Source organism: Pelophylax lessonae, assembly GCF_965119305.1.
Source record: "Pelophylax lessonae genome assembly, chromosome: 4".
Lineage (NCBI taxonomy): Eukaryota > Metazoa > Chordata > Amphibia > Anura > Ranidae > Pelophylax > Pelophylax lessonae.
The window spans coordinates 628,782,738-629,034,708 of record NC_138771.1 but is presented as its reverse complement, the minus strand read 5'-3'; the positions used below and the strand labels follow the sequence as shown (position 1 = coordinate 629,034,708).

The following is a 251,971-nucleotide window of genomic DNA, read 5'->3' as shown; positions in this document are numbered from 1 at the left end:
GCCATGTGAGGGGAGGTCAGACTGGTACTCTGCAGTTGCCAGGTGAGGAGAGGTCAGACTGGTACTCTGCAGGTGCCAGGTGAGGAGAGGTCAGACTGGTACTCTGCGGGTGCCAGGTGAGGAGAGGTTAGACTGGTACTCTGCAGGTGCCAGGTGGGTAGAGGTCAGACTGGTACTCTGTGGGTGCCAGGTGAGGGCATGTCAGACTGGTACTCTGCAGGTGCCAGGTGAGGAGAGGTCAGACTGGTATTCTGCAGGTGCCATGTGAGGGGAGGTCAGACTGGTACTCTGCAGGTGCCAGGTGAGGAGAGGTCAGACTGGTACTCTGCAGGTGCCAGGTGAGGAGAGGTCAGACTGGTACTCTGCGGGTGCCAGGTGAGGAGAGGTTAGACTGGTACTCTGCAGGTGCCAGGTGGGTAGAGGTCAGACTGGTACTCTGCAGGTGCCAGGTGAGGAGAGGTCAGACTGGTACTCTGCAGGTGCCAGGTGAGGAGAGGTCAGACTGGTACTCTGCAGATGCCAGGTGAGGAAAAGTAAGACTGGTATTCTGCAGGTGCCATGTGAGGGGAGGTCAGACTGATATTCTGCGGGTGCCGGGTGAGGAAAGGTCAGACTGGTACTCTGCGGGTTCCAGGTGAGGGGAGGTCAGACTGGTACTCTGCAGGTACCAGGTGAGGAGGGGCAGACTGGTATTCTGCAGGTGCCATGTGAGGGGAGGTCCGACTGATATTCTGCGGGTGCCAAGTGGAGAGGTCAGACTGGTACTCTGCAGGTGCCAGGTGAGAAGAGGTCAGACTGGTACTTTGCGGGTGTCAGGTGAGGAGAGGTTAGACTGGTACTCTGCAGGTGCTAGGTGAGGAGAGGTTAGACTGGTATTCTGCAGGTGCCAGGTGAGAAGAGGTTAGACTGGTACTCTGCAGGTGCCAGGTGAGAAGTGGTCAGACTGGTACTCTGCAGGTGCCAGGTGGGTAGAGGTCAGACTGGTACTCTGCAGGTGCCAGGTGAGGGGAGGTCAGACTGGTACTCGGCAGGTGCCAGGTGGGTAGAGGTCAGACTGGTACTCTGCAGGTGCCAGGTGAAGAGAGGTCAGACTGGTACTCTGCAGGTGCCAGGTGAGGAGAGGTCACACTGGTACTCTGTGGGTGCCAGGTGAGGGGAGGTCAGACTGGTACTCTGCAGGTGCCAGGTGAGGAGAGGTTAGACTGGTATTCTGCAGGTGCCATGTGAGGGGAGGTCAGACATATATTCTGCGGGTGCCAGGTGAGGAGAGGTCAGACTGGTACTCTGCAGGTGCCAGGTGAGGAGAGGTCAGACTTGTACTCTGCATGTGCCAGGTGAGGAGAGGTCAGACTGGTACTCTGCAGGTGCCAGGTGAGGAGAGGTTAGACTGGTACTCTGCAGGTGCCAGGTGAGGAGAGGTCAGACTGGTACTCTGCGGATGCCAGGTGAGAAGAGGTTAGACTGGTACTCTGCAGGTGCCAGGTGAGAAGAGGTCAGACTGGTACTCTGCAGGTGCCAGGTGGGTAGAGGTCAGACTGGTACTCTGCAGGTGCCAGGTGAGGAGAGGTCAGACTGGTACTCTGCAGGTGCCAGGTGAGGAAAAGTCAGACTGTTATTCTGCAGGTGCCATGTGAGGGGAGGTCAGACTGATATTCTGTGGGTGCCAGGTGAGGAAAGGTCAGACTGGTACTCTGCGGGTGCCATGTGAGGGGAGGTCAGACTGATATTCTGCGGGTGCCAGGTGAGGAGAGGTCAGACTGGTACTCTGCGGGTGCCAGGTGAGGAGAGGTTAGACTGGTATTCTGCAGGTGCCAGGTGAGGGGAGGTCAGACTGGTGGGGGATGGAGAGAGACTGGGGAGGAGGGGAGGGGGATGGGAGAAGTAAGACAAAAAAAGTGAGGAGTCCAGAAGGATGTATAGAGAATGGCAGGATGGGGCGTGGGTTAGGGAGAGCTGCAAGCAGAGGTGTTCAGACTGGTACTCCCTTCTACCCTATTCTCACTTTCTCTTCTCTCTCCCGTGCCCTATTCTCACACTCTCTTCTCTCTCTCTCGTGCCCTATATTCACTCTCACTTTTCTCTCCCCCTGCCCTATTTGCATTCTCTCTTCTCTCTCCCCCTGCCCTATTCTCACTCTCTCTTCTCTCTCCCCCTGCCCTATTCTTACTCTCTCTTCTCTCTCCCCCTGCCCTATTCTCACTCTCTCTTCTCTCTCCCTCTGCCCTATTCGCATTCTCTCTTCTCACTCCCCCAGCCCTATTCTCACTCTCTCTTGTATCCCCCCCGCCCTATTCTCACTCTCTTCTCACTCTCTCTTCTCTATCCCCTCGCCCTATTCTCACTCTCTTCTCTCTCAGTCTGTCCTATTCTTACTTTCTCCCCCCCCCTCCCCTGCCCTTTTCTAACTCTCTCCATCTCTCTATCTCTTCCTGCTCTCTCTCTCTCTGTCCCTCCCTGCTCTCTCTCTTTGTCCCTTTTCTCTATCTCTCACTACTCTCTATCTCTATCCCTCCCTGCTCTCTCTTTCTCCCTTCCTGCTCGCTTTCTATATCCCTCCCTGCTCTCTCTCTCTCTCCCCCATTCTGCTTCCTCTCTTTTTGTCTCTATCACTCTCTCTGCGCTCTCTCTCTCTCTCTCTCTCTCTCTCCCTGCTCTCTCCCTCTCTACCTTCCTGCTGCTCTCTTTCTCTATCTCTCCCTGTGCTCTCGGTCTCTCTCTCTCTATCTCTCCCTGCTCTCTTTCTAGCCCTTCCTGCTCTCTTTCTCTCTGTCCCTTCCTGCTCTTTCTCTCTCTCTCTCTCTCTATCTTTCTCTCTCTCTCTCTCTATATATATATATATATATATATATATATACCTCCGTGCTCTCTCTCTCTCTCTCTATCCCTTGCTTCTCTCTCTCTCTGTCTCTACCTTACCGCTCCCCTTTGCTATCTCTCCCCACTTTCTCTCTCTATCCCTCCCCCCTCTCTCTCTCTCTCTCTATCCCTCCCCCTCTCTCTCTCTCTCTCTCTCTCTCTCTCTATCCCTTCCTGCTCTATCTATCTCTCTGTCCCTCCCTGCTCTATCTATCTCTCTGTCCCTCCCTGCTCTATCTATCTCTCTATCCCTCCCTGCTCTATCTATCTCTCTATCCCTCCCTGCTCTATCTATATCTCTATCCCTCCCTGCTCTATCTATCTCTCTGTCCCTCCCTGCTCTATCTATCTCTCTGTCCCTATTCGTTCTCTTTCTCTATCTCTCCCCACTCTCTCTCTCTCCCTCCCTGCGCTCTCTCTTTCTTTATCTCTCCCTGCTCTCTCTTTATCCCTCCCTGCTCTCTCTCTTTCTTTCTCCCTATCCCTCCCTGCTCTCTCTCTATCCCTCCCTGCTTTCTCTCTCCATCTCTCCCTTTTCTCTCTCTTTCCCTCCCTGCTCTTTCTCTATATCCCACCCTTCTCTCTCTCTATCCCTCCCTGCTCTCTCTCTCTCTCTCTCTCTCTATCCCAGGCCTTTTTTGGCTGTTGCTGCAATTTATCCTTCATGTAGAAATGGCAGAAAATGTACAATTTGCAAGTTACAACAGAAATTTCCTTCAATAATTCCTATTCCTCCCTGCTCTCTGTCTCTTTCTATCCCTCCCTGCTTGCTGTTTCTCTCTATCACTACCTGCTCTCTCTCTCCCTGTTCTCTCTATATCCCTTCCCCCCCCCCCCCAGCCCTATTTCTTTTATCTTAGCCTTTCCTGTTCCCATTCTTCTTTTCTCTCTCTTGCCCCTCCTGTTCCTCTCCAACTTTTATCTCTCTTCCTCGCATGCTCTCCCTTTTTCTTGTTTTTCCCTCTCCTTCCATCCATTCTTTCTCTCCTCCATTCCTGCTCTAACCACTGTTTCTAAGTCTTCTCTGCTGCTTTCCCTCCTACTCTCCTTTCCTTGATCTCCCTCTCTCCACCCTCTCATACTCTCTTTCTCCCCCTAACCCTTTTCTCACTCTCCCTGCCCTTTTCTTGCACTCTCTCTTCTCATTTCTTCTCTCTCCCATTCCATTTAAATGCTCTCTCTCTCCTCTCTCCCCTGCCCTATTTTCTCCTTCCCCTGTTCTCACTCTCTCCCCTCACCCCTTTCCCCCTGCCATTTTCTCACCCGCTCCTCTCTCTCCCCTGCCCTATTCTCACTCTCTCTTCTCTCTCCCCTCTCCCCTGCCCTATTCCTACTTTCTCTCCTCTCCCCTCTGCCCTTTTCTCACTCTCTCCCCTCTCCTCCTGTCCTTTTCTCACTCTCTCCCCTCTCCTCCTGTCCTTTTCTCACTCTCTCCCCTCTCCTCCTGTCCTTTCTCACTCTCTCTTCTTTCTCATCTGCCCTATTCCCACTCTCTCTTCTCTCCCCCTGCCCTATTCTCTCTCCCTCTTCTCTCTCCCCTGCCCTATTCTCACGCTCTCTTCTTTCTCCCTCTGCCCCATTATCACCTTCTCCTCTCTCCTGTGCTCTATTCTCACTCTATCTATCACTCTCTCTCCCCCTGCTCTATTCCTACTATCTCTTCTCTCCTCTCTGCCCTTTTCTCACTCTCTCCCCTCTCCCCCTGCCCTATTCCCAACCATGCTCTCTTCTTTCTCCCTCTGCCATATTTTCACTTTCTCTTCTCTCTCCCCCTGCCCTATTCTTATTTTCCCATCTCTCCCCTCTGCCTTTTAATCACTTTCTCTTTTCTCTCCCCCTGTCATTTTTTCTCTCTCTCCTTGTCCTATACTCACTCTATCTCTCCCTGCCCCTTTCTCACTCTCTCTCTCCTCTCTCCCGCTGTACTATTCTCACTCCCTCTCCTCTCTCCCCCCTGCCCTATTCTCACTCTCTCCTCTCTCTCCCTCTGCCCTATTCCCACACTCTCTCCTCTCTCCCCCTGCCATATTCTTACTTTCTCTTCTCTCCCCTCTACCCATTTATCACTCTCTCTTTTCTCGCCTCCTGTTTTTTTCTCACTCTCTCTTCTCTCTCTCCACTGCCCTATTCTCACTCTCTCCTGTCTCCCCCTGCCCTATTCTCCTCTCCCTCCTGCCCTATTCTCACTCTCTCTCTCTCCTCTCTCTCCCTGGCCTATTCTCTCGTCTCTCTCCCCCTGCCCTATTCTCAATCTCTTTCTCTCCCCCACCCTATTCTCACTCTCTCTCCCCCCCCCCTGCTCTATTCTCACTCTCTCTCCCCACTGCTCTATTCTCACTCTCTCTCTCCCCCTGCCCTATTCTCACTCGTTCTCCCCCTGCCCTGTTATCACTCTCACTCTCTCTCTCTCTCCCCCACCCTATTCTCACTCTCTCCCCCTGCCCTATTCTCACTCTATCTCCCCCTGCCCTATTCTCACTCTCTTTCTCTCCCACCCTATTCTCTCTCTTCTCTCCCCCTGCCCTATTCTCAGTCTCTTTCTCTCCCCCCACCCATTCTCACTCTCTCTCTCCCCCTGCTCTATTCTCACTCTCTCTCCCCCCCCCTGCCCTATTCTCACTCGTTCTCCCGCTGCCCTATTCTCACTCGTTCCCCCCCTGCCCTATTCTCACTCTCTTTCTCTCCCCCACCCTATTCTCACTCTCTCTCTCCCCCTGCCCTATTCTCACTCTCTCCTCTCTCTCCCTCTGCCCTATTCACTTCCTGTCCTCTTTCTCCCCCTTCCCTATTCTCACTCTATCCATCTGCTCTATTCCCCTACTCTCTGACCTCTCCCCCTGCACTATTCTCACTCTCTTTGCTCTCTCCCCCTGCTCAATTTTCACTTTCTCTCCTCTCTCCCCTGTGCTATTGTCACCTTCTCCCCGTGTCCTTTTCTCTCTCTCTCCTCTCTCTCCCCCTGAACTATTCTAACTCCCTCTCCTCTCTCCCCCTGCCCTATTCCCACACTCTCCCCTATTCTCACCCCCTCTCCTCTCCCCGTTCTTTTCTCTCTCACCCTGTCATATTCCCCCTCACTCTCCTCTTTCTCCCTGCCCTATTATTACTCTCTTCTCTCTCACCCTGTTCTTCTCTCTCTTTCTCTCTATCTTTTCTCACCCCATGCCCTATTCTCTCTCTCTCTCCCCCTACCCGATTCTCACTCCTACCCCTGATCCCTATCTCCTCCTGCCCTATCTCCCCCTGCCCTATCCTCACTCCCCCTCCTGATCCCTATCTCACCCTGCCCTATTCTCACTCCCCCTCCTGGTCCCTATCTCCCCCTACCTTATTCTCACTCCCCCTCCCAATCCTTATCTCCCCCTTCCCTATTCTCACTCCCCCTCCTGATCCCTATCTCGACCCGCCCTATTCTCACTCCCCCTCCTGATCCCTATCTCCCCCTGCCTTATTCTCACTCCCCCTCCCAATCCTTATCTCCCCCTTCCCTATTCTCACTCCCCCTCCTGATCCCTATCTCGCCCTTCCCTATTCTCACTCCCCCTTCTGATCCCAATCTCCCCCTTCCCTATTCTCAATCCCCCTCCAGATCCCTATCCCCCCCTTCCCTATTCTCACTCCCCCTCCTGATCCCTATCTCCCCTTGCCCTATTCTCACTCCCCCTCCTGATCCCTATCTCCCCTTGCCCTATTCTCACTCCCCTCCTGATCCCTATCTCCCCCCTGCCTTATTCTCACCCTCCCTCCTGATCCCTATCTCCCCTGCCCTATTCTCACTCCCCCTCCTGATCCCTATCTCCCTCTGCCCTATTCTCACTCCCACTCCTGATCCCAATCCCCCCTTCCATATTCTCACCCCCTCCTGATCCCTATCTCCCCCTGCCTTATTCTCACTCCCCCTCCCAATCCTTATCTCCCCCTGCCCTATTCTCACTCCCCCTCCTGATCCCTATCTCGCCCCGCCCTATTCTCACTCCCCCTCCTGATCCCTATCTCCCCTTGCCCTATTCTCACTCCCGTTCCTGATCCCTATCTCCCCTTGCCCTATTCTCACTCCCGTTCCTGATCCCTATCTCCCCCTTCCATATTCTCACCCCCCTCCTGATCCCTATCTCCCCCTTCCATATTCTCACCCCCCCTCCTGATCCCTATCTCCCCCTGCCCTATTCTCACTCCCACTCCTGATCCCAATCCCCCCTTCCATATTCTCACCCCCCTCCTGATCCCTATCTCCCCTTTCCCTATTCTCACCCCCCTCCTGATCCCTATCTCCCCCCTGCCTTATTCTCACCCCCCCCCCTCCTGATCCCTATCTCTGCATGCTAATTCTCTCTCATTCTCTTGCTCTCCCCGTTTCCCATCATTCTCTCTCTCTCTCTGCCCTTCTCCCTCTATCTTGCTTCCCTCTCTCTCTCTCCATCTGAATAGAACATAATGTAGAAATTCTCTCTAAAACTGAAATAATGTCCTGTACTGTACATCCTCTCCTCTCCCCTGCAGATGAGACCATTATGTCATAACATCTCAGGCCTTTTCCCGGAGAAGATTTTAATGTCTGATACATAAAAATGAGGCCGGTGCCAAATATCATATTAGCACCTGCAGCGTCCTCCAAATCATTCCCTAGAAAAAAATGGAGGAAAAGGAAAAAATAGCAGAGAGAGGCGAAATCTCACATCTTGGGTCACTGCCAGTCCCCAGCTAGAGAAGGGTTAAAAGAGGCCTGTAAGTTAGGAGGAAAGTTTGTATAGGGAGAGGCTGGGGATCCGGGGAGTGAGATGGATGGCCAGAGAGATTTAATGCAGCACACAGAAAACTGCAGAAGCCACACAGTGCTGCACTCAATTCTCTGACTCAGCACATAGTGACGCAGAGAGAGACCGAGCTGGAGGAAAACAGACAGAGACCGATGGACGGGGTGACACCGGGGATAAAATCACAGTGGATGGCCCAGAGAGAGAGCAAGTAATAGAAGTATAATTCAAAACAATTAAAAAAAAAATTAAAAAATAAAAAATAAAAGAATACAGATATGAAAGATAGAAATAAAGCAAAGAGAGAGGTAATGTGAAAAAAAAAAAAAAATGGGGGATAATAAATAAAGTGGATATATAATATCCACTTTATTTATTTATATATATCCACTTTATTTATTATCCTCCTTTTTTTTCACATTACCTCTCTCTTTGTTTTATTTCTCTTTCAAATCTGTATTCTTTTTTTAATTTTTTTAATTATTTTGTTTTTTATTTTATTATATATACATATATACATACATATACATACATATACATATATCTATATATATATATCTATATATATATATATATAGATATATATATAGATATATAAATACAGTAATAAAATAAAAAAGAAGAAAAGGAGAAGGCAGCTGGAAAGAGCAAAAAAATAAACAACAAAATAAAAAATGCATTTTTCACAGAAAAAAAGAAAAGCAAGCAAAAAGAGAAACCTCTAAAATAAAAATGTTTTTTTTTTTTAATAGATTTATTTAGAGCTGAAATCTGGGCATAAAAACCTTTATATAAATGTATATCTTTGTAAACACCGATATTACATTGTAAAAGTAGCAGTGACATCATCGCTGTGGTGTACATACACACCCGCTGCCATCCGCATCTGATCCTGTCTGTGAAATCCGGACGGATGCAAACCCTATTTTCCATCCGTCCTGGGGATTGGATCGGATGGGATCGGATGACAGCGGACAGGCGGTCCGCTCTCATCCGATTCCCCATAGAGAGCAGCGGGGGCTGTGACACCTCCCTCTCCGCATTGCAAGTGGAGACGGAGCTGTCATCCGCCGGCTCAGCGGGGATCGCAGATCAATCCCCGCTGAGCAGCACGGATCCGCCTACGGAGGCGGACCGTGTGAAAGAGCCCTTATTCCGTAGGGTTCAATATTGAGTTGGCCCACCCTTTGCAGATAAAACAGCTTCAACTCTTCTGGGAAGGTTGTCCACAAGGTTTAGGAATGTCTATGGGAATGTTTCACCATTCTTCCAGAAGTGAATTTGTGAGGTCAGACACTGATGTGGATGAGAAGGCCTGGTTTGCAGTCTCCACGCTAATTCATCTCAAAAGGTGTTCTATCGGGTTGAGGTCAGGACTCTGTGCAGGCCAGTGAAGTTCCTCCACCCCAAACTCGCTCATCCATGTCTTTATAGACCTTGCTTTGTGCACTGGTGTGCACCCCAAACCGTTCCCACAAAGTTGGGAGCATGAAATTGTCCAAAATGTCTTGGTATGCTGACACCTTAAGAGTTCCCTTCACTGGAACTAAGGGGCCAAGCCCAACCCCTGAAAAACAACCCCACACCATAACCTCCTCTCCACCAAATGATTTGGGCCAGTGCACAGAAGAGTTGAAGCTGTTTTACCAGCAAATTAATGAAATGTCAGCACACCCCATATGGAGAGTCTAGTTTAAAGCGGAGTTCCACCCTGGATTTGTTTTTTTTTTTTTTAATACCCCCGGGACAGTCAGGGCTAGTGCATTCCACAATGGCTAGCCTCTGATCTGTCCCGGGTTGCACTTACCTGCAAGACGAAATACTTACCTTGCAAACGTCTTGTCCAGCGCTGCCATCTCAGATGTGGGCAGCTTGAAGCCAGCGCGTCCTCTTCGGCGTCTTCTTCCGCCTTCTGTGGTCCCACGATGCTCTGCGCCGGCCCCGACGTCACTTCCGGGTCGCGCGCGTCACCCCTCCACAGCTTCTGGGCATGCCCAGAAGCTGTTTAGAAGGGGATGACGCGCGCGACCCGGAACTGACGTCGGGGCCGGTGCAGGCGCAATGATTCCTGGGAGCTATGACGTTCAGCTCCCAGGAATCATTGCAGAGCCAGGAAGTGACGACGGGCCGCGGCCGAGGAAGGAGGAAGAAGGAAGTAAGGTAAGTATATTTTCTTCGCTACGAGGTAAGTAAAAAAAAAAAAAAATATGCGATTATCCATTTCTTTTTCAGGTGACCCGGAGCGAGAAGATGGAGGTAAGTATAAAAATAGGGTGGAACTCCACTTTAAAGAAGGCCTTCACTAATTTTTTACTGTTGCCCTCCCCTACCTCCTCCTTTCTCCCTATAACACAATTGCAAAAAATTGTTTAATATTTAACTCCACTTTTGTTGAGAAAAAAACATTCCCCTCTGGGTGATCTCTGTACATTACAAGGATTTTACTAAACTTTGCTGCAGATTCCTTCCTTTTGTTATTCTGAAGAAATCATTGTTTGTTCTTCTGTGCTGAGTGGGTCTAATGGGAGTGGTTTCATAATTATTAATCAGCTGTGGCAGCTGCAGGGCTCTAATGAGGAAATCTGCTGGGCCTGCATCCCTTTAGACGTGTTCCTATTGGGAGTATCTCACCAAAAATGACATTTTTGTTGCAGGGGATGCCAGAAATCTGACTTATCTTAGTGCGGACTTCTGGGAAAATTGGTGAGCCAATCACACAAGCAGAAAATTATGTTTCTGGGGGTGTGATCAGTATACATTCTGTGTACAGAACAGCTCCAGGCGGCCATATTGCATTGCATTTTCAGAAAATCACAACAGCTGCAGATTGAAAAGGAAAGGCAATTTTTAATAACATTCGATTACAATATGACGACCCCCGAAACACTATTTTTGTAGGGATTGATAGATTCTCCCCACATTGGAGAGGGGAGCCTTTTGTGAGAGGACTTTCAAAATTAGAAATGTCCTGGATTTATAAGATTAAAACCTTTAGTCCCTTTGGCTTAAACATAGACACTGATGTTAATGCCTTTATTGACAATTCGTAAGTTTGGCAGCTAATTGTCAGTGTTTTGTTTGATGTAAACTCAGTGTGAGCCGTATTTCTGGTAGGCCTAATTCACTTACTTTATTTTAGAGTGATCCGCCCTTTTTGGCTGACCTGGGGTATCTACTTACTTTTAGGGAGTAACAATATATGCAAGGCTCAATAGCAACCCAGGAGGGATGTATTTATTATCATCTACTTGACCTTATGAGGTTCACAATGAAAATAATTTTTATGCATATATCTATACCTCCTTAGCACTTATACATTTTTATGCATTATCATTTTTTAATGCATTACTATTTGAGGCATTTCCGTATCCCATTTGGGTTTTACAATACGTGATTTTATATTTTAAATTTTAGACTTAGGACTTCTTATCAATGGTCCATTTTCGTTCTATTATATTTTTTACAATTTATTATTAATAAACGGTGCCCATGTTCATTCTATTTTTGTCTGTATATGTTACGTTTTAATTAATGTGATTTTAGAATCATTGCATTTATCCTCTAGACATACGGCACAGACTAGAGTAATTTACTTTTGTTATTCATATTTTGTGATTCAATACAAAATTGCTATGCTATTACATATTTATTGCCGGTCCTGGACTTTTGGATCGCTCTTGGTAGCTTTCCAGAGTCCAAGATGGCGCAGACGGCTTCCTGTATCCTTCAAGAATTGTTAGTCTTTTTTTATTTTTTGCATAAGGTATTGACATCCTAGCCTGTTGTGATATATGAGACCGTAAAGGTTTAACATTCACGATGTATGGCAAGATGATTTAGTCTATTTATATCTGTATATCTGTATGCGCTGCACTGTCTGTATTAGCCGGCCGCTGTGTATATTGTAAGCCCAAGATGGCGCTGATCATTTCCAGTGTCTCCTGTCCCGGGAAGTTGGAGGCCAAGCTTGGGTTATTACACATCGGGGTATTGCTGTATGTATTAGGTTACATGCTGGCAAATCCCTAAGTTAAGATGGCGGCGTCCTCTTCGGGTGACACCGGAAGGGGCGGCCGTCCAATTGAGTTGTTTGGTATTTAAGTGGTGCGTCAGCACGCCGCCCGCATCCCCAGGAAGACGCCATTTGTGAAGAAACGCGTAGGGAAGGCGTGCTGACGTCACCACGAGGAACCCGGAAGTCGGGCAGCAGCGTTTGTTACAACGATCCCTGTTTAAGCGCTTTGATTCTACTTACATGTGAGTGTTTTTAACCTCTTTTGGGAATAAACTGCCTATGCATACTACACTATTGTTGCTCCCCTTTCTTGCATATCTGCTGGAGGATTGGTGCGAGGACGTTTTGATGCTTTTACGTTGTTGGTGCATATGACTCCCCTTTTGGTCCTGGCATACAGTGTAGCTCCCTGCCACGCTCTAGAGATCTTGGGATAACTGAGATGAGGTGTCGGTCTCCCGGTTGGATCTACTGCTAAACATCCGTGTTATATGTCCATACCCAATTGAATTCTGGTAAGCATGGTGTGAGCCTCTTGCATGCAGCACCTGATGTGGATGAAGGCACACTGATTTGGTGGAGGATCGTTTTCTACACCGGACACCCTTTCCTTGCTTACTCTTGCTATATTGGGACAATATTGCCATATATGGACTTGCTCTGTGTGATATCAATGTTTCTATAATATATTATCTGGTTTACCCTATTGCTTGACTCATTATCAGCTATTTCATTTTAGCGCAGCTCTTTTTATATCTTTATTTTTTACACACAATATGACTTGTGTCGCAATTGTATACGCTATATTGTTTTCTCTTTATTTGCTGATTTTTTTCCCTAAGAAAGGGGAGTTACCCTTAAAATTTATTTTTCTAAAGTTCTCAAAGTTCAGGTCCATCATTCTCGCGTAGACTTTGCACATGGGAAGGAATACCACAGGTCACTCGGGGATCCATTGCTATGTTTCTGTGCTTTTACGTGGTTCTGCTAACTGCCTCCTGGGTTTTAAACATTTCTCATCTCAGGAGGCAGCTCGCAGGATTTCAGGCATGTGCAGAAACAGCACAGGAGTCTCAAGGGAGGAGTAGCAAGGGGGCCACTGCATGCACGAGCACTCGGCTGGCATCTGCCTGGTCCCATAGACCTAGTAAAGAGCCCATGTGGCATGTTTGCGCATTTCCTGGATATTAATTTTAAGATGGCGGCACAGGAGAGGAGCAGTGTAGGAAGAGCTTTACCTACAAGCAAGACTCCAAGGACTAGTAAGCATGTTTTTTCTTACTTTCATACAGGGACAATTTTTAGGATTTAAAAAAAAAAAATTTTTGATTGTAAGGGTGGAGTTCCTCGTTAAGGTCAGCAAGGGGACTGATCTCTTAAGCTTCAAGAACTGAAGAGTTATACTTTTTTTTTTGAACCAAACAAACATTTATTGAGTTAAGCACCGCATATAAATATACAATAACAGTATCGTCAGACATTTGCACAAGTACAGGATTACATAGTCAAGAACTGCAAACTTCACACTGGGCAAAAAGTAAAAGAGATAGGATTTAGACAATAAAATAATGAAGAGTTATACTTACCTAAGTTCCCCTATCCAAGTACCCCACCTATGCCGTTTCCGCCTGTGTTGACCGTTATTCCCACGCTGCACATTAGCCCTCACCACATGTTGGTCCTCTTGTGGATCCTAAAAGGGTTCCTCTCTGCTGGACAGCCAATCAGAATTCTCTGTCTTGCATGAAGTGATGTGGACACCTAGAAGGACCCATTTCTGGATGATCATATGAGGATGGTATAAGGTAAAAAAGATTTGATTGTAAGGGTGGAGTTCCTTGATAAGGTTAGCAAGGGGACTGACCTCTCAAGCTTCAAGAAACTGAAGAATTATACTCACCTAAGTCCCCCCTATCCAAGTCCCCCAACAATGCCATTTCTGCCTGTGTTGACCGTTATTCCCACACCGAACATTAGCCCTCACCACATGTTGGTCCTCTTGTTGATCCTAAAAGGGTTCCTCTCTGCTGGACAGCCAATCAGAATTATTTGTCTTGTAGGAAGTGATGTGGACACCTGGAAGGACCCATTGCTGGATGATCACATGACAATGGTATAAGGTAAAAAAAAAAGATTTGATTGTAAAGGTGGAGTTCCTTATTAAGGTCAGCAAGGGGACTGACCTCTCAAGCTTCAAGAACTGAAGAGTTATGGCACTTTTCCACTGCAAGTACCGGCTCGGCTCTACTCGGCCCTGCTTGGCCTGGTTTGCTTTTCCACTGCTGGTACCACATGGTACGGTGTTGGAACGGTTCGGTACGGTACGGTATGGTTTGCTTTTCCACTAAAGTAGTACTAAAGTTAAGTGGGTGGGATAACAATGATTCTATGACCAATCAGTGGCTAGTAGTGACTGCATGCAAAGAATTGTGGGATATGGTACCGGGTATGGTACCTCTTGGAACCACAATCGAGGTGGTACTGTTTTAGAGAGCCGTACCATTCGGTTCCATGTAGTGGAAAAGCGCGGCCGTACCGTACCGAACCGTTCCAACACCGTACCATGCGGTACCAGCAGTGGAAAAGCACAAAAGTGAGCCGAACCGTTCGGTTCCATGCAGTGGAAAAGCACCATTATACTCATCTAAGTCACCCCATCCAGGTCCCCACTGATGCCGTTTCCGCCTGTGTTGACCGTTATTCCCACGCCGCACATTAGCCCTCACCACATGTTGGTCCTCTTGTGGATCCTAAAAGGGTTCCTCTCTGCTGGACAGCCAATCAGAATTCTCTGTCTTGCAGGAAGTGATGTGGACACCTGGAAGGACCCATTGCGGACCCATTGCGGATGATCACATGACAGGTGGTATAAGGTAAGTGAAAAATGGTTGATTAAAAAGGTCAGTAAGCAAAGGGTGGGAGGGAGTTTACTTTGCTCCTGGAGATGGATACAAAATAACCTTACAGAGGACCTGAACTCAGGAAGGTGCGTCCAAAAAAAAGCAACCAGAGGACGAAGCATTAGAGACCAATATTTTTAGTGGTCATGCTTCAGCTGATATTTTCTTTAATATTGACTGAATATGTCTTGCTTTATATTGTTTCGCTTGGTGGAGGGGGTCAGCCAGGTAAAGGCAGGGCAATGCTTCCACATGTCAGCGTTTCCCTGATGACTGTTGGGGAAATATCCAAAAAGCAGTCAGGGAGGTGAGCACAGATCTATAGAATGAATGGAACAGAGGGTAGGGAGATCCTTGCACTGCAAGTCCTCATGTAAAGCTTCCTCTCCAGCCAGGAGAACACTGAGATCACAGTAGTGACATCACCAAATCTCACTCCAAATCTCTTGAGACTAGCAATCAGAGACAACAGATCCTTAAAAAAGGAACTAATTAAAAGTCAGCAGCTACAAATACTGTAGCTGCAGACTGTTAAGAAAAAAACTCACCAGCCCAGACACTGTCTTCACCAGGGCCAGTTCTCCACCAGCCTTCAGATATCTGCCACCTGTATCCTGGATGTGGGAGGCGGCTAGGACTGCTGGCTCCCACTGCACATGTGCAAGATCGCTCTGCACTGTCAGATTAGACCCGCTGCCTCCTGGGTCATGTGACATGTCCCAGACGGGTGCAGGTGGGTGGGGAGCAAGCCAAGCTTTTATAATTGTAGCCTAGGTGAGAATCGTGGAAGTGGAGGCAGAAAAAAATAAGCAAATATGTTAGAGGTGGGAGGAAGAGGTGGATAAGCGTTACTTTCACTTTTAAGTGGAGATCTGCTTTAAGCTGGCCATCCACTAGTAAAAAATAGTTCAAAATGTTTTTGTTTTAAGGACTTTCCTTTGATTTTCGAATCATTAGCGAGGTCAAATTGGCATTCGTTTTTTAACGCAGTGATGGGAAATTTCAAGAGAGCAGAATGGAAAGAATGTTCTTAAAAAAACACATTTTTAACAGTGTATATTGTTTTTATTCCTGAATGTCTAGTCATTCCAAAATCAAATGTTAAAAGCAAACAACATTTTGAAGTACTTTCAAAGAGCATTAGTCAAGTCATCAAATGTACTAAGAATTTTCATATGGATATAGGCATGTACGAACATTTGTTTGAAAATCTACTAGTGATTGGGCAGTAGTGTTGGGCGAACGGTTCGACCCGAGAATGGGATCAGGCCGAACATTGGCCGTTCACCTATTCGGCGAACACCCAAATTATCGGGGCTTTTGACCATTTGTTCAGCCCATCAAATGCCCCACAATGCACTGTGTGCCGCACAGTGCGTTGGAAGCTATAGTGCTTCGATTGTCAGTGTAGAGTGTTAGTGTAGTGTGAATATAGTGACCGTATATTGAAGTGTATCAGTTTAGTGTGTCAGGGCAGGTTTACAGCATTATTTTGAAGTATGTCAGTGCAGAGTGTCAGGCAATTTTACTGCAGTAGATTGAAGTGCGTTAATGCAATTTTACTGCAGTATATTGAATTGCGTCATGGCACTTTTACTGAAATATATTGAAGTGTGTTAGTACACTTTTACTGCAATAAATTGAATTGCGTTAATGCACTTTTACTGCAGAATATTGAAGTGTGTTAGTGCACTTTTACTGCAGTAAATTGAAGTGCATTAGTGCACTTTTACTGCAGTATATTGATCTGGGTCAAGGCACTTTTATTGCAATATATTGAAGTGCGTTAGTGCACTTTTACTGCAGTATATTGTAGTGTTTTTTGGTGGAGTGTGCCTGTGTAGATAGTCCTCAAGTTAAATTACATCAAACACCTCTTTCCATTGATTAAAGTGCATCCAAGTACACATCTCTATTATATTTCAGTAATAACCCCCCCCCCCTTCATGCCTGGGAGGCCAACAAAGAGAGGCAGACCTTCCCATGGCACTGTGAGCGGGCCAGCAGCATATGTGTCCACAGGCAAAGGTGGATGTGGTCTCTCCTCAGGCAGGGCACCATTTCCTCTGTTAAGTAATATTGGCCATGCTATCCAACCACAGCATGCTGAGGAGGTGCTGGACTGGCTTACTAAACCATTCTCATCCTCCTCATCATCTGTCACCCAAGCTGACACTAGTGCGTAGTCCACCGCAGCTGCCAGAGCAGCTGTTTCTGCCTTCTTGTCCACAGCTACTCCTGCCTTAGCCCCAGCATCAGGCATAGAGGAGTCAGCTGAATTGTTTGAACACAGCATCAGCCACTTTCTCCTTGATAATGCACAGCCATTACTTGATTCTGATGATGGTTCTGAGGTTGAGGAAGGGAGTAACATGAGCCTACAGTGAGGGGAGAACACAGTAAACAACAAATTGGCAGTCATGTTCCCCAATGAACTTGGGCCTAAGTGTACTATAATTTGGCTTCTTCACATAAGGTGCAAAACTTTGTTATTTCCATCCAAAGTCTTCTAAAGAGACACCAGAATTTTTAAAAAAATCTCTAATCTTGCTCCGAGTGCACTAAATAGTGGCCTCATCTTATAGACTGACTCCCCAAGCCATTGTTTACAAAATAAAGAAAGCTTGCAGGGAAAATTAAAATGTAAATGTCCTTTTTTCTTTTCTTTATATATGTGAGTTTTGCTGCAGCAGGTTCTATACACAGTACAGATGCGCCACTTTACAGGCAAACTAAGGGGACTCCCCCAGGCACTATAATTAAAGGAATTTTTCATTTTTATTATTTCACTGTAAGCATCAGTAAATCACTGCTCATTTAAAAATGATCTTTTTTACAAACTTTTTTTTCTATTATTGATACATGTCTCCCAGGGCAGTACCTGGACACCCATAACCATTGTATACCCAATTACTTGTATATACGCCTTGAAAATGGGCACTTTTGATTTTTCCAATTCGGGTCCCATAGACTTTAATGGGATTTGTTTGGTTTGCAATGTTCGAACGTTCTGGAGTGAACCGAACAGGGGGTCGTTTGGCCCATCTCTAATGGCCAGCTTTAGATCTCACACTGCAGATATATAGATATGAGGCTCAAGGTACAGAAGTGCCTAGGCACAGAAAGCGTATTGCTTTTTTTGACGTTTATGTTCCCTGTAATGTATAAAAATTTTATTTTTTTTATTTCAGGTTCGATTTAAGAAATGAAAAGAGTCAAAATCACACAAAAACAGGAAATATAAATGACTGAGAAGAAAGAGCAATAGAAAAATTTAAAAGCAGAACAAAAGCTAATGAAAACCAAAGGCGGCACGAAGGATAGAGAAGTAGAGAACGACGAAGGAGATAAGGAAATGCAAATTAGCAAATGTCAACTATAAAAAAACACACAGCTGTGACACAGAGGAACATTTCTTTTTTTCTTTATGCAGCAAATTTCCTGTGCTTGACAAAGCCAAATGACATCAAAGAAATGTCTCATGTATTTTGGAAAGGCCCTGTCAGCAATAAAAATATAAAAGAGCTTTTCTTATACCTAGAGAAAAAGCATGACACCCCTAGGTGTAATACAAACACACTTTGCTAACTTTGTCACTGCCATCGTCTGCTGGGAATCACAATGGAGCCACAGGGACTGGGTCAGTGGGATGAAGAATAACTGCTCGTGTGCATAGGTGGACTTCTGCATAGCTGATGTAGCACCCTCCTAAATTCAGAGTAGGCTGCTAGGAAAATTTAGTTTAGCTTCTCTGTAAACAGTGGAGCAGAGGTTGATTGCTCAGGGCTGCTCAGTGATTCACTGGCTGTCTTCTAGAGGCTTTTAGAAGCACAGTGGGAGAAAGGGCGGAACAGACAGACTGAATATATATGGGGCACCAACCAATCCATGGGGAGGTGTGCCCAGAAGGTGGGGGGGGGAACCCATAATTAGTCTGAGGCCTGCCAGAAGAGTGCAGAGATCCTGGGTATAGTCCTGCAGGAGGAGACCCCCTATGAAGGCTCTGCCCCTTGGGCAGGAAAGATAGAGGAGCCAGAGTGAAGACATTGAGGTCCCAGCTAGGCTTAGCTGGGGAACCTACTGAAGGACCTTTGTCCAGAAATTATTTTAAGCAGGGTCATGAGGAAGTTGGTGGGAAGGAGTCCAACTGTCCTGTGGTGGTGTGAGTCTATACATCTCCCTTACTAGTAAGAGCCTGTGGATATTGACAGGAGGCAACCATTGATCCTGTGACTGTCCCCTTTTTACTGAGCAGAAGTGGCAGTGGGGTGCTTTGAATATCCTGAGGGAGTACAGTATCAGTGTAAAGAATCCTATGGGACCTTTCTTTGGCAAGTGCAGTACAGCCAGGAGTTGGGCAATACAGTTAGGAGTTGTGCAGGGAAGCCAGAGGTTGTGCATTACAACCAGAAGTTTATGTATAGCAGCCAGAAGTCAAGCAGTCCTCAAGTTTGTTCAACTTATAGTTCACTAGGGATATCCCATGCTTCTTATTCCTATCAAAGTTCCTGTTCCAATAAACCTAAAAAGAAACCCCTAGATTGATCTTTTGAGCCAGAGGAAGAATGCTAAAAATACTGTGTGCCTGGATGTGTGTGCTCTGAGGGGGGGAATAGGACAAAATTCACCAGCAGCTCTTGCGTGGGTGCACTACACCAATGATAGACTGTAGCCTAGGGCAGCAAAGGTGCCCGGGGTGGCACAGAGTTTCCCATAAATCATGGTACCAAAAAGAGCCCATTCACACCAGCATTTAACTCACACAAATTATGTTGCGGGTTAGTGAAGGTTGAGCTAAGGCAACTCATTCATACTGCAGCAACTTTTGCTATGACAGGGCTTGCAGGCAGTGCTGTATTTTGGCCTAGGCCAACAAGGCCTTTGGCCAAGGGCGGCACTTTGCAAGGGGGCAGCAAAAAAGCTGCCCCCCCCTCCACCTGAGACTCTATTGGCCACTGGTTGCTATGGCCGCCTCTCTCCCCCCACCCCTCTCTCTCACTCACCCCCTCTCTCTCACCCCTCCTCTCTCTCATCCCCCTCTCTCTCTCTCTTTCATCCCCCCCTCTCTCTCTCTCACCCCCCTCTCTTTTTCTCATCCCCCCTCTCTCTCTCATCCCCCTCTCTCAACCCACTCTATCTCACCCCCCTCTCTCTCTCATCCCCCCTCTCTCTATTATCCTCCTCTCTCTCTCACTCTTTGATTCCCCCTCTCTCTCTCACCCCCCTCTCTTTCATCCCTGCCTCTCTCTCCCCCTCTCTCTCTCTCTCTCATCCCCCCCTCTCTCTCTCCTTCCCTCACCCACCCCCTTCTCTCTCTCCCTCACCCTTCTCTCTATCCCACCCCCCTCTCACCCCCCCTCTCACCCCCCCCCCCTCAGGGGTTCATGCTGGGACTTGTAGTCCTTCAATTTTGGAGGGAGTCACATCCGTTAAAAAAGGAGTCGGACATATTTACATTGGAGGGGGCGCCCAATTATAGTCTTGCCTAGGGCAGCACAAAACCAAAATACACCACTGCTTGCAGGGTTCTAGATGTACTAACAGAGAGCCTCTTTCAATGTCTCCCAGCCTGAAAATGTCTTGTTTTTTTTTTTAACTTTATTTTTATTTGCATATAAAATTTAAGTTTACAACAGTATTTTTCAGATTAGGGTTCACATTTTACATGTTAATGTTATGTAGAAAGAAAATACAGTGATTCATATACTAAGATCTCGTAAATATTTTCCCTTTTCCTCCCTCCCCCCCTTCCCAAAATTCCTCCCCCTCTTGCCAACTACTTCCGTTCTACAGTGCCTCCCCATGGTAGATATGCTTAACTATTTATTTCAATATATTTAGTTGATTTTTTAAATTCTTTCCATTTTCCCCATTTTCTTTTCATGTTTATTGGAATTTCCTCTTGTGTGTTACATATATATTCCATATTAAAGTTGTTATTTATCTTTTTACACCATTCCTTTATTTTCGGGCTCTCCTTTTCTCTCCACTTTTTTGGTATGGTTCCCTTTGCTATGTTCAACAAAGTTGGTACAAGAGTTATATTATATTTTTTAAAAGGTATTATTGTTTTGTGAAAAAGACAGACCCATGGATCGTTTGGTATTTTTATTCCAGTGATTTCTTCAATCAGTTGTCTAACTTCTAGCCAGAAATCTTTTATCTTGGGGCAATCCCAAAATGGATGGTACATTGTACCTATGTTGCCACAATCCCGCCAGCATTTGTCTATCTTGTTTGGTTGGTATTTATTTATTACTTCTGGAGTGATGTACCACCTAAGCAGACATTTATAATTTAATTCTGTTGTACTTACGTCTGTGGCTGTGGATCCGACCATCCTTAGTACAGTCCCAAGTTCCTGTCCTTGCAAGTGTGTCCCAATTTCTTTTTCCCATTTTACTATATATGGAGGTTTTTCCAGACTGTGCCATTCCGTCAGCATTTTGTAGATCTGAGAAACTCCATGCCTTTGCGTGGAAGAATAACTCAGTTTCTCGACGTTATTAAGATTTTTATCCGACCTAATCGGCTGTGGTAATGAGCTGACAAAATGTCTCAGCTGGAGATATCTCCAATCATCTATTTTTATATTTTTATTTTCTTGTTTTAATTTCTGAAGTGTTTTTATGTGACCTTTGTGTAGAATATCTTTTAATTGAGTGTTCCCTATCCAATTTCCACCCTTTTCTTCTTTCCCTGGTGGGAAGTATTTAGTGCCATTTAATGCTATCATTGGTGAGTTGTATTCCCATTTCAGTTGTTTATTTATTCCATCCCATATTTTATAAACTACCTTTGTCAATTCGTGTGCTCCCTGTATTTCCCTATATTTTGGTGGTATCCATATTGTTTTGTGTAAGTGATTATTATTTTGTGCACATTCTATCTCTACCCATCTTTTTTCCCCCTTTTCTGTTTTTGTCCAGTCCACCATTCGTGTGATAATTACCGCCTTATAATACCTTTCTATATCTGGAGTTGCTAATCCTCCTTGTGTTTTACTTCTTGTAAGGATCTTGTACTGTATTCTGGGTTTTTTCCACTGCCATATATACTTTGTCAATAAAGTTCTTATTACCCTGAAGAAAGTTGCGGGGATGTTTATTGGCAACAAGGAGAAGGTGTATAAGATTTTTGGCAAGATAAACATCTTTACAACGTTATTTCTTCCGATCCATGAGATTTGACCATTTGATTTCTTTCTTATATCTGTTTTTATTTCGTTCAATAACGGAATATAATTAGCTTGGTATAATTTTCCAGTTTGTGGTGTTAAATATATCCCTAAGTATTTTAATTTTTCTTTTGTCCACGTATATGGGAAGTATGTTTTTATTGTTTGTTCTTCCTGTATATTTAACCTTATATTCAAAATCTCTGATTTTATTGGATTTATTTTAAAGTTTGACAACTTTCCATACTCTTTTAACTCCTTTTGAATGTTTGGAAGAGTAATCCTTGGATTTGTAACGATAAATAATAAATCGTCCGCATAGGCTGCGATTTTGTGTTCGTCTTGGTTTACCGTTACTCCTTTTATGTCTTTATTTTGTCTAATTTTTGCCAATAATGGTTCCAGGGTTAGTACGAACAATAGGGGTGATAAGGGACACCCCTGTCTCGTCCCATTACTCATTCCAAATTTCTCTGATAGGCTTCCGTTTATTTTAATTTTGGCCGTAGGGTTATTATATAATGCCTCTATCCATTGCCTCATTCTTGACCCAATCCCTAAATTTTTTATGGTTTCTTTCATGAAGATGTCTTGTTTGACAATAATGTCCAATCTTAATAGTGGGCTATCAAGGCCAGCCAGTCAACTGGGGCAGGAAATGGTGGCACAAGACAGTTGGCAAGAAGACACATTTGAGAAAAAGTATGTAGGAAAAGGACACACCCCTGCCATGCCTCCATTTCCATAGATAACCATGAACTAGTACATCTATATATAGGTAAGCCTATAGTAAGGCTTACCTATAGGTACAGTAAATATCTCCTCATCGTGCACCGTTTAGGAGATATTTACTTTTGATGCAGCCGATGACATCACTGGCACATGCACTCTGAAGGAACGTCATACCGGGAGTGGGAGTGACATCATTTGGGCTCCGGCCACTCAAACAGCCGGAGTCCGCGAACTCTGAAAGAAGACCGGGTGAAGATGAAAACGCGTGACAGCGCGCCGCTGCAGGGCCTCATTCTAAGATAAGTTTCACATAATGTGCTAGTATGAAATGTACCTTATAAAATGCACCTTATGGCATTGCCTTGTAGGATTTAAAAAAAAAAAACGCGATTTAATACCACTTTAAGCAGCTCAAAGTTAGATGGAATGCAGCAACATCATAAACAGTACTTAAAGGGGTCTTTAAAGGACTTCTAATGTAGGCCCTGTTGTAAACGACTAATGATGGGCTCTGTGTTAGAGTCGAACGTAAGTGTTCGTATGTTCGCGGGAAGTTCGCCCACCAATGAGCGCCCGTATAAAAGAAACTGCGCTGTTGCAGTGCATTGATTGCTGTTGATTGGCCAAAGCATGCACCTGACCTGTATGCTTTGGCCAATCACAGCACAATGTCCTGTCAGAGCCATGATTGTCCAAAGGCAGGGTGCCACGCCCCGCACTCTATTAGGCTGCTGCTTACATGGCAGCCGTGTATAGTGTGTCACAATAGCGATTAGGCAGGTAGTTAGTTGATAGTGAGTTCATTCAGGTTAGTGCAGTCAGTGTAGTGTACAGGCATACTCAACTTTAAAAATATATAGATATGTTGTAGTCCTGGGTCCCTTCTCGGTTCTCTCCAAGTTTTGTGTTCCTGTCACTTATAGTTCATGATGAGCAGTGTCATGCCAAGCTGACAAAGATTTCCCATAGACGCCATTGTTAAAGACAGTGAGCAGTGCCATGCAATGGAAGCTGAAATATGGTCTGGGCAGGAGGGGGGTGAAAGTGCTCTGTATTTAAGTGGTTAAGGGGAAACCTATGACAGAATTAAAAAAAAAAACTGTGTGGGGCCCCCCAAAATCTATACCAGGCCCTTTGGGTCTAGTATAGATCCACGCCAAAATCTAAAAAAAAAAAAACAGCGTGGGGTCCCCCTCAAAATTCATACCAAACCCTCATCCGAGCATGCAGCCTGGCAGGCCAGGAAAGCGGAAGAACAGACGAAAGCCCCCCCCTCCCCCACCTGAACCATACCAGGCCGCTTGCCCTCAACATGGTCCCTATATTGATGGGGACCAGGACCTCTTCCCAACAACCTTGGGCTGTGGTTGTGGGGTCTGCGTGTGGGGGTTTATCGTATGCCTGATCTTCAGCTTTGACAGTTCTTTCATAGGCAAGAGGCGGGGCCACCCGGCTACATCACCTGGTGGCACCGCCCCCTTCTGACATCACGTGCTGTCATGGGATTTCAGAAGGGGGTGGGGCTACCGGGTGACATAACCAGGTGGCCCCACCCATATCAGAACTGTCAAAGCTGAAGATCAGGCATACGGCGGGTAGCCTCTTAAGAGGTGAACCGTTTTTTCATTCTTTTCTATTTTTCGGGTCCGGCGGGAATCATGATTGATGATGGATTTACATCAAGGGACACGTTTTTGTTTCTTTTTAATAAAGGACTTGTCAAAAACTGTGTTCTGTGGTTTTTACGATACCTATTCACATGGGGGGGGCCAGGATCCAGATTTCGATAAGTCTCCCCACTCGCAGACCCTGAGAACCACAGCCCAGGGTTGTCAGGAAGAGGCCATTGTCTCCATCAACATGGGGATAAGGTGCTTTGGGGTGGGGGGCCCCAAAGCACCCACCCAGGGCCGGTGCTAGACTATTTTATGCAAGATCTAGGCAAGACTAGCTACTTGCGCCCCCTCCCCCCCCCCCCCCAAAAAAAAAGAAAAAAAAAGGGAAATGGTTAAAAACTCCTCTATGTCATACCCAGTTACCCTGATCTGATGCTTCCTCCATGTTATGCTCTCATACCTAGTGACCCCCATATTCCTCCATGTCACACCCAGGGATCCTAAAGTCCCTCCATGTCACACCCAGGGACACTGATGTTTTTGCATGTCACACCCTGGTACCCCAATATTCCTCCATGTCATGCTGTCATATCCACTGACCCCAATGTTCCTCCATGTCACACCCAGGGACCCCGTGTTCCTCCATGTCATGCTGTCATACCCAGTGACCCCAATGTTCCTCTATATCAGACCCTGATGTTCCTCTATGTCACACCTGGGGACCCTGATGTTCCTCCATGTCACACCTGGGGACCCTAATGTTCCTCTGTGTCACATCTGGGGACCCCATTCCCCCATGGCACACCCAGGGACCCCAATTCCTCATGGCTCACCTGGTGACACCGAACCCCTGTTACACCCGGTGACCCCTATCCTCCCATGTCACACCTGGTGACTCCGATTCCCAATGGCACACCTGATGACCCCGATTCCCTTTCATACCAGGGATGCTCCATGTAACACCCAGGGACCCCGATCCCCTGTTCTGGGCACACTCACTGGGTGGTATGAAGAGAGTGGCCCACACTCTGCCCTCCTTCACTGTGATCCTGCTGATTCCTTCTCCCAGGACACTCCTCACCTGGACCACAGTGCTCACCACAGCTCCAACTGGCTCCTGGTGGAGGAAAAAGCAGCAGTCAGAGAGCCCCACACTTATTTCATCGCCAACCTCCTCAGACCCTTCCGGTGCCTCGTCGCTTCTGCTCCAGTAAAGGTTCCGCCCTCCAGTACCGAGCTCTGGCTCAGGTTCAGCTCTCCTCAGCTCCCTGCTTAATACCGACCCAGGGAAATGAACGGCTGCACATCAGCTCAGTGCAGAGAGTCACTTCCTGCAAGGGGTTAAGGCCGCTCAGCTCCAGCCGAAGAGGATCATCATTCAGGCAGCACGCTGGTGGACTCGCTTCCTGCCTCTTTGGACCCCCTAACAGTGGTGGAAAGCCAGGGCCTGGTAGTTCCGCACTGCCCAAGACACCTGGCATCTTCCACTGCCCCTTCTTCCTCCCCCACAGCCGCCCCTCCCCTCAGCTCACAAGGATCATTCATGATGGAGAGTGCAGACTCATGGCTGCGCCCCTAGATGGCAATGCGCCCTAGGCGGCTGCCTAGTTTGCCTAGTGGAAGCACCGGCCCTGCACCCACCCCCTATGTTGAGGGCATGTGACCTTGTATGGTTCAGGAGAGGGGTCACTCACTCGCCCCCCCCCCCTTTCCTGACCTGCTAGGCTGCATGCTTGGATAAGGATCTGGTATGGATTCTGGGGGGGACCCCATGCCATTTTTTTTTATCTGTATTGCCGGGAGCCGACAATACATTACAGCCGCGAGCAAGTTTAATTGACATTTTTCCTTTAGAAATGTCAGTATTGCTGCAGCAGGCTCTATACATCGTACAGATGTGCCGCTTTACAGGCACATTAATGGGACCCCCCCGAGGCATGATATTTAAAGGGATTTTTTATTTTTATTTTTTCACTTTAAGCATCATTGAAATCACTGTTCCTTTAAAAACGATTGTTTTAATAAAAAAAAATTTGCATTGATACATACCCCCAGTGTAGTACCGGGTTCCCATACACTTTTTATGGCAATAACTTGCATATAAGCCTTTAAAATGAGAACTTTTGATTTTTCATGTTCGTGTCGCATAGACTTTGATAGAGTTCGCATGTTCGCTAGAACTTTTCCCTGTTCAAGATGTTCTGGTGCAAACCGAACAGGGGGGTGTGCAGCCTATCCCTATAAAGACCAAGTTGTATACAGTCTGAAGAATGTTTTGAGGAATATGCATCTGTCAGCCTGGGAGTACTGACCAAAAACCGACCCAAAGCCAGTCTCTATAAATATTCCACAATTCCTGCTCTGATGAAGTTACCTTCATAAAAAGTGGTATAAGAAGATAACAATCAGTTAGAAATCAAACCCATCTCCTTGGGGAAATTTACTTAACTAGTTGCAGACTTTGGGCATGCTACACATGAGTCTGACCAAAAAAAAAAAAAAAAAAAAGGTAATTATTGTACAGGACATTATATAGGACGTGTCTAGCTTGTCCAGTCTCTCTGTCTATTTGCTAGGACTCCCCCTCTCCAGAAAACCACTATGTTGGCTTTGATTACTCAAAGCTGGCATGGTTGTTTACTTAGAGAAGGTCATCAGCTTCACGCAGAACTTCAACCTAAAGGGACAGTTACGCTTTATGCCCCCCTTTTTTTAAGGAGGGGGGTACGTTCCTGGTTATGACAGGTACCCGCTCCCACTTGAATTGGGATCCACTGCAATGGATGTTCTCCTCTCCCCTGTCTGCAACCTTCTGGGGCATGCCGCATGTCCCAGAAGGCTGGGGGACCACTTACAAAGCGTAGAGCGACTTGTGCATGCACAGTGGGCAGCTGGCTGTGAAGCCACAAGGAATTATAGCCAGCTGCCACAGTAAACATGCCGTCTTCGGGGACCCAAAGATCCATAAAGAGAGCCACTTCAGGTCGGGACAGTGCTGGTCCCCTGGACAGGTTAATAACCTTTTATTAAAAGTCAGCATCTATAGTATTTGTATCTGCAAACATTTTTTTTTTTAACCACTTGCCGACCACCCGCCGCAGATACAGTATACTGCTACAGGCTGGCTCGGCTGCGCGAACCCTCGTACCTGTAGACAGCGGGGATGCTGATCCACGGGGCCGGCGGCCGCGATCACTCCCTGCTGAGAGAGGACAGTCTGCTGTTGTAAACACAGCAGACCGTTGTTCTCTCTGAAATGATCACAGAGTGCCTGTGTTCCTCCTATTTAGGATCACAGGTCTCTGTGTTGTTTTCACAAAACCCTCCTCCATACAGTTAGAAAACACCACCTAGGCTCACACGTAACCCTTTAATCACCCCTGTGCTAACCCCTTCCCTGCCAATGTCATTATTACAGTAACAGTGCATAGTTTTAGCACTAATTACTGTAGTAATGTCACTGGTCCCCCCCCCCACTCCCCCAAAAGTGTCAAAAATGTCAGTTAGGGGTCCGATCTGTCCGCCGCAATGTCACAGTCCCGCTAAAAATCGCTGGTCGCCACCATTACTAGTAAAAAAAAAAAAAATAAGAAATGACATAAATCTTTCCCCTAGTTTGTAGACGCGATAACTTATGCGGAAACCAATCACTATATACTATATATACTATATCCCAAATACTTATTGGGATTTATTTTACCAAAAATATGTAGCAGAATACAAATTGGCCTAAACAAATGAAAACATTCGATTTTAATTTTTTTTTTTTTTTATTGGGAATGTTATATAGCAGAATGTAAAAAATATATTTTTTTTTTCCAGAATTGTCGCTCTTTTTTGGGGTACAGCGTTGCACGATCATGCAATTGGCAGTTAACCACTTCAATACAGGGCACTTTCACCCCCTTCCTGCCCAGGCCAATTTTCAGCTTTTAGCGCTGTTGCAGTTTGAATGACAATTGCGCGGTCATGCAACACTGTACCTACACCAAATTTATGTAATTTCCCCCCCACAAATAGAGCTTTCTTTTGGTGGTATTTGATCACTGCAAGATTTTTTTCTTTTTGCTAAACAAATAAAAAAAGACCAAAAAGTTTGAAAAAAAAAATGTTTTTTTGTTTATGCTATACAATTTTGTAAATAAATAAGTTTTTTACTGCACTGATGAGGATGCACTGACAGGCACTGATGAGGAGGCACTGATGGGGTGGCACTAATATGCGGCACTGATAGGCGGCACTGATGGGCACTGATTTGTAGCACTGATAGGTAGCACTGATATGCAGCATTGGTGGGCACTGGTAGGCGGCACTGCTGGGCACTGATAGGCAGCATTGATGGGCACTGATAGGTGGCACTGATAGGCGGTACTGATGGGCACTAATGGGCACTGATAGGCGGCACTGTTTGGCACTGACAGGCGGCACTGATGGGTACTGTCCGGGCGGCAATGAGGGGCACTAATGGGCACTGATAGGCGGCACTGGTGGGCAATGATGGGCACTAGTGGGCAGCACTGATGGGGAGGGCACTGGCAGGCAGCACTGATGGGGAGGGCACTGGCGGGCTCCCTGAGCCCTGATTGCCATCCCTGGTGGCCATAGTGGGCATCCCTGGGGTCATGGGTGGGCATCCCTGGAGTCATGGGTGGGGCATCCCTGGTGGTTCTAGTGGCACCCCCCCCAAGGGTCTGCACTGGTAATCAATGATCTGATTACCAGTGCAGACCCCCCCCCCCCTGTCAGGAGAGCCACAGATCGGCTCTCCTTTACTCGTGCCTGTCAGGCACGTACTGATGAAAGCGAATCAACGGCTCTTCCTGTGTACTATGTGACCAGCCGTGATTGGACACAGCTGGTCACATGGTAAAGAGCCTACATTAGTAGGCTCTTTACCGAGATCGGAGATGCGGTGTGTCAGTAAGACATGCCGCATCACGATCGCCGCTCTGCGCGCCCCCGGCGCGCCATCCAGACCATATGCTGCCGTCATATGGTCAGGATAATGCAACCACTTTCCCACCATCAATCGCCTATAGGGCAGGCGGGAAGTGGTTAAAGTACTGCAGTGCCGTATCGCAAAAAATGGCCTGGTCATTAAGGGGCAAATCGTTCTGGTCCAGAACTGGTTAAACAAGGTGAAGAATCATCTTTAGCTGTCAAACAAAATCTTTCTGACAGTGTTTATAAACAACACTTTTCATATGCTACAGAAAGATACAATGTAACATAGTGTTACTTTTGTATCATTCTGTTTGTTCATATGCAGATCAAAGGGATGAACTTCTATTTGCAGATCATGTCAGTTAGTCCAACCTGACAAGTAAAAAAAAAGCTTTTTTCATTTTTTTTTTTTTTTGTTTAAATAAAATGTTCCCCTGTTTAACCCCTTATTAACCCTTAATTACTCTAATCATAGTTACATATATATAGTTACATAGGTATTCAGGTTGAAAAAATACACAAGTCCATCTAATTCACCTAATAAAGAAAAAAAAAAAAACCCAACCATACAATCCCATATACACAATTCTATACCTGCAGTTGATCCAGAGGAAGGCAAAAACCCCAACAAAGCATGATCCAATTTGCTACAGCAGGGGAAAAGATTCCTTCCTAAACCCCCAAGAGGCAATCAGATATTCCCTGGATCGACTTTACCTATAAATGCTAGTATCCAGTTATATTATGTTTATTTAGGAAAGAATCCAGGACTTTTTTTTAAAGCAATCCACTAAACTGGACAGAACCACCTCTGTAGGGAATCTATTCCACATTCTCACAGCTCTTACTTTGAAGAAACCTTTCCGTATTCTGAGATAAAATGTATTTTCCTCTAGACGTAAAGAGTGCCCCATTGTCCTCTGTGAATAACTCAACAACAAGTTCACTATATGGACCCCTTGTGTATTTGTACATGTTGATCATATCTCCCTTTACCACATCAGTTTTACCCCCTTAATGACCAGGCCATTTTTTTGCGATACGGCACTGTGTTGCTTTAACTGACAATTGCGCGGTCGTTACGACGCTGTACCCAAATAAAATTGATGTCCCTTTTTCCCATAAATAGTGCTTTCTTTTGGTGGTATTTGATTACCTCTGCGATTTTTATTTTTTTGCGCTATAAACAAAAAAAGAAAACAATATTTTTTACTTTCTGCTATAAAACATACTCAATAAAAAAAAAATTAAAAAAACTAATTTTTTCATTAATTCAAGCCAATATGTATTCTGCTACATATTTTTGGGGAAAAAAATCACAATAAGTGTATATTGATTGGTTTGCTCAAAAGGCATCGCGTCTACAAACTAAGCACATGTGCACTGGCACGTCCCCTGGGGTGCGCAGCAAAGCGCACATTTCCTGGTCTGCAGTTGCACAGATCAGGAAAGGTGTCACTGCCTGTGATTAGCAGTGTGTAGTGTCGGCTTCCTGGCGGGATCGGGCAGGTGGGATCCCGAACACGCCTGAGCCCATCTCTAGTGTTGAGTGATGTACGCCCCCAGTAAATGTACAAGTGGGTAATACGTTTTTGTTTTTTTTTTGCAGTGAAACTGGCACTACATTTTATTTACCAAACTTGGAACTCACTTAAAAAAGGCACTGCTGAGATTCGAACTCAGGATCTCCTGTTTACTAGACAGGCGCTTTAACCAACTAAGCCACAGCGCCACTTGATCTTTAAATGGTCTTTGCTTGGTCTTTGCTTGGTCTTTGCTTGGTCTTTGCTTGGTCTTTTAGCTGGTCTTTGTATGGTCTTTGTATTATCATTGTTGTACCAATATTATTTCTCTTGTTGCTCATTCTAAACTTAAGCAATTCACTTGGCCCTCTTTGTTTGGTCTTTGTTTGGTCTTTGTTTGGCCTTTGCTTGGTCTTTGTTTGGTCTTTGTTTGGCCTTTGCTTGGTCTTTGCTTGGTCTTTGTTTGGTCTTTGCTTGGTCTTTGCTTGGTCTTTGCTTGGTCTTTGTATGATCATTGTTGTACCAATATTATTTGTATTGTCTCTCATTCTGAACTTAAAGCGGAGATCCGGCCTCGGGGGTCAAATTTAGATAAAAATACCCCCAGGACAGTCAGGGCTAGTGCATTCCACAATGGATAGCCTCTAAACTGTCCCGGGTCGCACTTACCTGTAAGAAGAAATACTTACCTTGAAAATTTCTTCTCCAGCGCTGCCATCTCGGATGTGGGCAGCTGAAGCCGCAGCGTCCGTCTTCGTGTCCTCTTCCGTGACGTTGGAGTCCCACAATGCACTGCACCGGCCCCGCTCGTCACTTCCAGTGCAGGCGTGGCATCCCTGCACAGCTTCTGGGCATGCCCCGAAGTTGTTTAGCAGGGAATGCTGCGCTTGCACGGGAACTGACGAGCGGGGCCGGTGCAGGCGCATTGATTGTGCATTGAGTCATTGCAAGCCGGAAAGAGACGGCGTGGTCTGAGGCGCAGAGGGAGGAAGTGGAAGAAAGGTGAGTATATAATCTTCAATTACAAGGTAAGTGAATGAAAAAAAAAATCGGCAGTATCCATTTCTTTTTCAGGTGGCACTCAGCAAGCAGATGGCCCAAAATCGTTTTTTTTTTTTTCGATTTTGAGGCCGGAACACCGCTTCAAGCAATTCACTTGGTCTTTGTTTGGTCTTTGTTTGGCCTTTGCTTGGTCTTTGCTTTGTCTTTGTTTGGTCTTTGCTTGGTCTTTGCTTGGTCTTTGCTTGGTCTTTGCTTGGTCTTTGCTTGGTCTTTGCTTTGTCTTTGCTTGGTCTTTGCTTTGTCTTTGCTTGGTCTTTGCTTGGTTTTTGGTCTTTGCTTGGTCTTTGTTTGGTCTTTGCTTGGTCTTTGCTTGGTCTTTGTATGATCATTGTTGTACCAATGTCATTTCTATTGTCTCTCATTCTAAACATAAGCAATTCCCGTAGTTGAAGGAAAGAAAATAGTTTATTTATGGCCTGCCTAAAGCCCCGTACGCACGCACCGATTGTTGGCCGTAAATTTTCGGCCAACGTCCGATTGTTAGTATGATGCTTCCGACAACCGACTGCGACTTTTCGGCCGAACAAAATCTGGTGTGCATGCTATAAAATTTTTGTTGGCCGTCACCAGAACGGCCGATTGTTCGTCAGTCAGTACAGATTTCGGCCAACAAAAGTCAGATGAGCAAGACTGGGCATGCTCAGAGAAGAAAAAACACACGAAAAGTAGACCAGAACATGACACTTCTGCAGTTAGTTGTTCTTGGTGGACAAAATTTGTGTGCAGTCTAGAGCACATTTCAACCAACACAGCAACACTGGACAAAAGACGGCCGATCGGTCGGCCAACAATCGGTGCGTGTGTACGAGGCATAAGGGTGTCCAAAGACAGTCTAATTGCTAGCTGGGGGAACAAACATTAAAGCCCTGTACAAATGGGCTGAATATCATCCAAAATCAATGGGTACAGAAAATACAGGCCGACAATTGACCCGTATGTATGGATACTTGTTTAACAGAAGCCGATCCCATGACCAGCTTCTGTCAAATGCTGGAATACCAGTAGCCGATCGGCATCTGATCAGCACTCTCAGTCAATGGCTGCGAGCGCTGAACAGTGTGTTTGGGTGGGGGGGGGGGGCAGGCCCGGCCAACTGTCAGAACACAATAGCTCAGCGTAGAGATTGCTGTGCTAACATTGCATCATTAGCATAGGACCTCCTTGCGAGCTGCCCAGTTTTGGGCTGAAAAAAAAAAATGCTTGCGTATGTACCATGTACTTGTATGAAAAAGTCTCCTTCTCTCTTGCTTCCTGTATGTGAAATCCCTGGTGTTACTGCCAGTCCCTCTGCTTTCCTATTAAAAACTGACCACACTAAGCAGGAGAGCTCACTACGGTCAGTTTTCTAGCTTTGCTCATTCTGCTCTTCCCCAATGATCAGATAAGTCCTGACATGCCCCCACTGCACAGCCTGTCACTGGGAAGCTTATTGTGCTGCTGCTTCTCCTCCCCAGCTCTTATGCAGCTGAGAACAGAGGGAGTGTGATTACTTATAAAAAATTAACAGGTTGTAGTAATATCCTAGGACCTGGAGTAACAATCAGTGCTGGGACAAGGTCATTTAGAGCCCAGGGTGAACAGGGCACAAACCCTCTAGCCCTCCCAGTACACATCTTCTCCTCCCAGCACAAATCCCCCACAAATCCCACCTCCTAGCACAAATCTTCATCCCTCCCTCCCAACACACATCACCACTCTTAGCACTCCTCTTCCACCCAATTTCCCCTTCTAGAACAATATCCGCCAATCCCCCTTTCCAACACAAATCCTCTCTCCTCTCCCTCAATCTCCTTGTTGTGCCCCCCACCTCACATGATACCACAGTGCCCAGGACAGCCCATCCCTTGTCCCAACCCTGGTAACAATACTATGACCCACAAGTCTTGAGAAGATTTGATAGGGATCTGCTGACCTGTTGGATGACACAGAAGGTAGTGCGATGGCTTTGTATGTTAATAGTATTTTTAAAATTACTCGTTGGGCGAGTGGAAGCCAGTGGAGGGACTGTCAGAAATGAGTGGCGGACACCTCTGTGAACATTTGGTAAATTAATAAGTGTGGCACCAGTATTCATGAAAGACCGAAGGGGGAATGGTCAGTGCAGAGATAGTAAAAAACGGAAGGAGCTGCAATGGTCAAGGCAAGAGATAGCAAGAAAGGGGACTAGAAGTGTGGTGGTGTCACTGGTTAAAAAGCAACGTATTTTGGAAATGCTATGAAAATGAAGGCAGCATCTTCATTCATGCTCTAGTTCATCGCAAAGGTGTTTTATCGGGTTGAGCGGGCAAGTGCCAAGTTCCTCCACCCTAACCTCGCTCATCCATGTCTTTATAGACCTTGCTTTGTGCACTGGTCCAAATCAATTAGTGGAGGGGGGATTATGGTGTGGGGTTGTTTTTCATGGGTTGGCCCTGGCCCCTTAGTTCCAGTGAAGGGAACTCTTAAGGCATCAGCATACCAAGACATGTTGGGTAATTTCATGCTCCCAACTTTGTGGGAACAGTTTGGGGATGGCCCCTTCCTGTTCCAACATGGAAAAATGGTCAAATATTCCCATAGACACACTCCTAAACCTTGTGGACAGCCTTCCCAGACGTGTTGAAGCTGTCATAGCTGCAAAGGGTGGGCCAACTCAATATTGAACCCTACGGACTAAGACTGGGATGCCATTAAAGTTCATGTGCGTGTAAAGGCAGGCGTCAAAATACTTGACAATATAGTGTTATAGTGTGTGTGTTTGTATATATGTATATGTATATATATATATATATATATATATATATATATATATAAATATATATATATATAGTATACTGTATAAATATTGCCTTCAAAGTAAAGAAAATGACTTTGTAAGTGCCCTGGTCTGATGAGGTCACCTTGTTTCACGTCTTACTTTGTTTCTCCTCATTCTGTTAATGCATTTTGTTCAAGGTGTCGAATGTGGTTTAAGCAAGAACACAATCCATTAGGTTTGTTAGCGGGTTAATTGACGTTCCATTAGGTTCACTGAAGATTTGGCCATTCCCAGTTCAGCTTCTCTTCCATCAATGTAACAATTTACTGCCTTTCCATTAGTCTCTCCTAAGGGCAAGGCTGACATTTTTAAAGTGCACCTAACCTCAGAAGCCCCTTATATATCTTTCATGACATTGTGAAACCTATAATATGTGCAAGCCCCTTCCACTTCCAGTAACCCAAAACAGCTCTTTGTCATCCTTGGAAATGTAATGCAACGGTAGCTGGCCATAAATTTGGAAGTTGTGGCTGGTCTTTCGCTGAAGCGGACTTTGCAGTAAAATGCAAGGTCCGTTAAAAATGGCCCAGGTCTCCTCCCCCTTTACAAATCCCCTGCTGTCAATAAATGTACCTATAAAGTCGAATGTTAGATACTTACCTAGTAAAATGTTAGATACACACCTTACCCTCGTCTTCAGCATCCATGTGCGAGATGTCACTAACTTTCCAGGATTATTCCTAGAGAATACATTACAGCCCATTTAAAGAGCATCTTCTTGTGAGATTTCCACTGCTCTGTATTCCCCAGGATCTCGTCTGAAGTGTGGTGCCATCCTTTCTAGGCACCACAGGCAAAAGACAGGGGTGAGGTAAATGTAAACTCTAACTTTTTTCTTTGCAGGTACTGTACATGTTACACCTACTAATTGTAGGTGATTTGCGAAGAGATGAGGTTGGTGCAGTGAAAGCTGACCCTCCATGGTCCCCTTTAAAGGAGCTTATTTATTTCTTCAAGCTCAGCACTGTCTGCTTCATGACTTCTCTCATACTGCAGTCTTTCTCTGGTACTCCCTTCCTCACACCATCAAGCATTCTTTATTCCTTCCTAATTTTTATACTGTATGTTCTTGCATTTGAGAAAAATACATTTAATGATTCAGAAACCATACACAGTTTTGTGAAAGGGAAGGGGGAAGATTAGGGTGTCCATTTTTTTTCGGGACAGTCCCTGTTTCAGGGCTGAAATGTGTCCTCAGATGTGTCCTCTATTTCTTCTATTTAAAAATGAGTCTCCAGCTCTTTTCTGAATATTTGTAGAAAATACAAATTTACTGCCAAAAGAGGGGAGGAGAGGGGTGAGAGCTGAGGTGGGGGAACAGAGTGCCAGGGACGGCAGTGGTCAGATCTTGCAGCCAACTATGACTCTCTGCTCTGATGTGGCCTGTTTTTGTCCCATTTATTTGACTCCTCAACCTACCTCCCCATACGTGAGCCTTCCATTTACTCCCTCATACCTGACTCATCCAACTACCTCCCTCCCTCCTACCTCACGCGTCCATCTACCTCTTCATACCTGACCTGACCCATCCAGCTACCTCCTCATGGGTGGCTCTGAGGAAGAGGCGTATGCCTCGAAACGTGTCAGCCGTCATCCTAATAGGACAATGGACATTCGTATGGACTACTCCTGATACTCAAGTTCTTGAGTCCGATATGATTGATTTTCATCTGTGTTTGTGAGTAGCCATCTTTATGTTTTACCAATAAAGCCAATATTGAGGATAATGCACTAGGTCGGTGCGCCCTGTTTTGTGTTTTTTGTTTGCAGTACTGTTGGACTGCCCCAGTGCTTTAGGACAGCAAGACCGTAGCCATCCGAGATGCCATTTGTAAAGTCCCGTGGGAAGAGCAGTCGGGGAGCCTTGTTGTCTGAGCGCAGGAGAAAGGTGGTTCATTCACCTATTTTTGTTTGGAGCTACCTCCTCATACCTGACCCATCCAACTACCTCCCTTCCTCCTACCTTTTTCGTCCATCTACCTCCCCATACCTTACCTCACCCATCCAGCTACCTCCTTATACCTGACCCATTCAGCTACCTCCTCCTACCTGACTCTTCCAACTACCTCCCTTCCTCCAACCTCACTCATCCATCTACCTCCTCATACCTGACCTGACCCATCCAGCTACCTCCTCTTACCTGACCCATCCATCTACCTCCTCACACCCGCCCTGTCCACCTATCTCCTCATACCTGCCCAATCCACCCACCTCCTCATGTCCGACTTGTCCATGGTGAGCCCTCAGGGACCACAGCATGTCATCATCTCCCCTGACTGGAGTAGGGGATGATCAGTTTCCCTCATTCTGAACTGACAGGCTGCAGGATCGGCTCCTGCTTTAGGTTCCCAGCTTGGCTGATGCTCTGTAATTACTTTGTCATTGATGTCATGGGGATCACATGACTTTATCTATAAAATCATGTGACCGTCATGTTGGTGATCAGATCATGGCTTGTTGGGAAATGTATTTACAATAAGGTCTGCTAGCTCAGGGGTGTCAAACTCAATTTCACCACGGGCCACATCAACAGCATAGTTGCCATCAAAGGGCCAGTTGTATCTGTAGCACTATGTATCTACTTTTTTATTATTCAGGAGTGTGTTACGTACACAGTGCAGAGTTCAGGAGTGCGTTATGTACAGAGTGCAGAGTTCAAGAGTATGCTACTTACAGAGTGCAGAGAGTATGCTACGTACAGAGTGCAGAGTTCCGGAGTGCGCTACATACAGATTGCAGAGTTCAGGAGTGCGCTATGTACAGAGTGCAGAGTTCAGAGGTGTGCTACGTACAGAGTGCAGATTTCAAGAGTATGCTACGTACAGAGTTCAAGAGTATGCTACATACAGAGTGCAGAGTTCAGGAGTGTGCTACGTACAGAGTGCAGAGTTCAGGGGTGTGCTACGTACAGAGTGCAGAGGTCAGGAGTATGCTACGTAAAAAGTGCAGAGTTCAGGTGTATGAAACATACAGGATGCAGTGTTCAGGGGTGCACTGTGTACAGAGTTCAGGGGTGCGCTACATATAGAGTGCAGAGTTCATGAGTGCACTATGTACAGAGTGCAGAGTTCAACAGTATGCTAAGTACAGAGTGCAGAGAGTATGCTACGTACAGAGTGCAGAGTTTAGGAGTGCGCTACATACAGAGTGCAGAGTTCAGAAGTGTGCTATGTACAGAGTGCAGAGGTCAGGAGTATGCTACATACAGGATGCAGTGTTCAGGGGTGCACTGTGTACAGAGTGCAGAGTTCCGGGGTGCGCTACATATAGAGTGCAGAGTTCAGGAGTGCGCTACGTACAGAGTGCAGAGTTCAACAGTATGCTACGTACAGAGTTCAGGAGTATGCTATGTAAAGAGTGCAGAGTTCAGGCGTATGCTACATACAGGATGCAGAGTTCAGGGGTGCACTGTGTACAGAGTGCAGAGTTCAGGGGTGCGCTACATACAGAGTGCAGAGTTCAGGAGTGCACTACGTAAAAAGTGCAGCATTCAGGGGTGTGCTGTGTACAGAGTGCAGGGTTTAGGGGTGAACTGTGCACAGAGTTTAGGGGTGAACTGTGCACAGAGTTTAGGGGTGCCCCAAATACAGAGTGCAGAGTTCAGGAGTGTGTTGTGTACTGAGTGCAGGGTGTAGGGGTATGCTATGTACAAAGTGCAGAATTTAGAAGTATACAAAGCACAGAGTGCAGAGTTCAGGAGTGCGCTACGTACAGAGTGCAGAGTTCAGGAGCATGCTACGTACAGAGTGCAGAGTTCAGGAGCATGCTACGTACAGTGTGCAGAATTCAGGGGCGTTCACTGTGTACAGAGTACAGGGTTTCAGGGTGCACTATGCACAGAGTTTAGGAGTGCGCTACCTACAGAGTGCGGAGTTCAGGGGTGTGCTATGCACAGTGTGCAACAATCCCCCCCCCCCCACACACAATGCTTCCTTGTATCTCTAATTTCCCCTACCTCTCTATTACCAATGTATGTGGCTCTGTTATACCACTCTGTGTAGATGACCACTAACTTGCAAGGAGATCATTCTTGTTCTCTGATTCTGGAGAGCTGTCTACATCCAGAGGCTGCTGAAAGCAAAGCTGTCCCTTATAAACATAGAAGACTTCTGAGTTTACAAGTAAAAATGGAGAGTGGGAGCAGAGGATGAAGTCGGAGGTGGCGGAATGGAATTCCGCCATGATCCACCTGCAAAACTGGGTGGGAGAGCCACATGACAACATCATGTTCAGCCTTGGGCCTCGTGTGTGACATATGTGTGCTAGTTTTTAGGGGGGCCTTCTACCAGTACTAGCAGAGATCCATCAGGATGTATTGCATTTGTTTGCTCCTAGTGCAGCTTATAAGTTCAAAGTGCCAGCCAATGGGCCAACTGCGCTTATATACTTGAAAAACACATCAGTAAGCACAGGCTGTTGCTATTTTTTGCATTTGTATAATTTTGTCATAAATGTACCATATTATATAGCATTAAGTCTATTTCCTAATAATACGAGGAGCTTAAAACCCAATTAACACTCATTTCAACATTACAGATAATTATTCAGCTTCAAAAAATCCATTTGTCTGCTTACATCCTAAATAACTGTTCCTATTTTAAATCTCTCTCTTTTTTTTTCTTTTTAATGAAAATAATTATCATCCTGAAATCATTTCATTTAATTCTTCTAATTAACTCTCAGAATAAGTTGATTTTTTTCATAACAGCTCTGCCTGCCTTATATCTTAGACTTTTTTTTGTATGCATGATTACTGAAATAATATAGGAATCCATAAAGAAGATAAATTAGGCCTATGCTAATTGCAGCAGCGTGTCCCGTCGTATGATGGAAACAGCAAGGTCGGCGAGAGAGGAAGGCGAGCCGTTGGTGATGCTTTAATTAAATGCGGTGGATTAATGTAATTAAATTGGATATGATGAAGCTTTTTTAGGCCTGTTGTGTTGTGGAGCTTGACTGCTGTACCTGATAATTGTCCAGTAGATGGCAGCAGAGTCTCAATGATTTATACTCTGAGCACATTATCACCTATGGCTTATGAGAGGTAAATACAACATTCTAAATAGCCACTAGATGGCGCTGTATTATCATTTTTGAAACCAATTATTCAACTTTGTGAATGATTTTTTTTTTAGCTTCAAGCACTCACACTGAGAGGAAACAATGAATAGATTTAATACTGCTGATAATGCAAAAGAGTCCCTGTTGTTTAATTGATCTTAAATCATTTTACGGCTTAATATACTTTAACAACACATGCAATACAAAGTGGTGGTATTCGTGATCTTGTATTATTTAAAAGCAACACAGTATTAGCTCCCCTTAGGGGGAGTCTGGTTTTATTTTGCTGTTCTTCAGCAGAACTTGGTTGCAGCACCTGAAATGGGTCACTAGATGGCAGCATACGCTCACTGATTTGTAGGCTGTGCACATATTCCAGTTACAGATGTAAAATAATAATTTATAGCCTTGGGGACACCATTATGCTGGCTCATACATTCCTTAAGGGAACTTAGAATGCCAACTCTAAACATTGACAGAACATTCGTCACTCATCCCCCATTGCACAGTACAATAAGGTGACCAGATTTTTAAAATGAAATCCAGAGACATATTTTATTTTTTTTTATTGGCAAATGGCACAGGACTGCATAATACGCAGAGCGCTGGGCACATGACTGCATAATACGCAGAGCGCTGGGCACATGACTGCATAATACACAGAGCGCTGGGCACAGGACTGCATAATACGCAGAGCGCTGGGCACATGACTGCATAATACACAGAGCGCTGGGCACAGGACTTCATAATACACAGAGCTCTGGGTACAGAATTGCATAATACACAGAGCGCTGGGCACAGGACTGCATAATACACAGAGCACTGGGTACAGAACTGCATAAAACACAGAGCGCTGGGCACAGGACTGCATAATACACAGAGCACTGGGTACAGAACTGCATAATACACAGATCACTGGGCACAGGACTGCATAATACACAGAGCGCTGGGCACGGGACTGCATATAACACAGAGCGCTGGGCACAGGACTGCATATAACACAGAGCGCTGGGCACAGGACTACATAATACACAGAGGGCTGGCACTGGACTGCATAATACACAGCGCGCTGGATACAGGACTGCATAATACACAGAGCACTGGGCACAGGACTGCATAATACACAGCGCGCTGGATACAGGACTGCATAGTACACAGAGCACTGGGCACAGGACTGCATAATACACAGAGCACTGGGCACAGGACTGCATAATACACAGAGCTCTGGGCACAGGACTGCATAATACACAGAGCGCTGGGCACAGAACTCAATAATACACAGAGCGCTGGGCACAGGACTGCATAATACACAGAGAACTGGGCACAGGACTGCATAATACCAAGAGTGCTGGGTACAGGACTACATAATATACAGAGCGCTGGGCACAGGACTGCATAATACACAGAGCACTGGGCACATAATACACAGAGCACTGGGCACAGGACTGCATAACACACAGAGCACTGGGCACAGGACTGCATAACACACAGAGCGCTGGGCACAGGACTGCATAATACACAGAGTGCTGGGTCTGCATTTGAGCCACCAGGCTGTTTCTCAGCCAGCATTGGATGCCCTGTCTACATTAATCCGGCCCAGAATCCGGGGACAAAACCGGGGACAGACTTGTACCGGGGACAGTGTCCTCAATCCGGGAACCCCCCCCCCCCCCCGGAAGCCGGGGACGTCTGGTCACCCTACAGTACAGGGGCCAACCAAATGCTGTAGTCCTGCATCATTCTGGACACCACTGAGCCCTAAATACAGTCTTTTCAGGGTCTTTCTGGGAAATGTGACCATAAACAGATAATCTGAGTCCTAAAAAAAAACTCCACTGCATCCAGGATCCAGCAGGATTTCCATAGTGATTCTTTGAGGCATTTACACTGCGAGAAGTCAGTTATAGCTCATCTGTATATCCACATGGTCCAGCAATTGTATACCCTGAACACAGGCATTGCACATCACAGCAGCTATACAGAAAAAGAAATACTGCTCCAGCTCCTAAGAAAATGGGCTACATGATGTGCATGAGGTGCAGCCCCAGGGGTGCGATCCAGGTGCCCTCACAGCACGATCCAGGATAAAGGTGAATCCTTGTGACCTTCCAGATTTGCTTGTTGCAAAAGTCATATCAGAACTCAGACTGGTCCTCTTTATGGAGACATCAGGGGTCTATTAGACCTCCAATGTCTCCCCTATCCTCCACTGTAGCTAATCAAGCATAGATCATGCTTGATTAGCTGCTTCCCCAGCTACAGCAGCTGCTCTGAACCGACTAAATCCTTGTCACTTTCGGGTTCATTTATCACAGAGGAGATCTGGGAATGAGAGTTACTGAATCTCCTCCCACTGGGCAACCTGAGGCCATCTATCGCGGTAATGGGATACACAGAGGGAAACAATGCAGGTGGCACCGGAAGGGAGGGGGCAGGCACTTTAAAGATGGGGTGGGTCACTTTTATAGGAAAGCCGACCACCTGCTAAAAAATTCAAAATCAAGCTCAGGGCAGCCATGAGCTTGCTTTAACTCCTTGACTACCAGGATGTTGATCAGGGCTGCCATTGGAAAAAACAATGGGGCCTCATACAGCGCCTAACTGACAGACCCCCGAATTACAAAAATTAAAACAACTTGCAATGATTTTTACCATTTTTAAAATAGTTTTTTTTTTGCAATTTTAAAAATTGTTTTTATTTATTTTTTACATTTCTGAAATATTTTTTTTATTTTTATTTTTTACAATGGGGGGGGGGGTGGTTTGGATGGTTCTAGACCCCTAACATCTCACCTTTTAGACAGAGAAAGGAATTGAGGACACAGATTCTTCAATTCCTCTCTTCTGTAGCCTCAGCTGCACTGAAGATGAATGAACAGGACACAGAGGCTCCTCCCCATTCATAAACCGAAGCATAGTAAACTATGCTCAGTTATGAATGGACACAGAAGCGATTGGTACCGATCACTCACTGTGTCCAACATACATATTTACTGGCACTGCAGAGCAGGGATAAGAAAGAAAGCGATCTTTAGTAAAAAAGCAGAACACATACACATTGTTAGGCACACAGTTAACCCTTTGATCACCCTAGATGTTAACCCCTTCCCCATAGCTCACAACTGTCCCTGAATTTGAGGGACTGTCCCTGATTTGGAACAAAGTCCCTCTTTCCTCCTCATTTGTCCCTAATTTTGGCCTGATCTATATGGTTGTATATAAAATGCACTATTTAGCTTTAAAAAGTGTTCCCCAGTGCTAAACCTTTCATCCAATTTCTAAATTGCTGCATTTGTAAATTTTAAGAGCCAATATAAAAGAATAGTAGTGGTAAAAAAAAAAAAAGAAAAAGCACTTGTGGGTTTAGCTAATCAATTATTTCTTGTCTAATTCTTCTTTAAAGGGGTGTGTCAGGGGGTGTGTCCTATGCGATCCCTTTTTTTGCTGATAGGTGTCCCATGTTCCCATTTCGAAAAGTTGAGAAGTATGCCTTTCCAGCCGGTGTCATTAGTACAGTGACAGTGTATAGTATTATCACTTATCACTGTATTAGTATCACTGGTGATGTCAGTGGCAGTTAGTCAGTTAGTTCCCCCCAGCATCAGTTAGTGTCAGATTGTCTGCCGCACTATTGCAGTCCCATTAAAACTCGCTGATCACCACCATTAGTAGTATAAAAAAAAAACTAGTATAAAATAAATATATAAAAATCCCAGTATGTATACTCCCAGTATAAAAATCCCAGTATGTATGTAAATCCCAGTATGTATATATATATATATATATATATATATATATATATATATATATATATATATATATATATATATATATGTATGTATATATAAAAATCCCAGTAGTTTGTAGACGTTATAACTTTCACGCAAACCAATCAATATACACTTATTGGGATTTTTTTTTTTTTTTTTTTATCAATGACGAGTAGCAAAATACATTTTGGTCAAAATTTATGAAGAAATTATTTTTTTTTATGTTTTTATTGGATATGTTTTATAGCAGAAAGTAAAAATTATTGTTTTTCTTTCCAAAATTTTCAGGTCTTTTTCATTCAATTATAACATTTAAACCCAGAGGTGATCAAATACCATCAAAATAAAGCCCCATTTTATGTGAAAAAAAAATTATATAATTTTTTTTTGCCTACAGTGTTGCATGACCGCGTAATTACCAGTTAAAGTAATGCAGTGCTAAATAGCAAAAAATGCCCTGGTCATGAAGAGGGTCAAACCTTCTGGAGTTGAGGTGGTTAAAGAATTACTGAAAAAAACATGAAGTCCAGACTCCAGCTACACAAAATATACTGAAAGCTCCTGTGCAATGTGTGTCTGCACCACCATGAAGGTCAATGGACAGATTCTCTTCTCTTTATAAAGACCTTTGGATTATAAAGGTCTAATCACGCCATCTATAAAACGGGATCAGCTAAAATGAAGACTCCTTTTTCCTCCTTCTCAGTACACTCCCAATTAGTCCGCACAAATACAGGATATACTGTAAAACACATAAAGAACCAACAAATAGTGCTCTCTGTATATTGCCTATAAAACCACCTATTTATTAAAAACTGCACTCACTATAATATAAAAGTTAGGGGCAATTACTGTCACAGAGCGGGATAGTTCCTGCGGCTCACCAATTCATTCGGATATAAAGACTGAACCATGCACTTCAGGCTGCTATTGGAGAATCAACTTTTGCTCTGCAAATTAGGTTACTTCCCAGCGCTCCGCCCTACGCGTTACGTCTCAAGTTCTCAGTAGTTAACCACAGCACAACTTGGTTATGCAATATAACTAATCCAAAAATTACACCCATAATAGACACCTTTAGAAATTCAAAAACATCTTGTCCAGAAACACTATAGGTCTTCCCCAGTATAGATATATTTTAAGACTATGTAACCCTGTACCAATCTGCAATCCTCAGCATACATGGAATTCCTTGTGTTTGTGCTCTACCTATGATGAGTGACCTCTCATCTCAGACCCAGTCTAGACCTTCTTGACCCTCTCATTTAACACCGCATGGAGGTAGGCTCTCCAAGACAACATTATGAGATGGATTTATAAAACATTAACAGAGATATTTATCCTATTAACTACATATTTGTTAATTCTATGTAAATGAGGGCAAAAACGTTATTGGGCTATTTACTACTTAGGAGAATGACACAGGATGCTCTGGGGTCACTGGATGACGCTGGATGCTCTTGGGGTACTCGGTAACACCTGATGCTCTGAGGTTATTGGGTGACACCAAATTCACAGGAGGCACAGGGGTTGCCAAGAGCACAGGGGTACAGGGATGATGCACAGGAGTGCAGGGGCCACTGGAGTATCCAGGTGTCAAAGTCGTTGGACATTAGAGATACAGGGGAGTTCACAGGGTACATCCACTAAAATCACAAGGAATACTGAAAACACAAGGGTCTAGGCCCTGGCACAAAGACATGAGTGTTACAAGGGCACCCAGGGCACCATGGAGTCACAAGAAGACACCATAGATACCAGGACCAGCTCAGGAACAAGGTCAGGGTAAAGGTAAGAGCAGGAAGCTGATCTGTGACAATTGGATTCTAGATCAACATATGGTCAACTATTCCCCTCTAAATTTATGTTTTAAAAATTGCTTTTTTATAAACTTTAATATAAACTATGCAAGAACCTATTGTGAAAGAGGGTTGGATCCCTCGTGTTCTTTCCTATTACCTGTATCTCATGCTCTTTTTCTCTGCTATCGTAAGGCCATGCGTGCGCAGAAAGCCCTCAAATCCACGGTCTACCTGTCGATGAGTGACCCCACGGTGGGGTGGTGACAACGGCTCCCCCAGTCCCGACCCAAGGACTTTTCCTTTCCATCTTCCACCCTTTCGTAAGGGGCTTCCAAAGAGGTCATTGCATGGAGATTTATAGGGGTACATGAAGGACAGGCACAGAGAAAGGAGGTGGACAAGGGACCGGTGTTGGCCAACCTGAGAGGTGAAAGTTACCAGTGTTGACGACTGATGATGGAGAGCAGACAGGTGGACAATGGTGCAAGAACGTAGACAGCGTAGAGAAAAAATGTTGATGGAGGGAAACGATGTACAATATATATGATGAAAAGAAGTAACGATAGCGATGAATAAATGGTTAAAGCCGTGAAACGAAGACGGGCTAATGAGTTGGGTCCAAAGAGAAGGAGATGACAGTAGGCTCTGAGCTCTGTGCCGAGCCAATGCTAGAGAGATTAAACATTACTCTCGCCTGAGATATCTCACAGGAACGCGGAGTGCCACATCCATGTCCCTTCTGTGTCTGAGAGCCTGGGGGGACCACAGCTGAGGCACCGAACTCCATGCCAACAAGAGACGGTGAGAAAGGGGAGGAGGAGAATACGAGAGAGAAATATAGAAAGCAGAAAGTCAAAGTTACGTAGTAGGTTAGGTTGAAAATACGTTTATCTGGTTCAACCAACAGAAAAAATAAATAAATAGAAAACCTCAATATACCGGACCCTATACCCACAGTCCACAGATGATCCAGAGGAAGGCAAAAACGAACCTGTAAGACAATGGATGGAGTTGATGGGAGACAGCATAAGAATCTGCTAAAGGGAATCTAAAGACCCTTTTTTGTTTTAGTTAGAGTAGTGAGAGGGTCAGAATCTCTGTTATGTTTTTATAGGTGTCAACTCATTTTTAACCACTTTACGTCTGCTCACTGAGCTGCTACTGCGGCACAGTGGCTCGTTATCGTCTGGCGACGTAGACCTACGTCACCAGACATTCCCCTCTCTCGGCGGGGTAGACCTACGTCACCAGACATTCCCCTCTCTCGGCGGGGTAGACCTACGTCACCAGACATTCCCCTCTCTCGGCGGGGTAGACCTACGTCACCAGACATTCCCCTCTCTCGGCGTAGACCTACGTCACCAGACATTCCCCTCTCTCAGCGGCGTAGACCTACGTCACCAGACATTCCCCTCTCTCGGCGGCGTAGACCTACGTCACCAGACATTCCCCTCTCTCGGCGGCGTAGACCTACGTCACCAGACATTCCCCTCTCTCGGCGGCGTAGACCTACGTCACCAGACATTCCCCTCTCTCGGCGGCGGGGTATTCAGTTACAGCGGGAGCCGGGCCAGGGAAGGAGAGGCGGTGATCGCCGCTGCTCTTCCCCGATCGTCGGGGATCGAGTGTGGAAATCCGCCCGCTTGTGTAAACAAAGCGGGCGGATCTCCTAAGTGACAGGCAGGGTCAGATTGCAGGATTCAGCATACTGAACCTGCGATCTGTCCCTGTGTCACTCAGTCACCTCCCCCCACACACGTTAGTAAGCACCAGGCATACATTAACCCCTCCCTCTCCAATAAAAATTAACCCCTTCCCTGCCAGTGTCATTTTTACAGTAACAGTGCATATGTATAGCACTGATTACTGTAGTAATGTCACTGGTACCCCCGAAAGTGTCAAAAATGTCAGTCAAGGGTCTGATCTGTCCGCCGCAATGTCGCAGTCCTGCAAAAAAAAATCGCAGATCGCCGCCATTACTCATTAAAAAAAAAACACCAAAAATTACAGAAATCTTTCCCTTAGTTAGTAAATGCAATAACTTTTGCGCAAACCAATCAAAATACGCTTATTGCGATTTTTTTTTTACCAAACATATGTAGCAGAAAACAAATTGGCCTAAAATGTTAAAAAATTTTGATTTTTAAATTTTTTTGGGGAGGGATTTCATATAAAAAAAATGTGAAAAATATTGTTATTTTTTCAAAATTGTCGCTCTTTTTTTGTTTATAGCGCAAAAAGTTAAAATCGCACAAGTGATCAAATACCACCAAAAGAAAGCACTATTTGTGGGGAAAAAAAGGCCGTCAATTTAGTTTGGGTACAGCATCGCACGACCGCGCAATTGTCTGTTAAATTAACGCAGTGCCGAATCGCAAAATATGGCCTGGTCAGGAATGGGGTAAAATCTTCTGGTCTTAAAAAAGGTTAAAAATACGCTCATTGAGAATTTTTTTGTCAAAGACATGTAGCTGAATACATTTTGGCCTAAATATATGACAAAAATTGAATATATTGGATATTTTTTAACTGTCAAAGTAGAAAAATATTGTTATTTTTTAAAAATTGTCGCATTTTTTTATTAATATCGCAAAAAATAAAAATTACAGAGATGATCAAATTCCACCAAAAGAAAGCTCTGTTTGTGGGAAAAAAAGGACGTAAATTTCGTTTGGGTACGGCGTTGCATGACCGCGCAATTGTCAGTTAAATTCGCACAGCGCCGAATCGCAAAAAGTGGCCTGGACGTAGGACAGCAAAATCCTCCGGTGGTAAAGTGGTTAAAGAAGAAACTCTCAGCTTTTGCTCATGAAGCTGCTTAAGCAAAAAATAAAAAATATGAAAACAACTACTTTTTTTTGTTTTCGGAGGGTTTTTTTTTTTTTCTTCTATAGGGTGAATTTAGGGTACTTTGGTTTATGGTAGTTTTTAAGGTGCTTTGTAGGCTGTATAAATCCTGAATAATAATAACAATAATTAGGGCTTTCTTTCAGCGGGAACGCGGGGGAATGCAGTTCCGGCACCTCCAGAGCTGAATGTGCGTAATGGCGAGGGGTGCTGAGGTGTGCTGGAGAGTCTATTGATGCTAGGGAATCTATTGTTGCTGGAGGGGATCTATTTTTGTGGAGGAAGGGGGTCTTTTGTTGCTTGTGGGGAATCTAGTGTGGCTGGGGGTGGGTCTTATATTGCTGGGGGGTCAATCATTGCTGGAAGGGATCTACTGTGGAGGGAGGGGTCTTTGTTGCTGACTGCTGGAGGGTCTACTGATTCTGGCTGCTTGGCAATCTATTGTTGCTGGAGGGGATCTATTTTTGCTGGGGGGGGGTCTATTCTTGCTGGTGGGGGATCTATTATTGCTGGGAGTGGGTCTTATGTTGCAGGGGGTCAATTGTTGCTGGGAGGGATCTACTTATTTTGCTAGGGGTCTAATGTTGCTGGGCGTTGGAGGGTCTATTGATGCTGGCTGTTGGGAATCCATTGTTGCTGGGGGGGCGATCTATTTTCGCTGGGATGGCCATTGTTGCTAGATCTATTTTACTGCCTTTCTTGTTATCATTAACACATTCCATACAGAAAACTTTGCGCTACAAAATGATACCTGGTTCTGTGTTCTCTAAAAGGATGGTACTGGGAGGTGGAACAAAGGAACGGTGCTCGGAGGTGGGTAGGGGGCGGAGTCAATGGGTGACTCAGAAGGGAGGAGTTCCTGCACCTATTCTCTGAAAAAAAAAGCCCTGACAATAATAATAAATTGTATGTACAGCCATAACTTTTGGATAGATTAGGAAAGAGTTGAAGACCTTGCCAAGCTTTTTATTACTGCCACCCGGGGCAGACAGGAAAACGAGGGGAAATTTCCAACAGCAAAACAGCCCGAAATATTTTTTTTTTTTTTTAGTGGAGTGGGGAAATTCTAGAGCCCCTATCAGATTATTACTTCTATCTGTGGCCCCATTGCAGATTATTTTCTCACTTCCTTGCTGGTAAAAACTGTAGTCATCAAGACAGGAAGTGAGGACAAATCTCTTAATAGTAATAAAAAAAAACAAAAGGGTTCTAACCCTTCTCCACTCTATCCAAAACTAGAAGAACAATTTTGGCTTGACATACACTATATTACCAAAAGTATTGGGACGCCTGCCTTTCCACACACATGAACTTTAATGGCATCCCAGTCTTAGTCCGTAGGGTTCAATATTGAGTTGGCCCACCCTTTGAGGCTATAACAGCTTCAACTCTTCTGGGAAGGCTGTCTATAAGGTTTAGGAGTGTGTCTATGGGAATGTTTGACCATTCTTCCAGAAGCGCATATGTGAGGTCAGGCACTGATGTTGGATGAGAAGGCCTGGCTTGCAGTCTCCGCTCTAATTCATCCCGAAGGTGTTCTATCGTGTTGAGGTCAGGCCAGTCAAGTTCCTCCAGCCCAAACTCGCTCATCCATAAAGACATTGAGGCCTTGAAATCAATGGCCTGCGACTTGTCATGCGTGCCCAAAGTCACATGACAAGTCACACTAGTGCGAACGGATCCTTACTAAGAAAGTTGTTTGGATGAGGGTAAAACAAAATCAGCATTACAGAACAAGTCTAGATGAATGTAGCTAAATACTACTAGAAGCTGAATATCAAATTTTACATATAGGCTTCTATATGTTGGCGAAGATGGAAAGTGATGACAGTTACAAGGCCATTTTAAGACGAGGGGTTTGGTATGTAGCTGGAAAAGCACGGACTGTAGGCAACATGATCTCTCCCAGCAAGTACACCTCCAATTCAGCTACTCATACATGGCTAAACACCTGGGGTCTGTTCAAATGCGGCGCCAATAGGTGCTCCACTTGTAACTATCTAGGACAGGGGTCTTCAAACTATGGCCCTCCAGTTGTTCAGGAACTACAATTCCCATCATGCCTAGTCATGTCTGTGAATGTCAGAGTTTTACAATGCCTCATGGGATGTGTAGTTCTGCAACAGCTGGAGGGCCGTCGTTTGGAGATCCCTGATCTAGGAGATCCCCACACTAAAACCTCTCGCTCTGATGGCCTCTCTTTAACCATCAAACAGCTAGTTAACGGTCACACCACATATGTAATATACATACATCTAGCCACTTTATTACGTACACCTATTCAATTGTTTGGTAACTGCTAATCAGCCAATTACATGGCAGCAACTCAATATGCATCTGGACGTGGTGAAGATGACTTGCTGAAGTTCAAACCGAGCATCAGAATTTCAGAAGAAAGGGGATTTAAGTGACTTTGAATGTGGCATGGTTGTTGGTGCCAGGAGGGCTGCTGTGAGTATTTCAAAAATTGCTGATCTACTGGGATTTTCACACACAACCATCTCTCGGGTTTACAGAGAATAGTCCAAAAAAGAGAAAATATCCAGTCAGTGGCAGTTGTGTGGAGGAAAATGCCTTCTTGATATCAGAGGTCAGAGGAGAATGGGCAGACTGGTTGGAGTTGATAGAAAGGCAACAGTAACTCATATAACCACTCGTTACAACCAAGGTATGCAGAATAATATCCTCAAATGCACAACAAATTGAAGCTTGAAGAAGATGGGCTACAGCAGCAGAAGACCACACCGAGTGCCACTCCTGTCAGCTAAGAACAAGAAACTGAGGCTACAATTCGCACAGGCTCACCAACATTTGACTATAGAAGATTGAAAAAACATTGCCTGGTCTGATGAGTCTCGATTTTAGCTGCAGCATTCAGGTGGTAGGGTCAGAATTTGGAGTAAACAACATAAAAGCATGGATCCATCCTGCCCTGTATCAACAGTTCAGGCTGGTGGTGTAATGATGTGGGGAATATTTCTTGCTACACTTTGGGCCCCTTAGTACAAATTTAGCATCATTTAAATACCATGGCCTACCTGAGTATTGTTGCTGATGATGTCCATCCCTTTATGATTACAGTGTACCCATCTACTTCCAGCAGTATAATGCGCCATATCACAAAGCTCAAATCATCTAACCACTGGTTTCTTCACCATAACAATGAGGTCACTGTACTCCAATGGCCTCCGCACTCACCACATCTCATCCAATAGAGGACATTTGGGATGTGGTGGAATGGGAGATTTGCATCATGGATGTGCAGCCAACAAATCTGCAACAACTGCTTGATCCCATCATGTCAATATGGACCAAAATCTCTGAAGAATGTTTCCAACACCTTGTTGAATCTATGCTACGAAGAATGAAGGCAGTTCTGAAGGTAAAAGGGGGTCCAACCCGATACTAGCAATGTGTACCTAGTAAATTGGCCATAGTCACTTGTACTACATGTAAAATTCAATGTAAAGAATCTGTTGTATATAGGGGGCTTTTAAGGATGCCCACATCCCTAGTAATTATACAAAGGAAAGAAAGAAACCCTCTCGGTGGGATTTTAAGGGGCAAGAACAATTTGAGATATAAGTAATAAAAATTTATATTTATTAATTGTATCAAAGTTAAAACCAATGTGAAAAAGGTAGAACATATCATACAAAAAATGCAGTCCTAATACAAACACATTGCATGAGAAAACCACCTAATTCTGTCACTCGGTAGATCTAAAATGATAGGAAACACCCAACGCATTTCAAAATCTTTTTTTCTGCAATCTTCTTCAGGGGTATATATGTGGTTAATAAAGTATATTTTTCTATAACAGAAAGAAAATGTCATTAAGTACATAGCATGTATAGGAGTAGTAAAAAATGTTACACAATGTGTAGAATCTCCTTTAGTGTGACTGTTCATGCTTTTATGTTGGAAAGTTCAAAGTTGAATTTTGGCGTAGGGCATACCGCCACCCGGCCAGCATGAAATCATGTAACCCAGAACTCCTACTGGGGAGACATGTCGCTCTCGTACATGGAGGTAATTTCCCAAAAATGTCCTTTCTAATTCTGGATCGTATCCATTCTGGACTGCACGGGGGAGATGGGAACAAAGCTCTCCTACAACAAGAGCAGAAATGGATATTCAGGCTTGACACCACCTCACCCCCTGGTTTAAATGAGTCCATTTCTTTCCAACCCTTTTTAGAGGGGTTTGTATCAGGGGGATGCGAGTCAGATTATGTTTACAAATCCCTTCTATTTTGTGGTTTATTCTTGTACTTGAAAATATCTATATATGTATATACATATGTGTTTGTATTATCGGTGTATGAATGTGGCCATATGTAATTATTGGAAGATATTACTGGATGAGATTCTGTATATCTTTTTGCTTATTATTGTAAATGCCCTCCTATAGTTGACCACTAGAGGGGTGACACGGTCGTGTGTTCCTTTTCCACCTGGTGCGGGGAGGGGGACACCACCGCGGGTTTCTGCAGTGGGTGTCACCCTGTCCCCTTTTTGGCTGACTGGACCATTTCCTTTTGCTCAGGTTTTTGCCTCTAGCGCCGGTGGCTCTCCGATGCCTGGCGCCACCCCACTTCCGCTGGGTGGATTCCTATGGAACGCAGTGATTTCTGGAAGTGATGCTTCCCATCTTAGCTCCGCCCTAGTGACGCCCCCCCTTTACAGCTCTGCCCAATATCCCCTGCCTGTAATGCATCCGCATTCTGGAAGCAGTGCCTCTCCACCTATGGTGGGGGGGCACCCCCCAATTGTCATCACAACGCAGATACTCGGGACTGGCCACTTCCTGGAATGTTGCCATCTCACCCAGCTGATTTTCTGGGATGACGTATCCATTCTGGACTGCACGGGGGTGATGGGAACAAAGCTCTCCTACAACGTGAGCAGAAATGGATATTCAGGCTTGACACCACCTCACCCCCTGGATGAAATGAGTCAGTTTCTTTCAAACCCTTTTTAGAGGGGACAACGCAGATACTCAGGACTGGCCCCTTCCTGGAATGTTGCCATCTCACCCAGCTGATTTTCTGGAATGAACTAGGGGGGCAGCATGGGACATTCAATGACCATCCATTGAGGGGTGTGAGATTGCTGATTGGCGTAAACTCCCCCCTTAAGCACTATATAAGGCAACCCCTTTTTCTAAGGTCACTCAGTTGCTGCTACCTATACCATTCACCACAGGGGGTATATGAGGTATGTCTTCCACTGCATTAGAATAGTGATCTCATTTTCCCCCGTACATGCCTTTCTATATGGTTAGATTCTTTTTGATATGCTTATTACGCTGCCCTTCTCTGCAGCTACTATATAGTACTTTTTGATAATGCATATATATATATATCTATTGAATCCCTAATCTATGAGCATGTGCAGTGGATACAGACAGGGCTGTATTTTGGCCTAGGCCAACAAGGCCCAGGCCTAGGGTGGCACTTTGCAGGGGGGCAGCAAAAAAGCCGCCCCCCTCCACCTGAGACTCTTTTGGCCACTGGTTGCTAGAGCCACCTCTCCCACATCTCTCCTCTCTCTCCTCTCCTCCTCTCTCTCTCTCTCTCTCTCTCAACCCTCCTTTCTCTCTCAACCCTCCTTTCTCTCTCAACCCTCCTTTCTCTCTCATACACCCCCCTCTCTCTCTTACAACCCCTCTCTCACCCCCCTCACCCCTCTTCACTCCCTCTCTTTCCCTCCCTCCTTTCCTTCACCCACCCCCCTCTCTCTCCCTCCCTCCTTCACCCACCCCCCCCCTCTCTCTCTCTCTCTCTCTCACCCCCCTCTCTCTCCCTCCCTCACCCACCCCCTCACCCCCTCTCTTTCTCTCTCTCTCTCTCTCTCTCCCTCCGTCATCCACCCCCCTCTCTCTCCCTCCCTCCTTCACCCACCCCCCTCTCTCTCTCTCCCCCCCCCTCACTCCCTCCCTCACCCACCCCCTCTTACCCCCCCCCCCCCGTGAGAACTCAGGGGTTCATGCTGGGACTTGGAGTCCTTCAATTTTGGAGGGAGTCGCATCCATTAAAAAGGAAGGAGTGGGGCAAATTTACATAGGAGTCGGAAGGGGGGGGCGCCCAATTTTAGTCTTGCCTAGGGCAGCGCAAAACCAAAATACACCACTGGATACAGAGGTCACTTTTTGATTGATTCCCCCCATTACCAATACAAGCTGATATACCCTATCATCCACTTTCTTTTTATGTTTTATAGAAGAGAGATATCTGATATTTCCGCTTTAATGCAACGGATCCTCTCTCCCTTTCCATTTGGAATTTCCTCCTCAGTGACTTCCTGCTGTTTGTGATGATATGTTGTTTCAAGTGAGTTTTTATGGCTTTCATGAATCTTACATACATAGACTCGTCAGTGAAACAACAGTTTTTATTTTTCTAGCAGTACTCCCAAGGGAGCTGCTGAAGATGGGTTTCTCTTGGTTACCATTAGCGACAGTAGACCATTCTGACATGTTTCCAAGTGATTTTACCTCAGACAAGGACCAGTCCAATTTCTTTGTGTTTTATGTTTTTATTTGTAACCTGGATAGGAGAAGGGATGAGTGGGATACTCCAATAACTGAACTATGCACAAAAAGGCAGGGACTGTATAAAAGATGCTGACTGACGCTGGTTAACGCTCATCAAGCTAGTCACGGCTAGGCCGCTTACTGTATTTCACCTTTGACTGTGAAAGAGTCCTATTAGCTTCCTAAGGCACTCCTTTCCTGAGGTAGCTGACTTTAATAATAGACTGCACTGCTGAGTAACTTCAGGGTCCTTCCTGGCACCCCCTTTAACCCCTAATCTTCAGGGCTTTACAACTTGGCACCCCCTTTACTGTAATACTCCGGGTTAGCTGGCTCCTTGATCCCCTTGACCTCTCTGGAGTGGTCCCCACTCTTAGGCAGACCCCTGGGCAGATGCTTGAGTACTCACGATACTGTTTTTTCCAGAAGTCTTCTGCCCAGCAGCTCCACTTGGTCAGCACACACTGGATCCTTCTGCAGCACAGCTCAACCCCCGGTCCCTAGGCCGACTGCCTGGACCACCTCCCTCAGCAACAGGAGGAGAGACAGCTGTCCTCCTCCTCCTGGGACCTGGCTTCCTGCCCAAAGACACCCTGTCACATGCTCCCCTCCTATTTATGTCCAAACCCAGGATGCATTGCAGGAATGCCCTCCCACTGGAACTGACATAAAACAGAGTGTGCCACTGGCTAGGTTTCCTCCACTGTCCAATGAGCTCCCTCATTGTCTGAAGTTGGGACACTCCCTCAGACCCAGTGAATCACACCTGGAAACGTGTGACAGGCTAAACCAACAGATCAGACCCTCCTGAAAAGCAGAACAGGGTCACAGATATGTTTTACCTAGCACCTACCTAGGAGGGTGCTACTTTTTTTTTGTGTATATTTAGATGAGAATGTCGGTGAAGTTTGTTCCTCCAGTGCCCTCAGTGGTTTAGGAATGGACATCCAAACATCGCTTCCCCCCACATTGGTGGACAACTATTGGCTGGCAACAATTACAGTGCTCTCTTGTTTTTAGAACATGCAGTCTATTATACTATTGCACACATTCTTTGCAGTTAGTATTTTTAAGTATCATTGTATAATGTTTGTTACTACTCCTCTCAGGGCTGGATTAAAGCGGAGTTTCAGCCTCCAAAACAACTTTTCACCATCCGCTTGCTTTTTTTTACCTGAAAAAGAATTGGATAATTACATTTTTTTTTTTTATTTACTTACCTTGTTTTTAATGAAAATATACTTACCTTCCTTCCTCTTCCTCCCTCTGCAGCTGCGGCCCGCACCGTCTCTTCCTGCTTGCATTGACTCCTGGGAGATGAGCGACATCGCTCCCAGGAATCAATGCGCCTGCACCGGCCCCGCTCGTCACTTCCGGTGCAGGTGCGTCATTCCCTGCTATACAGCTTCTGGGCATGCCATGATGAGCAGGGCCAGTGCAGGGCATTCTGGGACTTCCGACGTCCCCGAAGAGGACGCTCTGGCTTCAGCTGCCCACTCCTGAGATGGCAGCGCTGGACAAGACATTTTCAAGGTAAGTATTTCTTCTAAAAGGTAAGTGAAACCGGGGACAGCTCAGAGGCTATCATTGCTTAAATGCACCAGCCCTGACTGTCCCAGGGGTATTTTTATCTAAAAAAAAAATTTTCAGGGTGGAATTCCGCTTTAAGAACAGCATGGGCCTGGTGCTGAGGAGTTTGCTGGTTCAGGGCTCCAGGTATGTATGAACACAGTCAGTGATCGGTAAGGATCAGTACCCAGAGAGCAGGGGGAATCTGCTGGACAGTCTGGGGTGAATGGTTCCGGGGGGGGGGGGGGCAATTATAAGCACCGATCTCCCTCTATGGTTCACAAAGGAAGCAGCTATAAGCCTAAGGAGGGAGAGGAGGAGAAGCAGCTTTCAGCTGCTTCATGGAGAGTCATAGAGGGATATTGGTGCTTGTAATTGCCCCCACCACCGCACCGATAACCCACTGACTGTCATATTTCCCCTGCTGCAGGAGGTGCTGGGAGTCTCTCATGTGGCCCCCTACTGGGCTTGAGCCGAATAGTCAGTCTGCCCCTACTGGGCCTATATTAAGGTGGGGGCCTGGAGCTACAGCTCCAATAGCCCCTACCTTATTCTGGCCCTGACTCCTCTACATGCTATGTACATGACATTTTCTTTATGTTATAGAAATATATACTTTATTAATCACATATACACCCCTGAAGAAGATTGCACAACAAACGATTTAGAAAAACGTTGGGTGTTTCCTCTGTCATTTTTAGATCTACCAAGTGACAGAATTATGTGGTTTACGCATACAATGTGTTTGTATTAGGATTGAATTTTTTGTATGATATGTTCTACCTTTTTCACATTGGTTTGAACTTTGATATAATTAATAAATATTAAATTGTATTACTTATATTTCAATTTGTTCTTGCCCCTTTAAAATCCCACTGAGACGGTTTCTTTCTTTCTTTTACATGTAACAATCAGAGGCGTAGAAAAGGGGGGGGGGGTCAGGGGGTCCAAACCCCCCCCCCCCCCCCAGAGCATCAGTCAATTTCACAGCAGCCTATCAGCTGTGGGAGCCGCACTGCTACTGGGAAGACCACCTGTCTTATCCATGGGTCTGACAGGCAGGGCCCAGAAGCCATGTTTACTATTTACTTCACTAACAGATGTGCCTGCTGGGGGCGCTGTATATACTGTATATATACACACCACAATTTGTCACAGTGTGGCAGACGTGCTAATTATAGTTCTCAGGGTACTCAAGACTGAACCCCCCAGGAAAAAAAAATGATCTACGGCACTGGTAACAATCAATACATAGGAAGAACCAACCAGACGTCTCTGTGACAGGATAACAGACCATTTCTCAGACATGAAAACAAATAAGAACACGAATTTAGTGAGACACTTCAATAAACTCCATCAAAGGAATACACAAACTCTCAAAGTCCAGATAATTGAAAGAATTAACTGTCCGGCTTGTGGTGGAGATCGTTTCTCCCTTCTTAGTAAAAGGGAGATGTACTGGATTTTTGTGATGGATACTAGAATCCCTAACGGTCTAAATTATGAGTGGGATATTACCCAGTACTATGAATAAGTAACATATGCCAGCATATGAATAGACTTGCTTAAGCCTACTCTATTCAAAATGATATCTAGAATTATAATTATAATTGTAACCACGTTCCTAAAAAAACGCTGAGTGTTTTTTTAGAATTTTGGAGATCTTTGTAAAACTTCATAGTAAAGATAAAAACTTTTTCCGATTGATGCCTCAGGCACATATACAACAAAATATTCCTTTTTTCATGCACATATACACTCTGTTACCAAAAGTATTGGGACGCCTGCCTTTACACGCACATAATGGCATCCCAGTCTTAGTCCGTAGGGTTCAATATTGAGTTGGCCCACCCTTTGCAGCTATAACAGCTTCAACTCTTCTGGAAAGGCTGTCCACAAGGTTTAGGAGTGTCTATGGGAATGTTTGACCGTTCTTCCAGAAGCACATTTCTGAGGTCAGGCAGTCATCCCAAAAGTGTTCTACCAGGTTGAGGTGCAGGCCAGTCAAGTTCCTCCACCCCAAACTCACTCATCCATGTCTTTATGGACCTTGCTTTTAAGCCCACGTTCACATCGGTCATATTTGACATGCGATTTGACATGTGAATTCAGAGCCAGTTGAGGCACGACACCGATTATTAAAAGTAATTTCTGCAGTACCTTTGGCGACTTCGGGGGGCAATTTCAATAGAAATCTGTGCAGGAACCCTCACAGATGTCTGTGAAATCACCCCCGAAATCGAGGTGAAAATGCCAGTTTTAAATCGTGCGGGTTCAGCTGAATCCCACTTTAGTGTGAACCCGGGCTAAACGACAGGGAGGTGGTCAGCGGGATGGAGTTAACTAACACTTATCAAAGTAGAAAAAGTGTTTATTTTTCAGCTTTGTTACTTTTTTTTTTTTAAGCCCCGGTTCACATTTGTGCGAGTGCGGGGTTCGCATGTAATGTCGGAGCGCACTGCTCCGACATTACATGCGATCAGCTGTGCGGTGCGAGTTTAGCCATACAGTTTGTATGGCTAAATTCGCATCGCACCCGGAGCAAACACGCACAGGAGGCATTTTTTCAGCCGCATCAGGATCGGATCGCACAGCGGTTCACACTTGTGCGATCCCATCCTGTGCGAACTGCACGATCGCACTGCGATATGCGATCAAACTGGGGGTGTCGTTAAGATTACATTGACACCCCCAGCGTATTGCATATGGCAGTGTGAACTGCCGGGGGTGCGTGTGCGATGCGGGTACAGGCTGCGAATTCGCAGCCTTCCCGCATCGCATAAATGTGAACCGAGCCTTAGTATTGATTGCAAGATATCATAAAATGAAAAAAAAAAGATATATGTATTCCTTTGTTATCTTAGAAAATCACAAAATTATTTATGAATAAAAAGGTCTTTAGCAGAAATGTAAAAATTGTAAAAATTTAAAATTGAAGAAAATTATAGCAATGTAAAAAAATTGCTCTGATCCATACCTTGTTGGGATATGATTAAATTAATTGCATCACAACAAGGCATAAATGAACTTTTTGGAGATATATAACCAAATTCTTTTACAGAAAGGAGCACATTTATGTCCTTAGATTTTTTTTTTTTGTTTGTTTTTTTTTTTTTTTGTTTTTCTGTAAAGGAAAAAAAAAAGGAATGGGGTTAATAATAACAACCACTTCAGCTCCAAAAGATGTACCCCCCTTCATGACCAGGCCATTTTTTGCGATACGCCACTGCATTGCTTTAACTGACAATTGCGCGGTCGTGCAATACTGTACCCAAATACAATTGATGTCCTTTGTTTCCCCACAAATAAAGCTTTCTTCATTCAGTATTATCATAAAGAAGATTTTACAATCTGATTTTTTAACCACTTGACCTCCTTCAAGACCAGACCATTTTTTGCGATACGGCACTGCGTTACTTCAACTGACAATTGCGCGGTCGTGCAGCACTATAAATAAACTAAATTTATATAATTTTTTTTTTCTCACCAATAGAACTTTCTATTGGTGGTGTTTGATCACCTCTGCGATTTTTTTTTTTTTTTTTTTTTTTGCACTATAAAAAAAAAAAGACTGACATTTTGTAAAAAAAAAAAAAACAATATTTTTTACTTTCTGCTATAAAACATATCAAATAAATTTTAAAAAATCACATTTCATAAATTTAGGCCAATTTGTATTCTGCTACATATTTTTGGTAAAAAAATTCCAATAAGTGTTTATTGATTGGTTTGCGCAAAAGTTATCTCGTCTACAAACTAGGGGAAAGATATATGTCATTTTTATTTATTTATTTTTTACTAGTAATGGCGGTGATCTGCGATTTTTAGCGGGACTGCGACATTGCGGCGGACAGATCGGACCCCTGACTGACATGTTTTACACTTTTGGGGGGACCAGTGACATTACTACAGTGCTAAAAACATGCACTGTTACTTACTAAGGACACTGGCAGGGAGGGGTTAACACAAGGGGCAATCAAAGGGTTAAATGTGTCCCTAGGGGGGTGCTTTCTAACTGTGTGGGGGATGGGCTCACTGGATGAACACAGAGACCTGTGTTCGTAAATAAGAGGAACACAGGATCCCTGTGTTCATCACTGACAGAACAGCGGGCTGCCGTGTTTACAACGCCGTTCTGTCTCCACAAGGAGTGATCGCAGCTGCCGGACCCGCTGATTGGCTCCCCCTGTGGCGAATGGGCATGCGTGCACGGCCCCGCTAGCGGTCCCGCGAAGCGCCGTACAGTTATGTCGTTTCGCAGGACAGAGCCGACCTGCCACAGTAAAACTGCAGCGGGCATTTGTTAAGAAGTTAACCTGTGCTTGGTTACTGAGTGGGAGGTGCTTGTACCAGGGGAAGGCAGAGATCCATGTTCCGGTTTTGCAGAGACACAGGATCAATACCTTCCCTTCTCTCAGAACGGCAGTCTGCCTTCTTTACATAGGCACACTGCCGTTCTGCTTGTGTCCCCAATATTTGGCAGGTCCCAGCGAACATCAAGTCCGCCGGACCCTCATATTGGCTCCTGCTGTGTCCAGTGGTAGCAGGAGCAGGTCGCCGGCAGAGCGCGAGCGCACGTGCACGCCCCCGGACTCATGAGTGCAGGATCACAAACTAGGTATGTGATCCTGCGCAGGAGAGCCGCCTTGCTACCATATATATTCAGTATACAGGTCAGCAAGTGGTTAAAGGGATTTTTTGGCACAAAAACAGGTCAAGTATGGTAGAGAAGACCTTCCCCAACTCTGAGGAGCCATTGTACCCCTACCAACCAACAATTGTACCCCTACCAAACAACAACTGTACCCCTACCAACCAACAATTGTACCCCTACCAACCAACAATTGTACCCCTACCAAACAACAACTGTACCCCTACCAACCAACAACTGTACCCCTACCAACCAACAATTGTACCCCTACCAACCAACAATTGTACCCCTACCAACCAACAATTGTACCCCTACCAAACAACAACTGTACCCCTACCAACCAACAATTGTACCCCTACCAACCAACAATTGTACCCCTACCAAACAACAACTGTACCCCTACCAACCAACAATTGTACCCCTACCAACCAACAATTGTACCCCTACCAACCAACAATTGTACCCCTACCAAACAACAACTGTACCCCTACCAACCAACAACTGTACCCCTACCAACCAACAATTGTACCCTTACCAACCAACAACTGTACCCCTACAGACAACTGTACCCCTACCAACCAACAATTGTACCCCTACCAACCAACAATTGTACCCCTACCAACCAACAACTGTACCCCTACCAACCAACAACTGTATCCCTACCAACCAACAATTATACCCTTTCCAACCAACAATTGTACCCCTACAGACAACTGTACCCCTACCAACCAACAATTGTACCCCTACCAACCAACAACTGTACCCCTACCAACCAACAATTGTAGCCCTACCAACCAACAATTGTACCCCTACCAACCAACAACTGTACCCCTACCAACCAACATTTCTACCCCTACCAACCAACAATTGTACCCCTACCGACAATTGCACCTCTACCAACCAAAAATTGTACCCTTACCAACCAACAACTATACCCCTACTAACCAACAATTGTACCCCTACTAACCAACAATTGTACCCCTACCAACCAACAAGTGTACCCCTACCAACCAACAACTGTTCCCCTTACCAACCAACAATTGTACCCCTACCAACCAACAATTGTACCCCTACCAACCAACAACTGTACCCCTACCAACCAACAATTGTACCCCTACCAACCAACAACTGTTCCCCTACCAACCAACATTTGTACCCCTACCAACCAACAATTGTACCCCTACCAACCAACAACTGTACCCCTACCAACCAACAATTGTACCCCTACCGACCAACAACTGTTCCCCTACCAACCAACATTTGTACCCCTACCAACCAACAATTGTACCCTACTAACAACTGTACCCCTTCCAACCAACAATTGTACCCCTACCAACCAACATTTGTACCCCTACCAACCAACAAAAAAAGCCTTCCAAAGCATTAGGCCAAAATGGTGACATTTTGTTGACATTTTTGCTGAAATTTCGGGGGAAATTAAGATTCTTTGGATCATCTAGTTTGAACCAATAAATTCTTCAGGATAGCAGAAGTCCACCAGAGTGCTACAACTGCTCACCGTATTGCTACAAATGTGCTGCTTTCTACTCACTATAATAACAGTTATAAATAAACTTCTATAATTAGAAAGGTACGTAAGGGCGCTAACGTGTCTCTTTCCCTGTCTGGTCTCTGATAAAGCTGTCCTCTCTCTCGCACATCCAGGAGAGGATTCTGGGACGGGGATAACGTCGCTGGGAGCAAGCACAGTGTGCTGATGATAACTGGCCCTGACACCTCTAGGACAAATCGCACTCCCCCCTGTCCGGGGACGGGTCACATGACTGCATATATAATAATATCCCGCGGTGTGTTTACATTGTGTGCTTGGCTAGTCCCCCCTCCCTGTACAGAGAGCGCTGTATGTAGGGAGGGGGGATTGGCGCTGCCCCCACTCTATACATGTACACATGCTAAAACTAGCATGCCATCAGGGGTTGCTCTGACATTCTGGCATCACTGGCAGATCTTAGCTGTAACATATGGGCACGGAGGGGCTGGTAGTGCCCCCGCTCTAATTATCCCAGGGATTGGTGCTGCCCGCGGTGTCCATGTATGCATAGAAGCAAACCTTAATTCCCAGGGACATTCCGTGTCCCTAGAAATCTGGAACATTACACATTTTGAACCTACATGTTCACAAACCCCTTTAAAAAGTCTGGAGTTTACCAATGCTAAATTCTTTGAATAAAAAAAAAAAAAATTCACAAAAAAAATAAATAAATAAAAAGCTGCAACATACTGACTCCATATATTGATATCTTTCTCAATGTCAAATAAATAAATCTTGTACACCAAAAACATACGCAAGAAGTTGTATCTTTTTTGTCTTTTATTATACATGCAAGTTAAAACACCATGGTACATTTCCCCATAAAAAAAAAACAACAAGGTTCCCTTATAGCTTATCTTAAAATAAAGTACCGTTTATAGTAGGAATACACACTTTGTTTTTTTTTTCTTTATTTTTTTTTCTTTTACTATATTTATTTATACATTTTTTTTTTTTTTAATGTATTATTATTATCCCAACCACAACACTACCTGCCTGGAGTTGACATGTTCTCCCTGTACCTACATGGGTTTCCTCCCACACTCCAAAGACATGCTGATAGGTTAATTGGATCCTGTCAAAATTGGCCCCAGTATGTGTATGTACTGTATGTGAGTTAGGGACCTTAGATTGTAAGCTCTACAATTGGGGACTGCTGTGAATGTGTAATATATATATGAAGCGTTGTGTAAGTTGGCAGCGTTATATAAGTAACTGTAATAAACAATAAGTATTATTATCTGTTACATTTTGATTTTTTTTTTATATATATTTTATTATTATTATTATTATTATTATTATATTAATAATAATAAAATATTATTATTATTATTATTAGTGTTTTTTTATTTATTTTTTTATATTATTTTTGATCATAATAATAATATAACAATAATGATATAACAATAATAAAATAAATTAAAAAATAAAAAATAAATACTATTATTTAAAAAAAATATCTAAAAAAATATATTTATTTATAGAAAAAAATAAACAAACTTGTAAAATGACTGCATTTTTTTTATTATTAGATTTCTTCTTATTATTATTATTATTATTATTATTATTATTATTATTAATGTTAGTTTTTTATTTATTTTTTTATATTATTTTTGATCATAATAATAATATAACAATAATGATATAACAATAATAAAATAAATTCAAAAATAAAAAATAAATACTATTATTTAAAAAAAATATCTAAAAAAATATATTTATTTATAGAAAAAAAAAAACAAACTTGTAAAATGACTGCATTTATTTTATTATTAGATTTCTTATTATTATTATTATTATTATTATTATTATTATTATTATTAATGTTAGTTTTTTTATTTATTTTTTTATATTATTTTTGATCATGATAATAATATAACAATAATGATATAACAATAATAAAATAAATTCAAAAATAAAAAATAAATACTATTATTTAAAAAAAATATCTAAAAAAATATATTTATTTATAGAAAAAAATAAACAAACTTGTAAAATGACTGCATTTATTTTATTATTAGATTTCTTCTTCTTATTATTATTATTATTATTATTATTAATATTATTATTATTATTATTATTATTATTATTAATGTTATTTTTTCATTTTATTTATTTTTCATTTTCTAATAATTTTATTATTAATGATAAAAATAATAATAGCAATAATAATAATAATAATAATATTAATAATAAAAATATAAAAGTAAAATAAATAATATTGATAATAAAATTAATATGATTGTTTATTTAACTTTTTGATTTATTTATTTTGTAATTTTTGATTTATTATTATTTTCATTCATATTATTATTATTATTATTATTATTGTTATTATTATAATTATTATTATTAATAATAATAATAATACAAATTGTTATTTTTTTATGTATTTATTTTTATTTATCTTTATTTATTTAGTTAGTTATTTATTATTTATTTGTGTATTTTGCTTCTAGCTTCTTTTTTTTTTGTTCAATGTATGAGTTGATCAAAACGATTGAATCCGCAACTTCCCATAGCCTCCCTTCTGATCGATTTAGATCGGATTCAATCAAACGTAGTCGATCGGCCAGGAGGAATATTATAATTCGTTTTGCGTTGCTCGGCAGCACTGAGATATAATACGATTGTATTTTGATCGATCAGATGATGAGATTACATGGTGAAAACAGAGATGCGATTGATAACTTACAATCATAATTTATGATTGTATCTTAGCTATTGATTGAAATCCACTTCTCTGTGTGTGGCATGTCAATCAAATGAGTTGCAAACTATAAATCAATTATTTATTTCAGAAGAGATCAATCAGACAGAAATCATTTATTGAAGTATGTATGGCAATTTTTCTACCAACAACTACACAGTACACACACAGTACACACAGTACACACACAGTACACACAATAAACACAGTACACACACAGTACACACAATAAACACAGTACACACACAGTACACACAATACACACAGTACACACACAGTACACACACACAGTACACACACAGTACACACACACAGTATGCACAGTATACACACAGTACACACACAGTACACACACACAGTATGCACAGTATACACACAGTACACACACAGTATGCACAGTACACACACAGTACGCACAGTACACACAGTACACATTATTCTATAACAGAAAATACAGGGAAAACAGTACACACAGTACACACAATACACACACAGTACACACACAGTACACACAATACACACAGTACACACAGTACACACACAGTACACACACAATACACACAGTACACACCCAATACACACAGTACACACACAATATGCACAGTACACACACACAGTATGCACAGTACACACACAGTATGCACAGTATACACACAGTACACACACAGTACACACACAGTACACACACAGTATGCACAGTACACACACAGTACACACAGTACACACAGTACACATTATTCTATAACAGAAAATACAGGGAAAACAGTACACACAGTACACACACAGTACACACACAGTACACACAATACACACAGTACACACAGTACACACACAGTACACACAATACACACAGTACACACCGAATACACACAGTACACACACAATATGCACAGTACACACACAGTACACACACACAGTATGCACAGTACACACACAGTACACACACAGTACACACACAGTATGCACAGTACAGCATGTATGAGTTGATCAAAACGATTGAATCCGCAACTTCCCATAGCCTCCCTTCTGATCGATTTAGATCGGATTCAATCAAACGTAGTCGATCGGCCAGGAGGAATATTATAATTCGTTTTGCGTTGCTCGGCAGCACTGAGATATAATACGATTGTATTTTGATCGATCAGATGATGAGATTACATGGTGAAAACAGAGATGCGATTGATAACTTACAATCATAATTTATGATTGTATCTTAGCTATTGATTGAAATCCACTTCTCTGTGTGTGGCATGTCAATCAAATGAGTTGCAAACTATAAATCAATTATTTATTTCAGAAGAGATCAATCAGACAGAAATCATTTATTGAAGTATGTATGGCAATTTTTCTACCAACAACTACACAGTACACACACAGTACACACAGTACACACACAGTACACACAGTACACACACAGTACACACAATAAACACAGTACACACACAGTACACACACAGTACACACAATACACACAGTACACACACACAGTACACACAATACACACACAGTACACACACACAGTATGCACAGTATACACACAGTACACACACAGTACACACAATACACACAGTACACACACAGTACACACACACAGTATGCACAGTATACACACAGTACACACACAGTATGCACAGTACACACACAGTACGCACAGTACACACAGTACACATTATTCTATAACAGAAAATACAGGGAAAACAGTACACACAGTACACACACAGTACACACAATACACACACAGTACACACACAGTACACACAGTACACACACAGTATGCACAGTACACACACAGTACACACAGTACACACAGTACACATTATTCTATAACAGAAAATACAGGGAAAACAGTACACACAGTACACACAATACACACACAGTACACACACAGTACACACAATACACACAGTACACACAGTACACACACAGTACACACAATACACACAGTACACACCCAATACACACAGTACACACACAATATGCACAGTACACACACACAGTATGCACAGTACACACACAGTATGCACAGTATACACACAGTACACACACAGTACACACACAGTACACACAATACACACAGTACACACACAGTACACACACAGTATGCACAGTACACACACAGTACACACAGTACACACAGTACACATTATTCTATAACAGAAAATACAGGGAAAACAGTACACACAGTACACACACAGTACACACAATACACACACAGTACACACACAGTACACACAATACACACAGTACACACAGTACACACACAGTACACACAATACACACAGTACACACCGAATACACACAGTACACACACAATATGCACAGTACACACACAGTACACACACACAGTATGCACAGTACACACACAGTACACACACAGTACACACACAGTATGCACAGTACTCACACAGTACATACAGTACACACAATACACACAGTACACATACAGTACACACAGTACACACACAGTACATACAATACACACAGTACACATACAGTACACACAGTACGCACACAGTACACACAGTATACACAATACACACAGTACATACAATACACACAGTACACACAGTACACATACAGTACACACAGTATACACAATACACAGTACACACACAATACACACACAGTACACACACAGTACACACAGTACACATACAGTACACACAGTACACATACAGTACACACAGTACGCACACAGTACACACACAGTATACACAATACACACACAGTATACACAATACACACAGTACACACACAATACACACATAGTACACACACAGTACACACAGTACACACACAATACACACAGTAAACATACAGTACATACAATACACACAGTACACATACAGTACACACAGTACGCACACAGTACACACACAGTATACACAATACACACAGTACACACACAATACACACACAGTACACACACAGTACACACACAGTATACACAATACACACAGTACACACACAGTATACACAATACACACAGTACACACACAGTACACACACAGTACACATTATTCTATAACAGAAAATACAGGGAAAACTCATGCAACCTGCATAAATGCGTGTGACATTCGTCCAACAAATGTTTTATAACTGGACCCCATGGGCTTCCAGTGGAGGCTAGTGGCCATTTCTGTACACATTAGGCAGATGTGGTCCACTGTTGTCTCCATCAGGAAACCTGAAGTGAGAAATGCCGCCATCGCTGGAGAGTATGTGGACAGGAACGGGCTGCAAAGAGGCCTCAGGAGATCAGCAGCGCTCAGATGCATTATAAATGAAAGAAAGTATATTATAATACGCAGCTCTTTAGCAAACTATGGGGCATTTTATAAAGCAGCGAATGTGACTTTTACTAAACATTCACTGCATTTGATTCTTATATGTGCATGCGTAAAGCAGGCATAAAGATCTGGGAACTGAGCACAGGGATGGTGGGAATCCCTCATAATGGGCACAGCAGGGGTACTGACCTGGGAACTGAGCACAGGGATGGTGGGAACACCTCATAATGGGCACAGAAGGTATTACAGACCTGGGAACTCAGCACAGGGATGGTGGGAACGCCTCATAATGGGCATAACATGTGTACAAACCTGAAAACTCAGCACAAGGGAGTTGGGAACCCCTCATAATGGGCAAAGCAGGTGTACTGACACGCACAGGGATGGTGGGAACCCCTCATAATGGACACAGCAGGTGTACAGACCCGGGAACTCAGCACAGGGATGGTGGGAACCCCTCATAATGGGCACAGCAGGTATTACAGACCTGGGAACTCAGCACAGGGATGGAGGGAAGCGCTCATAATGGGGACAGCAGATGTTCTTACCCTATAACTCAGCATGGGGATGGTGGAAACCCCTCATAATGGGCACATCAGGTGTACAGACCCAGGAACTCAACACATGGATGGTGGGAACCCCTCATAATGGGCACATCAGGTGTACAGACCCAGGAACTCAACACATGGATGGTGGGAACCCCTCATAATGGGCACAGCAGGTGTGCAGACCCAGGGACTCTGTGCAGAGATGGTGGGAACCCCTCATAATGGGGACAGCAGATGTTCTGACCCTATAACTCAGCACAGGGATGGTGGAAACCCCTCATAATGGGCACAGCAGGTGTACAGACCCAGAAACTCAGCACAGGGATGGTGGGAACCCCTCATAATAGGCAAAGCAGGCGTACATGGTCTGATTTCCCCTGTGTCTTTTATATTTGCCTTGAGTTCACCTTGAAAGGCCTACTGCGAAATATTTTTTAAAAATGACTCCTGTACTATAAGACTTCAATGTTAATCCTAAGGGTAGAGGAATAAGTCGTAATACTTACCTTGTTCCTCGCAGGCTTCCTCCATGCTGTATGACCATTCTTCTTATCAGCGCTCCGTCTGGTGGTCTCACTCTGATGTCATCACATACAATGAAGGACCAGCAGTCCTGCATGTACGGGAGGATGCGAGGACCCACCAACGTTCCAGAGTGCCAGAGAGAAGAAGAGAAGAGGAAGCCTGCCAGAGCAAAAAATAAGGTAAGTATTACAGTCTATTGCTCTACCCCTTAGACTTAACATGTATCCTTGCAGAAACACACAATCATGCAGGCTAGTAAAATATTTTTGTATTTTTTGCAATAGATTAATTCCTATGATCATCAGCTCCATGTAGTTGCCAAAATGCAGTAAATTTTCTCATTGAAGTATTTCAGAGAAATATACTGCCTTTTGGCCACTAGATGGAGCTGACAATCATAGGAAATAATCTATTACAGTAAATACAGGGAAAAGTTGTCCAGCCTGAATGAATATGTATATGACATTCGTCCAACGAATATTTTATAAATGGATCACATAACATTAGGTTTAGTGCTTTTTCAAATGGGGATTCCAGCTGGAAGATAAGATGATGGTAGCCAAATTCACCCAATAACATTCAGATCAAAAAAACACCCAATGTCCCTGGATGTACTGCTACCTCTGTAGACAACCCTAAAAAATCTGACTTCTGGGGGAAATAAATAATCTGAAATATGTTTTTCCTTGACAACCACTATTCAAATCTGTCCAAAACCTTCACACATACGTTTTCAATAACAGGCAAATCATACACATAGTTCCTTTCACTCACCTGTATCTCATACCACTTGGTATTGTAGAACTTTCCTTGCCTTGTGTTTGGCAGTCACGCGCTGTGTGCAAGGGCGGACCACCAGCCGTTCCATTTTCTCCTCGCTTCTTCAACTCCACACGGGGCTTTAACTTTTTGGAAACGTTGAAGCCATACAGTTCATCAACGCTGAACCTGCTGGCCCTTGCAATGCTGCCCCGAGGAGGGTGAGAAAACATGGCCGAAACTAGTGGGGCCAAGGAAAGGGTTTGTCACAGAGGAGAAAGCTTCAACATGTAGACTTTGGAAGTGAAGAGGTAAGGGATAAAATGTTCGTGAAGGAGGACGGACGTATCAGTGAGGGCCTCCAAGGTAAAAATGATGGAGGACAGAAGAAAACTAAGGCTAAAAACCTGGGGAAGAAATAAGGAGAGGTTGGTGGTTGCTATTAGTGAGGGCCTCCAAGGTAAAAATGATGGAGGACAGAAGAAAACTAAGGCTAAAAACCTGGGGAAGAATTAAGGAGAGGTTGGTGGTTGCTATTAGTGAGGGCTTCCAAGGTAAAAATGATGGAGGACAGAAGAAAACTAAGGCTAAAAACCTGGGGAAGAAATAAGGAGAGGTTGGTGGTTGCTATTAGTGAGGGCCTCCAAGGTAAAAATGATGGAGGACAGAAGAAAACTAAGGCTAAAAACCTGGGGAAGAATTAAGGAGAGGTTGGTGGTTGCTATTAGTGAGGGCCTCCAAGGTAAAAATGATGAAGGACAGAAGAAAACTAAGGCTAAAAACCTGGGGAAGAATTAAGGAGAGGTTGGTGGTTGCTATTAGTGAGGGCCTCCAAGGTAAAAATGATGGAGGACAGAAGAAAACTAAGGCTAAAAACCTGGGGAAGAATTAAGGAGAGGTTGGTGGTTGCTATTAGTGAGGGCTTCCAAGGTAAAAATGATGGAGGACAGAAGAAAACTAAGGCTAAAAACCTGGGGAAGAAATAAGGAGAGGTTGGTGGTTGCTATTAGTGAGGGCCTCCAAGGTAAAAATGATGGAGGACAGAAGAAAACTAAGGCTAAAAACCTGGGGAAGAATTAAGGAGAGGTTGGTGGTTGCTATTAGTGAGGGCCTCCAAGGTAAAAATGATGAAGGACAGAAGAAAACTAAGGCTAAAAACCTGGGGAAGAATTAAGGAGAGGTTGGTGGTTGCTATTAGTGAGGGCTTCCAAGGTAAAAATGATGGAGGACAGAAGAAAACTAAGGCTAAAAACCTGGGGAAGAATTAAGGAGAGGTTGGTGGTTGCTATTAGTGAGGGCCTCCAAGGTAAAAATGATGGAGGACAGAAGAAAACTAAGGCTAAAAATCTGGGGAAGAATTAAGGAGAGGTTGGTGGTTGCTATCGAGAAGCTATATGGTGAGGTTGGTGATAAAGGTGAGAAGAGCGTACTTGGGCAGGTCAATGGTGGGCCAATGGTGGTCCAAGGTTTAAAGTGAGTATGTTAAAAACAGATAAAAGTTAAAAACACAGTGTTTGAATATAAAAGAAGAGATGAAGACATTCAAGGTTTAGGAAGCATCAAAGCAGATGACAAGAAATAATGAAGAATGGAAATTCCAAGGGAGTCAAATTTGGAGGATTAACGAGAGGTAAAAAGACAAATGAACACACATGAGCGGATGACCAAAGTTAAGTAGATGCTGGATGTGATAGAATTAGAAGGTCATGAAAAAAGTAAGAAGACACAGGAGGCCAGGTGAGGGAAGGGAACAGGTTGGTGGTTGCTATCGAGAAGCTATAAGGAGAGGTTGGTGATAGAGATGAGAAGAGCGTACTTGGGCAGGTCAATGGTGGGCCAATGGTGGTCAAAGGTTTAAAGTGAGTATGTTAAAAACAGGTAAAAGTTGAAAACACAGTGTTTGAATATAAAAGTAGAGATGAAGACATTCAAGGTTTAGGAAGCGTCAAAGCATATGACAAGAAGTAATGAAGAATAGAAATTCCAAGAGAGTCAAATTTGGAGGATTAACGAGATGTAAAAAAAACAAATGAACACACATGAGATGATGACCAAAGTTAGGTAGACGCTGTATGTGACAGAGTTAGAAGGTCATGAAAAAAGTAAGAAGACACAGGAGGCCAAGTGAGGGAAGGGAACAGGTAGTAAGATGGATACAAAGGAAAATGTGGAGGAAATATGGTTTGGAACAACTGGAATTGCTTGGGAGTTAAGGGGAGGTTGGTAGTTGAGGTGAGAAGAACATGTACGGTACTTAGGCAGGTCAATGGTAAGACACAGGTTGCACAGTTAATATAGTAAAAAAAAAAGTTAAAGTTAAAAAAAAGTTTATGGATAAAAGTGAAAAGATGGAGATATACAATGTTTTTCAAGAGTCAAAACAGGTGATGGAGAGGAGAAATCCTTGGGGGTTAAATATGGGAAGATGGATGAGCAAGACCGGTAAATATAAACACATGAGCAGGGGGATCAATGCTAGATAGGAACATGTCTAATGAGACAGAGTTAGAAGATCATGAAAAAAAGTAAGAAGACACAGGAGGCCAGGTGAGGGAAGGGAACAGGTATTAAGATGGATACAAAGGAAAATGTGGAGGATATATGGTTTGGAACAACTGGAATTGCTTGGGGAGTTTGGTAGGGGAGGTTGGTAGTTGAGGTGAGAAGAACATGTACTTGGGCAGGTCAATGGTAAGACACAGGTTGCACAGTTAATATAGTAAAAAATAAAAAAAATAAAAAGTTTATGGATAAAAGTGAAAAGATGGAGATATACAATGTTTTTCAAGAGTCAAAACAGGTGATGGAGACGAGAAATCTGGGGGGTTTAAATATGGGAAGATGGATGAGCAAGACCGGTATATATACACACATGAGCAGGGGGATCAATGCTAGATAGGAACTTGTCTGACGAGACAGAGTTAGGAGGTCATGAACAAAGTGAGAGGACACAGGAGGCCAGGTGAGGGAAGGGAACAGGTATTAAGATGGATACAAAGGAAAATGTGGAGGATATATGTTTTGGAACAACTGGAATTGCTTAGGTTAAGAGGTGGTTGGTAGACGAAGTGCGAAGAACATGAGCTTTGGTAGGTCGGTGGTGGGACACAGGTTGGATAGTTAATAAATAAAAAAAAAAAAAAGATTTAGATACAAGAGAAGAGATGAAGATACTGGTATACAGAATTGTTGAAGAGTCAAAGCAGATGACAAGAAGTGAAGTAGAGGAGAAATGCTGGGGGTTTAAATTTGGGAAGATGGATGAGCAAGACGGGTAATTAAACACACATGAGCAGGGGATCAGTGTTAAATAGGAACAAGACAGGGACAGTTAGAAGGTCATGAAAAAAGCAAGAGTACAAGTGAGGACATGGAAGGCCAAGCGTTATGACGGTTACAAAGGAAAATGTGAAGGATAAAGGTTTTAGAACCATTATTTGCAGGTCAATATGGTGAAATATAAAACACTAGTATTGTTTATAAGAGAAGCAGTAAAGTCAGAGATTGTGAAAGATGAAGAATCTTTAAAAAGGTAATATTGTTAAATATATGTTTTCATGGTTAATGGAAGACATAGGAGTTGAAGAGAGTTCTAAAAATCGGTAAAGGAAGTAGAAGGTGGAAGAAAGAAAAAGACGAGTTAATATAGTTATAGGAGAAAATATTTAAAGTATGGGTAACATCTGTGAAGAATACAGAAGAGGAAAATGATGGAGGTGGACAGGGAAGATCGTAGAAAAATACTGTAAGACAAGAAAGTATTTAGAAGGTACTTTTCCTGGAGGACCAGAAAGAAGGTTTGGGGTAAACTAACATGGAAGGAAAATGGTAAAGACATAGATTTTAGAAGATACAGAAAAAGTTATGACTAGAGGAAGGTAGGCAACAAATAAATAAAGAGGGGATGATACATTTAAAGAAGAAATTATTTAAGGTATGGGTAACTTTTGTGAAGGATGCAGAAGAGGAAAGAGATGGAGGAGGACCAGGAGGATCGAAAAACAATACAATAGACCCAAGACAAGAAAATATTCCTGGAGCACCAAAATCAGGTGTGGTGGAAACTATCACAGAAGTAAAAGTTTGATGGTATGAATTTTAGAAGGTACAGAAGAGATGATGGATAGAGGAAGGTAGGTAAAGAAAAAGGAAGAGGAGATAATAAAGTAGAAAACATTTAAGGTATGGGTAACGTTTGTGAAGAATACAGAAGAGGAAAGAGATGGAGGAGGACCAGGAGGATCGAAAAACAATACAATGGACCCAAGACAAGACAAGAAAAATCAGTTGTGGCGGAAACTATCCCAGAAGGAAAGGTTTGATGGTATGAATTTTAGAAGGTACAGAAGAGATGATGGATAGAGGAAGGTAGGTAAAGAAATAGGAAGGGGAGATAATAAAGTAGAAAACATTTAAGGTATGGGTAACGTTTGTGAAGGATGCAGAAGAGGATAGAGATGGAGGAGGACAAGGAGGATCGAAAAACAATACAATAGACCCAAGACAAGAAAATATTTCTGGAGCACCAAAATCAGTTGTGGTGAAAACTATCCCAGAAGGAAAGGATTGATGGTATGAATTTTAGAAGGTACAGAAGAGATGATGGATAGAGGAAGGTAGGTAAAGAAAAAGGAAGAGGAGATAATAAAGTAGAAAACATTTAAGGTATGGGTAACGTTTGTAAAGAATACAGAAGAGGAAAGAGATGGAAGTGGACTGAGGAGATGAAAGACCAATGCCATAAGACAAGAAAAGATTTAGAAGGTACTGTTTCGGGAAGAGTGGAATCAGTTGTAGGGTACACTACCATGGAAGGAATGGTTTAATGGCATGATTTTTTTAAGAAACGGAAGAGGTAATGGATAGAAACAAAGAGGCGAAGAGAGGATAACTCTAAAATACATGGAATACCGACAGAAGGTAAACAAGAACTCAACATTTGTAAACTAATCGTAATTCTGATTTTGGAAGTTGCGTAAAATGTTTTTTGGAAAATTAGGAACGGGTAAACAAGAAAGACAAAGAGTAACAAGCGTGGTCTGATAAGGAGGTACAAAGTTTAATGATACCGGTCTTGGAAGATACAAAAAGAGATAAGGATCAAGTGATGGAGGGAAAAACTTGAGGAGAGGTTAGGAAGGGAAAAAAAGGGTCAAACAATAAGGGTTAGGACAAATAGCTGCCTATCAATGATATATTGATGGTAAAAAATTGCAGTAGAGGAAAGAACTGGGAGTGGACATGAAAAATTGAGTAGAAGGAAGGTCTCAGTCCTTCTAGTTTGCCTTTCTTTGTCTGATCTCCTTTGTGGCTCCGGCAGCCCCTTTCCTTCTTGTCTCCCTGAGTAGAAAGAGCCTCTGATCCTCTGCACCTTTCCCCTTTATAAATGCCCTCATCCCCCCTACGTGTCCTAGAAGTATAGACCGATAGACACCTGTAGAGATCCTTGGTCTCCTGAGTCACTTGTCCATCTCAGTCAGCGTCACTGCTTCACCCCCCTTCCTCCCTCCGCTCCCTTGCCCTGGCCTCCAGATTAGCAAAACGATTAGCAGTTCATATCCAGCCAGACAGATGGTATGCAGGCCATCACTTCTTCTCTTCCCTGCCAGAGCCCTGCAGAGCATCTCCTTGCTCATCCTCTGCCAGGGACATATAGGGCATCGTGTCATTGTGTCCTAGCCCTTGGCAAAGACTCTTGAGTTTCCCTCCCTGGCAGAACAGAATGTGTGTGCCTCCCCGTGACACATCTCTTGGCAAAAGAGCAACCGGCGTCCGACTACCTAGAGAGCACAGATGCACCTGCCGCTATAAGTAGTAGAGGAATGTAAAAATAAAGGGACACTGCTAGCTTTTTAGCATTTTTGTTTTTAAGATTTTAGCCACTTGAAGACCAGGCCTATTCTAACACTTTTTTTTTGCTAGAAAGTTGCTCAGAACCCCCAAAACATTATATATATATATATATATATATATAGCTGGTTTTCCAGGCATTGGGTCTGTTGTGGGTCAGCCATTGTTACCGGTTACCTCTCCAGCCCATGTGAGCTGCGACCCTGGGTGTGAGAACTGAGACATTGACAACTCAGGCATCTTTGTTTTTGTGGTTTTATTGTAGATAAAGGGGATGGAAGAAGGGAATGAGTGGGATATTCCTTTAGGCTTAACTAAATACAATTCGGGACTTTATCCAGAAAATATCTGTTAACGCTGCCCTGACGCCAGCCGACGCTAGCCAGCGCTCACTGACTCTTAGAACACACTGTATCTTGACAGAAGTGCTGAATCCTCGACTCTAGGTCCAGAAGACTCAGGACTGTGGAGCATAGAACTACTGACACTGCTGCACTGCCAAGTCACTGACCACCCTCTCCAGCATGGCACTGGCTTGAGGTAGCTTGCTGTGAATTACTGTATAGCTGCAACTCTCAACTGGTACTCTGCACAATTCAGGGCCCAAACCGCAGGCGCCCCCTTTACACTTCTAGCTCTTCAGGGTCCACTGACAATGTACCCCCTTTGCTACTTCAGGGTCTTCAACCTAGGTACCCCCTTTACAGCTAGCTGGCACTGGATCCCAGAACCTCCTACGGAGTGGTCTCCTCTAACTCTCCAGGCAGACCCCCAGGGGCAATCCTCAGTACTCACGACCTGTGTAGGCTTTCCTGGGACTGGACCCCCCTCTCTCTCCGCTGGTTCTCGGCACACCGGATCCCCTCAGCTCAACTCAGCACCCTCTGGATTCTCAGGCAACACCCCGAGACATCCACCTTTCTCAGACAGGAGGAGAGACAGCCGCACTCTCCTTCCTGGGACTCTGCTCCCGCCAAAGACACCGTACCACGCACTTCCCCCCAAACTTATACCCACTCCCAGAATCCTTTGCAGCATAATCTGCCTTCTGGGGTAGTTACAAGTTGGGATGTGTCCCCTGATTGGGCTTCCCACACTGCCCTATGAGAAGCCTCTCACAGGAGCCAGTGGGGAGACTTCCCCTTCAGCAGGCACATCTGGAAACCATGACACCCTAACCAAAGGAAATCATGGCCCTGCTGTTAGGCAGACAAGGCCCACTATACATTTACCTAGCACCTACCTGTTGGGTGCTACATATATATTTTTAGCAGAGACTCTAGAGAATAAAATGGTGGTGGTTGCAATTTTCTATGACACACTATATTTGTGCAGCAACTGTTTGGAAAAAAATATATACTTTAATGAATTTTAATGCAAAAAAAAAAAACATAATATACTGTAAAACCCAATTTTTTGTTAACCACTTTACCACCGGAGGATTTTGCTGTCTTACGTCCAGGCCACTTTTTGCGATTCGGCGCTGTGCGACTTTAACTGACAATTGCGCGGTCTTGCAACGCCGTACCCAAACAAAATTTACGTCCTTTTTTTCCCACAAACAGAGCTTTCTTTTGGTGGTATTTGATCACCTGTGCAATTTTTACTTTTTGCGCTATAAACAAAAAAAGAGCATTTATTTTGAAAAAATAACAATATTTTTAACATTTTTTTATATGAAATTCCCCCCCCAAAAAAATGTAAAAATCAAAATTTTTTTTAATTTTTTGGCCAATTTGTTTTCTGCTACCTATGTTTGGTAAAAAAAATCACAATAAACCATTTTTGGTGTTTTTTTTTTTTTAACGAGTAATGGCGGCGTTCTGCGATTTTTTTTTTTGCAGGACTGCGACATTGCGGCGGACAGATCGGACCCTTGACTGACATTTTTGACACTTTTGGGGGTACCAGTGACATTACTACAGTAATCAGTGCTATAAATATGCACTGTTACTGTAAAAATGACATTGGCAGGGAAGGGGTTAATTTTATTGGAGAGGGAGGGGTTAATGTATGCCTGGTGCTTACTAACGTGTGTGGGGGGGAGGTGACTGAGTGACACAAGGACAGATCGCATGTTCAGCTATGCTGAACCCTGCTATCTGTCCCTGCCTGTCACTTAGGAGATCCGCCCGCTCTGTTTACACAAGCGGGCGGATCTCCACACTTAAATCCCCGACGATCGGGGAAGAGCAGCGGCGATCGCCGCCACTCCTACCCTGGCCCGACTCCCGCCGTGACTGAAAACAGCGGGAGCGCGCCTCCGGCGGCGCGCGAGCGCCGCCTACAGGGGTAGGAGTCCAGCGACGTAGGTCTACGTCGCTGGACGGAATCGAGCCACTTTGCCACAGTACAGTCAACGTGACTGGTCGGCAAGTGGTTAAAATATAAAAGATGATGTTACACCATGTAAATAGATATTTAACATGTCGCACTTTAAAATTACACGTGCTCCTGGAAAAACAACAAATTGTGATACTTAAAAAATCTCCATAGGCGACACTTTAAAAATTTTTTACAGGTTACCTGTTTCTTTAGTTTGCACGACGTGCGTATGCGTTTGCCTCTGCATGCGAGCACGGGGGGAAGGGCAGGGGCATTCATTTTTTAAATAGTATCACACTTCCGGACAGTGTAAAAATAAAAAAATGCTAATTAAATAATAATTTAAAAAATTAAAGGGACAGTGTAATTAGCATAGCGCTTCCAGGCTATGAGCTTCTGAAAATCTCCTTGTGCACCTGGAATCTAGAAGGAGCCCTGGAGTGTTATACCTAGCGGTGTCATTTTATTTCTTCCTGCTTTGGATATGTCCGGCTTCATTGGGGTTTCTTGCTGGTGAATCTCTTTTGTCTCAAAGGCAACAAGCGCGTTTAGACCCATCTGTTCATTCAGGGGTCGCCCCTTGAGGTGAGAGGCTTGTACTATTGGTGGAGGAACTCTGGCACCTGATCACCCAGGAACGTTACTTGTTTGGAGCACTTATGTCACTGCATGGGACTTTTTATTATTGTTAAATGTTGTTTCTATTTGTTGTGCGCTGCACTGAATTTATTATTGACTCTTTCTTGGATTTGATATTTTGACCCTGAGTGTCCAGCTGCTGTCAATTTGTTTTTATTGTTTTGCGCTGATTTGACCCTTTCGCGCCTAAGCCTTTTTCTGACATTTGTTGCTTACAAGTTAAAATCAGTATTTTTTGCTAGAAAATTACTTAGAACTCTTAGTGACTCGTTACTGTTACAAGGTCCTAGGTATGAAATGAGAGCAGGTGTGTTAAATTTGTTGTTATCGCTCTCACTTTCTCATACTGGTCACTGCAAGTTCAACATGGCACCTCATGGCAAGAACTCTCTAAGAACCTTAATGGCCTAGGCTATAAGAAGATTGCCAAGACCCCAAAACTGAGCTGCAGCACGGTGGCCAAGACCATACAGCGGTTTAACAGGACAGGTTCCCCCTAGAACAGGCCTCGCCATGGTCGACCAAAGAAGTTGAGTTCACGTGCTCAGCTTCATATCCAGAGGATGTCTTTAGGAAATAGACGTATGAGTGCCGCTGGTATTTTTGCAGAGGTTGAAGGAGTGGGGGGTCAGCCTGTTAGGGCTCTGACCATACGCCACACACTGCATCCAATTGGTCTGCATGGCTGTCGTCCCAGAAGGAAGCTTCTTCTAAAGAAGATGCACAAGAAAGTCTGCAAACAGTTTGCAGAAGACAAGCAGACTAAGGACATGGATTACTGGAACCATGTCCTGTGGTCTGATGAGTCCAAGATAAACTTATTTGGTTCAGATGGTGTCAAGCGTGTGTGGCGGCAACCAGGTGAGGAGTACAAAGACAAGTGTGTCTTGCCTACAGTCATGGTGGTGGGGGTGTGATGGTCTGGGGCTGCATGAGTGCTGCCGGCACTGGGGAGCTACAGTTCATTAAAGGAACCATGAATGCCAACATATACTGTGACATACTAAAGCAGAGCATGATCGTCTCCCTTCAGAGACTGGGCCACAGGGCAGCATTCCAACATGATAACGACCCCAAACACACCTCCAAGATGACCACGGCCTTGCTAAAGAAGCTGAGGGTAAAGGTGATGGACTGGCCAAGCATGTCTCCAGACCTAAACCCTATTGAGCATCTGTGGGGCATCCTAAAACAGAAGGTGGAGGAGCGCAAGGTCTCTAACATCCACCAGCTCCGTGATGTCGTCATGGAGGAGTGGAAGAGGACTCCAGTGACAACCTGTGAAGCTCTGGTGAACTCCATGCCCAAGAGGGTTAAGGCAGTGCTGGAAAAAAATGGTGGCCACACAAAATATTGACTCTTTGGGCCCAATTTGGATATTTTCACTTTTTTTGCCAGCGGTTTAGACATTAATGGCTGTGTGTTGAGTTATTTTGAGGGGACAGCAAATTTACACTGTCATACAAGCTGTACACTCACTATTTTAGTTCTATCTCAGTTTATTAAAGACAAATTTTCATTACATACATAGGAAAAAAGTAGAAGAGACAAGTAGGAGAACATAACAAGCAAGTGGTGTCTCCTCTGCCTGACATGCAATTCACGGACAAATGGAAATAATGAAAATTAAAAGTAAGCAATATGGCATAACATTGCGTAACAGTACGCTAGGTAGATCATGACTGGTGTCTCAGGAGGAGGTACACTATTGCATGAGAACCAATGGCAGAGTAAATAGTTATCCGTAGCAAAGAACAGCCGACAAGGTATCAGTGAGGAATTTCAAGAAGGAGGTTACGTCACATTAGTAACTATCCTTGTGCATAGGTCAGTAATCCATAGAAGACAGTCAGAAGGAAGAGCTAAAAAGAGCAAGAAAGGTAGAGTAGGGGGTGTTAGCGGAGGCGCGCCCCCCTCTACGGCCCACCAGCACTCGAGGCCACGGTTCCCCCAATCTAAGACTTAAAGTTTTCCGAGCAGTGGAACACATTCCAGGGAGACCAGATGGTGGAGAACCTCTCCTCTCTGCCCCTCTCCCGAGCCAACAGATTTTCCAGGTCTCTGATCCTATCCATCTCCAGGGCCCATTCAAGTTCAGAGGGTATGATTGAAGTCTTCCAATGTCTGGGGATCACCGTGCTGGCCACTGCCAAAAAGTGCCGAAGAACATCCTTCTTTATAGATTTGAAGGAGCCCGGGATTATGGACAGCAGGGTTAGTTCCGGCGTGGCAGTAACAGAAGTTGCCTAGAGCCTGCAATACAGAGCAATAATTGTTTCCCAGAGTTTGCAGATTGGTGGACATTAACCACTTAAGCCCCGGAAGATTTCACCCCCTTCCTGACCAGGGGTTTTTTTTTGCGATTTTTTACTGCGTGACTTTAACGGACAATAATTTGACGTCCTTTTTTTCCCCACAAACAGAGCTTTCTTTTGGTGGTATTTGATCACCTGTGCGATTTTTACTTTTTGCGCTATAAACAAAAAAAGAGCGTAAATTTTGCAAAAACAACAATATTTTTCACATTTTTTATATGAAATTCCCCCCAAAAAAATGTAAAAATCTAAATTTTTTTAAATTTTTGGCCAATTTGTTTTATGCTACCTATGTTTGGTAAAAAAAAATCGCAAAAAGCGTATTTTGATTGGCTTGCGCAAAAGTTATCACGTTTACTAACTAAGGGAAAGATTTTTGTCATTTTTGTTGGTTTTTTTTTAACGCGTAATGGCGGCGATCTGCGATTTTTTTTGCGGTACTGCGACATTGCGGCGGACAGATCGGACCCTTGACTGACATTTTTGGGGTTACCAGTGACATTACTGCAGTAATCAGTGCTATACATATGCACTGTTACTGCAAAATGACACTGGTAGTGAAGGGGTTAACTTTATTGGGGAAGGAGGGGTTAAGTGTGTCCCTAGGGGCGTGCTTTTTAATGTGATTGGCTGTGGCTACTAGTGTAGGAACAGTGATCAACGGTCCTACATAGTAGAACCGTATGATCACCATTCCTACACAGGGGAGAATGACAGGCGGCTGTGTTTACATCAGCCGCCTGCCTTTCTCCCTCTGCACCGACGATCGGCGGACATCGGGTCCGCCGGTCACACGCACGGATTTGCTAGGGAACGAGCCGAGGCGGGAGCGCGCCTCTGCAGGCGCGCGCTCGCCCGCTATTGGCTCCCAAGCAAGTGACAGGCTAGTGACGTATCACTTTTCCTGGCCGGGGCTGACTGCCGACGTATATAGTCGTGCGGCGGTCGGCAACCGGTTAAACTAACTACTTTACATTGTAGTAAAGTGTCATTTCTTCAGTGTTGTCACATGAAAAAATATACTAAATTATTTCCAAAAATGTTAGGGGTGTACTCACTTTTGTGAGATACTGTATATTTATATACCGTATACTCTATATAATATATGAATAGCAGAGCACATACATCCTCCCCAGACCAAAGCCTGGGGGGAAGAGAGCTCACAAGGTCAGCTCCTAAATATTTATGCCCCCCCCCCCCCAGCTGGTAATAAACTTCCTTGCTGTTGGCCAGAAGGTGCATACATATTCATATCAGAGTGTTCCTGGCCTCTCACTCTACTGCCAGTGGTACCAATGACACCTACTGACAGCAGGCAGAACCAAAACCAACACTGAGCTTAGAAAAAGGTCAAATGACTTCATTACTTATCAATTAGCTTGGGCTGTTTAATACCCAGCAAGACCACTACTGCTTGGGGCAGGGTGGCACCGTGTGACAAGCAGAGAAACGGACACAAAATTTGAAAAAAAAAAATGCAGTTTTTAGTTTATTTAATGCGTAATGTATTTTGTATAATCAATACTATTCTAATAACCTTGTTGGGTAATGCAAAACCCAAAGAATGCCGCATGAGTATTGGTCGGTTAAGCTCAGATGAACCGAGCTTGATGGTAATACTGCCAAGGTCACGGCTTTAATCTCCATACAGGCTAAGCATTTTCCCAGATGTGTTTGTAATTTTGGATCCTGCTATTCAGGTACAGTATATTAAAAAAAATGACTAGCAGTAAAATATCCACCGAGTGAGCTAAAGAGATAGGTCAGGGGGTGTCCAACTCAATTTCATTGCAGGCAGCATCAGCATTATGGTTGCCCTCAAAGGCCGGTTTGTATCTTTAAGACTAGATGTGCAGAGCACCCCACTCCCCTTACATTAGATGTTAGGAGCCCCCCCCCATCATCAGAAGTCTAGAGTCCCCCACGCTCCTGTACATCACAGTACACCCCCTTATCTTGTGCTGGAGGCGAGAAGAAGCTGGGGGCAGAGCTGAGAGACAGAAAGGGCAGGGTCTGGAGGAGGACCAGAGAAGGGCTGGAGTCTGCTGCCGGAGTCTACTGAGACCATGGAAGGGGGAGACGAGGGGTTGCTGCAGCTGCACAGAGAGCAGCAGGATCTGTATTAGGAGTTCTTTTCTTCTCTTTGCTGCTGACTGCTGAAACATGGGGGGTTGGGGGGGGGGGGGGGGGACAATCCTCTCTGCAGCCACACGGAGAAGCACAGGATCTAGCGGAGGGGTTCTGCCCTCCTCTCTGCTGCCAACTGCTGAGACAAAGTCGGGGTGAGGGGGGTGCCGCAGCTGCAGGAGAGGAGCGAAGGCCATATGAAATAGCCTGGTGGGTCAGACTTGGCCCGTGGGCCTTGTGTTTGATACCAGTGGAATAGATAAATGTGCACATAAAGATAAAAACGATGGTATTAATAAAAAATAAATGAAACGGATTATGCATCTATTCCTAACAGCACCCCGACCCTCCTTGTTAACACATCTACGTTGCAGTGCATGGTTTACCCACACTGATGTCGGGTAATTATCTAATTCATCCGGTCACAGTCTTGACCCTCCGAAGTTTGAGGGACTGTGAACTGGTGCCTTTGTTTAGAAAGTTTGGAGAGCCCTGGATTAGGCATGACAACACCATTGTCCCTTCAAAAAGGCTTGCTGACCCCGACGTGATTTGAACACGCAACCTTCTGATCTGGAGTCAGACGCGCTACCGTTGCGCCACGAGGTCTGTGATGGACCAGTGTGTTTCCCTCCATGTAGTTACATGTTAGGCTGTCTATATACTAATATTCTCAGGACATTTTTCATCAGTACATTCATTGAGTTGACGAAAGCTGTACTTCAAAACATTTAATTCTGGAGTGAATTCATTTTGCTGAATGAAAACCACATTTACTGTCAGAAATGTGTTTGTTTGAGAAAAATTTTACACGTTTATTTCGCAAGTTCACAAGGGCGGTGATCGTTCTTTATTCCTTATGTAGCACTGCCCCCTTGAGGACTGCTGGATAATACACACCTGGGTCCCCCTGGGTTACTGTTTGCAACCCTGGCATTTACAGATTAACCCTTTACTTCTTGGCTCAATCAATGATCAGTCCAGGGGTATGTAACTGTTTTTGGTGTTTTATTTTAAATAGGGATGAGAGAAGGGAAGAGTGGGATACTCCAGATTAAACTATTCACAATGGATGAGGACTGTCTGAAGATGCAGCCCGGCTGCAGATTCACCTTGCCGCTAGATGAATTTAGGTTAAAGCGGTTGTATACTGAAAAAAAAAAAAAAACCCTGCAAGACAAAGGCATAATGAGCTAGTATGCATCGCATACTAGCTCATTATGAAATACTTACCTTAAAACGAAGCCCTGACACGGACATGCTCCCTCGGTGTCTCTTCCGGGTTCACCGGCTCCGGTGCTGTGAGTGGCCAGAGCCGCAATGACGACACTCCCGGGCATGCGCGCGGGAGTCATTTTCCAGCAAGTGTCCAGTGTGGAACTCTGATGGTCCATCGCACCTTCAGAGCGCATGCACCGCTAGCGTCAGCGGCTGCATGCAGGGCAAATATCTCCTAAACCATGCAGGTCTAGGATATATTAATTGTACCTATAGGTAAGCCTTAGTATAGGCTTACCTGTAGGTAAAAGTCACAAAATGAGTATACTACCACTTTAAGTCTCTGTACAGATGACTTATTTGGGTAGATTATCTTCAGAATACCTGCCTAGTATCTGCTTTCACTCCACAGACTGACATCCGTTCTCATCCGATTCCCCCATAGAGGACAGCGGGGATCTGACAGCTCCCTCTCCGCACACAGAGTGGAGACTGAGCTGTAATCCGCCTGCTCAGCGGGGATTGGTGGATCGATCCCCCCCCTCCCCCCGCTGAGCAGCACGGAGTCCGCCGGCGGAGGCGGACCGTGTGAAAGGAGCCTTAAAATGTAAATCAATTTATACCTTTTTTGAATTGCATTTTTCTGGATATTTTTGTTGTTATTCTGCCTCTCACTGTTAAAATAAACCTACCATTAAAATTATAGACTGCTCATTTCTTTGTGGACAAATGTACAAAATCAGCAGGGGATCAAATACTTTTTCCCCCTCACTGTACTGTATATATCTCAAACAGGTTCACTTGCCAGAATGACTTTGCAGAAAGATTTTTTTTGGAACAACTATTGTTTTTTGGTCCTTTGGAAAGTCTTGTTTTAGAACATTAGAGAGAGCGTTCTGCTACAACACAGGTGTCAAACGCAAGGCCCGCGGGCCAAATGCCGCCCCCCAGGCCATTTCATGTGGCCCTCGCACCTCTTCTACAGCTGCGACACCCCCCTTGTCTCTGCCCTCACCTTCTGTAGTCGGCAGCAGAGAGGACAGAACTCCATTACCAGATCCTGTACTCCTCTGTGCAGCTGCAGAAAGGCTCCTCTTTGCCCACACCCCCCCCCCTCTTCTCAGCAGTTTGCAGCAGAGAGGAGGGCAGAACTCCTCCTGCAGATCCTGCACTTCTCTATGCAGCTGCACCACCACCTTGCCTTTGCCTCCCCTGGTCTCAGCATTCAGCAGACTCTGGAGGCTGACTCCAGCCCTCCTCTGGTTCTCCTCCAGAACCAGCACTTCTTCCCAGATCCACCCGCATCTTCTTCTTGGCAGCAGCACAAGGTAAGGGGGTGCATTGTGATGTAAGTAAGGGTGGGTGACTTTTGACTTCTGATGGTGGGGGGATTCTTGAAATCCCATGTAAGGGTGAAAGGGGGTGTGGGGTGCTATGGACATCTAATCCTACAGATATAACCGACCCTTTAAAGGGCAACCATAATGCTGATGCGGCCCGCGATTAAATTGAGTTTGACACCCCTGTTCTACAATATAGTATTTGGAAGTCTGGAAGTCAGTCAAGCTAATAAGGTGTTCCAAGATAACAGAAATTAATGTTTCTTGTAAATATTGATGTGCTGCTTCTGCAATTTTTTTAACTGAATGACTTAATATATAAAATGTTTATGTTTTGAAGGGTCCCCAATGGGCACTGTCCAGGATCTGAGCTTAAAAGCCTCAGGTTTTGTCCATGGGTCAGATCCCTGGAACAACTGCCATGCCTAAGGGATCTCAATGCATATTGAGCCCCCTTTCCTGCTTTCGAATCTTTACACTTAATTAGTATCTCTCTTCTAATTAAACTTCCAAATCCTCTGCCAGAATTGCCAAATCCCCTTTCAGGAGACAATAAGGGTTGGAAGCCTACTGTGCCTGCAACCTATACATACGGAATGTCCTGCATCTGCTGCTTACCTGATACATCTACCGGGATTTTGACAGCTCTGAACCAGGAAGCACTGAAGCAGCTGAGCACTACCTGGTACACTCTCAGCTAAGAGTACTGAACAGGAGTTCACTGATCTCTGCCACCACTCAGCCATCCGGATTCTTCTGTAGTGGTCCTGGGCTCACATAAAAGCCAGATGAGCCTGAGAACTGAGCAGGGAATGCACACTGTACTAAATAACACCACTGGCATGTAGATGTGATCAGGTACATGTGCAGCCAACAAGGCCATTTCTACATTAAAGTTAAACTCCAGGAATGGATTTTATTACATAGTTAAATTTATTCAGCTTGGACCAATGTAATTATGCATTTGCCATACCTGTGGGACCGCTTAGGAAGTGGAGAATCACTGTAGTAGTCACCGCTAATAAGTGATCACTGTGACATTCCAGGTCCTGTTCTGAGCAGCTGCCTTGCTGCATAGTAACCAGAGGGGGTCACTCATTTGGCATTGGTGCCATTTACATAGCATAAATTTATATATATAGTGTGGCACAACTTATCAACGATGAATCAAGTGCTCCAAAACAAACAATTATATGAGACTATATGTCACGTACCTGGTAGGAGATTGAATTTACAAGATTGGCCTCTCTTGTATCTCCAGCACAGGCCCAACTGAGAGCGGAAGAGATGGTTCAGAGGGACAGGAGGAACACAACTGCCTGCAGGTGTTGGTGGTTAAAGGGGTACTCTGCAGGAATTACCAGTTCTGGATGCATGGCTTTTCGGTGCTCCCAGCATGCTTGAGGCAGGAACACACCCCAACTGGAGATGGAATGAGGGACGGGTTGAACAGGCACTCAAGACTAACGTGGAGCCAAACCGGAGCCCGAAGTGTAACCAGAAGAGCAGCCAGGGTCAGCAAGGAGCAGGCGATGAGGTACAGAAGCATCAGACAGGGATGTGGTCAAGAGTAAGCTGAGGTCAGGAACAGATGAGTAGGAGCAAGTACAGGATCCAAGGTCAGGTCAATAACATGCCAGGTCAGCAACGAGTAAAATACAGGATAGAAATAGGGCACATTCCTGCACATATGCGCCCACCTGGATACCATTCCATGGGCAATACCATATGCACATCTGTGCACCCGTGTCATGATCGTTTCCTGACACTATAAAAAGTCCAAAATCCCAAAGTGATTCCAAGCACCAACGTGTCTGACGTGATGTCTCTTAAATCTTCTATCTATCCATGAGCATCCACAGCGACATGGGTCTCCCCCACCTTGTGAGATAATACTATGCTCACCTTCCTCTCTGACCTCTGAGATAAAATTAGGTCAGGAAGCATTTTCGTGTCACCCACCTTCTGGGCTGGTCTGGAATACAGTGGAACATCTCTTGACCTCCTCACTCCAACAAACAGCTCAGTACAAAAGCCATGTAGAAGAAGAAAAAGGACCAATAGAGCTCCCTGTATGAATGTATATACTACCCGCAACAGATTAAAATACTTATAAAATAAAAAGTACTACAGTGCTCATCAGGACTTCACTATATTAGATGGCTACACTTCAATTGCCTGCCGATCACACCACACAGTAATATTCCAATATGGCTGCCGGATGACGTTACCCACCAGGCTCCACCCCTATACACGTTACATCTGGAGACCAAACTTCCTCAGTAGGCCTTCCTGTGGAATCGCTCTTACAGTGTTTGACAGGCAACTCATTGGTTGATATATTTGTAGCACTACTCCCGTGGGAGTTGCGGGATGTGGATTCCCCTGGGTTACCCATAGCAACAACTTAGTATTTCAGAGTACTTGAAGTGTTTGGCTCAGTCAGGAAACAGTCCAGGGGATTTGGTTTTGTTGTTTTTATTTTACAACTTGGATAGGAGAAGGGATGAGTGGGATACTCCAACTAGATGAACTATGCACAATTTCAGGACTTCTAACTATGTTGAGTGCAGCAAGGTCGCTGCTTCACCTTGCCACTGAGATTAAGTATCTGATAAGAGAACTGTATAGCGAATTACTCTTCATTCTCCGCTTGGCACCCCCTTTACCCTTACGCTTCAGGGTTCTACTTGGCACCCCCTTTAATGTTGCATACTGTGTGAGTTGACTTTCTAACCGCTGACGTCACTGGTGTGGCCCCCTTCCTGGGCAGACCCTTTGGCAAGCCTCCTGGTATTCACAGACACTATTTTTCCCAGGTGACTCTGCCTGCAGCTCCACCGTCGGCTTTCCAGGATCCTTCAGGCTCAGTTCCACACCTGGTTCACCAGGCCAACTGCCTGTGACCACCTTCCTGACTGCAGGAGGAGAGACAGCCATCACCCTCCTCCTGGGACTCTGCTTCCCGCCAAAGACGCCCTGTCACATGTGCCCTTGGCTTTTATGAGCAATCCCAGGAAGCACTGCGGTTGTGCCTTCCCACTGGGCCTGTCACCAGGCCAACTGCCTGTGACCACCTTTCTCTGACTGCAGGAGGAGAGACAGCCGTCACCCTCCTCCTGGGACTCTGCTTCCCCCCAAAGACGCCCTGTCACATGTGCCCTTGGCTTTTATGAGCAATCCCAGGATGCAGTGCGGTTGTGCCTTCCCACTGGAACTGTCACAAAAGACTGTGTCACTGGCTGGGTTTCCTCTACTGTCCAACAGGCTCCCCTATTGGATACAGTGGGGACACTCCCTCAGACCAAGTGACTCACACCTGGACACATGTAACAGGCAAAACTAACATTTTAGGCTCCCCTGATAAGCAGAAGGAGCATAACAATGCTTTTTCCTAGCACCTATTTAGGAGGGTGCTACCGATTTTTGCTTGGCAGTAACACTTGTTGGATAGGACTGCGTAAATTACTTTTCACATATTCATTTAGATAACATCTTGAAGATTGCTCGTTGAATGTAAAGTGTTCTGTGATTAGAAGAGGTGGATCTCCACCTCACCCAATCAGAGAATGCTTTGGCATCTAGAAAAATGCAAGCCATTCCGTAAATGGCGCTAATCCTGAGCTGGTGACCCCCAGGGGGTACCATAAAGAAGTGCTGCCACTCGGCACGGGACCTGGAAAACAGCTGCAATTAATGTAGGTCCCTCAGATATGGCACATGCGTACTTACATCGATCCAAGCTAGCTCATGCAACTATGCGATAAAAATCCATTCCTGGAGTTCAGCTCCAAGCAGACAATCTGCAGCATTAAAAGAAATCCAAATTGTAGATACTGGGTCCCCCCAGGGCCATCTTTAACACAGGGCAAAGGGGGAAGCTGCCCTGGGCCCAGTCATTGTTGTGGGGCCCAAAGCAGCTGCCCCTTGAGCCTGCACTGCCTGCAAATAGTTGACAAGTGAATTTGGCAGGGCCCAAAAAAATGTTTGCCCAGGGTCCAATCAATAATAAAGATGGCCCTGGGTCCCCCCATAGCACTCTGTGCCCCCTCTCTCTGGAGATCCGATTGATTGACAGCATGTGCAAAAACTGGTCGGTCAGCAGAAGAAACCCACATTTCTGCTTTCCTGAGCACGTATCTCTGAACTTCCCTTATAAAATATGATCAGATAAAAGCTGTTCTTTAGAAACATGAGTTTGTCTACATAAAATTGAGTTGTTTTATTCTTGTTTCTATGTATCTGCTGGTTTGCTGGATTGGTTTCCATAATTTATTGATGATTCTGTGCACTCCTGCTAGTCCTTGCCTTCTCTCAATAAACCATATAAATCCTCTGCTGTCAGTCTGAGATCTGATAATTCTTTCAACGTGCCGTAAAAAAAACATATTTCTCTGCAGATTATTGCTCCCCTATGGCTTTGTTTGCTGTAAAATAAATGAAAGGCACAGAGCGCCATCTTGTGGCTACTGGTAAATTCTCTGTATACTTTTCTAAACCAAAAAGAATCTAGCCAAAAGGGCAGAATATTCTTTACCCTACATTTCACATTCTTGTATCACCCTGCAGGAGAAGGACAGACTCATAGCCCCCTTCTGTCTGTATCACCCTGCAGGAGGAGGACAGACTCATAGCTCCCTTCTGTCTGTATCACCCTGCAGGAGGAGGACAGACTCATAGCCCCCTTCTGTCTGTATCGGCCTGCAGGAGGAGGACAGACTCATAGCTCCCTTCTGTCTGTATCACCCTGCCGGAGGAGGACAGACTCATAGCCCCCTTCTGTCTGTATCACCCTGCAGGAGGAGGACAGACTCATAGCCCCCTTCTGTCTGTATCACCCTGCAGGAGGAGGACAGACTCATAGCTCCCTTCTGTCTGTATCACCCTGCAGGAGGAGGACAGACTCATAGCCCCCTTCTGTCTGTATCGGCCTGCAGGAGGAGGACAGACTCATAGCTCCCTTCTGTCTGTATCACCCTGCCGGAGGAGGACAGACTCATAGCCCCCTTCTGTCTGTATCGGCCTGCAGGAGGAGGACAGACTCATAGCCCCCTTCTGTCTGTATCACCCTGCCGGAGGAGGACAGACTCATAGCTCCCTTCTGTCTGTATCACCCTGCCGGAGGAGGACAGACTCATAGCTCCCTTCTGTCTGTATCACCCTGCAGGAGGAGGACAGACTCATAGCCCCCTTCTGTCTGTATCACCCTGCAGGAGGAGGACAGACTCATAGCCCCCTTCTGTCTGTATCACCCTGCAGGAGGAGGACAGACTCATAGCTCCCTCCTGTCTGTATCACCCTGCAGGAGGAGGACAGACTCATAGCTCCCTTCTGTCTGTATCACCCTGCAGGAGGAGGACAAACTCAATGCCACCTTCTGTCTGTATCACCCTGCAGGAGGAGGACAGACTCATAGCCCCCTTCTGTCTGTATCACCCTGCAGGAGGAGGACAGACTCATAGCTCCCTCCTGTCTGTATCACCCTGCAGGAGGAGGACAAACTCAATGCCACCTTCTGTCTGTATCACCCTGCAGGAGGAGGACAAACTCAATGCCACCTTCTGTCTGTATCACCCTGCAGGAGGAGGACAGACTCATAGCCCCCTTCTGTCTGTATCACCCTGCAGGAGGAGGACAGACTCATAGCCCCCTTCTGTCTGTATCACCCTGCAGGAGGAGGACAGACTCATAGCCCCCTTCTGTCTGCATCATCCTGCAGGAGGAGGACAGACTCATAGCCCCCCTTCTGTCTGTATCGCCCTGCAGGAGGAGGACAGACTCATAGCCCCCTTCTGTCTGTATCACCCTGCAGGAGGAGGGAGAAAGTCATGTCTATCACATATGTCCAAAGGAGTACATAAACATTTCATTTATATACATTTATTAAGATGTGCAAAATTAGACAAACACTTCCATATACTGTACATAGCTCTGCCACCTCCGTTCCATGTAATCATTTTGCTGACTCTATAAAATGACAACAGAGGGCATAGAAATATGTATATATTGTATGCAGTTCCACCCATATGGCCCCTTTATCTTCAGTCAAGAAGTAAACAGCAACATCTGATATCAATACAATCAGAATGTATTAAAAGGCTCTGCTGGGGAACATCATGCTGTAAACAGTTCACAGGGCCACTAAGTACACGGCCCTCAGCCACAAGAAATCACTGAACATCTGCAATGGAGTATGGCAGAGGTTTCAAGACCCCCGGGCAGTCATAGCTGAAGAAAAGCAAATAATCTTTCTTAAAGTGGATGAATTATCTGACCTACCTTAGAATATTAAAGCTGATCTCCAGCAATATATATATATATATATATATAAAACAAATATCCTTGCAGGAGGTTGCCCCTGCACTGCAATGGTTAAATCACTGATTATGCATAGGGTACCAGTAAAATGCACTTTTACTTACCTTATTTCTCTCCTCCCTGGTGGCACTCTCCTCTTCCCTCTGAAGCTCCCTGGTGGCACTCTCCTCTTCCCTCTGAAGCTCCCTGGTGGCACTCTCCTCTTCCCTCTGAAGCTCCCTGGTGGCACTCTCCTCTTCCCTCTGAAGCTCCCTGGTGGCACTCTCCTCTTCCCTCTGAAGCTCCCTGGTGGCACTCTCCTCTTCCCTCTGAAGCTCCATGGTGGCACTCTCCTCTTCCCTCTGAAGCTCCATGGTGGCACTCTCCTCTTCCCTCTGAAGCTCCAAGTCGGGGACGGCCCTTGACAACCTCACTTACAAAGCAGGTCTTCTGGTCCTGCATTATACGTGATGATGTCAGAGGGCAACTGACCAAGAACGGAAGAGGTGAGGCTTCGGGAACGCGGCATAGCAGGAGCAAGGGATAAGGGAAGTAAAGCTGCTATTTACTGGTACCCGAAGCAAAAAAATAATACATTTAAGCCTTGCAGTGCTGGGGAAGCCCGACTGCAAACATATTTTTTTCATATCCCACTTTAAAGTAGATGTATCACCATGAACAAGAGAAAAAAAATCATTAAGCACACGTCTAAAATGCGCTTACCTTCAGCACACTGCAAAACCACCAGGTTGCCATCTTTGATACTTCATGATAGTTTCAAAGGCTGACTTCCTGCCTGCTGTGCCTTCCTATTGGTCAGTAAGGCTGTTCATATTGACCAATGGGGAGGCAGGGCAGGCAGGTGGGTGCGCAGCAACCTTCTACACTACTGGGAAGTTTTGAAGCTGCCCAATTAGGGTGCTCAGGAATTTAGGGGGCCAATGGTACTTTTGCAGAGTGCTTAAGGTGTTTAGAGGAATCTCTAGGTGTAAATGTGCTCAGTTCCTTACATCCTGATCCTCCCTTGGATGTAATAGTTGGAAGGAGTCTTGTAAAATGTGAATTAGGAACAGACATACAGAAAGTATTCAGTATAATGGAGGAAACAGGCAGGAACCCTTCAAATCCATCGACAGATGAGGAATGACAGCTCCTGAAAAGCCCAATGTGGCACGCTGGGAGCTGTAGTTCTTAAAGAGCTGACATGCATGAGGTTTTCTGACAGACCCACGTGCTGCAGATCAGACCCTAAATGTCGGAGAAAGTGACTGGGTAGAAGGAAACTGACGGTCATCCCTAACCAGCACGAGCAGAGAAGTAGGGCAGACTGCGGATGAACATGTCTAGTTTGCTCTTGAAAAGTTCACTTTGGATGGGCTCGTTGAGAGAACACAGGGAATTTTTCACCACGTATTCCACGTAAATCTATGACAAAAACAAAGAGAAAGTGAAGACATTATTTCTGAATTTCTTTTTTTTAAAGATATTTTAATTAAGTTTGCAAACAAATACATACAGCAAACAACAAAAACAATACAAAAGAGCAAAAAAACAGTATCAAAGGTGACTAAACAACACAGTCATTAGTGCTGGAGCTCCCCAATCCTAGGTAAAGTACAACAAACATACACAGCATAGGAGATATCACTATCACTCTAGTGAAGATTAGCAGAGAAACCTGTTTCTCTAAACTCGGAGGAGGTAAAGTAAGAGGACTGGAAATCCAGCCATGCCATATTTTTTCAAATAAATGTGGGCGATCACTTAGTTCAAAAGTAAGTTTATAGAGAGGAAGACATCCATTGATCAGTTGAAGCCAAGTGGCAACAGTGGGCCCGGCGGACCCCTTCCAACTCAGAAGTATCGCCTTCTCAGCATAAAAATACAGGTTACGGAGCAGTCGTTTAACGTATCCGGAAACCGACAGGTCCCCAAACACGCCCAATAAGCAATTTTTCGGATGAAGGATGTTAGGGATACCAAGAGCTGTGGATATGAAAGAGTCAACATCAGACCAAAATTTAGAAACTAATGGACAGGACCAGAAACAGTGTATAAAATCGGCTGGCATCCCGCAACCCCGGAAACAGTTAGGGGTGGGACGCAAGCCCAACCCATGCAGTCGACTAGGGGTGAAATGACTGTGATGAAACACCTTGAGCTGAATCAGGCGATCAGTGGAGGCCATAACAGACTTAGGATAGGTAGCAGAAAACTCAGTCCAGTCATCCTCACCGAGGTCAATGCCCAAATCCATCCAGCGTGCCTGTGCCTTCGCAAATCTAGGATTGGAATCTGTCATCAGAAAGGAGTAGTATTGGGAAATCAGTTTAGTAGTGCCAGGGTCCCTAAGTAATTTTTCCAAGGCAGACATACCCAGAGGAGTCCGAAGAGAGGCAAATTGAGCCTGCATGGCATGTCTGACCTGCAGTTAGTAGAACCAGGATGAAGAGGGGAGCCCGAATTCTCCCCGGAGCTGCCAGAAAGATTTAAATCCCTGGGCAGTGTACAAGGGATTGAGGTATTTAACACCTTTGTCTATCCAAAACTGGGAGTATGGGAAAGAAAGAAATTCAGGGAGTTCAATTTAAAGAGGGATAAAGTAGTATGGAGCATGAGGGTGCCTGGGCCAGGCGGGACCTGTCTGCGGTAGATAATATTATCATGTGGCTCCATGCTCTCCGGCGTTAGATGTCCTTGGCCACATTCCCATGCTGTCAGACAGGTGTGACCGGACTCACTTTGGTTGGGGGCCCCATACAACACAGCTTACCTTAGAGAGGTTGGGAAATCCCTCTCTAGGCTCCCTAGGCCCCTCTTATGTCTAAGTCACCCTGTGCATATTAGGGGCACAGGATGACCAAGAAGTCCAGTCTGGTCTGCCCAAACCAGACTTCCACAGACTGATCGGCTATGAGAGCTCCATGCGCCTTGCCGGGACAAACTTACAAACTATGTGGAACTTTGTCGAGGAGGCTGCCAGGATGGATTGACTCTTTGGGGACTTGTTCCCCGACTAACTCAGGCACCGATTGGAGGTCTGGTACCTGGTTATTCTACCTTTGGTGGGGAAGATATGTGACGGTAGTCACCGTCACTGGGGATGAAAGACAGACACTATATGAGGGGCCCTTGGAGTAATGTTACTTTGGATTCAAGTCCATGTCTCCCCAAGACAGTCAGACTCATAGCAGATGCTAATCTCATCAGTTCAACCCCCTGTCTTCCACAAATTGTTAATTGTGCTAATTTACTCACCAATTGTCTACTGTGGGGATGTGTTTATACTTAGGATAATGTGTCTTGTTTAAGCCTTGTTCCAGTGCTGAGTTATTTACAATGTTAATGATAACATTGTCTGGGTTTGAATTCCCATTCACATATTGTTTCTGTCCAGATGGCTAAGTAGTTAGTTCAGGTTAATTATATTTCTGTACACAATTTCATCTGTTCATCTGCATAGGATAATGTAATAATCAGGCACCTGACCTGGGGGGGGGAGGGGGGGGGGGTAATCCAATCAGGAGGGGGATGTCCTCCTGTGAGGTATATATTTGGTGTTTCTTCAATAAAGGTTCCAGTTCTATACAAGCTAAGTTGTCGGCTAGCTTTGTATGTAAGGCGGCTGTAATATCTGATATCTATGTTCAAGACTGGAGGAAGCGGTATACTGACGGAAACCCACAAACACAGTGAGGGTCGCGGTTCCCTTACAACCAACTCCTGAGATTATATGTTCTCTGGTTTTGAGCTTGTGCATCTGCTAACACTGGTGGTATTGTGTCCATCTGCTTTTGATGACCCGGGTCCTCGTGAATGGCGGCTTTTAGCTTGATATGTGCTTTTATTCAAACTTCATATGAGTGGCTAATTTTCAATTATTTACTAAGAAATGAATAAATCTGCTGCACTTAGAAGCACCCTCCTGTTTCTCCTTAACCAATTCCCACCGTGTGTATGTATATATGGATATATATATCCATATATATATATGCGGCCCCTCAGCAGGTGGGCTATAACACAGACAGGCCCTATGTAAACACATACTGTGCTTGGTGCGCTCTCCCGGCACAATAACAGTCAGGTTCCGGAAAGCTCCTGATGCACACTTGTGATCGGGAGCTTACCGATCAAATGATTGCCGTGACTGCTCATCGCAGCAGTCACACAATCGGAATGCCGCCTCTGCTTCCCGGCAACTAAAACTTCATAAAGGGCTGGGAGGCGGTAATGGGAAGGGGTTAACAACTAAGGAATATCTTTTAATAAAAGTTAGTGGTTTACGATTATAATACGCTGTCCTGTGGGTGCAGCATGCAAGAGACCTCTACCAATGGTCTTACACAGAGCGCCATAATACAAATCTCTAGCCGTCCCCGCACAGTGCTTCAATGACCAACGCTGCACAGGGAGTGCAAGAAAAAAGTGTATACACTGCGAAGTTGAATCTGTACCAGCAATCCAATGTCGGTGCCTGGCCCCGGCTCGCCACCGTAACAATGCAGACAAAATGAGAAGAGCGGCCGCACACCACAAAAGGGCATGAATGAAACAAATTCTCATTTACTGACACATGTCCAGCAACAGGGTATAAAAAGGAAAATGTAGACGCATTTCACACGGACGCAGCGTGCTTGTTCACTACAAGATGCTGCGTCTGTGTGAAACGAGTCTACATTTTTCTTTTTGTACCTTGTGCCTGGACATGTGTCAAACGAGAATTTGCTTCATTCAAGCCCTTTTGTGGTGTGCGGCCGTTATTCTCTTTTTTGTCTGCTCAGGGAGTGCAGGCATTGTTAATTGGGGCACTGTGCAGGGGTGATGAACGGCTGGAGTGCCGACTGCTGCGATTTGTGTGAGAGCACCAACATATAAAAGTAATATTTAAAAAAAAATATTCTTTACTTTTTAGGTCTCATTCACACAGGCGCATGTATACATTGAAAGGGCCATGTTTCTCCGCACAGAATGAACAATTGTTCAGTGAATCCACATGCAGGCAGTCCCATTTCTGTCTATTGGCATGCAGTGGCTGCACAGACACAGCTGATAACCCAATTGGACAGCTGTGTAGGTGCGGGTGCGTGTCCCTGAGCGCAGACATTATGCATTCAAGGAAATGCACCCACACAGCTATCAACCTTGGACCAGCAGCTGTGCCCATGCAAACACGAAGGAGACTGCCTGCATGCGGATGCACAGAACACCTATGCCCAGATGTACACATGAGAACCCTCATGTGAATGAGGCCCAAAGCTTCAGGCATTTAGCCCCTGTGCCTGAGATATTAGGGTTTTCGTGCAAGCGAACGTAATGGTCTACAAAAATGCGGCTGGACGGTGCTGGGTACTGGACTGAGCAGTACTAATATGCACCCAGGGACAAATGCCCAGAACACAGATGTCCTGCCCTCAGGGCATTTTATACTGAGAAAATAAATGTTAAGACCACTCGGTACAGTGTCCAGCCGCAGCAGCTTTCAGCCTCTCATTGATTAGGTTGCTGGACATCGTAGCTTGGCCTCTGCGGCATAAAAAAACCACTGGGATTGGCCACATATAGGCTAAACGTTAAATGTGCATAAGACCTTGCACAGCCTGAATGCACAAGCATATAAGACAAAGAAAAAAAAAACAAGACTTTAACCGGTCTGTAAAATTTACAAGATGATTGAAATAACAGAAAGTACTGCGGTGGCTTTTGTTGTGTCCTGAAAAAAAGAAGCTCTTCTAAATAAGGCAGACTGTGACCATTACAGGATTTAAAATAGCTATTTACATTGGCAGGGTGTTCTTACATTGGTCAGCTTGTATTCTTGTGACTGAAACCTTTTTTTTACCTATTTTATGCCCTTAGGCTGTTGTTTTTTTTTACACATGGCATTTGATAAAAAGTACATTGGAATGTGCTTCAGGTATAAGATAAGTTTTAGAGAAGGAACAGGGTCACTTTAACATTCATTGATTACAATAATAACATTGGGCAGATGATATTCACACATATGCAAGATAAGAGACAATAAAACAATGCAGTTCTAATACAATTTAAAATTGAAGGCACTGCTGAGATTCGAACTCAGGATCTCCTGTTTACTAGACAGGCGCTTTAACCAACTAAGCCACAGCGCCACCTTACACCTATATGATGCAACAGAAGGCCTGTGCAGTGTACAAACACAGAGGGCCTAGTGCGCTGTAGGCACACATGGGTGGGCTCTGGTGCAGCCTAGGCACACAGGGGGTCTGATGCACCGTAGGCACACAGAGGGGGGGGCTTTGGTGCACCGTAGGCACACATGGGGGGGCTCTGGTGCACCGTAGGCACACATGGGGGGGCTCTGGTGCACCGTAGGCACACATGGGTGGGCTCTGGGGCACCGTAGGCACACATGGGTGGGCTCTGGGGCACCGTAGGCACACAGAGGGGGGGCTCTGGGGCACCGTAGGCACACAGAGGGGGGCTCTGGGGCACCGTAGGCACACATGGGGGGGCTCTGGGGCACTGTAGGCACACAGAGGGGGGGCTTTGGTGCACCGTAGGCACACATGGGTGGGCTCTGGTGCAGCCTAGGCACACAGGGGGTCTGATGCACCGTAGGCACACATGGGTGGGCTCTGGTGCACCGTAGGCACACATGGGGGGGCTCTGGTGCACCGTAGGCACACATGGGTGGGCTCTGGGGCACCGTAGGCACACAGAGGGGGGGCTCTGGGGCACCGTAGGCACACAGAGGGGGGGCTCTGGGGCACCGTAGGCACACACGGGGGGGGGCTCTGGTGCACCGTAGGCACACATGGGTGGGCTCTGGTGCACCGTAGGCACACATGGGTGGGCTCTGGTGCACCGTAGGCACACATGGGGGGCCCTGGTGCACCGTAGGCACACAGGGGGTCTGGTGCACCGTAGGCACACAGGGGGGGCTTTGGTGCACCGTAGGCACACAGGGGGGGCTCTGGTGCACCGTAGGCACACAGGGGCTCTGGTGCACCGTAGGCACACAGGGGCTCTGGTGCACCGTAGGCACACAGGGGGTCTGGTGCACCGTGGGCACACATGGGGGGCCCTGGTGCACCGTAGGCACACAGGGGGGTCTGGTGCAGCCTAGGCACACGGGGGGTCTGGAGCAGCGTAGGCACACAGGGGGGCACAGGTGCACTGTAGGCACACAGGGTGGCACAGGTGCAGTGTAGGCACACGGGGGGGCACAGGTGCATTGTAGGCACACGGGGGGCTCTGGTGCAGCCTAGGCACACGGGGGGTCTGGAGCAGCGTAGGCACACAGGGTGGCACAGGTGCACTGTAGGCACACAGGGTGGCACAGGTGCAGTGTAGGCACACAGGGTGGCACAGGTGCAGTGTAGGCACACGGGGGGGGCACAGGTGCAGCCTAGGCACACGGGGGGGCTCTGGTGCAGCCTAGGCACACGGGGGGTCTGGTGCATCGTAGGCACACGGGGGGTCTGGTGCATCGTAGGCACACGGGGGGTCTGGTGCATTGTAGGCACATACAGGTCTATGCCAATAAAATGTTGACATTTGGCAGTTTGAAGCCAGGGAGGCCTCATAGCTAAAAATCTAACTGGATCAGAGACAGGTGACTAAAAGACCAGGTGGGATATTTTATTTATAACAGAGAGGGTGGACATTGCTATCCGCTCTTTACTATATTATGCTGGGGTACATAAACCGCGCCCCACAATTTACCGCCCATTCAGAACAGTGAGTTCTGTTTAACAGAGAGCTAGCGCTCCGCGATTGGAGGAACAGTAGTAATGTGACTTTGACAGATCACAGAAGAAGCCCGCTCTAGCATAGGGAGAACATGCAAACTCCATACAAATAGTGTCATGGTTTGATCCAATGATCCCAGTGCTAGAAGGCAGAAATGCTGACCAGTAAAGTCACTGTTCTACCACAAAAATGTACATGGCAGCGGTGGGATTCGAACCCACGCCTCCAGAGAGACTGGAGCCTAAATCCAGCGCCTTAGACCGCTCGGCCACGCTACCTTGCTTGATATCTGTACACACAGTGTGCTCTGTTCACTGCAAGGGAAGGAATTTATATGGAGTTCAAAGTCCTATTTTCCTTCTCATCCTTAAGGCCTCACCCACGGGACGTTAGGAAAAGCCAGTAGCTTTGTAGTGAGCTTTTCAGCGTTTTTTTTTAGCTTTTTTGCATTGGCGTTTTTGAGAGTTAGCGTTTTTGGGTGTTTTTAGCTAAAAATCACCTCTCTGCTATTTTAGTAACTCCCACTTTCCCACAATGCAATGCTTGCCAGAATTGCACCCATGTGATAAGATTTAGGTGCGGAGAAGCACCATTTTGATGCAAATGTGGACCCTTTTTTTTCCCCACATCAAAATTGCATCGCATGTGTGTGAACACCTATGTGGTGCGATTCTGTCAGGCTCACTGCATTTTGCAACCTGTTTCGGGGTGTCGTTCATGGAACATTAAGCCCCCGTTCACATCGGGCGGATTTGACATGCGATTTGCCATGTCAAATTGCATGCCAAATCAGAGCCTATTGCCGGCAACGTCACTGTCCGAATTGGTGCAACCCTGACTTTGCGACGCCGCAACTATTCCCAAAAGTAGTTTCTGCACTACTTTTGGCGACTTCAATAGACATCTGTGCATGAACCCGTACAGATGTCTGTCAAATCACCCCCGAAGACGCACTGACATGCGAATTTAAAATTGTGTGCGTTCAGCTGAATGATTTTAAACCCCGCCCTCAGTGTGCCAGCAATAGGCTCAGATTTTTCATGCGATTCGACATGACAAACTGGCACCAAGTCAACAGAGCTTCATATTCCATGAACGATACCCCAAAACAGATTGCAAAATGCAGTGCCCTTGCCACATTGTTCACATTCACACCCATGCAATGCGATTAGGTGTGGAGGAAAAAAGGGTCCTACAACATTTCTGGTGCAAAATATATGGCTCATATCGCATCGCACAGACCTCACATGTGATATGTACAGGAATGCGCTGCGTTTTTGGTGCAAATCACATGAGGTGTTCAGCATGTACCAGTGTGACCCCAGGCTGTGTTCCATCAATGACACCTCCAGGCTTAAAAAAATCAATGGAATAAAAAACATCAAAAAACGCAGTGAGCAGCGATTTTTGGCGTTTATTGACGTTAGAGCGTTTTTACAGCTGAAAAACGCCTCCTAAAACCCACTCGTTTTTGTTTTTTTTTTTACAGCCAGAAAACACCCCTGACAAAAACTGCTGATAACAGCCTGTGTGTGCATGGAGACATAGGAGAACACGGAGACATAGGAGAACACGGAGACACGGGAGAACACGGAGACACGGGAGAACACGGAGACACGGGAGAACACGGAGACACAGGAGAACACGGAGACACAGGAGAACACGGAGACACAGGAGAACACGGAGACACAGGAGAACACGGAGACATAGGAGAACACGGAGACATAGGAGAACACGGAGACACGGGAGAACACGGAGACACGGGAGAACACGGAGACACGGGAGAACACGGAGACACAGGAGAACACGGAGACACAGGAGAACACGGAGACACAGGAGAACACGGAGACACAGGAGAACACGGAGACATAGGATAACATGGAGACATAGGAGAACACGGAGACACGGGAGAACACGGAGACACGGGAGAACACGGAGACACGGGAGAACACGGAGACACAGGAGAACACGGAGACACAGGAGAACACGGAGACATAGGAGAACACGGAGACAAAGGATAACATGGAGACATAGGAGAACACGGAGACACGGGAGAACACGGAGACACGGGAGAACACGGAGACACGGGAGAACACGGAGACACGGGAGAACACGGAGACACGGGAGAACATGGAGACACGGGAGAACACGGAGACATAGGAGAACAAGGAGACATAGGATAACACAGAGACATAGGAGAACACGGAGACATAGGAGAACATGGAGACATAGGAGAACATGGAGACATAGGATAAGATGCTGAGGGGTTTATTGGCTGCAGAAAAAAACATCTGACGCCAAACACAGCCGCTGTAAAAACGTCCTGTGTGCATGAGGCCTAAAAAAACCTGAAAACTAGCGGGTTTTGAGTGGCGTTTTTTAGCTGTAAAAACGCTCCAACTTCAATAAACGCTGATAAACGCCAAAAAAACTTAAAAAAACGCCAGTTAGCAGGGTTTTTTTGACGTTTTTTGATTCCATTGCTTTTTTTTTTAAGCCTGGGTTCTGTTTGGAGGTGTCGTTGATGGAACACAGCCTGGGGTCACACTGGGTGCATGCTGAACACCTCATGTGATTTGCACCAAAAACGCACCGCATTCCTGTACACATCACATGTGATGTCTGTGCGTTGCGATTTGAGCTATATATTTTGTATAGCTCAAATAGCATCACATTCGCACCAAAATGCTGTAGGACCCTTTTTTTTTCCCAACCCCTAATCGCATTGCATTGGTGTGATTACCCATGCGATGCAATTCTGGCAAGTGCACTACATTTTGCAATCTGTTTCGGGGTATCTGTTGACTTGGTGGCGATTTGGCATGCGATTTGTCATGTCGAATCTCATGTCAATTAGGTGCCTATCGGTGGCAACGGCCCCGCTTTACACTGAGGGTGGGTTTAAAATCATTCAGCTGAATGCGCACAATATCAAACTCAAATGTCAGTGCGACTTCGGGGGGGGGGGGGGGGGGGGGTACGGGTTCATGCACATGTCTGTTGAAATCGCTCTGAAGTCGCCATAAATAGTGCAGAAACTACTTTTGGGAATTGGAGCCGCGCCGCAAAATCAGGGTTGCACCAATTCGGACAGTGACGTTGCCGGCAATAGGCTCGGATTTGGCATGCGATTTGACATGTCAAATCACATGTCAAATCTGCCCAATGTGAACGGGGGCTTAAAGTTCCTTGAAAAAAGGGGGGGGGGGGGAGTATGAGCGCTAAGGGGATGACTCGCCTGTAGGGTGGGAGGGGGAAAAAAACAAGAGTAAAAATGAAAATAAAACAAAAATAATTATAAAAATAAAAATGTAAATTTAAAAATTAGTTCTGAATGGAGGTCAATGTTACAGTGTGATTATAGTTCAGGGACAGGTGATGCTGGTGCCAAATCGCAGGGGGTACACAGAGAAAGTCACAAGCCAGCTCAGAGTATGAAGCAGCTCTGTGTAAATAGACAAAGGGAGGACAAGGGGGAGATTGGCACCACTCTCCCCCCCCCCCTATGTTCCATTAATGACACCCCAAAACAAATTGCAAAATGCAGTGAGCTTTACAGAATCGCATCACATGGGGGGTTCACAGTTCACACCCATGCGATGCATTTTTGATGCGGGGAAAAAAGGTCCACATTTGTACCAAAACGTTATAGGACCCTTTTTTCCCCGCACCCAAATCTCATTGCATGGGTGCAATGCTGGCAAGCATTGCATTGTGGGAAAGTGGGAGTCACTAAAATAGCAGAGAGGTGATTTTTTAGCTAAAAACGCCAAAAAACGCTGAAAAACTACAAAGCTACTGCCATTTTTTATAACGTCCAGTGTGCATGAGGCCTTACCAGCATCAAACAGCTCATGTACTTTTTTGGGCGTCGGGCGTTTTGCTCAAGGCGTCAGAACACTCAGATGTGAACAGGGGCCATTGAAATGAATAGGATTTGTCTTGTTGGGGGTTTTTTGAGCTGATCCTTAGGCTACGTTCACATCTTGGCGTTGCTATTTACAGGCGTTTTTATGGGCGTTTTTACAGGCGTTTTTGTGCAGGCGTTTTTAGGTTGACTAGTAACCAATGGAAAAAAATAAAAACGCCTGTAATCTGCCCAAAAAGAAGCTCATGTACTTTTTTGAGCGTTGGGCGTTTTGCTTAAAACGTCAAAGCGCTCAGATGTGAACAGGGGCCATTGAAATTAATAGGATTTTTTTTTGTTGGGCGTTTTTTGAGCTGATCCTAGAGCAGAAAAACTCCCCAAAAACGCCCCAAAACGCCTATATGTGAACGAAGCCTTAGAGCTGAAAAACACCCCAAAATGCCTACATGTGAACGTAGCCTTAAGGGTGAACTACAGCAAATATTCGCCATCTGGCCCAAAAAAAAAAAAAAAAACGAATCCCGAAACTGCCTGCAGGTCAGGAGCCACCTGAATCTGACAATAGAAGAGGCCGAACCCCCTTCTTGGTCATCTTGGGTTGTCCTACAAGCTTGTTTGCTAGTGTCCATTCCTCCTGTAGGCGGCAGTATAACACATCCAGGCAATGTTTCTGTCTATTAACCCCTTCCAGATGTGTTTCTGTATTCTTTCTCCCCCTTAGTAGTTGAAGTGCTCTCACCGTGCTGTATATCTGGTGCAGGACATCCCGTGCGTTGGCTACACTCAGATCGGTGTTCATCACAATCTTCAGACCGCTCGGCGTCTCGTAGTAGTGCAGCTTGTACTTGCTGGTCTGGAAGGAGAGGAAGCCGTCTTTCCTGCAGACAGGCGGTTAAGGAAGATCATGCTTCAAGTCTATGGGGGAGATTTACTAAACCTGGAGACTGCAAAATCTGGTGCAGCTCTGCATAGAAACCAATCAGCATCCATGTTGTTATTGTCAAAGCTTAATTGAACAAGCTGATTGGCTCCCATGCACAGCTGCACCAGATTTTGCTCTCTCCGGTTTTAGTAAATCCCCCCCAATGTATTGTATCCTTTCTGGAATGACTCTGAAATGCTCATTACGTCTACAATTCAACCACTTGCCTACTGGCCACTTTTACCCCCCTCCAGCCCAGGCCATATCACGTGGTCTAAAATAAGGTATGTGATGAAAACTGAAAGGTTTTATTTAACCACATCAATACCAGGCACTTTGACCCCCTTCCTGCCCAGGCCACTTTTCAGCTTTCAGCGCGGTCGCACTTTGAATGACAATTGTGCCCAAATTACATTTTTTTTCACACAAATAGAGCTTTCTTTTGGTGGTATTTGATCACCACTGTTTTTTTTTTTCTTAAATAAATGAAAAAAGATTGAAAATTTTGAAAAAAAAAAAAAAAACTTTCTTCATTTCTGTTATAAAATTTTGTAAATAGGTAAGTTTTCTCCTTCGCTTATGGGCACTGATGAGGCTGGACTGACGGGCACTGATGAGGCTGCACTGACGGGCACTGATGAGGCTGCACCGACGGGCACTGATGAGGCTGCACTAACGGGCACTGATGAGGCTGCACTAACGGGCACTGATGAGGCTGCACCAACGGCCACTGATGAGGCTGCACCAACGGCCACTGATGAGGCTGCACCAACGGCCACTGATGAGGCTGCACCAACGGCCACTGATGAGGCTGCACCAACGGGCACTGATGAGGCTGCACTAACGGGCACTGATGAGGCTGCACTAACGGGCACTGATGAGGCTGCACTAACGGGCACTGATGAGGCTGCACTAACGGGCACTGATGAGGCTGCACTAACGGGCACTGATGAGGCTGCACTAACGGCCACTGATGAGGCTGCACTAACGGGCACTGATGAGGCTGCACTAACGGGCACTGATGAGGCCGCACTGATGGGTACTGATGAAGAGGCACTAATATGCAGCAATGATGGGCAGCACTGATGAGGAGGCACTGACAGGCATTACTGATGGGTACTGAATGGCATAACAGGTGGGCACCGCTGATGGGGGCTGCATGGATTATCAATGCATATCTCACCCATCAGGAGAGCCACTGTCAGCGTGGCCCTGTCAGCGCAAATATAGGAATGCTGATAACTGCCACTTCCTAGTAACGCAGTGATCAGCTGTGATTGGACACAGCTGATCATGTGGTAAAGAGCCTACGCCATAGGCTCTTTACCGAGAGCAGAGATGTGATGCTTTGGAGCAACACACTGCACTAGCGGCTTATCCTGCTGGATGGCATATGACGTCCAGTCAGGATAATGAAATCCCAGCCTAGCTGTCATTCTGCTATAGGCAGGGCGGGATGTGGTTAAACATTTTATCAGCAAGTTGATGAGGGAAGAAAGAAAAAGCTTTTGGATGTTTAATTTTGAAAGCCTAAAGGTTTAGCACTGAGCAGTGCTGGGTGTACCAATATGGCCTCCGCCATCTTCCTATTGCTGGCGTCCAGCTTCTTTCCAAATGTAACATCAAAACAGCATCACAGATGTCAAAATATTTATTTATATCCGCTCACTTTATTGCTAAAATTACTCTGAAATTCAAGACGTAGCTGGGTGTGGTAAGATGTCCACATGGGTGTTCTATCAGATTACCGCTACCCGTCATGGAACACATAGCGCATGCGCAGAAAGTGTTCTGATGGGTAGCGGCAATATGATAGAACACCGCGGCTGTAGGATAGACAAATAAGCATCTGGGACAGAGAGAGGCGAGTTTCTTTTGATCAGGAGGAGCTCAGCAAAAAGGATAACTGTTCTTTATAAGAAGAGTTATTCTTTATTAATGTTTTTCCACTGTTACCGCACACACAAGTAGACAACAGTGTGCAACAATCGCAGGATGTCCACGGAACACCATCTGGAGGCTTTCTAGAATGTCAGTCCAGAACTGTCTGACCGACTGAGTATTAAACAGATATATCTACAAGAAAGATCTTACTAGAGGATACATGTCCACCGGGCTCATTTTACTGACAAACGAGCGTATAGAAAACAGCATGCCGTACATCAGCTTGTACTCCTAGGAGGAAGAAAAGAAAAGATATTAGGAGAGATGTCAGTGCAGAGATGAGGGTTAAATAAATGAGCAGAATGAAAGACAGAGAGAAAATGTACAGAATAAGAAAGAATACAAAAAAAAAAAAAGGGAAAGTGAAAGACAAAGAGAGAGCAAAAGAAGAAGAAGAGACAGAAACAGAGAGAGAGACAGAGAGCGATAGGAGACAGAGAGCAATAGGAGAGGGAGTAGGGAGAGCGAGCATTAAAAAGAGGAGACGCAGAGTGGGAAAAAAGAGCTAAGAAGCCACAGAGCATGAGAGCAGAGATAGAGTGTGGGAGCAAAGAAAAAAAAGTCAAGAGAAAGAAGAGACAGCAAGAGAAAAAAAAAGTGGGTACACAGACAAAGACAAAGAGCTAGAAAAGTGGCAAGAAGGAGACAAGAGTGTTGGAGCAATGATAGAGTGTGGGAGCAGAGACAAAAGAGCAAGAGGAAAAGCCAGACTAAGAGCGGGAGCAGAGACAGAGAGCAAAAGCAGAGACAAAGAGAAGATGAAGATAGAGACAGAGTTATAGAGCAGAGACAGAGAATGAAAGCAGAGAGATTGATAGGAGAGAAAGAAGAGACAGCGAGAGGGAGGAGCGAGAGCAGAGACAGATTGATAAGAGAGGGAGAACCAACAGAAAGCAGGAGGAGGAGAGGAGAGACAGAGAACAGAAGGCGGGACAGAGAACAAGAGCAGAGACAGAGAGCAAGAACAGAGATAGAGAGCGAGGGGAGAGAGTGATAGCAGACAGATTGATAGGAGATTGAGAAGAGACTGAGAGAGGGAGGAGGGAGCGGAGAGGCAGAAAGAAATAGAAGAGAAAAGATACATAGAGTGAAAGCAAAGACAGTGCTTGATAGGAGAGGGAGAACAGAAAAAGAGAGGGAGGGGTAGGGGGAGGAGAGACAGAGACCAGAAAGAGGGACAGATAGCAGAGACAGAGAGCGAGAGCAGAGAGATTGATAGAAGAATGAGAAGAGGCAGCAAGAGGAAGGAGCGAGAGCAGAGACAGAGATTGATAAGAGAGGGAGAACAGACAGAGACCAGGAAGAGGGGAGGAGAGACAAAGACAGGAAGGAGGGACAGGAAAAGGGACAGAGAGTGAGATCAGAGACAGAAAGTGAAAGCAGAGAGATTGATAGGAGAGGGAGAGGAGACAGCGAGAAAGGAGAGACAGCGAGAGGGAGAAGGGAGAGGAGAGACAGAGTGCTAGAAAAGAGATAGAGAGTGAGAGCAGAGATTGATAAGAGAGGGAGAGGGGAGCAGAGACAGGGAATGAGAGCAGAGACAGGGAATGAGAGCAGAAAGTGAAAGCAAGGAGAGTGAGAAGAGACAGAGCGATAGAAGAGAAAAGATACAGAGAACTAGAGCAGAGGCAGAGAACGAGAGCAGAAAGTGAAAGCAGAGCGATTGATAGATTGAGCATAGACAGAGAGCTATAAAACAGAAAAGATATAGAGACTGAGCGCAGAGACAGAGCTTGATACAAGAGGAAAAACAGACAAAGGGGAGGGGGAGGAGAGACAGAGACCAGGAGGGAAAGAGACAGAGAGCGAGAGTAGAGACAGAGAGCGCGAGTAGAGACAGAGAGCGAGAGTAGAGACAGAGAGCGAGAGTAGAGACAGAGAGCGAGAGTAGAGACAGAGAGCGAGAGTAGAGACAGAGAGCGAGAGTAGAGACAGAGAGCGAGAGTAGAGACAGAGAGCGCGAGTAGAGACAGAGAGCGCGAGTAGAGACAGAGAGCGCGAGTAGAGACAGAGAGCGCGAGTAGAGACAGAGAGCGCGAGTAGAGACAGAGAGCGCGAGTAGAGACAGAGAGCGCGAGTAGAGACAGAGAGCGCCAGTAGAGACAGAGAGCGCGAGTAGAGACAGAGAGCGCGAGTAGAGACAGAGAGCGCGAGTAGAGACAGAGAGCGAGAGCAGAGAGATTGATAGAAGAAGAAGAGGCAGTGAGAGAAAGAAGCAAGAGCAGAGACAGAGATTGATAAGAGAGGGAGAACAGACAGAGAGCAGGAGGAGGGGAGGAGAAACACAGATCAGAAGGAGGGACAGAGAATGAGAGAAGAGACAGAGTAAGAGCAGAGAGTGAAAGCAGAGAGATTGATAGGAGAGGGAGAAGAGAGAGGAGAGACAGATTGATAGAAGAGAAAAGAGATAGAGAGCAAGAGCAGAGACAGAGATTGATAGGAGAGGGAGAGCAGACAATGAGCGGGAGGAGGGAAGGCGAGACAGAGACTAGAAGGAGTGACAGAGAACGAGAGCAGAGGAGAGACAGAAAGTGGAGGAGAAACAGAGAGCAAGAGGAAGGAAAAAGTGATAGGAGAGGGACAAGAAACAAAGGGTGGGAGAAAGACAGAGAGTGAGAGCAGAGTGAAAGGTGAGGCAGAGATTGATAGCAGAGGGAGAAGAGACAATGTGAGAAAGGAGGGACAGGAAAGACAAAGAATGATAGAAGAAAAAAGAGACAGAGTGCGAGAGCAGAGACAGAAATTGATAAGAGAGGGAGCAGAGACAGAAAGTAGAAGAAAGAAATGAGAGCCAGAAAAGGGGTAGAGATTGATGGGAGAGGGAGGAGAAACAAAGTGATAGGATAGGATGGACAGTAAGACACAGAGTGCAATAACAGAGAGTGAAAGGAGAGACAGAGATTGATAGGGAGGGAGAGAAGGCAGAGAGCGAAAGGAGAGACAGAGATTGATAGGGAGGGGGAGAAGGAAGAGAGTGATTGGAGAGACAGAGATTGATAGGGAGGGAGAGAAGGCAGAGAGCAAAAGGAGAGACAGAGATTGATAGGGAGGCAGAGAAGGCAGAGAGTGATTGGAGAGACAGAGATTGATAGGGAGGCAGAGAAGGCAGAGAGTGATTGGAGAGAAAAAAGGGACAGAGCAGAAGAAGAGCAGAGATGGAGATCCTAAGAAGAGATGGAGATTTATAGGAGAGGGAGGAGACACAGAGAGCGAGAGGAGGGACAAAGTGATAAAAGAGGGAAGAGAGACAGAGGGTGGAATCAGAGTAAGACAACAACAACAAAAAAAAAAAGAAAACTGCAAATCTCTATGGCTCTACCTCATCTTTGGATATTCCGGCCTGTTTGCGGCGGTTCCACTCGCCGTAGTGTAGACAGATGCCGTTCCGGTCGAATATGTACAGGTTGTGAATAGTCATCTGGCCGGGAAGAGGAATCAGAAGGAAAAGGTGAAGAAACCTCAGTTAACAAATAAAACAAAAACAATGTAGTAATGCTACGGCATCATGCTGTGTAACACTCACTGCTCCATCCCGCGAGGAGTAATAGAACCTCGGAGTTTCCTCCTATCAGACAGAACTGTGCAGGCAGCCATACTATGGGGTGAAATTAGTTTCAGAGGGGCACACAGGGAGGGATTTCTGGCTGGTACGGATAATTGACCATGGCCTGTATTGTTTGTGCTTTGATGGGACTTTTATTTTCAAATGTTGGCAAATACATTCACTTCAAAAGGTCTCACAATGCCATTCCCTGGAGAATGCAAGTATTTGACTGGTCAGATGAGCTGAAAACCTCTTCATCCTGTTACGTACAGTAGTTCCTCCCACCAGCTACTACCATGGTTTCCCCATGTCTCATCTCACTGGTCACCATGGTTTCCCCATGTCTCATCTCACTGGTCACCATGGTTTCCCCATGTCTCATCTCACCGGTCACCATGTTTCCCCATGTCTCATCTCACCGGTCACCATGGTTCCCCCATGTCTCATCTCACCGGTCACCATTGTTCCCCCATGTCTCATCTCACCGGTCACCATTGTTTCCCCATGTCTCATCTAACCGGTCACCATGGTTTCCCCATGTCTCATCTCACCGGTCACCATGGTTTGCAATGCCTCATCTCACTGGTCACCATGGTTTCCCATATCTCATCTCACTGGTCACCATGGTTTCCCATATCTCATCTCACTGGTCACCATGGTTCCCCGTATCTCATTTCACTGGTCACCATGGTTCCCTATATCTCATTTCACTGGTGACCAGGATTTCCTAGGTTTCATCTCATGAGTCAACATGGTTTGCCATGTCTCATCTCACCAGTCACCATGGTTTCCAATGCCTCATCTCACTGGTCACCATATCTCATTTCACTGGTTACCATGGTTTCCTATATCTCATTTCACTGGTGACCATGGTTCCCCATATCTCATTTTACTGGTGACCATGGTTTCCTATGTTTCATCCCATGAGTCAACATGGTTCCCCATATCTCATTTCACTGGTCACAATAGTTTCCAATTTGCCATGTCCTGTGTTGTCGGAACCTATGATTTCTCATATCTTGTCTCACCGGTCACCATGGTTTTCCATGTTTAGTCTCACCGGTCACCATGGTTTCCCATGTCTCACCTCACCAGTGACCATGGTTTCCCATGTCTTGTCTCACCAGTGACCATGGTTTCCCATGTCTCGTCTCACCAGTGACCATGGTTTCCCATGTCTCGTCTCACCAGTGACCATGGTTTCCCATGTCTCGTCTCACCAGTGACCATGGTTTCCCATGTCTCGTCTCACCAGTGACCATGGTTTCCCATGTCTCGTCTCACCAGTGACCATGGTTTCCCATGTCTCGTCTCACCAGTGACCATGGTTTCCCATGTCTCGTCTCACCAGTGACCATGGTTTCCCATGTCTCGTCTCACCAGTGACCATGGTTTCCCATGTCTCGTCTCACCAGTGACCATGGTTTCCCATGTCTCGTCTCACCAGTGACCATGGTTTCCCATGTCTCGTCTCACCAGTGACCATGGTTTCCCATGTCTCGTCTCACCAGTGACCATGGTTTCCCATGTCTCGTCTCACCAGTGACCATGGTTTCCCATGTCTCGTCTCACCAGTGACCATGGTTTCCCATGTCTTGTCTCACCAGTGACCATGGTTTCCCATGTCTTGTCTCACCAGTGACCATGGTTTCCCATGTCTTGTCTCACCAGTGACCATGGTTTCCCATGTCTCGTCTCACCAGTGACCATGGTTTCCCATGTCTCGTCTCACCAGTGACCATGGTTTCCCATGTCTCGTCTCACCAGTGACCATGGTTTCCCATGTCTCGTCTCACCAGTGACCATGGTTTCCCATGTCTCGTCTCACCAGTGACCATGGTTTCCCATGTCTCGTCTCACCAGTGACCATGGTTTCCCATGTCTCGTCTCACCAGTGACCATGGTTTCCCATGTCTCGTCTCACCAGTGACCATGGTTTCCCATGTCTCGTCTCACCAGTGACCATGGTTTCCCATGTCTCGTCTCACCAGTGACCATGGTTTCCCATGTCTTGTCTCACCAGTGACCATGGTTTCCCATGTCTTGTCTCACCAGTGACCATGGTTTCCCATGTCTTGTCTCACCAGTGACCATGGTTTCCCATGTCTTGTCTCACCAGTGACCATGGTTTCCCATGTCTTGTCTCACCAGTGACCATGGTTTCCCATGTCTTGTCTCACCAGTGACCATGGTTTCCCATGTCTTGTCTCACCAGTGACCATGGTTTCCCATGTCTTGTCTCACCAGTGACCATGGTTTCCCATGTCTTGTCTCACCAGTGACCATGGTTTCCCATGTCTTGTCTCACCAGTGACCATGGTTTCCCATGTCTTGTCTCACCAGTGACCATGGTTTCCCATGTCTTGTCTCACCAGTGACCATGGTTTCCCATGTCTTGTCTCACCAGTGACCATGGTTACCCATGTCTTGTCTCACCGGTCACCATAATTTCCCATGTCTTGCCTCACCAGTCACCATGGTTTCACATGTCTAGTCTCACTGGTCACCATGGTTCCCCATGTCTAATCTAACCAGTGACCATGGTTTCCCATATCTCATCTCACTGGTCACCATGATTTTCCATATCTCATTTCACTGGTGACCACAGTTCCCCATGTCTTATCTCACTGGTCAGAAAGGTGTATACACCACTCAGATGAATCTGTACCAGCAATCCAACACAGGTGCCTGGCCCAGGCTCCCCACCGTAGCACTGCAGACAAAAAGAGATAAATGGCTGCACAGCAAAGGAGTACATTTTCCTTTTTGTACCTTCTACGTGGACATGTGTCAATAAACCAGAATTGGCTTCATTCAAGCTCCTTTGTGGTGTGCAGCCATTTATCTCTTTCTGTCATCATCTCACTGGTCACCATGGTTTTCCCATTTGCCATGTCCTGTGTTGTTGGTTCCTATGATTTCTCATGCCTTGTCTCAGCGGTTGCCACGGTTTCCCATGGTTTTCAAAAGGAAAGTGTAGCACCAGCAGATACATAAGGTTAGCTGAATCTCTTCTTTCATTGATCCTCACTACACTGCACCAGTGGGCTCATTCATTAAATCTGTATTAAATCCAAAAGCAAACATTTATGATATTGCAGTTTACCAATTCTTAGGTAAAATTGTCGCTCTTTTTTTCAAAAAATAAAAATCGCACAGGTGATCAAATACCACCAAAAGAAAGCTCTATTTATAGGAAAAAAGGACATAAATTTCATTTGGGTACAGCGTCGCACGACCGCGCAATTGTCAGTTAACGGCACGCAGTGCCAAGTTGAAAAAAGTGGCCTGGTCATTGAGCAGCAAAATCTTCCGGTCCTAAAGTGGTCAATATAAGGACACTTACCTGTCCAGGTATCCCGCGATGTCGGCACCCCCTGAGCAGATCCGTCCATCGGCTCTGGGTGCAGGCGCCGGTGTTCTGACAGAATACCCTACCCCATCAGAAATCCACACCTCCGTCATTTCCAGTCAGCTGTGGCTTCGTCATGCATCAGCTGTAGCCGCGTCACAAGTCCTACTGCGCATGCGCGGAATAGGCAGGGAATTTAGACAACATTTCTAACGGTGTCGGGCACACTTCCTAGTGCGCATGCGAGGCAATGGGTCAGGCAGTGAGATCTCGTATAACAAAGAGCCATCTGATCTCCATGCCCCACACTGCACCGACCCGACAATGGCACACAGTCATAAATATATATTAGGGCTGCCATGACGCGCCGACTACAAAAAATCGTCGACGTGCGTGAAAGGCGTTGACGTGTCAACGCGTGACGTCACACGCCCCCTGGCCAGCCGCAGCGCCGCTTGAAGCATTGCCGGCCGGGTGGAATCCCCCCCCCCCCCTCCCGGGCTCCGTCCACACCGATGTCGGAGACAAGAGGTGAGCGTTGACCGTCTCCAGCACCCCCGTACTCCGCCACAGCTTCTGCCGCAACACATTCGCCATCCTCCCCGATCACCCAGGTACTTAGAGATGTCACATGTGCGGCGCTACACCGGCTTGTACTGTACTGTGGCGGCTTGTAATGGTCTGTACTAGGTGGGAGGGCTTACTGAGGGGTCTGTACTGGGAGGGGGCTTACTGAGGGGTCTGTACTAGGTGGGAGGGCTTACTGAGGGGTCTGTATTAATTACTGGATTAATTAGCTAATCAAAAAACACTCAATTAAGCAAAAAATAAATAAAAATAATCGTTAGATTAGTCGACTAATCGTAAAAATAATCGATAGATTAGTCAACAGACAAATTAATCGTTAGTTGCAGCCCTAATATATATATATACACACACACATTCCTTTCCCCCATGTGCACACCCTCTGTTATATTTATATATTAATTTCCTACCCCCACGCGCACTCCCACAGTCCATTTATGGCTGTGTCCCATTGTCGGGTCGGTGCAGTGTGGGGCATGGAGATCAGATGGCTGTTTGTTATACGAGATCTCCCTGCCCGCTGCCCGACCCGTTGCCGCGCATGTGCACCAGGACGTGTGCCCGACACCGTTGCCGCGCATGCGCACTAGGATGTGTGCCCGAAACTGTTGCCGGGCATGCGCACTAGGATGTGTGCCCAAAACCGCTGCCGCGCATGCGCACTAGGACGTGTGCCGAAACCGTTGCCGTGCATGCGCACTAGGACGTGTGCCCGAAACCGTTGCCGCGCATGCGCACTAGGACGTGTGCCCGAAACCGTTGCCGCGCATGCGCACTAGGACGTGTACCCGAAACCGTTGCCACGCATGTGCACTAGGATGTGTGCCCGACACCGTGGCGATGTTGTCTAAATTCCCTACCTATTCCGTGCATGCACAGCAGGCCTTGTGACGCGGCTACAGCTGGTGCATGACGAAGCCACAGCTGATCCGCAACCGGAAATGATGGAGGTGTAGATTTCTGATGGGGTATGGAGATCTGACAGAACACCGCCATCTTCACTAAGGGAAACAGGAAGTGAAGCCTTGCGACTTTACAGCCCATTTCCAACAACGCATGCGTGTCGCGCTTTCTGAATGGTCCCGTTGTGTTCTGGGACCTGTGTGTCTCCCGGGGGGGCGCAACGTTTCGCAGATCACTGCGATCGTTGTGCGGCAATCTTACCTGGAAGTGGGGGGGGGCTGGTTTTAAAAGATATTTGCTCCCACACCACAAAAAGTGCCAAATGTGGCGGGGGAGGGGGGTGAACAGGCAAGGTTTCCCTTTTTGGGTTGCTTTAAACACACAGCGGACATAATAAGACAACACATGGAACATGAGTGGGAAGACATGCAATGGGACACAGGAGGGGGGTGAGGAGAGAAGACAGCAGTGACATAACATGGAGCAGACAACTAAAAAACATCAACATTCATATTCTACTGATCACCCTGACAGCCAGCTCACCCTCCAGCCTCTCTCAGCTCTTCCGGGAACAAGACACGCCCACCCTCCCACGTGACTCTATCCACTTCCTGCTAACGATCAGGGAATCGCCAGCAGTAAAGATGGCGACGGGTGTGCCGCATCAGGGGAACTCTAATTAATATGGTTTAAAACAAAAACTCAAAAGTCTAGGACCAGTCGTCCGCACGTTCTCGTTTTTTTTTAACTTCCACTATTTCGGCGGGGAAAGGGAAGCGGCGAGGGTGTACAAAGATGGAGGCGAGGGTTGCCATGGTGAAGCTGTTAGTGGCGTCCGGCGCACGAAAATGACGTCAAGCGGCGGCCCCACAGGCGGGTTTTAAAGAAAAAAGACGTTACAGTGTCAACAGCGAGAGGGGAAGAGAGCTGGGTGAGTGCTGGAGGGGGATTTGTTGTGTTATATTTACTATACTTTATTACATTTACAGAGAGGAGGATTGGTTATATTATATATAAATGTATATATTGTACACTGCTCAAAAAATGTAAAGGAACACTTTGAAAACATATCAGATCTCAATAAAGAAAAATCTCATGCTTAATATCTTTACTGGTATGGACTGGGTAATGTGTTATGATCTATACTGGTATGGACTGGGTAATGTATAAGGATTTATACTGGTATGGACTGGGTAATGTGTTAGGATCTATACTGGTATGGACTGGGTAATGGGTTAGGATCTATACTGGTATGGACTGGGTAATGGGTTAGGATCTATACTGGTATGGACTGGGTAATGGGTTAGGATCTATACTGGTATGGACTGGGTAATGTGTTAGGATCTGTACTGGTATGGACTGGGTAATGTGTTAGGGTCTGTACTGGTATGGACTGGGTAATGTGTTAGGATCTATACTGGTATGGACTGGGTAATGGGTTAGGATCTATACTGGTATGGACTGGGTAATGGGTTAGGATCTATACTGGTATGGACTGGGTAATGTGTTAGGATCTATACTGGTTTGGACTGGGTAATGTGTTAGGGTCTGTACTGATGTGGACTGGGTAATGTGTTAGGACCTATACTGGTATGGACTGGGTAATGTGTTAGGACCTATACTGGTATGGACTGGGTAATGGGTTAGGACCTATACTGGTATGGACTGGGTAATGGGTTAGGATCTATACTGGTATGGACTGGGTAATGGGTTAGGATCTATACTGGTATGGACTGGGTAATGGGTTAGGATCTATACTGGTATGGACTGGGTAATGGGTTAGGATCTATACTGGTATGGACTGGGTAATGGGTTAGGATCTATACTGGTATGGACTGGGTAATGGGTTAGGATCTATACTGGTATGGACTGGGTAATGTGTTAGGATCTATACTGGTATGGACTGGGTAATGGGTTAGGATCTATACTGGTATGGACTGGGTAATGGGTTAGGATCTATACTGGTATGGACTGGGTAATGGGTTAGGATCTATACTGGTATGGACTGGGTAATGGGTTAGGATCTATACTGGTATGGACTGGGTAATGTGTTAGGATCTGTACTGGTATGGACTGGGTAATGTGTTAGGGTCTGTACTGGTATGGACTGGGTAATGTGTTAGGATCTATACTGGTATGGACTGGGTAATGGGTTAGGATCTATACTGGTATGGACTGGGTAATGGGTTAGGATCTATACTGGTATGGACTGGGTAATGTGTTAGGATCTATACTGGTTTGGACTGGGTAATGTGTTAGGGTCTGTACTGATGTGGACTGGGTAATGTGTTAGGACCTATACTGGTATGGACTGGGTAATGTGTTAGGACCTATACTGGTATGGACTGGGTAATGGGTTAGGACCTATACTGGTATGGACTGGGTAATGGGTTAGGATCTATACTGGTATGGACTGGGTAATGGGTTAGGATCTATACTGGTATGGACTGGGTAATGGGTTAGGATCTATACTGGAATGGACTGGGTAATGTGTTAGGATCTATACTGGTATGGACTGGGTAATGTGTTAGGATCTATACTGGTATGGACTGGGTAATGTGTTAGGATCTATACTGGTATGGACTGGGTAATGTGTTAGGATCTATACTGGTATGGACTGGGTAATGGGTTAGGATCTATACTGGTATGGACTGGGTAATGGGTTAGGATCTATACTGGTATGGACTGGGTAATGTGTTAGGATCTGTACTGGTATGGACTGGGTAATGGGTTAGGATCTATACTGGTATGGACTGGGTAATGTGTTAGGATCTATACTGGTTTGGACTGGGTAATGTGTTAGGGTCTGTACTGATGTGGACTGGGTAATGTGTTAGGACCTATACTGGTATGGACTGGGTAATGTGTTAGGACCTATACTGGTATGGACTGGGTAATGGGTTAGGACCTATACTGGTATGGACTGGGTAATGGGTTAGGATCTATACTGGTATGGACTGGGTAATGGGTTAGGATCTATACTGGTATGGACTGGGTAATGGGTTAGGATCTATACTGGAATGGACTGGGTAATGTGTTAGGATCTATACTGGTATGGACTGGGTAATGTGTTAGGATCTATACTGGTATGGACTGGGTAATGTGTTAGGATCTATACTGGTATGGACTGGGTAATGTGTTAGGATCTATACTGGTATGGACTGGGTAATGGGTTAGGATCTATACTGGTATGGACTGGGTAATGGGTTAGGATCTATACTGGTATGGACTGGGTAATGGGTTAGGATCTGTACTGGTATGGACTGGGTAATGGGTTAGGATCTATACTGGTATGGACTGGGTAATGGGTTAGGATCTATACTGGTATGGACTGGGTAATGTGTTAGGATCTATACTGGTTTGGACTGGGTAATGTGTTAGGGTCTGTACTGATGTGGACTGGGTAATGTGTTAGGACCTATACTGGTATGGACTGGGTAATGTGTTAGGACCTATACTGGTATGGACTGGGTAATGGGTTAGGACCTATACTGGTATGGACTGGGTAATGGGTTAGGATCTATACTGGTATGGACTGGGTAATGGGTTAGGATCTATACTGGTATGGACTGGGTAATGGGTTAGGATCTATACTGGTATGGACTGGGTAATGGGTTAGGATCTATACTGGTATGGACTGGGTAATGGGTTAGGATCTATACTGGTATGGACTGGGTAATGGGTTAGGATCTATACTGGTATGGACTGGGTAATGGGTTAGGATCTATACTGGTATGGACTGGGTAATGGGTTAGGATCTATACTGGTATGGACTGGGTAATGGGTTAGGATCTATACTGGTATGGACTGGGTAATGGGTTAGTATCTATACTGGTATGGACTGGGTAATGTGTTAGGACCTATACTGGTATGGACTGGGTAATGTGTTAGGACCTATACTGGTATGGACTGGGTAATGGGTTAGGACCTATACTGGTATGGACTGGGTAATGTGTTAGGATCTATACTGGTATGGACTGGGTAATGGGTTAGGATCTATACTGGTATGGACTGGGTAATGGGTTAGGATCTATACTGGTATGGACTGGGTAATATGTTATGATCTATACTGGTATGGACTGGGTAATGTGTTAGGAATGAAAGGATGCCACATCGTTTGATGGAAATGAAAATTATCACCCTACAGAGGGCTGAATTCAAAGACACCCCGAAAATCAAAGTGAAAAAATGATGCAGCAGGCGAGTCCATTTTACTGAAATTTCATTGCAGCAACTCAGAATGTTCCTCAGTAGTTTATATGGCTCCCCACATGCTTGTATGCATGCCTGACAATGTTGGGGGATGCTCCTAATGAGACAATGGATGGTGTCCTGGAGTATTTCCTCCCAGATCTGGACCAGGGCATCCCTGAGCTCCTGAACAGACTGAGGTGCAACCTGGCGGCCTCTGATGGACCGAATCATAATGTCCCAGAGGTGTTCTATTGGATTTAGGTCAGGCAAGAGTGGGGGCCATTCAATGGCATCAATTCCTTCATCCTCCAGGAACTGGCTGCATACTCTCACATGAGGCTGGGCATTGTCGGGCACCAGGAGGAACCCAGGACCCACTGCACCAGCCTAGGGTCTGACAATGGGTCCAAGGATTTCATCCCGATACCTAATGACAGTCAGGGTGCCATTGTCTGGCCTGTAGAGGTCTGTGCATCCCTCCATGGATATGCCTCCCCAGACCATCAATGACCCTCCACCAAACCGGTCATGCTGAAAGATATTACAGGCAGCATAACGTTCTCCACGGCTTCTCCAGACCATTTCATGTCTGCCTCATGTGCTCAGGGTGAACCTGCTCTCATCTGTGAAAAGCACAGGGTGCCAGTGGCAGACCTGCCAATTCTGGTGTTCAATGGCAAATGCTAGTCAAGCTCCACAGTCCTGGCAGTGAGTACAGGGCCCTCTAGTAGATGTCGGGCCCTCAGGCCACCCTCATGAAGATTGTTTCTGATTGTTTGGTCAGAGACATTCACATCAGTGTCCTGCTGGAGGTCATTTTGTAGGGCTCTGGCAGGGCTCATCCTGTTCCTCCTTGCACAAAGGAGCAGATACTGGTCCCACTGATGGGTTAAGGACCTTCTATGTCCCTGTCCAGCTCTCCTAGAGTAACTGCCTGTCTCCTGGAATCTCCTCCATGCTCCGGAGACTGTGCTGGGAGACACAGCAAACCTTCTGGTAATGGCACAGATTGTTGTGCCATTCCGGGGGAGTTGGACTGCCTGTGCAACCGCAGGGGACGGCAACCTTTTTGGCTGAGAGAGCCATGAACGCCACATATTTTCAAATGTAATTCTGTGAGAGCCATACACTATATGTAAGGGGTCGGGAACCTTTATTTCATATTCATGGGCCACAGCTATACAGTGAGTAGATGGAGCCGTGTGAAAGTGCCTGGAGTCCGGTCGGGAAGAGAGCAGAGCAGGCAGGTATGCAGTGAGGCCGGAGTGGTGAAGCGCCTGCAGACCTGCGAGTGATGGAGGTGAGTATAGGCCCTGAGAAAATGGTGGCCGGCCTGCTGAAGGCCTCAGAAGTGGATGTGAGAGGCAGCTCCCGCGGGTCCCTGGGTGTCAGAGGGGAAGGAGATCGTGTCTGTCCAGGCACAGGGAGCGGATGGCAGGTTTCCTTACTGGGCGGTGATTGCCAAGGCCCCTCAGATGCACAGCACACGAGCCGGCGGTACCGCGAGTAGGCCGCGGGGTCCGTAGCGCGGCAATCCGGTCACCCAGAGACAAACTGAGGGTAGCGGTTGGTAGCCCACAAAGTGTACCGTCAATGGGAGCAGAAATCTCCTTGGCACCGGGCACAGCTACGCGGATGGCACTGGATTGAGTGGTAGACGCGGCGGAGCTCTGGGACTACACGTCCAGCGCGGCTCACGTCCAGACACACCCCCCTTTATTAAAGATTTGTCTGCGAGCCAGATGCAGCCATCAAAAGAGCCACGTCTGGCTCGTGGGCCATAGGTTCCCTACCCCTGCTCTATAGGGTCCAGGTATCTCCTCCTACTACCAGTAGTGACACTGACCCTATAGCCAAATACAAAACTAGTGACAAACAGAAAAGATGAGTAGGGAGGAAAATGTCAGTGGCCTCCACCTGTAAAACCATTCCTGTTTTGGAGGTCATCTCATTGTTGCCCATCTAGTGCACCTGTTGTTAATTTCATTAACCCCAAAGCAGCGGAAACTGATTAACAACCCCCTCTGCTACTTAACTGACCACATCAATATCCCAGGAGTTTAATTGACTTGATGCTATACTCTGATTAAAAAGTGATCCTTTATGTTTTTGTGCAGTATATGTTTTATTATATATTTACAGAGAGGAGAGAGCTGAGTGAGTGCTGGAGGAGGAGTGATTATATTATCCACTTCTATATTCCCCCTTAATGACCAGGCCATTTCATGCGATTCGGCACTGCGTTACTTTAACTGACAATTGCACGGTCATGCAACGCTGTACCCAAATAAAATAGATGTCCCCCCCCCCCCCCCCCCCACAAATAGAGCTTTCTTTTCGTGGCATTTGATCACCTGTGCGATTTTAATTTTTTGCACTATAAACCAAAATAGAGCGACAATTCTGAAAAAAAAAATAATAATTTTTTACTTTCTGCTATATAAAATTCTCAATAAATAAAAATCAAATTGTTTTATCATTTAAGCTAATTTTTGTTTTCTGCTACATATTTTTGGTATAAAAAAAATCCCAATAAGTGTGTATTGATTGGTTTGCGCAAAAGTTACCGCGTCTACAAACTAGTGGAAAGATTAATGTCATTTTTATTTTATTTATTAATTTTTTTTATTTGTAATGGCGGCGATCTGCGATTTTTTTTTTTTTTTTTTTTTTTTTTTTTTTTTTATTTATTTTTTTTTTTTTTTTATTGCGGGACTGCAACATTTCGGCGGACAGATCGGACCCCTAACTGACATTTTTGACACTTTTGGGGGTACCAGTGACATTACTACAGTAATCAGTGCTAAAAATATTAACTGTTACTGTAATAATGACACTGGCAGGGAAGGGGTTAACACCAGGGGAGATCAAAGGGTTAAATTTGTCCCTAGGGGGTGCTTTCTAACTGGGGGGGGGGGGGTTGTATTTACTGAATGAACACAGAGATCTGTGTTTTTAAATAAGAGGAACACAGGATCCCTCACAGAACAAAGGTCTCCTGCGTTTACAATGGCAGACTGCTGTTCTGTCTCCACGAGGAGCGATCACGGGTGTCCGACAGCAATCGTGGCCACCGGACCCACTGATTGGCTCCCCCTGTGGCGAATGGGCGCACGCGCGCCTCCACTCACGGTCCCGCTACGTAGTTTCAAGGAATAGAGCCGACCTGCTGCAGTATATGTACTGTTGGCGGGGGGCAAGTGATTATATTATTTTATATTTACAGAGAGAGGAGAGAGCTGGGTGGGTGCTGGAGGGGATTTGTTGTATTATATTTACTATACTATATTACATTTATGGAACTTTTCCACTGCAAGTACCGGCTCGGCTCTACTCGGCCCAGCTTTGCCCGGTTTGCTTTTCCACTGCTGGTACCGCATGGTACGGTGTTGGAACGGTTCGGTACGGTACGGTACGGTTTTCTTTTCCACTGTTTATAGTACTGATAAGTAGTGGGCAGGATTACTCTGTGGTTGCACCGCCTCTACTGCTGCATAAACAATGACAGTGATGATTATTGACCAATCACTGCCTTGTAGTGAGGACCAATCAGGCTGCATGGGAGTGGTTGTGGAATTTAGTACCGGGTACGGTACGCTTGGAACCACAATCGAGGTGGTACTGTTTTTCAGAGCCGTACCGTTCGGTTCCATGCAGTGGAAAAGCGCCGCCGTACCGTACCGAACCGTTCCTACACCGTACCATGCGTTACCAGCAGTGGAAAAGCAAAAAAGCGTCCCGAACCGTTCGGTTCCATGCAGTGGAAAAGCACCATTAGAGAAGCAGGAGCTGGATGAGTGCTGGTAGAGGATTGATTATATTATATTATATTAGCAGAGAGCTGTGTGAGTGCTGCGATGTCTACCTATTATACTATATTAAAGTATGACTAAAGGCAAAACCTTCTTTTTTCTCTCTGTCTCTCTTCTACTTTTTTTTTTTTTTTAATTTTTTTTTATTTAATTAAATTTTTTTATTTTGGACAGAACCAGAGAGGGATTAGAACACCAGTCAGTTGTTATTACTGTCTGTGTCCCCTTAAGGAGATATACATTTTCTCTATTTGTCCTGCTTACCATTAGAGCTGCATGATTATTCGTTAACCACTTGCCTACTAGGGCTATTTTTGACATTTGGTGTTTATAAGTTAAAATCAGTTGTTTTTGCTAGAAAACTACTTAGATTCCCCAAATATTATATATTTTTTTTTAGCAGAGACCCTAGAGAATATTGTAATATTTTTTATCACACCGTATTTGCGCAGCGGTCTTCCAAACGCAATTTTTTTGGAAAAAAATCACTTTTTTGAATTAAAAAATAAAAATCCAGTAAAGTTAGCCCAATTTTTTTCCATAATGTGAAAGATAATGTTACGCCGAGTAAATAGATACCCAACATGTCATGCTTCAAAATTGCGCACGCTCACGGAATGGCGACGAACTTTGGTACTTCAAAATCCCCATAGGCGACATTTTAAAAATTTCTACAGGTTGCCATCTTAGAGTTACAGAGGAGGTCTAGGGCTCAAATTATTGCTCTCGCTCTAACGATCGCGGCGATACCTCACATGTGTGGTTTGAACACCGTTTACATATGTGGGCGGGGTTTCCGTGTGCGTTCGCTTCTGCACGCGAGCTAACGGGGACAGGATGATTTATTTTATTTTTTTTACTATTTATTTTATTTATTATTTTTTATTTTTACACCGTTTTAAAAAAAAAAAAAAAAAAATTGATCATTTTTATTTCTAATACAAGGAATGTAAACATTCCTTGTAATAGAAATAGGCATGACAGGACCTCTTTTTTGTGAGATCTGGGGTCAAAAAGTCCTCAGATCTCACAAGTACACTAATAAAGATGGAAAAAAAAAAAAATAAAAAAAAGGGACCTTTTAAGCCGGTTGCTCGGCAACGATGTTTGCCGTCGCTCCGGTCCTCCAAGACAATAGAGTCCTGTCTGTGAGGATCCGGGACCCGATCGTTTTCCCCGCTGCCGGCGGGTCCGGTAAGCGGGGAAAAGGACCGGGACGCGGCGGGAGGGGGGGGGGGCACCCCTTCCGCCATCCCGGAGGGTGATCTCACGGCGAATCCGCCGCTGGGACCACCCTTATCGGAAAGCCCATCGCCTGCAGTTTAAAAAAATACCAGGGTTATGGCAGCTATCTGCTGCCATAACACCGGTATTTAGCTTTAAACTCAGGACTTCAATTTACTATGGGCCGGTATTGAAGTGGTTAAAAAATTGCAATCTTAATTCAACCCCCCCCCCCCCCCCCCCCTCCCTCCCCTCACAATCTTAATCCGGCATTTTCACAATTCATGTAACAGTTCAGCGCAGTTCTCTGCTCACAGCTGTCAAAGACGGAAAAAAAAAAAAAAACAGCCTGCAAAGTTTATCACAACATTGCTCAGCGCTGAGAGATAATTGGCGCTGAGAGATAATTGGCGCTGAGAGATGTATCATTTGGTTCTCTTAGATCAAAGGGGTGAACTTCCATCTGCAAATGAGATCAGTTTAGCCACTTAAAGAGGAAGTAAAGTCATTTTAAAAAAAAAAATGAGAAAAAAAAGCCCTGTAAAGAGAAGGCATAATGAGCTAGTATGCATCGCATACTAGCTTATTATGAAGTACTTACCTTAAAACAAAGCCCCCGCCGTGCTGCCCCGTCAGCGACAGGACGGCCGACATGTCCGGCCGTCCTGGTTCGCGTCCTCCGGCCATCTGATTGGCCGGAGGCGCGATTACATCACTCCCGCTGGTGCGTGCGGGAGCCGCCGTTCACGGCACTGGGCTCTGAAGGAACGGCACGGGTGGCCAATCCTTCAGAGCGCATGCACCGATGACGACATCGGCTGCATGCACTGTAAATATCTCTTAAACGGTACGTGTTTAGGAGATATTTATAGCACCTATAGGTAAGCCTTAATATAGCCTTCTTTTTTTTTTTTTTTTCCACTTCTTGCCTACAAGTTAAAGCGGAGTTCCGGGCACAAAATCGATAACCTGAAAAGGAATTGGATAGTTAGGTTTTTTTTTTTTTTAAAAACTTACCTTGTAATTGTAGATCGTAAATACTCACCTCAGGGTACTTCCTCCCTCGGAGCCGCGGCTCTCCCCGTCCCTTCCTGCCTCGCGATGATTCCTGGGAGCTGAACGTCATCGCTCCCAGGAATCAATGCGACGGCACCGGCCCCGCACGTCATTTCCGGGCGACGCCGCATTCCCCTGCCAAACAGCTTCTGGGCATGCCCAGAAGCTGTTTAGGAATGCGGCGCCGCACCGGAAGTGACGAGAGGGGCCGGTGCGGCGCATTCTGGGAGAAGAAGACGCGGAAGAAGACACAGAAGAGGACCGCGCCAGCTTCAGCTGCCCACAAGAGAGATGGCAATGCTGTGGAAGAAATTTTATAAGTAAGTATTTCTTCTAAAAAGTAAGTGCGAACCGGGACAGATCAGAGGCTAGCCATTGTGGAATGTGCTAGCACTGACTGTCCCGGGGGTATGCTTATTGAAAAATCACATCTGTGCCCGGAACTCCGCTTTAAAATCACTATTTTTTGCTGGAAAATTACTCAGAACACCCCCAAACATAAATATTTTTTTTTTAACAGAGACCCTAGAGAATAAAATGGCAGTCGTTGCAAATTTTATTTGTCACACTGTATTTGCGTAGCGGTCCTTCACACTCAATTTTTTGGGAAAAAATACACTTCAATGAATTAAAAAAAAAAAAACGTAAAGTTAGCCCAATTTTTTTTGTATAATGTGAAAGATGATGTTTACGCCGAGAATCGTGATCTTTATTCTAAGCAAAAAAAAAATGTGATTCTCGTTTTAACCAGAATCGTGCAGCTCTACTTAACCTTATTGAAATTGAAAGTAAAAGAAAAAATCCCAGATTTTGGGTTATCAGAAATATACAGGTATATCCCAAAAAAATTTGAATATCATCAAAAAGTTAATTTATTTCAGTAATTCAATTCAAAAAGTGAAACTAAATTTTTATATAGATGCGTTGCACACAGAGTAATATATTTCAAGCATTTCTTTCTTTTTAATTTTGATGATTATGGCTTACAGCTAGTGAAAACCCAAAATTCAGTATCTCAGGAAAGTAGAATATTGTGAAAAAGTTGAATATTGGGTCACACTCTAGTCAGCTAATTAACTCAAAACACCTGTAGAGGTTTCCTGAGCCTTCGGTGTCAAACTGATGGCCCTCCAGCTGTTACAGAAGTACAAATGCCATCATGACTCTGCCTATGGGAGTCATACTTGTAACTGCAAAGCCTCATGGGACTTGTAGTTCAGCAACAGCTGGAGGGCCGCCAGTTTCTGGTTCAGTAGGTTACACAATCATGGAGAAGACTGCTGACTTGACAGTTGTTCAGAAGACAGTCATTGACACCCTCCACAAGAAGGGAAAATAAAGCCCCGTACACACGCGTCGAAAATTGGCAGGGGATTTTCGCCAACTTCCGATCGGCCGATTTTCGGCTTCTTAGTATGGTGCTTCCGACAACCAACTCCGACATTTCAGCCAAAAAAAATCTGGTGTGCAGACTATAAAATTTTTGTTGGCCGTCAACACAACGGCCGATTTTCATGCAGTCAGTACAGATTTCGACAGGGAAAAATCTGATGAGCAAGTCTGGGCATGCTCAGAGAAGAAAAAACACAAAGAAAACAAACCAACACATGACATCACTTCTGAAGTAGAATTTTGTTGGCCGAGAAAATTCGTGTGCAGTCTAGGCACATTCCAACCAACTAAACACAACTTGGACAAAAGTCGGACGATCGGTCGGCCGATAATCGTTGCGTACACACGCACCGATTGTTGGCCGTAAATTTTCGTCCAACGTCCGATTGGCCGATTGTCGGCTTGTTCGTATGATGCTTCCGACAACCGACTGCGACTTTTCAGCCGAACAAAATCTGGTGTGCAGGCTATAAAATTTTTGTTGACCGTCAGCAGAACGGCCGATTGTTCCTCAGTCAGTACAGATTTCGGCCGACAAAAATGTGATGATCAAGACTGGGCATGCTCAGTGAAGAAAAAACACGAAAAGTAGACCAGAACATGAATGACATCACTTCTGCAGTTGGTTGTTGTTGGCCGACAAAATTTGTGTGCAGTCTAGAGCACATTTCAACCAACACAACAACACTGGACAAAAGATGGCCGATCGGTCGGCCAACAATCGGTGCACGTGTACGGGGCTTAAGTCACAAAAGGTCATTGTTAAAGAGGCTGGCTGTTCACAGAGTGCTGTATCCAAGCATATTAATAGAAAGTTGAGTGGAAGGAAAAAGTGTGGTAGAAAAAAGGTGCACAAGCAACAGGGATAACTGCAGTCTTGGGATTGTGAAGCAAAGTCCATTCAAGAATTTGGGGGAGATTCACAAGGAGTGGACTACAGCTGGTGTCAGTGCTTCAAGAGCCACCACACACAGGCGCATCCAGGACATGGGCTACAACTGTCACATTCCTCGTGTCAAGCCACTTGCTGAACCAGAGACAACATCCGAAGCGTCCTATCTGGGCTAAGGAGAACAAGGACTGGACTATTGCTCAGTGATCTAAAGTCCTCTTTTCGGATGGAAGCAAATTTTGCATTTCATTTGGAAATGAAGGACCCAGAGTCTGGAGGAAGAGTGGAGGGGCACAGAATCCAAGTTGTATGAGGTCCAGTGTGAAGTTTCCACAGTCAGTGATGATTTGGGGAGCCGTGTCATCTGCTGGTGTTGGCCCACTGTGTTTTATCAAGTCCAAAGTCAGCGCGGCCCTCTAGCAGGAAATTCTAGAAGTGCTTCCCTCTGCTGACCAGTGAACTGAGCCGGAAGTGGGAGCGGGTACCTGTCAAAACTAGGTACCTGCCCCCCCCCCCCTCCCCAAATAGGTGCCAAATGTGGCAACGGAGGGCTGGAGGAGGCAGACAAACGGAGCCCTGCTTCAGTTGCTCTCTATTTTTGGGCACAGAACATCATTTTGTATTTTTTTTAAGTTGTTATGGGTAAAGTTCCACTATACTGCAAGTCTAGGCATGCTCAGAAACGAAAGAACACATACAAAACAATCCAACACATGACTTCACTTCTGAAGTTGAATTCTGTCGTACGGAATTTTCGTATTAAAGTAAACTCTTCACTTTCCATATGAGACCAGCATGCAACAAAAATCAGACGACAGATCGTCCGATAATCTGATCGTGTGTACGAGGCTTTAATGTATGGAAACTCTCCACTAGATGGTGTTTTGCTCTCCTCTAAGGTGGTAGCGTGGCCGAGCGGTCTAAGGCGCTGGATTAAGGCTCCAGTCTCTTTGGAGGCGTGGGTTCGAATCCCACCGCTGCCAGGAATATTTTTGGGGCAGAACAGTGACTTTGGTAGTTAGCAGTTCTGCCTTTTTATTTTTCCAAATTTTAATGTACTCACTGCTCTTATTTTACACGCTGATGCCTGGTGTACAAAGCCTTAGACCAGGGGTCTTCAAACTATAGCCCTCCAGTTGTTCAGGAGCTACAATTCCCATCATGCCTAGTCATGTCTGTGAATGTCAGAGTTTTACAATGCCTCATGGGATGTGTAGTTCCGCAATAGCTAAAGGGCCGTAGTTTGAGGATCCCGGCCTTAGACCAACCTGTGACACCATGTGACTCTTTGCAGTGAGATTTGAGCCCATTCATTTTGTATGGGCGCAAATCGCACCGCAAAGTATGAGTTTCAGGTATCGGAGCATATTCACATGTGAAAATAGTTACTCTGTATTGGTGCATCCCTTAAAGCACCCCAAAAATCTGTGAACTCTATTGGCTGTAATGCCATTGCACATAATACTGGAATATTTTACTAACATTAAGTATTAAGTAAAACAGAAAAGCTTTTTTCCTAATATTTTTTTTTTCTTTCAGCGGCTTAGTAGATGCCCCCTACTTATTCTTATGCGGTAGTGCAATACATTTTTAAACTTTAATGTGCTATTTTATTATTGGCGGGGGATGGCATTGTGTTGCCGATTTAGAAAAGGCCAGTAGAGCAGTGTTCATTGTGAAATCAAATTTCCAATTTAGGTTTTAGTCAGTCTTTTGACTAAAATTCCATTATTTTAGTCATCTGCAATTGGTTTTGGTTGTATTTTAGTTGGCTAAAATCTCCAGTACCAGTGTACGTTTTGTCAATGAAATGAACAACGTTCCACTGACCACTGATAAAAGGTGGCCCTTTTCCCAGTGTAATGGGGCCTTTCCCCCACTGACTACCAGTGTAATGGGGCCTTTCCCCCACTGACTACCAGTGTAATGGGGCCTTTCCCCCACTGACTACCAGTGTAATGGGGCCTTTCCCCCACTGACTACCAGTGTAATGGGGCCTTTCCCCCACTGACTACCAGTGTAATGGGGCCTTTCCCCCACTGACTACCAGTGTAATGGGGCCTTTCCCCCACTGACTACCAGTGTAATGGGGCCTTTCCCCACTGACTACCAGTGTAATGGGGCCTTTCCCCACTGACTACCAGTGTAATGGGGCCTTTCCCCCACTGACTACCAGTGTAATGGGGCCTTTCCCCCACTGACTACCAGTGTAATGGGGCCTTTCCCCCACTGACTACCAGTGTAATGGGGCCTTTCCCCCACTGACTACCAGTGTAATGGGGCCTTTCCCCCACTGACTACCAGTGTAATGGGGCCTTTCCCCCACTGACTACCAGTGTAATGGGGCCTTTCCCCCACTGACTACCAGTGTAATGGGGCCTTTCCCCCACTGACTACCAGTGTAATGGGGCCTTTCCCCCACTGACTACCAGTGTAATGGGGCCTTTCCCCCACTGACTACCAGTGTAATGGGGCCTTTCCCCCACTGACTACCAGTGTAATGGGGCCTTTCCCCCACTGACTACCAGTGTAATGGGGCCTTTCCCCCACTGACTACCAGTGTAATGGGGCCTTTCCCCCACTGACTACCAGTGTAATGGGGCCTTTCCCCCACTGACTACCAGTGTAATGGGGCCTTTCCCCCACTGACTACCAGTGTAATGGGGCCTTTCCCCCACTGACTACCAGTGTAATGGGGCCTTTCCCCCACTGACTACCAGTGTAATGGGGCCTTTCCCCCACTGACTACCAGTGTAATGGGGCCTTTCCCCCACTGACTACCAGTGTAATGGGGCCTTTCCCCCACTGACTACCAGTGTAATGGGGCCTTTCCCCCACTGACTACCAGTGTAATGGGGCCTTTCCCCCACTGACTACCAGTGTAATTGGGCTCCTCTCACTGACCCCCTTATCAAAGGTGGCCCTTTCCCAGTGATAACCAATGTAAGGGGGCCGTTCCCCACTGGCTACCAGTGTAATGGCGCGCTTCTCTCACAGACCACTAATGGAAGAAGGCCCTTTTCCCAGTGATAATCATTGTAAGTTTGCCCTTCCCCTCTGACCACCAGTGTAATGAGGCTCTTCTCTCACTGACCACTAATGGAAGGTGGCCCTTTTGCCATTAATAACCATTGTAAGGGGGCCATTCCCCCTCTGATCTCCAGTGTAATTGGGCTCTTCTCTCACTGACCCCTAATGGACGGTGGCCCTTTTCCCAGTGATAACCATTTGTAAGGTTGCCCTTCCTTACTGACCACCAGTGTATTGAGGCTCTTCTCTTGCTGCCCACTAATGTTCCATTCAGCTGCCCTGTGTGTATATGGAGATAGTGATCACACTCCGGTATGGTTACTCCAATCCATGGAGACCAGAATTTGTCACATTTTTTTTAGTCAGTGTCTATGTTCAAGCTTCTATGCGTGTTGTGGGGGTATGTTGCCCCCCCCCCCCAACAACTACATGTAGTATGAGGGTACAGTCCCATTCATAAGTTCACTCAGCAATACTGGAGTCCCAGTAATTGGCATTATCGGTGGTAGCGTGGCCGAGCGGTCTAAGGCGCTGGATTAAGGCTCCAGTCTCTTCGGGGGCGTGGGTTCGAATCCCACCGCTGCCAAGATGTTGTTTTTACATTGCCATGAATAACAATGGAGCCACTCGCTAAAATTCCTGTGGTTGCTAATCTCACTCCTCCACTGTATCTTTGGAAAGTCCCATTTAAGAAGACCTTCTACCGCGGTCTTCTTCTCTTCTGGGTGGATTTGAACCCATCCCTCTTTGGGAGGGTGCGTTCTCCACTGTTCATCAATGCACTGGGGCCCCTCCTCCATTCCATGGGGGTATGATTGCTCCAATGTCTCAATCCAAGGAAACAGTACCTGTAATAAGCCTTAATGTACAGTGGGTACGAAAAGTATTCAGACCCCCTTAAATTTTTCACTCTTTGTTATATTGCAGCCATTTGCTAAAATCATTTAGGTTCATTCTTCTTCCTCATGAATGTACACATAGCACCCCATACTGACAGAAAAACACAGAATTGTTGACATTGTTGCAGATTTATTAAAAAAGAAAAACTGAAATATCACATGGTCCTAAGTATTCAGACCCTTTGCTGTGACACTCATATATTTAACTCAGGTGCTTTCCATTTCTTCTGATCATCCTTGAGATGGTTCTACACCTTCATTTGAGTCCAGCTGTGTTTGATTATACTGATTGGACTTGATTAGGAAAGCCACACACCTGTCTATATAAGACCTTCCAGATCACAATGCATGTCAGAGCAAATGAGAATCATGAGGTCAAAGGAACTGCCTGAAGAGCTCAGAGACAGAATTGTGGCAAGGCACAGATCTGGCCAAGGTTAAAAAAAGATTTCTGCTGCACTTAAGGTTCCTAAGAGCACAGTGGCCTCCATAATCCTCAAATGGAAGACGTTTGGGACGACCAGAACCCTTCCTAGAGCTGGCCGTCCGGCCAAACTGAGCTATCGGGGGAGAAGAGCCTTGGTGAGAGAGGTAAAGAAGAGCCCAAAGATCACTGTGGCTGAGCTCCAGAGATGCAGTCAGGAGATGGGAGAAAGTTGTAGAAAGTCAACCATCACTGCAGCCCTCCACCAGTCGGGGCTTTATGGCAGAGTGGCCCGACGGAAGCCTCTCCTCAGTGTAAGACACATGAAAGCCTGCATGGAGTTTGCTAAAAAACACCTGAAGGACTCCAAGATGGTGAGAAATAAGATTCTCTGGTCTGATGAGACCAAAATAGAACTTTTTGGCCTTAATTCTAAGCGGTATGTGTGGAGAAAACCAGGCACTGCTCATCACCTGTCCAATACAGTCCCAACAGTGAAGCATGGTGGTGGCAGCATCATGCTGTGGGGGTGTTTTTCAGCTGCAGGGACAGGACGACTGGTTGCAATCGAGGGAAAGATGAATGCGGCCAAGTACAGGGATATCCTGGACAAAAACCTTCTCCAGAGTGCTCTGGACCTCAGACTGGGCCGAAGGTTTACCTTCCAACAAGACAATGACCCTAAGCACACAGCTAAAATAACGAAGGAGTGGCTTCACAACAACTCCGTGACTGTTCTTGAATGGCCCAGCCAGAGCCCTGACTTAAACCCAATTGAGCATCTCTGAAGAGACCTAAAAATGGCTGTCCACCAACGTTTACCATCCAACCTGACAGAACTGAAGAGGATCTGCAAGGAGGAATGGCAGAGGATCCCCAAATCCAGGTGTGAAAGACTTGTTGCATCTTTCCCAAAAAGACTCCTGGCTGTATTAGATCAAAAGGGGGCTTCTACTAAATACTGAGCAAAGGGTCTGAATACTTAGGACCATGTGATATTTCAGTTTTTCTTTTTTAATAAATCTGCAACAATATCAACAATTCTGTGTTTTTCTGTCAGTATGGGGTGCTATGTGTACATTCATGAGGAAGAAGAATGAACTTAAATGATTTTAGCAAATGGCTGCAATATAACAAAGAGTGAAAAATTTAAGGGGGTCTGAATACTTTTCGTACCCACTGTATATTTTCAGCAACTAGATGTATTATGATACATTGCTTCTCAGAGGCGCCTCCGCCTCCGCCTCCCATAAGGTGGTAGCGTGGCCGAGCGGTCTAAGGCGCTGGATTAAGGCTCCAGTCTCTTCGGGGGCGTGGGTTCGAATCCCACCGTTGCCAACATGTTTTTACCTCGTCATGGGCTTTAAATAAAATTTCCTGTGAAGCTTACTGAAAGCCTGCTAAGGCCTTCTAGCAGCTTGTTTTAGGTGGCAATCAGCACTCTCATTAGGATCTGTGCTCACAAGTTGCAAACTGGAGCTGAATGGTACTTTAAAAGTTTCTGGCCGATATTTCTGTGACCTCATTCTGCCTTCTTAGGCCGCCTCCCTCGCCTTTTTTTTTTTCCGCAACAACTAGATGTAGTATGAGGGAACAGTCCCAGTCGGAGGTTAACTTACCAATGCTTGAGGCCCAGTATTTTACCTCTAACGGTGGTAGCGTGGCCGAGCGGTCTAAGGCGCTGGATTAAGGCTCCAGTCTCTTCGGGGGCGTGGGTTCGAATCCCACCGCTGCCAAGATGTTTTTATTTTGCCATTAGTATCAATGGAGCCACTGGCTAAAAGTCCTGTGGTTGCTAGTCTCACTCCTCCACTATATCTCTGGAAAGTCCCATTTTAAGAGGACCTTCCATCCGGTCTTCTTCTCTTCTGGGTGGATTTGAGCCCATCCCTCATTGGGAGAGTGCTTTCTCCACTGTTCAGTAATGTACTGGGGCCCCCTCCTCCACTGACTACCAATATAAGGGGTCCCTTCTCTGACTAGCTATATAAAGGCACCCCTTCTCCAGTATAAGTACAGAGGATAGCGCACACATACAAAAGAAATAACTTTATAAATATAACAAGGGTAATGAGACCTGATCAAAATGAGTAAAAATGGGGATTTAGTCCTACCATATGGCCATATCGTGCTCAAGCCCACCACTGCGTCACAACCCTTTGTTTGTTATACATTCAGCCCTCACCAGACTCCTGGGGTGGAGAACCCCACTCTCCCACACCTGTACTTCGTTATCACTAACTAAATGTAGTATGAGGGTACAGTCCCATTCAGAGGTTAACTCGCCAATGGTTGAGTCCCAGTTGATACCTCTAACGGTGGTAGCGTGGCCGAGCGGTCTAGGGTGCTCGATTAAGGCTCCAGTCTCTTCGGGGGCGTGGGTTCGAATCCCACCACTGCCAAAATGTTTTTACCTTGCCATGAATAACAATGAAGCCACTCGCTAAAAGTCCTGTGGTTGCTAATCTCACTCCTCCACTGTATCTTTGGAAAGTCCCATTTAACCTCCCTGGCGTTATGATTATGTCTGGAAGTTCATACCAAAAGCGGTACAATTATTTTCATGGAAATTTGGTGTTATGTATTATAGGCCTACAATTCTTAGTAATTACTGACTTAAAGCGGAGTTCCAGCCATTTACTCACCTGTCCAACGGTCCAGCGATGCGGCCGCCGGAAGCCTCGATCCTCTCCCTCGGCGCCGGCATCACTGCTGTGGGCACCCGGCTGTTACAGTTTGCGGCTTCACAGCCGGGTACCCACTGCGCATGCGCGAGTCGCGCTGCGCGCCGTGATTGGCCGGCAATCTTCTGGGACCTCTGACGTGTCCCAGAAGACTGCAGGGAGGGAGGGGGAGAGGAGAACTTCCGCTCAGGGCGCCGCGGCGCTCCGAGCGGAAGTGGGAGCGGGTACCTGTCAAAACTAGGTACCCGCTCCCCCCCCCCCCCCCCCCCAAAAAATGACATGCCAAATGTGGCATGTCGGGGGGTCAGGACTCCCTAAAGCGGAAGTTCCACTTTTGGGTGGAACTCCGCTTTAAACCTGACCAAAACAAGAGTCTAGTAGACATCCCAGATGTGATGAATTTTGAAACACAAAATCATGAATTATAATCTCATAAATAATGTAATTTTATTCAATAATGCAGTAAATAAGGAAATTTGTCAAAGAAAATTCAATACAAATGCTGCGTGTGATAAATCTTGAAACAAGGAACTACACAAAGTCCAACGTCACAGTCAGGACAAAGGAACCTAGTTTCCTTTCGGACTTTCTTTCCATTTCTATCGCGTTTCGAGCAGCAAACAACACACATCCTGGTTGGTGCTGCCTTTTTTGCAGTTGGCAGAATATAGTCTGCAAAGTGACGGCCGGTCAGACGCCCTGGGTTGACCACGTCAACAGCGCGACGTCCAGGTCTATTTTCAACTCCTGATGGTGTCTGGTACTTTGCAAAAATCTGCTCAGCCACCTTCCAGACAAACTCGGAATGAGCAAGAGGGTTTTCACTGTTGGCTTTGTGCAGGATGTAAGCGTTCCATAGACATTGTTCCAGAAGATGTCTAAATATTTTTTTTATAGTATTTTTTTTGCTGTTTTCGTACAGCGGGATAGAAGGTCATGGCCTGATCGGCTCTGTCCACACCTCCCATTGTTTTGTTATAGTCAATTACAACCTGTGGTTTCAGCACATCAGTCCCACGTTTTGTATGGACCGTGGCAGTGGAGGTAGTGTGAACAGTGCTCATAAGACACACATCCTTCTTGTCTCTCCATCTCATTGCCATCATCTTTCCCTTCTGCCAGGCAACCATTTCTCCGGTTTTTAGTTTTTTTTTGGCAAAAAAAGATGGCATGTCTCGACGGTTAGGCCGAACGGTACCATATGCGTCGGTTCTATTTTGTAGCAAAACATCATATAGTTCCAGGGAGGTATAGAAGTTGTCCGTGGTCAAACAATATCCCTGGTTCAGCAAGGGCTCCAGAAGTGTCAGGAAGGATGATGTGGCCATCCCATAGCCGCTGTACCTGGGGTTGAATTTAGTGCCTTTGCCGGTGTAAATTACGGAATTCCATATGTACCCCGTGGAAGACTCGCAGAGCATATATGATTTGATGCCAAACCGCGCTCTTTTTGATGCGATGTACTGAATCCAACTTAGGCGACCCTTGTAGGCCATCAAACTCTCATCCACGCTGACGTCCCTTTCTGGCACGTAGGTCCGCTGGAAATTTCCCACAATAAGTTGCCATACCTCCCAGATCTTTTTCAGTTTGGGCGCTGGATGCGTGGCCTCAGCAAATTCCTCATTGTTTGTGAAGTGGAAATACTTCATAATCAGGGAGAAGTGATACTCAGACATCACGGTGCCAAAGAACAGTGTGGCCAGTAACCTGTTGGTGGTCCAGTACCATTTTTGGAACGGTTTCCCCACCAACCCCTGAAGAAAGAGGAGTCCCATAAACAGCCACATGTCCTCTTTCGTTACCGGTTCCCACCTTCTGCTTCGGGAAAGCCTGGCATGCAGCGTAGCGGATTGCTGCTGTTGGTAGCGATTCGTCTCGGCGACAATTAATTCAATTACCTCCTCAGTGAGGAATAATTGCAGGTAGGCCAGAGGATTGTCACGCTCGACATCTACCTTCATCCCAGGTGATCCGGTGAAGGGGAATCTTGGGGACGCTACCTGGTCCGCATCGCAATCAATAGCGCACCAAGTGCGCACATCGCTGAGGTCAGGGTCATCGCCGTTCTCACTTGCCAGATCCGTGTCAGTGTCGGACGACAAATCACCGCATGACTCGCTATCGCTCACTTCCGCGAGCACCTCTGGGTCGCTGCCGCTGTCACTCAGCTGGTCCAAAAGCGGTTTAGACTGGCGCTTTTTTGATGCCATAATTATATATTTTTTTTTTTTGGGCACAAATCACAAGTTTACTGTAAGAAGGGGCACTGTACTGTCAGATCTGAAGTAATCTGTGGTAAAACAGTGTAATCCTCTCAGATTACAGTGTATCACCTCTTTTTTATTTTGTTTCACTTTCAAACTTCCCGCCCAGTTCCGCTCCCGTGCGCCGCCTCTGCTCGCAGGGAACGGAACCAGGAAGTCAGATGCCGGTCACCCGGCGATCGGAGCGAAGGACATCGCTGGATCGCCGGGACAAGGTAAGTGGATTGCTTCTGGGAGCCAAGGGAGGCTCCGCTGGCACTCTGCACTCTACCCCGAGCGTGACTCGGGGTTACCGCTCTTGATATGAAAAATCAACCCCGAGTCACGCTCGGGATTACCGCCTAGGTGGTTAAGAAGACCTTCCACCTCGGTCTTTTCTTCTGGTTGGTTTTGAACCCATCCCTCTTTGGGAGGGTGCGTTCTCCACTGTTCAGCAATGTAGTGGGGCCCCTCCTCCACTGACTTCCAATATAAGGGGTCCCTTCTCTGACTAGCTATATAAAGACACCCCTTATTCAGTGACCAGCTATGTAAGGGGTGCATTTCTCCATTGACCACCAATGCAAATTACCATTTCACTGACCACCAGTGTAAGGGAACTGTCTTTCTGTTAGTTTTATGGCGTGTGTCATAGTAATCAGCTGCCCTGTGTGTGTATAGGTGGTCCCTGGGTTACAAACATCCGACTTAAGCCTAGTACACATGCAACGATTATCGGTCGACCGATCGTCCGTCTTTTGTCCAGAGTGGTGTTTTGTTGGTTGCAATGTGCCTAGACGGCACATGAATTTTCCTGCACGACAAAATTCTACTTCAGAAGTGATGCCATGTGTTGGTTTGCTTTCTTTGTGCTCTTTCTTCACTGGGCATGCCCAGTCTTGCTCATTAGATTTTTCCCTGTCGAAATCTGTACTGACTGCACGGAAATCGGACGTGTTTTGACGGCAGACAAAAATTTTATAGCCTGCACACCAGATTTTTTTCGGCCGAAAAGTCAGAGCCGGTTGTCGGAAGCATCATACTAACAAGCCGAAAATCGGTCGTCGGACGAAAATTCCCTGCCGATTTTCGACACGTGTGTACGGGGCTTTACACTTACAAACTGAGGGAGACAACGGGAAGTGAGAAATCTAGCCCTAGGAAGGGAAATTCACTCCTGTAAGAGTTCTCATGGGGAAAAAGTCTTTCTCCACTGAAGCTTTATCACTAATCCTTGTTTCCACAATGTGACGGTATTCACCGTCACTGGAGGTGAGACGCAGATACTTAATGGTTTGAATTGCTTCAGATAGGACAGTAATATTTGTCAACCATATCTTCATATAGAAATATGAAGATTTAATACCACCTTACACAGTGTATTCCACGTGCTTGTCTGTGAGAGAGACACACAGACTGTCATTGGCAGACCTCCCTATTGTTTGTGTATTGGGAGGGAATGTGGATTGTGCCTGTCTCATTGTTAAATGTTAATGACCTCACATTGTTCTGTCTGCCTTAATATAAGCTTATTATGGGATGTGTATGTGGATTGGCTGCAAGGGGGGGGGGGGATTGTCCCACAGTGTATATCTTTGTGTACACTGTATGGGAGCGTAAAACTCTGTTTTTTCACTGGATTGTGAATGTCAGGGCCTGTTTTCAACAAGGTCCACCTGGGCGGTAACCTTGTGGGGGAAAACTGTATAAAAGTCAGTTTTTACCCCTTCATGAAGTCTCGACTCATGTTTGGGGGGGGGGGGGGGCTGGGATATGCTACAAGGGATTGCTATGCTCTTCATACTCCCTTGGATAATAACTAAGCTCTTGTAAGAGCTTGTTCCTGCTTCACTCTCTGGGGAAAGAGAGGTTCACCCACTGGAACCTGGAGCCTTGTCGTAGGTCCAGGGTGGGTAGGGGACGGTGAGATCCCAACCAAGCTGCGGTGGTTCGTGGGATCTGAGGTGGTTACGGTGTCTGGTGGAGTGCTTGGAGTCCTCGGGAAGCACTAGGAGCATCTGTCAACGGAGGTACCCAGTCGGGGTGCCAGTTGATCCGTTACACACAACAACCCAACATTTTTAAAATTCAGTTGTCATAGGGACAGAAAGTGAGGTGACATCTTCTGAACAGGGGTACAGACAGCAAAACAAATGGTACAGGGGTGTTAACCCTTCCCTATGCTATCCAAAAACCCTAAAAAGTATTCTTTTGGCTGGTGCTAAGTTTAAAAAAATGTACCTGTTCTGACTTATAAACAAATTCAACTTAAGAACAAGCCTACAGTCCCTATCTTGTTTGTAACCCGGGGACCACCTGTATATGGAGATAGTGATCACACTCCGGTATGGTTGCTTCAATGTCTCAATCCATGGAGACCAGAATTTGTTCCATTTTTATTCAGTGTCTTAAGGCTCGTACACACGTACCGATCGTCGTCATACAAACGTCGGCGGACGAAAGATCTGCCGATTGTACACTTGTTAGTATGGTGCCTCCGACAGCTGTCTGCGCACATTCTGCGGACAAGAGTCTTTCTTGCAAACATAAAAATTTTTGTATGCCGACACCAGAACGGACGATTGTTCGCCAGTCAGTACAGAAATCAGCCGACAGACCGCAGATTTGCAAGACTGGGCATGCTCAGAAAAGAAAAAACACAGGGAAAGTTAACCATTACATGACATCACTTCTGCAGTCAGCTGAAGTCGGCGGACAAAATTCTTGTGCTGTCTTTGCACTTTTCAACAGACATCGACATCCCGGGGAGAAAAGACGAACGTTTGTATGATGACGATCGGTACGTGTGTACGGGCCTTTATGTTCTACCTTCTATGTGTGTTATGGGGGTATGTCCCCCTCCCCCCCACTCCCCAAAAAAAAACTAGCTGTAATATGAAGGTACAGTCCCATTCAGAAGTTCACTCACCAATGTTGGAGTCCCCTCACCAATGTTGGAGTCCCAGCAGATAGCTCTAACGGTGGTAGCGTGGCCGAGCGGTCTAAGGCGCTGGATTAAGGCTCCAGTCTCTTCGGGGGCGTGGGTTCGAATCCCACCGCTGCCAGGATGTCTTTATTTTGCCATCCGCAACAATGGAGCCACTGGCTAAAATTCCTGTGGTTGCTAATCTCACTCCTCCACTATATCTTTGGAAAGTCCCATTTAACCACTTAAGCCCCGGAAGATTTTACCCCCTTCCTGACCAGGGCCTATTTTGCGATTCGGCACTGCGTGACTTTAACGGACAATTGCGCGGTTGTGCGATGCTGTACCCAAACGAATTTAACGTCCTTTTTTTCCCACAAACAGAGCTTTCTTTTGGTGGTATTTGATCACCTGTGCGATTTTTTTTTTTTTTTTTGATCATGCGCTATAAACAAAAAAGAGCGACAATTTTGCAAAAATAACAATATTTTTCACATTTTTTATATGAAATTCCCCCAAAAAAATGTAAAAATCAAAATTTTTTTAACATTTTAGGCCATTTTGTTTTTTTGCTACATATGTTTGGTAAAAAAACCCCTGCAAAAAGCGTATTTTGATTGGTTTGCGCAAAAGTTATTGCGTTTACTATCTAAGGGAAAGATTTTTTTTTTTTTTTTGCCGGACTGCGACATTGCGGCGGACAGATCGGACCCTTGACTGACATTTTTGACACTTTTGGGGTTACCAGTGACATTACTGCAGTAATCAGTGCTATACATATGCGCTGTTACTGTAAAAATGACACTGGCAGTGGAGGGGTTAACTTTATTTGAGAGGGCGGGGTTAAGTGTGTCCCTAGGGGCGTGATTCTAACTGTGATTGGATGTGGCTGTGTGTGTAACAGCAGAGATCAACGGTCCTACATAGCAGGACCGTATGATCTGTGCTGTTACACAGGGGAAAATGACAGATGGCTGTGTTTACACTAGCCGCCTGCCTTTCTCCCGGTGTAACCGAAGATCGCGAGTGACCGGCGGACATCAGGTCCGCCGGTCACTCGCGCGGGAGGAGGGGGGGGTCCGTGAGTGAGCGGGAGTGCGCCTCCGGCGGCGCGCGCTCGCTCCCTAGAGCCTCACAGGCAAGCGACGTAGTACTACGTCGCTTTGCCTGTGAGGGGCTGACTGCCGCAGTAAGTAGTCGTGCGGCGATCGGCAAGTGGTTAAGAGGACCTTCCATCCGGTCTTCTTCTCTTCTGGGTGGATTTAAACCCATCCCTCATTGGGAGAGTGCGTTCTCCACTGTTCAGCAATGTACTGGGGCCCCTCCTCCACTGACTACCAATATAAGGGGTCCCTTCTCTGACTAGCTATATAAAGGCACCCCTTCTCCAGTATAACTACAGAGGATAGCGCACACATACAAAAGAAATAACTTTATAAATATAATAAGGCTACTGAGACCTGATCAAAATGAGTAAAAAGGGGGATTTAAGCCCCGTACACACGCACTGATTGTCGGCCGAACGATCGTCCGTCTTTTGTCCGGTGCTGTCCTGTAGGTTGAAAAGTGCAAAAGACTGCACACGAATTTTGTCGGCCAACAACAGCCGACTGCAGAAGTGATGTCATGTGATGGTTGACTTTCCGTGTGTTTTTTCTTCTCTGAGCATGCCCAGTCTTGCTCATCTGCTTTTTGTCGGCCGAAATCTGTACTGACTGACGAACAATCGGCCGTTCTTTGTTGGCCTACAAAAATTTTATAGCCTGCACACCAGATTTTGTTCGGCCGAAAAGTCGCAGTCGGTTGTCGGAAGCATCATACTAACAAGCCGAAAATCGGCCGATCGGACGTTGGCCGAAAATTCACGGCCGACAATCGGTACGTGTGTACGGGCCTTCAGTCCTACCATATGACCATATCTTGCTCAAGCCCACCACTGCGTCACAACCCTTTGTTAGACATTCTGTCCTGACCAGACTCCTGGGGTGGAGCACCCCACTCTCCCACACCTGTACTTCGTTATCAGTGTCCACTAGTAAGCAGATATAGGAGGAGTCCCTTTTTATAGTGCAGTGTTTTCTGCAGCTAGCACATGTCCCCCATGTAAGGAGTAAAGCCCCGTACACACGATCAGATTATCGAACGATCTGTCGTCCATTTTTTGTGGCATGCTAGTCTGATGTGGAAAGTGAAGAGGTTTTTTTCATACGAATTTTCCCGTACGACAGAATTCTACTTCAGAAGTGATGTCATGTGTTGGATTGCTTTCTATGTGTTCTTTCCTCTCTGAGCATGCCCAGTCTTGCTCTTAAGATTTTTTCCGTCTAAATCTGTACTAATGAGACGAAAATCGGACGTTGTATTACGGACGACACAAATTTTATAGCCTGCACATCAGGATTTTGGCAGCCGAAAAGTCGGAGTTGACTGTCGAAAGCACCATACTAACAATCCGAAAATCGGCAGATTGGTCGTCAGATGAATTTTCCCTACAGATTTTCTTATGGTGTGTACGGGCCTTTAGTATCTCCCATGGTTAAGAGAGGTTGGATTTATCCTTCATTTTATGGATAGTGTAGGACCCACTGATAATGGGGTACAATGACTTAGTGGTGAGCTTGAGCCCGATATGGCCATATGGTGGGACCAAATCCCCATTTTTACTCATTTTGATCAGGTCTCAGTAGCCTTGTTATATTTGAAAGTTATTTCTTTTGTATGTGTGCGCTAGGGCTGCCACCTCATCCCTTTAATCCAGGACACATATTAATTACACAGGTTCTGAGGTTGATATAATGCACAGAAGGCACTGAGTGAGTTTAATTACCACCTTAATTACCTACAGAACCTGTGTAATTAATATGTGCCCTGGTTTAAAGGGATGAGGTGGCAACCCTAGTGTGCGCTATCCTCTGTAGTTATATATGTATATTGGTTTTTATAGCAGCGATCTGTGTTTTTTTTTTTTTTTTTTTTTTTGCGGGACTGTGACATTGCGGCGGACAGATCGGACCCCTAACTGACATTTATGACACTTTTGGGGGGATCTGTGACATTACTACAGTAATCAGGGCTATAAATATGCACTGTTACTGTAATAATGACACTGACAGGGAAGGGGTTAACCCTACGGGTGATCAAGGGGTTAAATGTATGTCTCATGCTTACTGACGTGTGTAGGGGGAGGGGGTTCTGTGACAAAGACAGAGATCGCAGATTCAGCTATGCTGAATCCTGTGATCTCTCCCTGTCTGTTACTGAGAATATCCGCCTTCTTTGTTTACATAAGCAGGCGGATCTTCTCACTTTCCCTGACGATCGGGGAAGACAGGTGGCGATTGCCGCCTCTCCTCCTCCGGCCCGACTCAGGCTGTGTCTAAACACAGCGGGAGCAAGCCTCCGGTGGCGCGCGCGCGCCGCCGAGACCACTAGGAGTACAGCGACGTAGGTCTACGTCGCTGGACCCAGGGGGAGCCGCTGTGCCGCAGTAGGATTACTGTCGGCTAGTGGTTAAAGCAGAAGATTGCAGATATATCTAAGGAGTTAGCAAGCATATGTATCAGTTTATTTGTAAAGTTTAGGCAGGGCTCTTCAAACTATGGCCCTCCAATTGTTCAGGAACTACAATTCCCATCATGCCTAGTCATGTCTGTGAATGTCCGAGTTTTCCAATGCCTCATGGGATGTGTAGTTCCGCAACAGCTGGATGGCCGTAGTTTGAGGATCCCTGGATTAGGTATAGGAAATAAAATAAGAATGTTTCAGTCCCTTAAATCACTTGAATAAAATCCCTTCCAATCGGAAAGGGTGTAATCGTCAACCATTGTAAAAGAGCGTCATGTACTGTATCCGGTCTTCCCTGGTGCTGGCTGTCACATATTTGACTTTAGGAATACAAAAGGCACTGCTGAGATTCGAACTCAGGATCTCCTGTTTACTAGACAGGCGCTTTAACCAACTAAGCCACAGCGCCACATAGGTGTAGAGTTTCACATAGGCAATGTGGATATCTCAATTTATAGGAAATTATGTTTAATATTTCCCATCTGCAGCCAGCAGGTGGGGCATTTCACTTTTTTTTTTTTTTCCGTCACCTGTTCGGAGTACATTAACTACATTGCTGTGAATGTTATAATTTCATCTGTTCAGAACACCCAGCTAAATAACCCAGAGGAGGGACAACTCCCCCCGGATTATACACAAGCCCCCCCAGCCCCCGTGTGGTTTCAATTAGAGACAATCAAAGGTAATAGGCAATTGTCAGCTTTTCTGCTTAGAACACATAAAGGGGATTTGTCTAACTTGAGCAGCCAGAATGTGGAGCCGCTGTGCATGGTAACCAATCCGCTTCTAGCTTTCATTTTCCAAGCTTATCCGAACAAGCTGAAGCTACAAGCCGATTGAGTACAATCCCACAGCTGCTCTGCCTCCTCCAGTTTTAGTTACAGTACCCTGAAAAAGTGTTCATACCCCTTGAAATTTTCCATATTTCTTCAGTGTTGTCACATGAAAAGATATAATAAAGTATTTACAAAAATGTTTTTGTGAGATACCGTATAATCCCTATAAATCACATTTATGTTTTTGGTTGTAACATGACAAAATGTGGAAATCTTCTTCAAGGGGAATGAATACTTTTTCAAGGCACTGTAATTCCTCCTCTCCCCTCCCCCCTCCCCTCTCCTCTCCTCTCCTCTCCCCTCCCCTCTCCTCTCCTCTCCTCTCCTCTCCTCTCCTCTCCTCTCCTCTTTCCTCTCCTCTCCTCTCCTCTTTCCTCTCCTCTTTCCTCTCCTCTTTCCTCTCCTCTTTCCTCTCCTCTTTCCTCTCCTCTCCTCTCCTCTCCTCTTTCCTCTCCTCTCCTCTTTCCTCTCCTCTCCTCTTTCCTCTCCTCTCCTCTTTCCTCTCCTCTCCTCTTTCCTCTCCTCTCCTCTTTCCTCTCCTCTCCTCTTTCCTCTCCTCTCCTCTTCCCTCTCCTCTCCTCTTCCCTCTCTTCTTCCCTCTCCTCTCCTCCTCTCCTCTTCCCTCTCCTCTCCTCCTCTTTCCTCTCCTCCTCTTTCCTCTCCTCCTCTTTCCTCTCCTCCTCTTTCCTCTCCTCCTCTTTCCTCTCCTCCTCTTTCCTCTCCTCCTCTTTCCTCTCCTCTCCTCTTTCCTCTCCTCTCCTCTTTCCTCTCCTCTTTCCTCTCCTCTCCTCCTCTTTCCTCTCCTCTCCTCTCCTCTCCTCCTCTTTCCTCTCCTCTCCTCCTCTCCTCTCCTCTTTCCTCTCCTCTCCTCCTCCTCTTTCCTCTCCTCTTTCCTCTCCTCTCCTCCTCCTCTTTCCTCTCCTCTTTCCTCTCCTCTCCTCTCCTCTCCTCTCCTCCTCTTTCCTCTCCTCCTATTTCCTCTCCTCCTCTTTCCTCTCCTCTCCTCTCCTCCTCTCCTCTCCTCTCCTCTCCTCCTCTCCTCTCCTCCTTTCCTCTCCTCTCCTCCTTTCCTCTCCTCTCCTCTCTTCTTTCCTTTCCTTTCCTTTCCTTTCCTCCTCTTTCCTCCCCTCTCCTCTCCTCCTCTTCCCTCTCCTCATTCCATAGTATGTTCAGAATGGAAGCATCCTGAATTAAAAGTACATTTATTTAAAAAAATAAATAAAATTGGTTTATAAACCTGTATACATTCATAAAATAGATAAAAAATCTCCTTTTCCCAACAATGACGTCGGATGACTTGGATGCTTTCACTTCACACACATCAGATGCTCACATAAGTGAACACAATGTCATTGAATATTTAGCGATCACAAACCTGTGAGAAAGTCACCGTCGTGCTAATTTGTGACCTTGCCAACCCGACTCATTCTTATCTTACTGATAATCAAACCGTGTTTTTTTATTTTTTCTCTGCAGCATGTATGGCATTGTACTATTGAACGGGGAGTAAGGCGCGGTTCACATGTTCCGTCACAGTTTCCATGCATTTTTTTTTTTTTTTTTTTTTTTTAGTCCTATGTGGTTTTGTTCACCGGTTCAGGTGCAAATTCCTAGTGTAAGACACTTTGAATTTGTACCCGAACCAGACTAAAAAACGTAACAGAACTTCTTTTTTTTTTTTTTTTTTTTTTAACGGATTTCAGCTGGCCCAGATATACAGCTGCAAGAAAAGGTATGTGAACCCTTTGGAATGATATGGATTTCTGCACAAATTGGTGATAAAATGTGATCTGATCATCATCTAAGTCACAACAATAGAAAATCACAGTATGCTTAAACTAATAACACACAAAGAATGAGTTATTACTTTAAGCAGATGATGATCAGATCACATTTTATGACCAATTTGTGCAGAAATCCATATCATTCCAATGGAGAAATGCCCCCCTTACATAGCTGGTCACTGGAGAAGGGGTGTCTTTTTATATAGTTAGTCAGAGAAGGGACCCCTTTATATTGGTAGTCAGTGGAAGAGGGGGCCCCAATACATTGCTGAACAGTGGAGAACGCACTCTCCCAAAGAGGGATGGGTTCCATCCACCCAGAAGAGAGGACCTGGGTGGTAGGTCCTCTTAAATGGGACTTTCCAAAGATATAGTGGAGGAATGAGATTAGCAACCACAGGACTTTTAGCCTTAGCCAGGGGCTCCATTGTTACTCATAACAAAGTAAAAAGAACATCTTGGCAGTGGTGGGATTCGAACCCACGCCTCCAGAGAGACTGGAGCCTAAATCCAGCGCCTTAGACCGCTCGGCCACACTACCACATGAGAGTGGAGAGTGGAGAGTGGAGAGTGGAGAGTGGAGAGTGGAGAGTGGAGAGTGGAGAGTGGAGAGTGGAGAGTGGAGAGTGGAGAGTGGAGAGTGGAGAGTGGAGAGTGGAGAGTGGAGAGTGGAGAGTGGAGAGTGGAGAGTGGAGAGTGGAGAGTGGAGAGTGGAGAGTGGAGAGTGGAGAGTGGAGAGTGGAGAGTGGAGAGTGGAGAGTGGAGAGTGGAGAGTGGAGAGTGGAGAGTGGAGAGTGGAGAGTGGAGAGTGGAGAGTGGAGAGTGGAGAGTGGAGAGTGGCTCTGTACCATAAGAATGCTATTTCATAAATTAATTATTTTTATAATGTACTTGATGAATAAAATCTTTAAGGCTTCATGTACACATTGGACCTACATTTAGTGCGGCAAAATCGCGGCACGTTTTTGCTGCATTTTCCCGCGACCGGCGGTCAAAACACTCCTATCCTGAACGCGATTCTTCCACGCTCAGGAGAGGGAGGTTGAAGCTCACCTACATGCAGCAGCTCCAAAACGCTGCTAAAAGCCTACACTATATTGTGAAAAGTATTGGGACGCCTGCCTTTACACACACATGACATTTAATGGCCTCCCAGTCTTAGTCCATAGGGTTCAATATTGAGTTGGCCCACCCTTTGCAGCTATAACAGCTTCAACTCTTCTGGGAAGGCTGTCCACAAGGTTTAGGAGTGTGTCTATGGGAATGTTTGACTGTTCTTCCAGAAGCGAATTAGTGAGGTCAGGCACTGATGTTGGACGAGAGTCGCAGTCTCTGCTCTAATTGATCCCAAAGGTGTTCTATTGGGTTGAGGTCAGGACTCTGTGCAGGCCAGCCAAGTTCCTCCACCCCAAACTCACTCATTCATGTCTTTATGGGCCTTGCTTTGTGCACTGTTCCAAATCATTTGGTGGTCCAAATCAATTTGGGTTGGGATTGGCCCCTTTAGTTCCAGTGAAGAGAATTCTTAAGGTGTCAGCATACCAAGACATTTTGGACAATTTCATGCCCCCAACTTTGTAGGAACAGTTTGGGGACGGCCCCTTCCTGTTCCAACATGACTGCACACCAGTGCACAAAGCAAGGTCCATGAAGACATGGATGAGCGAGTTTGATCTGGTTCAGTGTCGGGGTCGAGGTAAGGATCAAAGGTCAGGGTTAGTATATTTTGGGTAGGATTTAACCACTTCTTTATCGCCCTGTAGCCATCTTTTTGTTGTTCCAGGAGTTGTTCTCCCGGAACCATGCCCCTTGTGCGCCCCCTGGTGCGCGCATCCGGCACGCTCTGTGATTGTGGTAAAGGGTCAATCGCAGCTGATGACAATGTAAACTGACTGTTGTACACTGCTGTCATGCTGGAATAAATCGCATAAAAAGGAAGCATTTGTGTGCCGGCTTTTCTAGTTACTTGGAAGCAATTGCATGCATCTGGACCCTGCAGCCTGAGCACCGACACTCAGTTCCACATTCATTTCACTATGCGGAGAGCTAGGGTGAGTTTGCATCTATTCTACAATGTAAACAGACCTATCGGTTATCGGCAGTACTTTCCTCATGTGCTGTCAGTGTGAGGAGAGGAGAGCCGGGAACTGGCAATCCTGACAGGGGACATCTGCACAGATAATCAGTGTGCTAATTATCAGAGCAGCCCCATCAGTGCAGCCCATCTTTGCCTCTTTATCAGTGCCACCGATCGATACCATCAGTGCTGCCCATCTTTGCCTCTTCATCAGTGCCACCGATCGATACCCTTAAGGCTGCCCATCTTTGCCTCTTCATCAGTGCCACCTATCGATACCATCAGTGCTGCCCATCTTTGCCTCTTCATCAGTGCCACCGATCGATACCCTTAAGGCTGCCTATCTTTGCCTCTTCATCAGTGCCACCTATCGATACCATCAGTGCTGCCCATCTTTGCCTCTTTATCAGTGCCACCTATCGATACCCTCAGTGCTGCCCATCTTTGCCTCTTCATCAGAGCCACCTATCGTTACCCTCAGTGCTGCCCATCTTTGCCTCTTTATCAGTGCCACCTATCGATACCATCAATGCTGCCCATCTTTGCCTCTTCATCAGTGCCACCTATCGATTCCATCAGTGCTGCCCATCTCTGCCTCTTCATCAGTGCCACCTATCGATTCCATCAGTGCTACCCATCTTTGCCTCTTCATCAGTGCCACCTATCGATTCCATCAGTGCTACCCATCTTTGCCTCCTTATCAGAGCCACCTATCGATTCCATCAGTGCTGCCCATCTTTGCCTCTTTATCAGTGCCACCTATCGATTCCATCAGTGCTACCCATCTTTGCCTCTTTATCAGTGCCACCTATCGATTCCATCAGTGCTGCCCATCTTTGCCTCCTTATCAGAGCCACCTATCGATTCCATCAGTGCTGCCCATCTTTGCCTCTTCATCAGTGCCACCTATCGATTCCATCAGTGCTACCCATCTTTGCCTCTTCATCAGTGCCACCTATCGATTCCATCAGTGCTACCCATCTTTGCCTCCTTATCAGAGCCACCTATCGATTCCATCAGTGCTGCCCATCTTTGCCTCTATCAGTGCCACCTATCGATTCCATCAGTGCTACCCATCTTTGCCTCTTCATCAGTGCCACCTATCGATTCCATCAGTGCTACCCATCTTTGCCTCCTTATCAGAGCCACCTATCGATTCCATCAGTGCTGCCCATCTTTGCCTCTTTATCAGTGCCACCTATCGATTCCATCAGTGCTACCCATCTTTGCCTCTTTATCAGTGCCACCTATCGATTCCATCAGTGCTGCCCATCTTTGCCTCCTTATCAGAGCCACCTATCGATTCCATCAGTGCTGCCCATCTTTGCCTCTTCATCAGTGCCACCTATCGATTCCATCAGTGCTACCCATCTTTGCCTCTTCATCAGTGCCACCTATCGATTCCATCAGTGCTACCCATCTTTGCCTCCTTATCAGAGCCACCTATCGATATCCTCAGTGCTGCCCATCTTTGCCTCTTCATCAGTCCCACCTATCGACACCATCAGTGCTGCCCATCTTTGCCTCTTCATCGATCCCCATTAGCACCGCCCCATTAGTGCAGCCTATCAGTGCACATCAGTGAAGGAGAAAAATTACCTATTTGCAAAATTTTATAACAGAAACTAAAACAAAATTTTTTGTGTTTGGTTGTTTTCTGTTTTTTTTTTCTTTCTTCACATTTTCTATCTTCTTTTCATTTGTTTAGCAAAAGATAAAAATCCCAGTGGTGATTAAATACCACCAAAAGAAAGCTCTATCTGTCTGAATGACAATTGCATGGTCATGTAACACTGTACCCATATGAAATTTTTATCATTATTTATTTTTTATTTTTTCAAAGTGCGACAGTGCTGAAAGCTAAAAATTGGCCTGGGCAGGAAGGGGGTATAAGTGCCCAGTAAACAAGTGGTTAAAAAAAAAAAAAAAAAAACATTTTTTTTAAAATTTGTAATAGTTATTATTAGGTTATCAGTATTCGTTAAATTGGTATCCATTATTGTCATTGTGTTTTAGTCCCGGTTCACAGATATGCAATGCGGGAACCCTGCGAGTCCACTGCGGGTTCCGGCATCGCACTCAACTTGCAGGCAGTTCACACTGCCATATGCGAATCGCTGGGGGTGTCGGTGCAAAGTTAATGACACCCCCAGATCAGTTCACATATCGCAGTGCAAACTGTCAGTTCGGACATGAATCGGATCGCAAAGATGTGAACACCCATGCGATCTGAGTCTGGTGCGGACCAAAAAAGGGTGCTGTGTGCGTTGTGTCCGATTGGCATGCAAATTCAGCCATACAAACTGTATAAAATCTGTATGGCTGAATTTGCATCGCACAGACATCGCATGTGATTTTCAGAGCAGTGCGCTCCGAATCACATGCAATGTCTGTCATCGCATATATGTGAACCGGGACTTAGATAGGATAAAAAAGCAAGATGCACTCTATTGTTTCTGGGCTCTTCTAGGTGTACAAATAACATACACATATGTGGTATCGCTGCAATCACCAGGGGCAGGAGAATGTATTTTGGGGGTTTTTTTTGTTGGTAAATTATGGAAATAGCAAAAAATACAATTAAAATTTAAAAAGATTTCTTTTTTTTAGTTTTCCTTTTTGATATCGAGATATAGATATATATATATATATATATATATATATATATATATATATATATATATATATATATATATATATATATATATATATATAATCTCTATCATTTTTTAAAGTTTTCCATTTGTTTATTTATATAGATATATATATATATATATATATATATATATATATATATATATAAAAGGAAAACTTTAAAAAATGATTTTATATATATATATATATATATATATATATATATATATATATATAATCTATCAAAAAGGAAACTAAAAAAAAATATTTAAAAATTTTAGTTGTTTTTTTTGCTATTTCAATAATAAATATAATATATATATATATATATATATATATATATATATATATATAACAAAAAAATCTGGAGATACCATTTGCCACTAAAAGAAAGCCCAAAACAAAAGGTATATTATTTCACCTGGATACACTACGTAGTTGCGACTCTATGTATAATTTTCCTAACCCGTGTCAAAGTTGCGTTTTCAGAAAATTGTGTTCAGATATGAAAATTTTGTTTTACCCTCCATCACGAAGGGGTTAATCGGCGGACATTGTTGATTAGATTTTGACATATATATTTGGTGGTGCACTAATTACAATAACTTTTTTTTTACGTTTGGCAAAAAAAATACAGGAAAAATTTTATTTATTTATTTTTTCTATTTTTATTGCCAATGAAAAAAAAAGAAATGATGTATATAGCTGAACTACCAAAAGCCCTAACTGTACCAAAAAATATGACGTATATTATGTAAGAGTAGACTACAAATGTTAAAAGGTATAATGTACAAAACCAAGGCATCGCAAAAAAAAAAAAAAAAAAAATGGTTAAAGCTAAATATTTAGTGATTTTTGGATCTACTTATGTTTTGGGCCAAACTTATCTTAGCCAGATTGATACAGTATTTGATTTTGCATATAAATAATATATAATTGCAGCCAGCAGGGGGAGCCCTAGGCTCTTCTGCTGTTTCTTCTCTGTAAAGTAAATCCATGATTTAACACCATTGTCTTGTGTGCAGCCAGTATAAAAGTTTCCAAAAGAAATGATCTGTAAATAGAATCTGTTTTTAACTTTTTATCTTTTTTTTTTTTGCCACATTCAAATATGGCCTTTTCTCTGAAACCCTAGATTTTGACGTGTGTCTTAATTTCCCTTTTCTATGACGCCCAATCCGCGTTCAGATCACACTTCAGAGGCTACGGACAGGTGGAGAGGAGGTGACGTGATGCCTCCTAACTGCCTGTTTTAACCCCATTTTTGCTAACAAATGCGCCACAACCACATGCATTGCATGCAGTTGAAGGGCTTTTGCGGCGCTTCCACATTAGTTTGAGTGCCTATTGCAGCTTGAGGGGGGGGGGGCTGGCGTTTGGCGGGCAGTAAAAATGTGACTCAGTTGCTCATTGTTTCCTCCCCTCAATAGTACATCTAAATGAAGTTCAACCCTTCAGCTTCCCAGAGTCATTTTTTCACTGTTAGATGACATTAGTATTCAGTGTGTACTATTTACCCTTGGTGTGTGCTCTAATGCCCCTCCTATATATGAATGTATGTATGTATGTGCATATATATATATATATATATATATATATATATATATATATATATATATATATATATATATACAGTGCCTTGCGAAAGTATTCGGCCCCCTTGAACTTTTCGACCTTTTGCCACATTTCAGGCTTCAAACATAAAGATATAAAACTGTAATGTTTTTTGAAGAATCAACAAGTGGGACACAATCATGAAGTGGAACGAAATTTATTGGATATTTCAAACTTTGTTAACAAATAAAAAACTGAAAAATTGGGCGTGCAAAATTATTCAGCCCCCTTAAGTTAATACTTTGTAGCGCCCCCTTTTGCTGCAATTACAGCTGTAAGTCGCTTGGGGTATGTCTCTATCAGTTTTGCACATCGAGAGACTGAAATTTTTGCCCATTCCTCCTTGCAAAACAGCTCGAGCTCAGTGAGGTTGGATGGAGAGCGTTTGTGAACAGCAGTTTTCAGTTCTTTCCACAGATTCTCGATTGGATTCAGGTCTGGACTTTGACTTGGCCATTCTAACACCTGGATATGTTTATTTGTGAACCATTCCATTGTAGATTTTGCTTTATGTTTTGGATCATTGTCTTGTTGGAAGACAAATCTCCGTCCCAGTCTCAGGTCTTTTGCAGACTCCATCAGGTTTTCTTCCAGAATGGTCCTGTATTTGGCTCCATCCATCTTCCCATCAATTTTAACCATCTTCCCTGTCCCTGCTGAAGAAAAGCAGGCCCAAACCATGATGCTGCCACCACCATGTTTGACAGTGGGGATGGTGTGTTCAGGGTGATGAGCTGTGTTGCTTTTACGCCAAACATAACGTTTTGCATTGTTGCTAAAAAGTTTGATTTTGGTTTCATCTGACCAGAGCACCTTCTTCCACATGTTTGGTGTCTCCCAGGTGGCTTGTGGCAAACTTTAAACTACACTTTTTATGGATATCTTTAAGAAATGGCTTTCTTCTTGCCACTCTTCCATAAAGGCCAGATTTGTGCAGTATACGACTGATTGTTGTCCTATGGACAGAGTCTCCCACCTCAGCTGTAGATCTCTGCAGTTCATCCAGAGTGATCATGGGCCTCTTGGCTGCATCTCTGATCAGTCTTCTCCTTGTATGAGCTGAAAGTTTAGAGGGACGGCCAGGTCTTTGTAGATTTGCAGTGGTCTGATACTCCTTCCATTTCAATATTATCGCTTGCACAGTGCTCCTTGGGATGTTTAAAGCTTGGGAAATCTTTTTGTATCCAAATCCCGGCTTTAAACTTCTCCACAACAGTATCTCGGACCTGCCTGGTGTGTTCCTTGTTCTTCATGATGCTCTCTGCGCTTTAAACGGACCTCTGAGACTATCACAGTGCAGGTGCATTTATACGGAGACTTGATTACACACAGGTGGATTCTATTTATCATCATTAGTCATTTAGGTCAACATTGGATCATTCAGTCCCCGTTCACATGCAGGCGACGCTACTTCCAGGGGCGACCTCCGAGGTCGCGGTGCGAGCAGCGCGCCGCGACCTCGGAGCGGCCGCCACGGACTTCATAACATTGAAGTCTATGGCGGTCGCCTCCTGGTCGCCCCAAAGAAGCTCCGGACCCTTTTTCTAAGTCGGAGCGACTTGTGTCGCTCCTATTAGAACGGGTCCGCAGCTTCCCTATGGAAGGCGACCTGTGAGGCGACCAGGTCACCTCACAGGTCGCCTTAGTGTGAACGGGGCTTCAGAGATCCTCACTGAACTTCTGGAGAGAGTTTGCTGCACTGAAAGTAAAGGGGCTGAATAATTTTGCACGCCCAATTTTTCAGTTTTTTATTTGTTTAAAAAAGTTTGAAATATCCAATAAATTTCGTTCCACTTCATGATTGTGTCCCACTTGTTGTTGATTCTTCACAAAAAATAACAATTTTATATCTTTATGTTTGAAGCCTGAAATGTGGCAAAAGGTCGCAAAGTTCAAGGGGGCCGAATACTTTCGCAAGGCACTGTGTGTGTGTGTGTGTGTGTATATATATATATATATATATATATATATATATATATATATATAATAGTTTCAGCTTTTTTTTTTTTTTGTTTTCCCACCATTTATTGCATGGAGCTGAGGGAAATCCCCATAAAAACATAGGGGAGTAACCTCTTCGAAATAAAAGCACGTGGTCCATCCAGTCTGCCCAATTTTTTCTTTATTTTTATCTGTATGGATGTATGTTTGTCCAAGCATGTTTGCATCCACCTGATGACCAACTCACTACCACTACTGGAAGTCTATTCCAAGCATCAACTGCTCTTTTTAGTAAAATAATACTTTCTAAGCTTCGTTTTTTTACCTTCTTCCTAGTTGAGGTCATGTCCTCGTCTTCTTGATCTTGAGCTTCATATTGAAAATACTGCCCTGAACTTCATTCACCCCCTTCATTTATTTCCAGCTTTCAGTCCGGTCTCCCTTCCAGACTGTACATATTAAGTGTCTGCAGTCCCTCCGGATATGTTTTATCCCTCAGACCTTTCATGTTTTTGTTCCCCATCTCTGAACTCTATCGCACCAATATCTTTTTGTACGTGAGGTCTCCAGAACTGGACACCGTATTCTAAATTATATCCAACTAAAGATCTATATAGAGGAATCGGGACCTCCTTCCTCCTTCTAGTGACCCCTCTAGTGATAACTAAAGATCTATATAGAGGAATCAGGACCTCCTTCCTCCTGCTGGTGACCCCTCTAGTGATATAAAGATCTATATAGAGGAATCAGGACCTCCTTCCTCCTGCTGGTGACCCCTCTAGTGATACAAAGATCTATATAGTGGAATCAGGACCTCCTTCCTCCTGCTGGTGATCCCTCTAGTGATAACTAAAGATCTATATAGAGGAATCGGGACCTCCTTCCTCCTGCTGGTGACCCCTCTAGTGATAACTAAAGATCTAGATGGAAGAATCGGGACCTCCTTTCTCATGCTGGTGACCCCCCTAGTGATAACTAAAGATCTATATAGAGCAGCCGTCACTAAATAGCAGCCCGCGGTCCAGGAGCGGCCCGCACGAGGCTTCCGCCCGGACCCGTCAGGCCGCCACCGTAAGTAATCATTGGTTTGCTGGGACCGCGGGTGTCCCAGCAACCAGTGACAGTCCGTGTGTGCGCCCCGCCCCCTGCTTCTTTCTTCGGCTCCCTCCCAGCCAGCCGCGAGTTGGGGCGTGACGTCACGTGCGTGCCCCGCCCCCCTGCTCCTAACTGCGGCTCCTGACTCTCACACTCAGCCTAGCCGCGGGACATCACATGCACGCCCTGCCCCCCTGATGTTCGCTGCTCCTGGCTCCCACATTTTTCGCTCCCAAAGGTATGTGGGGCACAGTTTTATAAAATACAGACTGATGGGCATATTTTGTTAAGGGGCACACATTTGTGTCCATTAGAGTGCCCCATAAAATAAAATATGCCTATTAGAGTGCCCCCTAAGATAAAATGTACCCATCAACTTGCGCCTTATTTTATGTTAAGGGTCACGCTGATGAGCACATTTTATGTTAAGGGGCACTCTAATGGGCATATTTTATGTTAAAGGGCACTCTAATGGGCATATTTTATGTTAAGGGACACTCTAATGGGCATATTTAATGTTAAGAGCAACACTGATAGACACGTTTGTTTTGCCCATCAACGTGCCCCTTAACATAAAATGGTCCCATTAGAATGCCCCCTAACATAAAATGTGCCCATCAAAGTGCCCCCTAACATAAAATGTGCCCATCAAAGTGCCCCCTAACATAAAATGTGCCCATCAAAGTGCCCCCTAACATAAAATGTGCCCATCAAAGTGCCCCCTAACATAAAATGTGGCCATCAGAGTGCCCCCTAACATAAAATGTGACAATCAGCGTTCCCCTTATTTTATGTTAAGGGTCACGCTGATGGGCATATTTTATGTTAAGGGGCACGCTGATGGGCAAATTTTATGCTAAGGGTCACGCCGATGGGCACATTTTATGCGGGGGGCATGCTGATGGGCAAATTTTATGCTAAGGGTCACGCCGATGGGCACATTTTATGCTAGGGGGCACGCTGATGGGCAAATTTTATGCTAAGGGTCACGCCGATGGGCAAATTTTATGCTAGGGGGCACTCTGATGGCCACATTTTATGTTAAGGGGCACTCTAATGGGCATATTTTATGTTAAGAGCAACACTAATGGACACGTTTTGTTTTGCCCATCAGTGTGCCCCCTTACAAAATGTGCCCATCAGCGTGCCCCCTAACATAAAATGTGCCCATCAGAGTGCCCCCTAACATAAAATGTGCCCATCAGCGTTCCCCTTATTTTATGTTAAGGGTCAGGCTGATGGGCATATTTTATGTTAAGGGGCACGCTGATGGGCAAATTTTATGCTAAGGGTCACGCCGATGGGCACATTTTATGCTGGGGGCATGCTGATGGGCAAATTTTATGCTAAGGGTCACGCCGATGGGCACATTTTATGCTAGGGGGCACGCTGATGGGCAAATTTTATGCTAAGGGTCACGCCGATGGGCACATTTTATGCTAGGGGGCACGCTGATGGGCAAATTTTATGCTAAGGGTCACGCCGATGGGCAAATTTTATGCTAGGGGGCACTCTGATGGCCACATTTTATGTTAAGGGGCACTCTAATGGGCATATTTTATGTTAAGAGCAACACTAATGGACACGTTTTGTTTTGCCCATCAGTGTGCCCCCTTACAAAATGTGCCCATCAGCGTGCACCCTAACATAAAATGTGCCCATCAGCGTGCCCCTTATTTTATGTTAAGGGTCACGCTGATGGGCAAATTTTATGCTAAGGGTCACGCTGATAGACACATTTTATGTTAAGGGGCACTCAAATGGGCATATTTTATGTTAAGAGCAACGCTGATGGACACGTTTTGTTTTGCCCATCTTTCTGAGTCATAGCACAGACTTCAGATTCGGACCTCGGCCCAAAGAAAATTTTAGCGACCGGACCTCCTTGAATTCTAATTAATTACCCCTGATATAGAGGAATCAGGACCTCCTTTCTCATGCTGGTGATCCCTCTAATGATACACTCCTAGAATTCTATTCGCTTTTCCAACTGCCTGGTCACACTGTTTGCTCATTTTGCAATTATCTGAAAAAAGTTCCCCAAATTTTTCCTCTAAGTCTGGCCTAAGCTGTACCCCCAATACTGGAGTCTAGCAAGAGAATATTTTTCATTAGGTACATTAGTTTACATTTAGAAATGCTGAACTGCTTTGACAAATTTTCCAGCAATGCCAAATCATGCAGACCCCTCCAGGAATAACAACTTTAATGCACACCTTTGTGTCATCATCGAAAACATATACCTTACCCACCAAAACCTGGGAGCCGAAGGAACTACCCACGACTCACGGGAGTTGAAGGCACTACTGATGAGTGGTAGCGTGGCCGAGCGGTCTAAGGCGCTGGATTTAGGCTCCAGTCTCTCTGGAGGCGTGGGTTCGAATCCCACCGCTGCCATGTGTTTTACTTTGTCATGGAATACAATAAAGCTGCTGAAAGTCCAAAGATGGTCCTATAGGACTTCCACTGTATCTATGGAAGGAGCAGATTCATCACAGAGCTGTATTTTGTTTTGGACTACAAACATGTCTCCCTATCTATATCTCCATTACACAGAAGGCTGGGAATTGGTAGTTTATGGAACATATTGTTTGATTTAGTCCTCCAGTTTACAGGAAGTCAAAGCTTTTAAAAACAAATGATTCTGAGAGCCGGTTCACACTGGGGCGACTTGTCAGGCGACTTGGTCACCTGACAAGTCGCGGCGGGTCGCCTGCCATAGATTAGCACAGGACCCGTTCTAATAGCAGCGACACAAGTCGCTCCAACTTAGAAAAAGGGTCCTGAGCTTCTTTGGGGCGACCTGGAGCGACCTGCATTGACTTCAATGATATGAAGTCCGTGCCGGCCGCTCCAAGGTCGTGGTGCGAGCTGCGCACCGCGACTTCACAGGTCGCCCCGGCAAGTCGGGTTGCTGCTATGTGAACCGGTTCTAAAGGTCAGAACACTTATTTTTATTTTTTTCTGTGCTGCACAAAGCACATTACAAGCATTAGAAATTTTAATGCAGAGTAATGTATTTCAATGCATTGTGGTATCTTCTGGTTCATTGTCAGCCCACCCATTTGAATGGGCTGCCTTAACTCAACATACCAAGTCACCAAGGACTGAATGGGATCTAATGCCCCCCATACACACGCAACGATTATCGGCCGACCGATCGGCCGTCTTTTGTCCAGTGTTGTTGTGTTGGTTTAAATGTGCTCTAGACTTGCACTGGACTTTTGTTGGCCAACAAAAACCAACTTCAGAAGTGATGTCATGTGATGGTTGACTTTCCATGTGTTTTCTCATCTCTGAGCATGCCCAGTCTTGCTCATCAGATTTTTGTCTGCCGAAATCTGTAATGACTGACGGAAAATCGGCGGTTGTGGTGAAGGCCAACAAAAATGTTATAGCATGCACCAGATTTTATTCGGCCGAAAAGTCGCAGTCGGTTGTCGGAAGCATCATACCAACAAGCCGAAAATCGGCCGATCGGACGTTGGCCGAAAATTCACGGCCAACAATCGTTGCGTGTGTACGAGGCATAAGTTACCACCAAGTGAATGACACCAAGAAATACTGTGGTATGATTCCAACTAACTTTGCATTACGGCTTTTGGGGGTGACATCACTGGGCCTGCTCCCGTTATCATGAGAACATCATTGTCACAAGAATTTGCTCCTAAACATGGCTGGACTTGATCTATCATGAGATTTTGGATCCTCATCTTTACCTCCACAGATCGACAGATAGTCGCATCAGTCGCATCAGTCAAATCAGACAAGTGAGACAAGTGAGACAAGTGAGACAAGTGGGACACGTGGGACAAGTGGGACAAGTGGTACAAGTGGTACAAGTGGTAGCGTGGCCGAGCGGTCTAAGGCGCTGGATTTAGGCTCCAGTCTCTCTGGAGGCGTGGGTTCGAATCCCACCGCTGCCATGTGTTTTACTTTGTCATGGAATACAATAAAGCTGCTGAAAGTCCAAAGATAGAAGTCCTACTTCTACTCCTACACTGTATCTATGGAAGGAGCAGATTCGTCACAGGGCTGTATGTTCTGTTTTGGACTACAAACATGTCTTCCTATCTATATCTCCATTACACAGAAGGCTGGGAATTGGTAGTTTATGGAACATATTGTTTGATTTAGTCCTCCAATTTACAGGAAGTCAAAGCTTTTAAAAACAAATGATTCTGAAGGTCAGAACACTTCTTTCTTTTTTTCTGTGCTGCACAAAACACATTACAAGCATTAGCAATTTGAATGCATTGTGGTGTCTTCTGGTTCATTGTCAGCCCATCCATTTGAATGGGCTGCCTTAACACAACATACCAAGTCAGCAAGGTCTGAATGGGATCTTATGCCTCGTTTCCACTGAGCGGATTGGTTCGGGTCGGTTCGGTACGGTACGCTAATTTGAGTGTTTCCATTATGAAAGTGGCCCATACAACCGAACCAAACCGCACCATTCCTGGTCCTGCTTCAGATGTAGGGCCATAGGAAATGGTACGGTACGGTTAGGGCGGAGCTACTTGCGTCACACGATAGAGTCCTCTGATTGGCGGACAGGAAACCATTAATGCTCACGTCAAATGAAAGAGCAAAACAAACACCTCATTTGGTGTAAACCCCGCATGGTCCCTGGTGGCCCGACTTGCAGTGGAAACGCTCACCTGAATAGACCGGACCATTCTAACCCTTCCAAACTGTACCGACCCGAACCGTTCCGCTCAGTGGAAACGAGGCATAAGTTACCACCAAGTGGATGACACCAAGAAATACTGTGGTATGATTCCAACTAACTTTGCATTACGGCTTTTGGGGGTGACATCACTGGGCCTGCTCCCGTTATCATGAGAACACCATTGTCACAAGAATTTGCTCCTGAACATGGCTGGACTTGACCTATCAAGAGATTTTGGATCCTCATCTTTGCATCCGCAGAACGACAGAACGTTGCAATAGTCAACTGGTAGCGTGGCCGAGCGGTCTAAGGCGCTGGATTTAGGCTCCAGTCTCTCTGGAGGCGTGGGTTCGAATCCCACCGCTGCCATGTGTTTTACTTTGTCATGGAATACAATAAAGCTGCTGAAAGTCCAAAGATATAAATCCTACTTCTACTCCTCCACTGTATCTATGGAAGGAGCAGATTCGTCACAGGGCTGTATGTTCTGTTTTGGACTACAAACATGTCTTCCTATCTATATCTCCATTACACAGAAGGCTGGGAATTGGTAGTTTATGGAACATATTGTTTGATTTAGTCCTCCAATTTACAGGAAGTCAAAGCTTTTAAAAAGAGACGATTCTGAAGGTCAGAAGACTTTTGTTTGTTTTTTTTGCTGTGCTGCACAAAGCATGTTACAAGCATTAGCAATTTTAATGCATAGTAATGTATTTCAATGCATTGTGGTGTCTTCTGGTTCATTGTCAGCCCATCCATTTGAATGGGCTGCCTTAACTCAATATACCAAGTCACCAAGGACTGAATGGGATCTAAGTGGCCACCAAGGATGACTGTGGTGTGATTCCAACTTCCCCTCCCCCGCCTGTGGCTTAACAGTAAAAGAGCAGCGACAGACGGATGAGGGCGTCTCTCTTTTAACTGATCGCTTCTAATAACATTTTCCTTGTTAACATACCAGGCAAACCTGATTGGTTGGTTCTCTGAGATGCCTCTGTCAGCCTGAGTACTGCAGAACAGGAGACTGCAGCAAGTCACATAGTGTCCAGCATAATCTAGACCAGTAGTCTCCAAACGGCAGCCTGGGGGCTGGATGTGGCCCTTTGCTTGTGTTTATCCGGCTCTTGGGGCATTATTACCCCCCCCCCCCCACCCCCCCTTGTCAGCAACCGTGGGGCATAGTTCTTGCCACTGATGCAGACAATGGGATCCTGTCCTTTTACTGACACCAATGATGGGGCACTACTTCTCCCATTGATACTAATGATGGAGCACTATTCTTTCTAGTAACACCAATGATGGGGCACTACTTTTTCCATTGATACTTATGATCAAGCTCATTATTTCTGGTGACACCAATGATGAGGCACTAATTCTCCCATTAATACTAATGATGGGGCACTATTATTTCTGGTGACACCAATGATGGGGTAATATTCCTCCCAATGACACCAATGATGGGGCACTATTCCTCGAAATGAAACCAATGAACTATTCGTTCAAGTGATATCAATGATGGGGCAGTATTCCTCCCACTGACACCAGTGATGGGGCACTATTCCTTCTAATGATACCAATGATGAGGCACTGTTTAAGCTAAGTATATAAATAGTAAGAAAGCGAGGCCAGAACACATTGGCCTCATAAAAGACGATAAGGGAGTTTTGGCCACAGAGGACAGGGAAAAGGCGGAAGTGTTAAATAATTTCTTCTCTTCGGTGTTCACAAAAGAATTGGGGGGCTACACTAACCCAGCTTGTAAGGCCAAACTAAATAATACACCTCAGGAAGTGCCGCCATGGCTAACAGAAGATAGACTTAGAACCAAACTAGAGAAACTTAACATAAATAAATCACCGGGACCGGATGGCTTGCACCCAAGGGTTCTTAAAGAGCTCAGCCAGGTGATTGCCAGACCATTATTCTTGATCTTTAAGGATAGTTTACAGACGGGTATGGTGCCAGCTGATTGGAAAAAAGCCAACGTGGTACCAATATTTAAAAAGGGCCCGAGATATATCCCGGGTAACTATAGGACGGTCAGCCTAACATCAGTAGTCTGCAAGATTTCTCTCTGGAGGCGTGGGTTCGAATCCCACCGCTGCCATGTGTTTTTACTTTGTCATGGAATACAATAAAGCTGCTGAAAGTCCAAAGATGGTCCTATAGGACTTCCACTGTATCTATGGAAGGAGCAGATTCATCACAGAGCTGCATGTTCTGTTTAGGACTACAAACATGTCCTGTCTATATCTCGATTACACAGAAGGCTGGGAATTGGTAGTTTATGGAACATATTGTTTGATTTAGTCCTCCAATTTAGGCTCCATGTACACGGGACGCTGGAAATGGCCGTTTAGGAGCAGTTGGGCGTTTTTTTCAGAAGCCCCTGAACCCATCTACATGTTATCTTATCTGTCCATGTACACAGGGTCGTTTACAGTCATTTGCAGGCAGTTGCGTTCAGGGACTTTTTTTAGAACGCAATTATTTGTGTTCGAACGTGTGTTTCCCGGCGTTTCAAATGCACAAACGCGTCCGAACGCATCCGAACGCGATGACCCGCGTTTAGCGTTCGCGTTTTTCCATTTTAAAGGGGAATAATTTTTTTGACCTCTAGGAACGGTTCTAAACGCAAACGCCCGCTAAACGCGTGTACAAACGCGACCGAACGGACATTTCAAACGTCCTAAAAATTCCAGCATTCAAAGGGACTTTTAACAACGTCCCGTGTACATGGAGCCTTACAGGAAGTCAAAGCTTTTAATAACAGATGATTCTGAAGGTCAGAACACTTCTTTTTCTTTTCTTCTTTTTTTTTTTTTTTTTTTTTTTCTGTGCTGCACAAAGCACATTACATGCATTAGCAATTTTAATGCATAGTAATGTATTTCAATGCATTGTGGTATCTTCTGCTTCATTGTCAGCCCATCCATTGCCTTAACACAACATACCAAGTCACCAAGCTCTGAATGGGATCTAAGTTACCACCAAGTGGATGACACCAAGAAATACTGTGGTATGATTCCAACTAACTTTGCATTACGGCTTTCGGGGGTGACATCACTGGGCCTGCTCCCGTTATCATGAGAATACCATTGTCACAAGAATTTGCTCCTGAACATGGCTGGACTTGATCTATCATGAGATTTTGGATCCTCATCTTTGGATCCGCAGATCCAGAGCTCCAGAGCTCCAGAGCTCCAGAGCTCCAGAGCTCCAGAGCTAAATTAGTCAAGTGGTAGCGTGGCCGAGCGGTCTAAGGCGCTGGATTTAGGCTCCAGTCTCTCTGGAGGCGTGGGTTCGAATCCCACCGCTGCCAAGTGTTTTTTACTTATGGAATACAATAAAGCTGCTGAAAGTCCAAAGATATAAGTCCTACTTCTACTCCTCCACTGTATCTATGGAAGAAGCAGAGTCGTCATAAGGCTGTATGTTCTGTTTTGGACTAAAAACATGTCTTCCTATCTATATCTCCATTACACGGAAGGCTGGGAATTGGTAGTTTATGGAACATATTGTTTGATTTAGTCCTCCAATTTACAGGAAGTCAAAGCTTTTAAAAAGAGACGATTCCGAGACCGCATTCACATTGATCCGACTTGGACCAGGACTTGTCAGCCTGACAAGTTGTGGTCCGTCACGCTCCCATTGTGTAGTACAGGAGCTGTTCTAATAGCAGCGACACAAGTCGCTCTGACTTAGAAAAGGGTCCTGTACTACTTCGGGGCGACCTGGAGGCGACTTGCATAGACATTAATTTTATGAAGTCCGTGCAAGTCGCGCCGAAGTCGCGCTGCAGGCGACTACACAGGTCGCCCCTAAGTCGGAGCGACCCAATGTGAACCGGCACTTAAGGTCAGAACACTTTTTGTTTGTTTTTTCCTGTGCTGCACAAAGCACATTGCAAGCATTAGAAATTTTAATGCATAGTAATGTATTTCAATGCATTGTGGTATCTTCTGGTTCATTGTCAGCCCATCCATTTGAATGGGCTGCCTTAACTCAACATACCAAGGTCTGAATGGGATCTAAGTGCCTTGCGAAAGTATTCGGCCCCTTTGAAATTTTCGACCTTTTGCCACATTTCAGGCTTCAAACATAAAGATATAAAACTGTAATTTTTTGTGAAGAATCAACAAGTGGGACACAATCATGAAGTGGAACGTAATTTATTGGATATTTCAAACTTTTTTAACAAATAAAAAAACTGAAAAATTGGGCGTGCAAAATTATTCAGCCCCCTTAAGTTAATACTTTGTAGTGACACCTTTTGCTGCGATTACAGCTGTAAGTCGCTTGGGGTATGTCTCTATCAGTTTTGCCCATCGAGAGACTGAAATTTTTGCCCATTCCTCCTTGCAAAACAGCTCGAGCTCAGTGAGGTTGGATGGAGAGCGTTTGTGAACAGCAGTTTTCAGTTCTTTCCAAAGATTCTCGATTGGATTCAGGTCTGGACTTTGACTTGGCCATTCTAACACCTGGATATGTTTATTTGTGAACCATTCCATTGTAGATTTTGCTTTATGTTTTGGATCATTGTCTTGTTGGAAGACAAATCTCTGTCCCAGTCTCAGGTCTTTTGCAGACTCCATCAGGTTTTCTTCCAGAATGGTCCTGTCTTTGGCTCCATCCATCTTCCCATGAATTTTAACCATCTTCCCTGTCCATGCTGAAGAAAAGCAGGCCCAAACCATGATGCTGCCACCACCATGTTTGACAGTGGGGATGGTGTGTTCAGGGTGATGAGCTGTGTTGCTTTTACGCCAAACATAACGTTTTGCATTGTTGCCCAAAAGTTTGATTTTGGTTTCATCTGACCAGAACACCTTCTTCCACATGTTTGGTGTCTTCCAGGTGGCTTGTGGCAAACTTTAAACAACACTTTTTATGTATATCTTCTGAAATGGCTTTCTTCTTGCCACTCTTCCATAAAGGCCAGATTTGTGCAGTATACGACTGATTGTTGTCCTATGGACAGAGTCTCCCACCTCAGCTGTAGATCTCTGCAGTTCATCCAGAGTGATCATGGGCCTCTTGGCTGCATCTCTGATCAGTCTTCTCCTTGTATGAGCTGAACGTTTAGAGGTCTTCATAGATTTGCAGTGGTCTGATACTCCTTCCATTTCAATATTATCACTTGCACATTGCTCCTTGGGATGTTTAAAGCTTGGGAAATCTTTTTGTATCCAAATCCGGCTTTAAACTTCTCCACAACAGTATCTCGGACCTGCCTGGTGTGTTCCTTGTTCTTCGTGATGCTCTCTGCGCTTTAAACGGACCTCTGAGACTATCACAGTGCAGGTGCATTTATACAGAGACTTGATTACACACAGGTGGGTTTTATTTATCATCATTAGTCATTTAGGTAAACATCGGATCATTCAGAGATCCTCACTCAACTTTTGGAGAGAGTTTGTTGCACTGAAAGTAAAGGGGCTGAATAATTTTGCACGCCCAATTTTTCAGTTTTTTATTTAACAAAGTTTGAAATATCCAATAAATTTCGTTCCACTTCATGATTGTGTCCCACTTGTTGTTGATTCTTCACAAAAAATTACAGTTTTATATCTTTGTTTTGAATCCTGAAATGTGGCAAAAGGTCGCAAAGTTCAAGGGGGCCGAATACTTTCGCAAGGCACTGTAAGTGGCCACCAAGGATGACTGTGGTGTGATTCCAACTTCCCCCCTCCCCCACCTGTGGCTTAAAAGTAAAAGAGCAGCGACAGACAGATAAGATCGTCTCTCTTTTAACTCTGATCACTTCTAATAACATTTTCCTTGTTAACATAATAGGCAAACCTGATTGGTTGGTTCTCTGAGATGCCCCTGTCAGCCTGAGTACTGCAGAACAGGAGACTGCAGCAAGTCACATAGTGTCCAGCATAATCTAGACCAGTAGTCCCCAAACTGCAGCCTGGGGGCTGGATGTGGCCCTTTGCTTGTGTTTTATCCGGCTCTTGGGGCATTATTTCCCCCCCACCCCCCCTTGTCAGCAACCGTGGGGCATAGTTCTTGCCACTGATGCAGACAATGGGATCCTGTCCTTTTTACTGACACCAATGATGGGGCACTACTTCTCCCATTAATACTAATGATGGAGCACTATTCTTTCTGGTGACACCAATGATGGGGTACTACTTCTCCCATTGATACTAATGATGGGGCACTATTCTTTCTGGTGACACCAAGGACTCTGGATTGTGGTTGGTCTGAGGGTTGGTCTGTAATGCACAGTGCTCTGAATGGTGGTATGAGAGGCCTATAATGCTGCACAGTGCTCTGGATAGTGGTCTGAGGGGAGGCCTGTAATGCACAGTGCTCTGTTATGGTGGTCTGACTCTGAGAGGCCTGTAATACTGCACAGTGCTGGATGGTGGTCTAAGGGATGGTCTGTAATGCACAGTGCTCTGTTATGGTGGTCTGACTCTGAGAGGCCTGTAATACTGCACAGTGCTGGATGGTGGTCTAAGGGATGGTCTGTAATGCACAGTGCTCTGGATGGTGGTATGAGAGGCCTGTAATACTGCACAGTGTTGGATGGTGGTCTAAGGGATGGTCTGTAATGCACAGTGCTCTGGATGGTGGTATGAGAGGCCTGTAATACTGCACAGTGTTGGATGGTGGTCTAAGGGATGGTCTGTAATGCACAGTGCTCTGGATGCCGGTGGTCAGAGGAGGCCTGTAATGCACACAGTGCTCTTGATGGATGGTGGTCCGAGGGGAGGCCTGTAACTGTAATGTACATACTCAGTGCTCCTCTGCTCTGGATGGTCGTCATTGTGAGTCGGGAGGCCTGTAATGCACAATGCTGCTCTGGATGGTCATCCGAGGACTCAGGGGCTGGCTGCACAACCTGCTAACTGTTGCTAAGTAAACAAGCTATGGACTTGAGTCGCTTGCTTGCTTGTAGCAGAAGCAGGCAGAGCTCTGTGGAAACCAGAAGTTCACGAGGGTAAACGTCCCTGCCTTCAAATTTTCATTTAGTTTTTGTCACTGTAAAAAGGCCGCCAACGAAAATTCTGCCGAAAAATGTTTTAGTTGATTAACACTGCCATCGACCGTAAATATACTGCGGCAGGGCGGCCACTCTGCGCCAGATCACGCACTGGTACATGATCTGACACTTCCAGGTCTTGTAATAATGTGTTCTTTTTTATATCAATGCATGGAATAAAGTTTTAAAGCGTAAGTCCAGCCTAGTGCCTTAAATTCTCCCCTGCAATCATTAATGTGAGCAGAGTTCAGCCTTATGTGTCAAAATGAATAAATCCCAGTTTTTTCTCCCTTTATTCTGCAGTATTCAGTGCTGTCACATGACTTCAATTCCTCTTCCTGCTGAATCCAAGAGCAGCAAGTGGGTGTGGTTACTGAAAGCTTGTGACGTCACTTCCTGGGAGGGGCACTTTTCCTGTGTAGCCAGTAGGTGTATACAGAATGGGAGGAGCTGATCATAGGTTCCCACCCAGTGTTCTCTCATCAGTAAGGATGCAGTGTACATCCTAATTCATGAGAAAATGAAGAAATATAAAAAAAAGATCCAATCAAACAGGTAATCGATCGGTATCCTAAACTTTAAAAAATGTTCCTTTGTACCTTATTTCTTTCATATATTGCGCTTCTCACGTCACCCACCCCCCTCCTTCTACCTCTCTCCCTCTCTCAGGAGAAGCTGCTGGCCCAAACGAGGCTATGAAGACAGGAGGAGATCATGTTCTGTGAAGGATAGGAGGGATGGGGGTGGGGCTGGTCAGGTCTAGGCATGTCTGTCTAGAAAGACCGACAACCTTTTCAGGAACTGAAAGACAGCTTAGCAAATTCAGATAAAGGGAGATAGCGTTGTCGGTGAAGAAGAAGAAGCAGATTGTCCAGTTTAGATAAGACTTTCTAAGCTACACAAGCAGTTAGCCAGAAAATGAATAATATCAAAGATAAAGATATTTACCATACTATCAATTGGGAAAAAAAATAATTTTTGACTACAGTTTCCCTTTTAACTGTTTGATGTAATGGAGTTTTTGTTATGGTGAACATTAAAGGTAAATAAATGGTCTTCTCTTCTTTTTCCAGCTTCGACCCTTTGCGTTTCATGGCTCTCCCTCATGCCTTCACATTGCGAGATGCTTCTCTGCTCAGCGGTATAGAGCCTCTTCCTCTGTCCTCTCCTCCATCCCCTCACCGTTCCATCGTCAACCCTTCCTCACCTCCACCAGCCCTCACCTCTCCTTCTGCTATCCGACGCGCAGCATCATCTGAAGTCACCTCTCAGCTCTACGCCTCCCTGAGACGCAGCCAAGAGCTTGATGAGGAGGACATGGAACCCAACCACTCCAATTCAGCAGAGCAGAAGCCGGTTGAAAGTTCTACCATGACCTCCGAGGTGGACGAACTCGCTGATGAAATGTACCGCAGACTGCAGGAAGGTGTAGAGGTATCTGGACGAAAGGTAAGACCTAGTATTGTAGTCCAATGGGAAGGCAGTTGGGCTTAAAGTGACCCTGTTGGAGTAGCATAAAATCCTAAAAGAAAGTGCCTTACAAGAGAAGAAGTGAAACCCAAACGATCTACCAGAGCCGAGCAAAATACTTGCCTATCTAAGGGCCCATTTCTACGTGGATCGCTTTCCAGAGGCCAATGCACATGTGAAAGAGCCCTTTTGGCACTTTTACACTGCAAGTACCGGCTCGGCTCTACTTTGCCCGGTTTGCTTTTCCACTGCTGGTACCGCATGGTACGGTGTTGGAACGGTTCGGTACGGTACGGTATGGTTTGCTTTTCCACTAAAGTAGTACTAAAGTTAAGTGGGTGGGATAACAACGGGGTGGGTGGGATTCTCTGACCAATCAGTGGCTAGTAGTGACTGCATGCAAAGGATTGTGGGATATGGTACCGGGTATGGTACCTCTTGGAACCACAATCGAGGTGGTACTGTTTTTGAGAGCCGTACCGTTCGGTTCCATGCAGTGGAAAAGCGCCGCCGTACCGAACCAATCCAACACCGTACCATGCGGTACCAGCAGTGGAAAAGCACAAAAGCGAGCCGAACCGTTCGGTTCCATGCAGTGGAAAAGCGCCATTAGACTTAGCAAATGTTTATTACATTGGTACATTGCTTTAAAAGGCATTAATTTTATTCTTATAGGAAGCATCTTCCTACATCTCCCAGATGGAGTCTCTGAGGTGTCACCTGAAAAATATGCTGACCGGGGGTAGCGCAGTGGCCATGCATGGTAAGCAAAGAACATGCGGTCTATGTGGCAGGGTACAGGGGCAAAAAAGTGCCAGATTCCCCCGTTTATCATGTTTCTCTTCCTAGGTGACATTCCTGATAAGGTTCCCGAGCGACACAGCGACGGTACAAGCACCCTGCTGAGGTATGTCACACTGCGCCTTCTAGTGGACAGAAATAGTCACTACTCTGCTTCTAGGATGCACCATAGTAGAAAGTCTTTATTATGCACTGAATAAAACCTATTTTAAAATGCAAATTATCCTTTTATTTATTTTTTTAAATATCTGCCAGCTATTCCTAATATTTCTTAGCGTTTCTAAAATCAAAAGTTTTTTTACCTTATGCATTACGTTAAGAAACAACTTCACCTTGCTGTTAACCCCCCTCCCCCCCCCCATACTTACTGGAGTCCTCTCTCGATCCTGTGCAGTGCCCATCTGTAGCAGAGCAGGTCTTTCTCCCTACTCTGAGGACAGAATGATAGTAGTATGAGCCATTGGCTCCTGCTGCTGTCAATCAAATCTGGTGAGGAGGCAGTGGGGGGCATGGACACACATGCTGTGTGTGTCTAAGGACTCGCACAGCCCGGCTCGGGAGCTAGCCCATATGTGTGCCCCCATAACACACTGCTTGCTATGGGGGCACACACAGGAGAGGAGGAGCAGAGAACACCAGTGGGAGACCCCAGAAAATGAGGTAAGGGGCTCCTCTGTGCAATATCCTTGGTAGGGTTAATATATAATATTTTTTTTTTTAGTTAAAAAAAAATCAAGCTTTTAACCACTTAAGCCCTGGAGGATTTTCCTGCTCAAAGACCAGGGCCTATTTTGCGATTCGGCACTGCGTGACTTGAACGGACAATTGCGCAGTCGTGTGGCGCTGTACCCAAATGAAATTGACATCCTTTTTTTCCCCACAAATAGAGTTTTCTTTTGGTGGTATTTGATCACCTGTGCGATTTTTACTTTCTACGCTATAAACAAAAAAAGAGCGACAATTTTGAAAAAATAACGTTTTTCACATTTTTTTATATGAAATTCCCCCCCCCCCCCCCCCCCAAAAAAAAAGTAAAAATCTAAATTTTTTAACATTTTAGGCCAATTTGTTTTCTGCTACATATTTTTGGTAAAAAAAAAAATCGCAATAAGCGTATTTTGATTGGTTTGCGCAAAAGTTATTGCGTCTAGTAACTACGGGAAAGATTTAAGTCATTTTTATTGTTTTTTTTTTTTTTTTTTTAATAGTAATGGCGGCGATCTGCGTTTTTTTTTTTTTGCGGGACTGCGACATTGCGGCGAACAGATCAGACTTTTGACTGACATTTTTGACACTTTTGGGGGTACCAGTGACATTACTACAGTAATCAGTGCTATACATATGCACTGTTACTGTAAAAAATGACACTGGCAGGGAAGGGGTTAACTTTATTAGTGATCAGTGGGTTAAATGTATCTGTAGGGGTGTGATTCTAACTGTGGGGGGGGCGTGGCTTGTGATGTAACCACAGAGACATACGATCCTACATAGCAGAGTCTCTGCAGTTACACCAGGCAGAATGACAGACGGCTTTGTTTACATCAGCCGTCTGCCTTTCTCCCTCTCCAGCGGGAGATCGCGAGTGACCAGCGGACATCGGAGCCACTGGTCACACGCGCGGGGGGCGGGAGCGCGCCTCTGGCGGTGCGGGCTCGCCCCCTAGAGGCTCATAGGCGAGCGACGTAGCCCTACATCGTTTTGCCTGTACGGGGCTGATTGCCGCAGTAAATAGTCGTGCGGCGGTCAGCAAGCAGTTAAAAAATAAAGAATAATTCCAGGTATGACATTATGCTTGGACCAATGTAACTATTCATATACCCCTACCTTTTGGATCCCTCTAGAAACTGATAATCACCGTAGCAGACACCCTGCTGCAATGTGACCACAAGAGGTTGGCCGCTCGGCACGGGTGCCATTCAGCGATCTCCTTGCATTTCCTCAATGAATGCAAAGTGTTCTCTGATTGGATGAAGTAGAGAGTCGGGCTATGACATCAGAGCCCCACAGATCGGTTAGTCATGTGACCTGTTTCCTCCTCCTCCTCCTCCTCCTCCTCCCACCAGCACTTTTTCCCCCATTCAATAAGTCAGTTTTTTAGACTATATTTCATGTAACATCCATAATAGGAATCTAATGTGAAGCGTGGTCGCATACCCTATGCCTGTAAACCCACAACATCCCAATCCCCCGCTTACATAAATAATGGGGTGCTTCTTACTGTAGATTGTTCAGTGCAACTGTGTGTGGCTCCGCCTGCACAGTGGCGTCATCCATTCACAGGAATTCATCAGTCCCATCTGCCTACTTGGCAAGGGAACATAGCAGATCGTGCCAGCAGTATGGTGGTGAAGTCACCACACTTGTAGTTCATTGATCATTCCTCCAACCACATAACAGAAGGTCTGTACCTCTGTGCGGACCTGGGGCTAAAGGTAAACCATTGAAGAGCCTGTGCATTGCCCCCGTGACACACTGATCAGGGTTTCAGAGCTTTGCTGGCTTGAATGCAAAAAATGTACTAAATGCACGTTTTTTTATTTTTATCGTCCTTGGAGCATTTGTATTTTTTATTTTTTTTCAAAGTTTGGAATTTCCCTTTATAATCAATGAGGCTTCATTTGTAAAGCAGAGAGGCACTTTTGTAAATCTCCCTTTAGAACAAACGACAATGTACACTACTATGCAAAGTTTTAGGCAGGTGTGAAAAAAGGCTGTAAATATAGAATGCTTTCAGAAACAGAAGTGTTAATAGTTTATATTAAACACAAAATAAGGTTGAAGGATTATACGAGGTGCATGAAAGTCAGCCAGCCCCCCAGTCTGATGTACTCACCCTCCAGTCTGTCACCAACCAAATGAAACCTGTCTCTTGGTACAAAGAACAGGGGTTTAGATGACACACATTTGCAAACGCATGTGAAAGCTGAGGAGCCACTTCACAGCACCCTGTTTTATCTGCAGTCCTAACACTCTTAATTTAGTGTCCTCACACTGGAGGCACATGGCTGCTAATGGGTGGATGGGGAACAGGTGAGAGGGAGACAGCCCAACCTCCCCCAACCCATCCCCATCCACGACTGGCTGTTGTCTCAAAGACTCAAATGATTAGGTTTATAACCATGGTGCAAACTGGAAAAGACCAGCTGAAAAGCATTACACCTCTGGGTTCCCTGACCGGCAATGGCGGCGGGAGCACCCGACAGCCGATGGAAACATTGGCTGCGGTGCCGACATTGATACTGGTTTGAAACCAAAGGGTAGTCACGCCAAATATTGATTTGGTTTAGATTTTTCTTCTGTTTGCTCACTTTGAAGTTTGTAAATTTAATTTAAAAAAAAAATTAAAATTAAAATATATATTTTTAAAAGCATTCTTACTTTCAATCAAGAGCAGCCACCAGCACAAGGGACGCATTGCATTCAATGTAAGTACTGTCCCATGTAAATTAAAAAAACAAAATAACTAAACTTGGGCTTTAAATAAAGGACACATTGCTAGAGACTGCTTATACACTGAACAAAATAAAAACGCAACACTTTTTTGTTTTGGCCTCCATTGTTCGTGAGCTGAACTCAAAGATCTAAGACTTTTTCTATGTACACAAAAGACCTATTTCTCTCAAATATTGTTCACAAATCTGTCTAAATCTGTGTTAGTGAGCGCTTCTCCTTTGCAGAGATAATCCATCCACCTCACAGGTGTGGCATATCAAGATGCTTATTAGACAACATGATTATTACACAGGTGTGCCTTAGGCTGGTCACAATAAAAGGCCACTCTAAAATATGCAGTTTTGCTGTATTAGTGGGTCTGGGGGGGTCCGAAAACCAGTCAGTATCTGGTGTGACCACCATTTGCCTTACGCAGTGCAACACATCTCCTTCACATAGAGTTGATGAGGTTGGTGATTGTGGCGTGTGGAATGTTGGTCCACTCCTCTTCAATGGCTGTGCGAAGTTGCTGGATATTGGCAGGACCTGGAACCCGCTGTGGTATACGCCTTTCCAGAGCATCCCAAACATGCTCAATGGGTGACATGTCTGATGAGTATGCTGGCCATTCAAGAACTGGGATGTTTTCAGCCTCCAGGAATTGTGTACAGATCCTTGCACCATGGGGTCGTGCATTATCATGCTGCAACATGAGGCGATGGTCGTGGATGAATGGCACCACAATGGGCCTCAGGATCTCATCACGGTATCTCTGTGCATTCAAAATGCCATCAATAAAATGCACCTGTGTTCATTGTCCATAACATACGCCTGTCCATACCATAACTCCACTGCCACCATAGGCCACTCGATCCACAACGTTGACATCAGCAAACCACTCACTCACACAACGCCATACACACTGTTTTCCATCTGCCCTGTACAGTGAAAACCGGGATTCATCCGTGAAGAGAACACCTCTCCAAAGTGCCAGACGCCCTCGAATGTGAGCATTTGCCCACTCAAGTGCACTATGACGATGGACTGGAGTCAGGTGGAGACCCTGATGAGGAGGACAAGCAGCAGAGGAGTTTCCCTGAGACGGTTTCTGACAGTTTGTGTAGAAATTCTTTGGTTATGCAAATCAATTGTTGTAGCAGCTGTCCGGGTGGCTGTTCTCAGACGATCTTGGAGGTGAAGATGCTGGATGTGAAGGTCCTGGGCTGGTGTGGTTACACGTGGTCTGCGGTTGTGAGGCCGGTTGGATGTACTGCCAAATTCTCTGAAACTCCTTTTGGAAACCGCTTATGGTAGAGAAATGAATATTCAATTCACGGTCAACAGCTCTGGTGGACATTCCTGCAGTCAGCATGCCAATTGCACGCTCCCTCAAAACTTGTGACATCTGTGGCATTGTGCTGTGTGATAAAACTGCACATTTTAGAGTGGCCTTTTATTGTAGCCAGCCTAAGGCACACCTGTGTAATAATCATGCTGTCTAATCAGCATCTTTATAGGCCACACCTGTGAAGTGGATGGATTATCTCGGCAAAGGAGAAGCGCTCACTAACACAGATTTATACAGATTTGTGAACAATATTTGAGAGAAATAGGCATTTTGTGTACATAGAAAAAGTCTTTGATCTTTGAGTTCAGCTCATGAAAAATGGGGGCAAATACAAAAGTGTTGCATTTTATAATTTTGTTCAGTGTGAGTTACATAACGATGTGCTATGTAGTGGCAGTGTGCTCAGTAAATGTAAGCCAATGTGGGTGAGAATATCCTCATGTTAGCATGGCTTTTCAGGTGTAATTTCTGTGGGGCGCTGTGGCTTAGTTGGTTAAAGCGCCTGTCTAGTAAACAGGAGATCCTGAGTTCGAATCTCAGCAGTGCCTTTGTTTTTCATTTTCCTTTTGACTACAAGTTGTTCTGGAGAGAATAATAGTGGACACTTGGGTGTGTCAGTTCTATAGGAAACAGACAATATTTGCCCATTCTCAGAATAGTTGGGTTCCTTTTGTATGTGAATAGATTTCAAGGCGAAGGGCTTTTTAGTTGCAGCTTTTACTGAAACAAAAGGTTTCAAACCTTTTTCTTTTCTCCACATGGAAGACCAAACGGTTATTGACTTGGATGATCGCCCATTACACAATTGCAGGCTTTTTAGTTGCTGTGCTAAGCATGCAGATCAGAGTTCTAAATTCAGTGGCTGTTTGGATGGTCCCTGGCAGGAACTCTAATATTTAAACCAGGGACAGCCAAGCAGCCAGCATTTTCAGAAGGAAGTTACCTACGTCAGCCCCATATTTATCTTATGCCAGCTTTACTTAAAGTATACAGAAAACTGAGCCATGTTGCCAAAGAGGCCCGAAAACATTACTATACGGACAACTGATTTATGTGACTTGTGTTCTACTTTAGATCTGCTCCACATTGAGGGGTTTAAATCTACTGAGAGAGACAGTTCTGGAAATACAGAAGTGTACCTGAGGCTGGGTGGAGATACAGGTGCCACAGGGGTGCTCAGGGTGCACTGGAGGAGACACAGGATGCTTCAGCGTCACTGCATAAGAAAAGATGCTTTGGGGTCACAGGAGTCGCTAAACATACAGAAGTGCTGGGGTCAGTGGAGACTCAGGGGTCACCGGAGACACAGAAGTACTGGTGCCACGGAAGCTCTGGGGTCAGTGGAGATTCTGGGGTTACAGGAGTACTGGTGACACAAAAGCTCTGGGGTTACCGAAGACACAGAAGTTTTGCCGACTCTAATGCTGGGGTCTCTGGAGACTCTGGGGTTACAGGAGACACAGGAATACTAGTGGCATGGAAGCTCTGGGGTCAGTAGAGACTCTGGGTATACAGGAGACACAAGAATACTGGTGACACCAAAGCTCTAGGGTCAGTAGAGACTCTGGGGTTACAGAAGACACAGGAGTACTGGTGAAACAGAAGCTCTGGGGTCAGTGGAGACTCTTGGGTTGCAGGGGAGACAGGAGTACTAGTGAGACAGAAGCTCTGGAGTCAGTGAAGACTCTGGGGTTACTGTAGACACAGGAGTACTAGTGAGAAGGAAGCTCTGGAGTCAATAGAGACTCTTGGGTTACAGGGGAGACAGGAGTACTAGTGAGAAGGAAGCTCTGGAGTCAGTGGAGACTCTGGGGTTACAGAAGACACAGGAGTACTAGTGAGAAGGAAGCTCTGGAGTCAGTGGAGACTCTGGGGTTACAGAAGACACAGGAGTACTAGTGAGAAGGAAGCTCTGGAGTCAGTGGAGACTCTGGGGTTACAGGAGACAGGGGAGTACTAGTGAGAAGGAAGCTCTGGGGTCAGTGGAGACTCTGGGGTTACAGAAGACACAGGAGTACTAGTGAGAAGGAAGCTCTGGAGTCAGTGGAGACTCTGGGGTTACAGAAGACACAGGAGTACTAGTGAGAAGGAAGCTCTGGGGTCAGTGGAGATTCTGGGGTTACAGGAGACACAGGCTTACTAGTGAGACGGAAGCTCTGGGATCAGTGGAGACTCTGGGGTTACAGGAGACACAGGCTTACTAGTGAGACGGAAGCTCTGGGGTCAGTGGTGACTCTGGGGTTACAGGGGACACAGAAGTACTAGTGAGAAGGAAGCTCTGGAGTCAGTGGAGACTCTGGGGTTACAGGAGACACAGGAGTACTGGTGACACAGGAGCTCTGGGGTTACAGGAGACACAGGAGTGCTGGTGACACAGGAGCTCTGGGGTTACAGGAGACACAGGAGTGCTGGTGACACAGGAGCTCTGGGGTTACAGGAGACACAGGAGTACTGCAGACTTTGTAATGCTGGGGTCTCTGGAGACTCTGAGGTTACAGAACACACAGGAGTACTGGTGACCCAGAAGCTCTGGGGTCAGTAGAGACTCTGGGGTTACTGGAGACACAGAAGTACTAGTAAGACGGAAGCTCTGGGGTTACAGGAGACACAGGAGTACTAGTAAGACGGAAGCTCTGGGTTTACAGGAGGCACAGGAGTACTAGTAAGACGGAAGCTCTGGGTTTACAGGAGGCACAGGAGTACTGGTGACACGGGAGCTCTGGGGGTCACTGGAGACACAAGTACTGCAGACTCTGTAATGCTGAGGTCTCTGGAGAGACTGGGGTTACAGGAGTACTGGAGACATGGAAATTGTGGCGTCCCTGGTGACACAGGCGTACCGCTTACTCTGTAATGGTGGGGTCTCTGGAGAATCAGGAAGTTGCAGTCACCAGAGACACAGGAGTACTGGTGTTGTTGGAGAATCAGGGTCGCTGCATACAATCTTGACTAGAGCATGAAAAGGTCAGTTGATCTGTCAAGTCTTTTTGTAATGTCTGGTTTCCTCTGGGGAGATTTACCCTCTCTATCTGTCATGGTTATTATTGTCCCTGTGATAGAACGTTATAAAAAATAAAAAAGTTTTAGGGATAGAGGGGAAATCTTCTAGTGGGGTCATCTGTCTCGGACAGGAAGTGAACACAAATCTCCCCATGCTATAGCTAGAAAAAGAAAAATGACAGTGATTTTAATCACTTCCCATGCTATCCAAAATTCAAGAATATTTTTCACTATCATCGATTGAGGAACACCGCTTGATAAACAATGTAATAAGACCGCGTTTTTTATTTGTTGATCCTTCCAGGTGAAAATATGTATAGTAGTGTGCTGAACTTCCTCCCTCCTTTCTTTTTCAGTGCCCGGCCTACGCAGGACCTTTCTCCTCCTTTATCTCTTACCGGTCTGGAGGGTCTTTTCCCTCGTTACTCCACATTGTATAATGCAGCACCTTCTCTCCCCGACCTGCAACTCAGAGATGCTCTGGAAAAGGAGACGGCACGACGCAAGGTACCCCTTATGTCTCTTTATTATAGGCTCGGCTATTTGTGCTCTTTGTTTTTACCTCTCCTTAGTCAAAACCCTCTATTTCTCTTCTAGAGAACTTGTAGGATTGCTGCTATTGCTTTCTGCGGTTTTTAATGTGCTCTTGTGAGAGGTCTACAACTTCCTATCCTAGTAGGACAAGTTGTTTGCTTATCCATTGACGATGAAGTGACAGGGTCTCTTTAAAGCCCACCCCCTTAACACGTCTACTTGCCTCTACAGTGCCTCTGACATGTCTTCCTCTCTCACAGTTGCCACCAAAGATCTGGTTTTGGTGCTTACAGCAACTGATGGCCTCCTTCGTGTGACAGTGGTCAGGCCTTGCTATTGGCCACTAGGCCTGAGCAATGCTTCATTGGATAAGGTCTATGCTCCCCCCCCCCCCCCCCCATACTTTTTTTTTTGGTTGCTGCAATGGAAAAGGAGTGTCGGGAGTATGCTGTAAAGGTTGGTGTAACCAGGTTGTTGGATGACAAATAATGCCTGATATAGTACATATAAAATATAAGATACCAACTTCCAGAGAAATATTAAATTGAAAAATGGGGAAAAGGAATAAGTGGGACCTCAGACTCCCCAAATATAGGGGTCCTCACTGGGAACAAGGGGATGGGGGACGGAAAATGATCTGGATTTTTGGGTACCAATACCTTATAAATGTCAGAGGAAATATGATTTAAAATTTAAAAGTATCTTTATTGAATATATATAAAATTTACACATGCCTAATACATAACAAATAATGACAAACAAGTTGACACAACCGGTGCCAGCTAAATATTACAAATTCCAGATGTGGAAGAAAACAGAGGTTCTCCACGGTTTCACTACATGTTTCGCGGACTGGGCCGCTTCTTCAGGAGAATATAATACATAGATTTTTATATAATATATCTAGAAAATGAAACAAAGGTCCCACTTATTCCTTTTCCCCATTTTTCAGGTTGTTGGATGGGCTTTAACGAGTTCAACTCTCACCCCTGTACACAACCAGAGTAATTTTTGTATTTCTGAAGGCGTTAGATCGACTTCTGTTGAGCAGGAGCAGCCATAGAGGGATCCATATTCATCTGTTCCCTGCTGAACTGGCCGATCCACCTATGGCCGGATCACCAGGTAATAAATTATGGTACAGGGGAAGCTCAGAAAAACAAAGACTGCTGTGTTAAAGTGGAACTAAGGTCATCTCGAAGCATCTTCTCCCTGGGTTCTTCTGGGTGCCGGTCTTCTGCTATTTCCCTCATCTGCTGAAGTGTAGTCATCCAGGTACACTGGCCATGTGCTGGAATGTAAACTGAGTTGCACATGTGTAGCTCAATGTACATTCTCCAGGGGATTGCACATGTGTAGCTCAATGTACATTCTCCAGGGGATTGCACATGTGTAGCTCAATGTACATTATCAAGGGGATTGCACATGTGTAGCTCAATATACATTCTCCAGGGGATTGCACATGTATAGCTCAATGTACATTCTCCAGGGGATTGCACATGTGTAGCTCAATGTACATTCTCAAGGGGATTGCACATGTATAGCTCAATGTACATTCTCCAGGGGATTGCACATGTGTAGCTCAATGTACATTCTCCAGGGGATTGCACATGTGTAGCTCAATGTACATTCTCAAGGGGATTGCACATGTGTAGCTCAATGTACATTCTCCAGGGGATTGCACATGTGTAGCTCAATGTACATTCTCCAGGGGATTGCACATGTGTAGCTCAATGTACATTCTCCAGGGGATTGCACATGTGTAGCTCAATGTACATTCTCCAGGGGATTGCACATGTGTAGCTCAATGTACATTCTCCAGGGGATTGCACATGTGTAGCTCAATGTACATTCTCCAGGGGATTGCACATGTGTAGCTCAATGTACATTCTCCAGGGGATTGCACATGTGTAGCTCAATGTACATTCTCAAGGGGATTGCACATGTGTAGCTCAATGTACATTCTCCAGGGGATTGCACATGTGTAGCTCAATGTACATTCTCAAGGGGATTGCACATGTGTAGCTCAATGTACATTCTCAAGGGGATTGCACATGTATAGCTCAATGTACATTCTCCAGGGGATTGCACATGTGTATCTCAATGTACATTCTCAAGGGGATTGCACATGTGTAGCTCAATGTACATTCTCAAGGGGATTGCACATGTGTAGCTCAATGTACATTCTCAAGGGGATTGCACATGTGTAGCTCAAGGTACATTCTGCAGGGGATTGTGAATAGGCAGGTAAGTTTATTTTATTACAGAAAACACATTGCACTTTACTTTCACTTTATTGCTAGTGACAACCTGTATCATAAACGTCATATTTGAAGTTGGCCAAAGCTACACTATACCTGGACAATTGTTTCCCCTCTTATCTTGTTTGCTGGGTTGTCCACAAAAAAAAAATAAAAAATACTCCCACACTCAGTGAATCCAGTGTGGTGTCCGGTTGTCTTTTCCTGGTTCTTGCAGATGGCTGCTGATAAAGAGGTGCATGCGCAGTACAAAGAAGATTTCTCTTAAAGTAGTTGTAAACCCACCTTTATAACTTGTACCTATATTTAAGCCTATAATAAGACTTACCTATAGGTACTGTAAATATCTCCTAAACTTGCACCGTTTAGGAGATATTTACATTACATGCAGCCGATTGCGTCATCGGCGCATGTGCTCTGAAGAAGCGACCGCCTGTGCCGCGACCGGCGGCTCCCACGCTCATGCGTGGGAGTGACGTCACGCGGCTCCAGTCAGTAATACAGCCGGAGTCCACAGACCCGGGAAGGAAGATGGGCGAAGATGGATGCGGCCACCAGTGGTGACAACACGGGCTTCGTTTGCAGGTAAGTGTCACATAATGTGTTAGTATGGGATGCATACTCGCACATTATTCATTTACTTTGCAGGGAAGAAAAAAACCTGGAAGACTTTACTTTCTCTTTGAGCCTCCCGGGATGTATGATGTCAGTATGCCAGGAGGCTTCGGGCATGGGGATAAAATAAAACCTCGTTCAAGCCTAGGCGAGACGATTGTCGGCTTGTTAGTATGATGCTTCCGACAACCGACAGCGACTTTTCGGCCGAACAGAATCGGGTGTGCAGGCTATAAAATTTTTGTTGGCCCCCACCAGAACGGCCGATTGTTCGCAAGTCAGTACAGAATTCGGCCGAAAAAAACAGCAGATTAGCAAGACTGGGCATGCTCTGAGAAAAAAAAAGACACGGAAAGTTAACCATCACATGACATCACTTCTGCAGTCGGCTGTTGTCGGCCGACAAAATTCGTGTGCAGTCTTTAGCACTTTTCAGCCGACAGGACAGCACCGGACAAAAGACGGCCGATCGTTCGGCCGACATTCGGTACGTGTGTACGGGGCTTTAGTGCTTTGGATTGAGACAAGTACACACTACAGAGTGATATGATTTGTTCATATTTCATGTCTGCGGTTTCTCATGTCTGAGGTTTACAACCACTTTAAGGCTAAGTTCACATGTAGGCTTTTTGGGGCGTTTTTCTGCTCTAGGATCAGCTGAAAAAACGCCCAACAAGACAAATCCTATTCATTTCAATGGCCCCTGTTCACATCTGAGCGTTTTGATGTTTTAAGCAAAACGCCCAACACTCAAAAAGGTACATGAGCTTCTTTTTGGGCAGATTACAGGCGTTTTTATTTTTTTTCCATTGGTCACTAGTCAACCTAAAAACGCCTGTAAATAGCAACGCCAAGATGGGAACGTAGCCTAAAGCCTCGTACACACGCAACGATTGTTGGCCGACCGATCGGCCGTCTTTTGTCCAGTGTTGTTGTGTTGGTTGAAATGTGCTCTAGACTGCACACGAATTTTCTCGGCCAACAAAAACCAACTTCAGAAGTGATGTCATGTTCTGGTTTACTTTCCGTGTGTTTTTTCTTCTCTGAGCATGCCCAGTCTGGCTCATCAGATTTTTGTCTGCCGAAATCTGTACTGACTGACGGAAAATTGGACGTGTGTTGACGGGCAACAAAAATTTTATAGCATGCACACCAGATTTTTTTCGGCCGAAAAGTCGCAGTCGGTTGTCGGAATCATCATACTAACAAGCCGACAATCGGCTGATCGGACGTTGGCCGAAAATTCACGGCCAACTATCGACGCGTGTGTACGAGGCATAAGGAGTCTCTGTCACTTTGTTCTAAATGATTATCGAACGATCTGTCGTCCGTTTTTTGTGGCATGCTAGTCTGATGTGGAAAGTGAAGAGGTTATTTTCATACGAATTTTCCCGTACGACAGAATTCTACTTCAGAAGTGATGTCATGTGTTGGATTGCTTTCTATGTGTTCTTTCTTCTCTGAGCATGCCCAGTCTTGCTCTTAAGTTTTTTTTCTGTCGAAATCTGTACTAATGAGACGAAAATCGGATGTTGTTTTGCCGGACGACAAAAATTTTATAGCCTGCACATCAGGATTTTGTCAGCCGAAAAGCCGGAGTCGGCTGTCGAAAGCACCGTACTAACAATCCGAAAATCGGCAGATCGGTCGTCGGACGAAATTTCCCTTCAGATTTTCTTATCGTGTGTACGGGCCTTAACCACTTAAGCCCTGGAAGATTTTACCCCCCTTCCTGACCAGGGCCTATTTTGCGATTCGGCACTGTGTGACTTTAACGGACAATTGCGCGGTCGTGCGACGCTGTACCTAAACAAATTTGACGTCCTTTTTTTCCCACAAACAGAGCTTTGTTTTGGTGGTATTTGATCACCTGTGCGATTTTTACTTTTTGCGATATAAACAAAAAAACAGCTTCAATTTTGCAAAAATAATAATATTTTTCACATTTTTTTTATATGAAATTCCCCCCCAAAAAAAAGTAAAAATCAAAATTTTTTAACATTTTGGGCCATTTTTTTTTTTTTTACCATATGTTTGGTAAAAAAAAAAATCACAAAAAGCATATTTTGATTGGTTTGCGCAAAAGTTATTGCGTTTACTAACAAAGGGAAAAATTTTTGGCATTTTTGTTGTTTTTTTTTTTAACGCGTAATGACGATCTGCGATTTTTTTTTTTTTTTTTTTTTTTTTTTGCGGTACTGCGACATTGCGGCGGACAGATCGGACCCTTGACTGACATTTTTGACACTTTTGGGGGTACCAGTGACATTACTACAGTAATCAGTGCTATACATATGCACTGTTACTGTAAAATGACACTGGCAGTGAAGGGGTTAACTTTTTTCGAGAGGGAGGGGTTATGTGTGTCCCTAGGGGCGTGATTCTAACTGTGATTGGCTGTGGCTTGAGGTGTATGAACAGTGATCAACGGTCCTACATAGCAGAACCGTATGATCACCATTTATACACAGGGGAGAATGACAGGCGGCTTGTTTGCATTAGCCGCCTGCCTTTCTCCCGCTCTAACGGACGATCGCGAGTGACCGGCGGACATCGGGTCCGCCGGGCACACGCGCGGGGGGGGGGCGTCAGTGACCACGTGGGAGCTGCGTGCGCTCGCTCCCTAGACCCTCACAGGCTAGTGACGTAGCCCTACATCGCTTTGCCTGTGAGGGGCTGACTGCCGACGTAAAAAGTCGTGCGGTGGTCGGCAAGTGGTTAAGGCTCCATTCACACCTGGGCGTTTCATTTTCAGGCTTTTTCTTTGAGCTTTTTTCAGACGTTTTTTGGGCTTTTTACTGGCGTTTTTTCAGGCGCTTTTTCTGGCTTTTTTTCAGGCGTTTTGTTGCAGATGTTTGGAGGCAGGCATTGACATCTAACAAAAAGTCTTGTAATCTGCCAAAAAAAGAAGCTCATGTACATTTTTGAGCTTCAGGGGTTTTGCTTCAGGCGACAAAACGCTCCGATGTGAACAGCAGCCATTGAAATGAATGGGATTTGGCTTGTTGGGCGTTTTGAGACTTCAGAGATGAGCGTTTTATGAGCTGAAATACGCTCAGGTGTGAGCAGGGCCTTAGAAATCCAGACTTGCAGAGGGCAGCTGGTGTGTATGTGTGTGTGTATGTGTGTGTGTGTATATGTGTGTGTGTGTATATGTGTGTGTATATATGTGTGTGTGTGTATATGTGTGTGTGTGTGTGTGTGTGTGTGTGTATATGTGTGTGTATATATGTGTGTGTGTGTATATGTGTGTGTATATATGTGTGTGTGTGTGTGTGTATATATGTGTGTGTGTATATATGTGTATATGTGTGTGTGTGTGTTTGTATATATGTGTGTGTGTATATATGTGTATATGTGTGTGTGTGTGTTTGTATATATGTGTGTGTGTGTGTGTGTGTGTGTATGTATGTGTGTGTGTGTATATGTGTGTGTGTGTGTGTATGTATGTGTGTGTGTGTATGTGTGTGTGAATATGTGTGTGTGTATATGTGTGTGTCTGTATATATGTGTGTGTGTGTGTGTATATGTGTGTGTGTGTGTGTATGTATGTGTGTGTGTGTATGTGTGTGTGAATATGTGTGTGTGTATATGTGTGTGTATATGTGTGTGTGTGTGTATGTGTGTATACAGCAGCAAAGTGACATCAGGAGACATTTGCCTTTATGCTAATTCAACGTAATTCTTTATCTGCTTGTCTCTGCCCATCCTCTCCCTCCCTCAATGTGTCTTCTTCTGTCTTGACTCTGGATCAGCTGTTAAGCCTCTGCGCTGTAATCTCGTTAATGCATCACATGGGTCCAGCTTGAATTAAACCAGTTCGGCTTTTTTATAATTAACCTCCCATTACATATCCCCCCCCCCCCCCAGTAATGTCCACAATGGTTGAAAAGTTGAACTTTACAATGCCAGTCTTGTCTTCTATTTCCCCATGCAGCACCTGGAACGACACATCCATAACCTGCAGAATGAGATGCTGGAATTACAGCAAAGACTGTCCATCTCCATGACTGCTGACCGCAGAAAGGACGCCATGATCCAGCAGCTGGACCAGGTGATACTTTCTCCCTAATCCCATCAAGCCTCATGTACTAAACAACAGAAAAATGAATAAAGCACCCGTCATCTCACTTTTTTTTTTTCTTCAAAAGATGTGAGCTTTTTTCAGTTCATATTAGTAAAGATAGAGTTATATTGTGTCACCACATACCAGACGAAAGTTGACATCAGGCTTGATGTGAGCAGGCACTCATTGTTGCAGATATCAGGGACTGTACTGCATATTGGTGCTACTTCTGTTGGTAATAATATGTTTGTTTTAAGACCACAAGTATGATTAGAAGATTGGTCAGGGTTTCCTTTTTTTGCATGCTTTCCTTTGGGTGTCCCCCATTCCCCTGCTAGAGGGTAACAGATCCCCTTCCATTTTTGTCTTGCAGATCAGACCGGAGGTAGCCAGGTGTAAATGGACAAAAGTCAATTTACATGCAGTGCTCCATAGAGGAGATTGGAGGGTCTGATCAGGTCTGGCTGGCTGTTTTTAAGCCGGATCCAATCGCACCCTCCATTCTCCTCTATGGAGCGCCGGATGTAAACGGACTTGTGTCAGTTTACGCCTGGCCACATCCAGGTCGGATCCACGCCAGCAAAAAATAATGGAAGGGGATCTCGGATCACAGGGCAGCCGGGTGTAAACAATCTGAAGAGAACAGAAAAGCGCTCTAAGTGCAGACTTATTAATCACATATAAAAACAGAAAAGCAGCAACTCACAAAACCAGATGTTAAATGTAAAAAGATGGGTTCCTCTGGGTGGTGCCATCTCTCTGTATGACATGCAGTGCCAGGGTGGAGCCGTCGGTAGCAGGAGGGGGGGAAGTGGCCGGCTTGTCGCCAAGGCTGTCCGGGTCCTTCATAAACAAGCAAAAAATAGGGGGAGCAAACCCTGAACATGTATATCTAAAGCTGGTGCAGCTATGGACCAAGCAACATGCATATTAAAGAATAGCGCACACATGCAAAAGAAATGACTATCAAATATGAAGACAATCCATAAATAAAAATGGGAATTTAGTCCCACCATATGGCCATATCGTGCTCAAGCCCACCACTGCGTCAAAGTACCCCATTATCAATGGGTCCTACACTATCCATAAAAGGATGAATCCAGCCTCTCTAACCCTTGGAGACAACACTCCTTGCTGGGAGAGAAGTGCAACTGCACTACAAGGGACTCCTCCTATATCTACTTGATAGTGGACACTGATAGAGTACAGGTGTGTGTGGGGGGTGGGGTGCTCAACCCCAGAAGTCTGGTTAGACCGAATACATAATAAACAAGCAAAAAATTGGGGGAGCAAACCCTGAACATGTATATCTAAAGCCAGTGCAGCTATGAACCAAGCGATATGCATATTAAAAAAGAATAACGCACACATGCAAAAGAAATGACTATCAAATATGGAGACAATCCATAAATAAAAATGAGGATTTGGTCCCACCATATGGCCATATCGTGCTGAAGCCCACCACTACTTCAAAGTACCCCATTGTCAGTGGGTCCTACACTATACATAAAAGTATGAATCCAGCCTCTCTAACCCTTGGAGACAACACTCCTTGCTGGGAGAGATGTGCAACTGCACTACAAGGGACTTCTCCTATATCTACTTGATAGTGAACACTGATAGAGTACAGGTGTGTGTGGGGGGTGGGGTGCTCAACCCCAGAAGTCTGGTCAGACCGAATACATAATAAATAAGCAAAAAATTGGTTAGCGAGGCTGGATTCATCCTTTTTTATGGATAGTGTAGGACCCACTGACAATGGGGGCTTAGAACAGCGTGAGTCACTACTAGATGATCAAATGAATTGGAACCTTCAATAGGAGAATATCTATTGGCCAGAATACACAATGGGAACTTAAATAAAACTATAAAAATATATATAATCTGTATATATCTAAAAGGAGGCTGTAACTCATAAAAATATATAAAGACAAGAATATAAAAGTGAGCAATGTACTTACAGTATACAGGTGCAAACTACAACCATGAAATAAAATAATAAATAAAAAAAAATCTAAAAGATAATAAAATAAATCAGCTGTTCCTTTTACACCCATTGCCCATAGAGCAGAGCGGGCTGTGTCGGTGTCTGCTCTAAATAAGGGGAGCGCACACGGACCGGTTGTCTGTACGATCCACTCAGCCTAACGGCATCAGCGGGCCGATCCCCTGCTGAGCAAAAATGGACCCGACCCTTGTGAAATGGGCCTTAGATGTTGTAGCTCTATCTCACTGGCTGGAGTTAAACAATAAACCCTTCCTGCCTATGGTTGCTTTGTAAGCGTTGCCTAGCATGATGTCCTATGCTGGGGATGTGCTAGAAGCTGAAATCTGCATGGCTGGTGGCTCTTAACTAGGGATAGACCGACATGGTTTTTTTAGGGCCGATACCGATATTTTGGTCACAACGTATTGATATTTTGTACATTTAAAGTTTTGAAAAATAAAGACAATTTTTGACACAAATCTGCTACTGAACATGTTATTTTTTGTTTAATGCTTAATGGCTGGCTTGCTGGCACCCTGTGGTGAGTGGGTGGTTGGCTGGCACTGTGTGGTGGGTGGGTGGGTGGCTGGCACAGGGGAGGGGCTGTTGGTGGCTGGCTGGTACAGGGCCTGTGGGTGTCTGGCTGTCTGGCACCCTGTGGTGGGTGGCTGGCTGGCACAGGGGCTGTGGGTGGCTGGCTGGTACAGGGCCTGTGGGTGGGTGGCTGTCTGGCACCCTGTGGTGGATAGCTGGCTGTCTGACACCCTGTGGTGGGTGGCTGACTGGCACAGGGGCTGTGGGTGGCTGGCTGGTACAGGGCCTGTGGGTGGGTGGCTGGCTGGCTGGTACAGGGCCTGTGGGTGGTGGCTGGCTCGCTGGTACAGTGCCTGTGGCTGGCTGGCTGGTACAGGGCCTGTGGGTGGGTGGCTGTCTGGCACCCTGTGGTGGATAGCTGGCTGTCTGACACCCTGTGGTGGGTGGCTGGCTGGCACAGGGGCTGTGGGTGGCTGGCTGGTACAGGGCCTGTGGGTGGGTGGCTGGCTGGCTGGCTGGTACAGGGCTGTGGGTGGTGGCTGGCTCGCTGGTACAGTGCCTGTGGCTGGCTGGCTGGTACAGGGCCTGTGGATGTGGTTGGCTGGCTGGCACTGGGCTGCTGTGGGTGGGTGTATGGCTGTGATACACTCCCGCAAGAATAGTCCTGACTCCAGATGAAGCTGTCCAAGGTGAGGGAGGCAGCCTAAGAAGGCAGAATGACGTCACAAAAATATCGGACAGTTCCAAGGCCGATACCGATATATCGGGTAAAATGCATATCGGCCCCCGATATATCAGCCTTGCCGATAATCAGTCTATCCCTACCCTTAACCCTATCTGATATATGTTATGTATCACAGGTAGAAATCATGAAAAGGTACACCTGGGTTTTGATGGCTTTTTCCTTTCCAGACTCTGGCCATGGTGGTGGGAGGTTGGAAGCAGCAGGAGCTTCAGCGTGAGGAGGCTTTGCGTCGTCTTAAGCAGGAGAAGGAAGAAGCAGAGAGAGCCAGATCCAAAGATCAAAAGGTGAGCCAGAGGTCGGCCATATTGAGTAGGGCCTTCATTCTACACAAGCTCTTCTCTTATAGTCAGCTCTATTTTTCAGGCACTAAGCCAGGTGCAGCAGGAGCTGTCTGAGGTCTTGGAGTCCCTGGAGAGAGAGAAGCACGCAGCAGACGATCGCCAATTAGAACTGCAGAAACAGGTGAGGGATTAACATTTTCTTGTGGTCTGCATTTCTGTTGGGGGTATTTTCATGTCCTGTTGACCACACAGCTCCCATTAACGTGTATTAAGCTGTTTGGATGGAGTTATTATTATTATACAGAATATATATATATATAGTGCCAACATTCTGCACAGCTCTTTATACAACATGAGGGCAGACAGTACAGTTACAATACAAGTCAATACAGGAGGAATCAGAGGGCCCTGGGAATTCAACTTTAACCACTTGCCGACTGCCGCACGACTACGTACTGCGGCAGTCAGCCTCTCCTGGGCAAAGTGACGTATGGGTACGTCACTCGCCCATGAGCCTGTAGGGGGCGAGCGCGCCGTGCTCCCGCCCCTGCTCGTTCCCTGCCTTCTTTGCGCGTGTGACCGGCGGCTCCGATGTCCGCCGGCCACTCGCGATCACGCTCAGGAGAGGGAGAAAGACAGACGGCTGATGTAAACACAGCCGTCTGTCATTCTCCCTTAGATCATTACTGAGGCTATGTAAACCTGCTATGTAGGATCGTATGTCTCTGTGATGATCTAACAAGCCACGCCCCCTGACATTTATAATCACGCCCCTAGGGACACACTTAACCCCTTGATCACCAATAAAGTTAACCCCTTCCCTGCCAGTGTCATTTTTACAGTAACAGTGCATATTTATAGCACTGATTACTGTAGTAATGTCACTGGTAACCCCAAAAATGTCAGTCAAGGGTCCGATCTGTCCGCCGAATTGTCACAGTCCCGCTAGAAAAATCGCAGATCGCCGCCATTACTAGTTTAAAAAAAAAAACAATAAAAGTGACATAAATCTTTCCCGTAGTTAGTAAACGCAATAACTTTTGCGCAAACCAATCAAAATACGCTTATTGCGATTTTTTTTTTTTTTTTTTTTTTTTTTTTTTTTTACCAAAAATATGTAGCAGAGAACAAAATGGCCTAAAATGTTAAAAAATTTTGATTTTTACATTTTTTTTTGAGAATTTCATATAAAAAAAATGTGAAAAATATTGTTATTTTTTCAAAATTGTTGCTCTTTTTTTGTTTATAGCGCAAAAAGTAAAAATCGCACAGGTGATCAAATACCACCAAAAGAAAGCTCTGTTTGTGGGGAAAAAAGGACATCAATTTAATCTGGGTACAGCGTTACACGACCGCGCAATTGTCCGTTACATTCACGCAGTGCCGAATCGCAAAATAGGCCCTGGTCTTTGAGCAGCCAAATCCTCCGGGGCTTAAGTGGTTAAAGCTGATCTTAACCTGAAATGTAAGAAATTGGTAGCAGATAGATATTTATGGAAAAAAAGGCTCTTCGTGTCTCTTCTGCCATAAAATCTTTTCACCAGATAGAAGTTTTTTTTTACAAAGCGTTCACTGATAGCCACACATGCCAAGCTCAGTGCTGGATGGCAGGACAGGTTTACTCGCATGCATAGGAGATAAGTCATCCAAGACCCAGCCAATCAAGGCTGCTGATTCTGGAGGATGATGGAGAAAAAAATGGAAGCATGAACTAGGGCTGGGCGATCTGGCTGAAAACTGTATCACGATATCAGTGTTTCATATCGGTCGATATCGATATATATTGATATTTTTTATTACCCATTTAAAATAAGGACCCTAGGGTGAGAATGCAGGGTGGCGGGCATGGTGCAGGAGAATGCAGGGTGACTGGCATGGTGCAGGAGAATGCAGGGTACTGGCATGGTGCAGGAGAATGCAGGGTGACTGGCATGGTGCAGGAGAATGCAGGGTGACTGGCATGGTGCAGGAGAATGCAGGGTGACTGGCATGGTGCAGGTGAATGCAGGGTGACTGGCATGGTGCAGGAGAATGCAGGGTACTGGCATGGTGCAGGTGAATGCAGGGTGACTGGCATGGTGCAGGAGAATGCAGGGCACTGGCATGGTGCAGGAGAATGCAGGGTGTCTGGCATGGTGCAGGAGAATGCAGGGTGACTGGCATGGTGCAGGAGAATGCAGGGTGACTGGCATGGTGCAGGAGAATGCAGGGTGGCTGGCATGGTGCAGGAGAATGCAGGGTGGCTGGCATGGTGCAGGAGAATGCAGGGTGGCTGGCATGGTGCAGCAGAATGCAGGGTGACTGGCATGGTGCAGGAGAATGCAGGGTACTGGCATGGTGCAGGAGAATGCAGGGTGGCTGGCATGGTGCAGGAGAATGCAGGGTACTGGCATGGTACAAGAGGATCCGTGGTTGTGGGCATACTACAGGAGATGCAGTGCTGTGGGCATGGTACAGGTAGACCATGCCCGCAGCACTGCATCCCTTGTAGTGTGCCCGCAGCCCTGCATAACGGCAGGTAGTGAAGCTGTTTCACTTACCTGTTCCAGAGGCGCCTTCGTTTTAAAAATGGCGCCGCCCGGCGCCGATACATCATTGCGCACCCGCCGCCACCGCTCGTGTAATTTCGGCTATTCCCGGCCTCTCCCGAGCGGCGGCGGCGCGTGCGCAATGACGTGTTGGCGCCGGGCGGCGCCATTTTTAAAAGTTTAAACCCGTCGGATCGGACTTTTCGATTTATCGTTCAAGTTTTCTTATTGCTATCGAGCACGGGACTATCGCGATACCTATCGGTATCGTTTTATCGCCCAGCCCTAGCATGAACGATCTCAGATGATGCAGGACCGGAGAAGGTCACTTTACAAGTTACGTGTGCCATAATGTGCAAATATGCTGTGCATACTTGCAGAATATGAGCTAAGTTACACAGACATAAAAAACGTTTGTTCAGATGTTTACAGCGTATAGTTTTGTAACGCAGCACAAAGTAAGCCTATGGGCCCATACACATAGCTACACACAGCAAGGTAAATTTGAGCTGGATTTGGTAGCATGGAAAAAAAGAGGAGGCAAGCGCATCCAGATCCGTATATATTTGTCTGTAATGGCCATATAATGGCAATATGTAAATATCAACAATGTCTAATAGGAAATTGCAGTGCCATGTGATTGAGGCCATGACAAAAGCTCCTGGGGAATCTGACATTTTTTTATCTGCTTTAAAGCGGAGTTCCGGGCACAGAAACATTTTTCAATGAACATACCCCCGGGACAGTCAGGGCTAGTACATTCCACAATGGCTAGCCTCTGATCTGTCCCGGTTCGCACTTACCTGCAAGAAGAAATACTCACTTATAAAATTTCTTCTCCAGCGTTGCCATCTCTGTTGTGGGCAGCTGAAGCCAGCGCGATCCTCTTCTGCGTCCTCTTCCGCGTCTTCTTCTCCCAGAATGCGCCTGCACCGGCCCCTCTCGTCACTTCCGGTGCGGCGCCGCATTCCTCCACAGCTTCTGGGCATGCCCAGAAGCTGTTTAGCAGGGAGTGCGGCGTCGCACCGGAAGTGACGAGCGGGGTCGGTGCCGTCGCATTGATTCCTGGGAGCGATGACGTTCAGCTCCCAGGAATCATTGCAAACCGGAAGTGACGGCGCGGGCCGCGGCCACAGAGGGAGGAAGTGGAAAATAGGTGAGTATTTCTTTCTACAATTACAAGGTAAGTAAAAAAAAAAAATAATCCTAACTATCCAATTCCTATTCAGGTGAAGCAAAGAAATCAGATGGGCACAAAATCGATTAGGTCAATTTTGTGCCCGGAACTCCGCTTTAACTGCTTGCCGACCTCCCGCCGGCGATTCACGAGAGCGGTCCTGGGGGGGGGGGGGCGGGGATGCAGATGCATGAGACCATCGGCACGAATTGCCGCTGGGCACCCGCGATCGCTCCCCGCCAAGAGAGGACGGTCAGCTGTTGTAAACATAGCAGACCGTTGTTCTCTCTGAAATGATCACAGAGCGCCTGTGATCCTTCTATGTAGGATCACAGGTCTCTGTGGTCATTTCACTAGTCCATCCCCCATACAGTTAGAAAACACCTTCTAGGCTCACACTTCACCCTTTAAACACCATTGTGTTAACCTCTTCCCTGCCAGTGTCCTTATTACAGTAACAGTGCATATTTGTAGCAGTGATTAGTGTAGTAATGTCACTGGTCCCCCCCAAAAGTGTAAAAATTGTCAGTTAGGGGGTCCGATCTGTCCGCCGCAATGTCACAGTCCCACTAAAAATCGCAGATCGCCGCCATTACTAGTAAAAATAAAAAATGACATATTTCCTGTAGTTTGTAGACGCGATAACTTTTGCTCAAGCCAATCAAAATACGCTTATTGCGATTTATTTGTTTTTTTTTTACCCAAAATATGTAGCAGAATACAAATTGGCCTAAAAACTTTTTTTTTTTTTTTGGGAATGTTATATAGCAGAATGTGAAAAATGTTGTTGTTTTTTTTTTTTTTTTTTTTTTTTTTTTAGAATTGTCGCTCTTTTTTTGTTTATAGCGCAAAAAATAAAAATCCCACAGGTGATCAAATACCACCAAAAGAAAGCTCTATTTGTGGGAAAAAAAGGATGTCAATTTTATTTAGGTACAGCATTGCACGACCGCGCAATTGTCGGTTAAGGTGACGCATTGCCGTTACGCAAAAAATGCCCTGGACAATAAGGGGGCAAATCCTTCTGGTTCAGAACTGGTTAAAAAAAACACATTAGCGCAAAGCATGATCTCACAGAAAACACGAATATTTTCCCTTTATAACATTTATTGACGAGTGCACTTTGTTCATTCCTGGGTGTAAGAATATCTGTAACATCTACTCCATGCAGGTTGATGAGCACGCTGCCAGAGTTGCCCAGTTGGAGTCTGAACAGGAGGCTGAGAAAGCGGCTCGAACGGAGGAGCGCGAAGAGCTGCACTCACTACAATACAGAATGCAGGAACAGCAGAAGACCTGGGAAGACAGGGAGAGGGAGCTGCAGGAGGAGTGCAGGAGAGTGCAGGAGGAGGGGAGGACAGAGCTGGAGAAGGAGAAGGTGAGAACCAAAAACGGCCATTCAATAAAAAAATGATATACGGTACATTGCAACAACCCAAAGACAAATCTACTAATATATGTATGATTGTTTCCCCTTTACGTTACTTTGTCATGAATAGTGTACAGATTAAGGGGGGCAGGGCTTGCAACATATTGATATTTTAGGGAGGGCAGGTTTTCTAATGCATGTCTATTATGTGTGCAAGCAATTACTCCTTCCTTTTAGAATCTTTAAAGCTCATCTCCTGGTAAATATTAACCCCTCCTCCCCCATCCTGTGGGTTTTTTTTTTCCTTGATTATACTGACCTACATCTGGGTTCCTCAGCGGTGCTGTGTTTGGGTCCATCTCTGGGTTCCTCAGCGGTGCTGTGTTTGGGTCCATCTCAGCGGTGCTGTGTTTGGGTCCATCTCTGGGTTCCTCAGCGGTGCTGTGTTTGGGTCCATCTCTGGGTTCCTCAGCGGTGCTGTGTTTGGGTCCATCTCTGGGTTCCTCAGCGGTGCTGTGTTTGGGTCCATCTCTGGGTTCCTCAGCGGTGCTGTGTTTGGGTCCATCTCTGGGTTCCTCAGCGGTGCTGTGTTTGGGTCCATCTCTGGGTTCCTTAGCGGTGCAGTGTTTGGGTCCATCTCTGGGCTCCTCAGCGGTGCTGTATTTGGTTCCATCTCTGGGCTCCTCAGCGGTGCTGTATTTGGTTCCATCTCTGGGTTCCTCAGCGGTGCTGTGTTTTGGTTCCATCTCTGGGTTCCCCAGCGGTGCTGTGTTTGGTTCCATCTCTGGGTTCCTCAGCGGTGCTGTATTTGGGTCCATCTCTGGGTTTCTCAGCGGTGCTGTGTTTGGGTCCATCTCTGGGTTCCTCAGTGGTGCTGTGTTTGGGTCCATCTCTGGGTTCCTCAGCGGTGCTGTGTTTGGGTCCATCTCTGGGTTTCTCAGCGGTGCTGTGTTTGGGTCCATCTCTGGGTTCCTCAGCGGTGCTGTGTTTGGGTCCATCTCTGGGTTCCTCAGCGGTGCTGTGTTTGGGTCCATCTCTATGTTCCTCAGCGGTGCTGTGTTTGGGTCCATCTCTGGGTTCCTCAGCGGTGCTGTGTTTGGGTCCATCTCTGGGTTCCTCAGCGGTGCTGTGTTTGGGTCCATCTCTGGGTTTCTCAGTGGTGCTGTGTTTGGGTCCATCTCTGGGTTCCTCAGCGGTGCTGTCTTTGGGTCCATTATTATTATTATTATACAGGATTTATATAGCGCCAACAGTTTGCGCAGCGCTTAACAAAATGAGGGCAGACATTACAGTTACACTACAATTTGGAACAAAAGGAATCAGAGGGCCCTGTTCGTTAGAGCTTACAATCTAAAAGGGAGGGTCAATTGATACAAAAGGCAATAGCTGTGGGGGATGAGCTGATGGAGCAAGAGAAACAGCGTTATTAGTTAGTAGCCGGGTAGGCTTCTTTAAAGAGAAGGGTTTTCAGGGATCGTCTAAAGATGGATAGATTAGGGGACAGTCGGACAGATTGGGGTAGAGAGTTCCAAAGAATGGGAGAAGCTCTGGAGAAATCCTGGAGGCGAGTATGGGAAGAGGTGACAAGGGAGCTAGAGAGCAGGAGGTCTTGGGAGGACCGAAGAGAGCGGCTAGGTTGATATTTTGAGATCAGGTTAGTGATGTAGCTGGGGGCAGAGTTGTGGATGGCTTTGTAAACTATTGTTAGCACTTTGAATTTTATTCGTTGGGTGAGTGGAAGCCAATGAAGGGATTGGCAGAGAGGGTTGGAGGACAATCTCTGGGTTCCTCAGCGGTGCTGTGTTTGGGTCCATCTCTGGGTTCCTCAGCGGTGCTATGTTTGGGTCCATCTCTGGGTTCCTCAGTGGTGCTGTGTTTGGGTCCATCGCTGGGTTCCTCAGCAGTGCTGTGTTTGGGTCCATCTCTGGGTTCGTCAGCGGTGCTGTGTTTGGGTCCATCTCTGGGTTCGTCAGCGGTGCTGTGTTTGGGTCCATCTCTGGGTTCCTCAGCGGTGCTGTGTTTGGGTCCATCTCAGGGTTCCTCAGCGGTGCTGTGTTTGGGTCCATCTCTGGGTTCCTCAGCGGTGCTGTGTTTGGGTACATCTCTGGGTTCCTCAGCTGTGCTGTGTTTGGGTCCATCTCTGGGTTCCTCAGCGGTGCTGTGTTTGGGTACATCTCAGGGTTCCTCAGCGGTGCTGTGTTTGGGTCCATCTCTGGGGCTGTTTCTGGCTTCCACTGCAGGTACCACGAATCCAGAGCTGCAGATGTGCCTGCGCCGACCCAAATGTCCCCTCACGCTGACATCACTGCTGCAGACCCTTGTTGTGGGTCCTGAGAGGCCCCCACTGTGGGAAAGCCAATAGGAAGTGTTCACATCAAGCAAGTACAGAGTGTCCCCGAAATTAAGCCCGGGTCTTTATATTAATTTTGGCACCAAAAGACACGGTAGGGTTTATTTTCGGGGTAGGTCTTATCATGTAATGTGCTGTCTTCTCTCCCTCCCTGCCTGCCAGGAATCCCCTGTGTGAACTGAGTAAAAGTGGTTGTAAAATCCTAGAACCCACTCTATTACTGTTTTATATAATGTCCAGTGTGTTTCTGTATTATAATTGTGTGAAATATCTTCAGTACAGCGCCGCTCAGCTGATCTCCCGCTGCTCTCCTTTTCTTCTCCCCCGCTGACAGCTGGAGGTCATGGAAGCGCAGAGCGGCGCTGTAACGAAGGTATTTCACACAATCATAATATAATACTCGGCGCTCAGCTGATCTGCTGCTGTCCTTCTCTTCTCATAGCTGTCAGCGGGGGATCTCAGCCCCTCCCCTCTGCAGTGTTCAGAGCGGGTCACGGAAGCGCCGAGTATTATATTATAATTGTGTGTAATACCTTCAGTGCAGTGCCGCTCGGCGCTCAGCTGATCTCCCGCTGCTTTCCTTCTCATCTCCCCCCCTGACAGCAGGGGATCCCAGCCCCTCCCCTCTGCAGTGTTCAGAGCGGGTCACGAAAGCGCAGAGTATTATATTATAATTGTGTGAAATACCTTTGTTACAGTGCTGCTCGGCGCTCAGCTTATCTCCCCCTGCTTTCCTTCTCTTCTCCCCCCCCTGACAGCTGGGGGTCACGGAAACGCTGAGTGCTGTAACAAAGGTATTTCACACAATTATAATATGATACTCTGCGCTTCCTTGACCCGCTCTGAACACTGCAGAGGGGAGGGGCTAAGATCACCCTCTGACAGCTGTGAGAAGAGAAGGACAGCAGCAGCATGCTACATCAACTAGCGTGGGCAATGAAAGATAATCATCCATGGTAAGTTCAGTGGATACCGGCGTGTGGGGAGGGTGTTAGTAATTTTTCATGTTTTGTGGAAGGTTAACTAATCCCTTAACCACATTAAGACCGCCTGCCGCAGATTAACTGTCGCAGGCTGCCTCTCCTGCTCGAACTGACATAGCCCTACGTCGGTCGCGCACGTGCTGCTGGGGGGCGCGCGCCGGCACGCTTCCGCCCCCACTAGGCAGCGGGGATGCATGGGGCCGGGGGCTGCGATTGCCACCTGACACCCGCGATCGCTCCCCGCTGAGAGAGGACGGTCAGCTGTTGTAAACACAGCTGACCGTTCTTCTCTCTGATATGATCGCAGAGCGCCTGTGATCCTTCTATATAGGATCACAGGTCTCTATGATCATTTTACAAGCCCCTCGCCCATACAGTTGGTAAACACTCCCCTAGGCTCACACTTAACCTTTTGATCACCCCTAGGTTAACCCCTTCCCTGCCAATGTCAATATTACAGCAACAGTGCATATTTTTAGCACTGATTACTGAAGTAATGTCACTGGTCTCCCCAAAAGTGTAAAAAAAATGTCAGTCAGGGATCCGATCCGTCCACCGCAATGTCGCAGTCCCGCAAAAAATCGCAGATCGCTGTCATTACTAGTAAAAAAAAAACAACAATAAAAATGACATAAATCTTTCCCGCAGTTAGTAGACGCGATAACTTTTGTGCAAACCAATCAAAATACACTTATTGCAATTTTTTTTTTTTTAACAAAAATATGTAGCAGAAAACAAATTGGCCTAAAATGTTAAAGAATTTTGATTTTGAGAATCTCATATAGCAGAATGTGAAAAATATTGTTTTTTTTTTTTCAAAATTGTCGCTCTTTTTTTTGTTTATAGTGCAAAAAATTAAAATTACACAGGTGGTCAAATACCACCAAAAGAAAGCTCTATTTGTGAGAAAAAAGGACGTCAATTTTATTTGGGTACAGCGTCGCACAACCACGCAATTGTCCGTTAATGTAATGCAGCGCTGAATCACAAAATATGGCCTGGTCATTAAGGGGGCAAATCCTCCTGGTCTTAAAGTGGTTAAATGATAGAACGTCCTATACATTTCTGTACCATGAGAATGTCTTCCTTTGGACTTGTAAGCGTGTAACTTGCACAGATTGTCGACATCTCAACCTTTAAGTCGTGCTGTGATTTGAGGTTCCCCAGCAGTGTGAAGGCCCCCAGGCTGCTCATCTGCTAATCTCTGCCATTTGAATCCCTTTCACACAGGTTCTGACCCAGCAGGAGACCCAGAAGTCTCAGCAGTTACAGCTGGCTCTGTCCTCCCAGCAGAGTGACGTCCTGCACTTAGAGAGAGAACTGCAGTCATCGCACAGAGAGAGAGATACTCTGCTGATGGAGCTCAACTTAGAGAAGGTAACGGCCAATCAGAATCATTCTCCCGTGCTGCAAAATTAGGAAAAGAGATGATATGTTGGGTCCCCATCCCCCCTCACCTAGTGCTTTTAAATATCATACCTTACACATCACAGCCCCCCTTTTACATCAATGTCATTGTTCCCCTTTCACATCACAGCCCCCCTTTTACATCAATGTCATTGTTCCCCTTTCACATCACAGCCTCCCTTTTACATCAATGTCATTGTTCCCCCTTCACATCACAGCCCCCCTTTTTACATCAGTTTCCTCATTCCCCCCTTCACAGCACAGCCCCCCTTTTTACATCAGTTTCCTCATTCCCCCTTCACAGCACAGCCCCCCTTTTACTTCAAAGCAGCCCAGGTTTTCATCACAGCGCTCCTCTTTAAATTACAGTCCCCCCTTTACAATACAACCCTCATTTACATTACAGCCCCCCTTTATATTGCAGCCCCCCCTTAACATCACAGCCCCCCTTTTACATCAGTTTCCTCATTCCCCCTTCACATCACAGCCCCCCTTTTACAACAGTTTCCTCATTCCCCCTTCACATCACAGCCCCCCTTTTACAGCAGTGTCATTGTTCCCCTTTCAAATCACAGCCCCCCTTTTACAGCAGTGTCCTTGTTCCCCTTTCACATCACAGCCCCTCTTTTACAGCAGTGTCATTGTTCCCCTTTCATATCACAGCCCCATTTTACAGCAGTGTCATTGTTCCCCCTTCACATCACAGCCCCCCTTTTACAGCAGTGTCATTGTTCCCCTTTCACATCACAGCCCCCCTTTACAGCAGTGTCATTGTTCCCCTTTCATATCAAAGCCCCCCTTTTACATCAGTGTCATTGTTCCCCTTTCACATCACAGCCCCCCTTTACAGCAGTGTCATTGTTCCCCTTTCACATCGCAGCCCCCCTTTTACAGCAGTGTCATTGTTCCCCTTTCATATCAAAGCCCCCCTTTTACATCAGTGTCATTGTTCCCCTTTCACATCACAGCCCCCCTTTACAGCAGTGTCATTGTTCCCCTTTCACATCGCAGCCCCCCTTTACAGCAGTGTCATTGTTCCCCTTTCATATCACAGCCCCCCTTTAACAGCAGTGTCATTGTTTCCCTTTCACATCACAGCCCCCCTTTTACATCAGTGTCATTGTTCCCCTTTCATATCACAGCCCCCCTTTTTACATTGGTTTCCTCATTCCCCCTTCACATAACAGCCCCCCTTTTACAGCAGTGTCCTTGTTCCCCTTTCACATCACATCCCTCCCCTTTACTTCATAGCAGCCCAGCTTTTCATCACAGCGCTCCTCTTTACATTACAGTCCCCCCTTTACAATACAACCCTCATTTACAATACAGCCCCCCTTTATATTGCAGCCTCCCCTTTCACATCACAGCCCCCCTTTTACATCAGTGTCATTGTTTCCCTTTCACATTACAGCCCCCCTTTTTACATCAGTTTCCTCATTCCCCCTTCACATCACAGCCCCCCTTTTTACATCAGTTTCCTCATTCCCCCTTCACATCACAGCCCCCCTTTTACAGCAGTATCCTTGTTCCCCCTTCACAACACAGCCCCCCTTTACTTCATAGCAGCCCAGCTTTTTATCACAGGGCTCCTCTTTACATTATAGTCCCCCCTTTACAATGCAACCCTCATTTACAATACAGCCCCCCTTTAACATCACAGACCCCTTTTACATCAGTGTCCTTGTTCCACCTTCCCATTGCAGCCCCCCTATTTTCATTAGTGTCATCATTACCCCTTCACATCACAGCCCCCCTTTTACAAAAGTGTCCTTATTCCCCCTTCACAGCACAGCCCCCCTTTACTTCATAGCAGCCCAGCTTTTCATCACAGCGCTCCTCTTTACATTACAGTCCCCCCTTTACAACCCCCATTTACAATACAGCCCACCTTTATATTGCAGTCCCCCCCTTTAACATCACAGCCCCCCTTTTACATCAGTGTCCTCGTTCCCCCATCACATCACAGTCCCCCCTTTACATCCGTATCATCAGTCCTCCCCTTCACATCAACATCCCCCCATTTACATCACAGAGCCCCTCCCCTTTGCTTCATAGCGGCCCGTCTTCACATCACAGTACCCCCCTACATTACAGTATTCAGTCACCATTGTCCTCCCTTCAGGTTTCTACCTTCACATGTATGGCTTTGTTTACCTTCAAGCTATACATAACCAATGGGGATGAAAGTATTCAAAGCCATTCATACCCTCAGAGGCTGCTGTCCGATTGGGGCAGCGCTGGGGACAATGCTGCCGGCTTCTGTATACAGGTCCACTGACCGATCAGGATTTTTTTAGGGTTTACTTACCAGCCCCCCTACCTGTAATTTGTTCTGCCAGAGCTGTCCGTACACCTATATGCAGAAACCGACAGAAGAGTTTACCGGCTATAGGAGCTCTGCACTGACAGGAGGGAGGAGCTAAATAGAGAGAGCACAGCCCTGCATTCTCCCAACTCTCTCTCCCCCCACTCCCAGCTCTTCTGGACACTTCTACACTAAGTTATGGGCTGTGCTCCCTGTCCCCCTCCTCCTTCCTACCAGTGAAGCACTCCTGTATTTCTGTGAACACCACTGCCGGCTTGTTAATCTAGGAGCTCTGCACTGGCAGAGAGTGGGGAGAGAGAACACAGCCCGCACCTTCTCCCTGCTCTCCCCTCTTCCCCCTCCTCTCTGCTCCCAGCGATGGGCTGACAGGAGGGAGGAGCTAGAGAGAGCACAGCCCGCACCTTTTCCCTGCTCTACCATCTTCCCCTCCTCGCTGCTGGGCTGACAGGAGTAGTGATGCCCATGTCACTACTCCTGTCAGCCTTGTAGCAGAAGGAAGGCACCTCCAATCCTTACAGTGAAACATTGTGCCCAGGGCAGATGCCCTTGTCACTCACCCCTTGTCCAGTATGTCATTGATTTAGGATTTACATCTGCTCTAATGATGTTTCTCTGTGTTCCTAAAGTGGTCATTACCATGTGTTGCTTCGCAGGCACGTAATGAGTCAGAGAAGGTGCGATTAGAGAGCGAACACAAAATACGATTGGAAGAGGAGATAACGGAGAGGCTGGCCGCGTTCCATGAAGAGAGCGCTCAGCATTTGAGCAGTGTGAGAGAACAGCACAGGTATGACATATTGTAGATATCATTTCATATTCGGATGTATGCATTTAGGTACAAGGTGCCGGCATGCATGCCAGTGGGTGATAGTGATTTAGCTACAAAAATCAATTAGTTGATTATAATTTAGTCATTTAAAGCTTTTTGGATTTTATCTGGCATTTTGTTTATCTTCATTTTTTTGGACACTCAGGAAACAGTTGCTGGATCTTGCTTCACAGCATGAGACTGAACTGTCCAACCAGCTGTCACAGTTCAAGTCAGAATTCCAGGAGCGAGAGAGACGTCACCGTGAGACCATCTTGGACTACGAACACAAGTAAGTAGCGGGGTTGCTTTTGCAGTATGCAGTTACATCTTCTTTCTGTGTCAACCTGCAGGAGGAATACAGACTCATAGCTTCCCTCTATATGTGTCACCCTGCAAGATGACAACAGACTCATAGCTTCCCTCTATATGTGTCACCCTTCAAGAAGACAACAGACTCATAGCTTCCCTCTATATGTGTCACCCTGCAAGAAGACAACAGACTCCTAGCTTCCCTCTGTTGTCTTCTTGCAGGGTGACACATATAGAGGGAAGCTAGGAGTCTGTTGTCTTCTTGCAGGGTGACACATATAGAGGGAGGCTATGAGTCTGTTGTCTTCTTGCAGGGTGACACATATAGACTCATAGCTTCCCTCTATATGTGTCACCCTGCAAGAAGACAACAGACTCATAGCCTCCCTCTATATGTGTCACCCTGCAAGAAGACAACAGACTCATAGCTTCCCTCTATATGTGTCACCCTGCAAGGAGACAACAGACTCCTAGCTTCCCTCTATATGTGTCACCCTGCAAGGAGACAACAGACTCATAGCTTCCCTCTATATGTTTTACCCTGCAAGGAGACAACAGACTCATAGCTTCCCTCTATATGTGTCACCCTGCAAGGAGACAACAGACTCATAGCCCGCTTCTGTCTGCTTTTAGGTCTTTTTTTTTGTCTTTCTGCTGAATCACCTTGTAAGTGCATCCCTAGATTCTTAGTTTTTCAGTTTCTCTTTCTGCTTTCTCTTTATAGGTTATCTCACTCAGAAGAACGCTGTGAGGAGCTCTCCCGGTCTCTGCATCGCTTGGAAACAGACAGAGCAGAAATGCTAACGCAACTCCAGGAGGTCATGAAGAGCCACTGGAGCCAGGCCTTGCGAGTTCTCTCCTCTAAGGTTAGTTCATTTAATTTAGAATATATCTTAACCACTTTACGACCGCCCCGCCGCAATTATACTGCGGCAGGCAGCCCCTCCTGGGCAAACCGCCGTAGCTATACGTCAGTTGCACGCAGGAGGCTAGATGGCGAGCGTGCGCCGCCGCCGACACGCTCCCACTCGTCAGCGGGGAAGCCGATGCAGCGGGCAGGTGGCTCCGATCGCCCCCTGACACCCATAATCGTTCCCCGCTGAGAGAGAAGAACGGTCGGCTGTTGTATGCTGTTGTATGTTTATTTGCAGTATGCAGTCCATAACACCTCTTTTCTTTTCACAGGTTCCTACTATAGCCCCATCATCCTTTGTGCCCTTTCAACATGCAGAACCCACTGAGCAATGGACCAGTAAACAGACCAGAGAGGGTGGCTATGGTGAAGAGACCAGTGACAAAACGAGACAAGGCGTGATAGGAGCCAGTCACCTCACCAGCAGTAATAGCAGCCACCACAGAGCAGGTGGTAGCAACTTAGAGCTCAACAATAGCCAACATCTAGAAGATAGTAATAAGACTAGCCAAAGGTCTACCAGTAGTAGACCTCTTAAGGAGAGCGTTAGCTCAGACTTGATTAATTTCAGCCAGCTCTTGAATGAGAGAAGCCAAGGTCCTGTTGGTGGGAGTGACCATAAGGAGACCAGTCTCAGATATATGGGTGATGGATCTCAGTTTTGTAACAAAACCACAATCGATAAATCTAGTGGCCAACCTTTTATAGGAATTAGCCAGCCGAAGGAGAACATTGGACAACTTACCAAAGCCCCAGAAACGGTTGCTACCAGTATGAGAAGTCTTCTGAAAAGTGGTCATTCAGAGTCAAGAAGCCATGACAAACCCCAACACAGTGATAAAGACTTCCAGCACATTGATAAAGACCTGCTCAAGTCAAATTTGGCTGTTGAAGTAGAAGAGATTAGAAGAAATACATTTGATGATTATGTTAAAGAATTATCTAGCCAGCTCATGAAGAGTGGAAGCCTGGATCTGAACCAGCGACCGATTACTGACCTGAATATAACCAGTAGTGGCCAGTTCAGGGATATCAGTGGCCATAGCCAATCGGTGACCTTTAAAGATGGCAACAGCCAAAGCTGGCTTTATCAAGCCATGTTGGATCACCATCTCCCCACCACGGGTTATAAAAGCTTTAATGAAAATGAAAAAAGCCATCTCAGAGATGTCAGTGGTCATTCTTTTATTAGTGGTCATGGCCAACCTCCTGTGTTAAAAGACAGTACCAGTAGCCAAAATCGTGCCAGTCATATCCAATCCAAGGTTGTGGGTGAAGAGAACGTTTTGAAGGAGCTCAGCAACTTTATGACTCCTATGGCCCATTCACAGACAACATTGACCTTTCCTCATTTAAGCCCCATATATAAAAACCACATCATTGGTTCAAATCAGGAGATAAGAATCCATCCTGATTTTAGAGAACAGTCGTCCAGGAGTCTCCAGCCAAGTCACAGGACAACAGATCCAGAAGAAAGTTTCTACCCTATGCAAATGGAGGAGTTGAGTCACAGTTTTAGCAGTCATCATGGATTTTTCCCTCTGGAGCCCCTTCCAGACAGAACAATGTCTGGAACTGGTAAGTAATACCTTGCATACAAACAACACAGATATTTATGAGAGTGCCTCTAACCCATTCAATAGAAACCAATGCAAGCTTGTCAAAACACTGGAGACCAGCGACATCACTGACGCTTCATATTCATGAGAACGCAGCATGTCCACTCACCTGAGACCAGTGACATCAATGACACTTCATATTAATGAGAACTCAGCCTGTCCAATCACCTGAGACCAGTGACATCAGTGACACTTCATATTAATGAGAACTCAGCCTGTCCAATCACTAGAGACCAGTGACATCCCCAACACTTCATATTCATGAGAACACAGCCCATCCAAACACTAGAGACCAGTGACATCAATGACACTTCACATTCATGAGAATGCAGCACGTCCAATCACCTGAGACCAGTGACATCACCGACACTTCATATTCATGAGAACACAGCCCGTCCAATCACTAGAGACCAGTGACATCACCAACACTTCATATTCATGAGAACACAGCCCATCCAAACACTAGAGACCAGTGACATCAATGACACTTCACATTCATGAGAATGCAGCACGTCCAATCACCTGAGACCAGTGACATCACCGACACTTCATATTCATGAGAACACAGCCCGTCCAGTCATCTGCGACCAGTGACATCACCCACACCTCATAATCATAAGAACAAAGCCCATCCAATTACTGGAGACCAGTGACATCACTGACACCTCATATTCATGAGAATACAACAACACTTCATATTCATGAGAACTCAGCCTGTCCAATCACTAGAGACCAGTGACCTCACCCACACCTTATAATCATAAGAACAAAGCCCATCCAATCACTAGAGACCAGTGACATCACTGACACCTCATATTTATGAGAACACAGCCTGTCCAATCACTAGAGACCAGTGACATCACTGACAGTTCATATTTATGAGAACTCAGCCCGTCCAATCACTAGAGACCAGTGACATCACCGACGCTTCATATTAATGAGAACTCAGCCTGTCCAATCACTAGAGACCAGTGACATCACCGACACTTCATATTCATGAGAACTCAGCCTGTCCAATAACTAGAGACCAGTGACATCACAGACAGTTCATATTTATGAGAACACAGCCTGTCACAAAGTGTGGATGGGGTTGTGACCGACGTGGTAATTGTTGCACCATATGGAGGGGTGTGCATTGTGGATTCTCCCAAAGCCTTGTTATAGCTAGTCTTGCTTTAATAATCCATTTAAAGCAGGAAAAGTGTAATTTCTCTGACTGCTGCTGTTTTATCTGCTTACCCGTGACCTTCTGTCTTATCACAAACATAGCTTGTGAAATTGCAAGAAAATATCTTTAAAGAGCTTACCCATCCTAAAGAGCTTAAAGTACTGTCTCCTACCAACACAAAGCTTTGACAGATGTCAGCCATTTTGAAAGCTTTGTAGGACCATTCCCTGGCCAAGGAATCCCGAGAGGCACGTAGACTAAATCTTTACAGTTGACACCTATTTTTACTGTTAGTTGAACCCGAATAATTTTACTGCTCAAAGGCCATCCTCCATTCCCTGTCAAGGATGCAGAAATTTGCCATCTAGTTTTCCTACCAGATCGGTATTGTTTTGGGCGCAGGGTGCATATGATGGATTCTTGCAGCTATAACAGCCAGATAAAACATATATGTGAGGCGATTGTATTTTGTAGAAGTTGTGCTGTAAGTGACTGTCACTGCATAAAAGTGTTTGCTTTTTTAAAGCGAACTTAATTTTATTTGAGCACCAGAAACTGAAAATGCGTTTTAGTTCATTCAAAGCAAACCTCCCCCATCCCTCCATGTCTCCATGCTTTATTTTCACTCTGAAAAACACCCCTAGAATTTCTAGCTGTGACTACGTTAGGTAAGGGCAGATAATTCATGTAGCATTTACTTCCTGGAATCCATCTGTACTTGGCTCAGGCTTGCAGGCAGGAGGGTGTGCCTAGCTGAGAACCCCCCCCCTCCCCCTCCAGATGAAAGAGAAAAAAATGCCTTTAAAGACTCCTAGGATGTCAAACACAAGGCCCGCCCCAGGCCATTTCATGTGGCCCTCACACCTCTCCTGTAGCTGAGGCACCCCCCTTGTCTCTGCCCCCACCTTGTCTGTAGTCGATAGAAGAGAGGACAGAACTCCTGTGCCAGATCCTGCACTTCTCTCTGCAGCTCCAGAAAGGCTTGTCTTTGCATTCCCCCCCCTCTTCTCAGCAGTCCACAGCAGAGAGGAGGGCAGAACTCCTCCTACAGATCCTGCACCTCTCTGTGCAGCCACAACACCACCTTGTCTCTGCCTTTCTGGTCTCCGCATTCAGCAGACTCTGGAAGCGGACTCCAGCCCTCCTCTGGTTCTCCTCCAGACCCTTCACTTTCTTCTTTCCAGATCCACCCGCATCTTCTTCCTAGCAGTAGCACAAGGTAAGGGGGTGCATTGTGATGTAAGGAAGGAAGGGTGACTCTTGACTTCTGATGGTGTGGGGACTCTTGACAGCTCATGTGATGGTGTAAGGGGGCGTGGGGTGCTCTGGACCTCTAATCTTACAGATATAACCGCCCTTTGAGGGCAGCCATAATGCTGATGCGGCCCGCAATGAAATTGAGTTTGACACCCCCTGATGTATGACATCATTTTGGCCTAGGCAAAGAGCAAGTAAATATAATATACCTTCCTATCTATTTACTAATGCTATTAATATTAGTTAAAGTGTTACTAAACCCACAACAGTAAAATCAGTCTGTATATGCAGTAAAGTATGCTAGAGAATTTTTTTTTTCTTGGGAGAGTACATGTGATCAGCACAGGGCCAATTAGCACTGTCCAGACAGAGGGTCAGGGGTCCTGCAGCCTCATAGGACAGTCAGAGGAGAATAAAAACTCCTCCTACAAGCTTTAACCAGGCACTGAAAGATGCCACATAAATATTTAGAAAAAAATAACATAATTTTGAAATTGATGGCAGCAACACGTTTGGGGTGGTGCAATGTTTAGCACGGTTCTTTTACCAACACTCTGTAAACATCTGGGAACTGAGGAGACCAGTTGCTGGAGTTTTGGGAGAGGAATGTTGTCCCATTCTTGACTGGTATAGGATTCCAACGGCTTAATAGTCCTGGGGCTTCTTTGTCAGATTTTTACTTTATAGATGTATTAAATATTTCTTATTGATGAAAGGTCTGGACTGCAGGCAGCCCAGTTAAGCACCTGGGCTCTTCTACTATGAAGCCATGCCATTGTCATAGACGCAGTATGCAGTTTAGCATTGTCCTGCTGAGATATGCAAGGCCTTCCTTTGAAAAAGACGTTGCCTGCTCTAAAACCTGGATATACACTTTATTGTCAAAAGTTTGGGAAGCTTGCTCTATGCACGCACATGAACTTTAAAGGCATCCCAGTCTTAGTCTGCGGGGTTCAATATTGAGTTGGCCCACCCTTTCCAGCTATAACCGCTTCAACTCTTCTGGGAAGGCTGTCCACAAGGTTAAGGAGTGTGTCTATGGGAATGTTTGACCATTCTTCCAGAAGCGCATTTGTGAGGTTCCGGCACTGATGTTGGACAAGAAGTCCTGGCTCGCAGTCTCTGCTCTAATTCATCCCAAAGGTGTTTTATCAGGTTGAGGTCAGGAGTCTGTCCAGGCCAGTCAAGTTCCTCCTCCACAAACACACTCATCCATGTCTTTATGGGCCTTACTTTGTGCACTGGTCCAACTCATTTGTTGGGGGGGGGGGGGGATTATGGTGTGGGGTTGTTTTCCAGGGGTTGGGTTTGGCCCCTTAGTTCCACGGAAGGGAACTCTTAAGGCGTCAGCATACCAAGACATTTTTGACAATTTCATGCTCCCAACTTTGTGGGAACAGTTTGGGGATGGCCCCTTCCTGTTCCAACATGACTACGCACCAGTGCACAAAGCAAGGTCCATAAAGATATGGATACGTAATTTTGGGGTGGAGGAGCCTGACTGGCCTGCACAGAGTCCTGACGTCAACCTGATAAAACACCTTTGGGATGAATTAGAGCGGAGACTGCGAGCCAGGCCTTCTCGTCCAACATCAGTGCCTGACCTCACAAATGCGCTTCTGAAAAATGGTCAAACATTCCCATAGACCCATTTCTAAACCTTGTTGGAAGCCCAGAAGAGTTGAAGCTGTTATAGCTACAAAAAGGAGGGCCAACTCAACATTGAACCCTACAGACTAAGACTTAGTTCATGTGCATGTAAAAGTAGGTGTCCCAATACTTTTGACAATAGTGTATCTTTCAGCATTGATGGTGCCTTTCCTGATGTGCAAGCTGCCAATTCCATATGCACTAATGAACCCCCATACCATCAAAGATGCAGGCTTTTAAACTGAGCGCTGATAACAAGCCAGAAGGTCTCTCTCCTCTTTAGTCTGGAGGACGCGGCACCCATGGTTGCCAAAATGAATGTCATATTTTGATTAGTCTAACCACAGAACAGTATTCCACTTTGCAACAGACCATTTAAAATGAGCTTTGGCCCAGAGAAAATGGCAGCATTTATGAATCATGTTCAGATATGGCTTCTTCTTTTCATGACCTTGTATTTTTGTATGGCACAGCGAACTGTGTTCTCAGACAGTGATTTTTGGAAGTACTCCTGAGCCCATACAGTGATGACATCACAGCATCATGACTGTTTTTAATGCAGTGCTGTCTGAGGGCCCGAAGATCACGAGCATCCAATATAGCATTTTGGCCTTGTGCACAGAGCTTTCTCCAGATTTTCTGAATCTTTTGAAGATATTATGTTCTGTCGATGAGGATTTAAAAAGTCTTCGTAATTTTAAGTTGAGAAACATTATTTTGAAATTGTTAGAAAAAAATTTTTACGCACCTTTCACAGATTGTTGAACCTCTGACCGTCTTACTTCTGAGACACTGACTCTCTAAGATGCTCTTTTTATACCCAATCCTATTACTGAATTGTTGCCAACAGGGCTGGTGCTTGACTATTTCACACCCTAGGCAAGACTAACAGACCCCGGCCCTGTGAGGGGGGGGGGGGGTGCTAGTCTTGCTCAGGGCGTGGGTGACTACAACAGGGAACAGGGTCAGAGCAGACTCACCGGGCAGGATAGTTTTGTCTATGTCTGGTGACCTGATGGTGCCCGCCTCCCCAGCAGTGCCCGTCTAGCTCCCCATGATCCCCTCCCCACTGTCCTCCCCAGCTGTGCCCGCCTTGTATGGCTCCCCATAATACCCTCCCCACTGTCCTCCACCTCCTCAGCTGTGCCCGCCTCGTCTGGATCCCCATGATCCTCTTCCCACTATCCTCCTCCGCCTACTCAGTTGTGCCCACCTCATCTGGATACCCTCTGCACTGTTCTCCTCCGCCTCCTTAGCTGTGCCCGCCTCATCTGGATACCCTCCCCACTGCCCTCTTTCACCTCCTCAGCTGTGCCCGCCCCATCCAGGTCCCCTCCCCACTGTCCTCCGCCTCCTTAGCTGTGCCCGCCTTGTCTGGAACCCCTCCCAATGTCCTCCTCCGCCTCCTCCGCTTTGCCTGCTTCGTTTGGCTCCCCATGATCCCCTCCCCACTGTCCTCCTCCGCTTCCTCAGTGGTGCCTGCCTTGTCCGGATCCCCTTCCCACTGTCCTCCTGCGCCTCCTCCGCTGTCCCTTCCTTGTCCAGCTCCCCATGGACCCCTTCCTACTGTCCTCCTCTGTCTCCTCCGCTGTGCCTGCCTTGTCCGTCTCCCCATGATCCCCTCCCCTCTGCCCTTTTTCCGCCTCCTCAGCTGTGCCCGCCTCGTTTGGATCTCCTCCTCCGCCTCCTCAGCTGTGCCTGCCTCATCCGGCCCCCCATGGTCCTCTCCCCCACTGTCCTCCTCTGCCTCCTCAGCTGTGCCCGCCTCGTCTGGATCCCCTTCCCACTGTCCTCCTCCGCCTCCTCAGCTGTGCCCGCCTCGTCCGGCTCCCCATGATCCCTCCCCACTGTCCTCCGCCTCCCCAGCATTGCCTTCCAGACATTCTTCAGCCCCTCGTGTTCCCCAGCCAGGTTAGAGGGGAAGTCAGCAGCTGAGGCTGTGCCCCCCTAGGCAGCAGTGCGCCCCAGGCGGCTGCCTAGTTTACCTAGCGGGAGCACCGGCCCTGGTTGCCAATTAACCTAATTAATTGCAAAATGTTCTTTCAGCTCTTCCTTGTTAGTACCACTTACATTGCCAGCTTTTTGACCTCATTTCTTTTTTAAAATCGTACATTCTCTCAGTTTAGTTATTTGATAGATTTTCTTTTTTCTATAGTGCATAAAATATGGGTTTATATGATTTGAAAATCCATTGCATTTCGTTTTTATGTAGATTTCACACAGTGTCCCAACTTTTTTTTAGACTTGGGGTTGTAGTTGAGGTGCTTGAAGATTTCTTCACAGTTACCTCCATGGATATGTTATTGGCTATAAACAATATCAGATTTGCCTGTGACAGTGTAGACTCCAAGGCTTTTAGTTATCATTCTGGATGCCATTCAGACATCACTTAAAGTGGTTTTAAACCCTTGCATATACCTAGTGAAGTGACTGGTCTCAGGTGATGCACAGAAATTAAACAGCTTCTCCTATATAGGTTGTACCTGTTTACCTGTGTTCTCTTCCATACATTCCTTCCAAATCCAGAATTTTTAAAGCTTGTCTGGGCTGTCAGAAAACAGTGGGGAGCTGAAGTTATACTCTTCAGAGCTCAGAGAGCTGATTGGAGGGAAGGGACACCCCCCCCCCCCTCCCTTTTACACAGTGAACATAAACAGAGCAGAGGCTGTCAATCACAGGTTGTGTGCTGGAGCTGTTGTGGTCATGTACACTGCTGTATGAACACTACACATCCCTAGTCCCTAGACAATCTCCGGAGCAAGCAAGAGAGGGTGGCTGTTCCTACATCAGTGGGACTATGGAGAATGAATGTAAACACCCATTAAAAGAGAGTGGAGTCACAGAAGAAAAAAAAGAAGGAATTTAGAAAATTGTAGGGGGCTGAGAGCAATAGAGGGGATTTTTTTCGCGTTAAGAATACATACTATTGGAAATGGTACTATTTGTACTAAAACAAAAAATATGCAAAATAAATGTGCAACATGTGACAATGAATTAAAGTGTTTGTTCGCCAATGCCAGAAGTCTGCCAAGCAAAATAGGGGAGTTGGAAGCTCTGGTGCATGAGGAGAACTATAATTTAATTGGTATTGCTGAATCTTGGCTTTATTCTTCACATGACTGGGCTATTCCTGGCTATGCTCTGTTTCGGATAGGGGTAGTTTTGTTAGAGATATAGAAGTGAAATTGTATTTGTTGCCATCATCCCTGTGGTCAATTTAAAAGAGGGGTTTTGGTTCCTCAGGCCAAAAAAGGAGAAAAGGTGGGATTTTATAGGCAAGTAGTAAATTATATCAATTTTATTAAAGGTTTTATACATAATAAAACAAAGAAAAAACAATAGTAATTGTACTGATGATATGATACAAGGTCATATATGCGGTTTGACAATCAATTCAGAACCATGTTACTTAATGAATCGGAGTGGTGATTCCCGGTTGTAGAACTGGGGTTCCGACACGTTTCGGCATTTATAGCCTTTATCAAGGAAAAATCACCATCAAACTCTATAAGGTGAAAAGGTGAAGAAATACAAGAATTAGTGACTTATTGTGCAAAATTAATAAATAACATTGTTTTTTCTGGTTGTGTACCTAGATTTCAGAGATGGTTATCCCCATAGTGGATGTGGGAGGGTTTTTGGTCCAAGGCCCCCAGGTTTGCTACTGGATCCTGGGTGTGTTGGGTCTGGAAAGATAATAGGTGTTTAGGGTGGGCAGGTGTTGCCGGATCCCTCTTGAGTAAGCAAAAAATTCTAATTACCTCAGGCATTACAGGTGACACATCCTGAAGAGGGATGAGAATCCTGGGGTGTATAAAAGCACCAGACTCCTGGCTCATGTATGGCCAAACCTCCGGTATTACCTGGAGGAATGGATAGAAGTAAATACATGGAGAGGAGATTGTGGTGGATATAGGGGGGAATTTGAGTAATAAAATTTACGTTGGTTAAAAAATAATAATAAGACACTTGCTGTCCTCCAAGAATCCCTGTGAGGGAGCCGGTGACCGTGTGTTAGAGAAACATAAAGTTTGTATAGGGACATACTGTTCCCAGCTTAAATAGTAGGGTAAGATTAAATTCTGCATGCTTACTTCAGATGGAGTCCCCAAAGTGGTGGATTCCTGTATTGCTCCCTATTTAAAGGATAGGGTATCCTTGTATCCGTATCTGTAAGTGGAAGTAAGTATGTACAGTGATTTGATAGTATATGGATTCTTTGTTGTGGCCAGCAGGTGGTGCTGGGCCATAGCTTACTTTGTAGGTGGCCGGTGGGGCTGCGGATCCGTGGGGATGGTGGAGGCTGGAGGTGTCCTGGATCAAAGTAGACCGATCGTCCGCATGTTCACTCCTTGCCTGTCGGAGCGGAGTGACATCCTGTGGATCCCCGGCGTCCTTTTTATGCGAGTCGCGCATGCGCGGTACCGCGCTGTGCGATGCCGATGTTTGACGTCACGGACTCAGGCCGCACGCTGCGCGTGCGTGCCGGGAGGCTGCGCGCGCAGCCTGTCAGTACCGTGGCGCGGCTGGACATAGAAGGAAGCCGCCGACACGGGTCTTGGAGCCAGTGTGTCCCAGCGAAACGCTGGGAAGCCTGCTGAGGCATCGATGTTGAACCAGCTCCCACATGCAGCCCCCAAATGGGGGCTTTCCATGCCGGGTGCAAGCACTGGGTGGGCCTATGGACACAATCCTCCCTATGGCTCAAAGGATCCCTGGAATGCTAGGACACAATCACATATAAAATAAACATATATATATGTCAAAAATTTGGTTATTACTGTATTTGTCATCATGGTCAGCAAAAAGAGTAATATATATGTATGAGGAGAATTCTCCTGCATTTGAACAGCAGTCTGGCACTCGAGAATGGGGGAGGAAGCCATGGAACAGAGCCAGGGGAAAATAGATGTTAACCGTAAAGACAGGAAGATTTTTGATTGGCCCGCGGCCTGTGAAATGCGGGGAATAAAAATAAAGAAAGTAATGATAGATGAAGATGGGTTTGGGAGGGGGAGTAAGGGTTTCAGTCAGTTTTTCCCGATGAGAAACCCTCCAAAAAGGCCCGGTAACTCGTTTTCATTGAGTCCGGGAAAAGAGGTAGCTTTTAAACGTTTGATCCAACGCATCTCCCTCTGCAATAAAATCTTGTTCCAATCTCCCCCACGAGGGGGGATATGGACTCTGTCCAGTACTGAAAAAGTCACTTGTGGCATTTTGTTGCCATGTGTTTGGGTCATGTGTCTCCCCAGGGGGAGGTGCAAATTACCCATAGACATGGTTTGTATATGCTTGTTGACCCGGCGGCCAAACTCTTGCCGTGTTTTGCCTATGTAAAAGGCTCCGCACTGACAGTTCATCATATATACCACCCCTCTGGTTCGACAATTTGCGGAGTGCCTGGGCTCGAAGATTTCACAATTGGGGAGTATTTTTGAAATACTTTTTGGGATCACCTGGCATTGCATGCAATTTCCGCACGGGAACGTGCCTTTTTGTTTGCAGGGGTCTTTGTTGTAACAATCTTTGAATTCACTATGTACGAGTGAATTATGAATGGAGCCTGCTTTCCTGTAGGTTATGAGTGGTTTAGGTGGTACTAAAGTTTTAAGCTGGTCATCTTCTGTCAGTATGGACCAATTATTTTCAAGTATCTTTCTCACTTGTTGATGTTGGTTTGAGAAGGTGAGGATTACCCTTGTCTCATCTGTGCTCTGTTGTTGGGGTTTTTTCTTGGGTTTGTATAATAGGTCCTGGCGGTCCAGGATTCTTACTCTGTTAAATGCCCGTTTTAGGCAAGATTTTGTGTAGCCTCTTTCTAATAGGCGTGCCGTAAGAGCATCCGCGTCTCTTTGAAAATCCTCATAGTTGGTACTGTTACGCTGGATGCGTAGAAATTGACTATAGGGGATAGACTGTTTGAGGGATGTTGGATGAAAACTCTCAGCGTGCAATATAGTATTGCCGGCTGTTGTTTTTCTGAATAGTTTGGTGTGGAGTTTGCCAGATGGGTCTTTTTAATATGGTGGTGTCCAAGAAGGTGACCTCTTCAGTGCTATATGAGCTTGTGAAATATAGATTATAGGTGTTGTTGTTCATCTTCCTTATGCACTCCTCGATGAGGATTTCGGGGCCGTTCCAGACAATGAACAAATCGTCTATATATCTCTGCCACAGAAGTATGTATTTGCAGAGATGTGCGTTTTCTTCTGATGCTAGAAACTCCTGTTCCCATATGCCCAGATAGAGGTTTGCGTACGATGGGGCACAGCTTGTCCCCATCGCAACGCCGCAGATCTGTAAATAATAAGAACCGTCAAAAGAAAAATAATTATGGGTGAGTATGAATTCCAGCATTTTGATTATGAAGTTGTTGAAGGGAATGTCGTGGAGGCTTTCTTGGCAGAGGACTTGTTGTACTGCAGCTAGACCCTTGTTGTGCGGGATATTATTGTACAGCGATTCAACATCTATAGTTAGGAGATGTGCGTTAATGGGGACCTCCATCCCTTCCAGGATTTGTAGAAAGTGAATCGTGTCCTTGGTGTAAGATGAGAGATTTTGAACATGCGGCTTCAGGTATGTATCAATTACTTTGCTTATTGCCTCAGTAATATTGCCATTTCCTGACACAATCGGTCTTCCGGGGGGATCTTCCAAGTTCTTGTGTACTTTAGGGAGTGCGTACAACGTCGGTGTGCGGGGGTGGGGTATGCGGATAAATTCCCACAATGTTTTAGAGATTACTCCTTCGTTCACGGCTCTGTCTACCTTGAGATAGAATTCTTCATTATATCTTTGGATTAAGACAGGTGAGATTTTTTTTATAGCAAACTGTATTATTTAATATCCTGTGGCACAAAGTTTTATATTGTTCTTTGTCCATGACTACGACGTTGCCACCTTTGTCCGATGGTTTGATGACGATCTCATCATTTAGTTTAAGGTTGTTGAGAGCTTTCCGTTGTTCCGTGGTGAGGTTGTTCATCCGTTGATCGTCTCTCATTTTTTCGATGTCCTTGGTGGTCTGTCTTATAAAGAGTGCTGTGGCTGGGTTTTGGTTGAAAGAAGGAAATTTTTGCGACTTCTTTTTAAAGGTCATGGGTTGACTCTGTATTGGTTCTGAGGGATCTTCATCCTCTGAAGAGTTTGCCTCCCAGGGATCATCAGGGTCATCTAGTCCTTCTTCCTCAAGAAGGAGATTCAGATCCCGTATGGCTCTGTACTCTGCGGCCGTCAAATGGGCTTCTGGTGTTTTTTGCGTGTTTTTTTTGTCATAAAGACTCTTAAATAGTAGCTTGCGAGCAAAAAGATTGAGATCTTTTATGGTTTTGAATTTATCAATTTTATGATTCGAGCAGAAGGATAGGCCAAAGGAGAGGACTTCTTTTTCTTCTTTGGTTAGAGTATAATGTGAAAGGTTAATGATGGACATCCCGGATGCTTCTTCTTCAATGTTTAGTTGTCCGTTGGTTGTTTCGGAGGTGCCTTGGGTTTGCCTAAAAAAGGTTTACCTTTTGGTAGTGGGTTCTTGGTCTCTCCTTCTTAATCTAGTGAAGATATCGTGATTTTTAACCGTGGTACTGGTATCCTCAGCTTCTTCCTGGCTGGTGGCGTCGGAGGTGCCCTCTTGTAGGTTGTCCGGATTCGGGTCCTTACTTTTTTGGGGTTTGTGTTGTACTGGTGGTTCTCTGTTCTGTTGTTTCTGGAAGGGTCCTCGTCTTCTTGCACCTGATTCCTCGGTGCCTGAAGCGTTAGAGAAGGATGACGAATCCGATGAATAGGGGTTAAAGTTTTTGTTGCCTTGATTTTGTTTGGGTCTTGTTTTCCTATTACTATTCCACCTGTACGCTCTGCCTTGTATAAAGGCATTTTTGTCTCTCCAATATTTTTTCTCTTTGTTCCTTAGTATATTGTTGCTGTATTCCTCCAAGTGTTGTTTTAATTTGGTTTCTTGATCGATGTAAAGTGGGCCTGTTTTTAATGGTGTGAGTCGGGTATATAATATTTTGGTATCATCCTCTAATGATTTGATTTGTCGTCTATACTCCTCTTGGAGAAGACGCATAAGATTGGTAGAACATTCGTTTAGAATATTTTCCCATTCTGTCTTTAATGTGGTAGAGATATTGTCGATCGATGGAAAAATTTGTACACGTAATCCAATAGGATTAATTTTTTCATCGATGTATCTCTGAAATGTTTTTACATGCCAATATAGTGCAGACTTTTTTTTCTAAAGTTCTCCTTAAAGATGCGAATATTGCTAGAGTGTCAGACTCTAGTTGTTCATTTGTTTGGAACTTGGTGTGGATTCCTGTCATTAAATCATCCCATTCTGTTCCGACTAGATCCCCCATTGTGGTGTCTGTGACTGCTGTATAGTGATTTCCTCTTTTGAGAAATAGAGGAGGAAGTGCTCCTTTGTTGGTGGGTTTTTACCCAAACAATGAAGCCACTAGGTGTGATACTCCAATATGTGGAGAAAAAGAGATAAAATGTCTCTATGTGAGAAGTGATCTTAAAGTGAGTGTGAAAGAGGACCTAGTTGATGGAGAGTGTGCTGAGTCTGAAGTAGTATGGGTGGAAATGTACATGAGTGTGCGTAATACAAAGATTATCATTGGAGTTTGTTATGGACCTCCCTGTATTATTGAGGAGGTGGAGGCTCCTGGCACAGATAGAAAGGGCTGCAAGGGCTGGGACAGTGTTAATAATGGGCAATTTTAACTACCCAGATATTGACTGGAGTAATGACACTGCTGGAACAGTTAAAGGGCAAAAATGTATAAATCTATTATAAGACCATTTTATGGTGCAGTTTATTGAGGCCTAAACTAGAAATGATGCTCTGCTGGACCTGGTAATCTCAAGAGCTTATTACGAACGTTCATATAAAATGACATCTGGGTAGCAGTGACCAGAATATGATTTAATTTAATGTTGGCTGTAAGCAACCAATGCATACAGGAAATATAAAAACACTTAACTTTAAGAGAGCAAATTTCCAAAAGATGAGGGCTGCTCTCCAAGACTTAGACTGGAAGGGAATATTGGCATAGATGAGCACAGAACAGAAATGGGATTACTTCAAAAATACTGTATGCAAACTCACTGCAAAGTAGATTCCCATGGGCAATAGGTTTAAAAGGCCAAAAATAAAACCTATGTAGCTTGCGACCAAATTTAAAAAAAAATCTATAAATAATAAGAAAAATGCTTTTAAAAAATCTAAAAATGAAGGAACACTATCATTGTTTAATTGTTACAAAGAATATAACAGATGATGTAAAAAGGAAATCAAGGAAGCAACATTTCAAAATGAAAGACAGATTGCAAAAGATTGTAGGATAAACCCCCCAAAAATCTTCAAATATATAATTAGTAAAAAATGTCAGGTCTGAGCATGTAGGCCCTTTATAAAATAATCAGGAGTGGGTGACTGGGGACAAAGAAGGCAAATTTAAAGACTTTCTTCAGCTCTGTGTATACAAAGGAGCATGGGGATGGTATTGACCCAGCCCCAAATGATCCACAATGGCTCAAAAGTTATATGGACCAGAAATATTTAGACAGAATAAGGATGGATAAAGCACCTGGACCAGATGGCATCCACCCACGCATCCTAAAGGAATTTAGAGCTTTGTTTCTAATTTTTAGGGACTCGTTAAGGACTAGAATAGTACTACTGGATTGGCGTAGGCCAATGTGGTGCCTATATTTAAAAAGGGATCAAAGTCTTTGCCAAGTACCTATAGACCTGTTAGTTTAACTTCTATAGTCGGGAAGATACTGGACAGTTTAATAAAAGACCACATAGATGAGTTCTTGCTGAAAAAAATATTTTAAGCAACAGACAGCATGGATTCATGAAAGACCGAAGTTGTCAAAAAAACACGATTTCTTTTTATGAGGAGGTAAGTAAAACCTTGGATAGAGGGGTGGCTGTGGATGTAGTATACTTGGATTTTGCAAAAGCGTTTGACACAGTTCCCCACACATGGCTAATGTGTAAGGTAAAGTCTACTGGCTTGGAAAAATTGGTTTGTAATTGGATAGAAAATTGGCTAAAAGATAGAATTCAGAGAGTAGTGGATAATGATTCTTACTCTGAATGGTCTAAGGTTATCAGTGGTGTACCCCAAGGTTCAGTGTTGGGACCCTTACTTTTTAATATCTTTATAAATTATATCCGGTCTGGGATTAAATGTAGCATTTCAGTCTTTGCAGATGACACCAAGCTTTGCAGTGGAATAACTTCCTTACAGGATGTCTCCAACTTACAAGCTGATCTCAATGCACTGTTTCATTGGGCAACTATGTGGCAAATGAGGTTTAACCACTTAACCACCGGAGGATTTTGCTGTCTTCCATCCAGGCCACTTTTTGCGATTCGGCGCTGTGCGACTTTAACTGACAATTGCGCGGTCGTGCGACGCCGTACCCAAACGAAATTTACGTCCTTTTTTTCCCACAAACAGAGCTTTCTTTTGGTGGTATTTGATCACCTGTGAGTGTTTATTTTGAAAAAATAACAATATTTTTCACATTTTTTTATATGAAATTCCCCCCCAAAAAAATGTAAAAATCAAATTTTTTTTTAATTTTTGGCCAATTTGTTTTCTGCTACCTATGTTTAGTAAAAAAAATTGCAATAAGCGTATTTTGATTGGTTTGCGCAAAAGTTATTGCCTTTACTAACTAAGGGAAAGATTTCTGTCATTTTTGGTGTTTTTTTTTTTAACGCGTAATGGCGGTGATCTGCGATTTTTTTTTTGCGGGACTGCGACATTGCGGCGGACAGATCGGACCCTTGACTGACATTTTTGACACTTTTGGGGGTACCAGTGACATTTCTACAGTAATCAGTGCTATATATATGCACTGTTACTGTAAAAATGACACTGGCAGGGAAGGGGTTAATTTTATTGGAGAGGGAGGGGTTAATGTATGCCTGGTGCTTACTGACGTGTGGGGGGGGAGGTGACTGTGTGACAGAAGGACAGATCGGATGTCCAGCTATGCTGAACACTCCGATCTGTCAGTCCCTGTCACTATGGAGATCCGCCCGCTGTGTTTACACACAGCGGGCGGATCTCCAGACTCGATCCCCGACGATCGGGGCAGAGCAGCGGCAATCGCCGCTGCTCCTCCCCTGGCCCGACTCCCGCTGTGAATGAACACAGCGGGAGCGAGCCTCGCGCGCCGCCCACAAGGGGCGGAGTCCAGCGACGTAGGTCTACGTCGCTGGACGGGATCGCTGCACTTTGCCGCAGTAGCCTCAATGTGAGCGGGGCTAAAGTGGTTAATGTTAATAAATGTAAAGTTATGCACTTGGGGGCTAAGAATATGCATGCAGCATACATAATAGGGGGAGTAGAACTGGGGGATCCATAGCGGAGAAGAATCTGGGTGTTCTGGTAGATCATAAGCTTAATAATAGCATGCAATGCCAAGCTGCGGTTTCCAAAGCAAGCCAAGTCCTTTCTTGTATTAAGAGAGGCATGGACTCCAGAGAGAGAGATATAATTTTACCCCTGTATAAATCATTAGTAAGACCTCATCTGGAATATGCAGTTCAGTTTTGGGCACCAGTTCTTAAAAAGCATATCGGGGAACTGGAGAAAATGCAGAGAAGGGCAACCAAACTGATAAGAGGCATGGAGGAGCTCAGCTATGAGGAAAGATTAGAGGAACTGAATTTATTCTCTCTTGAGAAGAGGAGATTAAGGGGGGGATATGATCAACATGTATAAATACATAAGGGGTCCATATAGTGAACTTGGTGTTGAGTTATTCAATTTAAGGTCATCACAGATATTTCGTCTCCAAACACGGAAAGGTTTTTTCACCGTAAGAGCCGTTAAAATGTGGAATAGACTCCCTCCAGAGGTAGTTCTGGAAGGCTCACTAGATTGCTTTAAAAGAGGCCTGGATTCTTTCCTGGGTGTACATAATATAAATGGGTACTAATATTTATAGGTAAAGTTGATGCACGGAATATCCGATTGCCTCTCGGGATCAGGAAGAAATTTTTCCCCTGCTGTAGCAAATTGGATCATGCTTTGCTGGGGTTTTTCGCCTTCCTCTGGATCAACTGTGGGTATAGGATTGTGTATATGGGATTGTATGGTTGTGTTTTTTATTTAATTGGTTGAGCTAGATGGACTTGTGTCTTTTTTTTCAACCTTACTAACTATGTAACATACTTGAATAGACTTGTTTTTTTTTAAACCAGAGCTTGTCAATTTATCTGAACCTGGATTAGCCACAAGTAATGAATGATAAGGAGTGGGCTTTTTGAGAAACCAACCTTTTTCTGTGAGTGTGATTATGTGAACAAGGGTTGGGGTTAAGGTTTCTCTGATTAGTAAATAGATCTACTACTCATGGTCAGCAAAGAGTTAACAGAGCTACTTCTAATGACTGGCATATAGTTGTACACAGAAAATCCAGGCTAAGCACTGCATAGGGATTTGCAAGAAGATAGATACAAGAAGGGTTAAGAGCAGTCAGGCCACACAGAAGTCGTTTGCAGCAAACGGCTCATCCCCAGCCTAATCTGTTGTGTGAAGGCAGTATTCAGAGCTCTGTTTGTTTGACCATCAAACTTGACTTTGTAATGTATAGACCCAAGAAGGCTTCGGCCTTCCAAGTTTATGGGAATATTACATGGCCTCCTAGGCTAGTATAACTGGCTCAATGGCATGCACCATCCGCTCAGATACCTTGGCTGCACTTTGAAATTGCTTTGATTGAACCTTACTTCCTCCCTTGGCATTTGTCGATTCCACTCAAAGATATAGCCACTTGTAACCAGGTGGTTAGTCAATCCTACCAGATATGGTCTATATATAAGGAGAAATTTAATCTGAGTTCTCTCTTCCCCTCTTGGCCACATATTTAGGGAACCCGCAATTCCCCCCAGCTTTTATCTCACCTAGTACCTTTAATAGATGGATTGACCAGGGACTGGTAACCCTGGAATCTTTACAACAAAATGTTACTTTTATTACATTCAATACCCTCCAACAGCAATTCGACCTTCCTCATACAGAATTTTTTAGGTACCTCCAAATTAGGAATTTTTTTATTAAACATTATAATTTGGCTCGCAGAAGCTCGGCCTCAGTGTTTGAGCGAATGTGCAATGCTTCTGCCAGGGATAGGGGCAACATTTCATTGCTATATAAACAGCTTAACTAACATAATCTCCCAGACAAATCTACGGCCATGTTACAGTGGGAGGTAGAGACAGGCCAGGACTTTTCGGTTGAAGACTGGCAAGATATGATTTTTTTTTTTTTTTTTTAGCCCGTAGCGTGTGAAACACACTCAAAAGACTTCACCCGGTGCATAAAAAAGTGCACACACACAAACGTGAGGAACACAAAAAGTGCACAGGGTGTGCGAACACAAATGGTCTTCCCTCCGAAGAGGTAGGACCCGAACCTCGATTCCCCCGGGGCACAAGACTCCTGACAGGGATTTAAGGTACTCATGGTCTGTCTGGCCGAAACCAGACCGACCCCGTTCTTCAGGGGGACTGCCGAAACAGCCCCCACCGAGTACTAAGTGGGGCTCCCCCGAAGGGAGACCCCATGAGAGAGGGCGAACTAAGCCAAAAGGCCATATCCACCCCCTCCCAAGACTCAAGGCAGGGCCCGAGGACCCACACCCTACAAGTCGTGCAGTGAAGAAAAGGTGATAGAAAGTGACAAACTACAAAGAAAAAAAAACACACACAAACAAAAAGGTGGGGAAGGGGAAGTGGAGAAGTGAATTAGTGCCCTTGTGAAAATACAAGGGCAGGATAAAAATTCCTCTGGTCGAAGCCAAAAGGCCTTGCCCAAGAGGCAGGTGCTTAAAAAAGTGTGTAGGTGCAGTGACCATGGTGCCGAAAAACTCAAGGCGAGCTGCCCCTCACCAGTGAGAATTAAGGCACCCCTGGGCTGCCACCCCAGGGGCACATACACTACGGGCTTTTTCTACCCCGGCCCAATGGCCAGACCGAGTGTAGCCCTTACCTACCAGGAGGTTTGGAACGTGGACAGCTTAGAGAGAGCCTGCCTTCAACTGGGGACAAGCCTTTTGCAAGGCCAGATTCAACCCAGGAGGAAAGGCCCTCCCACCGCCATCCCAATTCCTCACCAATTACATCCAGGAGCAATACTAACCGTCTTTTCCCAGCTTTCTTGCTCCCTTCAAACTGATAGGGTCGGACCCATTCAAATCAGGAAGGCATTGGAACCATCCGACTTTCTCTGGTTTGGCCTACTCCGGTCCTCCAGTTACGCCCAGAGCGCCCCGGTTAACTTCGGCCACCACCGATACTAACCTTCCGGTTCCATTCCAACACTGATAAGAACAGATACTACACTTGATCTTAGCCAAAAGGCCGAGAAGCGATATGGCAAGATATGATATCCAATATGCACAGGTGCACTGAATCCATTGCAACCAAAGAAACAGTGGTTAAACTGCACACCAGGTGGCCCTACACCCCCATTAAGCTGCGCAGAATGTTCCCGCTGGAACCTGATACTTGCTTCAGGGGCTGCCCTGACAGAGGGACACACCTTCACATTTTCTGGACCTACAGAGCTATCAAGCCCTTATGGCAGCAAGCAGTATCGAAAGGTTTCCCGTATTACAGGTTCACCTATTACTCTCACATTTCCCATGTGCCTATTTTTTGCAGATATACCAGAGGTGTTGCCCCCGTCAGAAACTGGTTCACACATTGTTTAGTGCGATTGATTGGGCCATAGTCTTAAATTGGAGATTCCCCCTCAGTTCCCTGGTCCTAGGTTATACAGCGAATGGAGGCGATAAAACTTATGGAGAGAATTCACCATACAGTCATGGACACTATGCATGTATTCCATACTATTGTAAGTGGTTGACCTGGTCAACTTTTTGAGATTTTCTCGGTTTCTAGTGTTCTGCTTCTTGGAAATAGTTCTTCCCACCCAATAGTCCCTTGGTTGTAGTAATTTAAGTGCTATATTTTTACTTTTTCTTTTCGCTTAGAGCAGTGAGGCTATTGTCCACTATTTATACCTTTCCTAGTTGAAGATTATTCAGATTAACAATCTTTTGTTCATTCTATTGTTTTTCTGATGTTTTTTATTTCTCATTATGTTCTTTTTGTCTGTTATGCTTTTTCTTATTTTTTCTGTAATGTTTTGTTATGATACTCTATGAGCCCCTTTACATTGTAAATCTCACCGATGTGAGACTATGCATGAATAGTCTTTTTTTTTGTGCCTCTATACCTTAAGCCTCAACTGTTTGTGGTTTTCCTTTTTATAACCCTAATAAAAACATTTGTAATAAAACTTGACTTTGTAGGCAAAAATGTGGAAATTACTGGAGACGTCTCCAGTGAAAGGTACTGTTGCTTCAAAAAGGGGCATTGGACAAGCTTTTTTGAAGCACTCTGAATGCCAATCATAGCCCCTCTCACTATATAAAACAGTTACCATACAGTCTTGTTCACATGTTGTGTTTGTTTTGCTTCAAAAAAGATACCCCATGTTGCTTTCTTAGTGCTTCAAAGCATCTCAAAAACCTCCATAGACATCTATGACAAAGCTCACTTACAGCACCTGCATCTTTTAAGAGGCTTTATTTCAGCTTTAGCTTTGCTTTGTTTTGGAGGTATTGCAGGCATGAGACATCCCAGGATGCACTGGGAAACCAGCAAGTGAACCAGAAAGACGTCATCAGCAGTCACTTCCGGCTCATGTGTATATATTCTGGGTGGGCCTGGTGCAGACGTCACATCTGGTGTGCAGCGTGGAGCAGCAGGAAGGTGAGCAGGGTCTAGACCAAAGCCGAGCAACTAGCAGACGGCACACATGGTGTGCAACATGGCAACACTATTTAGGAAGGTGAATAGGATTGGAGCGTGAGGACTGTGTGGCAGAGATCAGCAGAGTGGGGGAACAGGAGCAAGAGAAACTAGCAGATGTCACACGTTGTGCGCAGCTTGGGAGCAATATAGCGGGAGTTGAGTGGAGTGGGGACCAGAGAGAGAGGAGGATCTGCAAACCAGAGGATCAGAAGAGCTGGGGTTTACTACTAAGCGAGGGATCAGCAAAGTTGGGGGTTACTACTAAGAGGGGGATCAGCAGAGCTGGGGGTACTAATGAGCAAGGCATCTGCTGAACAAGGGTATTAATAAGCTGGGGATCTGTTGAATAAGGGTACTAAGCAGCTGGGGACTTGCTGAACAAGGGTACTAATGAGCTTGGGATCTGCTGAATGGGGACACTAATGAACTGGGGATCTGCTGAACAGTCATACTAATGAGCTGGGGAGCAGCTCATCCTTGCCAAGGTTCATAAAAACATCACAGAAGCATCAAAAATATAAAAAAAAGCTTTCTCAAGCAGTGGGCGTAATAATGTGTAAATGAGTCCACAGTATACAAAGGCATTTTAGACAATTCTGTACTTCCAGCCTTGTGGTAATAGTTTGAGAAGACCTTTTTTTCCAGCATGACTGTGCCCCTGTGCACAATGCCAGCTCCATAAAGACGTGGTACTATGAGTTTTGTGTAGAGAAAAGTAGGTGTCTTGCACAGAGCCCAGACCTAAACCCTACTGAACACCTTTGGGTTGAATTGGAACACCAATATTTCTCTTTCGTTCATGGACAGACACAGCTCCTGATCCTCTTAACCCTTGGGTTATACTGCCCCCTACAGGAGTATGACACTAGGCAGAAAAAGACTGACTATGCCTATGGGCAGTCCCAGGAGGTATACTCCCCCTCTCTGCTATAGTTACTCCGTTTTTTTTTTTTTTTTTTTTTTGCCTAGTCAGGAGTAAGGACCTAGCTGGGATCTCTGGTCCTGGCAATTTTTTTTTCCTTTTTAGATAGATTTTTTCCTATGCTTATGCTGTCCCAGAAGGTGGACTTTTCAGTGGCAATCAGCTCTGCGTGCAGGGTGTTGGAATGGTGGCGTTATCTTGTCCTTCACCTTACTGGTGGTTCACATCGATAAAGTGGTTCTCCGCCCCTGTACATCATTCCTTCCAAAGGTTGTCTCTGGTTTCCATTTGATTGAAGACATTGTGGATGCCTTCCCGGTGTCCCAGGCCAAAACATCCTAAGGGAATTGTTTGCATTCCCTGGATGTGGTTCGGGCAATTAGGGTGTACTTGGCAGCTACGAGTCTTGTAGGAAGTCAGACTCTCCCTATTTGTGCTCATGGATGGACCTCGGAAAGGTCTGCCTGCATCCTCTGCGACCATTCCAGATGGATCAGACAGACAGTGATTTAGACCTACTCCATCAAGGGTCAGGGCCCTCCTTTCCATGTCAAGGCACACTCTTCTCAGGTGCTCAGTTCCTCCTGGGCCTTCCATCATCAGCTGTCAGTGATGCAGGTTTGCAAGGCGACTACTGGTCGTTGGTGCACACTTTCACAAAGTTCTAGGAAATGGAGGTCCTCTTTGAGGGTGTAATTTTCTTTTGGTGGGCTCAAGTTGTTTTGAGTTGAGCTCCTGTTACCTGGTTTGCTAAGTTTAGCCTTGGGAATTTTTTCTTGTTGTTCCCACCCCTCATGTTTGACACTGCTTTGGCACGTCCCAGTGGTTAAGAAGATCAGGAGCTGTGTCCATCAATGAACGAAAGAGAAAATTGGATCTTTGACTTACCGCAAAATCCATTCCTCTGATGTTCATTGACGGACCCTGCTTGTAACAAAACTGTGTAAGTATAGCAGAGAGGGGGAGTATACCTCCTGGGACTGCCCATAGGCATTGTCAGTCTTTTATTCTGCCTAGTGTCCTACTCCTGTAGGGGGCAGTATAACCCAATGGTTAAGAAGATCAGGAGCTGTGTCTGTCAATGAACATCAGAGAAATGGTACGGTAAGTCAAAAATCCAATTTTAGCCAGATCTTCTTCTCCAATATCAGTACCTGACCTCTAAAATGTTCCTTGGTTGCAAAGGCACAAATTCCCACAGAAAAACTCTAAAAGCGTGTGGAAAGCCTTCCCAGAAGAGTGGAAGCTGTCATGATCACATAAGGGACCAAGACCACAATGTCTATGGTTTTGGAATGGGATGCCCAACAAACTCATTCATTCCATTCATCTAGATGTAAATTGTCAGGTTTTCACAAACTTTTAAGCGTATAGAGTATCTGGAAAGTGATATCAGTGGAAAAACAGCTTCTAAACAAGATTCTGCTGGCAATGAATTAGAATGGCTTCCACATTTGTCTTTTAAAGGAGACCTCTACTAAATAATATATGTTCTGTGGGCTGCTGTTTTTGGCCTCCCTCTGAACATGCTAGTTGTCTGGCTATTTCGGGTTTTAATGCTCCTTACACTTGTGGTCATTGGGAAGAAATCCCCCCTTAAGCCCGGTACACACTGACAGTTTCTTTTTGTCAGCTGAACGAAAAAAACAAAACCGAGAAGCTCGCTGTACTAACTATGCAGTGTTGGTACAGTGATCTTCAAGCTGAGCTAAAGTGTTCTTATAGGGGGGCTGCTGCCCCGCCATTGGCTGCAAAAGCTGATCAGATGCCGATCGGCTGCTGTTTTTCCAGCATTCCGGTTCAACAGAAGCCGGAAATTCAGCAGAATTCTGTCGGACAGGCTGATGTACACACGGGCTGAATGTCAACGTTTCTGTTAAACCGGCCAATATTCAGCCCGTGTGTACCAGGCTTTACCTGTCTCAATCCAGAGCACCAAATGTCATTTCTGTCTGCTGCCTCGTTTATCTGTTTTCTGCATGAGTCACTTCTGACACATTTTCCTGACACCAATGGAAAAAAGGTGACAGGGGAGGGATTTCCAGCACACAGCCTGTGATTGACAGCCTCAGCTCTGTTCCTGTGTGCTGTGTGAAAGAGGGGGGGGGGGGTAGGTTGTCACATCCTCCAATCCGCTTTTACAGCTTTCCTCATTGAGCTCTGCAGAGTGTAAGTTTAGCTCTCCACCCCCTGTTTTCTGAACGCTCAGACGAGATTTATAGATTCTGGACTTTGAATGGATGTAGAGAAGAGAAGACTGCAGATAGACATGTACAACTTATGTAGGAGGATTTGTTTAATCTCTGCGTATCACTATAGGCCAGTCACTTCACTGGTTATGTGTAAGGGTTTACAACCACTCGAATATTCTCCGTGGCAATGACTGGAATATGTGATAGTGCCAGCTTCAGTTGCACACCATACAGTACAGTAATGCCTCATTCACACGGATGCTTAGACCTGTAGTCCACAAATGGGCCATGTGTTCATGCTATATGAGCCGCAAGGTGCTACGTGCAGGTAGACCATTCAAGCCCATGGGGATGCATGTTGAATGGACACAGTTGCTTGTCCCATTTTGATGGCTGTGCAGGTTAGTGGTTCTGAATGTACATGATCTCCCGTACCCACATGGCTTTCACACGTGCAGCCACTGCATTCCCATAGACTTGACTTGCATAGACTTGACTTGCCACTGCATTCCCATAGACTTGACTTGCCACTGCATTTCCATAGACTTGACTTGCAAAGACTTGACTTGCCACTGCATTCCAATAGACTTGACTTACGTAGACTTGACTTGCATAGACTTGACTTGCCACTGCATTCCTATAGACTTGACTTGCATAGACTTGACTTTCCACTGCATTCCCATAGACTTGACTTGCCACTGCATTTCCATAGACTTGACTTGCATAGACATGACTTGCATAGACTTGACTTGCCACTGCATTCCCATAGACTTGACTTGCAAATACTTGACTTGCTACTGCATTCCCATAGACTTGACTTGCATAGACTTGACTTGCCACTGCATTCCCATAGACTTGCTGCCTGCATGCAGCACCTGGTTGCTCAAGCTGAAAAAACACATGGCCCATTAATGGACTTCGGGTTTTAGTGCCTGTGTAAATGAGCATATATGTCCACAATTTCAATTTCTTGGCTGCTTGAGGTGACAAAAGGATGGTCCAGGCCAGCATGAAGATGCTTGACCAGGGAGCAGGTCCATGACCACCTGTTCTTATGGGAAGTGGGTTGGATGATGCTGGGCATCATTCATTCTGATCTGTGAAGCAGTGAGTCTTCAGAGGGACAGCCCCAGAGTGGAGAACAGTATATTAGCCAGAGCTATTTTTTTTTAATTTAACACACTGGGCCATTTTCTCTTCTAGCAAAGATGGAGTTGGGCTTTAAAGGAAAACTAACCGTAAAAAGTAAATGTGGCCATATTAGATTCAAATACAGCTCAGTGTATCTTTCTTATCAGATTATTTATTGATCGATGCCAGTGAAAATGTTTTCCTCTTCGAGGATTGTAGGGTTATTATTTATTTACAGGTTATGGTGGGAAGTCATACTAATGAGCAGAAGCTCGGCAGGGAGAATTAAATGTATCATCAGGGGATCAGATCAAGGGACAGCTCTGCTCATTCATACTTATGTTCTCCTTCTGTCTCCCCCCTCCTCCAGTGTCCACAACTCTCCCCCATACTTCTCCGGAGCACCCTTTTCAAGAGGAACCTTCCTTAAATGCTACGGAGTTACCCCCAAACCGGAGAACGGGCGAGGACCGGGCCACCCCCAATCCCCTCTTGCAATATTACATCCGCATGGTGAGTTACCCCAGTACTGTTTCTTTATAGGACTATATATTCTGGTAATTTTGATTATTGAAAACCCAATAAATAATTAAACATTGATTGCTAAATAAATAACTTTGCAGTGCTATGTACCAAAATCATATTGCTAATGTCATTTTAAATAGGACAAATTCAAATTATAGTAAAAAAATGTATACTTTTATCTACAGTAACAATAATACAGTATCTGTTAAATAAATGCAAAAGTATACCTGTTGATCCTGCCTGAAATTTTTTAGCTGATAACTTCCTGTGCACTCTCCCCATGTTGGGTTTTATATCAGTTACAGGGCTACAGAACCCTTCCCTTCTATGTTATGGAGAAGAGGAGGGTAAAAGTTTATCGTAGTTTGAGTCTAGGTAGGTCAAACACAAAGCCCGCAGGCTGAATGCGGCCCCCCAGGGCTTGTCATGTGGCCCGCACATCCAGTTTGCAGCCAGAATATGGCCAAAACTCCATTCTGCCACCTCCAGCTTTCACCCTCCGCTCCCAATCCCTGCTATCACTTTTAAATATAGAAGCCTTCTGTGTTTACAAGGGAAAGCTTTGCCTCAGTGGCTTCTGGATCTAACAGATTCCTGGAGGCACTCACTGTAGGGCACAGCAGGAACAGATCTCCAGAATCTAAGAGAAAGAACTATCTCCCTGCAAATACACAGGTAGTAGAGCCAGGTAGGTGAAAGAAATCCTGCACTCCATACACAACACACCCCTGAATGCTGCTCTCTTTACATAATGCACCCCTGGACCCTGCACTCTGTGCTTAATGCTCTCCTGATCCCTGCATCCTGTACGTAGTGCACTCCTGAACCTTGCACTCCGTACATATCTTTGTCCTGAAGTCTGCACATAATGCACTCCTGAACGCTGCACTTTGTACATAGCGCACTCCTGAACACTGCACTCTGTACGTAGCGCACTCCTGAACTCTGCACTCTGTACGTAGCGCCCACCTAAACTCTGCACTCTGTACGTAGCACCCTCCTAAACTCTGCACTCTGTACGTAACGCCCTCCTAAACTCTGCACTCTGTACGTAACGCCCTCCTAAACTCTGCACTCTGTATGTAACGCCCTCCTAAACTCTGTATGTAACGCCCTCCTAAACTCTGCACTCTGTACGTAACACCCTCCTGAACTCTGCACTCTGTACGTAACGCCCTCCTGAACTCTGCACTCTGTACGTAACGCCCTCCTAAACTCTGCCCTCTGTACGTAACGCCCTCCTAAACTCTGCACTCTGTACGTAACGCCCTCCTGAACTCTGCACTCTGTACGTAACGCCCTCCTGAACTCTGCACTCTGTACGTAACGCCCGCCTGAACTCTGCACCGTGTACGTAACGCCCTCCTGAACTCTGCACCGTGTACGTAACGCCCTCCTGAACTCTGCACCGTGTACGTAACGCCCTCCTGAACTCTGCACTCTGTACGTAACGTCTTCCTGAACTCTGCACTCTGTACGCAACGCCCTCCTGAACTCTGCACTCTGTACATAGCGCACCCCTGAACTCTGCACTCTGTACGTAACGCCTTCCTGAACTCTGCACTCTGTACGTAATGCCCTCCTGAACTCTGCACTCTGTAACGCCCTCCTGAACTCTGCACTCTGTATGTAACGCCCTCCTGAACTCTGCACTCTGTAGATAGCGCACTCCTGAACTCTGTACTCTGTACATAGTGTAGTCATGAACTATGCACATAATCCACTACTAAACCCTGCACTCTGTACATAGCGCACCCCAGATACAACCGGCCCTTTGAGGGCAACCCTACTGCTAATGCGGCCCGCGATGAAATTGATTTTGACACCCCTGATCTAGGGTGACAAGGCTACTTCCCCAACGATACAGTGCAGTGAGTGAGTGTTGTCACCCTAGAACAGGAAGTGTGCTTTTGGATGGATCGCCAGGTAAAAATAAAGGGGGACAAAAAAGCTGTAAAAAAGAAAACCAATGCTGACATCACATCGAAGGCTTGGTAAGCTGCAATATATTCGATTTTTGTTCTTGAGTTTACATACTCATGATTGCGGGGCATTAGTCCCATTGTAAATTTACCTTCAGCAAATTTTATAAAAGGCATTCAGAAGGTGGCAGGATCACCCAATGAATGATTGCCTGATGGTGGCTGCTTAGCCCTACTCTGGAAAGCGATGTATGATTGCTTTTCATAGCATAGGCTAGTATGAATTTGGCCTAAAGCCAAATTTTTCACTTTAACCACTTAAGGACCAGGCCTATTTCTGACATGTAAACATCCCTTGTAATAGAAATAAGCGGGACAGGACCTCTTTAATGTGAGATCTGGGGGTCAAAAAGGCCTCACATCTCACATCTACACCTAAAAAGCAAAAAAAAAAAAAAAAAAAACATTTTTTTTTTTCTTCATGGAAAAAAATGGGCCCGGAGTCAAGTAGGGGCCGGCTTGCCATCCCTCGACTTCCTGCCTAGGAGGGGAGAGGATGGGAACTTTTTCCCCCGCTGCTGACGGCTCCATGGGGGCACTCTGCGTGCTTGCTCCTGAGTCCCACTGCTGCATCCAAAGACACAGACAGCAGGAATAGGCCTTGCCCCCCACTCCCTGTAACCAGATTTGACTGACAGCAGCAGGAGCCAATCGTTCCTACTTCTATCAATCTGTCCAATGAGGAGAGAGACCGTGGCGGCGCTCGTGCACATTTCCTGGATTGGATGGGCTCGGGTAAGAAAAGGTACGTTTTGAAAAAAAATTACATAAATTCAATTTGCAGTTAGTGTTGCATGACTGCACAATTACCTTTTTAAATTAGCACAGTGCTGAATAGCAAAAAATGCCCTGGTTATGAAGGGGGTAAAACCTTCATAACCAGGGCATTTTTTGCCAGGGCAGTTTAAGTCATAATGGGCTAGTATACGGTGCATACTAGCACATTATGACTTAAACTGCCCTGGCCCGATTTTTTTTTTTTTTTTGGATGCAGTTTACTACCGCTTTAAGATTAACTGCCCTTTGCTTTACCTTTGTTTGACACTTTTTGTAGGCCAAGCCAGGTTCACTTTCAACTGTGATTCACAGATACCCCTATACTAAAACCTAATACTAAGGCCTCATGCACACTGGAAGTTATCAAAACATCGGTAGAAAGCTGCAGCTGTAGAAAGAGTTTTTCAGCATTTTTTTTAAGCTTTTTTTCAGCTTGTGTTTTTTTTAGCTTTAGGCTCAAAAACGTTGATAAACGCCGAATAGCCGCGTTTTTTAAACTTTTTTCGGCTGTAGCGTTTTTTGGCCTTTTTTTTTTTTTAGCAAAACTATACTCCCACAAAAGCTTATGGCTCAAAAACTTTGATAAACACCGAATAGCCGAGTTTTTCAGCGTTTTTAAGCTTTTATCAGAGTTAGAGCGTTTTTACAGCTGAATAACGCCTCCTAAAACCCACCCAGCCAGAAAACGCCCATGCCAAAAACTGCTGATAACATCCTATGTGTGCATGGAGACATAGGATAACATGCTGGGGAGTTTACTGGCTGTAGAAAAAAACATCTGACGGCAAAAACGGCCGCCGTAAAAACATCCCGTGTGCATGAGGCCTAATTGTAACCCTGGATCCTAATAAAATAGCAACAACACAAAAAAATAAAGAAAGAAATGTGGGGTTTTTTAGGCCAAAATTAGATGGTCAGAATATAGTATGACACAGCAGGTATGTTAAAGACGCATATATATTAATCAAATAATTCTTTCCCATAAAAAGGCATGTGCAAACATGCTCTGAAAACATACATACATATAACAAAATAACAAATCCATCAATATCCTGGGAAGCAGTCAGCGGGCATTAGGAATGTGTATCCTTTTTGAGCCCCTATATGTAGCGGGCCAGGAAAGTTTTCAAAAGTCTCGCAAAGCCGTGCACTGGTTGTGATCCCCATCTAGTATTTCTGTGTATTTATTCACAGCCAGTAAAAATGAAGCTGGAGGTGGGGCAATCCACTGGATCAATCTTGCATTCTGAAACAGCAAGGCTTGGAAGCAACCAGTATATAGAGAGTAGACCCATGATCTTGATACCAGATGATTTCTACCTGCTGCAGTCTTTATTGTTTGCATTGTTATGTAATATTTGCTCTTTCATGATTCTCTATCTCTCTTCCTCCCATTCTTCTCTCATACAGCTGTTAGACCGCACTCCGGGGGATCCCCTTAATGAGCTGGAGAAGGAGACCTCCCAAGTGAACCCAGGTATGAAAGCTAGGCGTGTGTGCTCATCATGGTGGTGGTGGGGTCAGGGCAGGAAGGAAGTATCCAGGACTCAGGAAAGCAAAGATGTACAAAGAACATAGGGGAAGGAATTACTAATGTATGATGGTGGTAGTTGGGGTACATTACCTGTTAACCACTTCCGGACCGCCCGCCGCCTTTTTACTGCGGCAGGGTGGCTTTCCTGTGCAAACCGATGTAGACCTACGTCAGTCGCACTCAGGAAGCTAGGGGGCGAGCTCGCGCTGCCGGTGGCGCGCTTCCACCCCCACTCTGCAGCAGGGAAGCTGATGCACGGGTCAGGCGGCTCCAATAGCCACCTGACACCCGCGATCGTTCCCCGCTGAGAGAGGACTGTCAGTTGTTGTAAACACAGCTGACCGTTCTTCTCCCTGGGATGATCACAGAGTCCCTGTGATCCTTCTATATGGGATGACAGGTCTCTATGGTCATTTCAGAAGCCACGCCTCACCACCGTTAGAATCACTCCCCTAGGCTCACATTTAACCCCTTCATCACCCACAGGGTTAACCCGTTTCCTGCCAATGGCATTATTACAGTAACAGTGCATATTTTTAGCACTGATTACTGTAGTAATGTCACTGGTACCCCCAAAAGTGTCAAAAATGTCAGTTAGGGGTCCAATCTGTCCGCTGCAATGTCGCACGCCCGCAAAAAAATTTCAGATCGCCGCCATTACTAGTAAAAAAAAAAAAAAACAATAAAAATGACATAAATCTTTCCCGTAGTTTGTAGACGCAATAACTTTTGTGCAAACCAATCAAAATACGCTTATTGCGATTTCTTTTTTTTTTTTACCAAAAATATGTAGCAGAAAACACATTGGCCTAAAATGTTAACAAATTTTGATTTTTACATTTTTTTTTGAGAATGTCATATAGCAGAATGTGAAAAATATTGTTTTTTTTTTCAAAATTGTCGCTATTTTTTTTTTGTTTATAGCGCAAAAAAAAAAAAAAAAACGCACAGGTGATCAAATACCGCCAAAAGAAAGCTCTGTTTGTGGGAAAAAAAGGACATCAATTTTATTTGGGTACAGCATTGCACGACCGCGCAATTGTCGGTTATAATAACGTAGTGCCGAATTGCAAAATAGGGCCTGGTCAGGAAAGGGGGAAAATCCTTCCGGTCTTAAAGTGGTTAAAGCTGAACTCTAGACCGATATAAAAGCACAGATGAAAGTAATATTTAGTACATCATTAGGCCCCTTGCACATGGGGCCATCTAGGAATAGTGGATTGGATTTAATAAAACTGGAGCTTGCAAAATCTGGTACAGCTCTGCATACAAACCAATCAGCTTCCAGGATTTATTGTCCGAGCTAACGTTAGAAGCTGATTGGCTACCATGAACTGCTGCATCAGATTCTGATTGCTCCAGTTTTAGTAAATCTCCCTCAGTGTGTCCCTCCTGAATGAACAGGGCCATTAATGCGGGAACCACCCGGTACACCATTCAACTTTTCAACCACAGCCTGCCATAGACTTGGAACAGATCGCCTGCAGCAGGGCTGGATGCTGCAATTCCAAATGCAAGCAGTATAGGTACCTGCATTTGACTTGGTGTCATTCCCTGTACAACAGAGCTCAGAGAAGAAATGGGAGAAGCAGCTCAATAATCCAGTCAGTTGCACTGCAGTGCAAGAAGAATGCTGATAGGAGGAGATAAGGGTGACAAAAAGAGGAGCTTATCAGTCTGCTGCTTCTCCTTTCACTGTCCTATGACAAGTTGAAGAGGGGTCCTGTAAGTTAAAGTGGTTCTAAAGGCAGTAGGTTTTTTTACCCTAATACATTAAGGTAAAAAAACCTTCTGCTTGCAGTTCCCCCTCCCAAGCCCCCTCTTATACTTACCTGAGCCCCATCTCAATCCAGCAATGTGCATGAGAGCATAGGCTGCTCTGTTCTGCTCTCTCCCTTCTCATTGGCTTAAGGAGAGCACTGGGAGCAATGCTCCTGCTGCTGTCATTCACAGCCAATAAAAAGGTAGCTGGGGGTGGGGCTGAGTCCCACTGGGTTAATTTTGCAGTCTGAGGCAGCAAGGCTTGGAAGCAAGCACGCATGAGTGCCCCCATAGCTAGCGGCTTGCTATGGGGGTACTCAGCGGGGAGGGAGGGAGGGTGCAGGAGCATCGGCAGGAGACCTGAGAAGAGCAGGAAAGTATGACATATTTTTTATATGGAAAAATAATTACGTTTAGACTTTAAGGTGAACCTGCATCAGAGAAAGTTCACCTAAAGTGAACCTGCATCAGGGCTGTATAAATCTGCATGGATAGATATACAAATCTTTTGGCAGGTAAAACAGCTCAATTGTGTGTTTTATCTGTTTTCTGGAGTTCAGCTTTAAAGTAGAAATAATGGCAGTTTTTTCATTTTGGATAGAATAATGGAAGGTTATAACCCTTGGCAGTTTTTTCTCCAACCTGTGTCCCATTGGAGAGATTTGTCTTTACTTCCTGTCCCATATCCAAAACAGGAAGTGAGAGGAAATCTTTCTGAAGTGAGGGAATTCCCATTGGAAGATTTCTATACCTGTTCTGGAGACGACCCGAAGTTTGGGATTTCAGTGATAACAGAAAACAGTACAGATAGAGAGGGTGGATCTCCCTAATGGGGACACAGACCACAAAAAAAAAAAAAACCTGACAGGGGTTCTTATGTCTCTTCACACTATCCTTTAGTTATACTTTAAAGTGGTTGTAAACCCTCAAAAATACCCATTGAAGTGACTGGCCTCAGGTGCAGTGGCGGCTGGTGCTCCATGGGCCGAAGGGGGACGGCAGATGGACCACACCATAACCTTCCCCCGACCATACCAGCTCCAGCCCACACCCCTACTCCCCCCCCCCCCCCCCCCCCGGTCGCCAGCTTACTCGCCCTGGGCAAGCGGCTTCCCCCTCAGTCTCCTCCGTGGGCTTCCCCTGCGTCTTCTCCCTCCTCCTCCTCCTCCTCCTCCTCCTTGGCCAATAACATGGCTTCTCCTTTCGGCCAATCGGGAAACGGATCTCAGGACCCACTCCCTGATTGGCCAGGAGAAGAATCTGTGTGGCAATAGCGAATATTCATTCTCTATTGTCACACAAATGGGTGGGCTCAGGACGCAGTGCTCTGCGCCCTGAGCCCACCCTTTTTTGAAGCCTATTAGAGCCTCTGGCTCTAATCACGTGCTTCAAAAAAAAAAACTCCATTAGAATCCATGCATCCGGCGCCCTGCATGTAGATTAGGGGGCTGGACGCATGGATAGGGGGGGCGGTGCCCCTGCGCCCCCAAATGAATGGGCCACCACTGCTCAGGTGATACACAGAGATGAAACCCATCCCCCCTACATAAGTTGTACCTGTTTTGTATTCTCTATATCCATTTAAAGTCCAGAACCTATAAAGCTCGTCTGAGCGTTTAGAAAAAAGGGGGTGGAGAGCTAAAGTTACTCTCTGCAGAGCTTAGTGAGGGGAGCTCTGATTGCTAATTGGAGGGAAGGGACACCCCCCTCCTTTTCACACCGCACACAAGAACAGATCTAAGGCATCAATCTTCTGGAGATCCCTCCCCTGTCACCTTTTTTCTCTTGGTGTCAGGAAAACTTGTCAGAAGTGATTTATGCTGAGAGCAGAGGAAGGAGGCAGCAGACAGAAATGACACTTAGTGCTCTGGACTAAGACAAGTACACACTATAGAGGGATATGCTTTGTTCATATCTCACGTCTAAGGTTTACAACCACTTTAACTATGTGGGATGAAGTAACTTTACTTTATGATTCCATGCCTCCCTACAGTGCATCCGGAAAGTATTCACAGGGTTTTACTTTTCCCGCATTTTGTTATGTTACAGCCTTATTCCAAAATGGATTCAATTCATTATTTTCCTCATAATTCTACAAAAAAATACCCCATAATGACAATGTGAAAGAAATTGGTTTGAAAACTTTGCAAATTTATTCAAAATAAAAAACGAAAAAAATTCCATGCACATAAGTATTCACAGCCTTTGCTCAGTACTTTGTTGAAGCCCCTTTGGCACCAATTGCAGCCTCAAGTCTTTTTTGAGAATGATGCTACAAGCTTGGCACACCTATTTTTAGACAGGTTCTCCCATTCTTCTTTGCAGGACCTCTCAAGCTCCATCAGGTTGGATGGGGAGCGTCGGTGTGCAGGCATTTTCAGATCTCTCCAGAGATGTTCAATTGGGTTCAAGCATGGGCTCTGACTAGACATTCATAGAGTTTTCCCGTAGCCACTCCTTTGTTATCTTGGCTGTGTGCTTAGGGTTGTTGTCCAGTTGGAAGATGAATCTTCACCCCAGTCTGAGGTCCAGTTAGCTCTGGAGCAGGTTTTCATCAAGGATGTCTATGTACATTGCTGCATTCATCTTTCCCTCAATCCTAAATAGTCTCCCAGTTCCTGCCACTGAAAAACATCCCCACAGCCTGATTCTGCCACCACCATGCTTCACTGTAGGGATGGTATTGGCCAGGTGATGAGTGGTGCCTGGTTTCCTCCAGAAATTACACTTGTCATTCAGGCCAAAGAGTTCAATCTTTGTTTCATCAGACCGGAGAATTTTGTCCTTCAAAGGCTGTCATGTGCCTTTTACTGAGGAGCAGTTTCCATTTGCCCACTCTACCATACAGGCCTGATTGGCGGCAGGGCCAGATTAAGAGCATCATGGGCTTGGTGCTGAGGATTTTGAAGGGCCTTAAGGGCCGTGCCTTGGCATGCACCCAGAGGAGGAAGGGGGCAGCCATAGAAGCCAGACTTCTGTGTTTACAAGTGACAGAAGAGCGGTAACAGTGAATATGGCCAACCCGGGGCCTATATAAAGGTAGGGGCCTGGAGCTGCAGCTCCAATAGCCCCTACGTTAATCTGGCCCTGATTGGCGGAGTGCTGCAGAGATGGTTGTTCTTCTGGAAGGTTCTCCTCTCTCCACAGGGAAACGCTGGAGCTCTCTCAGAGTGACCATCGGTTCTTGGTCACCTCCCTGACTAAGTCCCTTCTCCCCCGATCGCTCAGCTTGGCCGGGTTGCCCGCTCTAGGAAGAGTCCTGTCGGTCCCAAAATTCTTCCATTTACAGATGATGGAGGCCACTGTGCTCATTGGGACCTTCAATGCTGCAGAAATATTTCTGTACCCTTCCCTAGATCTGTGCCTCAGAACAATCCTGTCTCTGTGGTCTACAGACAATTCCTTGGACTTCATGGCTTGGTTTGTGCTCTGACATGCACTGTTAACTGTGGTCCTTTATATAGACAGGTGTGTGCCTTTCCAAATCATGTCCAATCAACTGTGGACTTCAATCAAGTTGTAGAAACATCTCAAGGATGCTCAGTGGAAAAAGGATGCACCTAAGCTAAATATTGAGTGTCATGGCAAAGACTGTGATACTTATGTACATGGGATTTTTTTTTTTGTTCCTATTTTTAATAACAATGCAAAGATTTCAAATACATTTTTTCATGTTGTCATTATGGGGTATTGTTTGTAGAATTTTGAAGAAAATAATGAATTTAATCCATTTTGGAATAAGGCTGTAACATAACAAAACGTGGAAAAAGTGAAGCGCTGTGAATACTGTCCGGGCGCTCTGTATATAAAGCCCCGCTCAGCCTCCCTGCCGCTCTCCCCACATTTCTTGCTGTGTGCACTGAGCTTTCTCATGCCTGACAAACACCTCTCCTCCGATGTGGGGTTCATGGAACTCCCACCAGCTTGTCTTTCCTGTTTATCTGACTTTCTGACATTCTGACTATCTCTGATATCCAGAGTTGTATAAAGTACTCGAAAATCATACTTGAGTAAAAGTACAAGTGCTCAATCAAAAAGTGACTTGAGTAGCAGTGGAAGTGCTCGATAAAAAAGTGACTTGAGTAGAAGTACTTAAGTATTCAACATTTTTTGTACTTAAGTATTGCAAGTAGTTTTTTTTTAAATTTTGCTACTGAAAGTAAAAGTACAAGTACTGTGTTATGTAGTTATTAAAGAAAGAAGTCAAAAGTCAAAAGTACACATGACATTATACACATTTTTTTTTTGAGCTTCATGAAATCTGCCATCTACTGTTCTGGCAGTGGTAATTTTTATAATAGTAACGAGTAACTATGCAGCACAAAAAAAAAATATCGGAGTAGAAGTATTGAAATCATTGAAAAAATGTAGTGAAGTAAAAGTGGAAGTAGGAGAAAAAAATTCTACTCCAGGAAAGTACAGATACCGCCTTTCAGTACTTAAGTACAGTAGTGAAGTAGTTCTACTTAGTTACTATACATCTCTGCTGATATCATTGCATTCTGATAGATCTGACTTTATTCATTTCTGTATTTAGATGTGACTGAACTACGTCCGTCTCTGAAAGGAAATCAACCAGCTCAAAGGTAAGGTTGTCGTTGTCTCTTCTGCTCCTTTCTGGGCCATATTGACGTGTCTGAAGTTTTAAAAGGATGGGAGCGCCACCTTAGCTTGTACAGATTGTTTTAGAGATTTTTATTTTGCAACATCCAGTGCGTTTTGGGGATTCAGCACTCCTTCTTCTTCTTTAGGGCAAAAAAAACAGATGATGTAGGCACTTGGATTGGAAAGGGCCTTTACAATTCAAGTGCCTACATACATCATCTGGTTTTTAACCCTGATGAAGGGGGAGTGCTGAACCCCCAAAACGTGTTGGCTGTTTTAAAATAAAAAAAACTTCTGTGCAGGCAAGTGTGGTGCTCCCATCCTTTCAAAACTTCAACAAACTCCTCGGGGGGTCCAGCAATACCCCAGAGTTGCCGGTGAGCAGCCTCTAGGACTGTAAATCACCCATTATGTTACATACAGTAGTTGGCTGAAAAAAGAATGAAAAAAGATACAAGTCCATCTAATTCAACCAATAGAGGAAAAAAACCCGAAATAAATGATATATATATATATATATGTGTGTGTGTGTGTGTGTGTGTGTGTGTGTGTGTGTGTGTGTGTGTGTGTGTATATATATATATATATATATATATATATATATATATATATATATACTCAACTGGCACCCCAAAGGGGTACCTCCGTTGACAGATGCTCCTAGTGCTTCCCAAGGGCTCCAAGCACTCCACCAAACACCATAACCACCTCAGACCCCACGAACCGCCGCAGCTTGGTTGGGGTCTCGCCGTCTCCTACCCACCCTGGACCTGCGACAAGGCTCCAAGTTCCAGTGGATGAACCTCTCTTTCCCTGGAGGTGAAGCAGGAACAGGAACAAGCTCTTACAAGAGCTTAGTGATTATTCAAGATATGAAGAGCATAGCAATCCCTTGTAGCAGATTCCCCCAATGAGAGACAGGACTCTAGATTGAGGGTGAAGTAGAACTCTTTATTCAACAGTCACACAGAATTTATATACAGCATGGACCTCCCCCTCCTGATCATATCACCACACACAGGTCAGGGGTTGCCTGATTACATTATCATATGCAGATGGAATTGTATACTGAAACAGAATTAACCTGAACTAATTCTCTAGCCATCTGGACAGAACAATGTGAGGTCATTAACATTTAACAATGGGACGGGCAGACTTAACACAATCCACATTCCATCTCAATAGATAGACAATAGGACAAGACTGCCAATGACAGTCTGCCATCTCTTACATTGAAATACATGGAATACACATCTACGTATTACTATGATTATTTAGGAGTCAGACTTAATGGCAACAGGCTATAGGTCTTACAGTGTAAAGTAGGATTAAATCTTCATAGTTCTTGAGAAATATTATAGATAAATATTACTATCCCATTTGAAGTTATCTAAACCGTTTTCTCAGTGTCCCTTAAGTATCTGTCTTTCACTCCCAGTGACGTTGAATACGTATATGTGTGTGTGTGTGTGTATATATATATATATATATATATATATATATATATATATATATATACACACACAATCAATCCTATATATACACAATCCTATACCCACAGTTGGAAAAAAAAAACCCAATAAAGCATGATCCAATTTGCTCCAGCAGAGAAAAAAATATTTCCTTCCTGATCCCCCCCCAAGAGGCAATCGGATATTCCCTGGATCAACTCTACCTATTAATATTAGTACCCATTTATATTATGTACACCCAGGAAAGAATCCAGGCCTTTCCTAAAACAATCTACTGAGCTGGCCAGAACCAGCTCTGGAGGGAGTCTACTCCACATTTTCACAGCTCTTACTGTGAAGAAACCTTTCCGTATTTGGAGGTTAACTCTCTTTTCCTCCAGAAGTAAAGCGTGCTCCCTTGCCCTCTGTGATGACCATGAAGTGAATAACTCAACACCGAGTTCACTCTATGGACCACTTATGTATTTATACATGTTGATCATATACCCCCTTATCTTCTCTTTTCAATATGGTAAAACACATCCACATAAGGTTCAGCGCTCCTACATCACACATATTCACATGTCTGTCTCTGCAACCTCCTTCATATTTATGTATATGTGGAAATCTCCCAACGCTCACATTGCCTCTATGTGCAGGTCAGAGGAGAAGGAACCCAATGTCTCCAAATCTCGGACAACTGCCCGTAAACCAGTAGAGAACAAAGCAGTTAGGAAGGAGGTAAGAAGTGATTTTTTTTTTTTACCAGCCCATCACACTGATCTCTGTATGGCCGTCTCACTAAGCTCCCCTCTTTTCTTCTAGATATTGTCTAATTCACGCCGCCAGAACACAACAAAACCATTGAAGAGGGTGTCTTCCCGCGGAGAACGTACCGGGATCTGGAAATAAGAAGTCCACAGACCACTCAGACTATAAAATCTCCTTTAAACAATCCACGTCTCTATGAAATTTATATCCCTGGGGAATGCAAATTGATAGCAGGGGCAAAGAAGAATCCATTGTTTTCCAAAGATCCCATTCCTGCCTCCGCATTACAAAACTGCCCTGCATTCTACATTTTCATACATTGCCCAGCAGGAATCTGTTGCATGATCCTTCAACATCTGTGTCAAAGTGCACAGCTATGCCGGTTACCCCAACATGTACCACTCTGCCTTGAAGAGTGTGTATAATCCATTCTCTGTTCTCACAGACCTTGTGGTCAACATCCTTCTTTATTCCTAGAATTTGGCTCATACTACCTACAAGTTAAGAGATGCAGTTACATACCTATTCAGGGCAAAATGACATTGCCTCCTGAAGGCTCACCACTCCAGCAGAATCATTTCCCTGCTTTGCACTTTTTTGCTATCTCTCTGCTGCATTAGTCTGGTATTGAAGTGGAAGACGTTCCTCCTCCCCCAGGTTACAACGTTTGGGCCTAGCAAATGGCCGCTTAGACCTTGAGCTCCGACACATGTGGGAGATTGCATGCTCTCCCATACACAAAAACCCCACTCCGATAGATTGTTGGAGTGAGGACTCCAATGGATCTGGGAGGTGGATTCATTGTTGGAGTGAGGACCCAATGGATCTGGGAGGTGGATTCATTGTTGGAGTGAGGACTCCAATGGATCTGGGAGGTGGATTCATTGTTGGAGTGATGACCCCAACGGATCTGGGAGGTGGATTCATTGTTGGAGTGAGGACTCCAATGGATCTGGGAGTTGGATTCATTGTTGGATTGAGGACCCCAATGGATCTGGGAGGTGGATTCATTGTTGGAGTGAGGACTCCAATGGATCTGGGAGGTGGATTCATTGTTGGAGTGAGGACTTCAATGGATCTGGGAGGTGGATTCATTGTTGGAGTGAGGCCACAATGGATCTGGGAGGTGGATTCATTGTTGGAGTGAGGACTCCAATGGATCTGGGAGTTGGATTCATTGTTGGATTGAGGACCCCAATGGATCTGGGAGGTGGATTCATTGTTGGAGTGAGGACTCCAATGGATCTGGGAGGTGGATTCATTGTTGGAGTGATGACCCCAACGGATCTGGGAGGTGGATTCATTGTTGGAGTGAGGCCCCAAATGGATCTGGGAGGTGGATTCGTTGTTGTATTGAGGACCCCAATGGATCTGGGAGGTGGATTCATTTCAATTGGATCTGAATATCCAATCCTGATTCGATTTAAATATACTTTGTTGGGAAGGGCGAGGGCTGAGCTATACAAAAAGGACCCTCATCATGGGGAAAATGATAGTGGAGGAGATTTACTGGAGCTCCCCGGATCTGGTGCATGGTAGCCAATCAGCTTCTAACTTCAGCTTGTTCAATTAAGCTTTGACAATAAATCCTGGAAGCTGATTAGTTTCTGTGCAAAGCTGCACCAGATTTTGCACTCTCCAGCTTTAGTAAATCAACCCTAGTGTGTCTTTAACGTGGATGTTTAGTCAAACACGAACTATACTTAAATCTACTCCCACCCCTATTCTAAGCCTAGTCTGTCTACCCTGTAATGGGAAAGATGTTTATACTTACCTATTCTTAGGTCGTTTCGGTTTGGACTCATGATGGGGTCCAAGTGCTTGCTTTAGAGTAGAGGAGAGACAGCCGACAAAGGGTGCCCCATAGTAAGCCTGTGGGTGATGTCATCATCCAGGCTCTGCAGTGGTTATCGGCTGTCCCTTCTCTACACTGAAGTAAGTGCTGGGACCCAACCAGACCGGAGTACCCTCAGGTAGATGGAATAGGCTCAGAATAGGGTGGGAGTAGATTTAAGTATAGTAAAGTAGAAGTAAACTTCTACTTTAACTTCACAGGCATTGTTGACAGTACCCATCCAATATTATATTTTAGCTTCTCTACCTTATCCAGGGTGGCTACAGGTACTTTCGGGACAACACTGTCGGAAATTGAAGATGAGGCCTTTTTAGTAGTTTTTTTAACAATTAAACCAAAAATATGCAGGTAATAGGATTTCTCTATCGCTCGTCGATGGACGCAGTTCTCTCTGATTCATATCAGTAGGGTAATACTGCCCCCTACAGGAGTAGGACACTCCTGTAGGGGGCAGTATTACCCTACTGATATGAATCAGAGAGAACTGTGTCCGTCAATTAACTTAAGAGAAAAAGATTTTACGGTAAGTCAAAAATCCAGTTTTTTTTTTTACAGTCTTTGTTTTGGAACATCCTAGGTGTGTAGGATAAAGAGGATAGCAGTGTCCAGGTGTACAGAGAGTAAAGCAAGCACCTAGAGGGCCAGCTTGTAATTTCAGCCACCTCGCATTCGGAGACCTGGGGTGCTCAGTTGTGTAAATACTAATTTCAGCTCCTAGAGTCAAGCTCAGGCCCACACACACCATCTTATAGACCAGACGTGATAAACGATTAGAGCTGGGCCCAAGCTCAGGAACTGAAGTTGATATTGCATCTAGCAAGCTACAGGTTTCAGTGATCCAATGTGCTCTGCAACATACCTGAAAGTAAATACAGGGACTGCTAGGGGGTGTTTTGAAGGATGCTTTGCGCCATTCACGTAACACATGTTTTTTTGCATCTGTATTTTATTGCATTTATTTTAAGAGGATTCACCCTATGCGTAATGCAGCAGATAGGCTAAACTTGTTTGATTTTAAATGTGATTGGTGAATCTTATTCGTTGTTTGAATCTCTCTATTATGTTGTATGAGAAACTGATAAGCGAATCTTGTTTGATCTTCATATCGCTATATTCTGGAGTGTGTCCACCCATCATTTTCACTAATCAGTGGCCACCTGAAATGTATTAGAGAAGGTTCCAATAACAAACAAGAGTCACCCATTACTGGCTTCATACAACGTAATGTAGAGATTCCAATAACAAGTTGCACCCATCAGCAGACACGTACAGCAGCCTTTCCTAACCTTTTTACCCCAGAGGAACCCACACAAATAATTTTCAGGTTACATAGTTAGTAAGGTTAAAAAAAAAACAAGTTCATCTGGCTCAACCAATAAAAAAAAAAAAAAAAGCAGTAATGAAAACCCAACCATACAATCCCATATACACAATCCTATACCCGCAGTTGATCCAGAGGAAGGCAAAAAAAACCCCAGCAAAGCATGATCCAATTTGCTACAGCAGGGGAAAAAAAATCCTTCCTGATCCCCTGAGAGGCAATCCGATATTCCCTGGATCAACTTTACCTATAAATATTAGTACCCACTTATATTAAGTCCACCCAGGAAAAAATCCAGGCCTTTTTTAAATCAATCTAATGAGCTAGCCAGAACCACCTCTGTAGGGAGTCTATTCCACATTTTCACAGCTCTTATGTTGAAGAAAACCTTCCGTATTTGGAAACCAAAATCTGATTTCCTCTAGACTTAAAGAGTGCCCCCTTGTCCTCTGGGTTGACCTTAAAGTGAAAAACTCAACACCAAGTTCACTATATGGACCCCTTATGTATTTATACATGTTGACCATATCCCCCCCCCCCCCCTAATCTCCTCTTCTCAAGAGAGAATAAATTCAGTTCCTCTAATCTTTTCTCATAGCTGAGCTTCTCCATGCCTCTTATCAGTTTGGTTGCCCTTCTCACTTTCTCATGGTCTTGGCAAACCATTACTAAAACCAATTCATTGAGGAAAATGCCCCTTATGTTGGTAGTCAGTAAAAAGAATGGAATCCTTACAGGGGGTGTCAGAATGCCACCCTTAAACTGGGTACACACTATACAACTTTTGTTGTTTGATTTCCTATAGATTTACCTTTTCTATGTAGTGCAAGGGCCTTTCTGATTGCATACAAAGTGAAAATGTTTAGGTTTGACCTCCTATTATATGGTTTTGGTAACTCTAAAGGAAAAAATCTAAAGACAATTGTATAGTGTGTATCCAGCTTTAATAAAGACGGCTAAAAAGATCATTGGTGTCATTCTGCAGGCTTTACCAAGTGTCATTTGGCACTTTTCCACTGCAAGTACCAGCTCGGCACTGCTTGGCCCAGCTCGGCTCAGTTTGCTTTTCCACTGCGTGGTACGAGTCAGCGCCTTTCAGCACTGTATAGGCTCTACTCGGCTCGGTTTGCTTTTCCACTGTTGTAGTACTAAGTGGGTTGGATTACAACGATTCTCTGACCAATCAGTGGCTAGTAGTGACAAACAATCAATGCTGCATGCAAAGGATTGTGGTATATGGTATCGGTATGGCCTGCTTGGAACCCCAACCGAGGTGGTACTGTTTAAGTGAGCCGTACCGACACCGTACCATGTAGTGGAAAAGCGCCGCTGTACCAAACCGTACCGAACCGTTCTAACCGGTACCATGCAGTGGAAAAGTGCCAAACCGAGCCATACCGATCTGTACCATGCAGTGGAAAAGCGCCTTGATCCCAGGAACTGTGCAGGCACCATCAGATAGGAGGTTAATCAACCCCAGCTCACGGAACCCCTAGCAACCTCCGGAGGATCCCTAGGGTTCCACAGAACCCTGGTTGAGAATGGCTGGCGTACAACATAATATGGAAATAACAGACACCTACAACATAATGGATTCCAATATCACCAATATAGATTTCAATACCAGCAGGGAACTTGAGGTTTGCTGATTGCAGAGCTTTAGGTCTGACATAGAAGGGGGTGTTGGATCTCTGCATAGAGACCACTGCTTACACACATAGATCAAGCGTCCTTCTCTATAGCATGCTGGCAGGGCACAGGCTTTTTTTACTCAGGCTGTAGCTGCTTTAGATAGAAAAACCGATAAATGACATTGAACACATTTGGTTTTGATGCACTTGGAGCAATGTACAAGACTTTATAGATCCCCTGACGAAAAATTACTTTTCTCATTTAGAGCTAAATGATAGGTTCTCTTGGTAGCACAACCTCCCCTCACCCCACTTTCATCTACTGACACATGCATTCCCTATTCTCCCTTGCTACTCTGTTCTTCTATCAAAGCCCTAAGCCTAATCCTTGTGTAAGCTATGTGTCAAGAGTTTACACAGGGTTAATGACTTTCTCTCCTCCCCCACATGACATTATTTGGGCCTGATAATTGGCCATTCAGATGCAGAGCACTGCATCCTGAGATGAAGGTGAGGAAGTCCCATACCTGGAAGTACAAGGTACTGCCATGCACCCCAACAGATGAATGGAGCAGTTGGTGAGTATAGTGTATGGGGAAGGGGGATGTTGCTAAGAGAACCTATTTGTTGGCGAACTGAGAGGTTCGTTCTTAATGCCGCAGCCCTTCCTAGATGGGGCAATGCTTACATCCAGCACCTTCTCTGCTGTGCCTTATATGTGCTGGTACCTGCCAATGAGAATATTGTGCCCTCTCCAGGAACCCTTTCTGAATTGTTACATAGTTTGTGAGGTTGAAAAAAGACATCAGTTCAACCTATGATGTGTGTGCGTGTTTGCTGTTAACCGTACATTGTATACCCCTGTATGTTGTGGTCTTTAAGGTGCCCATCTAATAGTTTTTTGAAACTATCAATGCTCCCTGCTGATACGACTGCTTGTGGAAGAGAATTCCACATCCTTACTGATCTGAAAGTAAAGAACCCGTTACGCAGTTTAAGGTTAAGCAGCGTTTCTTCTAGTTTTAGTGAGTGACCCAGTGTCCTATTGTATCTCCTTTCTCTGAAAAGTTTGTTCCTTATGCTAAGGTCACCAGTACAGTATTTGTACATTGATATCATATCCCCCCTCAATCGTCTCTTCTCCAGAGAGAATAAGTTCAGTGCTTGTAGTCTTTCCTCATAGCTGATGTCCTCCATTCCCCTAATTATTTTTGTTGCCCTTCTCTGGACTTTCTCCAGTTCCAGCACATCCTTCCTGAGGACCGGTGCCCAGAACTGGACAGCATACTCCAGATGTGGCCGGACCAGAGTCTTGTAGAGTGGGAGAATAATCTCTTTATTTCTGGAGTGAATCCCCTTTTTTATACATCCCCCCAGTATTCTGTTGGCTTTGCTTGCAGCGGCTTGGCATTGCATGCCACTGCCAAGCGTGTTGTCCACTAGGACTCCCAGGTCCTTTTCCATCCTAGATTCACCCAGAGGTTCTCCCCCTAGTGAGTAACTTGCGTTTGTTTTTCTGACACCCAAGTACATTGCCTTACATTTTTCAACATTAAACCTCATCTGCCATGTAGTTGCCCACCCCATTATGTGTCCTTATACTTCTTATATCGTGAGCGATTCAGTGTTGTAATCCATTCAGGCTTTACATTGTTTGCTGACTCCAGAAAAGTCGTTACAAGAAACATTTTAGGAATGTTCTAAAAGCAATGATTTCTTGCACAAACAAAAACTGTAGTTCAAGGGTTAAAATCCTGTGCTACTTATTTTATTGCTCTGATATCTTTTTTATACGGCGTGAATTATTGAATGTATCATCATGGTGCCTTAAAGTGGGTATAGAATGGGTGTGGACTGTACCACTGTCCTATTTCAGTGGCAACTAAGCTGTCTGCCTTTTTTTTTTTTAACTACCAATTAATTTTTAACGGTTTTTCAAAAAATGTTTTTATCTTTTATTTTTTTTATTGTAAATTATGTGTGCAGTGTATATTTATTATTTATAAAATATTTTGTTTCATTAAAACTTGTGTTTAATAGTTTGCATTATTTATAGAAAAAAAAATTATAGTTTTTTTTTTTTACATTCAAAAGACATTTTGATTTAAAGCTGAACTGAAAATAAAAAAAATCCTATGAAGGGGTACTGTGCCTGCACTGCACGGGTCATCTGCTCATTTTTGTCTAGAGGTTTGGAGAACAAAGATAAACTTACCTGATCCTCCCTACACAAGATTGGTGCCTGTGTCTCCTGACCTCCCCACCCCTGCGGTCTTATGCAGTGGACTGTTCCCAACTTCATCATCCCATAACCCTGCTCTGGATGTAAGGGCGTCAATAACAGTCCACTGCTGTCCACCGATGGAATGGAGGATTGGGTGCAATGAGCGGTTGACCCTTGCAGTGCGGCCACAGCCCCAGTGCATGGCGTTGGGCTTTAAAGCTGAACTCTAGCCTCCCTTCAGTCTTGCACAGTTGTGCAGGCTTCTCTCCTGTACTGAAATTCTTTTCTGTTAAATCAACTTTCATTTCAATTTTCCACATCCACAGTTTACATTTGGTCCAGTGTCAACCGACGCCGAAAAGGCTTTTGATAGGGTAAACTGGTCCTTTTTACAAGCCACACTAAAACGCATTGGTTTACTGGGCCCTGTACTGTCTTGGATCGCAGCCATATATTCAAATCCCTCGGCAACGGTAAGAATAAACGGAGCCACCTCTAATCCCTTCAGGATAGGGAATGGCACAAGGCAGGGGTGCCCTTTATCCCCACTCCTATTTGTTCTGTCACTGGAGCCCCTATTGCAACATGTAAGGAACAATCCAGATATCACGGGATTAGTCATCAGTTCATATCATCACAAGGTGGCTGCGTATGCAGATGACCTGCTGTTATATTAATCGAACCTGCATTTTTCCCTACCAGTCCTTATGTCTAAAGTTAGGACTTATGGGTTCCTAGCAGATTTTAGGGTTAATTTCCACAAATCTGAAGCCCTAAATAATAATCTTCCCCCACAAGTGAAGGATAGACACAGTGCAAATTTCCTGTTCCGTTGGGCGAGTCGGACTATTCAATACCTGGGGACTAAAATACCATTTAACATTACGCACATTTACCAACATTTACCAACATAATTTCCAACCCTTATTAACCTCCCTGATGGCCGACTTGGAAGTGGAAAACTCTAGCAGTGTCCTGGTTTGGGAGATGTAATGTCCTGAAAATGAATGTAAAGTCTCATTTCTTATATTTGTTACAAACCTTACCGATTAAGCCCTCGTGAGAGTTTTTTTTTGCAAACTCCGATCTGCGTTTATCAAGTATGTCTGGCAGGGGAGACCTCCTAGACTTAAGCATACAATGTTACAGCGCCCTAGATTTGATGGCAGCATGGGCCTCCCAGACCCTGCCTTGTATTGTACAGGGGCTCTTATGACTAGGGTATTTGACTTGTGCAGACATGCTACTCACAAGCTGTGGGTATCATTGGAACAAGAAATGATAACAGCCCCACTGACTGGCCTACCTTGGGCAGGAATTCCTCACTCCCGTTTGGTACCTTCCCACTCTTTAACTGATGCTACCCTGACTGAACTAAGGAGATACTTTAGATTGGCAGAAACGACCAGACTTTGTTCCGGGACTTACTGACAGGACATTCCGCCTTCACATGGACTGTAAAGTGATCAGGACCTCGGATTTTCTTGATCAGTCGGAGTGGATAAGGCCATCAGTGCTATATAGCTCATTTAACTGTACTGCTTTGGGGCGTTGGAAATTGTTATAGCTCTCATGCTTTCTCAGGACTCTCCCCGACCACTCCAAGTTCCGCAGACTGTGGACGCCTTTCGAAGACCTCTGTATGGGACAAGCTTCAGTTCAAAGTCCTCTCTCGGCTTTGTACTCCATCCTACCTTCTACTGCCACCCGTCGAGAACCAACCTTTCTCTGTAATTGGGAAAGGGATCTAAACATTTCATTCACGGAAGATCAAAAGAAACAGATTATTTTCTTTGTGCACAAATCCTCCCCCTGTAGCGGGTACCAGGAAACCTCCTATAAAATTATGACACGCTGGTATCGCACCCCGGCCATTTTGGCAACTATATTTCTGAGCTGCAGTCCACTTTGTTGGTGTTGTGATACCGATAATGGTACTCTACTCAATATCTTTTGGAAATGTCCTAGAGTTCACCCACTCTGGTAACAGGTCTTACCGATTGTGTTCAAACTTACAGGATTTTCTCTATTTGATGACCCAGCTGCTGTTCTCCACAACTTGACACCTACTGTATGTCCAGAAAGAAATATCGTAAGTCCTTACTGAAACACGTTCTGAATGTGGCCAGAGCTTGCATCCCCAGCAAGTGGAGACAGCAAATGCCCCCCTCTGTTTCCCAGTGGTTTGCCAGGGTGAACGATATTCAACAAATGGAACACCTTACTGCAATAATGAGAGACAGGACAGAGGAACACGCAATGTGCTGGGCCCAATGGGATTTGTTTCACTTCTCAAATGATTACCTATTATACACTTAATTAAAGATGTGATTTCTCAAGACGACTTTATATGACCCCCACTGCGTTCTCCATTCTTCCTTTTCCTCTTCCCCCTCTCTCTACTTTTTTTTTCCCCCCTCTCACCTCCTCTGCTAGCTCTCTTGTTCCCTCTCGTTTCTCTTGCCACTCTTTCCCTTCTTAGGACACATTTGTGCCCTCCTTCTACATATTTTACTATAAATTCTTAATAGGTGTGCTTAATTTGACGAGAAAGAGAGTCGGTATTTTAGTCTTATACGTATTGCAGTAAGGGGTTTGGTGGGTCCCATCTGGGCCAATAGATAGATGCCGGTGGGATTCTATCCCCATTCTCACCATCAATTTTTTATATCCGACCTCTTCTAACGTTGTCCTTTTGGCACAACGGATCTGATTTAATCAGCAAGATGGAGCTAATTACGAGTTAACTGGTAATGCCATAAAACTGAGACCTCTCACACTTTAATGTTTGTTAACTATATGCCTTGTACCCAGTTCCCTGACACCAGGATATTATTACTTTGCATGCATACCTCAAAATAAAGAATTAAAAAAAAAAAAAAAAACCTAACTAAGCTTAAATCTACCCCTACCCCATTCTAAGTCTAAATTATATACTCTGTAAAAAGAAAGATACCCATACACACCTATTATGAAGTCATTCTGGTCCGGTCACATGAATGGCTTCTAGCCCTGACTTTAGTGTAGAGGGGGGGGGGGGCAGCCAACATCCAATGCCTCATTGTAAGCCTATAGGGGATGGCATCACCCAGGCTTTGCAGCCATTGTCTGCAATCTCTCCTCTACACTAAAGCTGGCGCTGGAGCGTTCATGTGACCGGACCAGATCATCCTTAGAATAGATAGGTATAGATATCTTTCCTTTTACAGGGTAGATAGAATAGGCTTAGAAGGGGGTAGGAGTAGATTTAAGCTTAGCTAGATGTTGACTTGCCTTCCACTTTAAAAATAAAGACATCTCCACACATCCGGTGACCCAGTCACCAACATCTACTAACTGCAGTTAGTAATCTTCAAACAAGGTATATAGGGCAGTTGCCCTTGACATTTAGCTGGGGTTGATGCTATAAAGTCATGATGGTTAACTTTATTAATATAGGGAGCTTCAAGTGTGACCTCTGAAATCACCAAAGGGTCGCACATAAAACTAAATGAATATTCAGTGTCATAGATGGCAGACACACAACATGATATAGTCAA

General features: G+C 45.2%; 3 protein-coding genes across 3 annotated transcripts; 2 read left to right on the top strand and 1 right to left on the bottom strand.

Annotated features, from left to right (window-relative positions):
* Window positions 1-2,594: 2,594 nt before the first annotated feature.
* Window positions 2,595-29,360, top strand: LOC309552856 (uncharacterized protein; the record flags this gene model as incomplete). Its single annotated transcript, XM_082253767.1, has 3 exons — window positions 2,595-2,633; window positions 4,743-4,812; window positions 29,320-29,360. Coding segments are annotated over 3 exons (150 nt in total), but the record flags the coding sequence as incomplete, so codon positions are not given.
* Window positions 29,361-92,832: 63,472 nt separating this feature from the next.
* On the bottom strand, window positions 92,833-115,566 carry TRAPPC1 (trafficking protein particle complex subunit 1). Its single transcript, XM_082256030.1, has 5 exons — window positions 115,501-115,566; window positions 109,893-109,991; window positions 106,734-106,804; window positions 104,447-104,585; window positions 92,833-93,533 (listed from the first exon to the last, which is right to left on the bottom strand). The coding sequence occupies exons 2-5, from the start codon at window positions 109,989-109,991 to the stop codon at window positions 93,405-93,407; spliced, it is 438 nt and encodes a 145-aa protein (XP_082112156.1). The 5' UTR covers window positions 115,501-115,566; the 3' UTR covers window positions 92,833-93,404.
* A 201-nt stretch (window positions 115,567-115,767) lies between these two features.
* CNTROB (centrobin, centriole duplication and spindle assembly protein) lies at window positions 115,768-241,819 on the top strand. The gene is made up of 19 exons (XM_082255813.1): window positions 115,768-115,888; window positions 168,024-168,399; window positions 169,096-169,183; window positions 169,270-169,327; window positions 177,358-177,508; window positions 184,349-184,465; window positions 187,911-188,027; window positions 188,107-188,205; window positions 192,901-193,107; window positions 197,662-197,808; window positions 200,818-200,951; window positions 201,139-201,264; window positions 202,009-202,150; window positions 202,470-203,775; window positions 228,366-228,508; window positions 232,690-232,756; window positions 239,112-239,160; window positions 241,290-241,371; window positions 241,456-241,819. Exons 2-19 carry the CDS (start codon window positions 168,043-168,045, stop codon window positions 241,540-241,542), a joined length of 3,477 nt encoding a protein of 1,158 aa, XP_082111939.1. The 5' UTR covers window positions 115,768-115,888; window positions 168,024-168,042; the 3' UTR covers window positions 241,543-241,819.
* The last annotated feature ends 10,152 nt before the right edge of the window (window positions 241,820-251,971 follow it).

Coding starts and splice junctions, on each gene's coding strand:
- CNTROB (XM_082255813.1), top strand. CDS start 168,043: ATGGCTCTCCCTCATGCCTTCACATTGCGAGATGCTTCTCTGCTCAGC. Junction 201,265..202,008: donor ATCTTGGACTACGAACACAA/GTAAGTAGCGGG, acceptor TTCTCTTTATAG/GTTATCTCACTCAGAAGAAC. Junction 228,509..232,689: donor TGCAATATTACATCCGCATG/GTGAGTTACCCC, acceptor TCTCTCATACAG/CTGTTAGACCGCACTCCGGG.
- TRAPPC1 (XM_082256030.1), bottom strand. CDS start 109,991: ATGACTATTCACAACCTGTACATATTCGACCGGAACGGCATCTGTCTA. Junction 104,586..106,733: donor AAAATGAGCCCGGTGGACAT/GTATCCTCTAGT, acceptor GCCTGTCTGCAG/GAAAGACGGCTTCCTCTCCT. Junction 93,534..104,446: donor TGCACCAGATATACAGCACG/GTGAGAGCACTT, acceptor TTTTTGTCATAG/ATTTACGTGGAATACGTGGT.